The following is a 266,196-nucleotide window of genomic DNA, read 5'->3' as shown; positions in this document are numbered from 1 at the left end:
AACTTTGCGGAGGAGATCACATCACGGGTGAGCATTCGTGCAAGAGGAGATACCACGTTCCGTACATAGTGAGAAAACGCCGAAGGAACAGACGATCCAAATTGCTGGATGACCAAGGGGAGGCTGCTGGGATGGTCACGAAGCAAAGGACATCTGATGCTGCTGCATGGCAAAGCTCCCTGTCCAGGGTGAATTCTAGCTCTAGGGCGCGTTCCTGCTCTACGGAGGCTCCTCGCTCCCGAGAGCGAGAGCGCTCTCGAGGACGCTCGTGTCACCGACGCAGTCCCCGGGGATCTGCCCGTAGCTGATCCAGGAGCCGTTCTCGGTCCGAGGCCAAAGTGACCTGGGCTGACAAGGCGCGGAGTGGTAGCCGCAGCAGCGGCGACACCTTCAACGGAGCGAGACCTGAGCCCCTGCCCTCGACCCCGGTTAGAGGTAAGGCACAACCAGAGCCTAATGAATATGAGAAGCGCGTCCTTACCCTAGAGTGCGAAAACAGGGAATTAAAGCATAAACTAGAAGAATTTATGACACTAGTGACCAAGAGTTCGCGACCCTCAAGACAGCACTGCACAAACCCCACACCTTATAAGCAACCCCCCATTGTCGTAAGCACATAAAGAAGCACACACAAGCGCAGACCAGTGGCAACTACGTCGGACGAAGTATGTGTTTAGTGACTGCATGTGAGACATCAGCGAGGCCCCCTCCAACGTCTCAGCTGGTGAGGGTAACTCCATGAGTCGACGCCACAAGAGCCTTACCAACACGTTGAGCACCATCAGCATCGTGCTAAAACAGCCACGAGAGGTGATCGCACAGATCAACTCTAGACTGAATCGCTTAGAAAGACCAGTGGCACATCGAAAACCGCCAAACAAGCATCATCTTCTGCAGCAGCAGCACTTATGTCCTCTCTGAGACCAGTGGTACCGCCACATACACCCACTGAAGTGCACAAAGCTGATGCGGATTGTGCCAGTGGGGTCGTAACACTAGCACAACCACATCATAGATAGTTCACCGCAGCTTTTTAAAGTGTGGCAGTGGAACTGTAATTCATTTCCCAAGAGGAAAACAGTCTAGCACAACTCATTGGATTATGCAAAGAAAAGCTACTGGTTATTCCTCTGCAAGAAAGCGGAGTCACTGAATCACCACGAAACCTAACTATCCCGGGGTACAGGGTAACCACGCCGACCCTGTGCCCCGGCTTCAAACGTGTTAGGGGTATAGCTACCCTTGTTCATAAAGGCATCACCTTTATGGAGAAGACCACCCTCGCATACAAGCAAGGCCTGGAATCACAGCTGGTAGAAATCATCCCCGGTCGTGCTAGCGAAGCTAGCATTTTCATTTTAAATATCTACATTCTACCGAGTGAAACTTCGAAACTTCAACAGCCTCTTCCTGGGGGCTACAAAACAGGCAAAAAATGAGCCTCTCATGATCGCAGGAGACTTTAACGCACATAATAAATTATGGCGTTACACCAAAATTGATGCCAAAGCAACGAAACTCACTGCATGTGCGGATACGCTTGGTCTGAAACTCATCGCGGACCATCTATTTCCGACACGCAAGGGCGATTCTGTCCAACGTGATACCACTCCCGACTGTAGAAGGGTCGGGAGACAACCTACAGTGGGACCTGGGTAGCGACCACTTCATCACAAAAATAAACGTACACATTACTCAACCCCCGCTAAGAAAATACACGTACGTTGATTGGGATATGTTTCGCCAGATCAGAAACAATAAACCCAGGCATCGAAAAACATTCGACAGCCTCGTGAGTAATCTCAAAGAGGTAGCTAAAAAGGCAACCAGAGAAATCTTCGTGGAGTTGAGGTTCCTGCAGTCGACTCTAAGCTAGCACATCTCCTGGAGGCCAATAACACAATTCGTGACAGATGAAAGAAACAAAAGCTGCACCGGCGGCTCAGAGCCAAGATATCTCAACTCAACAAGGACATAGAACAGCATGCCAAGAAACTCGCTGCACAGCAATGAGATGAGGTCTGCAATGAAGTAGACGGCAAAATACACAAAGGAAGCAAACTGGTACTTTTCAAGAGTCGGTTTACCGACAGCACCAAATCATCCAAAAGCAGTGCCCGGTTAGAAATCGAGAGACTCGTCGACTTTAACACATCGGAAGGCTGCGATCTACAAACCTTTGCATACAAATTGGCGGACATATACATATACTTGCCACATGTACATATACATATACTTGCCACATGAAGAGAAATATATACCGTGGGACATCCCCACATCAGAATATCAGGAACCCCACAGACAGCCTTGGCTATATCTTTTGAAGTTGCGTTGGCTGTTCATGCCTTGTGGGACCTCAACGGACGGTCGGCGCCCGGCCCAGACGGAACCTCAAACAAGCTTCTTAGAAACCTTGACAACGCAGCGATAGAAGTCCTTACAGAACATATCGATCAAGTATGGTCTAATGGAAATGTACCAGAGCGATGGAGAACGGCTAAGGTCGTACTCATACCCAAACTAGGAAAGCCCCTGGGACCAGAAAACTTGCGCCCGACATCACTCTAATCATGCCTTGGGAAAGTGGCGGAACATGTCATTCATAATTGAATTAGCGGACACATTGAAGACGAAGGTCTCTTTCGCCACAATATGGTGGGCTTCTGCAAATGCCTTTCTACAGAAGACGCCATGCTTCTCATCAACAGGGCCATACTCGATAACACATCTTTAAACATCAAAAGGATATTGACGCTCAATCTGAGGAAGGCCTTTGGCACACTGAAGCATGAGCACATTCTTAATGAGGTTTCGAAATTGTGCCTCAATGTAAAATTTTACAACTTTGTCCAGTCTTTCTTGGCAGATCGGACAGCTACAATCAGCATGGGCCCAATAGAGAGCAAAGAGTGCACACTGGGTGACGTTAGTACACCGCAAGGATCAGTGTTGTCCCCGCTTTTATTCAACATTGCAATGCACAACCTGTCTCAGTGGCTCGCCGACGTTCCTGGCATTGGCCATGCAGTATACGTGAATGTAATCACCATATGGTCCGCGGAGGGCCCTCTTGAAAAGCTGCAGGGAAATCTACAACGAGCACTCGATGTCACGGAGGACTTCCTGATGAGCACGGAGATGGAGCTATCTCCTAATAAGTTGGAACTCCTCCTGCACAAGCGCTCTCTGAGGCGGGGGCCAGAAATTTATGGGCAGCCTATTGGTGTCCGATTGAGAAATGGAAAACCAATTCACATCTGTGAATCAGTTAGAGTTCTAGGCATGACGATTGTAAAGTACAGCAACAACAACAGCGAGGCACTCAGATGTCTCGAGAAGAGCGCTCACAGCTTCAGTAGGGTCATCTCTAGAGTTGCCAACAAGAGAGAGGGGCTGAAGGAGGATAGTCTCATGTAAACCTTCCATGCATTCCTCCACAGCCACATAACTTACGCCACGCCTTTCCTAAAACTGAAAAAGAAGGAAGTTAATAAGATTGACGCCCTTATTAGGACGACGCTAAAGCGGGTCTAAAATAAGCACAAACACAGAGCGGCTCTTACAACTCGGACTGCATAAATCTGCAACGGAGCTCTTTGAAGCTCAACGAATAGTGCAGCTGTGCCGATTGTCACTTACTGAAGCAGATACCGGGATCCTTTCGGAAGCCGGGCTACAACCCCTCTTTATGCCAGCATAAAAACAGCGTATATCTGCTGAGATATTAGGAGTCATATGTGTCGACCCGCTCACCAGGAACAACCATCCGGTGCACAACGATGAGCGCCGACGAGCAAGAGCAGAGTACATCATGAGGAAGATTGGGCGCTCAAGCCCAGCTGCCCTCTTTGTCGATGCATCCCAATACTGGAAGAAGGATGCGTATGTCGTCACTGTTGCTAAAGAGAAAGGATGCCTAGTAAATGCTGCCACGGTGATCACCAGATTTACTCACGAAGCCGAGGAACTTGCAATCGCAGTTGCTCTTCACGAACGAAGAAGGGATGTCACCATCTTTTTGGACTCAAGAATAGCCATCCAGTCATTCTCATCCGGCTTCGTCTCTACTACGGCGTTCACATCACCAATAAGGTACCTACTCAGGAAAATGAAGTGGAAGTTTCACTGACACTTATTGCATGGTTCCCGGCCAATATGAGTAATCTCTCGTCTTACCCGACCAGCAATCCCAACGAGAGGGCTCACCAGCTAGCGCGCAAAGTAGCTACCCGTGGCGATGAGTGGCTCTCTCACAGGGGTAGCGACCGGAGATGTATGAACTTCAAGGATCCATTGATTACATTTCACGAGAGCTTATAAACTAGGGCGCAGAGTTTTCCCTCTTCCACATCCTCAACTGAATAAAGGTCAAGCAGTTACACTTCGGCAACTACAGATGCAAACGTACATCACACCAACTATACTACACAGACTCGACCCAGATTTGTCACCTCACTGCCCGCACTGTCATCACGAGTACTGTAATTGCGAATACATGCTCGGGTTGTGCCCCTTTACTCGGTGTCACAACTACCAGACCAAACCTCCTGGGACTCTGCCACGCGCAGCACGCAACTCGACAACCGACTTCTGGCCGTTCAGAAGGCCCTCGACATCGCCGAGACTCCACCTCCCGGCACCAACCTGGGCGGAGCCACCTAGCTGAGCTAGAAGGGCCTCCGGTCCCGTCCATTCTCTGCCGCCTTTGGACCAAAATAAAGTTCTCACTCACTCGGATTGCTACATTACCAAACCCACTTCGTTTAAGCGGCGGCCTGAACAAAGCTCCAGGAATGTGTTCTAGAAGACGCTGGGGGTGCCCGAAAGCGCGAGAGCACGCAGGAACCGGGCAGCAGTATCCACCACTTGTAAGAAGGCGTCCAGTACCCTCAACACTCTTCGTTATTGCCTTGGGTGTGTGCCCCACAACCTCAACTGGAGTAGTGATGATGAGCATGTTCAGTTGAAAATACGGGACGCATCAGTATTACTCACAGTATATATATATATATATATATATATATATATATATATATTTATTTATATATATATATATGAGATCTAACAGACAGTAATGCCAAGGAATGTACAGGGAAAGTTATTAGAACCAATGAAATGTAAATAAGAAGAAATAAAAGTGGATGAAAAAATAACCAACCGTAGGCAGGAATCGAACCTACGACCTTCGAATAACGCGTTCGATGCTCTAACCACTGAGCTACCACAGCGGCCTTCACGCTGTCCACTCATAATAAGTTCACGTGCTACGTGACGCCTAACATACGCATAAGAGTGTTTTCACACTCGTTGTTTGGCTTATAGATGCCGTTGACTGTCACTCCTACTTATAAATTCACATATAAGCCCAAAAAAGTGTATGGAGGGAAGGCCGCTGTGGTAGCTCAGTGGTTAGAGCAACGAACGCGTTATTGGAAGGTCGTAGGTTCTTTTCCTGCCCACGGTTGGTTATTTTTTCATCCACTTTTCTTTCTTCCTATTTACATTCCATTGGTTCTAATAACTTCCCCTGTATATTACTTGGCATTATTGTCTGTTAGATCTCATTATTTTGTGTTAAAACACGGAAAAACGAGCCCTTATGTATACACATCTTTCCCATATATATATATATATATATATATATATATATATATATATATATATATATATATATATATATATATATATATATATATATATATATATATATATATATTTATATATATATATATATATATATTTATATATATATATATATATGACGCAGGAGGCGTGATGGCTGTACGATGAACCATTTATTTGTCTTCTTCTTCCTCCTTGTCTAGCATTCCACCACACCGTTCTCGTGTGGTTCGTCACACGCTTCCCCCCTCCCCCGAGAGAGACGTAGGTGCAGGGGCGGATGATATTGTTTAAGTCTCCCGACATGAACGATGTCAGTCTGGCGACCGAGTGGAGCCACGCTGCGGTCAATCTCGTAGTTAACTGCCAAAATCTTGCGTATGATCGTATAGGGTCCTTCTATGATTGCGCTGAGTTTGCCGTGGTTCGGGTGCCAGGGTGTTTCATATAGAACAAAGTCTCCCACTTGAAGCTCTAATGGAAGGAACTTCTTGTCATATATGATCTTGTTTTAGATGCGGAAGCATCTTATACTCGCGCCTTGTAGTGCGCCGTCCGCGCCGTCCGCACCGCTTCTCGAACATTCGACAGCTGGCGCGCGCGCCTGCGCCGTCGCGCCGTCGCCCACTCTTCCACCATCTGGGCATCCCTTCCTCCTCTACACACCGTGCGCGCTTCACTCCTCCACCATCTGTGCACCCTTCCTCCTCTACACACCGCGTTCGACATCTACAATTCTCCTGATTCTCCAGTGGACGGGCATGTGGCGTCGCGCTTCGAGAACATTCAACAGCTGACAGTGCATGCGCCGTCGTGCTGTATATATACTCAAGGTCGGCGCTCGCTCGCTCAGTTGCCGCTAGTCGGTTGGTTTGTACGGCGCGTCGACGTCCAAGGTCGCGGTGAAATGAATTCCAACGAATCACAAACACAATGATCGACGTCCCTTCGACCAGCGCCGCCCTTTCACATACGTGTGTACGTGTTCACTCATTTAACACCCCCTCCTACAACCACGTTAACCAATTTAGCCATCGACCCAAGTAAGTCGCAATTTAACACCCCATTTCACAACCACGTTAACCAATTTAGCCATCGACCCAAGTAAGTCGCACTTTAACACCCCGTTAACCAATTATATGGTCCGCATCCTCCTCAGTGTTCCCCCGAGGGAAGCTGCGGGCAATTTTTTTCTCGTGATATGCTACTGAATTGCGGACTGCGTTTGTACGAGCTTCCTGCAGATTTTCGGTAACTCCTGGAAGAAGATAGGGATACGATGGTGTGTCATACATAAGAAAGCAGGGTGGGTAGCCTGTGACTTCGTGAGGTGTTCTATTGTACTCGTCGACAACGTCCGAGAGGAGACGCGGCCACGGTTTTCGGGGTTCATCGTTGATGTTGCATCGGAGGCGAGTAACGATCGTCTGATTAGTGCGCTCGTTTAGGCCTTCACACTGCGGGCGTTGTGAGCTTGTTAATAGCTGATGAATATTGTTGTGCTTGAGGAACTGCTTAATTTTGCCGGCAGTGAATCCTGTGCCACGGTCGGAAAGGAACTTCCGCGGCTTTCCAGCAACGAAGATACTCTTCAGGCAAAAGATGCACACGTCGCAAGTCTCATTCTTGTGTGCGAAAGCCCAGACATAATGAGTGGCATGATCAACGGCTAAGTGAATGAATCTTTTGGATGAGCCGTAGTTGCCAAAACCTCCGATAGTGTCCATGGCCAGAAGATCAAACGGTTGTTCCGCTGGTGGCAAAGACCCCAAGGAACCAAATCGTTTGTTCTTCGGTTTCTTGCAGCGCTGGCAGGTATCGCAGTGGCGTATGTACTCGCTCACGTCGGTGATGCTGTCGAGCCAATAGTACTGTGGAGAAAGAAGCCGCAGCGTCTTCTTTACCCCGACATGACCGAAAGCGTCATGAGCTTTTTGGAGAAGAGAAGACCGGAGGGCAAAAGGCACATAGACTTTTCGTATTCCCCTGCGTGTCACTATACTCAGTCCGTTCTCAATGGTATGCTTTCCGGGTGGTTTGTCGTTGTCATGCTCTCGCAGTTGTCAGCAGATAGGAGTTGAACTGCCGGGCTTTGAGATATTGCATCAGCTTCAATGTTGTCAATGCCCTTTTGGTGTTTGATGTTCACGTCGTACATGGAGGGTTTCAGGGACCACCGGAAAAGTCGGCCTCGGGGATTCTTGATACTTTTAAGCCATTGCAACGCTGCGTGATCTGTGATCACAGTGAAAGGTTTCCCGTGTACATAGCAGTGCCATTTATCGATGGCATCAATAATTGCCAAACATTCGAGTTCTGTGATGGCGTAATTAATTTCGTGTTTTAGTAACTTCCGTGAATGGTATGCGATTGGGTGCTCTCTACCTTCATCATCAGCCTGCTTCAAGACGGCGCCGATACCTCTGTTGGATGCATCGCAGTATAGCACAAAAGGCTTAGTGGCATCGTAGATGTTAAGGATTGGCTCTTCTGTCACGTATTTCTTGAGCCGAGTGAAAGCCAGTTCACACTCCACATCCCAGTTCCAGGTGGCGTCTTTGCTGAGCAGGCGCGTCAGTGGGTGAGTGATTTGACTGAAGTGGTCGATGTATCGCCGGTAAACATTGACAGTGCCGAGAAAACGCTGCAACTTATTAGGGCGTGATGGTGTAGGAAACCGTAGGATTGCTTCCACGTTGCTTTGCTTTGGAGTGACGGTGCCATGTGAAACCTTGTGTCCCAGGTACTCAATGGAGGTTCGAGCGAATTGACATTTGTTTAATTTCAGCTTGACGCCTTCGCTATTGAAAGCTTTCAAAACACGCTCCAGATGCCTCAGATGGTCTGGAAACGTGTCAGAGTAGACAACAATGTCATCGAAGTAATTTGTGACGTTCTGCAAACGGTGTTTTGCCAATACGAATTCGACAGCCCGTTCGAAGGTGGCCGGAGCATTCCGAAGGCCAAAAGGCATGACGAGCCACTCGTAGTGACCGGTACGTGTGACAAACGCCGTTTTCGGAATGTCATCAGGGTGAATCTTCACGTGCCAGTAACCTGACGTTATGTCTAATGTCGAGAAGTACGTAGATTTCCCCAGAGAATCGAGAACGTCATCGATGCGAGGGATGGGCTGATAATCAGGCACCGTCAATTCGTTCAGCTTGCTGTAGTCGATGCAGAATCGCGTGCGTCCTTCCCCTTTTTTCTCTGCCAGAAGTGCTGGCGCAGCGTATGGGGAGGTAGAGAGTCGTATGACACCTTGCTTGAGAAGCTCATTGACCTGTCTGTCCATTTCAACACTGTCTGTTTCTGAGCATCGATAGGGAGCTCTATGAATGGAAACATTGTTGTTGAGATGAATGCGATGCATTTCGCCGTTGATGCACCCAATGTCTGTCTGTGACTTGGAAAAAATGTCATCGTAGTTGTGGATAAGCTGCTTCAATGCCAACTGTTGAGTTTTATTTAGATGTAGTACATCACAAACTTCAACACCTTGCAAAGACGCGCCCTTGTTAACCGTGGTTTGGTTCTGTGTACGAGAATGGAGGATGTCTTTCCCTAGGCGTAGAGTCATAGCGTCAAGGTCCAGCGACAAGTTAAAGAGGCAAGCACTATCCAAGCCAAGAAGTAAGTTGCTCTTCATGCCTTGTAGAACATGAGCCTGAATTTCTCTTGTCACTTTTCCTATCTATACCTTTAGATTAACGCGACCCAAAGTTTTGGTAGACGATGTGACTTGCTGAATTGAGATGCATGAATTCCTCATTATTTGCAGGTGAAGTGCCTTCAGCACTGCTTCGTTGATACAGGTAATCGTAGCTCCAGTATCAAGTGTAGCGCTGGCAGGGTACCCGTTAATGAGGGCATCAAACTGAATTACATGAACTCTGGGTCACCCTCCTCGTTTCCCTGGTTGGTGGAGAGGGCAGAAATGCTTGCACGTCGTGGGCATTCATTATGCCAGTGCATCTTTCGGGGTAAGCCATCCATCGCGCAGTGTTTGCACTCACACACGGGTGTGTTCGTACCGGGTAATTACGTGGACGCTGACTAGTTCTGTCACTTGTTACGTTAATCTGTGTATTCCGAGCAGGTGGAAAGCGATGCAACTTCATTCTCTGCATGGTTGACTCTACACGAAGTGCAGCTGTAAGCCATGCCTCTGGTGTAGACGAGGTAAGCCCAGCAAGCGCCATCTCCATATGCGCAGGAAGGCCGTCGATGAGCCCTGATATAAGGTGCGTGTCCTTTAGGTCAGCGAGGCGTCCGAGAGACATTTTTTCATTATAGTATTCCTTCAAGCTCTGGCCTATTTGCAACCGGCAATGAATGAATTGGCGAAAAGGATCCATGACGCCGCTCGTAAAGCGTCCCTTCGTGCGTTCACATAAGCTCTCCCAAGACGCGTCTGTGTCGAAAACCTCGGTGAGAAACCATCGGAAAGCCTCACCTTCAAGGTAATCGGAGAAGTAGCACAGCTTGTCTCGCTTCGTCCATGCTGCGGCCGCAGTCCTCACCTCAAAGAGTCGGAGCCACTTGTCAAAGGGGACGTCCGTAGATGCTCTCGAGTACTTCGGGATGTTGATGACTTTCTTGGATGTGGCCATGATGAAGGGCACGGTAGATCCTGTCGACTAGTGTGACGCAGGAGGCGTGATGGCTGTACGATGAACCATTTATTTGTCTTCGTCTTCTTCCTTGTCTACCATTCCACCACACCGTTCTCATGTGGTTCGTCACACACACGCACACACACACATATATATATATATATATATATATATTGTGAGTAATATTGAAAATCCTGGGTCGGTGGATGTTGGAATCGCTGGTGGATATGGTGGAAACTGTAGTGGGCATAATGGCTGATGGCGGCGGGAGTGGAAAAAATGGTGGCAGATGGTGGTAGTTGTGGTGAGCCAATGTTGTGACGGTGGAAAATGCCGGCTCATGGTGGCGAGGCAAAACGTGTTTGGTGGAAGGCTTGTTGAGCAAGGTGGATGACGGTGGCATGATGGAAGCTTTGTGGATGACGGTGGCATGATGAAGAGCACATGAAAGTATACTTGCGAAATCGCTAATTTGCAGTGTTTCTTTATTGAATGCGCAGAGATATATGTTTACAGTCAAAAGAAACCAACGCTGCTCATTATGCTTTCTAGTACGTTTTTTATTCCTGTGGTGTCAACAAAGCTTCAATTTTTGTGGAGCGTTGAATATACGGATGGGAATATGTGTACATTTCGCGCACGCACTTACATCAGTTTGACATCCGCGATGTGTTTTTTTGTTGTGATGTTTAGAAGACTACAGTTGACACTGCGAACATGACAATAAATGTTTCATATCGGCGAGTAGTTGTCGACAAAAATTTGTGCTCCAGTTTGCAATTGCGCCTTCATTGTTAAAGCAGAACAAAGAGGTCACTTTATCTCGCCACGCTAAAAACGCAACTCAGGTAATTCTTGTCTACTCTATTGTGGGAGCCGTGCCTTTAACTTAACGAAGTGCGTGCAAATATGCATAAGCTTCCACTTTCGACATGCTTCGATATGAGCCCCAGCAAATTTTACTTTCACCCTTCTGTTCGACAACCATGATTTCCACCAAAGGTTAGTCATACTGACCAAGCCCGCACAAGTGTTATCGGTGCTTCTGGGTTTCAGAATACACAATTTTGACAAATGAAAATGTCAATACAGCACAGCTGCGGCATCATTTACCCTAAATGAAGCCTTTTTTGATGTGTACGGTGTCCCCGCAAGAAGCGACAAACATCGATGCGACGCGCTTGCAGCACATCCACCATCCACCTCGCCTCACCGACAGCCACCGGCCGCACTCGCCAGCGCTTTTCTGGCTCTTATGCGAGAACATGGACACGTCAATTTGTATGCTTACTGAACCAATATAATAGCATAATGTTCCTGATGCACTGCATTCGTTTTGGACAAGCCGTTATGTAGCTGTTCCTAACGACAGAGCCACAGCAGTGCGCTGGCACGACTGCGGTGTGCGTTGCGCGAAAAACATCGAAATCAATTGTGTGGGCTTATCTATCGAATGAACATAGAAGCGCCATAAAGCCTGAACTGATATCGCCTTTTGGAAAGAGCGAGAAAATGATAATAATCTTGGCAGTGACCACCGATAAACTCGACCTGCTCCTCAGTCCACTGAGTTGTTTTTTTTTCCTTACGGCTGTAAATTGTAACAAAAACATAATGCTGTTGCCATTATTGCAGTAGCAATTGTTACAGGCAGCAGTTGTTCGTGTTTATCAAATGTGCAAATCTTAGTAGCAGGTGCATATCCCGTCCCACCCAAGTAAACGACAAACAGAACTGAAGTTAATCAGTGAGTTTGTGGGTCTACTACTTCATTTACACCCTTACCGCCATCTGTCGGCGTGGCGCAGTGGTTATTTTACCATGCTGGATATTTGGAGGCGCCAGGTTCGATTCCACGCTGGCGCGCAATAGTTTACAGGTCCTTGCTCCATTCTTTTTTCTACCATTATTTTTATTATTTCTTTAGCGGCAGCTCGTCGCGGTGGTATGAGGCTGCTTGACGCTCCACACTGCCGGCTGGAGCGCGCCATTCACCATCCGCTCCACCATAGCCATCATGCACCATGTGCCTAAAGTTCCACCGCCATAATCCACCCAAAATAGTGGATATCCACCATTTCTACGATGCAAGTTTTTCAATATGATATATATATATATATATATATATATATATATATATATATATACACTCAGCTCTTAGTATTCCTGGTAAAGTGGAATAATTCATCCCATCCAGACTGTGACCTCTATTTGTAGATCTTTCAACGGGTCGTTCGTATGTGTCCGGGCTAATCAGTTCATTTCCAATCGGAGAAATGCTAATTTCTCAACGCTTTAACACACCTCAGGTGGTGACGTGACCACAAGCGTCAGCGTCGCTGATAGAAATTATTCTTACCCCACTTACGCTTGCGCCGTGAATAACCGTCGCCAACCAAAGGGAAACACGACACGCATCGTGTTTTTCTGAAATCGGGCAGTGAAAAGGTTTAACGCTTAAAAAAACCGCTGAAGGGTGAAGTCTAGGAGGGCGCGGAGAAAGCCAAAAGTTAGGTCGAGAGTGGTAGTGCTACTCATGATATTGATTGCAAGCAAGAGATGATCGCGCTGGTAGGGATGTCGTTAACGATGAATATATGCACCTATGCAGTGTTAGGACGACTGCCTAGTGCTGAAGTAGTAGGAGCGCCATAGAAGCAGGTTGAAATACAGGTCAAATTGTAAACGGGTAATTTCTTTCGTAACGTGAGTGGTCCTCTCCTGCGTAAGCTGCGCCAACTGAGGCTGGTAGGACTTTATTATATACGTATTGCTTACAGACCACAAGAATCAGACTTTGTGCCAGTGTCTCAGGGAAACCATCTCAATTATCCGCTTTAACTCACTCCGACTATTTAATAAGTACCTGTTCTCAGTGACCCGCCAAAAGCTGTAAATAGATGTGTTGTGATACAATTCTACCTGCTCCATTGTTCAAGGGCATGTACAGTGAAATGTAAGGGCAGGATGTGCTAAAAATTGCTAAAAGAATACACGTGGCTCCTGCCACAAACAACTTCTTTTTGGGACTTCAGACTGGTACACCTCACGTCGAAGCGTTACTTGAACAAGGGGTAATTCTTCTCACCCAGGTGGTCGAAATGTTTCATTCCAATAGGCCGAGAATTACTTATGTAGTTCGGTTACACTGCTAAGGAGTGTTTTTGTGTATATTGCAGAGAAATGTCAAAAAGGAATTCCCGTTCATCTATACTGTATCACATTTCTCCCTGTAGAATACGAGGGTGGTTTGTCGTATGTCTTCCTAATAATAACATGCTTCCGCTGTTTATAGTTGGCCCATATGGTAGCATTTTACTGCTATTCAAATGCAAGACTCGTAAGAATGTACTTACGACAGGGCATATCAAAATCACTGACTTCCATTAAAAAGGCTCGACGACGCATCCCTGGTAACCATGCAGCCACTTGTCAAGCGACGAGATGGTCTCTTTGGTGTCCCAGATGCTGGCGTCTTCTAGGTGTTTTAGGCGTGCAATTGATAAATTATCTGGTGGTAGTTGTCCTCTGATCTACAACTAGTGAATGAACAAACCCTACGATTAGGCATCACTTGGAACGCCGACAAACGCTATACAATAATTATTTGACGCCATAGCGACGCCGTTCGAATATGACACAGTGCTGTTACGTGCATGCATTACAATTGCGCGTTAGTGAGATGACAGGAAAAAAAAGACACAGCATTTTTTTAGGGGCGAAGCTCCTTAGAGCTGCACCCGTTCATCCCTCGTAGTCGTAGTAGTAGTGTGTAACCAGTCTTACATTTTGACCTCCAAGTTGCTGCCGGTGGGAGATTACTTCTGTGCATTGACGAACAATAAAAAATTTGCAGCGGGCGCGTCAATAAAAGCCGAATTTTCCCGTCTCTCATTCCCCCTTAGCAGCCATTGGCATGTGCATTGAGCACTATCTAACAAGAAAGGGTTGCTTAGTTATACTCGCTGGGAGTAACCTCCTTAGCTTCAGAAAGGTGTCGCGAGCGTTGGGCCGCAGTGCCAAGAATACAGTGCACTAGTATATACTATGAACTCGAGGTAGTTAAAGGTGGGAAGTAGACACGAAGCGCAAGCCGTAAGAAAGTGTGTGCGTGCGCCTCTCGTTACGTCCTTGGAATGTCCGCTGGATGGCGGTGCTTCCATAGGAGGAATACATGATGAAAAGATGCGAGATGGTGGTACTTGGAGTGTTGAATAGATGTACGAACGGACACACAGACAGGCGCGTCCGCCATACAATCATGTCATACCATACTAGTTCTGAAACATGCCATGTGGATAAAACCACGCAAGAGCAGCAGGGTCATGAATGGTAAATCATTACATTTATGTCATACATGCCACCATTTTCATGTAATGACTAGTCAAATATGTTCTTGATACAGTCATGTTGTGCCATACCTTGATTAATACCAATACCATTAACGAAACCGCCAGGAGAGCTAAAAGTCGTAGGCGGCTAGATAGATAGATAGATAGATAGATAGATAGATAGATAGATAGATAGATAGATAGATAGATAGATAGATAGATAGATAGATAGATAGATAGATAGATAGATAGATAGATAGATACGGTCAAAATCGCCGAAGTTCGCTAACAAATGCTTCGCATTTAAAACAACGAAGGAGTGCACTGGATGACTGGAACGCAAATGTTTATCTTTTGTAATGAATCCGGGAAAGCAAACACCGTTGATATGACAATATTTTGAAGATGAGTTTTCGGAACTTAGGGGTCAAAACAAGACTGCAAATTGTTCCCACCATGTCTGCTTCTTGGAGCAGACTTTTCGTATAATTGACGTCTCGAGCGTGAGAAACTGCATATCGAAAATTTGCCGGATCCCACTTACAGTGGTAATCATTGATATGCAAAGCACGAATGAGAAATGTTGATATGTCACTTTAAAATCAGCACAACGTTACGAGGTGGAAGTAAATGATGTCGTACGTGACTTCCGTGTCATGATTATCATGTTTGGACGTTGCATTTACCTTCGTCGACTGCCCACGTCCTGTGATGTGAAACTTGGTATATGTGGAGCTATCAAAACAGCCGCAAGCGCATCATGAGCGTGGTATGTTGTCATCTTTTTGCTTTAAATTCGTGTCGAGATTATGATGTTTGCAGCAGTGATATACCTTCGCCATCAATTTAGGTCACGTAACACAAAATTTTGTATAAGTGGAGCTAGTAAAACGGGCCGAGCGCATCATGAAGGGCCCAATATGCTCCAATGTAGCGTTGACGCGCACGCACGCTGGGCACAGTGACGCTGCGTTAGGAAAACGCGAGCACTCTATAGTCTGACGCCAGGCGCCACCAGCGTCGGTTGGCGCGGCCCGACAGATACCGGCGCGAAATGTGCCATGCTGAATTTCGCGCCAATGCTTTACCAAGACATCACTGCGTCTCTCTCTTTTCGTGAAAGAGGGACGCCGGCAGCGCTGAAACGCTCAAGCGCCAAAGCAACGCAGCTCGGCGGCGCCTGGAAGTAAATGGCAGGACTGGCGCTTGGCATGGCAAGGCCGGACTGGCGCGACGTAATGAACGCCGGTGATTACGCGCACCGCGTCACGTCGAAATGTAATGGCGCCTTGACTATGGCATGTAGTCATGTTATCACTTGACACGCATCTCAGGACTATCATGTTTGCACCAGTCACAAGGCTTGATTATTCATTGACATCACGTAATACCAAATTTGGCATATGTGAAGCCAGCGAAACGTCCACGAGCGCATTTTTAATGTGGCATGTAGTGATGTTGATACATGATACGCATGTCATGATCTTCATGCTTGGATGTGTTATTTTTATGTCGTCCATTCGCGTCGCGTAATACCGAGTTTGGTACATGGGAAGCTAGCGAAACGATCGCAAGCGCATCATGAGCGTAGCATGTGGTCTTGTTACACGACATGCATCTGATGTTTATCATGTCTGCGCCCTCAACATTCCTTCGTTATCCATTCACGAACTGTATTATCAATTTTGGTATAAGTGAAGCTAGCGAAACAGCTTCCAGCGCATCATGAGCGTGGAATGTAGTCATGTTGTTACATTACACGTATCTTATGATTATCATGTACGCACCAGTCACATATCTTCGTCATCCATTCACGTGCTGTAATACCAAACTTGGAATATGTGACGCTAGCGAAATGGCCGCGACGACATCATGAACGTAGCAAGTAGTTTTGTTGTTACATGACACGCATGTCATGATTTTCATGTTAGAGTTCATCGCTTGTGTTCACCATGCAATCATGCTATACCATAGCAGCTTTGCAACATGTCATGTGAATGAAGCCACCGCAAGAGCTGCAGAACCATGGAATGTATATCGTGACATTCATGATAAACATGTCAAGATTTTCGTGTTATGACTCGAGAAGTATGTTCTTCATTTAGTCATGTTATGCCATACCAAGTTTGGTACCGATACCATTATCGGAACGGCCAGGAGAGCTAAAAGTCGTAGCCGGCTAGATAGATATATAGATAGATACGCTCAAAGTCACTGAAGTTTGCTTAGAAATGCTTTGCAATCAAAAATTGGCCCCGTATCTGCATGGTACACTGCAAATGTCGTCGAAAGACGATAGTCTTACGTGTGGAGAGAGTGAGCAAAACATTCACTTAATGTTCTGAGCAAGAAAATCGGTGAATGGTATTCCGAAGGCGCACGTTAGAGTGCCTCGAGCGTGCAGTGGAGACGAACGAGTGCATCAAGTCACGTCACACGTGAGACATGATCTCTATGTGGCATTTTTCTGGGAAATCGAAGCGTGCGACTCTAAGACGGGCGTGAGCCCATCACATAGGTGATAAGGTGCAGAACGCAAGGCGACGGGTAGGTGCCACCACTGTGTCGTCTTAGCAAAGCGTTGGAAACACTTATCTTTTCGTGGAAGTGTTGCATGGTCAGTGCAGCGTGATAAACGCTACGGTCCTTGGAATTACTCCTATGTGCCTTTTCTAGTAAAAAACGCACATATAGAATATATACGTGTTGTTAAGGTGTCTCAGATATGCGCAACTGTTGCTTTTTAAATGACAATCGCACAAGTATGAACGCTAAATCTTGAGCAACATTGGCGGGCGCTACGGAAGGGGTCGGCCATTTGGGGCATCGGCTGGTGCCGTTCTTAGTACCCGGCAACGTTAAAAGCGGACAGAGAGTTAAATGTACACACAGAAAGACCAAAACATTAGCGTCGAAGGTCCCCAAGAAAGACTATTGTCTTTAAAAAAGAAATACCTTTAACGCGCCTCGATAAGAAAAATAGGCGACCAAATGCCATAATTTTCTCACAGAGTGCGTAAAAGTAGGTATACGTTTGAGGTGCTTATGCAAAAAAATTTCTTCGCCACGACGTTTCCGGCTGATTTGTAAAGTTCGGAGCTCTCTACAGGCCAGCATTTTATTAAAAAAGAGAAAATCTCTCGCGCGTGCAGTAGACGACTGCTCATGGTGGTGGCCTCCTGGACACCAACGGCGTCTTCCGGTGGCTTCAACCGCACGCGCTCAATGCGCTATTCATCTAGTAGGAATCAGTGGTCGAAATACGTAGAGTTTCCGAAAGAAAGAAGCCTCTATCTGAGTTGTTCTCGAGGATTGAACAATTGAGAGCACTCTTAGAAGTTTTAAAATTGTGACTGTCCAGGAGGACTGACAATAATTGTGAATATGACCCCCATTTTATTGTGGTTGCACATATAGTATGGGAACAGACAATACAAAGAAAGACATTGAGGGAGGGGGCTCGGAGCACGGTCAACATGATCGAGCAGAGAGGAGGCCACTTGGCCCAGCGCTCACGTGTGACTGATATGCTTATATTGATATGTGTGGTGTAACGTCCCAAAACTAACATATGATTATGAGAGACGCCATAGTGGAGGGCTCCGGAAATTTCGACCACCTGGGGTTCTTTAACGTGCTTCCTCATCAGAGCACACAGGCCTACAACATTTCCGCCTCTACCGGAAATGCAGCTGCCGCAGCCAGAATTCGAGCCCACGACCGACGGGTCAGCAACCGAGTACCTTAGGCACTAGACCATCATGGCGGAGCGTGTTACTGATATGTTAGTAGGGATCAAAAGAAGAACACAAAAAAAAGAATGGAGCGCAAAAAAGGAAGTGCGGGGCACATAACAAAGCGCCCATCAGTGTGCCTTTCTCTTCCTCGTCTTTTTTAGAGGCGCTGTTTAGCCGCGCTGCAGTGGTTGCTGCACAAGCCTCAGAAGGAAAAGCATAAATGAAGCAGAAGTGGTGCTAAAGGCCAAAAAAGAACTGTAAGTACTGCAACAGGACCACCTCAGCTATTGAACCTAGTGATAATACAACAATTGTTATAAATAGGAGCACACACTCTGGACATTCTTCTGGACACAGATGCTTAGGCAGTAGGGCATGCCGCGTAGACAAAGAAATGACATTTATAAATTCGTGAAAGTAGCTACGAATACGTAAAGTTACAGGCATACACTCCTGACGTATTTGTCTTTAATGCCCTTAAGCATGTTCTGCAGTTTCGGCCACACCAACGCAGCGCACCCTTTTCCGCACCACCCTACGCTAGTCTTGCACAAAATTTTCACTGTCGATTCACTTTTGTGCTGTGATGAGGATTAGTCGCCACAGCAACCAAGACCACTCTTTCTGACGGCCGTTTCGCTGCCAGGAAAATACGACTTCACTCTGCAAGCGCCTGAAAACACCGGTAGGCCGGCCCACTTCCTTAGGCTCAAGGAATGTAGATTGGTTAAGCACGTAGCCAGCGGCTCACCCACAGGCACCTGACTATGACCCCGGTCCCGTCCTCGCAAAGCTGGTAATCATCCGAGATTATCGGCATTCCACTTAAGAACAGGGCCGTTGCCGTAACTATCTCGTAACCACCACAGTTGCTTGGCGCTCAGCTTCTTTACCTGTTTTCTTGGCCTTTTGTTTTTGCTGTCTAAAGTTTTTTTCTCACAATTGGACCACTCTCTCACCCTCTTCAAGAGCAGAGCTATTGCGCACCTTAAAGTTACAATGGTATTTTTGCTGGCTGTGGAGCGCGCCACTTAAATTTTCACTGAATGATGGCAAAGACCCTTCAAACCATCAGAGCACGGCGAACTAAGTGCCCGAAGCAAATGGTGAATTGAATCTGGTCATTTGTGTTCACCCCGCCACAGTGGTCTAGCGGCTAAGGTACTCGGCTGCTGACTCGCAGGTCGCAGGATCGGATTGCGGCTGGCGCGGCTGCATTTTTGATGAAAGATAAAATTCTGTAGGCCCGTGTGCTCAGATTTAGGTACACATATTAAAGAACACCAGGTGGTCGAAATTTCCGGAGCCCTCTACCACGGCGCCTTTCATAATTATTTGGTGGTTTTAGGACGTTCAGCCCCACATATAAATTTATTAATCAATCGTGCTCAAACTACAAATTCTTTTTGGATGAATAAGAACAGTTTTATGATGAAGACCACGACAATTATTAGTGATGACGGATTAAGTTCCAGGTAATCTTGACTTCATTGATACCAGCTGAAGGGGGAAGTTGGAGTGCTGCCGTGCCTCCGCTCGTTATAGTAGGTGAGCGAAACCACCGAGGTCTGCGCGGTACCAAAGAAAAATATGGCACCCTTAAAAACCACCTTAATAGAAGGAATACAAACTACAAATGACTTTCAGTATGAAATATCAACCGGGGATGGCCAGACGGCGGAACACCGCGGCTGGTCCTCACCGTCACCGGCGGCAATCGAGAGAGTCAGCCACCTAAATAAAATAGCACGTCGTCAAGTAGTTAAGGTTAGGGAGGGGGCTTTGGATGGTGGCGAGAAGACCGGTATGCAATCGGTCAGTGGCCCTGGAACTACCAGTCTTACGTCACGTTTCAAAGGCCAGCGCCCCAGCAGTAGAGTTCTGCCCGTCATATCGTCACGTCAGTGGTATATGCTCTGCCAGTGCGAAGGCTTGAGGGCAATGCCCTGTGCCTTTGAGAAGTGATTGTTTGCAAACAGCGCCAATATTGCATATCAAAGTCTTGGGCCGCGTACCCTAAGTTGCTACCGTCGCTCTGACCCATGCGACAAACGCATATTCTTGTCACTGAAGGAGGCGAGGATAGTGCTGGGAAGCTTGGTGGTTTCCAGCAAAATGAGAATTGCGTGAAGGTGAGCCTAAGGCACTGTTATTATATTGGTGACAAACATGCTTCCTGTGGGCGTTGGACGTTTTTGTTGAAGTTTCCCGCCAGTCACCAGCCGTCGGCCCTGAACGCACAGGCAACACCAATCTCAAGGGGCAAGAAGGTGTCGAAGGGCGAGGAAACGTGACGTCCGCAGATGCCTTGCATGGTCAGTCTTCACAAGAATACTTCTTTGTACTCATGTAAAGAAAAGTAGTTATATTTTTAGAGAATTGTTTAGCAACTCATTCATAATTTTTTCTTCTCTAATTGTTTTTAAAATTGCTGAAAATGCTTAAAGTGAAAGCTTTGTCAAAGAATCAATGTGCTTGTAAGAACTTTAGCTGCGTTCAACAAAATGAAAGACAAGGTATACTGAAATAAGATGGTTAAGACTCATAGAGAAATTGCATGGGTTCTTCATGCTTAAAACTCTCATATTCTCGAAACGTTCTACGAACACTTTAAGTGGAGCTTTTATAGGCTGCATACTGTGGCGGGGTCAAAAGTATAGTCTTCGACATACGCCGCCACAGCCAGCGTACCGACGTGTAGTTTTCGAAAGGTATCCTTCAAAAGTGCGCCGTTCACATGCATATTTCCGAGCTTCATGTTTGAAATGAATAATGCTGTCTCGAATGGAGGCTTGTCGAAGATCGCCTGCGTTGCCATGACAATCTGATATTCTTTAGCGGTTGATCGTAATTTCACGTTGGCCGATTTTAGTGCCACCTGGCTATGAACGTGTGACCACAGTTCGGACATGTAGAAACAAGAATCTTTCGTTGCTGAGCCTGCGCACTGTGTGCAAGGAAGAAGAAAAATGTAAGAACACCCATAACAAACGCTATAATAAAAAAATATATAATATAGTAGACCAGTTAATGAAGTAAAACGTCTCATTTGAGTCAATTTCCCCAACAAGGGAGAGGGTCGTAACGTTTTCTGGAAGTGCGCAGAGTTACCGCACAAGTTACTGTAGCAGGATAATAACGAATACTTCTTCATGACGTTTGTAAGTCATGCTCAATCCTTCCGTTTGATCGTTCGATGGCGACACTTTGCAAGTTTCGTGTCCTAGATAATTTGACACCGAAGGTAGCGAAGGCAAGGCCACATATTTTGTTGCCACAAATTTCATCTTTCTCTGATCTGGAAACTTCAGATCCTTCTTAGCAAGTACCCACCGTTCTGTCTGTTATCATCGAACAGATTTGTTTCCATGACCATGTGCACAATAATGCGTAATCACCAGAGTGTCTTGCAATGTAAGCATTAAAAAACTGAGTGAAAAAAAGATACAGAATAATGTAACCTACCCAAATATAAAGCGTCAATGTAACATAACATAACATAACTTTATTTTTCTTAAAGACCCCTTGGGGGTTATTACATAAGGGGTGGGTTAACATATATTTTTTATTGTCAGAAGGTTTTATCTCGACAAATGGACACATATTCGTTCAAAAAATGATGATGAGCATTCAGTTTTGACGATATCATGGGGAAGATCATTCCAGTGTTTTGCTGTTCTTACAAAGAAGGACATAAAAAAGATCGTCGTCTTAATCCGCAGCCGGGCAACTTGAAGCGAATGACACGTGCGGTGAGATATGCAGGCTGGTGGGGCAATGTGGCTGGTGTGAAGTGACTGTGAGAATATCAGCGACAGAGTCACTGAAGAAGCACATTTTGTGTTTTTAGGAATTTTGGCATTAATTCCGTTCACACCTGCTGAAGAAGATCTCTCAATTTTTCAATGACAGATATTACATCCTCTGGGATAAATGTTATACGAGACATAGAAAACGGTACACAATTTGGTAACACAGGGAACGGCATAGGGGTTTCGTGGGTAAACACAGATGAAAACGCAGTATTGAATAGCTCAGCGCTCTCTAAATCACCAATATCGTCGCCCACTTCACTTTTGAGTATAATGCTGCGCGTTTCCTTCGGATTAATTATTTTGGAAAATTTTCTGGGGTTATTTGTAAGTATCTTGGGCAGCGCTGTGTGCATAAACGAGTGCTTGGCGCCGCTCAAGGGGAGCAATTATGCTTTTTCAGCTCCATATTATTTTCCCAATTGTGAGCACTGTGTTTTAGCTTGGCAGCCCGAATTGAACGTTTTTTTATTGTTTTATAGTTTTTTCAAGGTTTTTGAGGGCCGTAGTTTTTGGGAAGACGTGCAAAATGTAGTTGTAGATATGAACTTTCTTGCTAACTCCCCAATTTTGTTTTTGAAAATGGTCCAGTTGTCTTCGACCGTTCTGCTCGAAAGATGGGTACGAGCTTCAAAGTCTGGTAAAAGCCTTAAAGTTTGTTGTTTATGGCCTCGCAGTTCCCTAGATTATACAGACTGATAGTCTTCAATTTAATCTAGCTGGGCAAGTGACTGAAATTGAAGACTGAGTGTACAACCTTGTGGTCGCTGATTTTGCGCAGGTATGTAAGCGAAGATAGTGTGTCAGGATGTGTTGTTAATATCAAGTCTAATGTGTTCGCTGAAGTATTTGTCACGCTGGTTGGCTCCCACACAAGCTGTGTGAGGTTGAAGTTTAGGCAGATATTGAAGAATTTTTCACGTTAAAGAACCCCAGGTGGTCGAAATTTCCGGAGCCCTCCACTACGGCGTCTCTCATATTCATATGGTGGTTTCGGGGTGTTAAACCCCACATATCAATCATAGCAATTAATTGACGAATTCTTTCGCTTCCACGCTTGTTCCTGACAAAGCTACCTGATCTTGTCAATCGATGTCGGGATAGTTAGAGTAGCCGAAAATTAGGACGCGCGCGTTGGGTTGTTTCAAAATAAGATGGTTCAATATATTGTTAACTTTCTGTGGAAAGTCTCGGCTGCTTTGCGGGGGCCGATAGCAAACTCTAAGTAGCAATATTAGTGGCGTAGAACGAATTAGAAGCCATAGGATTTCTAAGTCAGTCGTAATATCAACGACTGTGCACGAGAGTAGCTTACTAGTGGTGATTAGAACACTTCCCCACGGGCGCCCCTATGATCGTTACGAAAAACGTCCACGTTCGGGAGATCGGTCAGGATTTCGTCGTCTGTGACGTCACCAGAAAGCCACGTTTCGGTGAGCACGACTATATTGCTGCCAGATGACGAGACACGACTACATATTTCCTCGAGTTTTGAAAGGAAGCTGCGCACGTCAGTGTAGACCACGGAAGTAGTGATATTTGCTCGGGCGTCATTACGGGGGCGGTGTGGCCGTTGGCGATGCTGCCTGGATTGCTATAGGATTTTTTTCACTGTTTGCGATACTTCATCGAAGGCATATTTCTTTGAGGCAAGAAACAACGTTTTGTAAGGGCACGAAAAAGCGGTCGACTTGTTTCTAGACAAGCCTATTAGTGGTTTTCGCGCATTTTGAACCTAACATGAGAAGTCCTGCCTGATTGAGTAAGTTGTACCTTTAGGTTTTTTGCCGTTAGTAAGGATCGCTTATTTAAATTTAAAAGATGTAAATCTTTTTATGATAGGATGCTGCAGGCCAGCTTTGTAGTGGCTGAACCGATGCGCCCTTTCAATTACCTTCGGGTCAATATTTATGTCAAGTGCTCACTGCAGAGGTTCATAATTATTTCTTCCGATTCCGAGAAAGTTTCAGAGTGGTTAGTATCTGTAAGTACGTGGAACAGCAAGTTGTTTCGTCACGAGCGATTTTCAGCGTCCTCAAACCGGGCCTCTAACGTTTCAATGTGACGGCTGATGGCAGCCGTACTGGTCTCTAATGTCGCAAGTTCTGATTGCACAGTTGAAAGGGTTTTGTAGTGCTCCTCCATCTGGGCTATTCTATCACTTAGGCCACGAATAGTTTTTTCCGAAGTATGCAGTTGTACTTTAAAGTCTCGCACTTCGGAAAAGAGTGCCCACTGACCGATAGATATTTTTTTCTAGCTCAACCAGAATAACAGGGTCAGTAGACTCAGGATTGGTTTTTATGTCCCCTGACAGTAGAAGTAATAAACAGTGAATGACATCAATACATTCAAATCTACACGTCTCCATTTTTGGACATATATACTGAATATGTTTTGTCCACCGGTGCCCATTGTACGTGTAACGCTTTATATATTGTTCATTCTGTATCTCGAATGTATTATGTTTATTGTTTAAGAGTATTCACACATGTAATCTACACTTTTTGAGTTGCGCACTACAACTTATAAAAACGCCGTGGAGCTCAAGGAGTGCGAGCCCACTAAAAATGACGCGTTCCACTTGTTTGCTTAATAACGGTGCAGATTGATATACGTCCATCCACTCAGAGAAGGTGTCACGGGTCCTGTTAATTAGGAAGGCGATCGCCGGTGTAATTCCAAGGGCCGAAGTATGGGCCCCCCGAACCGCACCACGAAAGCGTGGACAATTTAGAAGTGGTCCTATTTGGCGCACCAGTGGACGCCGGCTGTGGCCCAAAGAACAAGTCAGAGCCGAGAGCTGATATACAAAACAAAATTATATTCGTAATTATGGCAGATCAAAACGATACACAAGTATGCACACTCGAAAATAGTTGAATACATTATGTCACCAATCAAACAACGTACTACGCAGTACAATCAGCCACACTCGAAACAACGGACAGAGTCAACAATACGCACTACAATGCAGTCGCATGCATCGAACAACCAAGACACCTAAAGACTAAAGAGTTAGAAAACTTATTCAGTCCAAAGTTCTTGGAACAAAAGTCTGAATGATACTCTTCCGAGAATCACTCACTCAAAGTCCAGCGTTGTTGTCGTTCCGCTGCCTCCGAAGTTTCTCTTCCAGGAAACCTCGCGTCTTCAATTGGCCGCTCTTCAAGCACCCAACTTGTTCGCCGGTAACACGTTGGCTTCCCACACGCAGCTGTTGCCACGCCTCTTCGCTCGCTAGCGGTAGACACACACTCTTGCCTGTAGCTTGAGTCTTCACCCCTAAGGTGGAAATCATCTTCTTGTCCTCCTCTGTCACGGAAGACAAAAGGCTTCGCCCACAAGACGGAACACCCTACGCGCTCTGGCGCATACTTTCTTCTCCTGCTTTGTCACTAAGGGCAAAACCTTTACCGACAGACGCGGCGCAATAACCCCCACGCACACTGGCGCTAACTTTCTTTTTCTCCTTATCTCCCTTCTCTGCTGCTCGATTAAATACCTTCCGCGCGAGATTCCAGAAAGTTCTCTTCATTTCGTCGGCGCGATACACAGCGAAGGCTGGGTAAAGCGCGAGGTGGTACGAGGGGCGTCTGCGACAGATGGCGCAACCCTGCACGACCACGCCCCTTTCCGTCGAGAACTTTCTAGGGCGTACTCGGCCGGCGATGTGAGGAGGTTCGTCGGCGAACCTACGCTTCCGATGGAAGAGGGACGCGCGCCCGGGGAGTCTTTGGATGCTTGTTTTCTTTTTTTATCGTTGACCTCGAGGCATCTCTTCGGCGCTTCATCGCGAGAATTGGCCAGCGCGCCCTTTTTGAGCACTCGTTTCGTGACAGAAGGTCTCCTGAAAGCTGTTGTCAAAAGTTGCTGCCGATGCGGTGCTGATGACACTGAAGCAAGTGCATTCCTAACGTTGTTAGTACAGCCCCTATCGCCATCAAGACAGCTTCCTTTATTTGTTTTATCGGCATCACACAGCACCAAAATCTGGAAAACTGTATATAAGTAAACAAACGCGTTTGTTGGACACACAACAATATTTCGCTTATATTATTTTTAATTTTCACATGTGTTGTGTTGTCGGAAAGAAACGTTAGAATAGCATTTGTGACACTGTACTGCTGCGTTCTTTTTTTTTGTCCACGTCACTATAGCTGAGGCGCAAGAACGAACATTGCAGCAAGTATACGATCTGCGTAGAAGGAGCCTGTTGTCAGGAATACGGCCGCACCCATAAACGATGTAAGCCACTAGGCCGTTGGGGTGACCGTTGTTCACCCAGGGCTCTAACCAATGTGTACACTGGTGCTTGCCCATGTGAGCCTAATCAAGATAAGATGAAATTTGTACTAGCGTTCATACAAACAACGATCTAGAATTTCTGTGAATAACTCGCTTCATAGAGTTTTATACCTGAAATAAGTGAACAGTATTTCACCTGAAGGTAGGTTGATCTGTGATGCAAGCACGTGTGAATAAAAAAACATACAAAATAATAGTTTGAGGCTTATTTCGATCAATTCGCAATATAAAAATACCGATATTCGAGACAACAGCGATTTCACCGGAATTTCGTAAGTCCTTAAAATCGATAATTACATGAATCGGCCGGAAGGTCATAATGGAGTGATTGACTTTTATCTTAATTAGTTTAAGGCAAATATTGCACGTGGCTAATTGTGGTGGATCAGTTTGCATGGCATACCAATTGAAGATAGTTGGCTGAACTAGAACCACAGTGAAATACGCATTCCAAATCTCTGGAAATAATTCAGGCGTCCTTTTTGGTGACCTTCGTACCATAATGAAGCAAGACGAAATTGTCGCGAAATGAAGCTTTGAAAGAAACAAAAAAAGAGCAAGAAGCAAAAGGAATCTTTCTTCAGGTTAGCAGAAGCCTGGTCATTGTTTATAATGAATTGAGTAAAAAGAGATGCAAGAAGTATTCCATCTCCTACCATGAGTGCCGTTTTTTATAGGATCCCAAAGTAAGAAAAAAATGTCTCTATAACTTCTTATACCACTTCGCCCCTTGCTGTTTGTACTGCCTCTGTTGCACTAAAACAAACTTGTTTGCACGATTGCTACTCACAATTTCGTAAAAGTTTAATAACGCTCTACACTCTGCTGAGACGATGAATACATCCCTATGTCTCAGCTGACAAATCGTGTAAAGACTATCTGGCATATTATTATTACAAGGATATGATAATAATTTAGTTTTGTACAGTATAATTCACAACACTTTAGCATTCGTACATGTCCGCTAACCAAGGGAGAGTTTTCTTGTAGTTTTTGAGCAGTAAGGGCGCACGTTTTTTTCCACTCGCGTATTTACGGCTTTGGCTTGCAGCCCTGTGCCTTTGCACGCGAAGCCCTTTTCAGGGTTACAAGATGTCAAAGACGCAGAAGCTCCTGAAGGAGTTCTATCAGGAAGACGAGCTTACAATTGCCTTGTACGTCACCCTCAGGGTGCGCCAGAGAGTAGAAAAGGAGGCGAGTAACGGGTCACCTCAAGACCAGCTTGAGCAAAAATTGACGGCAGATACACGAGGTGAATGATGACGAGATTTGGCGAAGCTCCTGGAAGTAATACCGTGAAAGTTTCTTCCATTCATTCGCCTGGCGATATGCGCGCTTCCTCGCTGCTTCCCATTTTCGAACGCTTTCAAGATCTGCTTCGCTACGTTGACGTGCTGTCTCGGCCTCTCCTTCCCGAACGGAAGGATCTTGCCGACGCTGACATGCCACTTCAGCTTTTATTTCACGTATGGCGGGATCTTGCCGACGCTGCCTCGTTGATGTGGCTTCTTCTTCCCTTACAGCAGGATCTTGCCGATGCTGACGTGCCGCTGCAGCTTCTTGTCCACGTACGGCAAGATCTTGCCGACGCTGACTTGCTTATGTTGCTTCTTGTTCCTGTACAGCAGGATCTTGGCGACGCTGCCTTGCTAATGTGGCCTCTCGTTCCAGTACGGAAGGATCTTGCTGACGCTGACGTGGCGCTGTAGCTTCTTGTTCACGTAAGGCGGGATCTTGCCGACGCTGCCTTGCTGATGTGGCTTCTTGTTCCCGTGGGAGCTAGCGTCTCTCGGAATGGTGTTCGGACGCACACCCATCGCGCTCCGCTGCGAATGCCAATTCTGACCAGTCAACGGCCTCAAATCTTCCAGAGCTGCACAAACCATCTTCCGCGAAGTTGACCTGAACATTTCGACACCTGGTTCACCAAGGTGGGCTCGTTTTTCATCATTTTAGAGGCCTTTTCACTGTACTGGCGAGCTAAGCCTAGGTGATCCTCCCCGCCTACGGCGCTCGCACGCCAGCTGCGAGATGCCGCAGCAGAATGCCATGGAGGGGACGACGTCATCTCTGAGGAATTACAAGGAAACGAATGGTTCTCCGTTCTAAAAAGACAGCAAGAATCGCACGCGAAGTCACACGCAGCCCGCCAGTCGGGAACGCAACGAGGCTCGACAGCAACGCCTAACGCTACTCTACGACGCGTCGCAGCTGCGAGCCGGCTGCCGGCGATGCCACGTAGTCACAATCGAGTCATCGTGCGACCGAAAAGCGGCCTCAACGTGCAAGCCTGCAGCCCGCACACGATTCTCGCCGCACTAACCATGGCAGCTCAGCTAGCGCTGTCGGTAACGGAGTAGGACATTATTTGTCCCAACTCGATGCAAAACAATTTTGTCGTCAGTAAGCCCAGCACTACTAATGCAGCAGCGTACAGTCGAGTAACAGAGATCATCCTCACCGACCAGAGACACCCGGTCACGGCCTACCTCTCTCCTGCCGGTATCACGAGCCGAGGCGTGATTTGCAGCGTCGACGCCGACTTCGACGACGCCACACTCAACCGCATGCTAATCCAACCGCGCAACTCAAGCCTAATGGGAGCGCGTCGCTGAAACACTGAAACTGTGATTCTGATCTTCAACGGGCTCAAAGTGCCCAACTACGTCTACTGCGACCAGGTCATCTACCACTGCACGTTGTACAAGCGCCAAATAGACACCTGCCGCACCTGTGGCCAAGTGGGCCATCGCCAAGAGGTGTGCCCCACTCCTTCAACCAAGGTCTGCGACCACTGCGGACATTTACCAACGGACAACCCACACGTGTGCAACCAACTAGTGGGTGCCTTATGCGGCGAACCACACCGCACGGGCGACCGCGTATGCCAACATCGCTACCAGCTGCCTTACCTGGTGCGCCGTCGTCGTCAGCGTCGTCGCCGACGAAAGCAAGCCCAGCAGCAAACACCCACTTCAGAACCCAGCCCGGTTCCTGCCAAGACCACCGAACCGCGAGGACCTCCTCTAGGCCCACGAAATCCTACTTCCACTGAGCAGCCTACCTGGGCCGACAAGGTGGCATGCAAAGGTGGGCCCGCACAGCGCAGCGTCAGGGACACTCGCCACAGCAATCTGACCCAGAACTATCACAGTTAAAACGCATGTATGCGGAGCAGGCTAAAGAAATCCAATCGCTTAAAGAAGAGCTAGCAAAACAAAAAGCCCCCGAATCGCGCGAGGGTAATACTATCAGCGGCCCTGTCTCGATACGCAGCGCTAAAAAACGGGTAGGCCCGACCCTCCAGGCCGAAGAGCAATCCGAATTTTACCGGTTTACAGCCAATATATACGCAATACTAGAGCAGTACCGCGCAGAGACCACGGCCGAGTATAGCGCTTTCAACGCTAAACTAGAGAGCATAGAGAAACAACTTATCGGGTTGGCTGCATGGCCAGCACAAATGGACGCGAGGACTAAGGTGTTGGATGAGGACTTGGCACGCAGTAACCGTGCTGGGCTAATACCTTGACCTTAAATTGGCGTCGTCACAAGCATTCACACTTTCGCAATGGAACGCAAGTACCCTCCGTACGCGGAGAGAAACGTTACAACAATACATTGGCTCTATGACCCAACGACCGGCCGTCATTCTCCTGCAGGAAACGCGTATTGACCGAATCGCTCTTCGCGGATACAGAGTCGAGGCCGTCTGTGGTAACAAAGCTCGAGGAATAGCCGCCTGTGTGGCTAAGCCTTATGCTTACACGACACATGCAGTACGCCCAGACCTCAAAATAGAGCTTCAGATAATAGAGCTCATACCCAACGCTCACATTAAGCAATCGGTATTGATCATTGACGTGTAAAGTTCACCTTCACACAGCACAGAAACATTCACCACACTACTAACTAAAGCGACGCAGATAGCAGGCAACCATCCCCTCATCATCGCGGGGGACTTCAGCGCCCCCCATGTAGAATGGGGTTACAATCGCGAACAACAGAAAGGACGCCACTTATAAACACACATCACTCAACACAATCTTATGTTACTTAACGACCTCTCTACCCCCACACACATAGGTAACTCAGTGTCACGGGGCTCATTCCTTGACCTGACCCTAGTACGCAGCGTATCGAATCCCACATGGATTATTCTGCAAGGTAACCTCGGTAGCGATCACTTTATCTGTAGCACAACAGTCAATATAGGCAGTCTCGTGCCCAGAGACTTCAAAGTAGTAGACTGGGACTTCTTTAGGCAAATACGCAAACAAGACACCAAACATTACTTTTCACTTTCTGAACTCTTTGCGAGACTACATCGAGACGTAAAACAAGCTGCCAAAAATATTTCTACAACACGCAACATAGACCACATGGACAGTCACCTCACACGTCTCCTGGAGGCTCACAAATGTCTTCAAGAAAGATGGAGAATGCATAAACTCAATCGCAGGCTACGAAAAAGTATTGCATTACTCAACCGACAAAATCCCGCCACAGTGGTCTAGTGGCTGAGGTACTCGGCTGCTGACCCGCAGGTCGCGGGTTCAAATCCCAGCTGCGACGGCTGCATTTCCGATGGAGGCGGAAATGTTGTAGGCCCGTGTGCTCAGATTTGGGTGCACGTTAAAGAACCCCAGGTGGCCGAAATTTCCGGAGCCCTCCACTACGGCGTCACTCATATTCATATGGTGGTTTCGGGACGTTAAGCCCCACAAATCAATCAATACTCAACCGACAAATCGAAGAGTACAGTCAGACTTTAGCACGCAATCAGTGGAACGAGGTGTGTAATTCGCTCGACGCACGCATGAGAAAGGGTCTAAAATGGGACCTTTTCAGGCATCTGCTCGGCGACAAGCCCACTAAGTCAGAGCAACGACTAACCCTAGATAGACTGTTACACAAAGCGCGAGGACAGCAACTTACCGACGCGCAGATTTTAGATGCTACAGCAGCCCGGTATCTATGCACAGAACCTACCTTACATGAAGACTATCCACGTTACGCGGGGGCCACAGACGACCCATTTGAGCTGGCTATCACTAGCGCTGAAGTACGCGCGGTAATGGTAGAGCTCAATACTAAGTCAGCCTCGGGTCCTGACGGAGTCAACAACAAGCTACTCAGCAACCTGGCTGACCATGACATTGAATCACAAGCCACCCACATGAATGAGGTTTGGGAGCATGGGAGCGTCCCGCCAGAATGGAGGGCCGCGACCGTCATACTTATTCCCAAGCCGAACAAACCCCTAGAACTCGACTCTCTACGACCCATCTCCCTCACATCCTGTGTGGGTAAGGTCATGAAGCACGTCATTTTCTGTCGAGTCACAGAATATTCAGAGCAAAAACACCTCTTCCCATTCAATCAAGTAGGGTTCAGGCCGGCTATGGCCACGCAGGACGTACTTCTCATGCTGCAGGAGACGTTCCTTGGAGTAAGGAGCAAAGACCTCAAAGCGATCCTAGCTCTTGACTTAGAAAAAGCTTTTGATACCATAAGCCACGCTCATATACTACACGAGATTCAGGAGGCAGGCTTAGGCCGCCGCTTCTACGAATACGTCCGCTCTTTCCTAAGAGCCAGAACGGCCACGCCTAAGGTTGGGGATCTCAAGTCACACACCTACAACCTAGGCCCGCGCGGCACCCCGCAATGGTCGGTGCTCTCACCGTTTCTTTTCAATTTAGCCCTCATACAACTTTCGCAAAAGCTGAAACACATCGAAGGCGTAGAACACGTGCTCTACGCCGACAATATTAATATTTGGTGCACTGGAGAGAGCGATGGACAAATCGAAGCGAGCCTTCAGGAAGCAGTCACTGCAGTACAAACATTTTTAAAGCCCACGGGCCTCAGACTATCGGTCTAAGTCCGAGTTGCTGCTTCTGCCACCACAGTACGGCTGCACCAAAGGCAATCCTACCATACACCTCTCCACAATGGATGGCTCGGTTATTCCGATAGTGTCGTCGGTTCGAATTATGGGCGTTATCCTGCAGGAGAATGGCAAAAATGACTTAACCATCACACATCTCACCACAAAAGCTGAGGCAGTCATTCACCTCGCCCGACGCGTCGCCAATAGACACGCAGGACTCACAGAAGAGAGCTTACTACGCATCTTTCATGTGTTCCTAATGTGCAACGTTCACTACGTTGCCTGCGCTCACCCGAGGAGGAAGGGCAATGAAACTGAAGTAGACAACCTCCTTCGAAAATGCATAAAACCAGTACTTGGTCTACCCATGTCCACAAGCACGCAGCGCCTGCTAGCCCTTGGGGCACATAACACGTTCCAAAAAATCACCGAAGCACAAAGAATGTCCCAACTCATACGCCTGTCTTCGACAGCTGCGGGTCAAGAACTCCTCTCACACATAGGTCTTCCTATCCCAACTCATGTCAGCGAACCAGAACCGTTCCCGCAACACCTTCACGATAAAATCACAGTGCTACCCTTCCCAGGAACATGCACCCGGTGCACAATCAGACTCGAAGAAGTGCACGAGCTCAAGCCTTACTAAAAGCGGCCAACCTACACGCGACAGACGTGGTTTTCGTAGACGCCGCTAAATACATGAACAAACCCTACTTTGCAGCTGCGGTGGTCACCCAAGACGGAACAGCTCTTAATGCTCTTACCTTAAAAACACAGAATGCCTGCGAGGCTGAACAAGTGGCCATTGCCCTTGCTCTAGCACTGCCTCAGCACGACACAATATTTACCGACTCTAAACCCGCTGCACTGGCATACCACCGCGGTACACTTTGCCAGGCGGCATTAAGAGTTAATAACTGTAGACAAGCACATCCACTGGTTCCCGAGTCATGAAGGGATCAACGTTCAACCAGGGCTCCCCAACGGTAATGAGCTGGCTCATAACCTCGTGCGTGATCTTACGTGCTGCGGGGGGTCGCGGTCCGGCTCACTGGCCGGGGACACAAACACGCACCGGGAGCCACTCCTATCATATCACGAAATCTGCTCGCTCTATAAGTTATTGAGAAAGCAACTTCCCTCACCTCACTCAGCACTAAATAAAGCACAACAATTAACGCTTCGACTGCTGCAAACGCACAGTTACCCCAGCCCCTATATCTGCAGCAAATACCTACCACATCTAAGGCCAGAATGCCCCAAATACCAAAATTCAAGGTGTGATTTAAGTCACATGCTATGGCAGTGTCCCGTGCTAAATGCTAGCTTCGGGTCCCCTGCCACCGAGGACGACTGCATCAACCACCTCAGCAGGATCTTGCACAGCAGGATCTTGGCGGCGACGTCGCGCAGCTTCCCGGCGCGCTTCGGCCTCGAGTGCTCTCACTTCAGGGTCCTGTCTGCAAGCAAGCGCCGCTGCTGCCCTGCGCGCCCGCCTTCGGCATTCTTGTCCATACGAGCACACACCAATGACAACGAGCATCGGCAACTACAAACCTGTATCGATATGGTTTTGATTATAAAACTATTGCTTTAGAAAACACCTGGTATCTTTCGTTGAGCAGCTGGCGTCTTCGTTTTGTTTTGCTATCGAAACATCTTGCGTCTTTTGTGTTGCTTTTAGAAAACAATTGACGTCTTTCGTTGGTTTATTTCATCAATCAACGGCGTTTTGAACAAAATTTTTTATTGTTTATTCACGCACAGGAGAAATCTCACCAGGAGGTACCTACCTTGGAGGTAAACAATGGCTGCTACTGGGAATGAGAGACAGTAGAATTCGGCTTTTAACACTTCTACTTCTACTGACGTTTCTTACTGAAACATGCCGATGGCTGCTAATGGGGAATGAGAGACGGAAGAATTCGGATTTTAGTTAACGCGCACGCTGCGATTTTTTTTAATTGTTCAACAACGCACAGGAGGAATCTCCCACAGGCACCACCTTGGAGGTCAAAGCGTAAGACTGGTTACACACTACGACTACGACTACGACTACGAGAGACGAACGGGTGACGCTATAAGGAGCTTCGCCCCTGAAAGAAGGCCAGAAGAGAGTCGGCTAAAAGCCTTTGAAATCACCACCCATGCATGCCGTACAAGTGGTTAAACTGGCAAAAGCTGAAACGGTGGCGTCCCGGCCTTTAGCAGTGGGTTCAGTCCGACGCTGCAAAGAAGCATTTCACCATTATTGGTTATATCGTCGTGCTTCATGCTCAGGTTAGACAGGCGTATGGCTTGGGTTTACCAGAGTGTTTATACCACGTGCCGCACGTTGCGCCTTGCATGATCCCGGTCGTGGAGAAACGCATTGAGTGGTTAAATGCGTCACGCAAGGCGGTAATTATCTGCATTCTTTAAGAACAACAAACAAACAAGACGTCGCCACTGAAGCCAATGAGCCGCTGAAGAAATTCCCGCCGAAAGCAGGCGTTCACTGCGAAGAACGCCCTCCCGAAATCACCACAATGGCATGGTCGTGTCCGCAAAGGCACTTGTTCGGTGTTGCGTTGTTGCAAGCATTTTTAACTCTAAATAACCTCGGCGGCATGGTTTGCAGAATCCGCCATCCCCCAGTGCTTGCGTTTCCTTTCACGATTTTGACCGGCTTTGAAGGCCTCCAACACCGGGCCTCCCGGGCTTGTTTTCTGCCCAGACTGCACCTTTGGCCTGATGAATGCGAGCTTTCTCATCTTACCACTGTCGGCATTCTTCTAGAGTTTCCCATATATTACCTGTGTGGAACGTTCCAGAAAAAATGATGCGTGCGGGCTCGGTGCGCTGGCTGGGACGGGATCGTCGACGTCACTAACAACGCAGTTAATGGCGTGAATGCTTGGGTACTACACTAGCAACGAGGTAACTGGTAGTACAGCTAATAGAGACGGCTCGTGACAGCATTGCCAAAGGGTTTTTCGTTCCCTTAGCCAATAGCAGCTTCTGCTGTAAAAAGAGGAAGCCCTCTTTCCACCAACTCAACCGGTAGCTACTTTCATGACATCCATGACTGGAAGCCACAGGTCAGAGCAAGCCATGGCTATGTGCTCGACCTAATCAGACTCCCAGCAACAGCTTCAGTTAGAGAAGTATGTAGTCTCTCAATGAGGTATCTGGCTGAAGTTGAAAGCCACGGAGGCCTTCCCGACTACCCGAATAATACCATGCCTGCAACAATAACCCGGCCGCCATCTTGCCAAGATAAAACTAGGCTCACAGGCTTCATGCCCTCTCCTCTCACTGCGTCCCCGGCTGCTGCACTTGCTCTGGAAGAAGCTGGAGCGGCCACTTCCCGTTTCTTCATATCTCCCTGCTCGACTCTTTTAGCACTGAGCTTTCTTCATTCTTCGACTCTTCTCGTAGAAAGGCGCCACGTGAGACAACATCGTTCAGAGAGGCCACGGTGCCTCCCTGCACCCCTCCTTTCCCACTCAAAGCAACGCGACCGCACCTGTCTCAGTCAATCAATAACTAAATGAAACAATCTTTATTGGCATGAGAAATATAGTATATTGAAAGAAAATTATGCAAGAGAAGGTCCCCAAGTAACGAAGCGCAGACAGAACCTTCAATGTTAATACAAATAAAAAACTGAAGTACAAACAGTAAAAGAGCGAGTAGGAAGGACATTTCGAAGTGTTTAGGTCAGGTATTTGAAAATTTTTTAACAAACAAACAAAGCAAGATTAAGGGAATTACCAAAATGCAGCAGTTATACATTCAATAGACATTACTCAAATTTCGGCTTAAAACATGTATGTACATTATATCTTTCTTATGATGTGATAAAGAGTTCTCTATAAAATTGAGTAAAAAATGCTCATAATTTCATGTTAGCACCAACATTAGGTAATAACAGGTGAATATAGTTTTATCGGGATTATTCAACAAGGCAGTAGGAAATACGTCGATGAGGGTGCGGTAGAAAACCTTGAAAAACAAAACACACACTATATAAACGTACATTTCTGAGACGGTTAATAAATCAAGCTGGCAAAAAACAGGATGTGATGGCGTCTGACATGAAGCGAAAGTTGTGAGTCACATTGCTCGTTTTTGCAATACCTTTAACGGCCAAATGTGCGTTGAATATGAATTATCTTATGATTTAATGCAATAACTGAGATTACTGCGTTTAAAATCATATTACAATGACTTCAGAAGGCGGATGTTGACTCGACATAGTGACTTCACCAATGCCGTAATACCGAGTGAAATGTTTTTACGAAGAGAATTTATATGTTGCTGAAATTTCATAAGTGTGTCTATTATAACTCCGAAAATCACGTGTAATCACTTAGATCTGCTGAATAGTAACTTCCGAATTCTCAAAAAGGTGAATTCGGTAGCCGACCGTGAGTGGGAAAGAACACACACTCAATGTTTGACCAGTTGAAAAAAAAATTTCCTGACCACGACATTGGAAGTGATTGTTGGATTTCTTGTGACATTTCCCACCGTCAGACATGTGCGCGTTCACGATGGGGGCGACTTCGTGGCTGTTGACACCCAACCATATTCAGGCCTTTTCTAACTACTTCATATGGACATGGTCGGTCAGACGAGGGTGAAGTGCAAACGCCTCAGTAGCAACACCCCTGTCAGCATGGTGTACGTCATTGACCCGCATTTGGATGGCTCTGTGACGCGCTGCCACCTGAAGGCCATCGCCGCAAACAACGCTTCAGCAGCTTCGTCGTGTCGTGTGCGTGCATAGACGGTAAGCCGCAGGCTGAGCTCCGAAGACTGTTCTTTCAAACGTTAGCCTCAGGAGGGCCATCGGAGGAACAGCCATCCCCTTAAAATTCTACTCATCAAGTGGCAACGCCGAGTGCGTTCACAGCTGTCGCAGTCCCTTCAAAGTGTTCGCTGAAGTCGTTTCGGCTACGCTGCTGCGGCCCACTTATGCGACAAGCGCTGCCTTCACTGAGATGGCAGCCACGCCACGGGATCGTGCACCATGAAACGCCCGCGCTGCCTGAACTGCAGCGGCAACGATGCAGAGAACGAACTGCGCAACCCGTTGGCAGGTCCATCGCAACGCAGCGGTCATACTCGCCTTTTTGAATAGCTCCGGGACACACCGCCAAGCGCCTGAAAATGCCAGCACTTCTGTCAACGACATTGAGAAGCAGGGCACTGCGGTAGTCGTCAAGTGCAGCCCGTTCCGTGATACTGTCACCTGTAGCCACCCAACGACCTTGATAAGCACTTCAAAAACTTCAATGAGTGTGCCCCAATTTTGCCATGGAGTTGGCGACAACCCAGTGTCCTTGTTAAATTACGATGGCGTCCACGTTCGATACAAAATATACAGTTCTTACTGAGCGGAAATCAGAAGGAGCTTTCAAAAGGAGAATGCGTGCACCGACAACAGGTGGCCATGTAGCAATCACAGATTCAGCTGAACAAGAGGTGTGGTGCTTCTACTGGCCAATATTTAGGGAAGGAAAATAATAAGATATCTTCATCTTTTTCAGGTACCCGCGAACATGGTATTTGCACGTAGTTGGTGCTAAAAAATAATAAAAATTGTCAAGGTATGCTGTGCGGAGAACTAAAGAAGTTTTGATGTTCGGCGAAATATGCAAGTCTTGTAGCTCATTCAGTGCCCTGCTTTAGTGGTCTAATAGATATTGCGCGAATTGGACTCATTGACGCCACAAATAAATAGTGTATCCACCCCACTTTTACAAAACGCCTGGAACTATCAGACTTGCTGTTATCATCATCGTTATCATCGTCATCATAATAAGCCTTAGTATGGTCATTGCAGTAGAAAGGCCCCTCCTATTTCTATCCTCTCCCAGTGCGTGACAATCAATGAAGTCCTGGGGTCTCTGTTGCCACTGATGTAGCTCTTGTTTATGAATTGCCTTTTAGCAAAAAAAAAACTGAAAAGCTTAATGCTGAAACAACTGAGATCTAGACGAACACGTCCCAAAGCGAATAATTTTATTCACCGCATTTTAAAAAATTGCGCAACTCTCCCCCCCCCTACCCTCACACTTTCCCGAATACTACCGTTTCTACAACAGTAACCAGAGCCAGCGCTTTTTGCCAGGATAAATCAGGTTGCATTGGCTCCATCCCCAAGCCTATCATGGTGTCCCCGGCAGCTTAACTTACGTGGTAGGAAACTGGAGTGGCCGCTTCCCGTTTCTCCATATCTCAACGCCCGAATCTACTCGCACTGAGCCTTTCACAAAGGCCCCACGTGAGGCAACACTATTGACGCAATTTTTTATTGTCGGCGACTCGAATGGTCTTGCTAGGGTTGTATTAGTCCCTTTATTACCCATACAAAATTATCACGCTAGAAGGCTTGCCACCACGGGCGAAATAAACGAAGAAATATTGCCAAACAAGTATGTTGTGGACATGCTGAAAGTTAGAAAAAATTAAATACTGAAAGTTGGAAAACTAAATATGCAGCAGTAACACAACCTGAAAACAAAAGGCAAGCGGTGTTGTTTTTTGCTTGCGGCTGACGCGGCACCAAAAGCGTTGCCATAGGATCAACAGCAGTTTTTATTGTATTTTTGTTTCCCGGCTTGGATTACGAAACATCAGAGGACAAAATGGAGCTAGTGAGCCAATCATTCCTTATCGGGAGGTGTACTAGCTGGCCTAGACATGACCGTGTTGTTCTCAACGTGTAGTTTTTGCACGGAGACGTGCATGAGAGGCCTTGCAGGGACGAAAACTTCCGAGATGCCCTCACCTCAGTTGGTGTGCTTCCTGACACCGTGGCGTTTGGAAAACTCTAAACTTACAATGTGTGGGCGGTGGCCTCAACCACTGGTGAAGCCGCCAAGAAACTGGCCATGGTCAAGTAACTTTAATTTAAAGGATGCCGGTGTACCATCTTCCACCTTAAGGACCAGCCAGTGAAGCTTCGCCTCCACTGGATGCTTCACGGTGTACAAGACGAAAATATTCAGGCAGCCTTTTCGGTCTTCGGAAACGTCACCAAGGTGCCTCGAGAGCATTGACGGGTTCTAGTTATGAAGAAGAAGGACTCAACCACAAGAATCATCCCGGCTGGCGTGGCTGCATTTTCGATGGAGGTGAAAATGCTGTAGGCCGTGTGCTCGGATTTGGGTTCACGGTAAAGGATCTCAGGTGGTTGAAATTCGTGGAGCCCTCCACTACGGCGTCTTTCATAATCACGTGGTTGTTTTGGAAGGTTAAACACCGCATATCAATCAATCACAAGGATCAGCCCCTCAAATTAAACTCAGATTTTAGGGAGACGACCTCCCAAAAAGTCCTCGTGGAGGTGCCGAGGCGTGCTATGCAGTGCCTTCGATATGATCGCCCGGGACCCGTCTGCCGGGACTGCAAGGTGTCCCGGTGCTCGAAGTGCCGGCGTTATAAGCATGTAGATGCGGACTGCGCCTGTACCTACACGTTGGCGACAGGGCAATAAAAGGCGGGCGACCGTGAGAAGTGATGGATGTCATCGAGCAAGAGGAGGCAGCGCGGGGCCTCCAGGAGGATAAAAAGCTGGCTGAACCACCATACTCGTTGACACCTTGTGGTGGTGATGGCCTAAAAGGGGGCGTCCCGGTGGACCAAGCAGCACAAGTGGACTTGGATTGGTCTGCCGAGAAGCCGGTGGCAAAGATTCCGCAAGCAGTTTTAGCAGGCAACGCCCGTAAAGGTGACACGTCAGCCTTTCGAAGAGGGGCGGGCGATTCAACTGTGTCGTCTGTGTCGACGGTAAAAGCTACAGAAATCTTATCAGCACCCAAGCTCCGCGAGCGCGAGGACTAGAACGAGCGACTGCCAGAAAAAAGTGGTGTTCTACGATCGACCAACGTCGCCGCAGCTCTCAAACGTCCCCACCCGCCGGCCACCTGGCATATTGCTGAAAAAACCGCAGCTGGCCTCGAGGAACCACCAGCAATGATTGCACATGGGCGGCGGCCGTCAATTCGACCAAGTGCTAACGTTGCCGACGACAAGCGGGGCTCCAAAGTCGAGCCTGTCGGGCAGTCTTCAATAGCTCCGACGAATGGCACCGGCGACGACGGTACTGATTAGCCATGGTCTAGGCGTGAAAATTGACCGCAATGCTGCTGGTCTCCTTTCCTTTCGCGAAAATTGCGACTGCCTTTCCGTTGAATGTCTCCATCCTTAATATTAGAAGCCTGTCAGGTGAAAGAAAACAGTCAACTTTACCGTCTCGTAATGGAGCGCGGCACTGACGTACTCATAGTAAAGAAATTGAAAGTCAACAGCGATGCAGGGACCAGCAGAATAAATAGCCCCACGTTTAACGTCAAGCGTGAATGTTAACGCGGTTTACAGTACGAACTTAGCCAAAGGAAACTATGATTATGTGATGTGTGCATGCCCGTGTCTTGCGCGTTGTTATGTTATCAAAAAAGTTTTATGCGGCGAAATGCACAATAAATTCTGTTTTCACCTATGGACTTACGTTTTCATTATAGAACTTCAAATTAGTAAGTCGCATTGCACCTCCTTGCATTTTCTTGCAACATTATCTGTGTTTTGCACACGAGGTCATCTGAACAATGAGTTCTTTACTACAAAATCTACTAAAACATGTCTGGAAGCTTACGCTACCTTTGCAAATTACTTACATTTATTGTGTGCAGAGTTGCAACACTCTTGAAAATTATATGTTTTATGATTTAAAAAATTTAACACTCTAGCAAATCAGATTGCTTGCAGAGACATGATAAAAATTCAAATTCCACATGAAAGGGTTGATTGATATGTGGGGTTTAACGTCACAAAACCACCATATCATTATGAGAGACGCCGTAGAGGAGGGCTCCGGAAATTTCGACTACCTGGGGTTCTTTAACGGGCACCCAAATCTGAGCCCACGGGCCTACAAAGTTTCTGCCTCCATCGGAAAAGCAGCCGCTAAGCCAGGATTCCAGCCCGCAACCTGAGGGTCAGCAGCAGAGAACCTTTGCCACTAGACCACCGCGGCGGGGCTCTCACATAAAAGGAGGTTCATTTTTGCTTTTAGAGCACCGTTCTGAGAAAGTAATGACGCGGAATGCGCTGTTGAAATCAAAACCGAAACGCTAGACGGTTATTGGAGGACTACTTGGAGCAGTAACGCATGTGCTTAAGCGCCGCCCACGTAGCTTTAGCCGTACTGCCAAAGAAAGTTGTCGCCAGATTTCGGGAGAGCCTAATTACACATTCATTTATTTATTTGTTTATTTGGTTATTTACACTCTGGCTCATATATCTCGATATTTATTCAGTGTGTTACAATATTTCTTAGAAGGGCCGATATGGTCGTCATAAGAGGGCCTACAAATGCAGGAAAATAGCAAGTAGCAGCATAACGGTCGTCCATCATTTGTTTACAAATTAGACGAAATTTACCAAGGCGTGCAACTCTCAATGGCAGAAATTAATATTTTTCAATTGCCTCTACAAGGCTAACGGATTAGAAATTGATTCAAAAAAGACAGATACTATAAGAAACAGCTCTTCCAAAGAAGTTTGAAGGGTTTTGCGCTTTCAGAATAAAACAGAATTCAAAAATTCTGAAGTATTCAGTCGCACGGTGCGTATGTCTTATTAGTTGGAAGGCCTTCAAAGAGCGAAAAATTGATAATTCCTCCCTGTTGACGAAAAAAAAGAAATGTGATCACGTTACAATGATTGCCGTGCGTGACTGTCTTCTGTTCGTGTGATAAACAAACCCGTTCACTTTCATATGAGCGATTCAAGCAGTTTATGAAAGAAGAAGCTCCAAGTCTCCCATATTTCAAGGCAAATCCAAGTTTATTAATTTTCTTCGCAGGACGTACTGCGGATATTTAATTGCCCCTAAAAGCAGGTACCGTCCTCGCACGTGCCTGAAAAAGTTCAAAGTGTTTGTTTTCTTTAGACATACAGAAATTGCACTGTAATCTTTCGAGGAGACTACTCTGAGAGGGCAAAAAAAGCAATTTAGAAAAAAAACTTCAGAGATCTGACTTTTTTGTTATAGATTGGTGTTAAAATTCTTCAGCTTACCTGCTATACCAAGTCGGAATGGTCAATCTGCTAGATGTAGTGCCTTATTATACTGTACCGACAGGAATTGTGGAAAATTAGCTATACTAAATAAGTACTATCGCCATGAAGTGACACCCATAATCTAAAACAGCCCAAATTTGAGCATAATTGATATCCCAAAATAGCGGAGGAAAAAAAAGTGTCGAAAGGCTGAATCACAACAGAGCGTGCAGGCACCTATCTGTACGGTATGCTTCAGCGCTAATGAGCACGTGCCGCTAGGTGATCATTGGAACCTTTAATTTACGACGCGCGGCAAACCTCGAGCATAATCACTTTCCTTAAAAATGCAGGGACTTGTTTCACACTCACTCGTCAAACAAGGGTCTGGTCACCCGTTTCCTTGAGATAATAATATATTCACGGAAGAATACGTTAGCGTATACCAGTGTGTGGTAGATACCGGTTTGTGGTTGACAGCATATCACGTGACAAAGACTGTACAAATAAACGACCCTTGCTGTACTTGACACATCGTGCAGTAATATGTATTTGAATTCTGTGTTAAGTGTGACGGATTTCTTTGCGTATCGCAGGCATTTTGAGCATCTATCTATCTATCTATCTATCTATCTATCTATCTATCTATCTATCTATCTATCTATCTATCTATCTATCGATCGATCGATCGATCCTCTGGAATTTGATTGCAAGGTAAACGAAAACTAGTATGAGGGGGTAAGACCATTTGAAGAATATCACTCGCTAGTCATGGCATGAGTAATGTCTTGACTAACGAGCAGCTACCGCGTATAAGCCACAGCTATCTGGTATGTGCCATAGGTTATTGACAGTTTATATCTACCCATGAGGGGCAAGGCAATACATTAGAATTATCACACGCAAGTGTAAATAAAAGCCGATATCGGCTATGTTGAACCAATGCAGGCGAAGACAAATATGAGAATCCCAGCAGCAATCAGACCCAAGCATTCTGCGTTGCAATCACGTATTCTACTGCAAAACTAGGAATTGTTTTGCAAATTCACCCGGATGTTCGTGAAACATCAATTGTGTTTGCAGTGCTGACTGTTAAATTTTATAAACAGTATATATCAACTCCCATGATACGTCTGAATGGGCACGTCGGTTTTGTCAAATGTAGTTGGATGCTACCGGTTGAAGTTGATATACATGTAGCAGTGTCTAGGGCTACCATCCAAATGAGCACCAGCACTTCATATCACCTTACTGGTTATGGTGTTCTAATATCAATGCTGTTGAGCGCATCGCTACGCAACTGTGAACAACTAGTTATATGCAACAGACGCGGCTGTTTATTGTATCTTTGTGCGTGGATTTTTTCTACATATCTTCAATAACACTTCGTAAGACTCCGGTCATTAAAACATTAAAACATAGTCAACTTCCATCGGCATGCTTCGCTTAAAGTTGATTCGCGGGGTCCGCGTGATCTGCCCCAATTTTTCGATGAAGAAAGGTGAAGGCGGATCTTCAAATACCACGTGTCCCACATAAATTGAGCCAAGAATTCGAAAATGAAAGACACTTCAGTGGCGAAATAAACCAATCGCGTACTATTCGCCTTAGCCTGTAGGTACTGAGGAAATTTCTTAAATTTTGCCCTATACAAATAAACATTATTTTTAATTATCTTCTTATTCATGGGCTGGAAACTCATACTATGAACACTGAGATGTAGAGAACTTTCAGAAACCACCGACAAAATTGTTTGTTGTACGATACGTCTAGCGCTGCTATTCTTTCGTGTTTACAAGAAAGCCTATAGCAGCACTATAGCAGTGCACTCACGGTCCGTCACAAGGCTGTTTTTCACGTTTCGTGGGCTTTCTTTAAAACGTGGAAAAAATAACGGCGTGAGACGTATCGTACAGGAAAAAACTTAGTCGGTTGTTTTTCAAAGTGTCATACATCTCAGTGATCATATTTTGGGATTTCAGCCCGTAATAAGAAATGAGGTAAATAAGAATAATTCATTATTTAGTATGGGGAGAAATAAAAATTTGCCTTAGTACCTACAGGCTAGCGTGAGTAGTATGTGTTTGGTTCTATTCGCCTCATAAGTTCTTTTCAGTTTTAACATCTTGGCGCAAGTTATGTGGGACACCCTGTATAGTGCTCTACAATATCTAATCCGTGGCCACAGTATTACTCACGGTAAAATAGTATCAGACTTTTGCCGCAAGGTTAACGTATTGATTGAGATAGCTACAAATTTCAATGTCATACAAAGGTAGATAAGAAGAGATGTTTTTTTTAATCGTTTTCGCGTAACTCTGCGTAATAGCAGTGCAAGAGAATGCGGTTCTGTCAGAGTGCGAAGTGGTTGCCGCCGTGTCGTGGGACGTGCCGAGAGTCGTTTCACTGATAGATACTTTACTAATATGCATTATGTATAATTGTTAGTACTCCCGTTACGCCAGATATCTCTGTAGGCGAATCTTAGAATGAGAGGTTTACAAGCACTGGTTATTTGAGATTGGTGTGCAATGGCGAAAAAATTCGCAAAAATACTTGCAGCAACAACCATTCACGCAAGTTTACATCAGAGCGAGCATGGAGCTTCATACGATATTACCTAGAGGGGTATCTGGAAGTAGTATCTATGCGGGCTGCATCAGCGGCACTACCCCTTTTTGGGATATATTGGAAGTACAGGCTTCGGATCCTCTTCGGATGTGTTACCTTATTGAGAATCTCTACGCTAGTCTAGAGAGTGTAAACCAATGTAAACCTATATTTATTTTAAACTATTTCATTCAATTTAAGCAAACTTTACTGCAAACAGTTTTCGTGGCAATTGGCAAAAGTAAAACCTCGGCCAATTTCACTATAGGAGTATGCATTGCTCTGTCATTCTGTTCCTTATTTGGCATTAAGATTTATTGTAATATCTTTGCAACACTTGAAAATAAACATGTTTGTTTTTCTCTCAAAAGTAGAGCATTATCTATGTATAGAAATAACAGGACAATAATATGTGTTGAACACATAACGTTTCGTCTCCTGCGACGCTAGGTGCGTCTGTCCAAGTGGTCTGCCCCCAACGCAACTCTAGATTTTGCTGTGAAGCCGAGTCAGCGGAGCGTGACAGTTCATCTACTTAGCTTTCTCATTGTTTTGCAGTCGATTTAAAACGAGCTTAGCTAAGACGCGCTCGTGAAAAGACATGGACACTCTTCAATGTACTCCACTGGAATGAGATGCTACACCTATGCGCGGGGGTAATTAGTGTACGGCGCTTCCTTTAAAACGTGAAATACAAGTCGTAAAACTCAAACGTCGCAGGAAATAAAAAGATCTAGAGGTCTTCCATCTCTTCGAACAAAGGCACTGTTTCAGCTGTTTTCACCACACCCCTCTACATGCGCTGCACTAAGAACAAAGCTGAAACTGTAGAAAAATGTGTGCAGACAGTTCGCTAGCTGAACTTATTCGTTCCAAAGCGTGTACTTCCTATAATTCCCATAGAGGCACACGATCGCAGCGCCAGGCTTCTCTTTAGGTATTGTTGAATCAAACTCTGTGAGTGCAAACAACTGCAGTATATATCAAGGAGCCAAGGTGCACAAAGAAGCACTGAAGAGAAGTTTGCCACATGAGGCCTTAATAAAGCATTTGTTGAAGTAGCGATCATTTTGTACGATCATTTTGTGGCGATCATTCTTCATTTCAGCAGTGCTGAAATTTGAGCCCATGAAAATCTTCAATTAGGACCCCTGCAGAAGCATGTTATTGACATACAACTAACTTCTGTAACTCCTTTGTTTTAAAATTACGCAGTTTTGAGAATCAATGCAGAAAAGTGACAAAGAATGGCCTTGGTTGTGTTAGTTTATAAAGTGAATAACTGATACACTGCTGTACTGTGAAAAACCACTTGAAGCACCTAATTTCTATTTGTTCAATAAAAAATTGTCAAAGTAGGTTATTGAACTGTGGCTTCGCGTTATGGAAAAAATGTGAAGACCTGTCCGATCACGCAGGTTCAAGTAAAAGGAAACATATTTTGGATTGATGGCAGTAATAAAATTTAACATAAACAGAACTTATTCTGCACATATTTTTTTCAAATTTAATGGTGTAGCGAATTAACTTAATGCAAAAGGTATTCGAAGCGTGGTTGTTATGATGTCATTACACAATGTTGCTCTTAGTGCAAAATTACAAGAAGTACGTGAAAGCGTGAGGCTAAGCATCGTGACTAATAATAATGCTTTTTCAAAACTCTTCTCACCTTGATTATAACCACAGTAGCAAAACTCGACATAAAGATTAGTGAGGGCCCTTGGTGAACAAGGATCACCGCGCTTGGCAGTTCGATGACACCTTCTATTTCTCCCAGATAATTGCAGACAGCATGAACCTTCTTCGCAGATTGTCCTTTCGTTGCAGAGCTCTCCCAGGCGTCGGAACTATAGTAAAATTGATAAAAAAATCAGTGGCACATTATTTTCATGGCGCATATGATCAGTGGAAGTGTGTGCTACCCAAATTGTACAATGAGCAATCAGATTCGTTCGTGTACACACAACAATTATTATATCCAACTCACGCATAAGTGGATGTATTTACAACGTTTGTTCTATAGATATACTATGACGACAATAAAATTAATTTGATAAAACCATCTTGCCGTCTACAGGCGCAAGATGGCTCTACGTCTTTCCAATCACGTAAAAAATTCATTGGCTCGACTACGTATTGATTGAGTTGCAGCACAGAAAAGCTATTACACGAAGATGTGTGCGTTGAGCGTTTTCGAATGGCCCAACTCAACTCAACATCAAGCGTCGTGAAAAATCTTTGATTGATTGATTGATTGATATGTGGGGTTTAACGTCCCGAAACCACTATATGATTATGAGAGACGCCATAGTGGAGGGCTTCGGAAATTTAGACCACCTGGGGTTCTTTGTGAAAAATCTTTAGCTGGCTCACATGTTTGGAATCACGGGATGATCTTTTTCTGAGGGTCTACAGTTCACGCCACTGAAACCACTATTGAAAAAAAATATGCAGGGGCATCACGTTATACGGCACTCTTACGACATCCTATAAAGCAGTACACAGGCCTTCTGTGACTGGTGGTAGAGTGCAACACTCCTATAGCACCGACGCATTCCGAGTGATGATCCTTAGATTGACTGTAGCTTGGCGAGTCCTGGCAGCAAGCTTCACCGCAGAAGAACTTGAGTCTGGCCCCGACGCGGTCATCTAGTGGCTACGGTACCCGGCTGACTGATGACCCGCAGGTTGAGGGATCGAATTCCGGCTTTGGCGGCTGCATTTCTGATAGAGGCGGAAATGCTGTAGGCCCACGAGCTCAGATTTGGGTGCACGTTAAAGAACCCCAGGGGTTCAAAATTTCCGGAGCCCTCCGCTATGGCGTCTCTCATAATCAGGCGGAGGTTTTGGGACGTTAAACTCCTCATATCATAACAGAACTTCAGTCCGAAGACAAATAATTAAACTGCATCAGTCGTTGCTGCAACTTAGCAGGCGCTGTAGTGTAGCTTGCGCCAAGCGTGTTATCTTCGTGGTGCCCGTGGTTGAAATAAGATGTGGCGGCAAAGATGAAGTTCTGTCGGTGCCAACAATTCCAGCCCCTCTCCTGCTACTGGAACTGCTGGTTAATTTGTGCTAAATGTTTCAAACAGGAGTGCTCAGTCTTCACACGCATCGTAGAAAAAAAATTGCCCACCGCTTCCCTCGGGGGAACACTGAGGAGGATGCGGAGCATATAATTGGTTAACGGGGTGTTAAAGTGCGACTTACTTGGGTCGATGGCTAAATTGGTTAACGTGGTTGTGAAATGGGGTGTTAAATTGCGACTTACTTGGGTTGATGGCTAAATTGGTTAACGTGGTTGTAGGAAGGGGTGTTAAATGAGTGAACACGTACACACGTATGCGAAAGGGCGGCGCTGGTCGAAGGGACGTCGATCATTGTGTTTGTGGATTCGTTGGAATTCATTTCACCGCGACCTTGGACGTCAACGCGCCGTACAAACCAACTGATGAGCGGCAACTGAGCGAGCGAGCGCCGACCTTGAGTATATATACAGCTCGACGGCGCATGCACTGTCAGCTGTTGAATGTTCTCGAAGCGCGACGCCACATGCGCGTCCACTGGAAAATCAGGAGAATTGTAGATGTCAAACGCGGTGTGTAGAGGAGGAAGGGTGCACAGATGGTGGAGAAGTGAAGCGCGCGCGGTGTGTAGAGGAGGAAGGGATGCACAGATGGTGGAAGAGTGGGCGACGGCGCGACGGCGCATGCGCGCGCGTCAGCTGTCGAATGTTCGAGAAGCGGTGCGGATGGCGCGGACGGCGCACTACAAGGCGCGAGTATAAGATGCTTCCGCATCTAAAAATGCTACTAATGCCGACGGAGAAGTAAAGGTGACATATGGCAACGCGCTGTGAGTTATCTCTGCCTCTCAGTTTGCAGCGTCAACTTTGTGTTTTTATAGTCTGGTTTACTTCAACAAAACTGAGGCTAAAATCAGAGCTGTGACGTACGCATCCCATTCAACTTTGTTCACATGGCTAACTATGTTAGCTACAAGAAATTTAATAAATTTCCCAGTATTTTTTGATGGGCGAGAATTATCTGTTCCCAGAACAGACATAGTTTGCCCTCTTCACCATCTAGAGGCTTATCTGAGATTTCATCCTCCACGTCCTAAGAGACATCGGAATCTGAGGCGTCTAAGCATTTTATTTTTTCGTCCCACCTAGTATCAACGTGCGCACCCGCAGTCTCGTCGCAAGAGTCGATTTTCCTAGCATTCTTCTGTGCTTCATCCAGTGGCTGCTCTTTGTGAGTTTTCAGCACCGCCTTCTAGACGATTTCTCCAGCGCCTTCCTAGCTTCATCCTTCGGCTGGTCGTTGCGAGCTTGTAGCACCCTCTTTGACTACCACGTTCGTTATGGTCACCGCTCGCTTTCTTTGCATCTTCGTAAATTGCCTCACCCCTCGTTTTCCTTTGGTGCCTCTCCGCCTAGAAATTTCTTTGAACTGATAGCCATAAACACTCTCATGGACACCTTACTGAGCCCCGTTCTCTGTCTCAACACGTACCGCGTTCTCCTGAGCAGCACTCTTGGGGTTTCAGTCATCGTTCTTTTGGTTATCACAATCTTACAGCGTCACTCCTTGCCTCGTTGGTCAGTAATACTTTCGTCCCGAGGTTACCTGCACCGTCTTCAACTCATGCGAAAAGTCGCAGGAGTTGCAGTGAGTTGAAAAGGCAGCTAAACATCGAATCAATCTTTATGAGAGGGGGGGTGCAGGGCAGCTCCCTTAATTGAAAACACTGTGGCTGCCAGAACATCAAATTTATTGCCCATGGTTGGGGGCACACTGCCCGCGGTACTTTGTAGCAGGAGCTTACACAAAGCTGCCCTTCCTACTCTCCGCTGTTTATGAGTAGTCACCAGGTTCCATAAAAAATACAAACAAGCCCAGGATACTCCGAGCATAATAACTGATGTCCCGAGCAATAAAGTTTTCGTAAAAACGTTATGAGGTTCAGTGATCCCTTCATTAAATTCAGAAAATATACAGTGAGTATGCAAAAGCTAGGAAGTCGGCCTCTTGACAAAGCGTGTGCAGTCACCGCATCTATGAGTAGGTAGGGTGCTGCGCGACGCAGAAGAAACAAAAGCTAAATAGTACGAGCTGATACAAAGTGTGTATTCCTCAAGTGAGTCTGCGCCATTCATTATCGTAAGAAGACAACCTAACGTCAATACAGTCTTGAGAGTCAATGTCAAAGCTTTGATACCACGTAAAAAGAAAACACTGAAGCAACAATGATATATGGCAGTAACAACAAGGAAAACGATTGGGTTTGCCCTTCATGAACAGTTATTTAATTTCGTAATATGAATTCTGGGGTTTTGCGTTTCAAAACCAATAAGTGATTATGAGAGATGCCGTTCAGGAGGGCCTTTATGACCATCTGGTCTTCTCTAGCGTGCGCTGACATAACACAGCACACGGGTCCCTGTCCTGTGTGTAACACAGCACCTCCCTGTCCATCCTCATTTATTCCTCCTCATCCTCCATCTAGCGGGGCGGAACCATTTCTGTTCCTCTACCTATACAGGAAAAGCATATACCCTGATATAGCTAATAAAACCATTTTGGCCATGTTACGCTGCTGACACAGACTGCATCAGCTTGGGTTATCAAAAATATTCTGATAAATTCATACTGCTATATATAGATAGTCATCAGCCTTGTTTGGTCGTGGTGACGAAAGAAAATGAGATTAAGTGCGGGCTTCCCAGCAGCCCTTTCAAGTGAAGAAAAGAAAAAAAAATATTTTCTCCTTCAGCTGCAATGCATTATTTTTTTCGCTGCATTATTATATTTCAAGCACTTCGATGTTGTTTTGTTTGCGTGTTCTAGGTGTACATACGTAGTTTGCGCTATACAATTAATCATACATTGATTATGTACCCAAGACATAAATCGATAAATTCGTACAATATTTTCCAATGGAAGGAATATTTTACATTGCGAAAAAATGAAACACTTGCCCTTTCTTTAGGAATAAAGCTCCGGTGGAATGCAGACGCCAACCAGTGCTGAAATGAGGATGAAATGGCAATGAAGAAATAGAAAGACAGTTCAGAAGCACATGCAACTTAACACTTGGCTGTAGAAAAAGGCATAATAAAGCAAGTCACACAAGTTTACGTTGGGTTACGTTGTGAATATTGGTTCTGAGCAATCGTTGATTCATCTACGATTACTTAGCTTAACTGTGTCAGCAAGCACTTGTTTGTCTCGACTCCAAAAAAAACCGTGGACATCTCGATTGCGTAAAACATTGTCGAAATCACCATCATGTTTCTGGTTCCTTTCTTCTTCAGCTTTTGTGTTCGATTACAATCAAGATAAGTTTATACTTAAATTAGGGCCATTCTTGGATGACGGTCTGGCCGTGCTCTCGCGACGAAAAATTCTAACAATTACGCATGTGTGTTTGTTAAGTCGAAAAATTATGAGATGGTATTATGGAGGGAAAAAACGGAAAAAAATTCAAAAAGCATTGCGGCCCGCCGGGAGCCTCGGCAAGCCAGCTGGTTTTGTTATGAGCAAAATCGGCTCCCAAGGTAACTTTTTGCCTCAAGATCTCGCGGACAATCACATTTGCAGTGACTTTGGGCAATAGCGCCACTATCTTTAATTGAAGCGTGCTTCTTCGGCCCAGGCTAGCTGGCTCAAGCAGCAGCTTAAAAAATGAATCACTACCGAGACTACTAAAACCTACAGCACACAGCGACGTTTTGATCACGTTTTGAACCGAGAGGTAGGGTTCCTCAAAAACTTGGAGCAACTCACCCAAGGGAATAGGCCCTGAATTGGACGGTGCCTTGTTTTTTAAACTAATTCACTTTTTGAAGGGAAAGGTTGAATTTGTTAAACTTTAAAGTAGTAAGATTTCAAAATAAAGAAAAACTATGAAAAAGCTGACATAATAAAAAAACACAAAAACGGAAAAAAGCATGTATGCATGAAACAACAGAATTTAGCTACGTTTAGCATTACATTCTTTTGGACTTTTGACAGAGATTTGTAACAGCGGTAAAAACGCTCCACTGGCTCAATTCAAACGCGATTGAGCCAAATGAGAGAATCACCGGAAGTGACAAGTTTAAGTCCAATTTTTGTTGGGTTCCTTTCAGTAGTCTTTCCGTTTGACTTTTGAATCTTCGACATGACAAAAAGAAGTGCTCCGAAAATTCGCTCCCATTATAGTGAAGCAATAAAGACGACTGTGCCAGACCCGACCTGTGAAGATAAAAGTTCATTGAAAGGACTCTACAATGCAGTCTTGTAACAAATATTTCCTCCTATCTCGATTAACACCACTTGTTCTTCCAAAGGAACTTTAACTGTGAATAGTCTGATTATTAGCCGTTGTACGTTTTTCAAAGTATGATGCTGTGACATATCAAGATGTAGGCAAGATAGGTAGAACAGGACCATCAAGGAAGGATACAGCTAGTGCAACTGCGTGCTCATTGGGAACTAAACCTGTATGACCTTGTTCCAAAACAAGTCGAACGAGTCGCACATGTCTAGGAATGAGCGAGTAGAATGTCTGTAAGCTACGCGAAAAGTTGGTGTGCTTAAGGCAGGGCGCCCAGATAGACACTCTGTTAGAACAACCACCGCTGATAGACCTTGGGACAATTTACGCAATGCTAGGACTATTACCAGTAGTTTAGCTTGGTAAAAAGGGGTAAAAAACAGGTAATCCTTTTGAGAAAGCCCAATCTAGAGAGGTTGATACGGTTCCTACGTAATCTTCTCTTCGTAAACGAAAGCGTGAACCAGTATCACATTGGATGTTTCTAGATTGGCCAAACGACCTTCCAAAATGCCATTTATTTAATGATATGGTAAATTTTTCGCATTCATATATATATATATATATGTAAATATATATATATATATATATATATATATATATATATATATATATATATATATATATATTGTTACGCATGCCTTGGAAGAAAACGAAGATGGGTGAACATGCTGGCTGCCCCAAGCTGGACGAAGAAAGAAGAGGACGAGACTGCGATCATCAACCTGTTGGCTGCTCCGGCGCTTCTCTTCGCGACCAAAATAAACGGCCCCCCTTTAACCGCATACGTCCTGGTCCTCCTTGTGCGTAACAGATTGGTGGAAGCGTGCTGGGTAAGACAAGCCCAACGACGTGAGCTTCACTACCTGGACTACGCCACAGCCGCCGCCTTGCCGGACTCCCGCCTGCGCCGATCGTAAAGGCCCAAGATCAGCCATCTAACGCTTCAATGCTAACTCCAATCGGTTCCGTGCCCTACCACCGAGTCCTGCCAACCTTTGGAGGAAAATCGGGAGAGGATGTCGACGCGTGGCTCGTCCAGTACAAGCGAGTCAGCAAGTCCAACGGCTGGGATGCCGCCGCTCAGCTCAGCAATGCGGTTTTTTGCCTTACGGATACTGCGCTCATGTGGTACGAAAACCACGAGGACACACTGACGACGTGGGACGTTTTTGTTGCAGAGCTGAAAGCGTGTTTCAGCGACTCGAGCGTCAAAAGGAAGCGGGCAGAGGAGACATTGTCTCAACGCGCGCAGCTTCCAGGTGAGACATGTACCACGTATATAGAGGATGTGCTGAAGCTCTGCAAGGTGGTCAATGATCACATGTCAGAAGACGACAAAGTAGGGCATTTGCTGAAAGGCATAGCCGAAGATGTATATAATTTTCTAATCGGAAAAGAGCACCTGAGCTCGGTGTCCAACGTGATTCGGCATTGCCGAACTTTCGAACAGCTGAAAATGCGCAGGATTGCTCCAAAGTTCGGCCGGCTCACAAATGTTACAACGGTTGCCAGCATCGACACGAGCACCTGCCCAGACATGTCCTCGACGATTCGAGAGATTGTTCGCGAAGAACTTTCTCGCTATAGAGAACAGACGCATTCAGCAGTTGATCACCAATCTGTAAACGACCAACATTCGGTACATGTGCCACGTGAGGCTGTGACTGCGCCGCCGCCTTCTACGACCCCTTGGAAATCGATGGTTAGTGCAGCAGCTGTTGAGTACAGCGCACCCCCACAGCCAAGGAGAGCACCACGGTTGCCAGCTCCTCGCCATGACCGACGCCCCCAGCGTCCGCCTTCTTCGCGACGCCCGGTCTATCACTATGATATACGGAACGAACCGACCCACTCCGCCAGAGAAGACGATGTTCGATTCATCAACGAACAAAGAGAGTTTCGACCTCTCACAGTTTGCTACTCCTGTGGTGTACCAGGACATATTTCGCGATTTTGCGACTGTTGACGTGTAGCCCCACGGTATGGCTATTCACCACACTTTGCACGGCCTTCCGTACGACTTCGCGATGACCCGCGAGCAACGTACTATGGCCCACCACAACACTTCATACGATCGTCTGATCGATCGTACGACGACACTAATGCAACACACCTGCTGCCTCGCGACGACTACTGGACACGCAGCTTCCGGAACCACTCCCCTACATCTGACAGGAGCTTGACGCCTCCACCGCTTCGTGTTCCCCGTTCTCCTTCACCACGGCGCCGCAACACGTCTCCTCTGCCACAGGAAAACTAGCAAGCGCAGCCGATGGAGGTGAGGTCGCCGGAGACGTGCTAATATCAGAAATACCTCCTGTGTTGATGCTCAAGAACAAAGTACATGTTTTTGTAGACGGTGTGCCTGTGATGGCTTTGGTGGATACGGGGGCAACCATTTTGGTCATGAGTGCGTGTTTTAAAGATACCTTGGGGCGGAAGGTATCATTTAGGTGGAATCAAGCTGCGAAGTTTTGCGGAGTGAGTGATGAGGCACTGCATCCTGTTGGTGTGTGTCAAGCTAACGTATTTCTCGGAGGCCGCGTTATCCCAACGGAGTTTGTGATTATTCCGCAGGTGACACGTGATGTTATTTTGGGTATGGACGTTTTGAGGGAGTGTGCTGCGACTGTCGACTGCCGCACAGGAACAATTGTCTTGACTGATCACGTTCCGCCAGCACTCTTGGAAAACCCTGTGGATGGTGAGACGGCATTGTGTGTCCGTGGCGACACTATCATACCACCGTTATCAACCGTTTGTGTACCTGTTGGTTGCAGCGACCACTATTCCGCCAACTTTGATGCCAACGTAGAACCAGTGTATACCAACTGCATGAAAAAGAATGTGTTGATCCCACATTGTGTGGTGTCGATCAGACGTGGACGCGCTGGTTTATGGACTGTCAATTGCTCTACAGAACCCGTGATATTACTAGATGGTCTAAAGTTAGCCGTCGTGAGTGGACAACACGAGGCCTTACTGGTGACCGAGCTTAGAGATGCGCCGGAAGAGCATCGTAGTCACAGTTTCGAAACGGCTCTTCTGTCAATGACGAATAAGTCGCTGAGCACAAGTGAACGCCGAACATTGGTCAATGTACTTTCGAAGCACGTCTCTGCATTCGACTTTGCGCAGAAAGACAAAGCGCCCCTAATCCCTGCTTCTCAGACATGTCACACTATCAACACGGGTTTGACCAATCCGATTAGACAAAAGCCATACCGTTTTTCGCCATAAGAGCGGCGGAGTATTAATGAGCAAGTGAACGAAATGATTGAAAACGGTATCATTCAAGAGTCGGTAAGTCCATGGGCAGCTCCAGTAATTCTCGTTAAAAAGAAAGACGGACCCTGGAGATTTTGCGTCGATTATCACCGATTGAATGCTGTAACAAAAAAAGACGTGTACCCACTTCCACGTTGTGATGATGCCATAGATTGTCTGCATTCGGCCTCTTACGCTTCCTCTGTAGACTTAAGATCGGGCTACTGGCAAATTCCCATGCATCCTGAAGATAAAGAAAAGACAGCCTTTGTAACACCTGACGGCCTTTTTGAATTCAACGTGATGCCATTTGGACTGTGCAACGCGCCGGCGACCTTCGAGCGATTTATGGACACTGTTATTAGTGGCTTGAAGTGGAGCATTTGCATGTGTTATCTCGTCGACGTCGTCATCTTTGGCCACACCTTCAGCGAACACAATTCACGTCTGGATACTGTACTGACTTGCATAAGAAACGCTGGCCTTGTTCTTAACTCAAAGAAATGCCACTTCGGAGACCGACAAACCCTTGTTTTTGGGCACCTAGTCGATCAGGAGGGCATTCGTCCACATCCCCAGAAGACAGCAGCCGTTGAAGCATTCAATGTGCCGCGCTCTGTGAAGGAGCTCCGCAGTTTTTTGGGGCTTTGCTCCTATTTTCGCCGCTTTATACCTAAATTTGCCGATGTCGCGTATCCGCTGACATGTTTGCTACGGAAGAATACTCCCTTCGAGTGGACACCGGAGTGCGACTCCTCTTTTCGTCAACTGAAGTTCCTCCTGACGTCGCGGCCTGTTCTTCAACACTTCAACCCATCAGCTCCAACCGAACTGCACACAGATGCCAGCGGCATAGGAATTGGTGCCGTCCTAGTTCAACGCTATGGTAACCTCGAGCACGTGATTGCATACGCAAGTCGCTTCTTGAGTAGGCCCGTACAGAATCACACTGTCACAGAACAAGAATGCCTCGTGGTAGTTTTGCGATTCAGCGGTTTCGGTCTTACTTATACGGACGCCCTTTTACAGTCGTCACCGACCACCACTCATTGTGTTGGCTCGTCAACCTTCGGGATCCTTGTGGCCGTCTAGCGCGCTGGGCACTTCGGCTCCAAGAGTATAACTTTATAGTCTCGTACAAAAGTGGTAGACGACACGCCGACGCAGATTGCCTTTCGCACATGCCACTGAGCACTATAGAGTGTGACGCCGATGATTTCGATCACCTCGTAGCTTCTGTGTCACCAAAGTTTCCCGACCTCAGTACTTTCAAAGATGAACAGCGAAAGGACACCAGGCTATCATCGCTTTGCACAGCTCCTACGACATGCCATTTCTGTGTACGCAACGGACTCCTATATAAGAAGAACTTTTCCAGCACTGGCGCACGTTTCCTCCTGGTAGTGCCAGAAACACTTCGGACAGCAATTTTAGGTGTGATGCACGACGATCCTACGTCCGGACATTTAGGTTCTGCGCGGACGCTTTACCGTGCTAAGGAACGTTTTTATTGGCCAGAAATGCGACAGTCAGTCGAGGCGTATGTGGCCAGCTGCACACAGTGTCAACGCCACAAACGCCCGTCTACTGCTCTGGCTTGTCTTCTACAGCCCCTGCCACCTCCAAGCGCACCTTTCCAACAGGTGGGCATTGACCTCATGGGCCCTTTTCCAAAGTCGGCTAAGGGCAATCGCTGGATAATTGTATGTGTTGATTACCTCACGCGCTACTGCGAGACGGCGGCCATACCAACCGCAACTGCCAGCGACGTCTCTGTGTTCCTGCTGCGGCACGTTATCCTCCGCCATGGTCCACCTCAGGTGATCATCAGTGATCGTGGGCGACAATTTACGGCAGACATAGTAGAAGAGCTGCTTCGATTGAGTGAGTCCCGCCTTCGTCACTCGTCGCCATACCATTCGCAAACAAATGGGCTCACGGAGCGCACCAACCGAACAATTGTAAACATGCTCTCTATGTATGTGGCATCCGACCACAAGAACTGGGATGACGTGCTAACATTTATAACGTACGCGTTCAACACCGCAAAGCACGAGACAACAGGCTATAGCCCCTTTTTCTTGATGTACGCACGACTGCCACGGCACACACTCGACACAGTTTTGCCATTCTCGGCGCACGAGAACCTCTCAGTCACCGCAATCCTCTGCCTTGCAGAAGAAGCGCGTCGTATTGCTCGTCTACGCACTTTGGCAGCACAGGAAAAATTGAAGGTACGCTATGACGTCCGCCACCGGCCTGTAACTTACCACCCAGGCGACTTAGTGTGGCTGTGGACTCCGGTACGAAGACGCGGGTTATGCCAAAAGTTCTTGGCCACATACGACGGACCGTTTGTCGTTCTCGACAAAATCACGGAAGTCACATACACAATAGCTCGCCTCACGAGAAGTGGTAGAAGAGCCGCTAAAACCCAAGCAGTCCATGTCGCTCGACTGAAGTTGTACACACCAAGGTGAATCGGTTACATCGCCCGGCGGGCTTCGTCTGCGAGGGGAGGAATGTTACGCATGCCTTGGAAGAAAACGAAGATGGGTGAACACGCTGGCTGCCTCAAGCTGGAGGATGAAAGAAGAGGACGAGACTGCGATCATCAACCTGTTGGCCGCTCCGGCGCTTCTCTTCGCGACCAAAATAAACGGCCCCCCTTCAGCCGTATACGTCCTGGTCCTCCAATATATATATATATATATATATATATATATATATCTATAAGGGAAAGAAGTTTATACCTAAGGGCTCGTTTTACCCTGTTTTGACACAATATTAATGAGATATAACAGACAATAATGCCAAAGATTGTATTTCTTGGCATTACATTTCTTAACATTACAGTCTGTTAGATTTACTATATATATATATATATATATATATATATATATATATATATATATATATATTCAATTCTGATTGCATCTACAGTGTGGAGGGGAGATGTGGGTCGAAAAATGCGAGTTTTTTTTAAATTACAGATTTTTATTTTCACCTGTTTTGATAAGATTAGTACCTCTACTGTTATGAAAAAAATAATACAGGCTGCGACTTAACCGGAAATGCTTTAAAACTGCCTCTAAAAAGCACAACGTGCCTGTTAAATGGTGCGAAGTGTGCAGTCTTCAAGCACCTTGTCACCAATAATGTGCCGCCGCTCGCCATTGTTGATCGCATGAGTAGAAGAGTCGAGCCTCACTCTTCAAATAACGGTATGTTTACCTTGCTAATGCAGCGCAAGAAATAATAAAAAGAAGCGCTCTTCTGCGCGTTTTTCGAGCGCCGCGACTGGCTTATCACATCGTACGAATCGGGGACCGCCATTGGCCGCTGAGCGTGTGCATGTGCTGTGAAACCTATTTGCGGGGTCCTAGTCTTGTCGAGCAGCGCAGCTGAAATATTCTTTTCTCGTGTAATTATCTCCGTTTTGAATGAAAAAAGTGAAAGCCATTGTGCGGCGCGCTCTGTAGGAATAGACTACGAGCAGCTGGTCCGATTTGCGGCAGTTGCTGGCTTGAAAAAGCCGCTGCACCAAAAGTCAATCACACCCGTCAGCCGGAAAGTTCTTGTTGCGGCAATGGATGACGCCCGCGCCAATCTTGAGAGGTCGAAAGTGCTCGCAGTGAGACAAGTTAGCAGGGACGAAATTGCTATTATGTACGACGGTATTTGGCACAAACATGGCTGCAAAATGGCATGACACTAGACTTAGTTTGGCTTTCGCAGTTCTGTCAAACTTCTTCCTAGCTTGCAGTTGGCACAAGGCTCTGCCAGATGGAGCGGAAGTTCAGCAAGCGTTTCATAGCTCTGTCTGTGTGCGAAATGTCTGTGAGGAGTCGGCTTGAAAAAGCCGAAGCGGACAAACTCATGATGCTGGCGTAGTTTAGTCGCAGTGGCCTTTATATGAAGTATTGTTCTTCTTGGTGTACAAATTTCATCTTATTTATTTATATCTTTCATAAATAAAAAATTATAACTTCGAAACTCGTTCTTCTCAAAACAGAACATTTGTCATTTTTTCTAATGTGCCCCTCCTCTTTTCGGGCACTTCTAGTGCTCGGATCTGCATAAAACTTTGCCTAAGTTTTTTTCCAAAATAATACAAATGCAATTACCTAGTTTAAATCTCAATATTTTATAGTATAATAAAAGAATCGTATGCATACCTTTACTAGGGTAGGTGAAATATGGACTTTTTAAATATAAAATTTTCACGCGTAATACATATTCTGTATGTGCTTCCTAATTAGTTATTTGAACTTTACCTTTTATTTGAAGCACTATGAACTATAAGTGGTAAAAAATTACAGAAGTTTAGGAATGAAAAGAGGGGGGGGGCAATAGGGTTGCAGAGCTAAAAGTGTGTAACTTGCAAGAAAACTAATTACGTATTTGAAATTAGCATAAAAAGTTCCATAAACAGGTCAAGTTTCTTTGCTCTAGGGTGAATATTAAAAAAAGTGTCTTCGAGTAGCATCTCCCATTGAGTACAAGTATATTCCGGAGGTTAACTCTTAAGGTGTCTTAAAGTTTCTGTGTAAAAATAACTTGAGGGTACCGTATATGAGACCGTTGGTGCTTGAAAATTGAGGCCTGCTGTTTGATGAAGACGTACTGGCACCTCCTCTAAGTTATTCATAGATCTTTAGGAATGTTCGTACTGGAAATATCAAACCTTTTGATAAGAGAAGGCATGCGGGATTCCTAATATAGGGTATAGTTTGCAATATAGTTAGGTGGCCCTAAAAATAATCGTATTGATTCGCGTTCTAACCGAATCAGTGATCAAACTTTATAAGTAGGAGCGCCAGAAAACAAAACGCAGCCGAATTGTCATATCGGTCGAATGTACATGCAGTATATCATGAGATTCATGAAGAGCACGTCTCTACGCAAACCGGCACGATAGTTACTGAGCCTGCGCAGCATACTTATGGCACGTGCTCCTTTAGCAGCCATGTTTTCTATGGAGGACTCCAGTTAAGTGTTACGGTGTAGGTTACCTTCAAGTACCTAACTGACTCGATTTGAGGTATGACATCTTGTCGGTACATTATTGAAATTTGCGCTGGAGCCACGAGAGGATACATTTTTTTTCTTCTTTCATCGTTGGTATACGCATCACTTGTTTTCGTTCTTTTCTTTTGTTCGTTCTCCTCACCTGTGATGTTTGCTCAAAATTGGTAGTGTGTTTTAAGCGCGAAAAATGAAATTTTAGTTTTGGTCACCCTCAAGAAATCTCGGCCGCGGTAGGTGTAGGGGAGCTCACTGCCAGTGGGTGCTTCCCAATTTCTGGTTTTAAAAACTCAGTGCTGAGAGCTTTGTGGGGCTCTCATTTTCATTTGTCCACGCAGACTGCATCTGTAGCATTAGTTTGTCAGGTTTCAGGAATTTGTGTGCCCTCTTGCCGCCTCTGGTTTATCAGCAGCACGAGCGGGAACGCAAACGTTGTCGCCCCCTTTCCTCAGCAATGCAGTCCTTTGAGCATGACGTGAAGAGCTTTTGCGTATGTGCTAGAAACGCCTGAGTGCTCCACAAAACTTCGTACCTCCCTTTTTCACATGGTGTCTTCGCTTTGATGCAGCACAATTTTAAGAAGAGGAATGGCGTCATATGACGCAGGCTTAGTGCGTATTTTTCTCAAGCTAGTGTAGCAACAGCTAATTATTTTTTCTGCATCAAGAAAAAAAAAGTTAATTATTCGTAAAGTTATTTGTAACTACAAAAATACTCATCAAACTATAAAAGGACAATCAGGCAAATGGAAGCATGCTAGAATGACATCTGTTTTTGCTACTTTCAACAACATACTAATTCATAGCTACTTTTTTCAGGTCATAACACAATCAAGACAAGTGTTTTTCGTCTAGGCACATCACGCTGCGTGAAGATCATATTCAACGGTGAAACCCTCCCGTCACACGTGAAGGTGGGACACTTTGGCACGCTGTTCGTCCCTTCGTACCGAGGCCACTTCAGTGCAGAAAATGTAAGAAATTGGGTCACGTGAGCAGTGTGTGCAAGCACACCACCGTTTGTGCTCGATGCACTGAACTTCACGCCACTAGGGCATGTTCATCCAATACTCGGAGATGTTCCAATTGCGACGGGCCTCATGATGCATCTTCGAAGGATTGTCTGATTATTCTAAGGGAAATGGCAGTGCTGAAGAAAATACTTCGGGATAACTCGTCTGACCGGGAGGCAGCCGTATGCATTAGACGACGACGATCGCGACATCGACGGCACTCCAAGACATCCAAGACACCGTTGTCTCCTGAACCTCGCTCAAAGTCGCCTCCACTTCTGTCTCCCAGAACAAGCCCAGTCCGGTCAAAGGGTTAAGAAGCCGCCACGAGTGACACAGCTGACACCTGTCCGGAACTCCCTCGACTACACTCCACTCGAGAGGGGCATCATACTTCAGCGGTGAAGCACTCTCGTCTGAATTCTTCAAACCAACAGAGGAAGATAAACAAATAGTCACCATGGTCAGCTACCTCGTGAGTACCATTCGTGTGTTCATGGAGAGGGTGCAAACACCAATAGCACGAAGCGCATTGCAGCTGCTGGATACTATCAGCCTGGTTATAGGAAGCCTTCGGAAGTCGATTGTTTAAGAAGAACGGAAACAGTCATCGTTTGCAGATGATAATCGGAACGCCTTCATATTTCAATGGAAGATGAGAGGCCTGACGCCACAGATATCGGAATTCGGGCAATTCATGTTTAAAAACCGCTTCCCGATAATGGTAATCTTTGAGTCGAACTCATCGACTTTAGAAATATCAGGATACGAGTCTTTCACCTCAACCCCGAATGGAAGTAGCATCGAGGTTATTGTTTACATTCACAAGGATTTTACTTATTTAGCCCATGCTATATACCACCTGATGACGACAACCAGTACGTGTGCATTACTCTGAAGAGGAAACGGTCGTCTTTTACACTTTTTGGTGTATATATATGCCCGACAAGTTCATTTATTTGTAAGAGACTAACAGACATTATGGCAGCTATTCCAGGTTTTTGCATTATAACAGGTTATTTCAAGGCACATCCTCCAATACGGGAGAGCTTGAGGACAAACTCGAAGGGGCGCTCCCTGATATTGTTTGTGTCAGACCACAACCTGCACCTTCTGAGTGATGGTAGCCCAACATACCTTCGAGGAACGACGTACGGCAACTTCCTCGACCTGACACTGGTGTCATGTTGTCTAAGCTCAAAAGTGCAGTAGTTTACAGATATCAAAACCCACGGTAGCGACCACATTCTGACTTATGTCAGCATCGATGACCAAGAGACTGTGTCCTCGTCGGTCAATCGGTATATAGACTGCACACTTTATTAAGATGAAGTGGAGGACACGTGCAGAATTGATTCCTTGTGTGGCTTAGAAGAAGTAATTGCAGATGCAATGAAAAATTGTACACATCGCTTCACACGCTCACAGAAGTGCACGGAGCTTGACATGAAATTAGAAAGGCTTCAGGCCTTACGTAAACGTGCTGAGAAAAGATACAGGCGTACCAAGTAAATTATTTATGTCAGAGTAGCACGGCGTATGCATAAAATATACAACACCGAATAGATTGACTGCAGGATCAAAGGCGGAAAAGCTTTTGTGAGTCATTAGACCCACGCAAGCTATTGTCTCATGTAAGGATCTTCATGTATGGGTCTACAAAGTCTTCGCTCAGGCGCCATGCAACGTCATCCCTTCAGGGCTCTCGCACTTCGTCTCAAACGCTGCGAAATTGACGTTGCAGAGGATTTTTGCGCGAACATCCCCGGCGGGAAATTCCTATTCCCGGATGATCTTTTATGCGATATCCCCGGTCCGCGAGGCATAAGTGTGCACGCTACATTTTCTATGGAAGAGCTAGAAGCTGCACTGACACTGTGTAGGCGTTCTTCTTCACCAGGGCCAGATGGGATAGCGTATACAGCTCTGCTTCACGTAGGCCAAGCAGCTGGACGACAAGTACTAAATTTATTCAATCGGTCATGAAAAGATGGCATCGTACCTCAAGAAGGGAAACGGAGCCGTCTTGTGCCACTTCTAAAAGCAGGAAAATCTCCTCTGGTGCTGACATCTTACCGGCCTGTAGCTCTCGCCAGCTGCGTTGGGAAACTCATGGAGTGCATGATTCTCACGCGCCTGGTATTGTACATTGAACGACACAGCATTTACCCCGACTCCAAGGCGGGATTTCGATGAAACCGTTCATCGATTGACAACGTCATGAATTTGGTGTCATCAGTAGAACAGCAGAAATTTAGGAAACGACTAGCACTTGCGCTCTTTCTTGATGTGAAAGGCGCATATCAGAACGTTTTCCCATCAAGCTATTCTTGACGCACTGCTGTTATTTGAACTGGGAGGGCAAATGTTGCGATGGGTTCAAAGCTACCTGACACGAAGATTTGTTTTTGTATATACTGAAGATGGCGCAACCTCAGACCACTACAAGTGCCGTGGCGTCCCGCAAGGTGGTGTTTCAAGCCCAGTTCTTTTCAATCTTGCCTTCCTTGACCTGGCAGAAGCTCTTCCTGAAACAGTCGGTGTTTCTGTATACGCTGATGACATCTGTGTTGGGCATATGCATTGACACGCCTACAAGTTAGAGCAAGGATACAGAGGGCAGCGTCGCAAGCACCTGACTATCTTCGCACGCAAGGCCTAAAAATCTCAACAGAAAAATGTGCACTGGTGGCCTTCACACGCAAGGCGATGACAAGTTGCCCGATAAGCGTTAATAGCCATACCATATTTTACTTAGCGCAGCCATCGTTTTCTAGATGTCATTGTTGACCGTGACCTCTCCTGGAGCCCTCATGTGAATAGCTTGAAAGCGAAACTGGTATATATTGCCCGCGTCCTGAAAGTCATCGCTGGAAAAAGATGACGTCTGTCAATGAGTTCCATGCTACAGCTTTACCAAGCACTTTTTATTAGTGTACTGCACTACAGTTCTCCTCTGCTTTCTAAAACTTGCTAGACAAACATGCAAGCCCTTTATAGCGTGCATGCATAGGAACTACAAGTTTGTCCCGGCCTACCACAAACTACCTCAACCGCTGGAACAGTTATATTGGCTCGGGATCATCTGGTTAGGACTTGCGTCACAACCGACGTGCTGAGAGAACATATTCGGCACATTTCACGGATGGTATCAAGCCACTTGACATTTATGCCAGAAAAAGAACTGCAGGCGTCGTTCTCTTAAGTCGTCAGCTCCTACCGCACTTTGCTACCATCCGGTTTTTTACCCTTGACGCGTATAAAGAATAAGAAATAGGAATGAGAAATAAAAAAATTCTTTCCACCTTGGCTTTGAAGCAAGCGACTCTGGGCTGTTTACACACTTTCTACGCTGCCAGAATCCACGTATACACGGATGGATATACTACTCAGACTAGCTTCACCAGCGCCACCGTCATTCCATCGCGACACATCAATATCACTTACAAACTTGGTCACGTGTGCACATCGACTGGTTCAGAAATTGTTGCCCTGCGAGGTTTCATTGATTATATCAAGCGACAACCGGCTAATCGATGGGCAGTATTCTGTGACTCAAAGGCGGCTCTACATTATCTTTCGTCGGCACTTCATCGTGGGTCGTACGAACAACTGGTATGGGAGATCAGAGAAATGCTGCACTATGCGACCGAACAAGGACACAACGTTGTGTTCCAATGGATACCAAGTCATTGTGGTATCTCCAGCATTGACATCACCAATGAAGCAGCCAGACATTCAATCGTACAAGCAAACCGTGTGTCAATAACTTTATCTAGTATTGACTCGACTAGATACCTAAGTAAGCTGGCGCAGGACATGACACTCCAGAAGTGGCAGTCATCACAGTTCACACATCATTGACTACATTCTCTCGATCCACCTCTACGACTGCGGCTACCTTCTGGTCTCTCTAGGGAGAAAGGTACAGTGTTGCGCCGTCTGCGTCTGGGCGTAGCCTTCAGCAATTCCTACTCATTTAATATAGGCATGACCGACCGCGTGGAGTGCAACGACTGTGCCGTCGATGAGACTATTGAACACGTTTTATGTTACTGCCCGGCATACACAAACGAGAGGCTTCACCTGCGCAGTGTATTAAGTCAACTGGACAGAAGTGATTTCACTGTCGAGAAAGTATTGCGACAATGGCACTGCTAATCTAATTTCCGAAAGACAACGAAAGCACTGTTTTATTTTCTCAAAGACACCGGCCTGTTTCATCCTTTGTGTTGGTGAAACTGTTACGCGTTGGGCAGTCAGTGACTTTTTATCTCCTCTTCTATAATTTTTCTTCCCTCTCTCCCCTTCCCCTGTGCAGGGTAACCTACCGGGGCTCAGCCCTGGTCAACCTACCTGCCTTTCTCCTTGTGTCCTCTCTCTCTCTCTCTCTCTCTTGACGCCTGTAGACACCTACACTAAAGCGCTTTCTCAAATGGTTTTCAGATGTGCGAGCTCTACTTGAAGCTACCACAGTCAAGAACCATTAGCAAATATATGGATAGAAGTACTGGCGGTGCCGTATAAGTTCCCACAGGGGCTTCACAGTTTAATCTAGACGCCGAACTAACATTTTTTTTTGGACATAAGCTCTTTTTGAGCGACTATACGCAACAGCGCTAGAAAGTCCAATTAAAAGACCTAAACACTGCTCTTTGTTTCGGTGACAAAAGATTTCGTGAAACCAAAGCTTTTGTTTTCTCTTGCAATGGTCAACCCTCTAATATTGTACGGAATAATATACTTGTGGGAGTGATATTAAGCTCAATAATACACTTAATACAGCAGCACACACTCTTCTTATTATCTGTGTCTCTATGAAAGCTAGAAAGAGAACAAATAGGTCTGCAGAAATTTCGACATCTTATCGGTGTGTAGTGTGTGTGCGCGCGTGTGCGCGCAAGTGTGTAAATCAAGAAATCATGCACAAGATTTACCTTAAATACTCCGTCACTTTGTAGGGCCACCAAATTTTTCTCTTACATATAGATCTCCAAACATTTTCAAGGGTAATGCATTACTTAGACAAAAACCTTCTTTGTCGCAAAAGGCAGAATGAAGGAGTTAGGCAAGCAAAACTTGCCACAAAAGCTTTATATTTCTACGGGAAACGGCGGTGGCAATGAATATAAAGCCTTCCGTACTCGCACTCATTCGGGCAAAACGAGTGACGTCATGGCGGCTGTGAGCAGACCTGAAGACATTTTTCTATGTCACACTGATTCGTCACTCGCTGTTGCACCATCTGCGCTATAGTTCTCGTTGCTCTTGCTGTATGCCTATGCGTGCTGTCCCTGCGTTGATTTCGATTTACATGTGGGCTTTAACGTCCCGAAACCGCCATATGATTATGAGAGACGCCGTAGTGAAAAGCTTCCGAAATTTAGACCACCTGTGGTTCTTTAACGAGCGCCCAAATCTGATCACACGGGCCTAGAAGATTTCCGCCTCCATCGTAAATTCAGCCGCCGAAGCCGGGATTTGATCCCGTGACCTGCGGGTCAGCAGTCGAGTACCTTAGCCACTAGACCCCCACGGTGGGGCCCGGCGTTGATTTCAAAAGGGCTCAAGGGCTCACGTGGACGGCGCCAATTAAACGGTGGTCCACTCTCAGTGCGTGTTTTATAAGTTAGACACATTTAGTTGGTCGTACAGAGAATCTGCGTACCCTGTGACAATTGCGTTGCGTACGTGGCAGGTGAAGCGTGTGACACCTTTAGTTTAACGTACCTTGAGGTGTTTCACTCAAACAGAAAGATGGTATGTAAGACACAAGGATTTGTAATGCTTGTCAGCGCTATCGACGTTAGAAATAAGCTTGGTTGCACTACCGACGTCCAAGTAATAACGTGGCCTCTGTAATCTGCACAAAACATGGTTGCCAGTGCAAGGGCTACCAGCGAACAAATCATGAGGTGGTGATCGCTGTGTAGATTCTTTTCATGGTGCCTGAATGCACCGAATGCGCACGTTCACCTTTGCTGTTTTGAACTTTGGTGCGCAATGAAGAAACGGAGTCTGATCGGCCATGGGCTCACTGGATCGACACCAGCATTGTATCCAGCGCTGCTTCGGATGAGGCTTAGCGTAACCCACCGCAACGTTTCGCGTTCGAGGTATTCAAGGCCTTACGATGTACTACTAGAACATTTAAAGAGTGAAATCTCGAAAAACCTCCAAGGTGTGTTATATTGCACCATAAATAAAAGTACCAATGTGCCATTTTATTTAGGGTTCAATCGCTGAGAGACCTGACCAAAAAAAAAAACGCGTTCCCCCACATCACCTATCGACGGCCATTCTTGAGGATTTTTATGAAACGCCAGGCGTTTTCTTCTGAATCATCAAGATGCCGGAAAGCGCCGCATGAATTTGCTTTGTCTGCCATAAAAACATCGCCTTTTATTGTGAAATACACATGCCTTACATCAGATCTACAGTGCTCTTTGTCATTAACGTCTATACAGACGTCCACCAATGCGCACAATTTACACTTTGTTGCCATACGCACCACACGTATCTGAGTGCACAACCGTGTCCGAAGCCACCCGTCATGCCAAAGAATGCCGCCAACTAGCGAAGCAGTTAACTACAGCTGACCAGCAATGCCAGAGAAAGGCCCGCGATGATGACCACCCTCCTGCCACAAAGTTCGCCCCTGGAACCCTTGTATGGCTGTATGTACCACCCTGTGCACCTGGTTTATCTACCAAGCTACTTTCAACTTACCATGGTTCATACCGCGTGGTAGAGCGCACATCGCCTTTCAATTACGCCATTGAACCGCTTACGCCGCTTGGTGACCAACGTCGGCATGGACACGATATTTTTCACGTGGACCGCTTGAAGCCGTACTTCGACCTCCTTCTTCACACCTGATAGATCGCTAGGATGGCTTCATCTTTCTCGACAGGGGCAATTATAATCAAGGAATGATGACAACAACAGGGAACAACAAGCATCATCGCAGAGAAAGCCACCGCGAGATCGGCATTCGAGCTCCTCCATCTTCCTCGTTCTGTCGCTGTCTCGAATCTTTCGCCTGCCAATTTGGTTTGTTCAATAAACCTCTTTACATACTGCTCATGCGCCGCTCTTCCCCCGGCAGTACTGTGAACGTGGGCTCGTTACGTACACCCAACTAAAAGTGTCTTTTTACAAGACATCACAAGAGGACCGCGCCTATGTATTGCGCTCATTGTCGCGCTTCTTCTCTTGTCGAAAATCCCTCCGGCCGCTTTGGAACACTGCTGTTTAGCTTCCACCATGAACACCTAAGAAGTGAAGGCTCGCCGTCGAAACCCTGTTGAGAGAACTCGCAAGAACGAAGTGAGACGCCAGAACCGGCACCGAAGTGACGACAGCGGCGAAGACTATCACAGTCAAACTAGCATGGCTCGTCAACAAGCGGACCCATAGATGAGGGCCGCAGGCTCAAAACTCGGTCAATATTCTGCCAGCAACAAGCCGGAGGACAACATGAGTTAACATAACTTGAATAATCATCGCGTTCTAGAATTTTCTACTACATCCAATAGTTCAAAATCCTGTGGCTTTGTTTTTTCTCGGACAAGGCCGTTATGCTTAAATCGAAACATTGGAAGCCTTGTGGACCGCAAGATCGGGTTTAAGTAGCTAAATCAACACGTATATCATGTAAGTCCTGCATCAGCATAGAAATAATAAAACATTGGGTATATAAAGTATACATACAAGCACACCACACTTGCGGCTGTCACGTCTTTGTAGGAAGATTGAGTGAATGTACGGAAGCTTTATAGTTTACGGGATTTATTTGTTTGGTCATTCGCTATCAAACACTTAATGGATATAAGGTAACGTTTTTCTATCAGCATTTTTTTTCATTCATACGGGCTATCTCTCAGTAAGCCAGTATGAGGATGCTGCTTCCTTGTGCACGCATCAATGTTGTCACGTATCACTTTTCATAATTTGTGGCTTTCTATATTAACCGGTAAATTAAGCTTGCAACCAGTACATCGCTGAAAGGACCACTGATATATGTCAATACACCAGGACCATATCTGCCTCATCAGCATTGAGTTACAGTACTCTTGGAGTTATTATTAAAATTGGGAGAAATTATTTCATATTAGCACATAACTTAGCAGTGGTTACTACAGTATACTGAGAATAATATACACTAGACTTGCTTTGCGTAATGCTTTTCCATTTTTCTTAAGCGGCACTGCGTGATGGCTGGCACACCCTGTGCATTGAAGAACAAAGTGATATCATGCGTTGACAGTACAACTTGACCTTGTATGCTTGTGTTTGGTTGTTTCATGCAAAGCAACTTTTAGCGCTACGTTTAGTTTAACATTGGTAGACCAACTAACCCGACTGAAGGTCTTTATTACAATAATTATGAAAGTACAGTGCTATTCTCTGTTTTCTTTGACCAGGGCAGACATTTCTTAATACTATAACTCTGCTAAACACCTACATCTCTTATAGCCTGAAACTCGAATAGCCCGTCCTTTTATGGCACTTTCGTCTCCATTCCATGGAAAGGAATTTTAAGCAACCATTCGTGACTTGAGCGGCCTCGCTTTCGGCATGGTCGTTATTGTCGTTACCGATAGAGCGAACGAGGAGAATAATGACCAATCGCAGGGTCCTTCCTCAGCCAAGTGCACCGGCCCTCCAGCAGAGTTCGTGCGTATGCAGAGCTGGCACCTGCAACGTGCTTGGCTTCCTTTGTCCTAATGGTGCTGTCGATGTTTCGCTTAATTCAGGGCTCCACGAATGCGCAAAATGCTGTGCGTCGCACTGCAGAGCTGATAGTTTCTGTGGCAATATGTCACGAATGTCATTTATTTATTTGCAAATTACTGCCAGCTTCAAAAAGTCTGTAAGCAGAAGTGGGATACAAGTATAGAGCCATACAGGGTAAGCAATAAAAAAATTTGCGAATAGCTAGAACTTGAAATCGTGTCGGTGTTACACCTACAAGAAGCTGCACTTAGATGAGACGTTACGCAGTATAGTAGCGGTCAACGAATTATTTCACAAACTTCTTTTTTTACGTGAAGAATTCGACATCTCAGTACATCTCTCTGCCGCACCCCGTTTCAAAGTTTCCCTCGCATTTTCTTTGTTTATATAGGAGGCGAGAGTAGGAATCACTGGACCGCTAATAAAACCAGCTGCCCTATAGAGGATAACAGCTCCACATGCCCTAACGGTAGTGCCCCGTGTAGACAATTTTTAATCCCTTAAAACTTCCTCTTTCTTCCGGACATGTGCCTTTCTTTGACCGTTTGTGAACCTTTCTCGTCTTTTGCTCTGCAGTCGGTTCTTGCAATGTATCGCACAGCCGCGATGGAGTACACACTTAGAACTTAGATAGATATGTAGCGTTTAACGTCCTAAAACATCACATGATTATCAGAAACGTCGTAGTGAAGGGTTTCGGAAGTTTCAATCACCTAGGGTTCTTTAACGTGCGCCGAAATGTGAGCAGATGGGCCTACTACATTTCTGCCTCCATCGGAAATGTAGCCGCCGCAGCCAGCATTTCATTCCGCGACCTGTGGGTTAGCAGACGAGTACCTTAGCCACTAGACCACCGCGGCGGGGCAAAATACTTCGAACTTAGAACATCAGTCATGTTTCATAGCAATAAAACACTTGCCTGTGATAAACCAGGTATGATAGTTCCGGGATTCTCAGGTGACCCAGGCTGAAACGAAGACAACACCAAAATCAGAAATCAACCCTGTGCAAGAAAGCGTACAATGAAATAGTGTCTCGACAACTGTTTTTCTCTTGAATCAATTGTAATTGTATGTTTGTCAGTGTTGGAATTAGGACAAATTCTTTGGATAGCTTGAATTTAGCTGTATATTAGAAGACCTAGAATAGTAATAATTGTTTTGTGTGATAACAGGTACTAATAAAGAGGGCCAAAAAATGTTGAATTATTGTCACCGCTAAACAAATAAATAATCAAGCAGAAAAGTTCAAAACATCGTTATGCAGACCGATACTAATTGTTTTCTAGCCCAGCGTTTCATGTTATGAAGTATTACACGCACTGCCTGAGGGGCATGGTAACTTATGTTTATTATTTTTGGGATATCGTATGTTCGTAGAAGCATGCCCCTTGGTTAAATTAGCAGAGGATGTGCCACTACAACTGAGTGAGTTTGTGGGATACCGATGGCAAGATGGGCACCCAGTGTCAGTTAGCCGTGTTGCTTTTTTTATGTTGTGGCACACACAGTATATGTATACCCTCAGGCCTAGTACTTGTGGCTTCTCTTCTCTGCTTTCCACCATCCATATTCTGAAGAAGTCACTCTGCTAGTGATTGTATGAGTGAGCAGGAGAACGCCGCTTAACGCAGTCTACACAAGTGGCGGAAAAAGCTTCCCTGTACTGTGTGGTGGCATGGCCTTATGAAACAGACTGTACGTAACTGTTTGACAACGTGCTGACCCATTTAAAAACAATTCCTTCTTTGGTTGTTGTTCGTCATTCCAAGAGGCTTGATCCGTCGATGAGCCGCTGCTGGCGTTTTAACTTTCACGTAGTTAGTGTATGCAGCTCATGCGTAAAGACTACTTTGTTTCCACTGTGGCGGAAGGCTCGGAGAAAGTCATCAATAATGAACTAAAACGCAACAATTGTTTTGTGCTTTAAGTAACTAAGAAGTCATCAACATACGTAAGCACTCCAAACGCCCTTCCCCGTTTAAGGGTTGAGACAGCCTACGGTCCATGAAAGATACATATTTATTTTTATTTATCTATTTCTTTCTTTATTTATGAAATACTGCAGGCACAAACAAGGGCCCAAGCAGGAAAGGCAAAAGGACACGAACAAAGCAAATAAAGGTAGAGAAATTACATACTCAGCAAAAAATAACACTGAAATGAGTACAAAAGAAACTGCAGCATAAAACAAGGCAGAAACTTCATAATTTCTTCAAAAGTGGTACGTCAAGGTGAAGCAACAAGAGTAGAAACATCAAACAAAAAGTTTTCACACACTGAAATAAGACCATGTGGTAAAAGCATGTCAGACATATATACACAAAGAGGCTTGAGATAAGGCAAGTGACATTGGCTTTTTAAACTAAGGATCAAGGAACAGAAGGATCACATATAATGAAGGTATAAAAATTGATACATCATAACCAGAAGTTCAAATAGTAGCATGTTTTAAGAAATTGTCGTTATGTAAGGTGGCAGATGGTAGGTTGTTCCAGTCGGTGATAGTTCATAAGAAGAAGGAATATTTGAAAAGATTAGTGCGTGTCCGATAGGTTGTTAGAGAAACAGCATGACTATGGCGTGTTGTTCGAGCAATGGGCGACTATAAATAAGGAATTGGGGTTACAGCAAAGACTTTAATTTTCTGTGCAAACAGGAATTTTAGTCTCTGTATTTTTCTGCACACGTGTATTGTATGAATAGTATTCTGCATCATTGAACTAGAGCGAGAGTCAGTATTACGGTATTTAGAATAAATTAACCTGACAGCTTTACGATCAATTATTTTCAGCCTATAGATATTATTTTTGTGTACAGATCCCATAAAATGCTGCCGTATTCACGTTTGGGCCGCATTAGTGATGTATAAGCCGTTAACCTTGTACTACAGGGTGCACCCTTTGGTTTATGTCTGAGAAAACGGAGTTTTCTGAACGAAGAGTTGCATGTGTTGGTAATATGCGTATTCTAATTAAGATTGTTAGTTATTGTGATTCCCAGGTACTTGTACTCCTTCATTCTGCAAGCATTTTAGAACCCAGCTTGTACCCAAAAGAAAGTTTTTTTAGCTTCTTTGTAGTTATTGACATATACACTGTTTTACTGACATTTAACAGCATGCTTGACCAATCACACCTGGAAAGAATAATTTTAAGATTATTGCTGAGCAATACTTGATATTCATGGCTTTTATTTTATTATAAAGTACACAGTCATCCGCAAATAACCTAATTGAAATAGGGGGAATGAATTTCGTTGGTTATGTCAATAATGAATATCAAAAACAATAAGGGGCCAAGGACACTGCCCTGAGGCACATCAGATGAGACTGGTAGCATCTCACATTAGTGGCCATTAATAGAAACAACCTGACTCAGGTTGGTCAAATAGGCAGCCACCTAATTAACTAAATAGGCAGGAAGAACAATCGATTGTAGTTTAGTAATAAGCTTGCTATGTAATACAAGGTTGAACGGTTTCTTCAAATCTAAAAATATTACATCAACCTGGGCTGACCCATCAAGAACACTAGCAAAATCAAGAACAACTGTTGTTAACTCTCATAGTAGAGAAGCCTTTGCGAAAGCCATGTTGACAGGACGACAATATGCTGTTATCCTCTAAAAACTCATTAATTTCCTTACCTATGATATGTTATGTTCAAGTAGTTTGCAACATGACGACGTTAGTGATATAAGGCGATAATGTTACCAGTGTGGGGTCCCTTTTTTTAGTACGGGTATAACACGTGCTGAAAGCCAATCATTAAGCAGTGTAGCTGAAGACAGGGACATTTCAAATATACGAGCTATGAAAGGTGCTAACGCTTCTGCATATCTTTTCAGAAAAACATTAGGTATATCATCTGTACCTTAGAAAGATTTAGTTTTAAGGTTAAGTAGCATAGAAACGACACCAGGCATTTATACAACATCGGGAGCAAGGAAGTATGGTCTACGGTTATGAAGTGTAGTAGCATCAAAACTAAAAAAAACACTGCGGCAGTATTCATTAAAATATTTCGCAATGTTGTGCCTTTCATTAACGGTGATTTCCTTGTGTACATTGTGGCAAATTTTCTGGTTCTTTTGTCTTAGAAAGCCCCAAAACATTTGTGGCGCGGAGCGAATAAACTCTGGTAGTGTATGCTAGAAGTACAAACGCTTAGTATGGCTCACTTGTAGATTTAATTACCTTGCATTTGTTGGAGAGCTTCACATGAAGCACGCCGCTGTCTCAAGCGCTTAACTCTTTTAAGTTGAAAGATATCTCTTCTCATTCAGGGAGTAGCTTTAGAGGTACGTTTTAGATTTGCTTGGGGGAAATTGTTGAGGCAATGATTGATAAATTCTCTAAAATGGTTCTAAAGTGCAGCAACATCATTGCCTTGGAAACTGTCAAGACATAATTCAAGATAATCTAAAACACTTTCATCATTGGTTCTACAATAATCTTTAATCAATATATTTGACCAAGGGTAGGGATGGCACGTAAGTCAAAACTAGTGCATTTTCTTCGTGTATGGCGTGTCAACAATTGTCTGAATTCCTCAAAGTAGTCTTTGACGTCTTTACATTTGTTTATATGCAGGCGCACACATCCTAAAATGGTGACATATATCGTCTGAAACAGCAGTTGGAAATGTAAGTGATATATTTTCATTTAGCGGACTTTGGCTGTTTTCTCAATAGCAGAATTGATGTTCCTTATCAAAAGAATCGATCGCAACTTCGAACAAAGAAGAAGTGGCCTGTAGTAATAGGTGTCGCGTGATTAAATTCAATCAAGTTCAATGGCGTAACTGGAGCCGATGAACCGATTAGTGCCACGAGCATACGATCACAACGACATGGCCAAACAAAAAATGATAAATGTTTCAGCGATCCGCATACTGCCGCACAAAGAACTCGGTGTATGGTTCACACAACGATGCTCCCTCTGTCTAGAAGTTTCGGATTAATGCAGCAGTTTACCTCTTTCTCATCTAGATTTCAGTTTCAGTGGTGAACTTAGGTAAATCTGACTGCTTTCTGAACTTTACTAGAAGCATTGTTTTCAACACCTCAAGCTGCAAAACGTGCTTCTCATCGAAGACTTAAATTCTCTCATTAAACAGCACTGCCAAAATCCATTGAATGGTAAATATTGCTTTCTTTATTAGGATTCCAAATTGTGTCTTTAGCTATTCTAAGATGCCTGCATCAACAGAAAAGGCGAGTCTGAAGGCACCAAACAACCATCTTATTTTCCTGATTTTCGGGAGGTATAAAAGACGTATATTACAGGCAGCTGGAAACCTCCTGTTGATATTGATAAAGCTGACTTTCAGGTAAAACTGAACTGATTGTAAAAAAAGTAAACTGAATAGTCACAGCTCTCGCAGTTCTATGACGCTATGCCACTGCTCATATGAATGATATTCCGTGCTTTCTCTCTCTCTCACTATATATATATATATATAAATATATATATATATATATATATATATATATATATATATATATATATTTATATATATCAAAGGACAGTATGAAGTAAGTGTTCTACATCATCATTTCGGGCCAGGTGCTCTTTCAATAATTTGGTCTCCTCGACTTGGGCTCAATATTTTTAAATCTTCCTTGCAATTGTGCGAACAACGCAAATGTAAGTAAGGGGCTTCACTAAAGAAAGGCTCAAACACCTTCAAGGCTCAGCGTTGACTAAATTTCGCCCTTAAGGAAATGTTTGGTTTGTGGGTCTTGCTTGTTAAAACAGCGACAGACCACACTTCTCTATATTAGCAACGCACCGCAGAAATATTGCCAACTTTATGTTTGTAAAAACCGCCAGCTTGCCCTCTCTGCCCCTCTTTGTTGACTTCTGTAATGAGACACTTTCGACACACAGCCTAAAAAAACTTCCTTTTCAATAAATCCGTCAGAATTCCGGATTGACGAAATCTTTAGGCCGGCTTCAACAAGGCACCAGATCCTGGGTTTGAATGAAGTCACACGCTCATCCTAGGGCCTTGACGGCTGTAGAAGGAGCCGCTATCAACTGTTTTATTGCCCATGTTTATCAAATGTCGTGGTCTCTGTTGTATTTTGCCGCTTCCGTCGAAGCTTGTCGTTTTATGAGTGGCAACTGATAAAGGTGTACACATTCATGGCGTCATAATTATCATGGTTATTTGCTGAAGTTTGCAGCCTTTTTTCAACACGTGCACTACGTTAAAAACATTCCCACATTCCTCGTGAGAACGATATTCTTTTCCGTGGTTCACACGTCATTATTGACGCAGAAACATTGCAAATATTCAAGACATTTTTGCGTTGCTAATGAGCAGCCTGCTGGCAATGTGAACCCGCCATGAAAAAGATTTGCCAACTTGGGGTGTTTTTTTTCATCTCCTTTCCATCTTCTTTTATTCCTTACTCTCCACCTTTTTTACCTACACCTTAACGCCTCTTCGCAGTACAATCCAACACATCGGTATATTATGCATTTTTCTGATTGATTGATTAAGTGATCATTGATTTGTTGGGTTTAACATTCCAAAACCACGATATGGTAATGAGAGACATCGTAATGAAGGGCTACGAAAATTTTGACACCTGCGAACATTTTGACATCCAATTTTGAGCCCACGGGCCGACACCATTTCCGCCCCCATCGGAAACGTAGCCGCCGCAGGCGGGATTCGAACCCACGACCTGCGGGTCAGCAGCCAAATACCTTACCACTAGACATTCGCGACGGGGCTACATTTCTTTCAGCCCCCCTGGTTTCTTTCTCAATCTCTCGTATCGTCAAACCACCACTTCGCTTTTCTACATCTTCGTTAAACTACATTATGAAAGAATGTTGAAAGATATACATTTAACCCCCTTCTGTTGTGCCCTCTTACTGCGGACGCTAAGGTCGCAGGATCTCAATGCGGCCGTGGTGACTACAGTTACGACCAATGAGAAAATCTCGAGGTCTATGTATCAGATGTAGCATCAAGTTAAAAAGCATGAGTGGTCAAAATTATGAGAGTCGTCCTGTGGGCTGTCTATCATCATCATATTAGGATTTCGAGAAAGAACTGAAGCGATAATTATTATCGTAATCACCCTGCACTCTTCTTCAACCTCCAAGTTCTTCTGACACTCCATATAAATTCACACCTCTTCTTCTACCAAGAGTTTTGACTTGTCCGGTCCCATCATGCTTCTGACAATGCTCTCCAAGGGCACTGCGCTGCACTTCCATCTTCCTGACGGCCACAAGAATGACTGGGATGGTGCTTTAGTCTTAGGAACGAAAAAGAATCTAGAGAGGAGGCTCTTGCTCAATTCGTGGTACATACAGCACACTGGTGAACGTGAACCGGTCTCTGAAAACAATAGCTTTGATCTACGTGCACGTCCTCTGAAACATGAATGAAAAAGAAAGACGGAGCCTACGAAAAGGCTCATCGACGCTTCCCAAAGCATTACATGTTGCCCTCAAGAAGGGACAAAGCTGGTCTTGTAACGTCGTGTTTTATTCGAGATTGTGCCTAGAGGTAATTGCACTTCCCTAATCTTCCAACCAGTCAGACAGACTTCTGTCAAAAAGTTCACAATATTGCTATGATGTGCATAACTGCGCAAGTTTTTACCTTCGGCATGTTTTGCCTCCGTGTCCCCACGAAAGGGTATGACGTTACAGCAGATGCAAGATGATTTGAGAGAACAGAAGAAATGGCAGGTCGGGCAGGTGCGTAAAATGTGACATACATGAACGCGACTGCATTAACCACGCACAGCATGGAGACTCAAGAAAGCCAGATAACTGTTATGTCGCGGACAATGCAACCCCTTCGTACTCCGAAGAAGTGCTAAGTTCGGAGAACTTCTGGGGCGGGGCCTGTCGTGCTTCTAACGTCTCATACAGCATGGTCACGCAGCAGATCACGTAATCTCAGTTATTACAAGCCTAAAAGGAATACCAACGCTCGGAATCCACGCACGATACGATGTACAGGATTCACATAATACAAAATACCGATATAAACAATATTTGTATGAGATAAGTCTCTTGAAAGTTTGAAAACGCTTCAGATTGATCAAGCTTATACTCGCGATGTGCCATTGGGAGAACCGGTGCCTCAAGAAGCTCAGGGTTCTCTAAGACAATGGTCGTAAACTTGCAGCCCACGGCCTGCATGCGCTCTGCAGCGTTCACATAACTTTTCATCCCCCATTTTTTTTTCATTGCTGAGTGTGTTTGTATGGTACTCAAGCACTGATAACATAAAGCATTATTTTACTGCTGTACTCAGTGTCATCACAATGTGATGAAACATCACACTGTGATGATAATCGTGAAACAAAAACTTAATTTTAGAGTCTGCCCATAGGGTTTTGGCTATTTTGGAGATCGGTCTTTACATGCTGTTGGAATCCTAGAAACAAATCTCCTTCGGAAATGATCCTTATATGAGTTTCGGAAAAGCCTTTCTTTCGAATGGCAACGTTTGTAAACAATTTGTGGAGACAAATAATCTCCCCTTTCCTATTTATTCTCTTGTGTACCGCCCTGAAACGACCCGTACGGAATTAAACGGCATGGCTGTGGCCCACTGTCAAAAGTGACCTTCAGATACTGGGTCTGCTACACACTTTTACATCAGTGCATCTGCGAAAATTACCGTATATATATAGAGGTATACCAATACGTACCGTGGAATGACATTAGCGCGGGATTTGAAACTACACTAGTGCCTGCACAAGAATGACAGTGCAGCTATTGACATGGGACGCAAACCCGCCGCAACAACCACCAACATCAATATTAGTGTGGTCGTAAACACTTTCTGCTTTTTTGCAGTGCATGTGCTCGAGTTATACTTCGTGCTTGTGTGTCTAGAATTTTTTTCTTTTTTGTTTCTCAATTTCGGCTCAAATACGCCTTTTTGTGTCAATAGAGCACACTTAGTTTGTATTATTATACCTGCTGCGCTCCCCATTCCCTCTGATAACATGCACTTTCTCGAACGTCAATTGCGAAGAATTTAGCATTCGCATAGAGCGCTTACCTCCCCTGGACCAGCTTTCAGCATCAGCAGGGTTGGATGAAGGAGCTGCGGAAAAAAATGGCAGCATGACAATTACCACAGAAGAATTCTTACATACACATGGTTTCCACAAATTGTTTTCGTATCGAGAGATATTTTTACAGAATCAGTCGTAATGTTGAAGTGATGGCTATTGTACAAAGTTCACATTGCATCGGTAGAGCTTAATGGCTTCACTGGATTCATCGGCCAATAAAACCAGTGGGGACAATAACTGGTATCTCTCCTTGTAACGTAGTAGCTGTGGGGAAAACTCGTATGAATATAAATGTTAGAAAAATATGGCACAGTTGCAATCAACCTATAGCTTTATTAAGTGCAAAGAAGTGATTCGCCTACTGGTCAGAGACGCGGGTGTTTGTGGGTGAACGTGCTCTGGAATTGGAGACTTTGCCTCCGGCGCGGTGCCCACGGCAGTGAAAGGAATGTTCATTTGTTATACAGTGGTGGCTTTGGCCCTGCTTCTCTCACTATTTCCTCCTCATTTATTCTTTATCTTTGCTTCTTTACTGTTCCTAAACTAACAAGGCTATGCATTATCACCCCCCTCTTCAGTTTCCTGGTCATCACCCTGACATCACTTCTTTACTTCCTCTTTGCATACCAGTTGCGGTCCTAGACTATGCAAGTTTATGCCTCATTTTCTTCTCCTAACATCTTTATCACCCACATTTTTCATTTCAAACTTATCACTGTGTTATCATGCGCATAGCTATGCTGTAGTATGCATATTTATGTACACTCTCTTCAGCTTCGTTTTCTTCTTCTTACTCAAAACTTCTTTTTCGCGGGACCTTGCTACTCTACAGTGTACATAAATTAGCAATGCATGGTTTTCTCTGCGCGACGCCAAGTCACTACACTAGATCACGACAGATGGCACCACAGAAACCTTTTAAGTGCTTACTGTTTCAAACCCATCCCCTTTTAGCGAAGGTGGTGAGTGGTAAACTCTTCTTTCACCAGAGTGAGTCACGTGAGTTGTTTTGTTGAAACAAGATTAAACTGTTGATTAAACCCTCGCATGCCAACGCTTAAAAATCTCGGATGGACAGAACTTCCTTAGTCTTCCGCTACCCCCTCCGACATAATCACATAGTGGTTTTCTGACTGTAGACACCAATAATTGTCATTCATATGTAAAAGCTATGAGCGCGATCAACAGATTGCGCTTCATATTGTGTGTCTCCTTATGCACAGGCAGTGATAACAGCGTGTGGCTGACAAGCAGATATTCTTCATAGGATCGACGCCTAGTGACAACATTGTGCACATGTTCTAAGAATTGAGTGGCGACAAGGTGATATCAGGCGCCGGAATCTCGGCACAATTTTGGCTTCAAAAAACATGCACGCTCGTTGCAGGTGCCGATCATGCTAACACGCGGTGGAATGAAGCGAAGCTGATGTAAATGTTTGCATTTATTGTCTTCCACAACTTTTAACAAATAAAAAAGCTCGCAATCTCTGTAAAGAATTTCTCTTTCGTTTATACAACTTCTTCTATTCCTTATTTTGTGAGTTTTAAATCAGGTGAAGAGCGAGAAGTGATGGACTTGCGTTCGCAGCACATGCATCCGCTCTTTCTCGCCTTTCGCTCAGCGATATTAGAAGTTGCATCCCGCTTGGTTATCTCTCTCAGTTGGCTTGGTTATCATGCGAAGTGGGAAAGGAGGGCTTCTGCGGCAGCCCTCCTCGTCTTGATTTTTAGTTCTTTCCATGTGCTTGGGGACCTCACTAGTGACCTTATAAAAGGAAAATTTTCCGTTCATGATTATTTCTAGTTGGATGTCCGGCTATCGCCAGTGGTAAAAGAGGTGCTGCCGCGGCCGAGAGCGTATACATGGGAGATATAGAGAGTTTCCGCCCCCTGGTGATATTGCCGGTGGAAGGGTATAAAAGAGCAGCAGAAAATTACTCCTTCAACTTTTAATGCGTTTTTAGGTGCGTTCCTAGGATTCTTTTATATTGTCCCTGCTTTCGTGGTGGGTTTGGAAAAGATGCCTCGCCCTTGCAGTCTAGTTCACCTCATATAACTTATCACATTTAGGACTACGTGAAAGTTATTAGAGTTTCTTTAATTACGCTAATACGGCAGCGTGCACCAGGCTCTTTATTTGTGTATGTGACTCTAAACAGGTCGATCGCACCTGTATCAGAATACATGCAATTTTTTTTTATCATCTTTGCTCGCCAGCTGCCTAAAGAAGACTCCTCTTCTTTGATGATGCTCGTCCGCCGTCATGGTGAGCACGAGGTCTCGCCGGGGCTTCCGAGTATTAAACCGCGGGGTCTAAGTTCGAAGAGCAGGGACGGTCGCTTTGAATGCAAGAGGTGCAACGTGAGGCACACTTCTCGTTTCGCATGACCATTCGACGAGAGGAGCATAATCAATTCACTATCAGTTTAACTACCGAAGTTATGATTACCGTCTAGTGGAATGTGAGAAAATGGCGCTGAGGTAAGTGATGTACCTCGGATGGGGTCAGTGACTATGAAGAGCGTCGCGCACAAGGACACGTGGCCCTACATTCAAATACAAAAGAGTACACGGCTGTACAGTCACCCACGTACTTCCAGGAGTCCAAAATGAGGCGGAGCAGAGGAACGGGAAGCTGGAAGTGAAGGATAAAAACGAAAGGTTGTCACCGAACCGGGTGATAACAATGGGCCTCCGAGTTTCGGACCGGTGTCATAAGAGTTCAACCAGCTGGGGCATCCTGCCATCGCGTTTCTGCTCGAGAGGACGGCAGCTTAGGATGATGGTGAGCTCCAGCTGAAGGCCCTTGGACTTCGGTGCCGACAGACAGCATAGCAGCAGTTAGGCTACGGGCCCGAGCTGCACGTTCAGCTGCCTCGCCAGGATGTTGCTCTTTTCCGGCCAGGACGTTCCTTGTTTCTCAGCACAACTCACAGCATCCACCAAAACCTAATCATCGCTGCCATCTCGCGTCCTCTTCACAAGTCCGAGCCTTAATGTTGTGATTTCGTAAGTGTCGCCGAGATCCCAAAGATACAGGATGAGACTCGACCATTCATGCCTGCACTTTGGCGCTCATCTGCGCAACAACTATTCTGAAGGCCTTGCGTATTTGAAGCGGGGTTTTTGTGTGTTTACGAGTGTTTTACCTTGTCACGCTAACCTTTTGTAGACTGTGTAACTCGATGCATAGGGTTTTGACTTTGAGTGTTTGTTGAATATATCGTGTGTGTTTTGTTGAAGCAACAATTTTTTTCCATCATAAAAATCTCAGTGGCTCATGAATACAGATTGCGCATAAAAAAGAAACAAGCTGCATCACATATTAGAGGCAAATCGGAACCCACCAATAAACGGCACATTTTGTTCGTGACACACACCGATAAACAATGCTTATAACTGTGCACCGTTTGCAATCTAGTTACATGCGTGAGTTGGCAATGACCCAAGAAGATTATGAAAAGACCTTATTATATATATATGTATATATATATATATTTATATATTTATATATATTAATATATATATATATTAATATATATATATATATATATATATATATATAAATATATATATATATATATATATATATATATATATATATATATATATATATATATATATATATATATGTGGGGTTTTAACGTCCCAAAACCACCATATGATTATGAGAGACGCCGTAGTGGAGGGCTCCGGAAATTTCAACCACCTGGTGTTCTTTAACGTGAAGACCATATAATCCGAATTCTTGGCCAAGTCAGCATCATTCAGTTTCTTGTGATGCAGTGATTTGCTTTTCATTATTCATTATATAGTCTGATGCGCATGCTGATTACATTTGACTATTATAAAATTTGTTACTACTGAACTTTGTTCATGTTTGCTTAATGCAGCGGGATCATGTTTGCTTAATGCAGCGCTTACGCTTTTGCATTTCTTGAGTATCACTTTTATCAGTGGTGTAGTTTTGTGTGGTTCACTTGTTTTTTACGGCCTATGCATGACTGGATAGATACAACAAACAATACTACGTTAACAGCAGTACCTCTGTATGTTTTCATGTGGTACATCTGGTATGCACTGATTACAAATTATTCGTCCGCAGTATGCTCTTTTATTATCTCCGACATGGTATATTGAATAGAAAGAAACACTTGCCCCAGTATACATCCGCTGATAGTAATGAGGGCGTCCTAGCTGAAAATAGATTGAACCACAATTAGGAATTGAAAGATGAGAAAATATCACGTTCTTCGCTTTAAATTCATTACATTTGTTTAATTAGGTACTAATAATGCGCACTTAAGACTAATATAAAAATGCGACATAACAGGCTCCACGATCAGTGTGCTTTTATGCCTACGTGTAAACTACGGGAAATGAAATTAACATCACTGCAAACATTTTATGCGCCTGGTTTGAGTAACACAGCATACCTTTACAGAAATTTTCATAAACACTCGGTTCATATCTTGAACCATTTCTTTTTCATGCTTCAAATAACTTCAGATGTTCATACGAATGTTAGGCTGAAGGCGTCAGAATTGAAACTGTTATGGTTGTTTCAAAGGCTCCCAATAAGCAATGTATCATAAGCATCCCTCTGTAATGAAATAATGAGTGGGTGATAGAAAACAACAATATTTTGGCAAAACAGACCTACAAATTTATTCACTGACACAACGATGTGGTATGCAAGGCTCCTGTTAATGGTGTCATCATGCATGTGAGGCAAACCGGCCACTACGTTATGATAGCGTATAAAGGTTACCCCCCCCCCCCCCAAAGTTTCTCACACCAATCCATCTTCTAAAATGTAGTTTAGAAATTTGAAGTTTTCAGCGAAAAAGCAACATCATTGTCGGCGACAGAAAAATTGAGGAAGTTGCACACGAAATACAAAATAAAATATTCTGTGCCCTAGGGACCATCTAAACCTGATCGTTTGCTTAGCAAGCAGGTGTCCCACAAGTCGGCCAGGCATCTGCTTGGAAATTCAGTGAAAAGAACTTCTTCTGTTTGGAAACTAACTAAACTAAGTTTAACGGTTTACATAGTGCAGCGATATTATCACAGTAATATTGTGTGGTACAACTGTATTTTGTTGTTGGGTGTCATATCGGGTCATTTTAACTACAACGTCCTAGTTAAAAGTTGGGCGCTCATAACAAAAGGCACAGACGTTACTCCACATATTTCCTCAAGCCCATGTAGTGGTTGCCTAAAACGTTTTAAAACATTTCGAAAACATGCTTCCTATTACGAAGATTGCCGCTGTAAGCAAAAGCTTTACCGAGGCAAGCCACTTACAAATTTATTGATTACATTGTAGTAATCCGCAATTCAGAATTCTTGAGTAAAATTATAATATAAATGTTTGCACTGAGTGTTTGAAGTAGGCACTATGAAGAAGATATTGCTATTGCCTTGCCCTCTTCTTTGACCAATCCGGCCACATACCCTTGAAAAAAAAAAAGCTGAGCAGCAGAGCATGTCGTTGCAAAATCGTTCGCAGTTTCGTCATCCAAATTGAGCATTTCATTACCTTGAAATACACAATAGTACAATTTCGTTCGAGTTATAAGAAGTGTCCAGGAGTGTGTAAACAGACCATTGTATTGGCAAGAATGCATGGCAGATTCTACCAAGGGGAACTACTGGATGCATACTGCTTGACGGCTGGACTAACAGCCAGTGGTTTTTAGGAGACTGTAGGATTTGACTTGTTGGTACAACATCATAAAGAGTGCTTAGCAGCGCATACGACAGGAGAATATAGAAGTGACGAGACATAGCGCTCAAATCAGCGCTCATCTCCTCTTTCTATCCCTTTATGTTGTATTTCTGCGAGGCACACTTGATCATGAGTGTTTTTTAGTTGACATAACTTGAGATGCTAGAAAAAAGTCACAGCTTTACCGCAAATGCGAAGCAAAGAATGCAATTCAAACAAGTGTGAAGGCCACGCGCGGAATGGAAAGCAGATCGAAATGACTCCCGCGTTAATCACGCACAAACTAGGCACAAAACCTACTCACAGGTACAGATGAACGTGAATAAGCATCTCAGTTGTTACTTCGTTATGCCTGAAAAGCGCGTCCTTGTCACAAACGGAGACTGTGCGACCATTGCAGTGACTTTTGTGTGGCCGTTAACTGTAACAGAATTGTTCCGGTGAAAGGCCAAAGAGCACCCAAACGTATGATTCTTCCCAGCGCGAAATATAGGCGTGTGTGTCAGCATCCACCTCCTTCTCTGCACGGGGTAAAGCAGGTGTGGGAGATGAGAGCGCGCGTCGCCACATCGTCACGACGTGGCGACGCACGCTCATTGAGTGATCTTGCTCCTAATGCTCAAAACACGATACTCCCCCCGAGATGCCCGTCATCAGCGGTAAGTGCTAAATATAAATAACTTGCCGTTTGATTGTTGAAAGAGGTGCTGCTTTGTAGCTAAGTGGGCACGCCTCGTATTTACACTTCAGAGGTCTGACGTTGAATTTCGCGCATCGAAGTATTTTTCGGGATTATTTTCCTTTTACTCTGTTTTCATTGAGATAGATACGTATACATATACGGTCACTGACGGCGACGCTGATGTCGACGACAACAGTAAAATCCAGCAGATTGTCCTTATAATTGCTATCGCAATAATATTGCTCCGATTACGGTAACCTCTAAAACATGCTGTCCAGATGAACCATCTTGTGGTTTATTGCAAACGATGCTCCAGTCAGAAATTATCTGCTTGTCTCGAAGATTATACTTTCGCGCTTCAATTGGCGTAACACACCTAGGTGTGTCACGCAAAGAATTACGTAGCCTTACAGTAGCATATTATTGGTAATCTTGTGTCATGTGCTTAAGCTTTCAAGCTGTGAACTATGCTTTGCATGCAATTTTTGCTGCAATGTCTTCCTTGATGGCAATTAGTGCAGTTCACTTCCTCTTGTGTGGTGGTAAACATACGTAACTGTCAACATGATCACATACCTTGTTCATGAGACTGTCCTCGTTTTTCCTTGTGCTGACAGTTTTGTTTTCATTTTGTACCTGGTAACATTGTTATCACGCGGCTGTCCCAGCGACGGACACGCATGTTAAGCTTGAAAAGACAAAGCTTCCTAATTTGGTATGTTTGTGCTCGCCAAAACTATAGAGGCGTTTTTTTTGAAAGAGCCTAATGAACTTCAAATGAAAGTGAGAAAGGCGATTTTTTTTTCTACTGGCAGAATCGTTCACCTGCTCAAACAAATTTTTGCCAGTATGTTTCCCTTCGTTAAATAGCCCAAACCTATGCTGTGGCTATAATTTATATAGCAAAGTACTGTTATTATTCTGAAGTGAAGTTTGTATTTGGCTGCTACAGATTGAAACATTTCATTTGAACATTAATTAGCTTGTAAATGGATTGTGAAGCGGGTTGAATGCAAAGTATAGCAATATTTTGCAATAGAATTGACATCATACATGTGCTTACATCTGAGCCGTGCTTTGACGCAGGGGTGTACTGGCGATTATTAGACTTCAGGACGAAGTGGGGCTTTTTGGCAAAATGCGCACCATTCTCGACTGTCATCAGTGTTTTATAGTTCCTGGCATCGATGGAAGGCATTCAAAAGTATTCCAGTTCTTTTTTTTTTCTTGCCATTTCTAATCCATTCTTCTTCTTTAGGAAATACATAGACGCCTAACAACTTCATTTTATGCCTATTTTACTTCAAGTGTACCGTGTTGGATAGAACGGAGGGCAGTATAGTGGTGCGCTAAAGTTGGCGAAAATCCCCAAGAAGCAAAATTATGCAGGTAAGTCAGCTTGTCACTTTTTACAATCGAACTTTGTCATTCAACGCCATGTCCTTCAGTAAGTGCACCTCAGCTTACAAAAACCTGATTGTGAAACGAAAACACAATAACGAAGTAACAAACATGCGTATGAAACATCTTGGGGGAGTTCATTTTAGTTCTTTTGATCACACTAGTTGGCGAAGTGCTGGGTCAATAAATGTGGCTCACTTTTCTTGAAACTGTTCGAGTACTTGGCACATTTTCGAATAGAAACTGCTGTATTGAGTTCCTGGTACAATGAGAAATTGCCACTTTTGGTTATAACTGTTCTAGAAACCTAAGATATTTAGATACATTTTACGTTCTAGTGAAACATACCCTAGTTTATTTTTCTGAATTTGGTTCTTCTAGAAAAAATGTTTCAAATAATCACAAGACTTGGGTCGTCTATAACCTACTCGAATGTGAAAGAGCTGAGTTTTCATGCGCTTTTTATCTACACCGTTTTTGTAACCGGTGCTACTTTTGGTAGCTTTTGAATAAACAGAAATTCTGGTCCTACCCGTAATGGTAATTTGTAGAGAGTCTTCGTTCGACTAAAACATTCAATTTTGAGATGTTGCTCTCACCATTCAAATCATGTCTTCTTCTCTCAGAAAATATATGCCACTTGGCCGATCAGGCTTTGAAAAATAATTACTAGTCCTTTTTCGAAACCTTGACCGGAAGTGCGAAAGTACCACAAGACACTTCTCCACTTTTCGCCAAGCTACAAATTGAACGTTTTTGGGCACTTGTGTAAACTAATTTACATTTACATAAGCCGAACTAGAATACGAGGCTGAAAAGCATCTGGCTTTTTTTAATATTATAAAGTTTATATAAAAAACAGTTTTGTATCATCAAGTATTGTAAATAAACATCACAATTGTAGTTTTCGTCGCATGCTGAATACTTTAGTCTCGCTTCAGTAGAACTGGATTAGCGACCATTTGGAAAGTCACGATGCTCAGTGGACAGCAGGTCTTAACGAACAAGTGCGTAAGTAGAAAAACAAATAAAATAGACGAAAGAAACACTAAACACAATTTGAAATGAAATTCGAGCTACAACGTAACCACTCCATACGTTGGTGATTTCATAGCCATAAAAGGTTTCGGCACTTCTTACGACCAGGTTTCACAACTCAATCTCAAAGTCTGACGACTCTTTAACAAAATAGAATCAAGCATCATGAAGCCCTCACACATTTTAGAAGTGTGACAGCTTGGGCTAGTTGGTATGACATGAGGATAGTTATAGCGCGAGAGCAGAACGTTGATTCAGAGACAAGAAGGACACGAGCGCTCGGGTCATTGGTTCCTTTTTTGTCTCTGTGTAGTCGTTCTGTTCTCGCAATATAGCTATCGGCTTTCACACAATGTGGCGTAGCCTGTGACAAGCGATGGCAACAGTATTTTATGGCTGAAGCCCGATCCCATTTGTTTAATACAGATTAGCAGTCGTGGTAATTACAATATCTGTCTATAACAGCAGTGATCACGTAGATTGTATTAGGTATAAGATACAAAACTTGCCCAGTACTGATCTTTATCCTTTGGACTTGGGGCGCGTTCAGGCTGAAACAATACAGAACAAAAGGTAAAAAAAGAGAGGCAAAAAAACAACCGTACTGGGTGTGTGTTTTTTTGCAATATTTTTGAAAATTAACCAAAATGTAAAAGTGTGCAAGCTGACGAAAGAGACTTAACGCGGCGCGGTGTTTCAACTGTTAGCTTCGTCCACAGTTTTTTTGTCAAAAACAGCATAATGTTTCAAGTAAGCAGTCAGCTGTCTTTAACATGAACATACGCTATGACGTTTGCCTTGTGTGCGTATCTTGTGAGCCTGATTGTTTAGTGCTCAGATATGTGCCGAGGGTACCGAGGCTCCCATGTTTAGTTGGTGTTTCCCACTCTCACTACTGATAACACAAAGGACACACAGCCAAAATAACAACTTAAAATCAAGACATCTTTCATTTTGTTGCTCTGCGCACGAGTTTCGGAAGTGCACAACAGGGCTTTTCGAAGAGCGCGTCACGTCACCATGGGTTACTGAAGCTAATCATATCATCTATTACACAGTACAAGAGCTTTCCTGGAAGCATCCTGACAGTACTCACTGGTGCAGCTACCATGGGAACGAGGGGGTGTAGTTAAGCCTGTCTCACCTGCCACACCTCATGCTCTCTGGACCGCCTAAAGTCCATGATCACACTCGGAGCACTTCTGCTTCTGATCTGTGATGACCTTGTACCTACATAATAAGGGGCGCAGCCAGAGTATGTGCTACAGTTTGCTCGTTCTCACATGGTGACGCTAAGAGCTCTCCATTTTTTTTGTCGCGGATACTATAACCCCACTAAGAGTTCTGTTCAAAAGCTTCCTTCTATTAGCTTCATCAAATAATTTATTTGGTTTCGATGAATAGCCTTCTCAAAAATCCTGCTTGGTGAATGCTAGAATCATTGGTAAATAAGGTTAACTCATAAATGAGCAAGGTGAAAAGAATTGTGGATGTGGTGGAAGCAGAAGTGGTCATCACGCCTGACAAAGGGCAGGAAAGAAAAATGATGACAGATGGTGGTTGGTGGTGGCAAGCATTGTTTGGTGGTTTTTAGTTGGCGGTGACGAGCCAAGGCAACAGTAGAAAAAGTCTGGCAAGTGAGAACATGTTTTAGTGGAGGGTGGGGTGATCCAATGAAGGAAGATAGTGGTGTGATATATGTGAGCGTGGCAGTGTGTAAAATCACTGTTATGTGTAAATTCCCCTCAAACGTTCAGAAAAAGTATTGCCACAGACATGTGACAAGCTTTTGCTATGCCACCGTGTTTATGTGCCATTTTGAAAACTAGAAATGACAAGAAAATTATGAAGATGATGTACATAGCCACAGAACGTATTTGAAGCATTATGTAGTTTTATTCAAGAATATAAATGCATTCTGATATAACATTTGCTTTATTATATGCTTGATAAATACTAGCGATGTAATTGGTAAGGTGAATAAATGTACGGCATAGTTTCCATATCGTTCGAGTGAGGCAATGTGAACTAGCTGCTCAACCTCTTAACTTCCGTTTTGGGATGTGATATTAGTTCTCACTTTCTTTGCTCAATTCATTATTATTATTATTATTATTATTATTATTGTTGTTTCCAAAAGGCTCTCTTTCATTTTCTTCGTTTTTCTCTGTACAATAAAGTATTAAACCATTGGACAGTGTTCACATACAGCCTACTACTTGTTTTCTTGGCCAATCCCCAAGATTCAGTATGTGCCGGTGTTTACAGGCAACAAACGAACAAACTCTTGAAATTAGTAGAGGTCGAAGGCCATTGTAGTATGCAGTTATATTAACTAGAGGATTAGTTATAGCCCAGGATTCACTTGATGGACGTATACTTTCAGTACTCCAAGAAATATAGTGCAGAGCAACATTAAGACATACAAAGTAAGCAATTCCTACAGATATGGAGGAAGATTGACTAAATGGACAGATTATCAGCACCTTAGGTTTCATTTGGAATCCTCAGTGGAGTCAATTTAGAAGGTTTCATGTTATATTGACCAAATCATGATAACGTATCTCACATTGAAACTCATATTTACACAAACCTGGTCTGGCAATATCTCCCCTGTGCAAATTCTTGCCAAAAAACAGACTGTTGAGTACTTTTCATCATGTCGAAAGTATTCATTAACTTTGAAAAGGCTTCAAGTTCTTCCATTTTTGACGGTAAATGTAAGTGTAACTGCGAAAGGTTCGCTAAGCTTCGGTGCCTCCGTTTTCGGATATTGCCACTGAAACGTATTTTATGCTATATTCCGGCAAAACTTTTGCTTTATTGTGCCATAACTGATAATGCGATGTAAATGGTGATGTGAATCAATGTATTCGATTTCGAAAAGAAAAGGGACTACTAAACTGTTTAGTCAGCCAAAATTTTCTGTTTGTAAAAATGGCAGCAGTCGTTTCTTAATATTGAGTTACTTTTATTTTGTTTATTCCTGAAGGATAGGCTGCAGTTTCGTTCTCTTTCTTTGCACTTTTAAGTAATTGAAGGACAAAAAATTTGACAGATCCCACATATCTGGGATTCAACTTAATGCGAAGCACGCGAAGGGCAGGTGGCCGTATGGCATTTTTTTATTGAGTGACACGTCATGAAATGACGCTAAATATACATACAAAGTTGCACGCAGAGACATATGTTTAAGAGTTGCAGATGTTTATATAACCAGTTTTCCACTGGTACAATAATGTCAGCTGGAAATGTGTTTTAACATTACCATAAGCTGACATGACGCGCAGATGCTCGCGAAGATGCTGGCCCTTGACAATGCTACATAAATCTATCTCAGCGCATGGCACCTCGCAACAATTGACGCTAACCCGACGTGACAGATGTATGGAAGGAGTACATAGTTAATGTTTATAAAATTGGGTAGGCAGCACTGCAATCACTCTTGACCTTTCACGTCGAATAGCCTCTATTTAAAACTATTTCCGAGACCTGGCGTGGCTCTGCGGTAGAATGCTTGATTGCCACGCAGAATTCTTGGGCTCGATTCCTGCTGGGACGACGAAATTTATTATTTGCATTCATAGAATGCCCAATGCTGCTTATGTCCAGTTTTTCTTAACGCTAACATTTATTCTAGGCTTTCCTTGGGTCGACGCTACCGAAGTCGGGTATTGCTTACCGCTCACGCGTTAAAATTGCCCATTTGTGTTCTCGTCGTTCCTGGGTAGGTGCAAAGTGTCAATCCCCTGTGGCACATACCCGCTAATCAGAGGCACATACCCGTGCGTGAATATGTGCCACTGTCTGGCGGAAAGTGTTTGACGACGTGCGCGACGAATGGTGACATCATTCATGTCTTAACCAGCGCGTCATATTTGTAAAATCGTATTACCCTCTCATGCTTATTTTGGCTCATGCCAAGTGAAGGGAGTGCCAACGAGAGCACCCAAACCTAAGCGGCTAGATAGATAGATAGATACGTTCAAAGTCTCTGAAGTTCACTAAGAGTTGCTTCGCATTTAAAAATTGAGTAGCCATCACAAATAGAGATCTACAAGGTGTTTTGGCCAACACCCTGAGTGGGCATGTGCCACAGTTGACAGGCAACAAACAAAAAACAAACAATGGATCATGCGCCCCATTTGGATCTTCATTTTCAAAGGGCGAGTCTGGCGATACTGCCACTTTGCCAATTCTATGGGTATATAGAAAACACTGAACGTTATTTTTCACATGTGGAAGATACTCACATATTAGCAGATCACTTGTTTCTCAGCTTTAAAATTGGGGCTAAATTGAACCACACAGCAAAAGTTATACCATATACAATGATTTCGTGCCTCAGTTTGGGGACATTGCCAAAAAGTTGTTTTTTATGCAATCAGCCGGCACATTTAGGCAATTTATTCTGCTTCATAATAATTTTGTATATATATATATATATATATATATATATATATATATATATATATATATATATATATATATATATATATATATATATATATATATATATGTATATATATATATATATATAGACCGGTCTTTGTCAGAGTTTGGCAATAAGGGATCAGTTGAAATTTCTTATTCACCAAGACACATTCACATACCCTGACGAAGACCGGTCCACCAGTCAAATTAGTTGTAAATGAAATCAAGAGAACGGAAATTCATTCCTCTTCCACACACACACACACGCTCATATATATATATATATATATATATATATATATATATATATATATATATATATATATATATATATATATATATACATATATGTATATATATATAGTCAAGTAGACCCTCCGTGAGCGGTCACAACGTGGTTTATTTCGACGTTTCGGCCTAGATTCTTGCCTTCTCCAGGATCCTGATTATATATATATATAAATATATATATATACAATAATATATATATATATATATATATATATATATATATTTATTGTGAGGAGGTTTATTAGCCGTTAAAGACAGCGACGAGACAGCGTCAAGAACCGTCCAGTGATCGGCACAGCAACGAACCGAAGCACGAGCCTAGAGAGCCAGGCGTTGGCGATGCTGCTCGCTGCAGGCACATCTTCTTCTTCACAATCGCCCCCGCTGAAAAAGGAGCCATCCTGGCGACTTAAGAAGTTTCAGGCAAAGGCTCATGGTACGGTTTCAGTCGGGAAACATGGACGATGTCACGTGCACGCCGGCGCATGTCGTCCGATCGGGAAACTGGTTCAATTAGGAAATTAAGCGGAGAGGGTTTCACCAAAACGGTGTAAGGCCCCTCGTACCGCGGGACAAGTTTAGAGGAGAGTCCCGGTGTTTGGTATGGGATGGCAAGCCACACAAGAGACCCTGGGGCATAGTTGGGATCCGGAAGAGAGGTGCTACAAGTTTCTTTCTGGCGTTGTTGTTCTTCCGAGGTGAACGCACGGGCGAGCTGGCGGCACTCTTCGGCCTGTCTAGCAGCATCGGAGATAGGTGGACACTCCGAAGCAGCAGGACGATAAGGAAGAAGGGTATCAATTGTATGAGAAGGCTCACGTCCGTAAAGAAGAAAGAAAGGTGAGAATCCCGTGGTGGATTGTATTGCGGTGTTATATGCGAACGTGACGTATGGGAGAACACGGTCCCAGTTGCTGTGATCAGATGCCACGTACATTGAGAGCATATCACCTAGCGTGCGGTTGAACCGTTCCGTTAGTCCGTTAGTCTGTGGGTGGTATGCTGTCGTTTTCCGATGAATGACGTGGCATTCCGAAAGCAGAGTTTTGACGACTTCGGAAAGAAAAGCGCGGCCTCTGTCACTAAGGAGCTCTTGAGGTGCACCATGTCGAAGGATAAAGCGTTGCAAAATGAAAGAGGCGACATCCTGAGCTGTAGCGCTCGGCAAAGCGGCTGTTTCGGCGTAGCGTGTCAGGTGGTCGACCGCCACTATAATCCACCGATTACCATCTGGTGTCAATGGAAGGGGACCGTAGAGGTCAACGCCGACGCGATTAAATGGCTTGGCAGGGCATGGAAGTGGCTGCAATGCGCCAGTCGCACGTGGCAGTATTGATTTACGTCGCTGGCAGTCAGGACAGCACTGCACAAATTTACGTACAAAATTGTACATGCCGCGCCAGTAATAGCGATGGCGAAGGCGTTCATATGTTTTGAACACTCCGGCGTGGCCACATTGCGGATCGTCGTGAAGGGAGGCGCATACTTGCGATCGTAAAGTGCGTGGAATGACCAGCAACCACCGGCGGCCATCGGGAGCGTAGTTGCGTCGATGAAGAAGTTGATCGCGGATGGCGAAATGGAGAGCTTGACGTCGGAGGGATCGAGATACTGGAAGGTTGGGCGTGCCAGATAAATATTCGATAAGATAGGCGATCCACGGGTCACGACGTTGTTCGGTGGCAATTGATTCAAGATTTAACGATGACTAGTACTGGAGGCACGTGTTTCCGCACGTTGGATCTGGTGGCAAAGGTGAGCGGGACAGGGCATCAGCGTCAGAGTGTTTGCGTCCGCAGCGGTATAAGACGCGAATGTCGTACTCCTGGATGCGGAGTGCCCATCGCGCAAGGCGGCGAGAAGGGTCTTTCAATGTGGAGAGCCAGCAAAGTGCGTGGTGATCAGTTACTAGATCGAACGGGCGGCCGTATAAGTACGGCCGGAAGTTTCCAAGCGCCCACACCAGAGCCAAACACTCTTTTTCTGTCACGCTGTGATTAGTTTCGGCTTTCGTCAGAGTGCGGCTAGCGTAGGCTACAACGTATTCTGAATAGCCGGGCTTTCGTTGAACGAGGACCGCGCCTAGCCCGACGCCGCTGGCGTCGGTGTGCACTTCGGTAGGAGCCGTCGGGTCGAAGTGGCGAAGAATAGGTGGGGAAGTAAGCAGACGGCGCAGAGTAGCGAAGGCAACGTCACATGCAGGGGACCAGGAGGTGAGGTTCACGTCACCGTGAAGAAGCTGGGTTAACGGTGACATGATAGATGCAAAATTGCGAACAAAGCGCCGGAAATAGGAGCATAGGCCTACAAAACTGCGAAGTTCTTTCGTGGTCGTCGGCTTGGGAAATTCTGCGACTGCTCGAAGTTTTGCTGGGTCTGGTAATACGCCGTGCTTGGACACGATGTGGCCTAGGATGACGAGCTCGCGTGCAGCGAAGCGGCATTTTTTTAGGTTAAGCTGCAGACCAGCGTTGGTCAGACAACTCAAAACGTGCTTGAGGCGAAGGAGGTGCGTAGGAAAGTCATGGGAGAAAACCACGACATCGTCGAGGTAACACAAGCACATATTCCATTTGAGGCCACGTAGCGTATTATCCATAAGACGTTCAAACGTGGCAGGCGCGTTACAAAGCCCAAAGGGCATGACGTTAAATTCATATAGTCCGTCTGGTGTAATAAATGCCGTTTTTTGTCGATCGGCTTCTGCCATTGGGACCTGCCAGTAGCCAGACCGCAAATCTAGCGACGAGAAAAATTCCGCTCCGTGAAGGATGTGACTGGCGTCATCAATGCGCGGCAAAGGATAGACGTCCTTGCAGGTTATCTTATTCAAACGACGATAGTCTACGCAAAATCGGATAGATCCGTCTTCCTTACGCACCAGGACGACGGGAGACGCCCAGGGACTGTGAGATGGTCGAATGACGTCCCTACGAAGCATATCTTTGACTTGATCGTTGATGACGCGGCGCTCTTCAGCGGAGACACGGTATGGTCTTTGACGCATTGGCTGGTGTAAGCCGGTGTCAACATGATGTTTGACTTCTGATGTGCGGCCCAGTTGAGGTTGCGACACATCGAACGAACTCCTGAACTCATGGAGAAGATCCAGCAGGTCGGCACGTTCGGTGGGAGTGAGAGTGTCGGCGATGGCGCTGGAAAACGTATCATTGGACGACTCCCCAAGTGCTGACAGTGCTTTTGGGTGGTCGCAGTAGTCGTCCGGGACATCAAACAAAAACAAAAGGTCGAGATCCTGCACGCGGCCGAGACATTTCCCCGCAAGCAATGTGACAGGTGTGGAAAGCGGATTGCTTACGAACATGTTGCTTCTTCCGGCGGCAAGGTCAATTGTTGCGAAAGGCAGCGGCAAAGCTCGACGAGATTTGAAGATATCGGAAAGCATAAAAAGAACTGTAGCGTCAGTGTAGGCGTTGCATGAAACGGGAACAAGGGCGAAATTTCCAGGCGGAATATGCGTATCTTCAAGAACGAGCAGCTTCGGCGGCTGATGAGGAGCGTCCAGTAGTGGGACATCACACAAGGGCGAAAACTCAACTTCGGCGCGTGCGCAGTCAATGACGGCATTATGGCTGGATAGGAAGTTCCACCCGAGGATGACGTCGTGCGAACAGACAGGAAGAACAATAAACTCCACGATGTGAAGAATGCTGGAGACTCTTGCAGTGCAGGCTGCGAAAGGCGTTACTTGCTGTGCGCTTGCGGTGTGAAGCGACAGTCCCGAAAGCGGCGTCGTTACTTCGCGTAATAAACGGCAGAGATTAGCGGCAATAACAGAAACAGCGGCGCCAGTGTCCACAATGGCGAAAGTACAATAACCTTCAACAGTTACTGCGACCACGTTAGCAGGAGAGGAGCGAGGGCTTAGACAGTTCGAAAACGGCGCAGTTCTTGCCTCTTGAACTGCGTTGCTTAGTTTTCCTGGTCGGAGGGTCCGGGCCGGCGACGCATGGGGGAGGGCGATCGCCGACGAGGAGAGGGTGCGCGTTGCGGCTGAAAGTCTAGGTGGTCAGCAGGCGCATAGCGAGGTGGCGAGACCGGCCCGTATTGGACGAAGGGTTGGCTGCCGGGATGCGACGACCGGGCATAGTTGCCGAACGTCTGAGGTCGACGGCGGCAGTAGCGAGCAACGTATCCGGGAGTGAAGCAAGCGTAGCAAATCGGTCGGTTATCGGGCGTCCTCCAGGGATTGGCGACTGGTGCTGCCGCCCAAGGTGCAGTATAAGCAGCCGGGTGTGCGGGCTGTGAGCGCGTGGTGTAGGGTGGTTGCGGGAGCCTACGTACAGCGTCTGCATATGTGAGCGGCGCGGCTACGGGCTGCATCTCTTGCGAAAAGGCGACAGGCGGAACCACAGGCTGCGTTGCATAGGTTAGGGGCGCGGCCACAGGCTGAACGGCTGGCGGATAGGCGACAGGAGCGCCTACCGGCTGTGCGACACCCGGGCAGTGACCACGGCTTTATAGAGGTGGCTCGTAGTGCGCACGAGGAACAGCTTGTGCAACCTCTTCAGATATAGCCGTGCGAAGCGGGGCAGGTAGACGGGTGGTGGTCTCGTGAGTAAAGGGCACTAGGGAAAGTTGGCGGGCGACTTCCTCACGGACGAAGACTCAGACTTGCTGAAGCAATGGTGAATTGTCTGGCATGGAGTCGAAGCTGGACAGCGACTCACCACCAGGCTGAGGCTGCCTAGTCAGAGTGCGTTGCTTTTTTCAACTCGTCGTAGCTCTGACACAAGCTGACGACTTCAGAAACTGTGCTTGGATTCCTTGCCAAAAGCATTTGAAATGCGCCGTCGTCGATGCCCTTCAGTGTGTTTTTGACCTTGTCAGATTCGGGCATGGTGTCATTCACACGTCGACAAAGGTCGACGACGTCCTCAATATAACTGGTAAAGGTCTCGCCAGTCTGCTGAGAGCAGACGCGCAAGCGCTGTTCTGCCCTCTGCTTGCGGACAGCCGGCCGACCGAACACTTCAGCACATGACGTCTTGAAGACGCTCTATGTGGGGATGTTGTGTTTGTGGTTATTAAACCACAATTCGGCGACGCCAGTGAGATAAAATATCACGTGGCCCAGCTTGTCGGCTTCATCCCACTTATTGTTGGCGCTCACCAGTTCATAGTGCTCGAGCCAGTCTTCGACGTCGGTCCCATCCGCACCGCTGAAGACCTTCGGCTCCCGTAGTTTAGGATGGCCAGGGCAGTTGAACTAAAGCGAAGGCGTCGATGTAGTGGCGTTGGCAGTCATGACAGGTGGTAGCGTGCGGCTTCGCAGCTCCAGGGTGTAGCAACGGGGATTAACAGCACCTTCCACCAAATGTGAGGAGGTTTATTAGCCGTTAAAGACAGCGACGAGACAGCGTCAAGAACCGTGCAGTGATCGGCACAGCAACGAACCGAAGCACGAGCCGAGAGAGCCAGGCGTAGGCGATGCTGCTCGCTGCAGGCACATCTTCTTATATATATATATATATATATATATATATATATATATATATATATATATATATATATATATATATATATATATATATATATATATATATATATATATCCTGCGTCAAGTATGTTTGAAGGCTAATATCAGGTAATTCAGCACTACAGCTTGCTAGCACAATTGTGGGGCGAAAATAGAATCGATTGACATCTTCCGCAGTATTCTCTAATTATGATTTGAATTCTTTATCATTCTGCACTATTCAAATTATCTACTTACTCTAAAATCACGAAATATTCGCCAATCCCCCAAAGTGATAATGTACCATGTTTCGTAAGGCGCAAACAAGCGAAACAGGATATTTCCAGGGACCTCTCAATTCTTAGCCTAGTACTCCTCCTACGGTGTGAGCCGCAGAAGTTGGTGAACGAGAAGAAGGATTGGTTCGTTTGTGATTCCAGTGTTGTTAGAGCATAGCATAAGTGTTATTTGTAATAACGTGAAAATATGTTTACGTGCCAAATAAGTCAATGCGGATCATTAGCCTTCCTAGACCCGCAGCCGCCCTTTCGTCCTGTCACCGTGCTAGAACGGTCATTTTTCATGCGCCACGAATAAGTGCCTCAATGCTTTACGGAGCACAGCAGCCGTTAATATTTACATATTGTAGGCTTACTTCTGTATTAAGGACTATTTACGAGGGCTACCTCTTTTCGTCCGCAGTCCTCACCCGGATAGCACTGACTACGTTAGCCGTTTCTATGGGTGCGTTTGCCACTAGTACCGGCATCTCATTGACTCTCGCTGTATTGGCCATGCTTATTAGCGACCGCTCTGGCATTGGCACTTCTGCTTCACGTGAAGATAAAAAAAAGTAGACATGATCTCGGTAAATAGAACCACAGTATTGCTGAAGAAAATGTGGGTCCCAGCTTCATAGCTTGTACACTCTTTAAAAAAAAGGGGTAGTTCTTACTAAGTTCGATTTACTAAGTACTTGTCACATATGTTACTAACCGGTTGTTAGGTGAAGTTAGTAACGGGGAGGTTAGTAACCGTTACTACCTTCACCGTTACTGACTAAGTTAGTAATGATTACTAACATAGGTAGTAACGGTTGCGAGGAAAAATTGTACTAGACACGATTATTTTGCCTCATGAATCACCCGATTTTAAACGGTCGTATTCGCGGGCATAAACATTTCGATATATTCTTGAGTAATTACGCAAAACTATGACATCCTTAACCCCTGTTTGTTCCCTAATCCACTCTGCCCCCTTCTTGTCATTACTCGCTGCATCGTCCTCAATTTAGGCTGAAGCCTCATTGTTAGTCGCCAGGTTTCTACTCTGTAGCTAAGTACCGGCAACATACAGCTGGTATATATCTTCTTCTTCAGGGATAGTGGCAATCGTTCTGTCATATTTTGAGAGTGCTTGCCGAGTGTGCTACATCATATTCTTACTCTTCTAGTAACTTGATTCTCGTAGTTCAGCTCCACGGTTATTACCAGCTTTAAGTAAACATAGCCTTTTACAACTTGAACAGCACTATTACCTATCTTGAAGAGCTGTTCCCTTCCGAGATTGTTCTACATCACTTTCGTTTTGTCCAGATTAATTTTAAGAGCCACCTTTCTGCTTTCTTTGTCTAACTCCGTAATCATGAATTGCAATTCATTCCCTGAGTAACTGAGCAATGCAATGTCATCGGCGAAGCGCAAGTTACTAAGGTACTCTTCATTAAATCTTACCCCCAACTGCTCTCATTCTAGGCCTCTGAAAACCTACTGTAAGCACACGGTAAATAGAATTGGGGAGATTGTATCGCCCTGCCTTATACCCTTCTTGATTGGCATTCTGTCAGTTTTTTCTGAAGCACTATGGTAGCCGTTGATCCCCTGTATATTCCTTCTAGGATAATTATAAATTCTTCATGAACGCCCTGATTCCGCAGTGTCTGCTTGATTGCTGATATTTCTGCTGAATCAAACGTCTTCTCGTAATCAATGAAGGCTATGTATAGTGGTTGGCTATATTCTGAGCATTTCTCTTTTAGCTAATTGATAGCATGAATGTGGTTAAGGGTTGAGTAGCCTGTTCGAAAATATGCTTTTTTTTGGTTTATTGAATTCCAATGTTTTAACTCTGTTAGCAACTACCTTTATAAATAGCTTGTATACTACGGAGAGCAAGCTGATCTGCCTGTAATTCTTCAACTCCATGTCATATTGTTTTTTATGTATTAAAATGATGTTAGCATTCTTCCAGGACTCTGGCACTCTTCCCACCAGGAAACACCTCGTAAACAGGATGCTAGTTTTTCTAACACAATTTGTCCTATATCTTTCAGCAGATCTGATGTTATCTGATCATCACCAGCAGCTTTGCCTCTTTGCGTGCTCTCCATCTCTTTTCTGACTTCTCTCATTACTGGTGGGTTGTCATGTGAGATACTGCTAGTTCTTATAGTAATAAGGTCGTGGTTGTCCCGGCGACTGTACAAATCTCTGTAAAACTCTTCCACTATTTGAACTAACCTATCTATGGGCCGGGCATGTAGCGCGTAGACAGTATAACCGCTCGTCATTAAAGGTAACTAACTGGGTTCTCAGAGAAGGCAAGCGGGTCAAGGGGAGACAGAAGGTTAGGTGGGCAGATGAGATTAAGTAGTTTGCGGGTATAAATTGACAGCAGCAAGCACATAACCGAGTTATCTGGCGGAAAATGGGAGAGGCCTTTGTCCTGCAGAGCATGTAGTCAGGCGGATGATGATGTTGATGATGAATTACGCACATAACCTCATAAAGTAGAATAGCACACATACACAAGTGCGCGCAAGAAGTACTGTTCCTTAGCGTTCCAGGAGTATTTATAGCCCAAACGTTGGGGAATGCAGCATTTGCTGGTGGGCCAATATGCTGTAGGATGTATATTTTTAGGTTAGATGCGATTATTTGCAAAACTTAGAGTTTCTTTAGGATGAGCGAAATGCGTAGTCTAGGACTTTTAATCAAGCAAAGTTTGAGAAACAAATAGTTATATATATTTTGCATAATACCACCTCAAGACGGCCTAACATACGAGACGTACGAAAGGAAGTAAGTTTACATTTATTGCCTCAATGAACTTGAATGCATTTGAATGCATTTACATTTATTGAATGCATTTACATTTATTGCCTCAATGAACTTGAATGCAATGAACTTGAATGCTATTAACTAAGTTGTTAGACGCTCTTAATAAAAACCTCTAAGGTTTCTTTAACAAGGTCATTCAATACGTGCATCAGAAAAAGTTATTAAAAGTGCGCTAAACGTAGTACTCATTGCAACCTTCAAGCGTTTGCTGACGTGGGTATTAAAATGGTCCTAAAAGGTTAGTGATAGCCCAAGAACTTTTGTAACAGCGGCTGCTACTAACATTTTGCTCATGGTTACAAGCTTTTTAAAAACTTTTTTAAGAGTGTAGCATCTGTCTGTATGACAAACGCACAAAAAAGTAAAGCAAGACGTTGACGCAAAGCTGCACGCTAGAACCAGCCAAACGATAACGTTTTGGCCATCTTTATCTGAGCAGAATAACGCTTAAGAACGTACACTAGCCCTCCTCCCTTCTCCCTCTCACAGGTAGACTTCCTTTCAAACAGAGCTCTTGAACACACAGAAAATTGGTCGCGTTGTGATAAAACACTTGCCTGACTTGGACCAGCAAGAGCCACTCGAGGAGTTGAGAGGGGCTGGGACTGTAAAGAAAATAACACGATGATCAAGCAAAACACGCAAAAGTAAACACTAACATTGTATATATTTCATTCTTATATTTATAGAACAGCTATAAACAATAATATGGATGATTATAAATTTATTATTTTCAAAATCTGCCAATCCAGAAGAAACAAGAATGAGAAATTAGAGTGATGGTCATTCTATTCCTTGCGCAATGGAATAGTCCGTCACTACATTAGGCACCTGGGCTTAAAATTCACTTTACATTAACCAGAATGTTACTATTACAATGAAGGAATGATGACAACACCAGAAAACAACAAGCATCATCGCAGAGTAAGGCACCACGAGATTGGCGCTCGTGCTACACCATCGCCCTAATCAAAATTCAATTATAATGGTTTTGTAGGAATGACGCAATGCTGAATGTATCCGGCAAATACACCTTATAATCGGCCAATCCACTCTTTTGGGTACGAGCCATTTGCACAGGAAATAACAACAACAAGAACAACAACAACAACAACAACAACAACAACCAACAACAACATCGTCCTTGCTGTCCTGGCGCCAACTCGAATCTTGTACTTGCCCGTTAGGTTCGCCCAATAACCTCTTTACTTTTGGAGGATCGTGCTGGGTAACCACATCACATACACCCTGGAACTCCGATCGTCACCCTGCCGTCGACCATGCAGGTTGACGCCGCCCAACAAACAGTACCTCGCACGGCCGCTACTTGCCCCGGCCTGGTTCACCAGCGAGACCCCTCGATTATAGTGGGCACCAAATAAAAGGATGTCGAGGACTGGCTGCCGTCATACGAAAAAGTCAGTCGACCGAACAGGGGGGATGACGCTGATAAGTTGGCACTGTCAATTTTTATCTCACCAATGTGGCCAAGCTGTGGTATACGAACCACGAAATCGGATTCGCGAACTGGTCCACCTTCAAGGAGGCGATATGGGCCGTTTTTTGTCGCCCTGCCTTACGGAAGCTACGCGCCGAACAAGGTCTGCGCACACAGACACAGGATTCACGTGAAACTTTCACCTCGTATATAGAAAATCTTATAGATCTGTGCCGGCGCGTCGATGCTTCCATCGGCGAGAGTGCAAAGACACAGCACATTATGAAGGGCGTCGACGATGACGTTTTCCAGGTGCTTCTCGTGAAATCTCTTAGCCCTGTGGCTGAAGTAGTGACTTTGTGTCAGAGCTATGTTGAATTGCAGAGGCACCGAGCTCAGACACGACGCTCATTCCAGACAATCCAACCAGTGACCAGACTAGACGTCATGACTGACCAGGCAACCTTCTCGCACAAATGAAAGACTTCATGCGAGAGGAAGTGGCTCGGTAGCTTTCTCTGCTGCCTTTTGCTCAACGCCAAGAGTTCCCACAGCAACAGCACAGCTACAACCAATACCATTGGCTCTCATGCTCCGACATGATGTCCAGGAGCAGACTTTCGAGGATATGCCGGTGCCCCTACAGCAGTCATCCGTCACAGCGCCTCTTACGTACGCTGAGGCACAAAAAACAGCAGCAGCTACATCAGGCCCCGCTGTTCCAGGGACTGCGCATACCTCAGCCCCGACTCAGCCGTCCGCCGCCTGGGTTCCTCCCATTGCTACCACAGCCTCAACTCACAAGTCCGCCTGGGTTGCTCCCCTCATTGCGAATACTTGGAGGACGCGTGATAACTGGCCCATCTGTTTTGCGTGCGGTGGTCCTGACCATATGGCCCGGTACTGCCGTCATCGCGTGCCGGGATACACAGACATCCAGACACACAACAGCTTCATGGACCTTCCTTCATCTCGTCTGAAAAATTCGGATCCTCAGTCAAGCTCGTCTTCACGAGCATGTCCACGTACTATGTCTGGTCGCTCAACTTCACCCCGTCGTAGCTGCCTGTCACCTATGTGTCATCAGCCAGTTCCTGAACACGAGGGAAACTGACCGCCGAAGTTCAGGAGGCAAAAATTGCGCTGCCGAAACGCTCAAGTCCTCGGACATTGCCGTCAAATATTTTCGAAGTTTTTGTAGAAGGTACTAGTGAATACCAGTACTGCCGTTTCCGTGATAGACGCTAAGGTATGCCTCAAGCTTCGAAAAGTGGCTACGCCCTTTGAAATGATTTCCTTGCAAACAGCGAATGGAGACCCGGTTCAGCCTTTAGCCGCCTGTATTGTTTGAATGATGATCGCGGATGACTGCTACACTGTTAAGTTTATTGTCTTTTCGTCATTCTCACACTACATCATACTTGAGTGGAATTGTTTGTCGTGAAATCAAGCCGTTATTGATTGTGCAACGTCGGAACTTCTGCTCTTCCCGTTTTACGCACAACCAACCAGCCGCATTCAGCCCACCATACACAAACTCGTCGTCAAAGAAGGCACTGAAATTTCCCGGATAGCAGCTGTGTTGCTCCCTGTGTTCTGTGACGGCATCAAGGAAGAACCTGCATTCTTTGAACCACCAAGCATCTTCTTTTGTCGAAGATCACTTCTTCTGCCGTATTCAACTCTCTTCATTTCTGAAGGAAACAGTGCTCTTTGCCTCATAAATCGCCTTCTGTATCCCGTCGAACTGTTTCAAGGTGAATCTTTTGGAGACGTTCAAGCTATTGATAAGGAACAAATTTTTACCATGCCGCCAGATTGTTCCGGTGACTACGATGCCATCAGTGCCTTCAGCCCTTTCAATGTACCACCTTCCAAGCTTTTCGATTTATCGATCTCTTATGGACTATCGCCATGTGAACGATCTGAACTTCTTCAGCTGCTCTACCAGTTCCGTGAATCTTTTGACGCTGCTCAACCTACCCTTGGCCAAACTCCCAGTTTTTTTTACTGCATCGACACAGGTTCCGACGTGCCAGTACAACAGCGACCATACCGTGTTTCCGCCGCATAAGATCCGGTTTTCACCAAAGAAGTTCACGATATGCTCAAGCGCGACGTTATCCGACCTTCCCAAAGTCCGTGGGCATCACCTGTCGTTCTTGTTACGAAGAAAGATCGTACAATTTGCTTCTGCGTTGATTACAGGTGCCTAAATAGAATAACTCGCAAAGACGTATACTCTTTGCCCAGGATTGATGACGCTCTTGATTGCTTACAAGGTACCGAGTTTTTTTCGTCGTTAGATTTGCGTTCGGGGTATTGGCAGGTGCTCTTAGCAGATGCCGATCGTGCAAAAACAGCCTTCGTGACACCGGACGAGCTATATGAGTTCAATATCATGCCCTTCGGTCTCTGCAATATGGCAGCCACATTCGAACGCATGATGGACTCGGTTCTGCGGGGTTTGATATGGAACATATGCCGCTGGTACCTCGACGATATCACCGTCTTTGCACCCCATTTCACAACGCATCTCATACGCCTGAAACAAGTCTTCACGTGTCGGAAGAATGCGCAGCTCCAACCGATTCTCCAGAAATGCTGCTTCGCTGCTCGGAAGCTCACTATTCTCGGTCACGTCGTATCAAAGGATGGCATTCGTCCCCACCCGCCTAAACTTCGCACTGTCGCTGAATTCCCCAAACCGACGACTGCAAAACAGTTACGCAGCTTCATAGAATTGTGCTCCTACTTTCATCGGTTTGTGGGCAACTTTGCCTCCATAATTGCCCCTTTGACCCAACCTTTAAGCAGTGCCAACAACATCTCGTCATGGTTTTCCGAATGTGAAAATGCACTTACTACACTTCGCGAACTCCTGACATCACCGCCTATATTGCGCCAATAGGATCCCACGGCTGCAACTGAGATTTATACAGACGCCAGCGATGTCGGTCTCGGTGCAGTTCTCACTAAACGCAAGCCTGAATCCCCTGAGTATGTCGTCGCCTACGCCAGCAGAACTCTCAACAAGGCTGGGGTAAACTACAGTGTTACCTAAAAAGAGCACTTAGCCATACTTTTGGCGATTGTCAAGTTTTGCCCATACTTATATGGCCGCACGTTGGCTGTAGTTACAGACCATCATGCCTTATGTTGGTTGTTGTCATTGTAGGATCCATCAGGTCACCTTGCTCGTTGGGTTCTGCGACTTCAAGAGTATGACATTTGCGTCGTGTACCGTTCTGGCCGCCAACATGCCGATGCTGATGTGTTCTCGCGATCCCTTTTGTCTACTGAGGCTGCCTCTATATCTTCTATGGAACACGTGCTGTCAGCTCTACATCGACATAATGTCCTCTGCACAGTGCGACGATCCATGGAGGACTTCGTTCAGGACGTTTTATTTGGGGTACCGACACATTCAACCAATCGAGCAATGCGACGATAGGCTTCGCACTTGAACATTCGAGGTGGCCTTTGTACCGACGCAATTACTTATCAGAAGGCAGGAAGTGGCTGCTCGTTATTCCCCGAAAGCTGCGCCCTACAATCTGTGCATCATTTCACTTCGACCCGCAATGCGCTCACGCGGGTGTCTTCAAGACGTACGAAGGTGTAAGGAAGCTGTAATACCGGCGTGGAATATTTACTTTTGTTCGACAGTTTATTCGCGGCTGCCACCAATGTCAGTGACAGAAACAGCCACCAAACCCAGGAGCAACTCCACTAAAGCCGCTTGAGTGCCCCGACCACCCATTCGATCGCGTCGCAGTTGACCTTTATGGACCACTGCTATTGACGACAGCAGGAAACCGGTGGGCTATCGTTGCTGTAGATCACCTGACACGCTACGCTGAAAACGCTGCGATTTCTACGGCGACCACTCAGGACGCCGCATCTTTCAGCCTCCACCGGTTTGTGTTGCGTCACGGTCCTCCTCGCAAGCTCCTCTTTGAGCGGGGCCATGTATTTCTATCGAACGTAATCGAAGCACTTCTCCCTCAGTGCCATATTGTACACCGGATGAGTAGTACGCACCACCCTCAGATGAATGGCCTGACTGAGCAGTTTGATCAGACCCTGGGTGACATGCTCGCGACGCATGTGGCATCTGACCAAACAAACTGGGATATGGTTCTGCCGTTTGCGACCTACGCGTACAACACCGCTACCCAAGTCACCACCGCCTTCTCCCTATTCTTCCATCTATACGGACGTCAACCATACCACACAATTGAAACTTTGCTGCCATACGCACCAGGTGCATCTGAGTGCACGGCCGTGTCTGAAACCGCCCTTCACGCCGAAGAATGCCGCCAATTAGCGAAGCAGCTTACTACGGCTTACCAGCAACGCCAGAAAACCACCCGCGATGACGACCACCCTCCTGCCGCATAGTTCGCCCCTGGAGCCCTTGTATATCTGTATGTACCACCATGTGCACCTGGTTTGTCTACCAAGCTACTTTCAAATTACCATGGTCCATATTACGTGGTAGATCGCACAACACGCGTCAATTACGTCATCGAACCACTTACGCCGCTCGGTGACCATCGTCGGCGTGGACACTATGTTGTTCACGGGGACCACTTCAAGCCGTACTTTGGACCACTTGTTCCCACCTGTTTCATCACCAGGGTGGCTTCATCTTTCTCGATGGGGGCAATTATAATTAAGGAATGATGAGAACAGCAGGAAACAACAAGCATCATCGCAGAGAAAGCCACCACGATATCGGCGCTCGAGCTCCACCATCATCCTCGTCCTCTCGCCAACTCGAATCTTGTACGTGCCCGTTAGGTTCGCCCAATAAACTTTTTTACACTACTGTTCGCCCTCTTTCCGCCCTGTGACGGACTACGTTGGCAGTTCTTTGGAGTGCATTTACCACTACCACCAGAAGCATCATTGACTGCAGTGGTAGTGAATGCACCAAATTCAAAAAAAAGATTTGCATAACAGATTCCACGCCCTTCAGATGCAACTCTAGGATAGAAAATGAATGGTTTGGGGTGTATACAGGCAGCTGTTAAATCTTGTGAGTCGTGTGTCCTGTCATTTCCATAGGGAATCTGGGGACGTGCTGAGAGCCTTCGTGTTTTTTTTAAGTCTATCTGTCTATCTATCTATCTATCTATCTATCTATCTATCTATCCGCTTACGTTTGGGCGCCCTCGGGATCACCCCCTTGACTTGACGTGAACCAAACTTAGCATGGGAGGGTAAGATGGCTTGACGAGTATGATGCCCTGGTCAAGACATAAATAAAACCACACTACCGTCGCGTACGTTGTCAAACACTTCTCGCCAGACAGCTGCGCATACCCATTGCCCGGTATGTGCCATTGGTATGCGAGTATGTTCTTCAGGTGAGTGACGGTATCTGCCCAGTAACGACGAGAACACGCATGGGCAATTTTAACGCGCGAGCGTTAAGAAATACCTAACATCGGTAGCGTCGACCCGACGAATGCAAAGAATAAATGCCAGGGTCCCGCCTTGAATTGAACGCAAGCATTCTGCCTGGCAATGAAGCATTTTACCAAAGAGCTACGACAGATCTCATAACTACTTTTCTAATAGACGCCAGTTTTCGTGAAACATCAATAGTGGTTGCAGTGCTGCCTACTCAATTTTATAAACATTACATATGTACTCCTTTGATAGATCCGTCACGTCGGGTTAACGTCAATTGTGGATAGCTGCCCTATGCGCTGTAGTTAATTTATGTGGCAGTGTTCAGGGCCACCATCTTCGCGAGCATCAGTGTTTATATCATCTTCTGGTGTTTCTAATACACATGTTCCAGATGAAATTGTTGATTTATATGTGGGGTTTAACGTCCCAAAACCACCATATGATTATGAGAGACGCCATAGTGGAGGGCTACGGAAATTTCGACCACCTGGGGTTCTCTAACGTGCACTCAAATATGAGCACATGGGCGCACAGCATTTCCGCCTCTATCGGAAATGCAGCCGCAGCAGCCGGGATGAGATTCCGCGACCTGTGGGTCACCAGCCGAACACCTTAGCCACTAGAACACCACGGCGGGGCGGTTGGCATCGTTGCGCAAGTGCAAACAACTGCTTATGTAACTCTCTGCAAGTCTTCAACCTATGTCTGTGCGTGCAACATTTGTAACTTTATTTAGCGTCATTTTAAGACGTGCCACTCAATAAAAAATTGCAATACGGTCACCTTCCCCCCACATGCTTCCCATAGCATTGATTCCTAGGTGCCTAAGATCTGCCATCGTTTTTGGCAATCTCGGTAATTTATTGCTCCAATGCACGCAACCACGTCTTCAACAAAAACTATGTCTTGTTTGCTCTACAGGGGTGTAACTGTCTGTGGAGACTCTAGCGCTGTTTTGTGAAGCCAAGGTGGAGATGCGGGGTTGGTCAACCTGGCAATAAGCTGAGAAGAATAGAAGCAACAGTCTATGTAGTCGGAGGTGCCCAGTTTGTATATTTGGGCTGCTGTCACAGACTCCACAGTCCTAGCCTTAACGAAGTCCTGGTAAATGGCACTGTAACTCTATCACTTAAAGAGGACAGAAAAGTAGAACTCCCACCTCTTGCTTTCAGAACTAGAAAAGTTAATCTTCGCAGTTATCGAGTGACACATATTCGTAAGAGTGTTTTCAATCAAGAAACTTCGCTATCTTTGCAAATGCGCGGCAGTATCGTCTCTATGCCCACGTTTGTTTCTTACTCACACCCACCTTCACAGTGCGCTTCTTCGAGTTGAGAGAATTCTTTCACCTTTTCTATTGTGCCACTTTATGGCAATGATTGTCCGAGACACGTACGGCGGAACCGCTTAATCTTATTGGTAAAGTAAGCTTGCGCGAACAAGGTAATGAGACAAGCCAATGTGCAATTAAGACTTCTAAACAAAAAAATATGCAACACGAGTAAAAATTTGTAGACAACAAACTTGAAGGCATCTCTAAATACACATCTTCAGTGAGGAAGTGTGAATGATGAAGCCAAGGAAGTTATTACAGGCGTTATTTGTACTGTTTTAAGTGTATCTGGTAATTGCGATACAGATTCGAAAAATGTATTCGACGAAAAATTTCGGCACATCCCACGCACTGGGAATCAACGATATCCAAAGCATGCGGAGAAAGGTGACCGTATTGCAATTTTTATTGTGTTACACGTCATAAAATGACGCTAAACATGGGTACAAATGTTTCACGCACAGACATAAATAGAAGGGTTGCAGATATATACATAACCAATTGTTTGCGCTTGCGCAACGATGCCAACTGGAACATGCATATCAGAAACACACGATGCTGATATAAAGCACTGATGCTCGCAAGGATGGTGGCCCTGAACACTGCTACATAAATCAACTACAGCGTATAGGACAACTAACCACAATTGACGTTAATCCGACGTGACGGCTACATGTAAAGTTGCTACATGTAGCGGCACTACAACGACTATTGACGTTTCACGAAGATGCGCGTCTATTAGAAAAGTAGTTCCGAGACCTGGCGTAGCTCTGAGGTAAAATGCATTATTCCACGCCGAATGCTTGTGTTAGATTCCAGCTAGCACCCCAAGATTTATTCATTCCATTCGTCGGGTCGATGTTACCAAATCGGGTATTTCTTGATGCTCGTGCAATAAAATTGCCAATGTGTTTTCTCGTCATTCCTGGGTAGATACTGAGTGTGAATCACCTGTAGAACATACTCGCATATCAGTGGCCCATACCCGGCCATGGGTATGTGTCACTGTCTGGCGGGAAGTGTTTGGCGATGTACGCGACGGGATCGTGATATTATTTATGTTTTGACAAGAGCATCATATTCGTCAACCCGTCTTACCTTCACATGTTAATTTTAGTTCACGTCACATCAATGTAGTGACGCCCAAACATAAGCGGCTAGATAGATAGATAGATAGATAGATAGATAGATAGATAGATAGATAGATAGATAGATAGATAGATAGATAGATAGATAGATAGATAGATAGATAAATAGATAGACGCTCAAAGACGCCGAACTTTGTTAAGAAATGCTTCGCAATTAAAATGTTAGTTCTTCAGTGTTCACGAGATAAAACGCCGGCCAAGCGTCCTGTTGGGACATCGCCAGTTGTGCGTGCAACGCTGATTACCAGCTCCTAACGTAGAGTGTCAGGAGCTGGTTTTGCAGAAACAAGATTGCCAACGTTGGCGTCCTTGGCTGCCAGAAAACAAAGTCCTAATTGTAGTTGGCTTGAGATTTCAAAAGTATGCTTCCTCATTTTTTCAATCATGAACCAGATGATTTTTCCTCACAGACAAGGGCGCTCAGTCAGATATTGAGATAGACGGCAGAATTTCTCTGAAAAGAGCCCTTTAACGCTGTCGCGGTAAATATCATAAGCATCATAATCAGCACCAACAGAACATCGTATGAAAGTAACATTTGGATTTGCTCATTTGCTCTTCCCTGTCTCACATCGTAGTTCCCTTCATTAGCCAGCATGAATCAAGCACTTACCCCACTCGGCCCGGTGACGGGACTAGCGGTGCCTACTGGTGGTGAAGACTGAAATAATTACAAAACTACACATTTAGTGAGATGTATATCTGCACACGTAATCACAAGAGTATGTTTTTTACAGTAATGTTGAAAAGTTCGGGGCACGAATTGCTTAGTTAGGGCTCATGATACGGCGGCAAGGTTTAACGTTACCGTCCCAATGTGGAAGCCGCCTGCGTTAATCTAAGGTTTGATCTCCAGATCCTGGATATTGTTTTTTATACCATACCAATACTGTAATAAAGATGTATTTCTCTGGCAGGTTTAAACCAGGCAAATCTTCATGTCTGATAGCTGTGCATCATTCACACATCTTATGTATAAATATATATGTTGCCGGTCAACTCTTAGTCGCAACCTAACGTACTGTTTCACTGCAAGTTGAATATTGTTGTTCAAATTGAATGGAGCCACGTAGTAAAACCTAGGTAGCAAGCCAGACTTCTAAATTTGTGTGCTGCCTTGCTTCGATTGACTTTACATTCTTACGCATCTGAAATATTGTGGCTGTCTTGCGTCAGTAGTGTTAACTTTATTTCCCGATTTTTATGCGTGCATTAGGGTATAAATAACAGTTTGTCCACTGAAATCACTACTAAATGATTTAGGCACGTATTATTTAGGAATTGGCAAATGATGGTGTTTTCGTTTAGAAAAAACAATGTTCTGTCAAGAATGTTTTGTAACGTTTGTAGTTACACACCTTTATTGGCACGGTAAGGATGTGAATTGCCAAAATGAGGTTTACACTTCTCTGGCAAAAGCACGTCCCAAATTCTCAATATTTGTAGAGTGGTCTTGCGAGCTAAAATCGAGCTATGCAAGCTATCAGTTAGAAGATAATATCAGGCGGATATTTTTATGTTCTCTGCAGCAAGCAACCTCCCTAATACCGGTTACGTTCACTGATATTCTCAAGGCAATCATACTTTCAAAGATCCAGTCTGTCGTTTGAAACTAACGTCAAACAATTCTTTCTATTTGCTACGCGAACGAGACGTTTTACAAGACATAAAATTCTTACTAGAACGATAACTTATTCTAGAACGGCACCTCTACAGAAATCTCACTCATTCAACGGGTCTGCAGTTAAGTCGCAGTCTTGGTTCGCGTGGTCTTTTGCGGCAGAACCCCATGTTGTGGCTGTAGATCCTGCTGCCTGAAGCTGTTTTGACGATGAATATTTTTATTTGTCACGTTGTCTTCTTTTTGGCTTGGGCTGGGTTCACGGTTTGACGGGGATGTTCGATACATGAACGAGAAGCACCTCCGCCATTTGTCACGTGAGGTTTGATGTTAACGAAGACAGCTGTCGGTACGTCCAACATGAAACTGTTTCTTTTGTAAAACTTGTGACCGTTTAATGGAAAGTTTGATTACAGCAATACACTATGGTGCTCATAGCAGCGATCAGAGCGTCGGCTGTTGATGAACTGACAAGCGGTGAAGCACGTGAGGGTATTTACACGTGTGGCATCGAATATTCCAGCGTTATCGCTAGCGGCCACGTGAGTTCTAGAACAATCTGTTATGTTCGCTTTCATGAGTAATCTTAACAAAATTATCTACTACAGTTCCTAAACTTGTCAGACAAGGCAGGTGTGGTTTGCGCTGAGAAATAGTTACAGTGTAACGGGGCAATAACAAAACTTGTGAAAGGAATGAGGCAATATGTTGTCATGGGCGTTGGTCGAGTTCCTTAGGTGTAAATTATGCGTCTTGTAGTATGCTAGACACTCGTCAATCTCCATGGGCTAATTGTTGTACGTGGTATTACCAGTTCGATAGCCGGTCGTTGCCTTGTGAGCACTTTATTTTTCACTTTGAGGCTCACACACACAAACACAAACACACACACGCACGCATACACGCAAGCACAGGTAGAAGAATTGTTGTAATTTGTTGTAGCGTGAATATGCCATGATTTGCCCCTGTATAAAAGATTGAAAGAACAGTAACTGTACAATGTTCAAAAATAGATACAACTGCGAGCACCAACAGAGCATGGTAAGAGCTCAGGTATGTACGACGTGCTTGTGTCTCCTTTAGCTGGCTGGCACCATGCTGCGATTCGTTCGCCATCATTAATAAAGCACTTACCCCACTTGCACCGCCAGGGAATGTTGCGTGGGTTAAGGGTGGTGGAAACTGAAAAAAAAAACACAGAATATCACGACAATCTTCACTCTGATGCACACATGCACATAATATATACTGCATGATGATTTGAGAAGCAGTACTTGCAGTTGTAGTAAACATTGTTTAGAATCAAACTTGAAAAACGATTCAAGCTTAAAGCACGTTATATCAAGCCCCGTACTGCGCGTTTTATAACGATATACATTTCAAGTATAAACCCTAGAAAATTCTTTATCGTACCTGGATTCTTATGGTATGTGGACGACAGTGCCTTGAACGTAGAGGGGTCCTGCGCCTAGAATGCAGTCGCTTGATGAGTGCCATACGAATTTGAAGTGAGCAGGGACAAGTCAGCCTACTGATCGGTATTCTCGGTGCACCAATATTAGAAACTGCTATAGCGTTTTATCGGGTTCAGGCTATTTTATTGCAAGCCCGGTAACTACTGCTTTTCATCAGCATATTGTCAGTTCATAAGATTTCTGGGGCTAAGTCAAAATCTTTATTTTTGGTGCGCGAGGATGCTAGGCAACCTTGGTAAAGCAATAAAGACCAACCAGCCAACTTTTGAGAGGCTTTTTATTTAGTTGTATGTTAAATAAGCCGAGGTAGTTAAGCCATTGCAGCCTCCAGCAGTTATGACTTTCTGTTCTGTAACGTGTTCTTGTACTTTCCTCAAGAAACAACTTCTGATGACGCTGCTCCTCGGCACAGTCCTTTTAGTCGAAACTCGCAATCCGCTCGTACGTTTGCGGCTAGGTTTTCTGGGACTTCGAGCGTCAATTTACAGAAAGCAGCCGGCTACACAAGCATCCGCATCACGACCGTATTAGGTGACACAGCTGCCGACATTGTGGCTGCTATTATATTGGGTACGGTTTATTAATCTGGTCGTAAAAATCTAGCTCGTATATAGTGCGTCTGACTCTTGGTAGCTTCGTGACATCGGCTAGGTTCAAAGCGTCAAAGCTGCGTCGGGCACGTAAAATGACCCGCGAGGCGCCTCGTGGCAGTGTCCGTGATGATGCAACGTATGGAACGTTAGGAATGAGTTTTTTTCTGACTGGTATTGCGCGTAACACACCAAAAATTTTGAATTCAGCCAAATAACGACCGCGGTACCATATTCGCCAGCACTTTTGTCAGTTACTATTTAACAGAACACACGTGATTTTTTGCGTATTGGTCGTTGAACACTCTAGCGTTATCTCTGGCACTAGCACGTGGTCTACAAACGTCTAGACTACTCGTGTTGCGCACCATATCGATACATTACTACAACGTCTTACAACGATTACGGTTCTAGCAGACATGCCCTGCGCTGAGTGTTCGTACACGTTCTACGATTAGATTGGAACAATATTACAACCACGCATGATAATATATGACACACAGACTGCCTTGTTACTGAGCGCGTCTGCCACCATTAACAGCCTATATAAGCACGTGCTCGTACTCAATTCGCACGAAGTTAAAGAATTTTTCGGGGGGCCCCGCAGTATTTTTCTACGTAGCCATGAAATGAATTCACTAAAGTGCTTATGGCCTCACCAATTCACCACCCGAAATATTTTCTGAATTCATTCAGAAAAAGCAGAGGTACAAAGATTTGTCACACGCTGCAATTTCCTTCTCTGTTCTCCCATCTCGACAAAAGAGCACTGGAAGCTAAAGAAGAAGGGCTGGTACGGGAGATCAAAATGCGACATGTGTGCTTCGTCGTCTTGAGCCCTTCTCTTATTTGCTAGTGCGCAATTTTTCATTGCGATCGAGCGCGCAAGGGTGGACAAGTTGGAGCTAACCGCGGTGGCTCCGGTAACGACTAAGTGCGCTTGCACAAATAAGCCAGGGGCTGATACAAGGCTTGTGATGTAGTGATTTTGAGCCCGTAGCGTCATTTAGAGACAGAAAACAAAATGATCTTTTTTAGGGCGAATCTTTTTAAGCCATAAGTTGTACCTCTCCTCTTTATGTAGTAGTAGTAATAGTAGTAGAAGGTATAACCATCTGTCGTTTAGTCCTTGGAATGTACTCGGCATGGAAGCACTTATATATGATGAATATAAGATGAAAAGATGTCAGGTGGCGATGCTTGGGGTATTCACTAGTATGGTCAGACGGGTGGACAGACTGGTGGACTGATGGACGCAGACAGGCAGATGAATGGATGGACGGACAGACAGATAAAAAGACCAACAGATGGATAGACAGGCGCACAGGCAGATGGACACACAGAGAGACAGGCAGACAGACGTACGGATGGACGGATGCACGTACTGGTGGACGCTTGGACAAAAACACGGATGGATGAACAGAGAATGCACGAAAGTACGGACAGAAGCACGGATGGACGAACACGTGGATGGACGCACACGCGGATGGTCGCACAGATTGGCGCATGAGCGAAAGCACGGACGGAGAGAAAGATGAACAGATGGACGACTGGACAGTCGTACGGACAGACGCACTCACAAACAGACAAAAGCAAAAACAGACCGACCCGGATGAACGGATGCGCGGACAAACTCCGCTGATACTCCACAATCACTCAATGGATATGGCATATTTTTTTGCTAATTTTGATAATTTATTTTACAAGTGATAACACGTGCTGTGCTCTAATATTTATTTGGCATGCATGTTGCTGGTAGCTTCGACTACCGATTAGCAGCGCTTTTGAATACGCTGCAAAAGCGTTGCATGGCACCTGTAAACGTCATTGTCTAATCAAACAGGCTGTTTCGCTGAAAAACAGAAACTGTGACAATACAACGCAAAAGCTATGTGCAGGCAAGCATTTTTACTCATGTACTTTAGTGACTGTGGCACGGTGTTCTTTTATTAACCTTTTTCAGACTGGTTCATCTCCGCATCTCCCATCTCTTATTTCTTCTCTCCTTTTTGAAGCCACAGTAATAGTTCTCAAGTTCAGTTCAATACATTTGTGCGTATAAATTAGCCCTGTGGCTTTTCATTTTTCAATTTTTCTGGTTGACTTTCATATACTTTGTTGGAGCGCAGCTCTAACGAAGTAGATTAACCGTTCTTTCATTCAGTGGCGTTGCTATTGCTATCACCGTTGGTAGCGTTAGTGATAGGCATAAGGGAGTAATTGATAGACATGAAATTTAAAGAAAGAAAAAATTATTTTCATGAATGAGTGCGAATAAAATTCAACCTCTGAGTTATGCTGGTTCTTCAACCTTGCTAGCAAGAAATCCTATATAGGCCTCATATCGGCAATTATTCGCAATAACTTATGTATGTAGCGTGGCAAAGTAGCCAATAAAGCACTGAAAAATAACAAACTCTCATTTCGCAATGTTAGGTGGTCAACGAGCGTGTCGGTAAATGTTTCTTATTCAATGAATGGGGCTCCCCCGTAATTCTTCATTGTCATCAAACACATTACGCATCTCCAGTTTTCTCATAATACTTTACAAATACGCACAGGGTGGCTTGCTTTTCGTAAAAAGAAGAATATTGGCGCAGTGGTTGCTGCCATATACTACAAACATTGCGAGTTATAACGTGTACAATACTTTGAAGACAGTCAAAACTTCAGACACAGTTTGCCTTGCCACAACACGAAGCTGCTATCGGAATTCGCATTCGGCCATAGCGTAGTCATCGGTGAAATTTCTGATTGGTGCAGCGCAAGCTCAGAACGATGACAAAAGGATGACGAAAGGACGAGCCCTCGTCCTTTCGTCATCGTTCTGACCTCGTCCTATAACACTCGTGCTGACCTGCCAACGAGCTCAAACCACCATGCAATTTCTGTTGCTATCAACGAAGAACGTTCTTATAGACACCAAGTCTTCATTATTTTACATCAATTTGTAATGCTATGTACAATAACATCTGTTTTAGTGATCTTTCAGGAATGAAGTAATGCGTTCCGGGTCAAACACAATATATTAGGTACCAATATTTGCAAAATGCTGTGATAAGATGTGAGTACGCATAACACACGTGGGAACCATTAGATGGGAGCATCAATGAGTTTATCTGAATCAAGATATAATACTCGCCCAAATTGAAATAGAACCCCCGCTTCCGGGCCTAAATGAGGACCCAGCCTGAATAAAGTATAGCGTCACAAATACATCAAACTCGAACAAAATAGGGCCCAACAGCCTAACTAGCGGAATAATGCTTTTGCAAACATTACGTAAATATAAGCAGGAGCATTTGTCCAGGCACCAAAATTTTGCAAGATATATTGCACAAAGTGTTTATTATTCGCTGGCTCCTATCTGACCGGGTATGGCTTGCTGTCTATTTGAAATGAACACATTTGTCTTGCAATCGATTTCGTTAGTAAGCGGTCATTTTCCATAAAGGTGACTTGCAGCCCTCCAACTTACTCCGCTGAATCTCACCCTCTGCGGTTCATGCGAGAAAGAACTGTGACTAGGCATACTTCCAGTAGGACTAGCCTTTTCATAGTATAAAATGTCAGCTTCAAAAGCCTAGCTTTCAAGCCACTACTACTACTTGACCACTTTGTCATTCACGGGTTGTGTAAGTGTGGTCACGGTGTATATCAAGATAACAAGAGCTATCTATGTAAGGTAAATGAAGTAAATTGCAAGATATGTTTAGTACGTGAAAACATAAAGATGTAAATTACTTGTGTAAGTTCGTGCATGAGCTTGATTTTGGAGCAGATATATTTGGTGCCTAAAAGCAGCTGCTTATCTACATTTTTTTCTTAATGACAAAAGATGTCTTCTTACCAGAGTGAAAATGAATAAAAATGTGCTTCCTTTTTAATGAAGGAATCGGTATAACACATAAAGATGTAATGCATCTTCACATAAACAATTTATTGTGAAGAGTACTTTGATATATAACGTTTAGACGCTAGAATATAGGAAAATTCCTGTTCTAATACATTTTGTTATACACTGCGAAAAATTGCGCGTATTTACGGACAGAAAAGCGGACATAGTGTCCAGGAAATAAACACACTCCACCCTCTGCCAACTTCAAGGATTAATAATCAAAGACTTCACCGCTTCGTTAATAATAGGAATTCAGCACACGTTTACCAATAATGTTTCACTGAATAGTGCAAAAAAAAACAACTGTCTCCTACGTCAACAAAAATTAGACGAAAGTAATCACTTGCAATACGGATGACTTCCAGCAATTTGTACTAATAGGGCCGTTGCATATCATCATTACATCCATCACCGCGACATGTTCTGCACCGCTTTTATTTTATGAAACTGTGTTTGTTCCCAAACGGCAGTTTAGGCGGAATCGCGAAAAGAGGAACCATTCGACCGTGGCGGGCATACCGCCATCGTCACTCATCCGTTGGCAGTCATTACCCTAGTCAAAAGCCCCACTACCTTCTTCAAAGGCCAGCACGCACACATGGAACGGGGCCCGGCTGGCGTTGCATTTTTATGCTGTCTGCATCTTGGAGGTGAGTGCCTAACTTCTCATTTACTCGCCGTTTTGATTACAGCTCGTGCCACTAATGATCTGAGTCATGTGGTACCTACACCATATCTCAGATTATGCCGCTTCGAGTAACGTCGAAGCTATGAGCGCAGTGCTCCTCTGTCGATGTCGTTTTCACGCGGCTCCTATCATACATGCTTTTTCTGAGACAGAGTGTGTACTGAGAGTAGAAAATACAGCATTTACGGAAATCGTGAATTCATTGTGTTGGTCGTCTTTACATTTTGAGCGTGACATTTTCATTTCACTCAGATTACTTGTCCACAGCAGTTGCATGACTCTATGCCGACAGTGTTCGGGCTTTTCAGCAGCGTAGTGCAGCCGTGGAATGTGTGCGCCTCCCTTTATGCTGGCGGCGTTAGGTTAGCCTCTGTTTACGGTGCGGGTACACCGCTACGTTGTAAGACGAGACGATATCTACCGTGAAATCTTAGCGCGCTGCAGACTATCGACATGTTCTACCTGTCGGACCGAAGTTCATCTCCTCCGGGATGTCTAATACAAGGTGGCTGAGGGCAGGAAGCACCAAGGTGCGAACAGCTAAAGAGAACTTTCAACTCAAGAAATCTAAAACAGCATGCGAATTATTCCCGAAAGCTTGAAACCACGACTCGTAAAACGAGTTCTAAAAATATTATAAAGAATTTGTGCTTATTCTGCCGCGGTGGTATAATGGTTACGGTGGTCGGTTGCTGACCCGAAGGCCATGTGCTCTATGCTTTCCGTGATAGCCGCGTGGTGATGAACGGGTAGTGGTAGAGGCCCATGTACTGTGCAATGTCAGGGCACTCTAAAGATGGCCACACGTTAAAAATTTCCGAGCCACGGTGTCCTTCAAAATGATATCGTGACTTTGGGACGTAAAACCCCAGGAATTGGGTTTAAAAATCTTTGAAACACTAATTTGGTTAGTACAAAATTTTCTGTGTAGAACAGTAGTAGAATTTTCAGTACATGAAAAATATGGTTCATATTGGGGATTTCCTTATGGAGAGATAAGATATAGTGAAATATGGTAGTTCATATTACCTGATTATCAGAGTTTTCTTTCTGTGGGCAAAGGGTAATTCGATATGTGTACAGCGCGAAATAATTTGTATAGCTGGTGAAAGGTTAGAAAGTTGTCGGTTTTTCTTCATGTTTGTTTGTAAATTTAGCATTGAGGCGATCCTAGTGTCACGTAATTTATTTAGGTACAGACCTACTGGAAGGCCGAGGAGCGCCAGAAGAGCGAGGAACGCCAACAGGCCAAAAATACAGAACAAACGCAAGCTCAGGTCGCGCGTGTGCACCAACGCTGTGGCTTGCCGTTTCTTGCTGCTTCGTCGTCGCTCGCATAGTTCCCTACATTGGCCCCCGGTGAATAGCGTAACCAACCTGGCGACTTAAGGCGTAGTCACTAGAGCGGGGTCGTAATACGGCTTCAGGCGACTCACATGCACAATTTCTCGGCCACGACGGCGTAAGTCGTGAGACTGTGTCAAAGGCTCAATCTCATAATTGACTAGTGACGTACGGGCGAGAATGCGGTAGGGCCCGTGGTATCGTGCCAGTGATTCCGACGAAAGGCCAGGAGTGCTCGGTGGAATCCAGAGCCAAACGAGAGCACCAGTCGTGAAAATAGAGAGATGTCGGTCGGTGTCATGCCGTAGCTTCTGGTGGCCTTGGTCCTCGGTTGTCAGTCAACGGGTTAATCGTCTGCAATCTTATGCGTACCTGGCAACATCAGAAACTGCAGTGTACTCAGAGGAGTCGGGCGTGTATGGGAGGATAGTGTCCAGCGTGCACGATGTTTCGCGTCTGTACAGCAGTAAAAAAAGGGCAGAACTCTGTTGTCGCGTGCGTAGCGGTGTTATATGCATACGTGACGAGTGGAAGGGCAGTGTCCCAAATGGTCTGGTCTGAAGCTGTGTACATCGTCAACATATCACTGAGATTGCGATTAAATCGTTCTGTGAGGCCATTCGTCGGCGGCTGATATGCTGCCGTCATGCGATTAACCATGTTGCACTGAGAAAGCAATGCTTGAATGGCGTCAGACAACAAAACACGCCCCCGGTCGCTCAAAAGTTCGCGGGGAGCACCATGGCGAAGAACAAAGTTGCGCAAGATAAAAAACGCAACTTCCCTCTCGGTTGCTGCGGGTAGTGCTGCCGTCACCGCGTAACGCGTGAGGTGGTCCACGCCGACAATTATCCACCTATTTCCAGAAGACGACGTGGGAAGTGGTCCGTATAAGTCGATACCGACGCGGTCAAACGGACGCGCTGGACAAAGCAGAGGCTGAAGTGTACCGGCAGGGCGTTGAGGTGGGACTTTACGTCGCTGGCATGCAGTACAAGCACGTACGTACTTGCGGACAAATGTGTACATGCCGCGCCAGTAGTACCGCTGACGTAAACGGTTGTACGTTTTGAGAGCGCCAGCGTGAGCGCTTTGCGGGTCGTTGTGGAAAGCAGTACAGATTTCCGAGCGCATGTGGTTGGGTATCACTAACAGCCACCTCCGACCTTCAGACGTGTAATTCCACCGATAGAGGAGGTCGTCTCAAATAGCGCAATGTGTGGCTTGACGGCGGATATTTCTTGAGACCAAATTAGCTAACGGATCAGTCAGAAAGGCGAGGAGTTGGGAAATCCACACATCTTTGCGTTGTTCCAATGTCATGTCTGTGAATTTTATTGTTGTTATGACAGCTGAAGAAGGTGACGAGGAGGTTGGGTCAGCCGGTAGCGGCGGGCGGGATAGCACATCAGTGTCGGAGTGCTTGAGGCCGGACCGGTATACGTCACGAATGTCGTATTTCTGTAGGCGAAGCACCCAACGACCAAGGCGCCCCGACGGGTCTTTGAGCGATGATAGCCAGCATAGAGCGTGGTGGTCCGTGACGACTTCAAAAGGGCGGCCATAAACGTATTGGCGGAACTTCGTCAAAGCCCAGACAATTCGAGGCACTCTTTTGCCGTGACGGAATAATTACACTCGGCTTTTTTGGGGGTTCGACTCGCGTAAGCTACCACGTATTCTTGGTATCCTGGTTTTCGTTGAGCCAATACAGCACCAAGACCGACTCCACTGGCGTCGGTGTGGACCTCCGTCAAAATGACGTAGTATTCGAGGTGATAATAATAACCGCCGAAACGCGGTGAAGTAGTCGTCGCACTCTTTTGACCAAGCAGAAATGCCTTTGGAAGTTTTCAACAGGTTGGTAAGAGGTGCGATTATGGAAGAGAAGTTGCGCACAAATCGACGAAAGTATGAGCACAGGCCGATGAACCTTCGAAGCGTCTTGATGGAATTAGGCTTCGGATAGTCGGTCACGGCTCGGAGTTTCGTCGGATCCGGGAGAACACCCTCTTTGCAGACGACGTGACCTAGTATAGTGAGCTGACGTGCGGCAAAATGGCACTTCTTGATGTTAAGTTGAAAGCCAGCAGAGTGAGACACGTGAGAATAGCACGAAGACGAGCAAGGTGAGTCGAAAAGTCCCGAGAAAAAACGACGATGTCGTCTAGGTGGAAGAGGTACGTGTTCCACTTGTAGCTGCGAAGGATGATGCCCATAATCCGTTCTAAGGTAGCTGGGGCATTGCAGAGTCGAAACGGAATGACGTTTAACTTATACAGCCCATCAGGTGTTACAAATGCAGTCTTCGATTGGTCAGGATTAGCCATTGGCACTTGCCAATATCCTGAGCGTAAATCTAAAGAGCAGAAATATTCTGCTCCTTGCAAGCAATCGAAAGCATCGTCGATGCGTGGCAACGGGTACACATCCTTCCGAGTTATTTTGTTGAGCAGGTGGTAGTCGACACAGAATTGGGTAGACCCATCTTTTTTGCACAGAAGTACAACAGAAGACGACCAAGGGATCTGCGATGGCTGGATGACAGCACGCTTGAGCATATTGTCGACTTGTTCGTTGATAATACGGCGCTCTTCCGCTGAAACTCGATATGGTCGTTGGCGTAAGGGAGCATGAGTACCGGTGTCAATGTGGTGCGTGATGTTAGCTGTGCGACCCAAAGATGGTTGAGCGCAATCGAAGGCAGAACGGAACTCTCGAAGAAGGGACAAGAGTTCCCTTCTTTGTGTCGGCGATAGCTCAGCGGCAACAGAGGGCTGAAATGAGTCTGGCGCGGGCAGTGTGGCCACAGGTGGCGTCATAGCGTTGAGCAGGAGGTGAGGTGGGTGTTCGGCGAACTCCAGAGGGCGCAAGAGGTCAACGTCTTGTATGTTACCCGAACATTCTCTGCGAAGTAAGGTAACTGGCGACGATAGTGAGTTCGCGACGACCATGGCGGTAGCAACGGATTCCACGGTGAGTACGGCAAAGGGCAAGTGTAGGCTACGGCGGCGGGTAAATACGTCAGACGAAGTGAACAAAACAGTTCCGGCCGGAGCGGCCGTACAGGTCAGGGCTACAAGGGTGGATGTTCTCGGTGTTATTTTCGTGTCTCCAACAACGTCAAGTTTGTAAGCTTCAGCAAGAGAATCCACCAAACAAGAGTTTGGCAGCGGTGTATGGGAAACTTCTGCACGTGAGCAATCTATGATGGCCCGATGACGCGAGAGAAAGTCCCATCCAAGAATGACTTCGTGGGAGCATGATGCCAGCACAAAAAATTCAATGGCATTAAGTTCACCTTGCATAATGACACGTTCAGTGCACACAGCTGTAGGTTCTATGCACTGCGAGTTGGCCGTGCGGGGCATCAGGCCCGAAAGAGGCGTCGTCACCTTTTTCAACTTGCGGCATAAGGTCTCACAGATTATGGAAACGGCGGCCCCTGTGTCGATAAGCGCTTGTGCGGCGATCCCCTCAACGTTGACGTCAATAACGTTTTGAGGCGAGAAAGATGGAGGCCTTAAGCAGTTCGAATTGTATGCAGCTGTTGCCTCCGGAGCTGCAGCGATCAGTTTTCCTCTTCCGTAGCAGGTCGGCGACGCATAGGTGACAGGAAGCGTCATCGGGGTGATGGTGACCGATGGTTTGCGTAGAGTCGACGACTGTTCGAAGACACTGCTAACTACTGTCTTCTATGAAAATTTCTGCAGATCATATGGCTAGTGTCCGTTCCAGTGAAAGACTGGTGGTCAAAGGTTGGAAAAGTGAAAAAAAACATATAAACCATGGTGTGGCACTTATCACGAAGGTAGTTCATTCTTTTAAGGTGAAGCTTCATTAAAAAGTTGGGTTTTTCTCTTCAGTTCTGTTTGAAGTTTGCACAGTGAAAGCTAGTTAATATCTTTGATGTCACTTCCACCTTAAAAGAAACAGAGTTGATACCCTAATGTTGTTAATGAAATAAAATCAATTCATTTTTTCTTTGTAAACAGAGTTGATACCCTAATATTGTGACTGAAATAGAATCAATTACTTTTTTTCATTGAGAAAAACTTTACAATTCATATCAACAGAAGCTTTTACTTTAAAAAAGGTATGCCTTTTTTGTACACTCTCAAGGTTATATGCTTTGGTCTAAACTAGCTTATAAATAGTAAAATGGTTAACATAATTGGTGGAAATATTGCTGACTTTCGTATACTAAATTGGAAAGCTCTTGTTCTTTTCAGAGAGACCTATGTATTACAGGACAAGTAATTGGCTCAGATGATTAGTGTCAAGATGTTTTTGAAGCCCATATACAATTACTTTTATGTTTTTTGGCATATATTTATTTTCCACACTCGTTATAAACATACTGTTCTTTTAGTTCTGTTAGTGTTATACCTGGGATATAATTATGATTAGCAGGGCAGCAGAGGGCAGAAAATAACTTTAAAAAGTGTCGTTTTAAACACTCTCATGAACTAAACTCAAATACAGTACGGTGAATCTCATGATTTGTGGAGATCAATTTCATGTGAAATATTCAATGGCAAGCTGTCTCAGCTGCATTTTTTACTCTTTCTGTCAATTGTTACTAAATTGATATATATTTTCGTATAAACTTACGAGCTGTCAGCATATAAAAGACTTACCAGATATTTCAATTGCACTGAAGCTTCAGGAGTAGCTGATGGTACAATGTTATGCCTGCACTCACATCTGTGCTTTGAAGAGCACAGACTTCGAGTTTATTAAAATCAGGTGCATGCCACGGTGCCATGAAGCACATATCATAAACTCTGCCAGGTGAAACAGCGCCTCATTGTAGCTTGTTGAGTCATATATGAGTACATATTTATTGTTTATTATATTGTTTTAAACAAGGATAACCAACGTTGCAAACAAACTCGATATTACTTCAATACGATATCTGATTAGTCTTTTCTGGGGCATTTAGAATCACTAGTGTGGCAATGCACACCACCAGGAATGACAAGGTTCAAATGCTGCCGCAACTGATATTTTATTTCAATCTTTTCACTTGTTGTTAACCTGCTATTATTGGCAGCAGATATACTGTTGTACTGTCTCCTTAATGCTTACTCAGAGATTTCCAAAGTGAATTCTTGCTATTCCTCGGTTGACATAGGCAGTGAATATCATGTGGGTCATACCCAGATCCCACAGACAGTCGTGTGTAGGCATTCACACACGTGACTGATGAGAAAGGTTCGACATTGTGTTAGACAAGCATGTCACATTATTCATGTAACGGGGTCATGACACAGCAGTTATGTCACACTCACTATTTATTCTCTTCAGGTGCTGCTTCTATTGTTATCAGGCCAGGTGTCGCCTCTCATGCAAGCAACACAATGACTGTTCATGCCACAAGCACCTTGGTGACCTGAAGTTGAAAGAATTTGTGTCACCGCGTCACCAGCAAATTATAAAGTGCAATCAGATTCGTTGAATCCTCCATTGCCAATTCTGGACGGTTCAGCATTCAGTCCAGCAAGATGGAACAGCGACAGGTGATGAAGCAGCTCATAAGCACACCCATAACTTCGTTGCATGAGGCTATAGCACTACAGTCAAGATTTCATACTCAATGTTATTGTTCTTCCACGTTAGTGAGTGTGAAACAAACCTGTACTATGTAGAGGATGTTTACTATGTCGTCATTATTCGGTTTGAAATGTGTTTTCGACATCGTACATTCAAAACATCACCTTCAAAAAGTGACCTTCAAGACGCACAGTTGTATTTCTGCGTTGAATTTTACACTGGCAACCTCTAGCCATAGTCAGTGCAAACATTTAGTGCTGGCCACCTTGCAAGAGTATTGTAAACCTCGCTGGAACCTTGTTACTGTGTTTTACAGCATACCAAATTAGTCAGCTACAGCAAAAAAAGTCAGAAGAGCACCCACTAGGGCACCTGAATTTTCGTTCGTAATTTTACAGTACTTCCGTGCGATGAGGGGCGGTACCATGAAGGAGTTTGTATGAAGAGTCAGCAACTAAATCTTGATTTAGAAAGCGCATGCTCAGGCCACTTGTACACTAATAAGATCAGATTCATCATTGCCAACTTCTATAACAATTAAGAAGTTTATTCCGTGATCAGTAGCAGCTTTCCTGTTGAAAAGCAAGGCCTACTGCTGGAAGTTCATAACTTCATTTTCAAATATGATTGTGGCTTTCGTAAGTCTTTTCATGTGAAACTAAACTTGTTGGACTTTTTGACTGTTTACATTTGTTTCTGGACATAGGCTCTCAGGTTGACGCATAGTTTTCATATTTTCTACACCTACTGATAGGGTTTCTCGCTACATATCTTACTAATACAGCAAAACATTCTTCTGAGTTTACTCACTTGGGTTAAAGACTTTCTTTTCAGCAGACCTCCATTTACACTTGGTAATAATAATAACTTTAGTTCACCTTATGTGACATCTGCTGTATTATAAAGCAGTGTGCTCTGTGGAGGCCTGTAGCGAAAGGGGTGCCACAGGAGTTTGTCTCGCCCTCCCCCCGATTCGCATGTTGCGGGTTGTCCTACTGAGCTTGAGTAATGAAGAAAGTAATTTTTCGTGGCCATCAACATGTGCTCCCCCTTTCCGAAAAATATTCGTGGCTATGGGGTTGTCTCTTTATGAGCTCGTTATTTCTTCTTACACGTTCTTAGTTGTTTGTTTTTATCTCGCATTGTCTGCATGTGTATGAAATACAGTGTTTCAAGAAATTTGTCCAATATTCTTTACATATTACGTGCTAGTTGAGGCATTGCCTTTCCTGTGGCAAAAAGAATCGTAAGATAGGCACACAAAATTGTTGGGGCAGTTATTATTGCAATTAAGAGAGTTACCTTTTTTACCAGTTGTAGCAGCTGGTCGAGTCAAATGGGCAAATTCAAGTCTTGTCTACAAATTTCTATAGCCACTCTAAAAATTTTGAAAAAGCAGCCATTGATAATCACCGTGGCGTGATTCAATCTGCCTAAGTTAGCTGTCGAAAAGAAAGCCGATGCACCTGACAGCACATCTACCATTCATTTCGACAACGTTCTGAATGACGACAGTGTTTCTCTAGCCATTATCAACCCTCAATTCAGACACTTTGTTTTGTGTCCGCTTCTTGACGTTCACTTATTCTTCTTCCCTAATGCATTAGGAACAGTGTCGCCATAGAGGGCATTGTCGAAGTGTATGGTAAATGCACTCTTTGGCGCGTTGGTTTCGGTTTCGCGAGCTGAATTGAGCGGAATGCATCGCTCTGTTGTGATTACCAGTTGCCGCATTTCCTAAATTTTAAACTGGCTATAGACTATTTGTGGATAGGTGTTCAATTCCCCCATTCGTCACGACTTTCTATTACCACTGGTTAAATAGATTATTGTGTTAAGTTCTATATTTACTAACATAATTATTCATTGTACCTAGCTGAAGGTGCCTTCTGCCGCAGGAAGGCAACGCCACATGTAGCCCGCAAATGCCTCTTTTCTCTAATTTTTAAATATATTGGACACATTTCTTTTTTGGTCTGTTGATGTTATCTCTACTAAGTCATTCCATGCCAAATCATCTAGCGTTTTTCGACCATCAAGAATATGGCTGATAAAACTTCCACATATTTCTCGAAGTGCGAAACTCATCCTCGTCATTTATTTTTGTTGCAAAAAATTTTCCTCCCTAGTTATGAAAGCTGATTTTTTCGCACCAAGTAAGCTAAAAGGTTTCAAGCAACAAGTTCTTGCGAAAGAAGTTTTTGGAATTCACTTAAAAAAGACATTTTTGGCAAGGTATCGAAGTTATCTAACTTTAAAATAATGACTTATATTTGTATTGATTCTTTGAGGGCTTTTCGTACGAGCAATATTGAATAAAGTTCCCACATTTGGGTTTTTTCGGGAACATGATTAGTTCCAAGGACAAATAAAATATGTGCATGTGGCCTGTCAACATGCTACAAATAAAAAATTATTATGCACTTATGTTATAGTATATACTATGAAAAAATTATGAGTGTCACTTTGTTTGGGAAAACCTCTGTTGCCTTGGTGGTCGGACTATGAATGTGCAGAAAATTTCATGTTAAAGTTGTATGGACAAGCTAAATATAGGTAGAATTACTGGAAAGTAATTATTAAAATTCAATAATTTTTTTGAAATGTTTATCGGCACCAGCTTTTCACCTACGTAACTCAACCGACATGACACACTCGCATGGGCAATCTTCAGCAGAATCCCGCTGACCGGGAATACAAAGAGCGGTCTTAGTGCTCTCTATGGTGTAATAGAAATGAGAATAGGGTTACGATCTGCATTCCATTGCCAATGGAGTGGTGCCACAAGGACCGGGTTTAGTGTGGTGACTATCAGGTGAGCCATGCAGCTTTGTAGATATAAAGTCAAACATTCTGCTTTCCTGGGAAGTTCTTCAAATGCAGTGGGTGGGTTTAATAAACATGATAAAAATATTTAGTCAAATTCAGTACATTTGTCTTATAGCATGCCAGTAGCATTGATACAGTACACTGATAAACGCTATTGTAAACAACCGTTTCTTATTAGGGGCGAAGCTCCAGTTTAGAAAAAGTTTATTCTTTCATGGGACGCAACAAACCTAAGAGACAAGCTCCTTATGGCGTGGCTTGTGCGTCCCTCGTAGAACGTAACCACCAGTGGCACATACCCAAAATAGCGGTCCTTACGATTTTGACCTCCAAGGGGGTTCCGGTGAGAGATTTCTTCCGAGCGTTGTTGAACAATAAAAGATAAAGCTCTATGCACATACTAATGGCTGCTAAGGGGGAATGAGAGACAGGAGCATTCAGCCTTTACGTAATGCGCACGCTGCGATCCCCAATAGCAGCTATTGGCATGTACATTGAGCACAATCTGACAAGAAAAGATTGCTACGTTATACTCGCTGGGTGTAACCTCCTTGGTTTTAGAAAGGTTTAGCGAGCGTAGGGCCGCATAGCCATGAATACAGTGAACTAGTATATACCATGAACTCGAGGTGGTTAAAGGTGGGAAGTAAACCCGAAGCGCAAGCCGTAAGAAAGTATGCATGTGCCACCTCCCGTTTAGTCCTTGAAAGGTCCGCTGGATGGCGGTGCTTCTATATGGAGAATATATGATGAAAAGATGCGAGATGGTGGTACTTGGAGTGTTGAATAGATGGACGAACGGACACACAGACAGATGCATGGATGGACGCATGAACGGACGCAGCCGCGGATGCATGAATGAACGCAGGGATGGACGCACGAACAGACGTATGCACGGACGGTTGGATGGACGCATGGACGGTTACACAGACGTACGCAGGAACGGACGACAGCAAGAACGAATGGACGGACGAATGCTTCGTCCCAATCCCCATCATTCACTCCGTGGATACGCTGCCATTTTTTTCTGGCTTTCACAAGAGCACCCTGCTCCCTGAGATCCAAAGCCTGTCACATGAATACCGAAGCGAAAAAAAACTTTAAATTAGGAACTGGTAGCCAAGGCGATAGTCTCGTTTATGTTGTGCGTAAGGGATAATTGTGTACTCTATACTTTTTAATGGCTTGATTGCTCATCTGGAAGTCTTTACCAGTGGCGTAGCCAGGAAGTCAAGAGGAGCTGCAACCCCCCCCCCCCTCGCAGCGCAGTCCAGGTATATTTATCCTAAAGCCGTGGATTGTCCTTTTACTGTGACTGGTTTGTGACCGCCTAGTTTTTCGATGACTCAGCAGAAGACGCAAGTGTGAGTGACAGACAGACAGACGGATTCTCGGTTACCCAATAAACCCTCTGAAGCTTCACCCAACACATCATCATTCATTCCATAGAAACGCTGTGATTTTCTTAGTTCTGCATGAGAATACCTGCATACACACAAACACACAAGAATGTACATAAAGTGTGAGCGAGGGCGCCTTACCTTTACACATCACCCTCACGCAAAAATGATTTTTTGCTACACTACGGGTCTGCACTCTCTAGTGACACTCATTGTTGCGTGCCTCTGTTGGCAATGAAATGCCAATAATAGCCCCATTCCTATTTCGATTGCTCCGCATCGAGCTTGCTGTGTGTACCTCAGGTGTGTGGAAGAATGTTAAAGATTGCCCTTGCGAGTGCTTCATACCGCTTGAGTTAAGTAGGGGTAAAGCTAGTGAAGATATATAATTTCAAAAAACTACTTCTCGAGTTCAAAAATATAATGTGCTCTAGTAACTTTACCTATATTGCGGTAGTACACGGAGCTTCAAAATGAAATGTCTTGCATATTTTTTGTCCGCCCACTAAGGCAAGCTTTCTAATGCTGAATGCTTTTCTCAAAAAATAAAATTCACAATTTTTAGACTATCTGCTAAACTTCAGTGCTTAACCTAGTTTTTACTTTGTAGCATGTCAAAAAGGTCAGCAGCACATATTTTATTTGTTTCCTTGGAATTTGCCATGTTACCAGTAAAACATTCAAACCTGCAACATTATTCAATATTGCTCGTCGGAAAAGCTCTCGAAGAATCGATATATATAAGTAAGTCATTATGTTATGTTAGGTCACTTTATTACCTTGCTGTAAATGCCATTTTTTGAAGGCATTCCAAAACAAATGTTGAAAGAAACTGCTGTTCGACGACTTTTAGTTCAGTCAGTGCCATACAACAGACTCTCACAACTAGGGAGCAAAACTTTCGGCAACGAAATTAAATGACTAGGACAAGTTTCAAACTTTCAGAAACGTGAAAGTTTTCCCTGCCATATTCGTGATGGTCAAAAAAAAGCTAGGTGATTTTGCACGGCATAACCCTAATCGTTGTACTCTCTAATGCATTGAATTACTTCTTTGCTCCTTTTGCCTCAACTAATATTGTTAGCGAATATTTTGGTGTGTTTATGAAGTTGTTTGTGCTTTCAGCCATTTAGTTCTGTTTGATATGTTTTGTTAGGTGTGATAATTTATTTTCGTGCTGCAAGCCAGTGCCTCTAACAAGGCCTATTAGGAGTCCTGAATTGAATTAATGGTGCTCGCACTGATTTTTTGCTCTGTACTCGCCTGGTGTGGTTGTGTTGACAAAATGCTTTTCCTCTTTTTTCAGAAAAGAAGTCTGCACAATACTATTACAACAGAAAAACAACACAGGTGCTTTGGGTATCTGAAAGTTATGAAATTTTTTCTTCCTATTTCAAATTACAAATACAAAGCGGCCAAAATAAAATAAACTTTCTGACAATTTCGGTTTACACAATTTGTAGCCTATCTGTGCTGTATTTTGTTTCAAGATCATGGGAAAATAAAACTCAATTTCAGTGAATAGGAAAATTGTCTTTGTTGGTTATTGAACATTTGAATTCACTTCGTAATTTTTTTTAGCATGGGCAGAAGCAGTCAAAAATTCCCAAATGATGCTGTCACAGGATTAGTTGGAATAGTGGCCTGGAAAATTTTCAATGACTTTGTACTTGCAGAAGAATGATCTGCTGATTACGTATGCCTCATGTTGAATCTAATCGAAACACGTTTGTTATTTACGGACATGTAGCATTAGTATTATGAATATTGTGCGAGCAATGGCCCTACGGAGCAGGTGATGTTCCGTAGCAGCCATCACTTCATTTCTTCATTGCTGAGATCTCCGTGAAAGTTTAACGGGCTGTCTGTCCCATGTGTTTTACGTGATCTCTTGTGTACATTTTTTTTACGGAAGTGGTTGGCAGCATTTTACCAACGCCTTTTTACGTAATGAAGAAGAATATTTTTTTTCAGTGTATGAGCAAGAAATAAAGCTGAATAAGGGCTTTTGTGGCATCTTTAAACTTATATAGGCCTATTTTGGGCTGCTGTGCTTGAATACCTATTTCTGCTAATAAATGTTTGTTGTTTAGGTCACTGTCAATATGAACACTATTCAGCTTTCAATTTTGTTTTTGAGCACAATTTAAGACCACGTGAAAAATGACCTTTCGGATCTCAATGAGATTAAACTTAGTCTTGTGGTTATGCGCCTTCTCGAAAACATTCGCTAGCAGTAGTCAAACGGGACGGGGAGGCGTCACTGACATGGCGACAGCGGTTAGACGTAAAGAGGGAAAAGCGGTTGAGAAAACATGAAAGACGCTGTTTTTGCAATCCTAAATAGAACTGTGTTACAGTTTCTGCAGTGAGATGGATAAAATAACGTTAATATAGAGAGAGGAGTGGAAAAGAGGAAGAGAGTAGCTCCAATGTCTGAAGACGCATGGGAGGCTTCTGCGAAAATGCTAATTAGAAGTGCATGACAATAAACTCACTTTAGTGTTGAAATATAGGCAACAAACTCCCCCTCACACGAATCAGGCATTTGAGTCTGTGAAAGTGATTCCCAATCTATATGACCCTGAGAACCTCCTGTAAGTACGTCGTGAATTGCAGCGGGGAAAGCGTGTCTCCCAGCTCTACACCGTTCTTAACTGGCCTTCTGTTGCTCTCCTCACAGATGACTAGGTGGTTATAAGTACCCAGTAGATTTGTTCTATTATGTTTCTGTATGCTTTTGAGCGCCCTGATTCTGTAATACCTGCATGATGGCTGATATCTCGACCAAATGAAATGTTTTAAAATTTTTAAAGCCCATATATAGGGTCTGAATTCATCCCGTGCGTTTTTCTATCACCTGATTGCCTGGGGATTGGAAATGAAAGTTTTAGTTGTAACCTTAGGTGACAAGAGAGCATAGTGAGTCAGATAACGATCTGGTGCTGAGGACATCATAGCTCTAAGAAAACAGAAATTGAGATGAGACAGAGAAACAAGGAGAAATACGGGGAATTAAGGCAGGGCTTAGCCTCAGTAGGCTACCCTGCACTGGGTAAGAGGAGAGGAGAAAAGCAAAATATTGAGGAGAAGAAAAAAGTCGCTGACTAGGCGAATACGCAACGGTTTCGCGCTTCACACGACAAACAATGAAACAGACCAATGTCCTTGAAGAAACTTAACATCGCTTTTGTTGTCTTTCAGAATTGCGCTGGGCAGCGCCATGGTCGCAATACCTTCTCTACAGTGGAATCACTTCAGTCCAGTCGATTTAGAACAGTGTGGAAGTGAAGCCTCTCTTTTGTGTATGCCGAGCTTTAACACAAAGGTGCTCGGTAGCTTTATCGACAGTGCAGTTGTTCCACTCAGCGCTGTCGTTCAACCCAAATTTAAGTGAGTGAGCATTGGTGAAGGCTACGTGGAAAAGTGATATGACGTGAAGGCCGTATAACCGGTTGCCATTAGGGTTAACTTTTTGCATTGCAAGAAGGTAGGAAGATGTGAGAGAGGGAGAGCAAAAAATAGGTAGGCAGATGATATCAAGAAGCTTAGGTGAGAACGTGGTGGTAGCGAATACCGAGAAGAGTTGGTTGGCACAGTAGGAAAGATGTCTTTGCACTGCTGCGGACATACTCAGGACGCTGACGGGTATGATAAAATAATATATTTTCTGTTTTTATGGGCAAAGCTTCTAAACCAATGGGTCTTTACATGTTTGTCGCTCTCGGTACGTGACTTCCTAGTTCTATGACTCACTGAGTGTGTGTGGACGGACGGATGAACAGATAGAAAAACAGACAGACAGACAGCTGGACGTACACACAGACGGATGAACGGACAGATGGGCACACAGACGTATAGATGAATGGACGGACGGGCTAACAGAAAACAGGCAAACAGGCAGAAATTCGAGCTCATGATGGACACAGACAGACAAAGCTACAGACAGGCAGACGAAGGGCCGATGCTGGACAGAGTATATCGATAACGGTTACGGGTTATTGATAAATCTCCCCGAAGCTTCGCACCACTCATCATCATACACTTCGTGTATATATGATGGTATTTATTCATTCTCCTACATTTATAGGTCAACGCTGGTGCAATTATCATATGCAATAGGCTATTTAGTGGATTTTTAGAGGCGAAGCTCCTAAAGCCATGGGTCTGTACAGGCGTGTCTCTTTTGGTACGTGACCTCCTAGTTCTATGACTCACCCAGCAGGTTCTGAAACACGGAAGGACGTACGGACAGACAACTAGACGTACATACGGACGGATGGACAGAGAGACAAACAGACAGACAGACAGACACGTCGGGGCAGTCACACAGATAGATTTGCCAGTTTCAGAAGTGAAGCTCATTAAGCCATGGGTCTGTAAATGCTTTTTTCTCTTGGTACGTCACCGCCTACTCCCATGACTCACTCAGCAGGTACGAACGGACCGACAATCAAATGGACGGACGGTCATACAGACAGACAAATGGACTGACGGACAGATAGACAGACCAACTGAGTGACATATGGTTGGACGGATGGACAGATGGACATACAGAGAGACGGAGGGACCAACAGATGGACAGACAGACAGACGGACAAAGTGACGAACGGATGAACGGGCAGACACACACACAAACACAAAGATGAAAAAAGAACATTTATTTATACATCCGGCGTGTAGGAAGTCCCCAGCCTCACAGGGCGCGGATGGTCCCCATTGTAAAATTACAGCTATAAGAGTCTGCTAATCTATGAGCCTAGACCTCGAGGATGTTGTGCTTCGACTAGGCGACAGTCACTCGGGTGCTTCCGCACCCGTTAGATGCATCGTCGGCTCCTTTTCTCCGTTGCTTCACCAAACAGGCAGCCAAACGAACGCTAAAGAAAGAAGCAGATAGACAGATTACGGATAGACAGATGGACGGACTGACAGATGGACTGACAGACACACAAGAGACACAGAGACAGATACAGAGGCACACAGACGAACAGAGTGACAGACAGACGAACGGACAGATGGATGAACGGATGAAAGGGCGAATATAGCCCAATTTACTTATAAAGCCCTCCAAAGCTTTGGCCCTCTCATCATGATTCACTGCATGAATATGCGATGATTTTTTATTCGTCTTGTAGGATTGCAAATACACGTAATTATCCAGAATTTTTTTACGTATACAGAATATGTGTGATTGTCGATCATTGCCTTGTGAGTATGTTTTTTTTATTTCGCATCAGGGGAACATTTTGTAAGTTCTTCTTCTTCAAAAGTAGGACAATTTTCCCTAGGATAAAATACTTAATAGGGTACTAAATTGGGCAAGTTGCAAAACACTAACCATCGCTAGCACAAAGAGAACATAGTGTTGTTAACTAAGGGATGCACGAAGTTTCTGTGTCGACCATTTCTCGTCGACATTGTGTTTTTATTCCCTCGCGATCAGAAATAAAATACTTACCCTAAAAGGACTAGTTGGCCGAGGTCCAGGAGTTAACGGTGGTGGAGACTGAAAAGAATATAATGCACCGATTTTGAGTCACCTAAACATCTGCGCATTTACTCTATTATATGCTTTTTAGCAGCAGTATTCACACAGTCAAAGTAAGTATTGTTTACACGCCATACTTCACAAAACACACATTAGTGCACCTGAAATTAGGTAAAAAGTTTGAGGGCTATTTTTTGCTAGACACAATATCATTTTAATACCTTACAGACAACACTGCAACGTTAAGAATAGGAAAGGTTATCGCCAGTATATTCAATATAAAGATCAAGACAGACAACTGCAAGTGGGAAAAGAGCTAAACCGAAACGACCAAATATATAAGGCCGTAATTGCGTGGAAACTTGACGTTGCATAACTGCGCATTATTCAAGAATTCATAATGCAGATATATCATCACTGAACAATTAGTTAGGATCGCTAGAACGGTATTAGTGAATTTATAGGTCGAAATTTCAAAAGTACGATGCGCCTTCTGAAGTAGAGCCCATTATATTTTAGCATTTTTACACATGCAGTGCGCAATTCGTTATATAGTGTACCGCAAACTCTAGCATGTCATTATAAGCAAGGGTTTTCACAAACTTGAATGGTGGTAAGTGGTGTTAACATCTATTCATTCGTAACTCTCGGTGGTGTCCTTCATGTCTTCAGGTTTTGCGGTGCCTTACAACAGAGAAGTGTTGTGTATTGACGACTTCAGCACAGTTAACACACAAGAACAAGTACTCGATATATTAACGTAGCTATACGGCTACGTCCACCTGCATCTGAGGTCAAGAATTTCTACTGGTGAACCAACAGGCTTGCATGAGCACCGCGAATCACGGATTTAGGGGGGGGGGGGGGTACACATTTCTGGTAAGTAGAAAAAACGTTTTGCTAATTCCAATAAAGTCTTAGAACGCAATTGGTATTTCGTTGTTTACCACGCCCATGTGACAAGGTTGTAATTCAGAAACATATGTTGCTTGCGTAAACTTTATTCGAGGTCTAAATTTTCATGTCAGTTATCAAATAGAAAGTAAGAAGAGAGAAGGCGGGCTCACATGGTGCCAGTGCCCTCATGAAACTCTTCTGCAGGACGCAATTTCTCAGCCCCTTGTCGAGAGCATTCTCGCACATATTCTTAAAAAAGTGAACGTACCACGTGTGCTTAAGAAGTTAATGCTTATGACCCTGCAAATAGTACCATGCGACTACGAAGCCCGCAAGACAGCTCGGCACTTTCAGTGCTGCTATTTCAGAAAGCGTCATTATGTTGCACCAACCTCAGAAGAGGTTATGGTGAACTAGAGATTAATTTAGTAAAGACGATAGTTTTTCTTGGGGACCTTCAACGCAATAATTTTGGTCTGTTGGTCAGTACATTTGTCGGTTTGTCTGCCTTTAACGGTACCCTAAATGGCACAAATGTGACCAAATGATACTCCAAATGACCCACCCTAATCGCAGCGCCTACCAATATTGCTCAAGATTCAAAAAGCAATTATTGCGCATATCTGAGGCATCATAACAACACGTCAATATACTGCATGTGTGTCTTTTTATTAGAAAAGGCATAGATAAGTAATTCTAAGGACCGTAGCGTTTATGACGCTGCGCTGATCATGCAACGCTTGCACAAAAAATGGAAGCATGTCCACGGAGTGAATGACGGATAGTGGGGCTAAGAATCCGTCCGTCCATTCATTCTTGCTTCCGTCCATCCTTGTGTGCGTCTATGTGGCCACCCGTGCGTCCATGCGCCTCTCCGTGCGTGCGTGTGTTCGTGCGTCCGCAGGTTCAACTGTGCGTCTGTCCCTGCTTTCGTCGATGCATCCGCTCCTGCGTCCGTCCACGCGTCCGTCTCTCCATGCAGCCATCCATGCGTCCGTCTATGCATCTGTCTGTGTGCCCATTCGTCTGCCTATTCTACACTCCAAGTATCACTATCTCGCATCTTTTCATCATATATTCCTGATATAGAAGCACCGCCATTCAGCGGACATTCCAAGAAATGAACAAGAGGAGGCACACGCACACTTTCTTACGGCTTGCGCTTCGTGTCTACTTCCCACCTTTAACCACCTCGAATTCGTGGTATATACTAGTTCACTGTATTCATGACACTGCGGCCCAACGCTCGCTAAACCTTTCTAAAACCTAGGAGGTCACGCCCAGCGAAAATAACGTAGCAACCCTTTCTTGTCTTCTGTGCGTTGTTGAACAGTAAAAAATTCGCAGCGTGCGCGTTAACTAAAAGCTGAATTCTCCTGTCCCTCATTCCTCCTTAGCAGCCATTGGCATGTACATTGAGCACTATCTTTTATTGCTCAACAGCGCACAGAAGAAATCTCTAACCGGAACCACCTTGGAGGTCAAAATGTTATACTTGTTACACACTACTGCAACGGCTAAGAGGGACTAACGGGTGCCGCTATAAGGAGCTTCGCCCCTAAGTGACAAGTGTTTCCAACGCTTTGCTAGGACGACACAGTGGTGGCCCCTACCTGTCGCCTTGCGTTCTACACCTTACGACCTCAGAAACAGGCGCGCACGCCATCCGCTTCGTTGTCCAGGATAACTGCCAGATAGCACTCATGTCTCACATGTGACGTGACCGGATGCGCTCTTTCACCTCTGCTCTAAGCTCGATGCACTCTAATGCAGCTGTTCCAGAATACCATTCACCAATTTTCTTGCACAGAGCATCAAATAAACGTTTTGTTCACTCTCTCAAGACGCGAACTATCGTTTTTTGACGATATTTTCCGTGCAACATGCAGATACGAGGCAATTTTTGTCTTCGGCTTCACTCTCGGAGACAAAACCAGGTCGGATAAATGACGAGCTTCCGCTGTTGATGAATGGAAGAGCTACACAACCATTTTACTGTGAGAAAGCCCAACAATGTAGCTTTGCCTGCAACACGCATGTTCATAAAACCGAAACACTGCATTGTTCGGTAGTGCAGACTCTCATTTCTATGACAAGGTCCCCACGAGTTTTTCAAAGGAAAAACGCAGAAGACGCTGTTACACGCGCAGTTTCCTCTTGTCTAAATTTTATACTTGGATGGGCATTGCATGCCAATTATTGTGCGACTTGACCCGTCAATCCATCAAAATTAGGTTACTTCGTCAGGACCACCGCAAGGGACACAAGTACCGTCATCGTGGTTGTTGTTCTATTGGGTATCCCCTGATCAACTTGAAAAATGTAGTCCATTGTATGCCACATGCGGCGGTGCCACGGATTTTTTTTCGTGTGGTGGGCTTGGTTCGCGGTGTCTCGCAGTTGTGTCACTAATGATTCGAAGAGCTGACCATGAATATTTACTTATTTTCATTGGTATAATGTTCGGCGAAATGAGGACTTCTGATAAAAGGAACTAGTTATCGTGGTACAATATTGCATGGAATGAACATCGTCGCCAGTCAACGGTGATTGGACACTGGTTATCTTTTGTATCAGCGTAATAGAGCATTCTAAGGGGTTTGCCGGGGCTTATGTGAGCTCTATAATTTTCCGAACTACAAGGGTCACGCGCCCTAATCTATTAAAGCGTTCTTAAAAAACGTGACTCTTGCAGGGTCATTTTTCTGCTGTTACACGCCCGACGGTCACATGGAATCATTAAAACGATGATTTTAAAAAGGCGCCGCAATATGTGACAGACAGATCACTAAATACTGAACGCTTTGAACTCTTTCACCAGGCTCTATCGCTAGGAACTTGAACTCATTCAAAACGCAGTATTACGAATAGCCGCCGTGCTCTATTTACACAAATCTTGCGCTTAAAAGGAGTAGTGACGATGGCGCTCGAGTTGTACACATATTGATTGATTTGGTTGAATGTCTGAGAGAGCCTGAGCATGCGCCCAATTACCTTGTTGAGCTTAGAATACTATTTTAAGAGACGGTTCATGATGAGGGTTGTTGATCTATGTCTCGTTGTTTTTTCGTTCATGCTTTCTGCAGCTGCGTAATCATAAGCATTTCTGCGTCAAATTCTATGTCTTGTCTCTCATGTGCGTTTTTCCCATTTTTGCTGAAGCTCCCGTGGTGTAAAAAGCTCTTTAGATCAAAAGTTTTCTCTCACAGTTATGATGGTTTCATTGGCTGATATTTTTATTTTTTTTGTGTTTTATGCTTGCAGGCATGCGTAAATGGCCAGATAAAACAGATAATGCATTCATTATGACTTTTTACTTTGATCTGGCATGAGTAGTCTTTTTTGCACTCCCAATCAATAACAGTTGTAGCGACATATACTCATTTTCTGGCTTGACTTACAACGCAGCGCATTGCATTAGGAAAGCAAGTGCCCTAAACACTGGGCTATGCGCACATGCTTCCCCACTTACGCTAAAATTTTCTCATAGATGGCTTTCATTCATTCGTTCATTCACTGTTTATTCAGACAAAAAAAAAGATTTCATAGTTTGAAGGAACCAAAGGCAGATTACCTGTGACTGACTAAAGTCCCTCCACCCATACTTCTGCTCGGAGATGGACTGGCACAAAAAGTTAGATATTTACTTTTTTTGAAGGAGGCAACACAAAAATCTAATTCAAAAGATGTAACACACGTCTAAACACACACTTTGAAATAACGCGTTAGAGTCAACACCAATTTCTACATAGCAAGATAAAAAATATTTAAAAAGCTGAAACCATGAGAAATTTTTAGAGGGAAGGACGAGTACTGTACAGAAATATACTTAAAAAAGGAAATATGTACTTTTACACAAATATACAAACCACTAAAGAACACTTACTATTATATTTATAGTATATAGTATAATTAGGGTATAGTATAAGAAAGTACATCTTAACTTCTTCCTCCTCGCTGTTTTCACCATTACATTGTTCTGAAAGTGCACGGACATGGCAATTGTGGAGTAGACGAGGTGTTTGATATGGTTTCCTTTCCTCAAGTTTTACTGAATAAAGATAGTCGAAAACAATGGAAGTGTAGGTCATTAGAAATATCACTTGTGTAGCAGCGCTGCCTATAACTGCCAATGGTGTTTCATATTTCTTTACTGACATATAGGCTAAGCTTATGATTGTATAATTGGTAAATAGTAAAGGGACGATTCAAGTAACCTTCATCGCTTCCTTGACAATCTCGAAGAAACGCTCGAGATTTTCTCAATTGAAAGAAGCATTTCACGTGAAGGGAGGTTTGTATATGCGAAAACGCCACTCGAGGAGCTTTTCGAGTGAAGGGTCGAGTCGAGGAGTGTTTGCGAATACGGGGGTAAGCATCTGAAGCTAGCTGCAAAATAGAGGAGTATCTTCCCTATGTTGCAGGCTTTATATGTAGCGTACAACCCTATTTTTAGATCGGTTTTTGAAAGTCCGAGTCAGCTTTCTTCTGCAGCATCACTTGTGTTTTTAGCCGTAATTCACTCTTCCTGTACTATAGTAAATTTTTTGGGACTGTTGAAATTCTCGGCCAATACTTCTTAGTTCGTTTCTGAATTTTTTTCAGGTGCGTGTATTGTGGCCGCATATTCGAACATCAGAAATTACGTGATTTAAGACAATATAAAGGAGCGAACAGGGTACTGAAATAGGCATGCCAGAAATCACTCATGAATGCGGGCAAAAATAGACACTGTTTGAGCAGAGGAATACAAGACGTGCTTGGTTCGCCCTTCCCTAACTCGCATTGTGTTCGGAATTGCTCGTCATCAGAAATAGGATGCCTACCCCAATTGTACCCGCAGTGACAGTTGCGTGGGTTAATGGTGGTGTGGACTGAGAAAAGTATAGAGCGTAAATGCTAACTGAGGCAAACACATTCATATTATCACAACTGTATACTTGTTTACTTTTTAACATAGTAAGTAATAATGTCTAGTGTCCACCGATATTTGACAAAATACAAATTTGTGATGACAGTCATATCGTTACGAAGAAGACAGACCTAGCAAGACGCCGAATTAAGGAATATATATATATATATATATATATATATATATATATATATATATATATATATATATATATATATATATATATATATATATATATATATATATATATTTATATATATATATATATATATATATACATATATATATATATATATATATATATATATATATAAAGTTTCAAATTTAGCAAAATTTTCACCATTTAATTTGAAACTATGGGTCGTCACAAATCAGTGATTGAAAAGTGTGTCCCATTGTTCTACGCGAGTATAAAGCCTCACAGCCCAGACACATGTTAAAGGAGTATTGACACGTTTTTGAGATACCCCACTAGGGAAATTTTTCGTTTGCATGGTGTGCACTATCAATGCTATCCACACACTGCAGTCAAACAAATTGTGTAAAATTTTTCACTTTGAGTTTAATCTTTTCTTCATGCATCTGCAAACCAGCTGCAATAGAAATTATCATGACTTGTCGACACAGTTCACTGGGTTTGTGAATACTGCTTCTTGCTTTCAGCAGGGGTGAGACAGCTGCATATATTGCGCATTTTCATACATTTCCGTTTCTTTGTGCCAAGCTGCTCATAAAACATAAAGATAGCGAAAATTGCGCCGAACTGCTTCAAGACAACCCCGAAAGCTAGAGTTCTGATTCCAACGTCAGCTTCAGTGGGGGAAAAAAGCTGAGTTGACTAATGAGACGCAATCAAGCGTGTTCTTGTTCCTTTCTTTTTTTCTTACTTTGCACATTTCTGGTGACAAACGTTCCCGTAGTGCACCATAACATCCTTCAAACTGTTGTAAATATGAAGTGCGGTGATGGCGTAGTGGTTAGAGCATCAGCCTCACATGCAAAAGGTCCGTGGTTAAAATCCCGGTGCCCCACAGTTCTCTACCGGATAAAAAATCTGCGTGGTGATGGAACTGCATTAAGAGGCCTGGGGTGCAGTCTCACCGGCAACCACCGCCAAGAACGCACTCCCTCACCAGAGAAGGATTGGCCACCCTGGTGCAGTATTTGGCCACTAGCTCCCATATGCAAACGTCAAATAACTCACCGCTCTCAGTCCCCAACAGCTGCGAAGCAACTGACAATTGCGGCGGTCAGATCTGCAACGCAGGAGAGGGCACTAAGAATCTCTGGATTTGGACGGGCCGCCATTGGAACCTGAACTTGGCAACGTTTGACGCTAGAACCTTATCTAGTGAGGGAAGTCTACCTGGACTATTTGAGGAGCTAGAGGCTGTTAAATGGGACACAATAGGGCTCAGTGAGGTTAGGACAGATGAGGCCAATACGGTAATACAGAATGGGGACGTCCTTTGCTATCGGAGCTTGGCTGACAGAAGAGAACTGGGAGTGGGGTTACTAATTCACAGAAACATAGCTGGCAGCATAGAGGAATACTATAGCATTAATGAAAGGGTGGTAGGTATCTTAATTAAACTGAATAAAAGATACAAGATGAAGGTGGTACACGCTTTCGCGCCTACATCCAGCCATGATGACCCTTCAGTTGAAAAGCTCCTATGAAGACGTGGAATCGGCAATGAGTAAAGTAAAAACACCGTATACTATACTGATGGGAGACTAATGCAAAGGTAGGGAAGAAGCAGGCTGGAGACCAGGCAGTAGTTGATTACGACATCGGTACTAGAAACGCCAGAGGAGAGCTACTAGTAGAATTCGAAGAACGCAATAGTTTACGGCTTTTGAATACCTTCTACTGAAAACGAGGAAACCGCAAGTGGACATGGAGAAGCCCTAATGGCAAAAATAATAACGAAGTAGACTTTATAATGAGTGCACATCCAGGCATCGTGCAAGATGTGGAAGTGGTTGGCAAGGTACGATGCAGTGACCATAGAGTGGTCACTGCATCGTACCTAGACTTGATTCGCCTAGACTTGAAGAAGAAACGACAGAAACTGATACGCAAGAAGCCAATCAATGAGCTAGCACTGAGAGGGAAAGTACAGGAATTCAGAGTCTCGCTTCAGAACAGGTACTCGGCTCTTAGTGAGGAAACGAACCTTAGCATAGATACAATGAATGATAATCTGACGAGTATCATTACGGAGTGTGCAGTGGAAGTTGGAGGCAGGGTAGTTAGACCGGAAACTGGCAAGCTTTCCCAGGAAACGAAGAATCTCATTAAGAAGCGCCAAATCATGAAAGTGTCAAGTACAACAGACAAAATAGAACTGGCAGAGCTTTCGAAGCTGAATAATAGACGTAAAGTATGCGATGAAAGAAGGTATAACATGGAGAGAATAGAACACTCTCTGAAAAACGGAGGAAGCGTCAAAGCAGTGAAGAGAGAACTTGGGATAGGCAAGAATTGGATGTATGCACTAAAGGACAAAGAAGGCAAAAAAAACTACCAATATTCATTGGATAGTTAAAATAGCGGAGGAGTTTTACAGAGTGTACAGTAGCCGGGACAACCACGACCCTAATACTATAGGAACTAGCAGTAACCCAGATGGCACCCCACCAGTAATGATAGAAGAAGTCATAAAAGCTTTGGAGAGCATGCAAAGAGGCAAAGCTGCTGGCGAGGATCAGGTAGCATCAGATCTGCTGAAAGATGGAGGACAGATAGTGTTAAAAAACTAGCCACCCTAATTACGAGGTGTCTCCTGATGGGAAGAGTACCAGAGTCTAGAAAAAACGCCAACATCATCTTAATACATAACAAAGGAGATGACAAGGACTTGAAAAAATATAGGCTGTTCAGCATGCTCTCCGTAGTATACAAGCTATTTACAAATATAATTGCTAGCAGAGTTAAGAAAATATTAGAATTCAATAAACCAAAGGAACAAGCAGGATTTCGAACAGGTTACTCTACAATTGACCCCATTTATACTATCAATCAGGTAATAGAGAAATGCTCAGAATATAGCCAACCACTATACATAACCTTCATAGATTACGAGAAGGCGTTTGATTCGATAGAAATATCAGCACTCATGCAGACAATGCGGAATCGGGCCGTCGATGAAATATATAAAAACATCATGGAAGAAATATACAGTGGATCAACTGCTACCATAGTGCTTCATAAAGAAAGGAACAGAATACCAATTTAGAAGAGTGTAAAGCAGCGGGACACATTATCTCCAATGCTATTTACCTTGTGCTTAGAAGGGTTTCCAGAAGCCTAGAATGGGAACAGTTAAGAATAATTGTTAATGGAGAGTACCTTAGTAACCTGCACTTCGCCGATAACACTGCATTGCTGAGTAACTCAGGGGATGAAATGCAACTCATGATTACGGAATTAGACAAGGAGAGCAGAAAGGTGGGTCTTGAAAAAATCTGCAGAAAACGGAAGTAATGTACCACATTCCCGGACAAGAGCAGCGCTTCGAGATAGGTAATAGTGCACTTCAAGTTGTAAAAGACTATGTCTACGTAGGGCAGGAAATAACCGCGGAGCAGAACCACGAGATTGAAGGAACTAGAAGACTAAGTATGGTATGGAGCACATTTGGCAAGCACTCTCAAGTTATTACAGGTCGATTGCCCCTATACCTCAAGAGAAAAGTATATTACAGCTGTATCTTGCCGGTACTTAGCTACGGAGCAGAAACCTGGAGACTTACAAAGAGGGTTCAGCTTAAATTGAGGACGACGCAGCGAGCAATGGAAAGAAAAACGGTAGGTGTAACCTTAAGAGACAACAAGAGAGCAGAGGGGAGTAGGGAACAAACGAGGGTTAAGGATATCATAGTTGAAATGAAGAAGAGTAAATGGTCAAGAGCCGGGCATGTTGCGCGTACACAGGATAACCGCTGGTCATTAAGGGTAACTAACTGGATTCCCAGAGAAGGCATATGGGTTAGGGGGAGGCAGAATGTTAGATGGGCAGATAAGATTAAGAAGTTTGCGGGTATAAATATGCAGGTGCAAGCACAGGACCGGTTTAACTGGCGGAACATTGGAGAGGCCTTTATATATATATATATATATATATATATATATATATATATATATATATATATATATATATATATATATATATATATATATATATATATATATATATATATATACATATATATATATATATATATATATATATATATATATATATATATATATATATAAGATAAACAAGTGTATACCTAAGGGCTCGTTTGTCTGTGGTTTGACACAATAATATTGTTCTCCGTGTTTTGACACAATATTAATTCCTGCTCACGGCTGGTTATTTTTTCACCCACTTTTCTTTTTTTCTTATTTACATTCCATTTGTTCTAATACCTTCCCCTATACTTTCCTTGGCAGTACTCTGTGTTAGATCTCACACACACACACACATATATATATATATAGAACATGGCACAACGGTAGCGTTGTCAACAAGGATAAATATATTTATTTCCCAACAGTTTTGGGAGGGGTCCTCCCTTCATCAGGGGATGAGTTATACTGAAATGAACTTCCAAACTTCGTTGCTGCCGCGTCCCTCTCGCCTTGAAAGATGTTTGCTACAGTGAGAGGGAACTAAAAAAAATAAAAACGAAAAAAGGGAAGAAGAAAAGACGAAAAAAAGGAAAGAAAAGAAAGAAAGGGAAAAAGAGGAAGAACCACTGTCAACACTGAGAATGAAACCAACTGTTCGTGTACGTCCACATAGGGTTCTTATCGCGTGCTGTTCAGTTCTCGACGTAGATCTTGAGCCGTGACACGTGAACAAACTCACTCGTATCAACTGATGACGACGAAGTGATGGGGCTTTCTCATTAGTAACAGGTGTTACCTGCCACACAATGCATGGTAAAGTCCCAAGTAACGACACAAAAGTTTTTCAGATAGGCCCACCAGACAATTAGGAAACCAGAGTAACACAAGTTTACCCGTCGCGAAATGCGCGTCGCGATGAGAAGCGTGGTAGCGACGTCGTTGCTTGCTCTGCAACGCTGTCGGACGAGCACAGGCGAGCTCACGGGCATGGTACACTCTTGCGAAGGCGTCACGAGCGTACGGGCTGCATTACAAGGTGATTAAAATGAATTAAGTGGTCTTCTGGCTAAGGTACTCGGCTACTGACCCGAAATTGGTGGGATAAAATTCCGGCTGTGGTGGCTACATGTGCGATGGAGGCGGAAAAGTTAAAGGCCCGTGCACTCAGATTTTGGTGCACGTTAAAGACCCCAGGCGGTCGAAATTTCCGGAGCCCTCCACTACAGCGTCTCTCATAATCAAATGGTGGTTTTGTAACGCTAAACACCACAAATCATCAATCATCAGGTAGTTGAAATGATGATGTTCAACGGTAAAGTCGAATCTCTGCCGTACTATAGGAAAAGCGGTGAAAAGCCAGGCAAGTATTGCCGGGACGAGTTGTATGCGAACGTCACCTAAGGTAGGGCAAGATCCCAGTCTCGATGGTTCTGTGATAGATACATTGCAAGCATATCTGTAAGAGTATGCTTAGAGTGCTCCATGAGACCGTTGGTTTGCGGGTGGTACACTGTGGTAACTTTGTGCTCCATAGAACAGAAATGCATGATGTTGGCAATTACTTGGGAAAGAAATCTGTGGCAATGGTCTTCAAGCAGCTGTTTCGTCGCATCGTGAATCGATATAACGTCACGTATCAGGAATTCATCAACGTCGGTCCCACATCTGGTCGGTGGAACTCGAGTAGTAGTGTACCATGTGGAGTAATCTCTAGGCATGGAAAGCTACTTGTTGCCTACTGTTGGTTAGAGTAAAAGACCGAGCAGGTGTAACCCAACGCAGTAAAATGTTTGGGTGAGTAAGAGAATCGGTTGGAAAGGGCTAGCTGGTAACAGGGATGGTGTTTGGCGACATTGAAATAACTCATATGCGACAACGTAACGGCGTACTAAGCGAGCAAGGCCTGGCTTGTAGAAATGGCGCCGAACGCACTCATGCGTGCGAGATACGCCAAGATGTCCTGCTGTGGGCGCATTGGGGTGTTCAGCGAAGACGCTGCGCCGTATGTGCTCAGGCACGACAACAAGAAGGTGAGGCCTATCATCTCGAAATTTGCAGCGGTATAGGATGCCCTCATGAAACACAAAGTGACGAATGAAGACGTCGCCTGGAGAACACTACGTGCGGCTGATGATGTCGAGCAGGATTGGATCTATTTTCTGTTCTTCCCCATTGTGAATTAAGTCAGACACTGAAGAGATGGAGTGCACCATGTTCGTGTCGGGGTCAGCAGGATCGTGGACGGGGTACCGGGAAAAGCAATCAGCATCCTGGTGCAGGCGGCCAGATTTTTACTCGACCGAGTTTTAAAATTCTTGCAGGTACAAAGCCGACCGACGAAGACGTCCTCAGGAATCTTTGAAAGAGTACAACCAGGAGATAGTGTGGTGGCCTGTAACTACCAAGAATGGGCATCCGTATTGGTATGGCCTGAACTTGGCGACTGCCCAGACAAGAACCAAACACTCGCACTCAGTGATAGAATGATTCCGTTCGGGCGCGGATAAGTGGCTGGCGTATGCGATAACGCAGTCATGGCCACGTTGTAGTTGTAATAGCACTGCGCCCATGTAATGGCTACTTGCGTCAGTACGAACCTCAGTAGAAGCAATCGGGTTAAAGTGGGCCAAAGTCGTAGAATTATTAAGGTGCGTGATTAGATTCGAGAACGCAGATGCCTCTTCGGAGCCCCATGAAAATGGGTCATCTTGCTTGAGGAGCTGAGTAAGAGGCCTCACTCCTTCTGCAAAGTTCATGATGAAGCGACGGAAGTAGGAGCACAGTCCGGGGTAGGTGCGTACATCCTTTAAGGTCGTGGTACAGAAAAATTTATGACTCGGCTGATTTTTACTGGGTCGGGTCATACGCCGTTAGCGGGCACTAAATGAGCAAAGTGTATTTTGTCGGCACCCAAAATGACACATGGGTAAGTTCTGCTGGAGGCCAGCAAGACGATATATATCTAAGATGGCGGATGAAATTTCTATATTTGTTTCAAATGTAGGTTAAAAATCAAGGCCATCGTCCAAATAGCACAAACACGTGCACCATTTAAAGCCTGTGAGCAGAGAGTCTATCATCCGTTCAATTGTGGCTAGAATATCAGACAGGCCAAAAGGCGTGACCTTGAAATAATATAAGCCATCGGCAGTAATAAATTTCATCTTTTTTTGATCCGTGGCATCCACCTCCATGGCATCCACCTCAATCCGACAGTACGCGGAACGTTGATCTATGAGAGAAAGTTAGCCGACACCACAAAAGCAATCAAAAGCACCGTTCGTGGAAATGGGTTCCCGTCTTCTTTGTAATTTGTAAATGTTATAATAGACAGAGAAACGCCATGTGCCGTCTTTCGTGAGGACTAGCACAACAGTGGATGCCCAAGGACTGCAGGATCCCGCAATGATGTGCCTGGCAAACGTTCTGTTCACCACAGTTTTGATAGTGTGACGCTCCATCAGTTCCACACAATACGGACGCCTATGAATTGGAGGCTCATTTTCAGTGCTCATGCGGTGGGTCACACCAGCAGTTCTTCCCAATGGACGGCCATAGAGGTCGAAAATGCCAATGTAAGACAGCAGCATGCAATAGAGCTATTTATTCTGCTGCCCTAGACTAAGACTGGAGTGGAGCTGGGCAGAGGGGTCGGAAGCAGTGGCCACAGTGAAAACATCCACTGCGTTGTCTTCTAAGGTGGAATGCAGTGCCAAATTGATGCCTCGCGGCGGTACCTGAGGCGTCAAACTGAAGCTGACAAGTGTAAGGCACCTAGAGTTCCCTGGGACAGACAGCATGGTATGTGGTAACGTAATAATGCGGCTGATGAGAACATCAGTGACGGGAGCCGCTAAATAGTCACCGTCGAGAACTGGCGGGCTGTTTACAACCCCGACGTAGGTCAGTGTTTGAGGCGGAAGACGAGCATATGCGGTAGTATAGAGCTGACTCAGTCGTTGTTCAGCTGGGTCTGTGACAGGCAATCAGAAATGGAGCGTACTAACCGAGCAGTCAATGAGGGCACAGTGCGCTGACATAATATTGAGGCCTATGACAAATTCGTTCAGACACTTTTCGAGGGCGGCTAACATGACTGTGTGGTGATCAGCGATGTACGAGCGGCGCACATTCCAATGACAGATGCATTTCCGCCGTAGGCTAAACGGTCGAACTTAGTCGTCACCGGCGTTTAGACTTTTGAACTTGTGGCGAAAATGGGTGATCATTACAGAAAGTTGAACCCCATATTTCACCACAGCGGTCACATGGTTACCATCAATTTGCTCCAAACGTCACAGTATATAATAGCCTACCCTTCAAGTATAAATATTACAACCGTTCATGTCATGACTTAACACAAAATTAGTGGCACTTTGGCCTGTGTAGGTGCACTGTAACTTAGTTTGTGAAATGCGATGACTTGCCTGGATTACGCCATGTTGACGTTTTTCTGTTATCACATCCGCCGAGTGTTAAATGCATAGTTCAATATATGTCCATAGTTTAACACGTGTGTTGTTCTATTCGTAATTTGTGATACTCTGGAAACACTGGTTCCAAATTTTAGGCTCTTTTTTAAGAAAAACATGTAAGGCTCATGTCCTAATATCAATATGTCATTCTTTGTTATTACAGACACCTCAGTGCAGGGCTCCAGAAACTTTGACCACATGAGGCTTTTTAACGTGTACTCAACTCGAAGTACGCTGGTGTGTAGCATTTCCGCCTCCAGAGAAAATGCGGCTGCCAACGCCCGTACTTGACCCTATGACATGTGGGTGAGCAATTGAGTACCTTAGCCCTTTCCTAACTTTGGGTAAATTAGTACATGTTTTAATGCTCAAAGGACGCTTTCGACAGCATGTTCTCGCGCCTGGGCAATTCTGAATACCCGCATGATCCCTTGAAATAAATTTCAGTTGTTAGCGCTTGTCTTCGTGAGCCGCTTCATCTGTGTTGCGGAATGCGCTGTGAGCTATTATGAGTACATGAACCAATTGACCACCATGGCAGATATCAACGTGTTTTCTCAACCAGTGAATGTGTAAGTGTCACAATCATCTGAACTGAATTATGCCTCTTGGTAAAGCCTTCCATTCAATGAGGTGTCATTGGGGTGACGGTAGCTACGACACAGGATTTATGTAGCATGGCGAGTTAAAATTCGAAAACGCTTACGGCTCGGTAATCGGTGTACTTATGTATGATTGTACCTATTACTTAGTAATGCAAGGTCGTTGTCGCACTGAATCTAAAGTTTTTCAGTGTACCTCATGAAAGAAGGAATACTGAGAAGAGCCCGTTCCTCCACGTTTTGTGAAGCTGGAAGTAGGAAAAAGTAGAGCACTTCTCCTTGCAAGGTTCGTCATGCATCGGTAGATTAAGCATGCGCAAATGGTGCTGGTGAGAGGCAGACGAACCAAGTGAGCCGATTTTGGACACTTTGAGCGGCACTAACGGCTGCAAGATTGAAACTGTTGTGCATTATAGGAGGAAACCTGCTGCACTACTCACTTTTAGAGTTCCTGTGGCAATTAGCGGCGTCACTACGGCTCATTATGCCTCTTAAATATATTGCACTTTCGCACTTCATGTTTATTCTACTGAGTGCAACAAACCAACGACTTCGTTCTCCGGTTAATTGCCATTGGGAGGTTGTTTTCTTCTGTATATACAGTATGCTCGGGGTGCGGGATACAAACTAGCAGTGAAAGTTAATTTTTGTTGCTATTTAGCCAGATTAAGTGCCCCAATAGACATTTGACCTTGTTTGAGAATAGGCGTGCGCAAGGGTTTCGTCCCAAGCAACGCGGGTCGGCTGACGGTTACCATGTCGAACAAAAATTGGCCAAAAAGAAGGTTGCTGAATGCAAAACGTAAACAGGATACGATAACTCGAACAATGAATCGCCTTATGTGCCAGGCATGTTTGTTTTCTTGACTGAAGAAGCTGCGATGAACACAGTCGGCAAACGCACTGCTTTCCAATGATTGGGATTGTCGTACGCTGAAACGACTCGTATTGAAATTCTAGCCTTCAATCGCTCAGGTACGCAGTAGTAGAGTGCCAATAAAAACATCGAAGTTTTGCCACCAACCATTTTCGGAGAAGTGGTTGCGAGCTTCGAAATTGATAGCTTTCAACCACAATTGATATGAACTCAACGCGCGATCCTGAAGATCAACCCTCTCTCTAGGCGTCGAACACATTACATCATCTTTGAAGTGCAACAATTGCATAAAAAATGCTCAGTTCGAATTCCAGCCGACTCGTGAAACCTAATCATATGGGCGGTGATTCAGACGACACGTGACGATGGCGCGGCCAGGGAATCCCACAACCCCTGTGCAAAAGGATGCGACTGCCCCCCCCCCCCACTTCTGACGCTGCTGCTTGCACAGAAAGGGCATCTTCTCAGCTTTCCTTCCTGGATAGTGTAGCTATAGGTTTAAAGAGTTGATGCTGAGGATAACACCTATGGAGCTGTTTCATACAATTACGAAAATCATCTGACAAGTTGGTACTCTTGGTGTGCTTAATTATAAAAACGTCATAATCTTTCACAGGTTTCGCAAGATTTTTAATTGAATTCAATTGAACTGAAAGTTTATTTGCCCCGAAAAAACTTACAGGAGCAGGAGCAGAGAATAAAAGTTATATAGCCTCACAAAGGGCCTCTTATTCTAAATACAGTTTGGCACGCAGGCCACAGAGCTTCTGCATACCTACGAAAGATTTTGACTATATTAATACAACCAAATACAACAAACAGAATAGTTTTACTATGCAGTGTGAAATAAACGCGAAAAAAATTAATCACAAAATAACATTTCAGTAGACCAGAAATACAACAGCACAACATAAAACAACAGCACATCATCAAAATACAAAATGAGGTCCTGTACCAAATTGCAAAATATTAGAAATCAAAGATATAGAAACACAAAATATTAGACAATATATTAGAAATCAAACTTGAGATAGTGTACTCACTATCAAGATGCATTATTATTGTATTTTAAAGATGTTAGAATCTGTGAAATTGTTATATAGACGACCTTGCAGACCGTTAAATCGGACAAGGTTAAATCAAATTTAACCTTGTCGGTGTTTGGTATTGAACGTATTGTTTGCCATAATTTGTTCAAATTGTTGGGGTTTTGGGGCGTTGCTGATGCAAGTGGTAATTAATACATTCTGGTGTGTTCTGAAGAGGTTGTGGCTTATTTTGTTTGGTTCATTCCAAAACTCTGAATACAGCTGTGTTACCTTTCAAAATTTCATGTTTTTGAAAGAGTGGTTCAGTTTTCAAGTCACTGATATTGTCTTGGTATTGCTCAAATGCTTCTAAGACTCTTTTCTGGAGGACTAGTAAATTTTTAAAGTTTGTGTAGTAGATCGCCATACTAATTAGAGTATGTCATTCTGGAATAGAAAAGTGCCTAATATAGGTAAACTTGTAATCATTTCGGCAAACGTGCGCTGAGCTTGTATTAGCATCCCACGGTTCTACTAAGTTTTATCGTTCATTTATCTACATGTGCATTCTATGTCAAGCCTCCGGTAAAGCATACACCTAGAGAATCTGGCTGGTGACATGCTCTATCTCCATGGTAGAGGCATTCCATGCCACTTCCTACGAAAACTCGGAATCACTCAGCACAATACAATGAATTTTTAACAGTCGTTTTTAATTACCTTAACTGCAGCTTTGAAAAGAAGCAGTAATGATGGCGCTCCAGAGTTAAACACGCATTTTGATTTGATTGAATACCTCAGATGGCCTCAGCGTTCCCTCAAATTCCTTGTAGAGCCCAGAATATTGTTTTTAGACATTGTTAAAGGATTGCGAGTGCTTGATCTATAGTGATTTTTTTTGCGCTTGAGCATTTCTATGAGAAGCTGTTTGGATGGTCTCTCAGCAGCGTTTTTCGCACCCTTTTTTAAGCTGAACTAAATAAAGAGCTGTTCAGATGAATATTTTATTTTGAGAGTATCGTGGTGTTCAATGGCTGATGTTGTATTCGTCTTTTATCGCTGTAGTAATGGGTAACTGCCCCGATACAATAAAATATACAATTTTAATTAAATTCTACCTTGCCCTATAGACAAATTTGCCACATGCTGCCGCACCAAAGATAAAATAATGAAATAAGGTAAGCCACAAAAAATTCGTGCACCAAAGAAGTTCTTATATTATTAATTTTCCCTTTCCTCAAAATGTATATTATATAGATGTCACTCACGTCCAAAGAGGAAACAATATATCAGTTTAATTGCAATTTTCCGCAAAAATATGCGCAACTATGAGCGGAAGCACACACTGACTTTTAAGGGTCACTACACTGAACTGAATACATATTTTCTACTGCTGCATAAATGATACCAGTTGATTACAGTAATGTATGTTTTATTTGAACATGCAGCCTCAGAGTCATAGACGTACACTATATTGTTGAACGTGAGGATGACTAAAAAACTACTTTTGCTGGATAATTACAAATAAGCAGGCGAAAAACTTGACACGTGGTAAACGGCTACTTCAAGTGACTAGGCAAAAAGTGAAGCCCAAATTCACTAATTTTTTGTGAAACTAGCAACTTCTCACATATTGAGCATGGTTTTCAAAGCATACGAGATAGACATAACACATCAAAAGCTCAACCTGACTTTGCCTGGATCAGCATAAAATACTTGCCCATGGTGGAATATCACCCAGACCTCCAGGACTTGCGGGTGACCCAGGCTAAAAGAAATAGCATGGCACCGACGTTAGAAGAGAAACAAAAAACCCTTAGCACAAACAAGGCACAAGCAAGCAAGAAAGTTTTTTTAGGTAGCAGTTATGATTCACCAATTATTAACCCTTCGCAAGACAGACATTTCAGGAGCATTAAACAGTTGTCTTGCCTAAGCGAGTGTAAAAATGATTTCTACTTCATATAGGTTCCAAATATACAATTACTTTACAATTCAAGGGTTGCTAAAGTTACTGATCTGGAAGGCTGGCCGACGATCTCCAAATTTATTCTGTTTAATGCCACCCTGTGCACATCACTTTATACCCAGCTCGTCATACGCAGCCATATCCAGTCTGATGTATGCGCATATTTTGATCCATGATCACAACGTGCATAGCCTGGTGGTTCAAGTGGATCCGCAAACGTTCCTACTGGCGGAGTACCTACACATTCGCGAAAAAATACATTCATGTTCATTTTGTCAACAATGAAAGCCATTTACTCGCTCAGCCGGTCAAATGAAGCCTTTACGATGTCCTGTACGCGTTTTACCGGTGTTGGCGCTAACCTATGCGGTCAACTACTATGTCCTATTGCTGGTAATTCATGGGTTATTGTCGCTGCCAACAATCTGAAGAGATACGCAAAAACGGCAGCGCAGCTTTGTAATGGTGCTCATGACTTTCCCATTTTCATCTTTCATCAATTTGTTACTCGGCATGGTGCATCACGTGAGCTGCTGGCTGGCAGAGTTTGTGTGCTTTTGTTCTCCAACAGCTTCTTCGTTGATGATGCCGTGTGGTACACTGCAAATCCACAGCCTACACTCCTCCAATGAGGGCCTAAGCAAACTATCTGATTGCTTGATTGATATGTGGGGTTTAACGTCCCCCCACCACCATATGATTATGAGAGACGCCGTTGCGGAGGGCTCCGAAAATTTCGACCAGTTGAGGTTCTTTACCGTGCGCCAAAATCTGAGCTCTCGGGCCTACAGCATTTCCACCTCCATCGGAAATGCAGCCGCCGCAGCCAGGATTCGATCCCATGACCTGCGGATCAGCAGCCAAGTACCTCAGCCACTAGATCACTGCGGTGGATAACATAACTATTTGTCCTAGGTAGACACGTTCCTTTACACCTTCCAGTAAAACAGTCTTAACAGCTCGCCGACTCGCCTAACTGTCAACTCTTTAGAACTTCGAATGTCTTGCCACCTATGCTAAAGCGCTGTTATCTGCCGAGACTGGTGCACATCACTTCCGGTTCATGCCTAATAATCTTCAGATGTACCCCTATGCTTTTAATGAACAGTTCTGTACTAATGAGTTTAAATGGTGCCCCGTATACTCAATAATGCAATGTCTTCCGTTAATCGTAAGTTACAAAGATGCTCTCTCTTGACTCTCACTCCTTACTCTTATCTAACTCTTCCCAAGGTCGGACACTAAAAACGTCGTGTGCACACGTTGTGAGTAGCAATGACCAGATTGTATCCCCTTGCCTAACGCCCTTATCTCGCGGAATTCATCACTTTCTCTGTGAAATACTATGGTAGTTGTGTATCCGCAGTATATTCCTTTCAGAATGTTAGTATGGGCTACGTCGATGTCTTAATTTTTCGGTGCGTGCATGATTGCTGATATCTCGATTGAACTAAATGTCTTCTCAGTTCTAGGAAAGCTATATATATATATATATATATATGATGGTCTCATGTTGCCTGCACCTTTATCTATTTTCTCACTGATAGTATGTATTGTAGGCATTCATTAAGCACATCTGCTTTCTTCACATTTTCATCATCATGAGTGGTCATCGTCTTCATCTGCTGTGGCAACTTGGCTTGCCTGGGTTCTGTGCCTTGGGTGGTCGCTTTATCATGTCTTCTGGGCCTAGTAAAGGTTGACTTGACCATTGCATCACAAGTTGTGGAGTGCTCTGCGATCTTCCGTCCTCTCCCAGCCCGCTCTACCTCCTGGAGCTCCGCTAAGGTCGTCGTCTGTGCCAGGTGTCCGGTAACATGTCTCAGAACGAGCCGACCAGCGTGTCTGCGTCTACCTCTACGGCGCCGGCTACCGCGGCCTATCCATCGTGTATTACTAACGCGCACCAGCGTGAGTCACCCACGTTTGCCGGACTTCGAGGTGAAGATTTGGAGGGTTCCTTGCACCAGTTCAATCGAGCGAGGTCCACTAAGAACTGAGATGATCCTATCAAGCTTCGCCATGTTTCTCTTTATCTGACAGGCGTAGCGAAAACATGGTTTTTAAATCATAAAACGGAAATCACGGACTGAACACATTGCAAGCAACAACTTCGCCAAATTTTCGGCACCCGGACGGTCCATTCAGCTCTCGCGAAGAAGACACTGGATGCTCGCTAGCAACAAGGCGGTGAGTCTTACACCTCGTACATAAAGGATGTGCTTGCTCTCCGTCACTGTTTCAGCACGTTCATGTCTGAATAAGAGAGAGTTCGTCATCTATTGAAAGGGTCGGCATGGTCGCGTTCAATGACTTGGTCATACAAAACCCGACCACAGTCGCTGAGGTTGTTGCCACGTGCTTGCAACGCCTAGAGCAACTTGAGTCCAAACAGTTACTGCTGGACAGTGCTGAAAATACCTCCACGACTGATGCCTTGTTGCGTGCTATAATTCGGGCGACTATACGAGAAGAGCCATGGTCTTTTGGCCTCTCAATGACACCGAGTCCACCTCCCCCCTCCACGAATGTTTTGCGCGACGTTATCAAGGAGGAGTTGGCGTCCATGGCCGGGCCAGCGTGGGTAGACTCTACGGTACCTCGACTCCAGCCGACGTACGCACAAGTCTTCGCTGGTTCAGGACCCGTCGTACAACCGATGCCCGCAATCTCGACGCCTGTCCCACTGGCTTCGATAACTCCGAGCGCGCCTAGCCAGTCCTTTCACCCACCATGGCGACCACTTCGTCCGATCTGTTATTACTGCGGCTGTCAGGGCCACATTGTATGCTTTTGTCAGAAGCGTCAGCAGGACGAGCGTCGTGGATTCGACCCTTATGGACGGAATGATGGGACAAGTGGGTCCGCTTCGCAACTTCGCCCTATGATCCGCCATTACGTCACTCACCATCTCCAACTGCGACATCTGAGCCAACCCCTTTTTACCGCTCTACTAGATGCCGCTCACAATCACCCCTCCGCCACTGCACGTCTCCAATGCAACCTGTCTCGAAAATAACCAACCACGTCCCGAAAACTAACCTCTGCAGGTTTTCGATGAAAAGCTGCATTGTACGAAAAGACGGAAATTCCTCCAGTGCGTCTATATATTACGATATCTGTTTTATGAGAAGGTGTTTACGTGGACGCTTGAATAGACACTGGTGCTTGTTTGCTGTGATTGATCGTTCCCTTTGCTCACGTTTGCAAAAAGTTACCACCCGTTATGAGAGACCTACACTGCTCGCTGCTCAAGGGAAAGCCATTAAACCTGCCGCTATGTGCCCCGCTCGTGTTTTCATAGCTGGCCTCCTCCATTTTGTGCAATTTTCCGTGCTGAGTTTGTGTGCCAACAGCTTATATTAGGCTGAGATTTTCTGTTAAGGCGAACGCTTCCCTCTGCTGTCGAGAAAGTGTTTTTGATATAATGGAAACCAGCTATGTCCTTTGCGCGGATGACGATCCCGTTCGCTTGCTCGCTGCTGAAGATACCGAGCTACCACCTGGTCATCAGCGAATAGTTACCATCGCTTCTAATGTGATCGACTCTGGCGGCGTGTTTGTGCAACCATCTGCACGCTGTCTCACAAAAGGTATAGCCCTTCCTTCAGGTTTAGCGCGGCTCCACAATAGCTCCGGACTTCTCTACGCTAGAAGTCAGACGTCTCAGAAAAATCTCAATCCCAAAGGCACCACAATGGCTTGCGTTACCAAATGCCAACCTGTATCTGTCATCCCGCTTATGCCAGCGTGTTCTGACCTTCCTTCTATTGGACGTTCATCATGCGTTTCTGTCCTTGCTGCGACTATTATTGCAGAGCTGACCACATCACGGAAAGATGAGTTGCTTGCCTTGCTACAAAAGCATAGGAGATAGTTTGATGCCCATTCCTCATCTCTGGGACAGACGTCCATTATCACGCATACTATCCAGACCGATGGCACTTCCATCATACGCCGATGACCATATCACAACTCTTCGTTCGAGAGTGAGGTCATTGAATAAAATGTAGCCAATATGTGCAACGGAACATCATATGTCCCTCCGATAGTCCTTGGTCATCCCTTGTTATTTTACTAAAGAAAAATGGTGGCTCCGTGCGATTGTTCGTGGATTACAGGGCAATTAAGATTACCCACAGGGATGTTTACCCCAAGACGCGCATAGACAATGCTTTGGATTCACTGCAGGGTGCCGAGTACTTCTCAATCCTAGACCTGTGTTCGCGTTACTGGCAAATACCCATGCACGAGGATGACAAAGAAAAGACAGCGTTTTCAACACCAGATGATCTGTACGAATTCAACTTCATGTCATTCGTCCTTTACAATGCTCCAGCAACATTTGAGCTGATGATCGACACAGTTTGACGAGGCTTGAATTGGAAGACTTGCTTGCGCTCTTTAGACGACGTCGTTATTTTCTCGTGAACCTTCCCTCAGCACTTGCAACGACTGCAAACGCAGGCCTTCAGCTGAACACCAAGAAGTGCCGTTTCGCGAGCAAGACAATGAAAGTGTTAGGCCACATCGTAAGCAAGGATGGTATTCGTCCCGATCCAGACAAGATTTCCGCTACCCAACACTTCCCGCGTCCCGAAGAAGCTAAACATTTGCGCAGTTTCTTCGGCTTCGCATCTTAATTTTGTTGATTCATTCGACACTTCGCCTCTATAGCTCCAAGATTGTGCAAGTTGCTCGAATAAGGCGTCGCCTTTGTGTGGTCCCCTGAATGGGAAGCGGCGTTCGCCCAACTGAAGTGTGCACTCACATCCAAATCAGACCTCTGTCATTTATATGAAACCAGGCCTACGCTCCTGCATACAGACGCTAGCGTTCAAAGCATTAGTGAAGTGATCCTACTGCGAGAGAAATCTTCACGTGACATGGTCGTCGCATACGCGAGCCGTGCACTGACCACTGTCGAAAAGAATTATACCATCACCGAACAGGAGTGCCTAGCAGTCATATGGTCAATACAAAAGTTTTGACCTTATCTCCCCTGCCGCCACTTTACTGTGGTTACGGGCCATCACGCCTTGTGCTGGCTTTCGACAATCAAGAACTTGTGCGGCCGCCTTGGTCGCTGAATTCTTCGCTTACAAGAATATGACTTCACTATTACATACAAGTCGGGAAACAAAGATCAAGACGCCGACGCCTTTTCACGTTGCCCGCTCTCTTCGGAGCCACTTAACAAACCCGCCACTGCCACACTCGAGAAGCTTTCGGCCGTCTCTTCCCTACCTGTTTCGTCCTTAGCTGCTGTGGACCCAACTTCCCCGAGCGAGTGTGGTTTGTTGGTATCCCACCAACGTGATGCACTTTACTGCCGCCGCATCATGGACCGTCTTGACAGGACTTTCCGGCCCCCTAACGCCCGTATTTGCCGACAGCTGACGCAATTCAAGATCGACGTCCTGTACCGTCATATCTGCTACCCTGATGGTCAACGCTAGGTGCCCGTTCTACCTCGCTCTCTCCGGGCTCAAGTCCTCAAGACATATCACGACGACATGTCTGGTGGACACATGGGCTTCCAGAAAACGTACGACCGCATAAGATTTCACTACTATTGGCCGGGCTTGTCCACCAGTGTCGCGAAGTACGTTGCCTCATGCGCCCTTTGTCAGCGTCGCAAGCTGCCTACATCAACTCGAAGGGGACAATTACAACCGCTCCCGTGTCCCCTGCAACCATTTGAGGTAGTTGGCGTTGCCATGCATGGTCCGCTTCCTATGACTGTCACAGGCAATCCATGGATAGTTACAGTTGTCGACCTCCTAATCCGCTACGCCAAAACAGCTCCCGTGCCTTCTGCATCCGCTTTGGAAGTAGCTGACTTCAGCCTTTGAGCAATAATTCTTCGTCATGGAGCTCCTCGTGGAATTCTGAGGCACCGTGGAAGAGCATTTCTTTCAGAACTCGACGAAGAGGTGCTAAAGGCATCCGGCACTAAACACAAAACAAGCTACAGTTCCCATCCTCAAACGAACGGGCTGGCTGAGCGCTTTCCTCGCACACTGCAAGATATGATAGCCATGTATATCGAATCGTACCACAGAAACTGGTGCCCCATTTTCCCATTTGTCACTTTTGCCTATAATACCTTTCTACAGCGCACAACCCGTTACTCGTCGTTCTACCTTGTCTACGGTCGCTTCCCCTCTTCTTTCCTTGATTGGTTGTTCTTGTCCGCACGTGTTAAATCATTTTTATTCTCAAGTGAAGAATACGTGTCTCGTCTACTTCATTACCACCAGCTGGCTCGCGTCAACATTGAAGCCAGGCAACAGGAAGCCAAGGAACAGGTGTCAAGCCCTGGAGACGAAGTCCTCCTTCTTTTACCTGTTCGCGTTCTTGGCCTGTGCGAGAAGTTTCAATTACGTTTCATTGGCCCCTACACTGTCGTGGAGCAAACGTTTCCTGTCAATTATCGCATGGCAACCATTCTTCTTCAAACGGACCGCCGCTGCCGGGCAGCAGAATTAGTCCACGTACCCGCATGAAGCCTTTCTCCCGGCGTTCCTCTTTGCTTTAAACTGCGGCCAAGAACTACGGTTAAGAGGACTGCTTTTACGTGGCGGGGGGGGGGGGAGCTGGTGTAGGCATTCATTAAGCACATCTACTTTCTTCACACATGTTCATCATCATGAGTGGTCGTCATCTTCTTCTGCTGTGGGAACTTGGCTTGCCTGGGTTTTGTGCCTTGGGTGTGGTCGTTTAATCGTGTCTTCTGGGCCTAGTAAAGGTTGCCTTCACCGTTGCATCACAGTGTAATTTTTATTGTTACGTAGCATTTACGGAATCTTGGTTGGTCTTTTGTTTCAATAAAGTATAATATCATTTTAATCTTACTCTTTAGGTTTTATAAATAACTTGTACAAAAAACGATATGCTGATTGGTATGTTTTTTTCAAGGCCTTGGCGTCCCGATTTTTATGGGTGAAGATCATGTTTGATTTGGTTTGAACTATCTGATTTTTCACAGTACAGTGTAACAGGAGGTGGAGGCAAAAACCGTAATGACGGCTTGAGGAATCAGTTTCCCCCTTTGTCAGTATTTCGCCAAGATTTTGGAACTTTGCCCTTCGATAGACCCTCCATACACAGGGTAATCAGTTTTTTTTTCAAAAGAACATATTCAACCTGTTTACAGAGGTCTGATATTGCCCTATTGTTACCAGTGTCTTTGCCTCTTTTTATTCCAATGATCAGTGGCTACTTGGTCATTAGGGATCAGTGGCAAGTACTCTACAGACATAGAAGCTTGCATATCCCATCAACAAGATCACACTCTGCCGATTCCTCTGTCATAGACAGACGCTGCAAGACAACTTCATCACCTGGCACGTCATCTGTGTCTGCTGGAGTAGAAAACACCAAGGATAAGACATACAAGATTTCTCCAATCAACCATTCATAAGAACTTGGACCTCCATCCGGGATTCGTCAACGTCAAACTTAGCTCATTTGTCGGCTTTATTTGCATGTTACCTTCAGAAAAGCCTATATGAACCTCGAGCGATCGACCTGCAGTCCAGAATGCGATTCCTGTGGCATCGAAGAAGACTTCGACCATCTGCTATGTCATTACCCTCAATTAGCCTCTGAGAGATACACTCTGTCAGGTATTGCGTATATTGAACGCTTCACCACTCTCTGTGCAGATGCTGCTGAAGCACCGTCCTGTCATTCTTCGGCTCAAAACCATTTCAAAGCAATCTTGCACGTTTTGAGGACTACGGGCCTATGTGAGCGCCTTTAACCTTTTTGTAGTGCCATCGCTGCAAACGTGTCATGCCTTGACTGGCAATTTTCCTGTCTCTTTCTCTTCTCATTGCTCTCTCTCATCTGTATAATCATCTTTCCCATTCCCTCAGCATAGGGTAGCAAACCAGCCATGGGCTTGGTACACCTGCTTGCCTTCTCTTTTGTTGTTCTTGCGCTTGCATTCTTTCTAGAGCTTTTTCTGTTCACCGGTCGGTACTGGTGAGTTGTCATATTCTTCTGGGCAATTACTGGTTTTCACAATATCATCCTGGTTGTCTCGAGCTGCTTTTGAGATCTCCAACTTTGTTCTGCAGGTTTTTTTTTGGTCTTTGGAACATCATCGTTTCTTCCTATGACGGCTACCATAAGCCGAACAGCAGGTGGTTGTACCAGCTACAGTTAGTGATTACCACACCACCATCAATCGCATGACAATTGTAGGTGTTCACAAACTTTGACTACTATTTCTCCCGTAAGCCCTTTTGCTATACCCTGACAAAGGCAATCCAGAATATGGATCGATTGAAAAAACAAGAAAATAATCAGTGCTTTTTGAGAGTAAAATGAACACCTGCCTACAAGGAACTTTACGGAGGCATTTACCTCCATCGCCATAGTAACATGCAGTCTTATCGTCGCTTCGGTTTTTATAGGTTAGCACTTGATGGAAAGCCTTCAGTGATTGGCCTTTGCTAATTATTCTAATTGATTGATAGATTTGTGAGGTTTAACGTCCCAAAACCACCATATGATTATGAGAGATGCCATAGTGGAGGCCTTCGGAAATTTCGACCACCTGGGGTTCTTTAACGTGCACCAAAATCTGAGTACACGGGCCTACAACATTTCCGCCTCCATCGGAAATGCTAATTATTCTAGGGTTTTAAAGAGTGTGCTCAAACAACGATGAAGAATTTCGCATTCCCTATGAACAAAAACATGACTTTACAAAAGTTATTCAAGTCGTTTTCTCTGATGACCTAGCTTCCCATCAGCATTTTTTGGGCAAAGATATCGGCTTTTCTGAGTCATCAGGGCGTTGTACGGCTCTAGACCTGCCCAATAATTTTTTATTTAACAGCTCGCATGCGCATCCCCACTTCTGGGTATCCATAGGTTGGCGTTGTGGTTGCTCATAACTTCCCGTGTCCGCCTCACAGCCACACTGCATTCTTTGTGGTGGAGCTGAAAAATAGGAGAGTGATCACCCAAGCCACGACCCACCTCTTTAGTTTCAGAACAGCTATGATTATTTTCGAAAAAGACAATCATTCTAAAAAAAATGAGAGAAATCATGTCCCACCAACTATGTTTCAGGAACTCATTGACCTCTGCCACATAAGTAACAAACCATTATGAAAGTGGGACTGGGCACGCTCAAGTGTAACATGTGAACTACGATAATACCGTAAGCAGTGTACGTTTATAGAATGGTAGAGACAGCCAGAACTTCAGTGCAGCATCCACAGAGGCAGAGCAAGCAAGTCGACCTGCTTCAATGATATATGACGGATCCTCCAAAGCGCATGACAATCAACGAAAATTTCAACGGAATCTTTACTAAGGTTCAATAAACGACGCCGTTAAAAAGAATCTAACGCGATAGCAGTAACGAGGTCACTTCGCAGACGTACCGGTGCCGGCGCGGGTGTGATTTTCAGTGTAGCGAGTTGCGAGTAAAACTATCTTATCTGAGACCGCAAAATCAACAAGATTGAAATAAAACAATTGGTGATAAACATCCGTTCCAGTGTGAGCTGAATCCAGGCCTCCTGTGATGCAAGCAGAAGTCCTCGAAGAGAGTCAAGCTGTCGCATGACTGTTAGAGCTTGAAGCCTGAGCGTGACAAGGGCCCCCAGTGAAGACTGTGGGTCACGTGGGCACAAGGTTTTGTGAAGGCCAGAGCCAGTGCAGAGCTGTGGCCTGGATAGGCGAGTGGGCAGTACGCTCTCATTCGGTTAAAAAGTACTCATGATCCAAGCGCACTTCTTCAAGAAATATTCAGTTTCTTGATATTGTTCTGTGTTTCCTGTGTATGTTTCTCTCCTTCCTGGTCTCTCATTATCTGTACTCGTCCTCTCAGCCATCAGGGTCATTGCAGGTCCTGCTGTAGCTGTGTGTAGTGGGACGTGTGCAAAATTTTCGGCATGTACCCGTTCATGGCGAGCATATAATAGTATCCCGGCCACGCATTTGACACCCAATGCCGATCAGCATCGCTTTTAGGACAACCAGTTCATGGTACGTGCACTTGCTGCCTTCTCCATGCACGGCGATTACCCGGCTACGATGAGAGACAAACTGAGTGAAGGAAAAGAAAAAACGAGCAAGGGCCTCGTTTATATCAGTGAACCCATGAAATACTCCTCTTACCACAGTGCTTGGCCAAACCCTGACGGCTGCCTATGCCTCGAAATTTCAGATTCTGGGCTGCTTACGGAACCTTAGACCTCTAAACAGCTTGATTTCAGGTACACATTGCCTGCTGTGTCACCTGAGTGCTTTCTTGAATACTGTGACGCTCTCGGCAAAAAACATTGGTCTTAAAGCAAAATATTACTTCAGGTGATTAAAAAATCGAAACTATGCGGAATATGCCTGAATTTGCTTTCTAAAACAATATAATTGGATTTTTCACGGTAGTCAGCTGCAAAAATTGACAATTCCGCAACAAAAGCTTTGGAGTTGTTTGTTAAGTTTGTTCGCTGTCGCATAGTGCTTAACACTAGCTTCATTTCCACATAGAACGAATCCTGTCTTTTTAAAGTACTCTCTCGGTGTCATTTCGGGTTGTGCTATCAGCCTAAATGTTATTTTATATGATCATGTTGTAGTAGTTTTAAACAGGACTCGTTAAATAATTGGAATTACAATAAAATACTTGCCCGTGCTCGACCGTGACGACGTCCTTCAGGCTGGAAATAATTCAGTACAACAATAAAAGCCGTGAATAAATGTACATCATTTGTTTGAACTAACTGTTTAAATAAATACTCTACGGGTGTTCCATGAAGTGTGTCTGAGATACTTATAAATCGGGGAAAAGTGATAGTTACTGGCTGCCTTCACGGTAGTTTTGCGGCTGCAGGGATAATTTTTAAGTACAATAACTGGGGCAGGAGTTAAGAAACTAACTGTCAGTTCAAGCGCACGAATAAACAGGAAGGAAGAAAATACAAGCGCTTTCTCGAAAAAAAACGATTTATTAGAAAGGGAAGAATATATAAACAGGCAATCAAAAAAACAACACATGCGTGTGCAGGCAAAAAGTACACTTGTGAGTTGACGGAAGCTTTTCACATAAGAAAAAAAAGGAGAACAATGCGTCAGCCAGCCTTGGGTTTCGCTCCACCATTAAGAATTTGCTTTTCTAGAATATGTTTCGAGATAATCTTTCTTTTTTTGTTCTGTGTTCTTGAGGTGCCACGGGTGTACTTTTTGCCTGCACACAATTGCGTTGTTTTTCGATCACCTAATTATATATTCTTCTCTTTCTAATAAATCGTTTAGTTGCGAGAAAGCGCAAGTCCTCTCTTCCTTTCTGTTTATTCGTGCGCTTGAACTGACAGTTATACCATGCATATCCAACTATCCCAACTTTTGATTCTGTTAAGAAACTTTGAAGGTCGGTATACATTGAAGGTCGGTATTGGTGTCAAAAGGGGAACTGAAGTTTTCACAAACGGAAGCCACTGAATCTTCGAAGGTGAAAAACGTGATCACCAGTAATAAATGCAAAGTAATAAAATTAAGCAAAATTCTGCAGTCAAAGCAAAATGTGGAAGACTTCAGCAGCTGTTTTATCTCCAGACGTCGTGAATGAGTGGGCATCCTTAGATTCACCATCAACGAACTTTGTCGTGTGGGTGTGCCGGCAGCGCCGGCCACTATAGCACGCATGGCGTGCATAGGTTAACAAACTCGGAAGCATTACACAGCCGCCATCGTTGTCCAGAAGAGGGAGAATCTCAACTGCTGATGGTTGCGCTCTTCGGTGATCAGGTTTGAATTTCACAGTGTAGATTCGTTGAAAATTCATTACCCCAATATACAACTGGAGGCCACTTTTTCTGATCTAAAAGCTTCGATGGCTCCTCTGCATAAAAAAAATATCGCTCTGCTGTTTGATATGTGCGAATAATTATAACGTTGTTGACTATGATGAGAAATATTGTTTTCAGTTGTATTTGAATGCATTATTCTCAAGAAATGGCACATTTGGGCAAAACAAGCAAATCTTACTTGTCTCAAGTTTGCTCTCCTTGTACGCACTTAACGACTCACTTTATACAACACTTTAGAAGTAAAAGCAATTGTGTCGAACGCAACAATTTGCAAAAGCAATGTTCTTGAAACGCGACGCTTAGCTTGCACTTTACGTTGTCGCCTACCCTATCACAAAAGACAATGTAAGCCATGTTATTTAATATTACTGGCAAGTCTTTCATGAGTCTGCTTTCGTAGTATGGTGCTACTCTGAAGTGATTTCTTTCATGGGACAATTAAAAGACAGGCATCACAAATAAGAAAAATACCAGAGGCGCGCTATCTTCTAAATTTATTGTCAAATGTCTCCGGCTCTTTTTCGAATTAATGCTAAAGCCTTTGGCGGCGAGTAAAGGTACTGAAAGAGAAAGTACCGCGTTCGTTTTCACATTAGTGTTGCGTTCACTAAGTAGTTTTTGCGACATAGAGAGTCAAACTCACTTGCTGCGCTGGTATCTCGGCGCACTTGCTGCCGTTTGTTTGAATGAGTACCTCCCACCAAGAGAACCATCGTTATAAAGAACATGAACGACACACGGTAACACAAAAATCACCACCGGTTGGCTAGCTTAATATCAAGCTCCAACTTATATTCCGTGTCGTGACGGTATGATTAACAGGAATGATAAGTTGTGACACGGAAATCATGGCAAAAATTTCATTCCTAGCATCATTTACATGCTCACTTGCTTGCGGCCGGTAACCAAGCTTGGTATCCAATAGAACTACTAATGCTACAGATACTCGCAGCCTATTTGCTATCATGATATCAACCTATATTAGCATAGCGTAACGCAACCCAAAGATGAACACAAACACGTTTAACAAAAAAAATTGTGACATGTCCCCTTGTTTTTCCACAGTGTGTTTCTACAGCGTGTTTTTCTATAGTGTGTCTCCTTGTTTTCTACAGAAAGTGTGACATAAAATTATGTCACCATCTGCCATTCATGTTTGTCATAAAGTCACCCCTCGTCTGACCATCTTGATATATAAAGGGATAGGCAAACGGTCGCGAGCATAGCATGAGCATCGCATGTAAGTCATGCCATTCTTGACCAGCACGTCACCATTTTCTGTTCACTATCTGCCCTTTCTGTTCGCCATACAGTATCGCCAAATGACACGGTATAATTTCGGTGTAGATCCAGATAGCGAACCAGCAATGAGAAGACCATGAGCGAAACTTTTAGGTGATGGTATAGATGACAAAATAATGAAAAAAACATGAAAATTATCACATTCAAGATATGTCATACCGCCTGTCATTCATAACGTTCACGCATATATCTCTTTAATTCAATATCGGTATAAATACATTTATTTCAATTGCCACGACAAACCAAAGACCATGTCATATAAATCAAGCAGTCACGACGTAGCTGTCACGAATCAAGCACGTTAACGCCAGTGTTCGTCATACACAAATTGCTAATTCTGCTATTTATTATATAACGAAGTGGCCGCAAGAGCAACAAAGCACTGAAGTTTAGGTCATGGAATTCGTCACATTAAATTTAAGATTTTGATGTTGTGGCCTGTTCTTTCTAAACGGCATACCGTCAACGTTATGTCATGCCATCTTTCGATGTGATCTCATGAACCTTCGGCCAGGAAAGCATGAACTCGTAGGCGGCTAGTTCTATCATAGTATCTATCTATCTATCTATCTATCTATCTATCTATCTATCTATCTATCTATCTATCTATCTATCTATCTATCTATCTTAGAAATACTTTGTGTGGCCTCAAGTGGAAAACGCTTCATGATAATGGTTACCTCATCAAGAAAACCCGATACATAAAGTAGGATCAGTTAAAAACCATGCATTCCGCTTCTTAACTTGAAAGGAAACCACTGCTTGAGCATCACTAAAATTCTGGCTGCTCTGTCACACTTCTGTGAATCTTCCATTGGTACCACTACAACTTGTGGACCTGTCGTCTTGATAGAAGTTCTTTAGCGTACATCACCTCGTCTTCACAATCGTCTCAATTTCAGACGCATATCCGCCCACACACATTCATTCAATAATTTTGCTTTGCCGCACGCCATTTCACATTAAAATAGTCTTTCTGGCGAAATTATTTTGCTAAGAGACCCTGAAATATTTTTTGAGGATTTGCGGGTTTGAGCTTTGAGAGTTTGTTCTCTCTATTTTTGTATTAAAATGTGTTTTTTCTTCATTTTGTGTTCTAATGTGTTGTTATTTAGGGTTTGTTTTTTTCTCTTATTTTACAAATTGATTTTCGTTTCGGCCTTGGTGTTACTTTTCAGGGTTTATTTATTGTACTTTTTCTGTCATCTCCCCGCCACTCAACAGTCTTCAGGGCCTGTCAGGTACGACGAATAAATAAATAATTAAATAAGTAAATAAATAAATGCGGACTGCCAAGCGCCTTCATATCGCAGACTTCGCTTTTCTTCTTTTTTGGAAAAGTGAAATTTGCGCTCTTTCTGATTCAGCTTAAGAACAGTCCGCTTCATTCGTGCTGCAAAAGCGGATGCATTGTCTGAAACATGCGCTACTCCGCAAAAAATCAATCATGCACAGCTGAAGCGTTTACCGCTCTGGGCTGCGTGAAATGGGGATGTGCCTTTGTGGTGGCGGTAATTTCACCGTTTCAGTGAGCTTCGCCTCGTTCACCACAGTACCCTAAGCGGACTCCTATTCAACTACAGCGAAAATCAGGGTGTAGTCATTGCGAAACCATTATAAGATTCGCTCCTAAGAGACCCTCGTTCTCAGTTCGTGAGGACCTTTGCTACTTTTGCCAGCCCTGCACTGCTTTACTACACGGTCCTCGCTCGTTACGACCTCAAAACATCAATAAAGCTCATTACTTCCTCTTTTCCAAGATGTGCCAGGGTATACGAAGCGTTCGTCGACTCCGGAAAAAATAGACTAATAAAATATCACAGCATATCCTTGGAGTGAATGATGATGAGTTGGGCAAAGATTCTGTTCGTTTCTCCTTGCGTTCATCTGTCCATCTGTCCGTGCTTCCATCAGTTCGCGCATCCTTGCATTCGTTCATGCATTCATCCTTTTTCCGTGCTTCCCTTCATCTGTTCGTTCTTGCTTCCGTCCGTTCTTGCTTCCGTTCATCTGTCTGTCTGTCTGTCTGTCTGTCTATCTGTCTGTCTGTCTGTCTAATTGTCTGTCTGTCTGTCTGTCTGTCTGTCTGTCTGTCTGCCTGTCTGTCCACCCGTACCCACCTGCTGAGTGAGTAATCAAACTAGGCGATCACGAATCACGATGAGCTAGGAGGAATGAACCCACGGCTTAACTAGCTTCTCCCCTTAAAATTAGGTACACGATTCACAGCAATGCACAGTAAAGTGCACTTCGTTTTATAAATACAAGGAAGTCCATGCTCTAACATAAGTTTTGCGCTAAGCCAGATCATGAATAAGCGTTTTAGGTAAGCCCCGGGTGCGCTCACAACTACTCAAGTTACAAACATAGACATGTTGGAGCAGCTCCTAACGCTTGGTGCAAAGCAAAAGTTTATGTAGCAGAGACAAATACTTGTCAAGCAATAGGCATGTAACTAATAACAGCTGGAAGTCTGGTCTTTTTTTTTTCAATATAGGCATGCTCGAGGTCTTTGAATTAGCCAGCAGTTTATTGTCTTTCTTAAGTAGAACTTCTGTCACAGGTCTCGTTATTTAGGGAGGCGATCACCGGGCTGATTCAAGGGCCGAAGTATTGGCCCGGCCCCCCAAACTGCACCACGAAAGTGTGGACAATTTAGAAGTTGTCCTATTAGGCGCGCCAGTGGACGTCGGCTGTGGCCCAAAGAACAAGTCAGAGCCGAGAGTTGAAAAAAAAAACAAACTTATATGCTCAATTATGGCAGGTCAAAACAATACAGAAATATGTACACTCGTCAAAAGTTGAGTACAATATGTTACCAATCAAACAACCTACTACACAGTACAATCAGCCACATACGAAACAACGGACACAAACAACAATACGCACTACAATGCAATCACATGCATCGAACAACCAAGAAACTTTAAGGCTAAAGAGTTGGAAAACTTATTCAGTCCAGAGCCCTTGGAACAAAATTATCAATGATACTCTTCTGAGAATCCCTCACTCAAAGTCCAGCAATGTTGTCGTTCCGCTGCCTCCGAAGTTTCTCTTCCAGGAAACCTCGCGTCTTCAATTGGCCGCTCTCCAAGCACCAAACTTTGACCAGTTTTGAAACAAGCACCAAACCTTGACCAGATGGAGGCCGGATAGGGCCTACTATATCAATAGCTACTCTTTTAAAAAGGATGTCTATGACAGGGGACTGGCCAAATGACACGTGTGACACCCTTCTTTTTGGCACACTTCACTGTGAGATATCGCAAGACGCCACGAACCGTTTCACATCGGTTGTGACCCCTGGCCAGAAAAGTTCTTCCTGAATTCTGTCCTTGGTTTTCTCGGCTCCCAGGTGACCAGCCATTATTCTATCGTGGGCTAGCTTCATAACAGCCTCTCGGTGGTTCTTCGGCACCAAGAGTTGTCGTATCCGTCGACCACTCCTCTTCGCATAGTACCTGTAGAGCAGTAAACCTTCCTTCATGAACATTATCCTGCATTTACTATTACGGCATTTGAGATCCTTGTCAATCTGTGCAAAGCAGGGTTTCAACGACTCGTCCTGAGTTTCTTCCTCGGCATAACAGAAGCCCGGGTCCTCCTCGAAATTGGGTGCAGGAAGGGGCTGGAATGGCTTCGACTGGGCTTTGGTCTGTGCTCGGGTCGCAACTGCGACGACGTCCTCGTTGGCCATGGCTGGTTGGTTGTGACGGTTTGCAATTGATGGTGGATCGATCTCCGGGTCCTTTTCCAACGGTTCGGGTTGGTCTGGCGAACGGGCGCCCTCGATGTTCCCCAGAATTACGCCATAAATTGAATCATGCAAGCAGAAAGCAGAAACAGTTCCACTGTAGAAGGGCGTCTCGATCTTGACCTTGGCTTCAGGCAGCCCCAGGACCGAACGGTCGACGGCGCAAATCAAGCTAGACTTGCCCGTGAGTTTGCTGTTGCGGACTAGGCCTCTTTGTACTATTACAGGGGAGCACCCAGTGTATCTTAAAACGTTAACATGCCTTCCTGTCACTTTTCCAGTCATCACAGGCATCCCCTTAACTAATGGGTTTGATTATGGAGCCACCACGGCATTGACCACCGGAAATTTCATCCCAATTTTTAACTGTACAAACCCGTTGCTGACGTCAGCATCATCGGCGTTTGGTGCAGCTTGCACACAGGCTACTTGGTGTGTTTTACTCGCTTCGTTACGACATGCATCTGCTTTGTGCCCAGTCTGACCAAACTTTAAACATTTTAGAATCGTAGGGCTCGTAAAGTTAGTTCGACAGCTGTTAGCGCGATGACCCACTAGGTTGCACAGAAAACATCGCGGAACGCTCTCCTGTGCCCACTTATTTTCTTCGGGAGCCGATGTCGTCGAATCTTCAGGACACTCCTTCTTGACCTTGGCCAAATTTGTGCCACCTTGCGCTTCCAAGAATAGATCAGCAAATTCAAGCATGTCTTCAAGTGACTTAGCTCTCCTTTCTTTCAAGTAAAGCGACAGGCTTGGGTGGCAACTGGTGAGAAATTGCTCCTATTAAGGAGCTCTCTATGCTCATCATACTCATGTGCTGTCCTGGAAGGTTAGATCCATCTGTCAATATAATGGCTAAGTCCGGCGGCGTAGTGCGTAGCCGTCTCACCATCAGCTGGTTTTCCTGTCCGAAATCTGTCCCGCAAACCTCCTACAATGAATCTAAATCGCTTCAGTAAAGCAGCTTTCATCTTTGTATAGTTGGCTGCATCGGTGGGAGTCAGCCTACTATACACACTGAGCGCTTCGCCTATCAAGCAGGTACTCAAAGCAGTTGACCATTGATGTTCCAGCTAATTCTGGCTCCTTGAAATTGTCTCAAATCTGTGAAGGTACGCGTCAAGGTCGTCTTTCCTTTCATCAAACGCTACGAGCAGCTTGGTTGGCTCCAAGCGAAAGCCATGATCTTCCCGTTGGCTGCATTTACCTCTAGCTTGGACGGGAGTTTCACTTCGCTGTTGCAAACGAAGCCCCTCGAGTTCCATCTCGTGCTGCCGCTGCTTTTCCCTTTCAGCCATCTCCACCTCTCTTTCTTCTTTCAGCTGCCGCTCCTTTGCCTCTTTTTATTCTCTCGCCCTTTCAGCTGCAGTTTTCTCTGTTGAGCTCCAACTTCAATTGCTGCTCTCCTTCTTCTTTGCCCTCTCAGCTGCCAACCTCTCTCTCTCCAACTCAGCTGCCTTTTCTTCCTTGGCTCTCTCACCTGCCAACCTCTCCTTCTCCAACTCAGCTGCTTTTTCCTCCTTGGCCCTCTCAGCTGCCAACCTCTCTCCACCGCCTCTTTCTCTTTCTGGCTCCCCTCCTTCTGTAGTTCGGCGCCAGAAAGACCCATCTTCTCCCCAAGAGCAACTAACTTCTCCAGATCCAAGGCCCCTCTCAAAGAAAATTCTAGCCACACGCACAATATATCTGCCAACTCAGTCTATCGAAACAATCTCTGCCCACTCGTTAACGGGAAGACTGAGCAACAGACAAAAATACTTCTGATAGGTTTATCCACAACTCAAGTCTCTTTCTCACTACTTTGGACACACTGTGCACCAAAAGATCCTTGTTGTGGACGCCAGATTGATTGTCACAGGTTCCGTTAATTAGCGAGGTGATCGCCGGGCTAATTCCAAGGGCCGAAGAATCGGCCCCCCGAACTGCACCACGAAAACGCCGAAAATTTAGAAGTGGTCCTATTTGGCACGCCAGCGGACGCCGGCTGTGGCCCTAACAACAAGTCAGAGCCGAGAGTTGAGAAACAAAACAAACGTATATTCTCAATTATGGCAGGTCAAAACGATACACAAATATGTACACTCGTCAATAGTTGAGAACGATATGTCACCAATCAAATAACGTACTTCACAGTACATTCAGCCTCACTCGAAACAACGGACGCAAACAACAATACGCACTACAATGCAATCGCATGTATCGAAGAACCCAGACACTTCAAAACTAAAGAATTCGAAAAATTATTCAGTACAAAGTCCTTGGAACAATAGTCTGAATGATACTCGTCCGAGAATCACTCACTCAAAGTCCAGCGCTGTTGTCGTTCCGCTGCCCTCGAAGTTTGTCTTGCAGGAAACCTCGCGTCTTCAATCGGCCGCTCTCCAAGCACCAAACTTCTTCGCCGTTAACACGTCGGCTTCCCATGCGCAGCTGTTGCAACACGGCTTCGCTCACTGGCGGTAGACACACTATTCTGCTTGTGGCACGAGTCTTCACCCCTCAGGTGGAAGTCATCTTCATTACCTGCTTTGTCACTGAGGACAGAACCTTCGCCGACGACACGGTAGACGGAAACATCTTACGCACTCTGGCGCATACTTTCTTCTTCTCCTGATCTCCCTTCTCCGCTGCTTGCTTAAATTCTTTTTGCGCTAGACTCTAGAAAATTCTCATTGTTTCGTCGCCGCGATGCAGAGCCAAGGTTGGAGAAAGCGCGAGACGTTTTGAGGGCCGTCTGTCCGCGACTCGTGACGCAACTTTGAATCACCACGCCCCTTTCCATCGAGAACGTTCAAGAGCTTGCTCGGCCAGCGATGTGAGGAGGCTGGTTGGCGAGACTACACTTCCGAGGGAGGGAGACCCAGCGCACCCGGGGAGTCTTTGGATGCTTCTTTTCTTCTTTATTGTTGACCTTGGGATGTCTCTCAGCGCTTGGTATCGTTACTGTCGCAAGAAGTCGGCAGTGCGCACTTTTTCGGAGCACTCGTTTGTGACAACTTCCTACGCATTTTTGAAATCAATGTTATGTGAAACATGCGGAAGGAAGGCGACTGTGCTGTATTTTATTGAGCGAAACGTTAAAACAATGCGGTAAATATGTCTACAAATGTCGTACCCACAGGCATATGTTGAAAAGTTATCCGTATTTTTGTGTCAGGATACCAACAACAACATAGATATTAGCGACATTTGAAGCGGTAAGCTAATAGTTATTTCTTCTGCCAACCATGATCACCGCTCTAGACACTGCTACATAAATAGGCTTCAATGGATGGCGCTTCGCTACAATATTCCTTCATCTTAAGTGACGGCTGAGTTGTAGATGTGCGTGTTCTCTTTATAGTATTGAATGGGCAGCATTGAAACTCCTAATTGACGTTTCAAGATCATTACGATATACTTGAAAAGCAGTTCTGAAACCTGGCGTGGTTCTGTGATAGAATACGTGATTGCCACGCAGAATGCAGAGGTTCTACTTCTGCGGAAATCATGATATTTGCTCTAGGCGTTGGTTTTGTCAACACTACCGATGCCGGCTTTTAGGGGCGAAGCTCCTTAGGACCAAAATTTGCGCGTTTATAGCCCCAGAGTATTGAAACCAAAACTGAACACTTTCACAAGAAAAAACATATGCAAACAACAAAATTTATCTGCAATAAAATTTCTGACAGCACAATACATTATCAGCCACAACGTCGGCCTGTCTGTTAATTCATTCATTCATCCTTCAATTTCCCCATTCATGCGTTCGTCCGTCCATTCGTCATCCGCTTGTCCTACCAACCACGCATCCGTACATACGTCTACCTATCCATCCGTCCATGCATTCACCTGTTCACTTAATACTAATCGGTGACTTCAGCGTAGACATTTCGGACTTTCGGACATATACCTTAGCCCACTAGTTCTCACTGACTTCGTGGAAATGCACTGATTTTTCTGAACTATAATGAATATAGAAATAACCGTTCCGGCTGTTTCTTCCTTCATATAAACTGTCAATCACTTTCAGTGCATTGCGCTCAACTACAGCAGATCTGAATCCGGCGTGACATCTGCATCGTAGGTGTAAATAGGCATTGTTTATAATTTGAGATAGCCATCATTGCACTCAAAATTATACCTTCAAAACATCACAGTTCAATTGCAAATAAGTCGTGAGGCCCGATGTGGCTCTGTGGCACAATACTTGATCACTAGGCGCAATGCTGGGGTTTGATTTCTGATGTGGCAATGATAATTTTTTTTATATTCGACGGGTCAACAAAGCCTGTGTCAGCTTTTTCTTACAATTCGCGAGTTAGAATTGCCCATGTGCGTTCTCACCATTCTTAGGGGGGGATACGAAGTGTCAGTCACATACCCCATACGAGTGGCACATACTCACCTGTGGTTATGTGCAAATGTCTGGCGGGAAGTGCTTGCAGACGTATGCGACCGGATTTTGACATCCTCCGTGTTATGAACAGTGTGTCGTATTCGTCGAGCCATTTTGCCCTTCTATACATTTTCTTTACGCTAAGTTGTGGGGGTGATGACGAGAGAACCCAGACGGAGGCGGATAGATAGATAAATAGATGAATAGATATTTAAAAAGAAAGATAGATTGATACATACATAGACAGATACAAAGAAAGATAGACAGATAGATAGATAGATAGATAGATAGAATAGATAGATAGATAGACAGATAAATAGATAGATAGATAGATAGATAGATAGATAGATAGATAGATAGATAGATAGATAGATAGATAGATTTTAAAAGTGACTCCGGCAGGCAAATAATTTGTTCGAATTAAAAATCTAAACCGTTTTTGTTGCTGTAAAACTCTGCATGAAGCCACTTTTTGAACGCTGCCAGGGGTGTTCTTCCCTTCTAATTTCCTATTGTTTGACTTTTTAATTATAACACTGGCCCCAGAACTTGGAATTTTTTCGGTTTTCTCTTATTTTATGTGTCCGTTCAGAACTTCATAAGAAGGACAATTGAAATATTGACTTGTTCGGTCATCTAGCATCACTGTTTTTATTGAAATAACATGACTTGCCTGAGCATATGGTTGAGAGGCAGGATGCGAACCCTAAAAAAGAGAATAGGATAGCCAATTAGACGACAAAATACATGCAGATGCCCTCAGCCAAATACATCAATAATAGAAAAAAGCAATTATCAAGATGCAGTAACAAACTAACCGTCTGCAACGTTCCACATTATCCATAATGTATGACAAATTATTTCACCTCTATTTTGATACTAGAACATTTAAGACCCGTAAAATCGCAATACCTATGGGCGCACATAAGTATGAACACAAAAATTTTCTGAACACATTCAGATTTCAATTAACACTAAAATGAAGAAATACTTGAAATACCAAGTTTATAGAGTTTTATTATTTTTAGTATCATCATTCTCTTGAATCAATGAAACAGCTACATACAAATAGTTGCAGAAGATGAAACACAAATCAGAGGAGGCAACGAAACCTTTGGAAAAAATGCACAAGCAAAGCATAACTTTATTAATAATATTGTTATATACATAAAGATTTGTAACGTTTTTTTTACAAAATATGCGGATAGATTTTCCCTAAGGAGTGTTTCTTCCGTAGGGAACTCTTTTTCATAGACGGCGCAAAAGAGTTTAATTCTGGAATGAATAGCACTGATGCCAAACTTTTAGAAAAGTTTGTTGGTGCTTATATAGTTTGATTTCATTAACGTGGTCTCGCCGCATTCATAGACTAGGAGCTGGGAAAAAACTAGCTAGAGAAAATGGAGGGTCACCATGTTGCCGTGATAATTAAAGATTGTGAAAAAAGACAATCAAAGAAATATTTTGGGTAAATCTACACACAAGGTTTATTGATTCCTCCAAGGCAGATGCGCTTTTGTAGCGTCAATGTAAAGCCAACATGAAAGGGGCTGATTCATTTTTGGCTGATTTGAGTACGTTAGACAAATGAGCAAGATGTGTGTACAAAATTCTAAAGGCATATTAAAAAGCCTGAGTAGCGATTTTAAGCTACAAGCTTTGTGACATTGCCTGCAAGATGTAAGTATCGTTTAAAGTAGGCTACATTTTTTTTTCACGCTTCAGAAGTGATGTTTTCAATGCGCACGTTCCGGCTTCAGTTTTATTGAAAAAAATTCACACAACTTCATTAGGTGTCGATGGCAATTGGGCGAAGCAGGGTCCGAAGGTCTATTTTGTCCCATTCAAGTTGCGACTTGTAAAAAACGTACAGATGGAGGTATCGAGGAGCACACTTGCGCATGCACTCATGGACGGACGGGGCACGTGATTATAAATTGCACTGTCGTATTGTTGCGATGTCGCAGTTGTTACAATATTGAAGTAAGGGACGAAGAGTAGGATGACTCTTTCTGGTGATGAACAGCCACCATTTTCGCCTGTTGTACTTTCCACAGTAAAAATCTCGGAAATACACTCGCAATAATATACTTGATTGATCTACAAATAAAGTTGCTTTTTACATTGATGCAGGTTTTGAATTTTGATTTTCATTTTGTGTAGCATGATGGACGCAGACAGCAAAGCTCGCAGTAATATGGACAGACGGGATAGTTAATTTTGCTCCATACTGGAGATGTAGCACACAGATTCGAGGACACAGACAAAAAAGGATACAAAAAACAGCGCCGACTAACAACTGATTTATTTATATATATAGTCTTTTCAGCACCTCATGATCACTGCATATGAGCAAAACAGCATGATTAATTCCTTGAAATAAGCCAATGAATCATTTAACAGATACAGTGTATTATCACAATTCATTTACCTACAAAAATTTTTCATTATTCGATATTGAACGATGACTAAGGCACACATCTTTAAGTTTAGGCGTGGCGTTTCTGGAGACCTAAAGACATCTGCGTTAGTCATATTTTGATATCCCTGAATAAAACAAAATTTTATATGTTGAACAACAAGTGATATTACACTCCACTCTGTCGGCGAAGACACCGGTCTCCTACAGGACCATGCAATTCAAGGCCTTGTGACCGCAATGGTACGTGCCAGAGCCATTGCGGTAGCTAACTGGTGGCAGGATACGCCTGTAATGTTCTAGGATCAGAAATAAACCTAAAGACAAGCGTTCCGCTGTTGAATGTGATAAAATGACTGCATATTGACGGAATGAATGATGATGAGTGGGGCGAAGCGTCCGTTCGTGCTTTCATCCGTCCTTCCTTCTTGCTTCCATGTCTCCATGCGTTCATCTGTACGTCTGTTCATGCTTTCTTCCAAGTGTCTGTTCAAGCGTCTGTTGGGGCATCCTTGCGTCCGTTCATCTGTCGTCAGTGTGTCTGTCTGTGCGTACGTCCGTCCGTATATCGAACACTTCAAATACCGCTTTCTCACTTCTTTTCATCACATATTTATCATATACATGTAGTGCCATTCAGCAGACATTTCAAGGACGAAACGAGAAATGGTTTAAGAGCGTCTAAGGACAGTTTGGTCACCGCTGCGACGGGATCGTTCTCGACAGCGAACGCGAATTTTACTTTTTGGTGAGAAAACAGTGCCTTTGGCCACCGGGCTCCTCGAGAAGCCAAGCGTACACAGTGACGTCATTCTAGGTATGCCACATCATTTTCAACAGCAGCACTGCTGAAGTGTGGCTTCTTCAATAATTTCCGGCTATGGAACGTCATGGGTTAGTCACGGAGGCCGCGGTTCAGGATAAGAAAAAACAATTGCACACGCAGCGCTCGGAACATGGTACGCATTTCTCGCTCTGCTTTCGAAGTCAATTTAGCAGAAGGTGAACGCGCATCTACTTGGTTGTTGCCATCGTTTTGCGGCTAAGCTGGCCGCGTCTCGTAAGAACGCGATCGCCAAGAATTCTACAACAATGCAGTTTCCCGCACTACCATAATGAAACGTGACTGAGTGTATTCTACGCTGAGCTAAACCAAAGAATAAATGCGCCTAGTAAGCGGCTGAACCTTACGTCGGAGTGAAGAACAACTGCAGGGCAGAGGAAACGAAGATGGCGTATGTTTCCACGCCCACATGTTCAGTGCGCTTAGGGGGCGGAGCCAGACAAGCTTTTATTTCACCTGTTCTAAAGCTCCTGCTGCTATAACTGCGAAAACAGTTATGACATCGTCCACATCAATGTCGGTTTTTCTAAACACGAAGTTTGATAGAATTCTAAAATCCTTTCAGTTTCCCTTTAACGAGCTTTGCTCTGAAAAAAATACAAAGAAACGATAAGTGCAACCACATGTCGATAAATTCCAGGCTTTTTTACGTGCTGTCCTTAAGGGGTGTCTGATTGGCAGATCATGCCTACCACAAGTAATATGAGTACTTGCTTCACACGGTGGCGTACTGAGAGAGAAAGAATCAAGTGCTGCGTTATCTTCACTTATCATTCAAAGCATAAAAACCCAGACGACCTCATGAATTTGTTGACAGACAACTATATTAACCCACAAAGAAATATGAACAGACATCGTCTAAGTTACGAGAATAAATACTGCATGTCAAACTAAACTGTTTGATTGATATGCGGAGGTTAACGTCACCAACCCACCATATGAATAAAAGAGACGCCATAGTGTAGAGCTCCGTAAATTTTAACCAACTGGAAGATTTTAGCGTGCGCCCAAATCTGAGCACACGGGCCTACAGCATTTTCGCCCCCATTGAAAATGCAGCCGCTGCAGCCGGGATTTGATCCCGCGACCTGCGGGTGAGCAGCCGAGTACCTTAGCCCCTAGACCACTGCGGAGGGGCAAAGCTAAAATATTTGACTCCCATATTGCAAAAAGATGTATTTTACACCCTTATATTTCTTTTCTGCAATACTGTTAGATATCTACTTACCTTTTTCTCCTTAGGGCATACTGAATCCCCCACCAAGATTGCCAGCAGTATTGCGATGAAATAAAACAAAAAGTAGCCAACTTTCGTGCTCATACTGTGAAGAAAACGTTCTTCTCAATGAAGCAAATTGAGAGATTCCTCAGGGCACATGCTATATATAATTTTCAAGCACTTCTAAGATAATATATTTAAACATCTGGAGAAGCTTTATACAGTATGCTGTTATGCCAGCTGATGACTTCACTTATGATGACAGATGTTTTCTCAGTCGTTGTATTTTTTGTTCTTCACACACAGTGTATAACTGGCTTAAAATAGTTGCGAATATTTGGAATTTTATGGATATCTTGAACATTTCTACATCCGTCGTTTTTTATAGACTTCATTTCCTTTGAAGTAGAGATGTGTAAGAGATAGCATTACTCATCATAAACACCGCCACAGAATTTTCGGTGCAAATACTTGAAATATTTTTCCAGGTGTTTTCTATACCCACTAATCTCCACGCACAAGTGCTTGCATTCTTTACATGCTATATTGTAGTAGGTGGCAACTATTTCGATCGAATGTAAAAGAGGATTTCGGCAGGTAGTTTTGTCACTTCATTTTGCTAAAAGTTTACCCTGAAAGCTGAACCTTGTAGGTTTAAAAAAGCATAAACTTTTCACCATAAGACAGCAATGTTGATAAAATGTTGGGTTTTGCGTTCCAAAACTTGGTATGATAACGAGGGACGTCGTAGTAGCGGTGTTTGTAAATTTTGATGATCCAGTTTTTTTTAACGTGCACTAAGCAGGCACAGAACTGAAGTTTCTAGCATTACGCCGCCTTCAAAATGCGATATCTGCGGCCATATTTGAATTCGCGACGTCGGGTCAACTTCCGAGCGCCATCTAGACTTTATCAATATACTGTCAAAATTTGTATCCAACTGGGATATCCACAGAAACAGAAAAAAAATTGGCCTATTTTGCGCACGCTTGAAATTTATGTTTTGCGATGCATGCGGGGTAAAAATGACTATTTTCAAATTTTTATTGAGCGACATGTTTTGAAATGACACAAAATACATGAACAACTACAACATGCACAGGCGTATGTTGAACAGCTGCATTTCCAGTTGCGCAATGGTGCCAACAAGAATATGATAAGAGCCCTGGACACTGCTACATAAATAAACTTCAGCGTATGGCACCTAACTACGATTAACGGTTGCTCGACGTGACGGCTGTATCATAGCAGTGCATATGTTCTGTATATAAAATTGGATACCCAGCACTGCAATCACAATCCAAGTTCCAAGAACTCAAACTCTATTTGAAAAGTAGTTCCGAACCCGTCGTGACTTTGTGGTAGAGTGCTTTATTGCCGCGCAGAATAGTTGCGTTCTACTCGTGCTGCAATCTTGACATTTGTTCTTTGCAATATTTCCGTTAACGGTGCCGATTTCAAATTTTTGTTACGCTCTGGTGTTACATTTGCCCATGTGTCTTCTCTTTGTTAATTAGTAGATACTTAACTCGCTCAAGAAAAGTCGGTCCTACGGCAACTTCATAGGATTGTTTGTGCGTCTGCATTCTCGTCAACGTTAATAACTGAGTTATACATGTACAAAATAACTGCAATACCTTTACAACAGCGCCACAAATGTGAAATTTTGAAATGACGACTGTTGTCGTAAATGTTCAATGTAACGACTCCGAATTTCTAATCACTGCAACGCAAGGGATCGAATATAGATATATCGGTGAGCGCGTAAAATATATACGCCTCGAAAGGCAATGTTGCATGGAGGAAGCAGGCACCTTAAGAAGAAGCAATAATGTTCAAAACGATAACTCAATGATGATGAATATTGATGGTGATGAAGAATATTTATGCGGCAGCCCCTTAGCCTTCAACTTATCACAAGAAAAAGAAAAAACTGGCCTAATATCTGCAAAGCACTTCGAAAGATGATAGTCAGAAAGCGCTGAATTAGAGCGGCTCGATGCGCAAGCGAAGTTGAACGAGTGCATAGAGGAACTCTACGGAAGTAACGTTGACGTGGCGTCATATCACAGGCGCAAGAAGAAACCGATGTATTTATTAAGTACGAATAGCTTCTTCCCAGGGTGGAGGATACCCAGAGCCCCCCAGGTTCTGGCTCTGATCTGATCTACGTTCTAATCATATAATCAAATGGCTCCAATCAACTGACGGTAGTGACACTTGTCAGAAAAACTGACAATGCCAAAGACAGATAAGACGGGTTGCAGACAGACAACAGAGACTCGGAGAAGGCGACCCCATAAGGCTTTTACGCGACTTTGTGGTCTTTTTTTTCTACGTGGCAGCCGTGCACAAATGGCAGAGGTGGGAGCGTGATCAGCTGTATACGTTAATCAAACGGCCGTCGAGAGAGCTCTTGGGCTCCCTATATACAAAAGCTTGGACAGAGGGATTCGTCTCTGCATGCGTAACACGCTGCAAGAGATTGCTGAGGCACAGGAGAGAGAGCGATTCACCAGGCTGTTTACCCCGCGTTCGCGTAGAAACATTCTGTGGGAGCTCGGAATCCCACTGATAGAAAGCAAGTCTCACTTCTGCAGCAATCTTCGTCAACAGCGACAACAAATAATTGCTGTCTTCATCAAGCAAGATATCCACCCAGAGCATAATGGGGGTAGAAGGCGGGACAGGGCAAATGCTCTACTACAAAGGAATCAGGGACACGCCGGGGACTGCTGCTTCGTCGATGCAGCCCGGTATCCCGAGGGGAAGGCGTATGTGGCAGTGACCATCAACCACAAGGGCCCTATCAACAACTCCACAACAATCCTGATTCCGAAGGCTGAAATAGAAGAGAAAGCGGCGGTCGCGTTGGCCTTCATAGAGCAGGAGGTCGAAAATTTACGACTCGAGATCGGAGGTCTCTATATTGAAGGTCACAAAGGGCGCAATATCGGGACCACTTTAGTGGATCCTTCGTGAGAAGGTGATCAAGCGACACAAACTCGTTTGCTTGTTTGCTTCACAGCTCACTATAATGCTTTGAGGGAGCCCCGCTTTATCTGAACGAGTGAGCCTAAATAGCTGCGTGAGGACTGGTAAACCGCGTAGCTATCGGCGGGCGTGATGCTGATGTTTTGGCAAACGGGGACCCTTCTATCTCGTATAAAAAACTGATAAAATATTTTCACCTGGCACGGAGACGACACCGACCACAACAGAGAAAACTATGCTTAACTCAAGCCTCGACACTCAGGCTTCTTCAAGTTGGGGTGTACCCTAGCCCCGTGCTATTGCACAATATTTATCCCGAAATACAGCCAACTAATGCAAGTTACTTCTGCGATGATAAAGCTAATTTGGAATGCATGCTTCAGCTGTGCTCTCCGTTACGCTGTGGTGAAGACGTCATGCCTTCTGAATGGAAGCGTGTTAATACCAGCTCTTAATTCGAACACTTATGGGCAGTCAAACGGGCCCGCGACGCAGCTGAGAGACTTGATCTTCTTTTTCCGATGTGGGAACGGCCCGCAGCGAGCTATAGCACATTCCGAAGAGTCCGTAAATTCATCTATTATTCTGTTCACTCATGTTTTCTTTACCAAGTTTTGCGAAAGGAAAAATTGCTGCTCCTCGGTGAGTGTGACAATGGCTGCACAGAGGAGCACTTCTAAAATATAGAATATTCACAACAACCACTTCTCCTCGTAATGTTTGAGAGCACCTTTTGGCGTTTGTACACCCCCACCGTTGCCTCTTGCGTTTGTTATCAAAGGCTCGCATTCGTACTCATAATTTTTTTTTTACTTCAAAGGACAGTTTGGGCAACGCAGGCTGGAACGATAAGTGTTGTTCCTATGGCTCTGTGGAATGAAGAAAATCTACGGCACATTTTCAAATAAATTAGGTACGTTCCTTGGTTTTTTGTATCAGGCTCAGTTGAATAATTATTCCAGTTGTTTCAAGGTAAGTTTGATCAGTTGAGCAAGGTAAAAATCACATTTATGCATCGATTTTGCCTAAAGTACTCCGGAGAAAAAAGTATAAGGCTTGTTAAAATTACAAATGGTCACTTTAAAGCGATAACATCCAAAAAATTCCAGTAGCTTATGCTTTGAAAGCATACCGTTAAGGGCAGACATTTGCGAACAGAGCTACTTTTTACTATATCACAAGGTTGGTGCAGGCCATGGTGTCAGCCGTGTTTCTATTTTCTCAGAAGTTTGGCCCATACTCGTACTGTTATCGGGCAGGCTACTGAGCTTGGCACAGCGCATGACCGCGTCCAGCTTCGGCTAAAGAAGGGCACATGATTTAATGGGCTTCACCTGTGTTACTTAAAATGGCATATCAAATCGCAAGGCATGACTGTGGTTGAATAATAATTTCATGACTGATTCAGCTGCGGACGTGCTCAGCTAAATATTAATTAGTTCATCCTACAGTGACGCATAAGCAGAAATATAGCGTGTTTCACTGAGATTGAGTGGGCCTGAATAAGTGTTTTTTTTTAACCTTGAGGCTGAGTTAGTTCGACTGACGACAAGCTCAGTGAGATCCAGCGCCAGTGTGCCCTGTTTGAAATTGAATCCATTGGACAATTCATTTCAGTATTTCAGCGAGTTGTCGAGAGCTTATGGGCTGAAAGATCTTTGAGGTTTTCCGCACCCGAAAAGAAACCACAATATTTCCCCAAACCCTAGGGCGGTTTACTATTGCCCAAACTTTTGCATTTTTCTTGTGTGTTTGGTGTTTCTTTTTTTTGCTATTTTTGTCTTTCGATCGCTGCCTTTCGTCACTGCTTCACCATTGTATACATTTGGGTAATGAACTTACTGTACCTATTTCCTGAAAGTAATCGCAAGCACAAAATATGGACGAGCATCGCATTCCCAGTGTTTTTTTTTTTTTGAAGTTTGTAAGGTCCAAGCGGGGCGCAATATTGGCGTGACGTCAATTACGTATTTTACATCGGATTGTTTCAGCAAGAATGGCAAGATTTTTTTTCTAAACAAGAATAGGTAATCTTGTCAAGACTTCGACCAGTCACTTGATGCTGTTCACGCTGCTTGTATAGAGTATTTGTATCTATTGGGCCGCTTTCTTGACTGCTTCCGGCTCTCAAGTCTGCTACTAAAGAAAGCAACTCCTCTATTTTTCTCACTGAAAACCAAACGCACCCGACACGACAATTCACCACTTTCTTCTTTAGCCATTGCATGCTCTTGCCCATCACATAGCTTTCACGCATGCTTTCGCTCATGGTGAAGAGAACCCTTTATGTGGTGCGTCATGACGGAAGTCGTAAGAAATGTATCTTTTTTAATTGTCGAGAGATAGACAGGTTGGCGTCTTGCATTCCTCGTATTCACATTTTTGGCGGTCATGCTGACACGGTGTCTTGACACAGCGAGCCGCCGTTCGTGGCACTATGCGGGGCAATCAATGAAAAAAGGTCACGGTCACGCTGCTGCATGCGTTGACTCTATGAACACTGCTAGGCAGTGGCATTGTTTCCAGTCGAAAAGAAGAAGCATGATGCGAGAAATCTGACATATGAAATATGAGAGCAACACGTGTATCGCATTTCCGTGAAAAAGTACACGTACGCAACGTTTGACGTAAGCGGCTCTACCATAACTAAGGTGCACTGACGACTCCCGTTGAGGAACACGCAATCGCATAGACAATGAAAAAATACAGTACGCATCGCTCTAGCAGGGATAGTTGGATAAATGCGGATCTTACTAAAAAGCAGAAACATTAGGTTTCCTGAGCCCATATTGCAAGCTTAGTTACTTCAAATAGCCTTCAAGTAGGTCTTGTTTTTGTTTTTTTACATTCTTATCGCGACCTAATCTTCAATAGCAGAGAACACAATTGAGCACTTGTGCATTGAAGTGCGTCTATAAAGAGAGCACCGGTAGAAACATTTCTCGTAAGTGATTAAAAAAATCACTTCGCTTGTTATGCTGAATAAAATTACCTCGAACGTAGTTTTGTTCACCCTTAAGTACGTGCATAAAACAGCTGATGAAGAGAAGTGCGTAAGAATAATAGTGACATCAATGCGACTATTTCAGCCACTTATATACTGAAAGTAATAGAAGAATAACATAACTACTCAGGTGAAATATATCAATCCAGTTGGAGTCATCAGCGACGTACCGTCAAATGATATTATCAAAGCTACTGCTGACGCGTCAATAAAAATCCTGCTAGTGCTTGCTAACAATACGCAGCAAGCATTGTAACAATATTTCTCATACGTCGCATTCAGCACAACCTTTCGAACTAGATATGAACACAAAGTTAGGCTGGTTTACAGTTCTCTTCACCGTAATATGGCTGACTACTTTTGTGGGAAAATCAACGTGCCCTAAGACAAATGTAAGTGTCCATCTCTGAATGTTGAAAATATCTAAAGAATGTTAATTTAACATGTATAGATTGCCTATTGTTTGGAATTTGTGCATCTGAGCGTCACGTACTAGAAATCACCAGAACTATCGCATTATGTAACATAGATTATCTCTGTACTTTTTTTTCTGCCGTTGACAGCACTTACCTTTTGACAAACCCGGCATAAGGCTGCCAGTGTGTTAGTTCTCAGAGGCTTAAGTCAGAAAAGGCAGTATTTATTTGTTTTTCATCTAATAATATTTCAAATTCGGAAGTACGTGCACACATCGCGTGATATCAGCCTAGTACTCTTATCGAGTACATCATAATAAAGAGCCAAGGAAAGCTTGCAATGTGTAGACATGTGTATGAATATTGTGTGTCATTGACTTTACATAAAATGTACAACGGAAGCCGTAATTTTTATGGAGCATCGAAACTATACCTCCTCCAGTTCCCTACAAAGATTGTTCTGACCCATCATGCACTAGCGTCTGTATCAGGCGCATGTGAATAACCTCGGTTTTCTTCCTCCTATTACTATCATTGTGATAGGGGCTCGGTTAGACAAGCTCTAAAAATATCGGAGATATCAGATTCTCAGCCGAAGGACGTTTATTTACCACACAAACAAGCAGATGTCACGAATGGACCGAAAAAAGGGGGCTACAAGCGTGACGGTGCCTTCCATAGAATCAGTGCCAAAATTCAGGACAACACAAGACGAAAAAAGCTATGAAGAAACTTCTATCGCGCGTCGCAAGCCTGAAGGAACTACGGAGAGGCCATGCATTTTACAGAAAGAGCAGTTATGATGTAACAACATAGCTCATGAGTGCCACAGTTGTCCGCCGCGGGTGTTCCTAAACACTATCGCTCCAAATAAATGAAAAAGAAAGACGTCAAGCCGGCACGGAACTGCATTTATTGGTATTAAGATTCAACATCAAACCATCCAACCAATGTTTGACTTCATTTAGGTATGGTTCTATGATATTGCCACAATAGTATCGTTCATCTTTCTTTGGAGAGGTGTGCTATCCACTACACATTTGCAAAGAGTTTTGTGTAAAATGTGCTAGCGCCACTGTTAATAGGTGAACAAGAACAAGCTTTTGTAGTTAGTTGGAGCATTGGACGACTCATTCATTACACAGTTGGCATTGTATGACACCTGGATGTTCCTTTGCTGCTATAAAACGGTTTATTAGTACAATGCACGTCGTTGGAGTGGCAAGGTTTCTGGCACAACTACAAAAAAATATGTCACGGTTTGAAAATACCGTCGTCCCAACGTGGTGTTCTAGTGTCTAAGGTACTCGGCTGCTGACCCGCAGGTCGCAGGATCAAATCGCAGCTTTGGCGGCTGCATTTTCGGTGGAGGCAGAATTGTTGTAGGCCCGTGTGCTCAGATTTGGGTGCACGTTGAAGAAGCCCAGGTGGTGGAAATTTCCGGAGCCCTCCAATACGGCGTCTCTTGTAATCATATGGTTTGGGACATTAAACCCCACATATCAATCAATCAATCAATCAATCAATCAATTAATCAATCACTCAAAATACCGTCATTGCACCACTCATGACGCGGAGGTTTTCATTAAGAGTATTTGCATCGCTTGCATAAAAACAGTAAGGCATCCTAAAAACTTTGTTTCATACAGCCTCATTAGGCTTACGAATTCATACGCCTTTTTCTGACTTTCAGAAAGTGAACAGGTGCAACTACTTTCAACGTATCAATTTTGAAAAAATATATATTCATTTTATTCGCCAGTGTGTATTCCGCACACAATGATTATGCTGCTAATCAGAGACAAACGGTATCGACACTCCGTGAATTTTTTTTTGCAGAAGCGTTCACCTGAGCACTCACCTCATTCTCGTGGCAGCAGTCCGGTAAGTATTCATAGCGTCTCAATGTCTTACCGTGCAAATATGTTAACTAAGTCATACTTTATATTGAAACTGCTGAAGGCTGGTCTTGGAAACCTTAAATTCGGCAATAAATCAAGCTAACACACGCAAACACACAATATATAAATATAAATATATATATATATATATATATATATATATATATATATATATATATATATATATATACATATATACATATATATATATATGTGTGTGTGTGTGTGTGTGTGTCAGTTTTTGGATGAAGTGATGTTATTTATTTTTACACTTACCTCCCCCCCCAAAGATTTAGGAAAATTTAATGATAGACTGACTGAATACTAAAACAAGTTAGGATTGCGAATGAAGGCGCTGTGGAATTACATTGGACAGCTAGTTTTGCCTTCCTAAAATTCAATTGTAAAGAATACACCAATTATCAGGCAACCAAACAATTCTACCATGAAGAGGGTATAGTGTTCTGAAACAAGATGCAATGTTGCAATCATTGTTGAATCATACGCTCTAATATGGGTAGCCAGAGAAAGAGCAAGATATATGTACACACTACAAGTGCTTTCTCACTGGTTGAAGAAAAAAGGGGTAGTATTGAGCTAGGACAGCTAACCGAATTTGTAAGAGTAAGAGAAACCCTACGCTGCATGTGTGGACAACAATAGAAATGGGGGAGTAATATTAGGAGTGAAAACAATGCGGATGTCATTATTGAGCACCAGAACACCTCGTTGCTCAGACAAAGCTGTCACACTTATAGAGCGTTCGCATCGCAACATAAAGAGTGCCTTTCGGAAGCCAGCTTATGAAACAATACTCATTGCTAAGTTTAGAAAAATTCAGTAGAAGAGAATCATCTAGAGAAGGGCTCTGCAGCTCCACCAAAGTGATACCTTTGGAAGTGTGAAGGATGCTGTGTTTCTAGAAAAAAATTTCTGATGAGTCAGTAGTGGTGCGAAGCCTCAACCTGATACGCAGAGAAGTTTTCGCTCTGTAAACTATATGGTGCGCTAATTATTGCGATTTTCATTTTTGTACACCACTGGCGAGTAGTTTTGGGGTCCATTCCGTTTTAGTGAGGGTACTTGACAATATGACACACAGTGACGAAGTTAGAGCCGTACAAGCTGAGCCCCTAAGTTATGCTTCGCACTTGAAAATGTCTGCATTCTTAGTCACTGGGCTGCTCGCTATTCAGCTTTCTACAGGGTGTAGATTTTCAAACGTACCCACCTGTAGTGGAGTTTCCGAAATAAGGGTGAATATAAAATACCACTCATTCTTGACTAAAAATTTCCTTACATTGAACTAATACTTCACCAGTCCTTCTTGGGGCATTTTGGACATTTTATTTTCACGTTCTACTCTTTTCAGCTTGGTCGTCATCCACCTCACACAAGACACCGTCGTGATCGAACTCCGGCAAGTGGCTTATATCAATGTAAACTTTGGAACTAGGAACTAATGATGACAAAAAAAATATTAACTCATGTCTAGGTGGTGGACAGCATAAATCAGATTTCGAGAAAGATGCGAAAAATTGTTTACTGAGAATGGTAATTTTTTGACTCTAGACTCAATAGCCAAGCATAATACTACACAGTAGGCAATAGAAACCAAGGTAGTGTAGAGCAATAATAAAGCAAACTTGATATTGAAGGCTTTGTTCTAGAATGGAAACAAATTTTTCTCTTTTTTACACAAGAAGCGCCAAACTATTCCACAATAAGAAGTTTAACCAGTTCGGGCAAAGTAACTTGGACGACGCAGAGAAAAAGTATGCAAGAAAAAACTATCAGTTTCGCCAATATGGTGAAGGAATGGATTTGATAGCAAGAAGTTGAAATTTCACAGGAAGAAAAAAATTTGTAAAATTGGGATTGATGCGTAAACGTAGTCTATACTGCTTCACAATAGCACACGTGAGTTGTTTGAGTTAGCTGTTGTTTGCTTCTCAAGGTTCTTATTTTGAATCATCAGTCCATAAAATAAAGTATAGTGTGGAGCTCAGGTATCCTCTAAGGATGAGTAGACAGTTACCACTGTTGCTGAATACGAAGGCATATAACAGCTCCATCTCACCGGTACTTATTTGGGGAATAGAAACCTGGAAGCTTAAAAGGTGTTTTAACCTAAATTTAGAAAGGTGAAGCAAAAAATGGAAGTGAAACGGACAGGTAAATTCTAAAAAGACAAAAAAGCAGTACGGGGCAAAGGTGAAACATGTTTACGAGCATTTTAAACACAAGCAAAACAAAAAATAATAGCATATCTATGGCGTGAAAGATGACAAAGCTCCAGAAGTTCTATTGGTACCGTTTAATCTTTCAAGAATTTTGCTTAGTCACTCATCATGCGAAGACGGCGAACACGCGCTGCAGCCTTTTTCCTAGACCTGCCCTCCACCACCATCTATTCGTCGCTCATGCTCTAAGCACACAGTTTACCAGCGAAAGCGGAACCACAGAAAAAGTGAACGCATTTTGCTTAGTCGATCATCATGGAAAGAAGGCGAGCGCGTGCTGCAGCCGTTTTCTTGAGCCCTCCGCTCCACCGCCTTGCCTTGTCTTCGTCGCTCATACTCGCAGCACACAGACTGCCGCCGAAAGAGGAAGCGTGCCGAAAGCGAACACATTTTAACGCAAGAGCGAACGTGGTCTTCTATCACACGAGAGCACTGAGCGAGCGTCACAGTGCCATGTCTTATTTAATTCTTCACCTATGCCACGTGAGCCCCATCTAGTGATCTCTGATAACACTATGCGCTCCGATGCATGGAGCCGCAGCGCTATCTAGCGAACACGCCGAGAACCAGAGGTGGCTGTGAGAACGCCGGGCATGCATGTGCCTTAAGCAGCTTCGCTCCTGAAAAAATTACTTGGGCACGACATGTAGCGAGTAGATGAGATAAATGCTGGCGATTGAGAGTCACTGACTGAATTTTCAGAGAAGGCGAATTCGTGTTCGGTGAGCGTGAGAGTTTTCTGTACATATAATATCGCTGAATGAAACTAGCAACCACGTTGAATGGCGGCAGATAGGAGAGGTGTTTGACTGGCATTAGGCATACGTTGGTTGATTACGATGATAATGACGATGATGCTTCTTTGGCCTGCAGCTTCTCTACTACTAGAGTGATAATTAACCATGTAGTTGGGAACATTTCCTCCGGTGTTCTCTTCATTCCTCTTTTTTTTATTTTCAGCCTAGGCCCCTCAGAGATTTTGGACGTGCATCTTCTGGTCTTGTTCGGGCAAGTATTAGGTTGTTACGAAGGTGGCGTTCTATGTGGCGTTCAAATATTTCACTTCGTTACTCTATACGTCGAACACCAGTTGTTCCAACTCATAGTGCAAAAACATTATGGGTCGAACACACAAGTCATATCATTAATGATTCATGACTGCATGAATGTGAAATCATTAATAATAAATTACAAATGATTTATCATTAGTTAGTAACATGAAGGTGAAAGTAGAGACTCGGGTTTATGAGAACAAAACTTTTTACTGCGAGATCTTGTGCGCTGGAATTCAAAAGTGAGAATACAAGCAACAGCACGTTTAAACATAGTTATGGCCGCGATCACAGAAGTCGGTAACCTAACGATCGGCATAGTGATGCGTCTTCCATACGTCGCTGGTCGAACCTTCTAGCGCCATCACTTATCAAGTGAGCTCCCAAATAAGGTCAGGTATTTTTCTCCTCTGCGTCATGTACAAAACACAGTTTGAAAACATTGTAGAGATTGAAAGCATTGTAGCATGACTGGCTGTTCCAGGTGACAAGCGTTTTGTGTCTGTGCGTGCTTGTGTGTGTATTCGCGTGCGTACTTGAACCCCATAACAATGAAATGAAAGATATAGGCGAATGTGGCGATGCCTTCTCTTTGTTACACGCCATATCCGAGGTGGAAACACAACGTGAATGTAATTATATATATACATCAAGGTAACGAAATACCAGAAATAATATTGAACATTTATAGCCCAATAAAAAGCAGTAAGACACGTTTCACAGCTGACTGCCGGTCTTCTGTAGCTCATCTGAGAGGTTATAATGCTATCGGGGACAACTCGTGATTTAGCAGGCAAGGACGTCGCAGTACTTTGTGTGACTCAAAGTAACGTAGAAGATGTTGCTCGCTGATGCCATGGCAACGCATCGTCGTTCGCACCTTAACACTAACGCCTGGTCGGCAGCCATCTGGAGCTGTGGAAAATTGTATTTTCGACTTGAGCTTCCCTGAATTCAGGAAATTTGTTTATAGAAGAATGGCACCCCAGTTCTTGTGTTCATTTCGACACACTCTACCTTCGTGTCGGGGTTTGTTTGAATCAAGCGTTACGCTGAGTGATACGTTGGCAGGTTTTCGCGATGATAAGCCTTATAATCTCGCATGATGGTTTGATCTCTATTGCCCCTCTCTCACTGCTGAACATTTGCAGGGCAGCGCGCACCAGCAAGATGTCCTTTACGAAGAACATCAGTACGTCACCCTTGCTTTGGGCAGAGGATTCTGTTTCTTTGTAGCATATGAGGTACTCTAAAAAAATAACAAACTAGTTGTTTCTGGATTTAACGCCGGAAATACTGATTACCTTAAATAGCCAGCAAGAGGTTCTTCAGGTATTCAGACCTTGGCTTAAGCCGCAGACCTTGTCGGTATTATCTTGCATTGCTGGAAATTTCAGCATTTTCTGGCATGAAGACGGACGTTGCTGTTAATACCTACGACGTCACGAATAATGCTTCTCCTATATCTTCGTGAGCATACGCGAGTATCCAATGCGACTAGCAGCAGCGTCGTCATTCAGGACCCCCAAATATCTCGTATCGAGACCACAACGAGACCGCAGGTAGCTCAGTGTGTTGAGAAGCTCTTTACGAATACGGCGTTTTGCAAGTAGGACAGATTTATTATATATTTTATAATGTCAAAGCGACATAATTCATGCCTTCTAGGTGATTCCTAAGGCTTCTTATTTGAGAAATATAGAGGTGTAATTAGGACACTTGTCTACGATTTTGTTAAAGACATCAGGAGCGAGCGAAGAAGGCAGTTGGCTCAGTGACGTGGACACACAATTATTCGAAAAGTTATCTAGCCTTCGACCCAAGCTAGTTGCGAAGGATATACCAAGCGCACTCAGTGAGGAGTTTCGCATAGCTTTGCCTAGATGGCAGCATTTACAACACTTTTTTGCCTACCCCCACAAAAAAAACATCTTGGTGTTCAGCCCTAACGCGCCCACGATACAAGAAGTGTCTGTCTAAATGTTTCTGTCCACACTTGGTCACAACAGTGACATGAAGTTCTCTGAGCCACCCCGCTGCGGTGGTCTAGTGGCTAAGGTACTCGGCTGCTGACCTGGAGGTCGCGAGTTCAAATCCCGGTTGCGGCGGCTGCATTTCCGATGGAGGCGGAAATGTTGTAGGCCCATGTGCTCAGATTTGGGTGCACGTTAAAGAACCCCAGGTACTCAAAAATTCTGGAGCCCTACACTACGGCGTCTCTCATAATCATATAGTGGTTTTGGGACGTTAAAACCCACATATCAATCAATCAAGTTCTCGGAGCCAGAGACACCCCCTTGTGAGGCGACAGGAAGGGTCTTTTTGTTTGTCGGAAGCACTGGTCCTGATGGTCACTAGCCACTCATAGAGGTGTGCGTAGAGCTGGGGTGAAACTATGGCGTGTGTATTGGGATCGCAAGACGTTTATTGCTCTTTTCTTTTTGTGCTTACTTGGCTTTGGTGTCTGAAAGAAGGTGGCTGACGTAGGTGACCACCTTTTCAATACCCCACTTTTATGTTCGAGCACCGGGTTGAGTACTGCACAGATTCCGTCGGTGTGAATTTGAATTTTAGTTTGTTCATCGCAATAACATTGTTTGTCGTATCGTGTGTTGTGCTAATCCTCCGCCTATTGAAAGCGTTATTGGCGCGAATGTGAGGCCTATGACAGCGTCATGCTTCATTAAGAAATCTATATTGAGATTCCTTTCTCGGAAGCATTCGTTCAAGATGATGAAGTCCACAGGATAAGCCTGGTCATGAACAAGTACAGTTTATTTATTTAACATAACTGTCTGAAGTATGGTGGTTAAGGGCACGTATTTACGAAGCATCATTACTACGTATGGGTACCACGAATTAATTCAGCGCACTACCTTCTTGTTGTCAGGGTGATGAACTTTCTCTGTGGCTACCCTCTCCTGTGGATATGGGTTATATACGGATTCCTTACTGACATGTAGCAGAAAGAACAGCTATTTGTCAACAGAACGGAATTTCGCTGGTTTTTGTTTATGCAACTATAAATTGATATCTTGCAAAATATACTGAAGACGCGTAATGCGCTTGTCAACGTTGGCTGAAAAGAATTGTGGTGTCATCCAGCTAGACAATACTACACCACTATCTTTGGTCCGCATCGCTCTCCTTTGCGCGTTGCAACGTACTAGGTCGAAAAGAAAGCCCGAACGGCGTAAACCTTGAACTCGAACAGACTGTTTGACTCGGTCAAAGCCGAGTTGAGAAATCTTTTGATCTCTCCAGTCGAAGTCAGCTTGAGACCTTCACGACTGATTTGTAGAGCTTAACGTCCTCAAACCACCCTATGATCATGAGAGACGCAATAGCGAAGCGCTCCGAAAATTTTGACCATCTGTGATTTATTAACGATTACTCAAATAAAGACACTTGGGCCTACAGAATTTTCGCCTTCATCGTAAAAACAGCTGCTGCAGCAGGTATATGGTCCCGCGGTCTGCGGGTCAGTAGCCCAGTACCTTTGCCACTGGACCACCGCAGCAGTGGAGCTTGAGATGTAAAACAATTCAGACTACGCAATGTCTTATATGATGCCATGGCTTGGTTTATTCTTGCCATAAATGGGCACCACATAAGCGATCTGAGGAGCCCAAAAAGGTTGTATTTGCACATTTAGCAACACCGAGCGTCCTCTTTATTGACCTTTCCGCTCTTGTTCTTCTGCTGTATCACCTGAAACAACAATGATGCAGCAGTGTTTTTCATGAGTATCTAGTATTAAGCACGCAAAATCCTCTCGAAAAACAGCAAAACACGATTTACTCTCTCCACTCAATATATCTAAAAGAATTTGGCAGCGGCCAAACCGGTGGTGGCGGCGGTGGCGGTGGTATGGAGCAGCGGCAGGCCCAATGTGCAGTTGTTTCTTGCACACAAGCACAAATTTGTGCACACCGAGATGTTTGTACTCGGTTTGCGCTTTTGAGCTATGAATTCAGCTTACCTATGCCACTCCGCGGAAACATCAGAAGAAAGCCCGAATCAAGCTTTGACCTTATCAAATGACCACGTAAGAACGCCACAAAGTGTGCGTGTGTGTGTGTGTGTGTGTGTGTGAGACACCAATCTGTCTGTTTTTGGAACAGTATAAAAATGATGAAAAGCTGCCCGAATCATCGGATAGTTTGGTTGTCTACACAACTTCTAAGCTACGTATACGTGGCTGTCACATGTGATTTGCTTATGTTTAACATTGTTATGCTGAATAAAATACCATGTAAACGATAAGCGGTATCTTGTCTCCACAGCAAATCATTGTAATGATAGGGTGGGTCTTTGAGTCAGCCAGTGGGCCTGGGTTGGGCTGTGGCTCATAAACAAGGCCCGTGCATAGCTCCAATAGCGTAGTATAAAGGTATATCAACGAGTGGTCGTGGAATAGTACAATTTGTGTAACTAGTGGGTCGTTTACCGCTTTCAATTTATTAGAAAAGGCCAAGCCATAATTACTTATTGTAAACCAGTGAATAAAAAAGTGCGCATGTTCTATTTTGTATATACGTTTCGGGCACCTTGCTTCTCGGCGAAATAACAAATAAAGAAATAGCTGGTGCTTCTCATCGTCGCAAACATTCTGATGATTTGTGGCGAAGTGGAAGTCATGCAAGCACACCTTTTAGAAAGTGCCCCAAGAGAGCATGCAGAAGGCTCTGGAATGACTGCTTTACGGCTTACAAAGTGAATGCGCTGTGTCTTCCACGTAGAAGTGTCTTTTCTGTTTATTACTGCATCTGACGTGAGAGGATAGGGGGTATTTTATGTTCTTGCCCTTATCACCAATTAGTGGAGAGTTTGTGCTCACGGTACTCCTCAATTGTGATTGTCGTTGTATTTGCGTTTCAGCCTGGCGGGCTCCCTGGACCTGATTTGGCCCTACTTGAACCGGTAAATGGTTTCTTTTCATGCCAGCTATGTGGCCATTATAATTCAAAGATCCTATCACAATGCATTCACTGTGAACGAGGCAAAAGCCAGTGCAAAAAAGACAACACAATTGACCATGTAGTATTCATTACTGACAAACAATTTATTGACAAAGCGTAGATCGTCGCCAGAGGATAGCAATGACCGGCGCAGCGTACGAGCATTGTCTTTACTCACTTTTCCCTAGAATTGAACTTACGTGCAATTAGAGTAAAGCAACAAAACCGAAGACTACGAAAGGAAGCATGCAGCGTAATTGTGAAAAAGCACCATACTTTATTACATGCTAACAGTTTTTTTTAGTCGTACAAGGTTCGAGAACCACCTCCGACTTACCCAAAACCGCATAACTGAATAGTGGTCTTTTCGGTTAGCTGCTCCAGTCCTCCAGGTAGGAGTAACCAGATGTCGAGTTAGCCCTATATCAGGGCGCAGGAGGCAGCGTAATAATTGAAAACATCGGCCATGTTACAGCAGAGCACCTGTCGCCACACCGTGAAGCCAGCATGAAATGTCACTGGGCAAAATTGTCGCACTTCAACAAAAATGGCACTGATCTGTTCACTTGCTACATCCGACATGTCGGCGTGCAACGACAGCCTTCTGAGCTCAGCACATAGATCTGGCCACCATTGATGGCTCTTAAGCAAAGTAAAAACCGCGCAAAAGACAAATACACTGACGAAATTACCACATAGAGTGCTGCCTGTGTCTTCTTCGTCATTATTTGCGGCTTAGTTACTGTATACGATTACCATTGTTCACACACCCAAAACTACGAAAATTGAGATAACGAACGAAGAAGAATTCAAACCGGTGCAGCGGTTACTTGGGGTAACCAAGAGCCTCGACGACACTTATATTTGCCACTAGTTACAAACATGTTTGTCATGCACGCGCGCTGTGGCAATCTGGTATATATTATCCTGCAGGAACATATGTTTTGGTGTGTACAAAACCTCCGAGTCATGTTTCCCACGCACTGATATAATCTCATCTCAAACAGTTTTGCTTAATTCCTACTGAACCAAAATGCGTGACAGCACACCGACATAGAATCATGTAGATAGAGCCGTACTTGACAGGAGTGCAAGCATTTGCATCTTGGGGTTAGCAATTTATTTTCCTCATTCTATACCTTCCCTCAATACCAATTTTCTCCAGTAAAACACATGGAGCGCGTCATAACTGTGCCTTGTAAATCATGCCGTAAATGACAAGATTTATACGTTCTATTCATCTACGATTTGGTGATGATTTGTAAGTCATGATATTTTACATGACCAACATATTCTGCTATTTATCATGATTTCGGTATCACGCTGTTACATGTGACATTGTCGTTCTGCCCTTTATGGTTTTCATAAACTCTCGTCAGGTGATGAAAATTTGTGTCTAGCAAGCTACCCAAGTAACTGCGAGTGCACCATGAGTACATAGCGTACAAACCATGCCGCACACAGCATGCATGCGATGATTTTTCTACGAAAAGACGCATGAGTTCGCTAAGAAATATTTGGCATATAAAATGTAGAACTAGCAGGAATGAGAAAAAATGATAAAAATCAAAAAGAACAAAGAAATAGAAAGAGCGAAGCAAAAAAATATTAAGGGGAAGGCCGCTAAGGTGGGCTTTTTTTAGGAGCTTGGCACCACCGCGCGAATGCACAAACTTCTTAATCCATATCAATATATCAATTGCAAGTGGACCTCGACGGGCTTTTGCCATTTTTGTCACCGTCATATTGCATATAAGTTGCCAATCGGTGATCCCCCTCCCGCGTCCCATATTCTACCCGCGGGCTAATGCGTGCGAGTGGGTGTGAAGAACACAACTGAATCACAGATCAAACGAGCCAACTCCTCTGTATTGCTAGAACCACGCACGCGATAATATATATTAACCGCTGCGATGGTAACCCCACCCGGTTGCCATCGCAGCGGTTATTCTATCATATCTGGCAGAACACTAATATTTAGCGGGGACAAATGTGTTAAGTGATTTGTGGAATATTTAGCAGAATTCAAATATAATTCGGTATATATGCGTCGTTCAGTGCATTTCTGCCTAATCTAGAGAAACTTTAGTTAGTTTATTAGAAGAGGTATGCTGCCAGCGGTAGCGCTGCTCTCTCATCAGAAAATTTTCTGATTTCTGCGCTGAACGCGTGAGCGGGTTATCCGAAATCATGCTGAATGCTTAGAAAGCGCACTACATTAAGCAATTCTCAAGCAATAAATGTAGATCGTGGTATTGTGCACATGACTTGTTTGCAAGAGGAAACAACGTGGAGTCAAGCTAGTAAACTAGCAGTATAAAAGGCGACATTCTCGCTAAAGCCCGAATTGGCACTGTGGAAGCAATAGGTATGCGTACCAATTGATATCATTAAAAGACAATGGACAAGGCTCACGACTGTAGCGTGAGCAGACACGTTTACGGCCCAAAAGTTCTGGCGTGCAGTGTATATTTATCGAGATAGATATGATGAAAACCCGGTATGGAAACCAACAGATTTCGCCATTTCTATGCTAGTATTAACTCTGTCAAATCCTGAAGTTGAACAATCCTTCAGCCAGATGAACTTGCTAAGGACAACACTCCGAAACAGGTGGTTTCCCAGCCCAGATAGCGTCATCATGGTCTAGAGAGCTGGCCTTAGGAAACACATATGGAGGCCCTTCAACGGCGAGCATAGAGAGAAAACTATCCATCTCTACGGCACTGGAGATGCATACAAAGTGAGTCTGAGTAAGTCTTCCCCGTCACCGGGGGCTACACTTTAGCCAGATGGCTTCCCGGCCATTTGGGAGACTCTAGCCCAGATTCTAATAATGATGATCTACTGCGAATTTCAGAATTATACGCTTTTGTGTCGTCGTCGAGTTATTGAGCTCTGTGGAGAGAGCATAATGTTCGTTGGATAAAATGGCAAATAAAGATAAATATTATATTCTCGCAAGTGTGTTAATAAAGTACGTTCGTTTTGGACAATTTTTGGTTTATTTTTATTTATGATTCTTTCAAGATACTAAAAAATACTCTTTCGCGCTCAATCGCAAAAAAGAACTGCAAAAAATGTGGCTTTGCAAAAAAAATTTCTATCCAATTTCGCTAACCACTTTGGTAGAATTCTTAGCATCTGAGCTGCCCCCATGTACCCATGTATAAGGCCTGCTGGTTATCGCTGCTCAAACCGAGACAAAACATCACTCTGTCTGGGACAAGCATGAAGGAATGCGGGAAATGTCACTTAAGCCATACCTGTGCACTCTGATTTTAAGGGCGTAGTAACAATACCTTGCGCAATTGTGATCTCGTTCTACATAAGCGGGCGATTGGTATACGCGGTACACTCTATCAAGCAAGGCTCTTTGGGAAAACTGAATCTCTTCCTCAAGCGGCCGAATCGTCTTACACTAGTGTTTCACAATCTTAAACTTTACTGAATTTATAGCTGCCAACTATAATTTGCATGATGTTACAATTTGCTGCTGCAGCTTTCATAATCTTTTTTCTAACAAAGAACTCTTGGGCAGTTCACAGAATGTGTATTCCTGTTTACATTGTCATAGTGATCTCCTTGCTAGAATTATAGACTTTTTTAATATACTAATGGCAGTCTTGTGAAATATGTCTTCTATCTACTAAGCATGTGGTGAGTGCCAGGGTAATTCGCGTAGACTGCTAGGGATACTTTAAATAGGTCCAATTTAGGCAATCGTGGAGATAAGTCCTCAAATCTTCATTCGTGGCACAATGTAGACTATATTTGTGATATTTAATTTCTAGAGGTACTAATCCTAATATTTGCTCCAACCATGAAGAGTAAAAATGGTAACTACAACAGTGCTCTATTGGGTGCTGATATACGCAACACTGAAGTGACGCAAGGGCTTGATACGCGTGTTGGGCACCTCAATGTATGCATATTGTTCTTGTGCCTCATCTGGAGTGTTATATCAACTTTCTCTTATTTTGGTATAATTTTTTAGCACTAGAGCAAACATGAGATGGACCTGATCTTAGGTTCCTCAGGTTTCAAACTATAGTTCAAGCTAATTGAGCATGGCGTATATCTTTGAGCTAAAACTTAAAATATTTATTTTGACCTCTGTGTGGGTCAAGGTAAACTTTGCATGAGCCACGTAGAGGTAAACTCTACGTAGCTCATGGTCAATATACATTATAAAGAAAACGAGAGCATTGCTTCATTAAAAATTTAGGAACCTCTCGCGTCTTCGGGTGCTTGCGCCCCCATTGTGGCTTTTTGAGAGAATTTGTTGGTGCAGAAGTGCTGCTGATATTTAGAAATATTTTTATTACCATAAATAACCTATGTTATGGGTACCTACGCACAAGTTTGATGTTCGCCATGCTATTCTCTTTTTAGCCTTCCAGTCCCCCACGTCTTGACACTGTGATCATAGGTGGAGTCCCGGTAAGTGATTTGTCGCAATAAAAATCTGTCTTCGACGTAAACAAAATGTATTACAAAATGTCAGCGAGTTATACAGTGAGAATTTTGCCCTGCAAAAGTGAAAACAAGAACTATACTATTACCGATGAATGTTTTATTGTACCGAGGCACTTACGTGTACATACCACTATCACACAGGCATACGAGGTGATTAAAAAACGCAACTGCACACAATAGATTAAAAATGTTACCTCAGTGGCATTTACGTCTTTTTAGCGCAAAACAAGAGCTTAAGAATTATCCTAAGCATACTCAAACATCTTGTATTCTTAAGCCTAACCCATATTTATTGGTAAAATGGTCCATGAGTGCTCGTAAATACTGGGAGCTTGAAAAAAGCAGAGAATTGCTAGAAATATTACAGCCTATAATTATTGTGAATGAAAACTATATGTCGGGCTATAGACTAATACAGAAGCAGGAATGAGGAATTGTGAACCGATCGGCTGTAGAATAAATCCTCGGAGGACCTTCGGGCAGAGCACGACACATCGTTTTGGTTGCAACCTTCTCTCTGAACAGATTATGACACTAGCGCCTTGACGAGTGATGTGGTAAATGAAAGTGAGGTCTACTAGGCTCAACCTCTTTGATGGCGGCCGGGTGGAGCTCATGTCTACAGCTAGAAAGCGATACACTTTGAGTGGCTACATGGCTTAGCGGTACGCCACTGCGGTGTCATTCTGCATGTTATGATATTTCTTGCTGAAATTGAAGATGACCATTTTCGCATACACCTCAGAGCACAGTAACGTGGGACTGATGTCGACAGACTACCACTTCGATGCTGGGACTGTCACGTAGGAAGTTACTAGGTGCGACAATCTCTTGTTTGTCGTACACGTTTACAAATCCAATCAATGCACAATGCTGGAGGAGACGCATTTGGTTGATGAATTTCCGGAGGAGTACTTTTGGTTGCAGACAGGAATCCCAAAATAAGAACACTTCGCGTTTGTTATATTACCCCTGTTTCCTACGACATCATAATCTTACGGCGTAGCCTAGTACACGCACACACAAAAAACAGGTTGCTGGAAGTAGGACAGGGATGACAACGTAGCTCGTCAAGCCTCTAGAGCTCGTTACTGATGACCTGTTAATCTGTATTTCCTCGTTCTCTGCTTTTGGCAACATGCGCAGTGAGCAACGTCGTCACTCGGTCTTGCCATATCTAATGAAACATCTGAATACTGGCTCAACAGATTTTTTGCTTTAAATATTCGTCGACATACACGTCCTCTTATACCACTGCAACATAAGGACCCTTTGAAACAGAAACTGGTAGTACCCATCATCTGCACTCGATCGTTAGATTGCCTGCTTTTCTCAATCGCCCGTATAGTTCGTCGATGATGAAGTTGGTGCTTTATTTTGGCGGAACACCAGAGATAATATCGTTTGTTTATAAGCCTGCCGCGATATTGCGACAACTATTGTTGCGAATGTATTTAGTAGTTTACAGCAGAAAAATAATTCAGCAGGGAAATGGGCAGCTGTTTTTAATTTGAACACCAACACGTCATCATCCTCTTCGCACACCATCGATTAGTGATAGCCGGAACCCCACAACATCAACCTCCAGCGGCAAAAGCACCGACACGGAGCTTTTAACCAGGTGTTAGATCAGTGATAGGACTTCAGACGAGTGACGTGGACAATATCTGAAGATGTGGAGGGAACCGGAAGGTTCAGCGGGGCTATAATATGAGTAACATTAGTTAAGTGCCGTGGCACTCTGTAGAGCCCGGAGTACTCGAGCAGAATTTTTTGGCCAGTCAACATGCCGTGCTGGAGTTCACAAAATAACGAGATCACCCGGATCAAAGCGCACTTTCCGGTGGTGACAGTCTTAACTATGTCTCTGACGAAGCTGCGAGTGCGAAAGACGTCGCAGGGCAACTCGACGGGCCTTTTCGGCTGTGCTGATAGCGCGGCGAGCATATGTTGGGAACAAGTGGGCAGAGTAGGGTACCAGCGTGTCGAACCACAGCGTTGGTTCTGTTCCATACAAAAGCTAAAAGACAAAATATGCAGGTGTGTTGTAGCATGAGCTATTGTAAGTGAAAATCACAAAGGGTAACACAATGTTCCAGCTGCGATGATGAGTCGAGGCGTGCATGACGCGCCTGTCAGTGATTGTACGACGCAAACGTTCTGTGTGGCCATTCGTTTGGGGATGATAAGCCATCGTAAGCTTGTGGTTGATTGCAGAAGAATGACGTGGGTCGTCGGTTACCTTGATAAAAATTATGGACCATTTCCCTGAAGGGAACCCTGATTAAATGCGAAGCAGCGGCGATGCGCACTGCTTGGACACGGTTGAAATGGGCGTCGACGCGGGCGCTGGAAGAGAGGTTTCAAGTGAAACTCGGTGTAGCATTCACTGGAGTGAACGTTTGTTTGAAACGCAAAGTCACGGGCGGCGGTCTGGGTTTCCTGTGAATTCTGTTGCAGAAAGATTGTTCGCTCGATGTGCGCTCGAAAGTTGCAAGCGGGGGAAGAAATGTATTGAGAGAGATGACATGTGGCGAGCAGTCACAGGCTAGAGAGTTACGTCAACGCGGGCGCACTGCGAGGGAAGGCACGACCTTCTTAGCATTGCCCCATAATCTGCGGCCAGGGGAGCGCAGTGCGGACGGAGGGACAGCGTTACACAGTCTAGTCAAAGTGACCCTTCACATCTAAAAAGTAGCGACACTGTCTGTGACAAGTTGACGAGGAGTGCCGTGATGTATATTGACCTCTTCAATAAAAAATTGCCCCGTATCTGCATGTTAATCGGCAAATGCCGTCGAAAGAGGCTAGTCTTGCGTGTGGAGTGAAAAAACATTTATTTGATGTTCTTCGCGAGAAAATCAGATAATGGTATCCTTGAGGCACTGCGATAGAGTGCCTAGAGCTTGCAGCAGAGAGGAACAAACGCGTCAGGTCACGTGACATGTGAGAAATAAGCGCCATCTAGTAGTTTCCTTCAATAACACAGTGCGTGGCTCTAAGACGAGTGTGCGCACTCGTCTCAGAGGTGATAAGCTGCAGAACGCAAGGAGACGGGTAGGTGCCACAACCGCCTCGCTTATGCAAAGCGCTGGAAACACTGTCCTTTTCGTGCAAGCGTTGCATGGTCAGCGTAGCGTGATAACCGCTACGGTCCTTAAAGCTTCTGATGTATGCATTCTCTAGTAGAAGACACACATGCAGACCATATAGGTGTTGTTATTGTGCCCCATACATGCGCAATATTTGTTTTTTATTGGACAATTGTACAAGTATGAACACTGAATCTTCAGCAACATTGGTGGGTGGTGTGAATGGGGTCAGTCATTTCAAGTAACCAATGCTTTTCAGAGTTGATAAACAGACTAATGTACATACTTGCAGGCACAAAGACAGATCAAAAATTTTGCGTCGAAGGTCCCATAGAAAGATTTCAAAACTTGGTGGCGTCTAAAGCGCAACTGCTCGGGAGAGGTTTCGTAGAGGCAAAGCGAGTGGAATAATCTGTAGCCATGGCGACCCAACTGTTACCATTCTTAGAAAGAGGGAAAGGGCCCAGCAAGTCGAAGCCAACACTAAAGAAATGCTTGACAGGCATGTCGATCGGTTGAAGGTGCCCAGCGACGTGTACGACTGGCCTTTTGGTTCGTTGGCATGGCTCGAAAAAAGCAGCATAACGTTGTATGGAGCGGTGGAGGCCGGGCCAGATAAGCGTTGGCAAACACGGACGTACTTCATTGCAACATCAAGGGGGCCAGCTGTTCATACATCTTGTAGTTGGTTAAGAACGGTCAAGCGCATATAATGGGTATTACGAGTTGCTGTTCCACGGGGTTCATGTAGCGGTGGTATAAGATGTCGTGTATGACGACGAACATTGAAAGCAAACCTTCCGTTGAGCCAGTATTCAGCCGGCTCATTACATCTCGTAGGGATGTGTCACGACGTAGCTCACTACCTATGTTGCCGAAAGCGGAGAGCGAAGAAACACAAATGGATGTGTCGTCCTTTACGAGATGTAGAGCGCTGACGAGGAACCCAGAGATGCAGTCAGCGCCTTTGTGTAAGCAGCCTGGCTTGCCAATAACTGTGTACTTGCATTCCTGTAAGTACATAGCCCAACGAGAAAGACGCCCTGATGGACCCTTGAGGGCTGAAACCTAGCATATAGCGTGATAGTCTGTGGTACCAGTTAGTAGCACAATCCGTTGTTCTCTCTGTGAACCGACCGGTGTCCTGCTACTTGCCACGCGGCACTCAACATCTCTCATACATTTCGAAATTTACAACAATATTTCGTCATTCAAATGCACCGCCAACATCGCTGCCGGTGTTCTGAGCCGCGTTGATGCCGTCACCACGCCAACTGCAGAGCCATCTATTATTGACGTCAGCCTACTCGCCACCCACCGTTGTGACGACAACGAGCAGCGAACCCTCCAAAATTCAATGACGTCCCTCCAACTGGAGGACGTCGTCTTGACTTCAGATGGTACTCAATCCTGTGTGATACCTAAACCAGCATACCTCGATCATTAGTTCCAGCTACGCTTCCTAGACGCCTGTTCGATTTTGTACACAGTAGGTCGCATCCTGGAATTTGCGTGACACAGAAACCTATTTTTAGTCGGTACGTTTGGCCTCAACTAGACGCGCAAGTAGAAAACTGGGTGCGCTGTTTGCCGTGTCAACGCGCGAAAATCCAGCGTCATCCTGTCCTTCCTTCTACCAGACGCGCGTTTTACACCGTACACTGAGACTTGGTCGGCCCTCTCCAACCTTCCCAGTGCTTCAGCTACACACTGACATACTTGACGAGGTGCCCCGCCGCAGTGGTCTAGTGGCTAAGGTACTCGGCTGCTGACCCGCAGGTCCCGGGTTCAAATCCCGGGTGCGGCGGCTGCATTTACGATGAAGGCGGAAATGTCGTAGGAACCTGTGCTCAGATTTGGGTGCACGGTAAAGAACCCCAGATGGTCAAAATTTTCGGAGCCCTCCACTACGGCGTCTCTCATAATCATATGGTGGTATTGGGACGTTAAACCCGACAAATAAATCAAGCATTGCTTGACGAGGTAGTTGGTACGAGTGTATCGTACCTTATTTTAAGGATGAAGCTCTTTATAGCGGCACCCATTCGACCCTCGTAGCCGTTGTAGTGTTCAACGAGTATAACAGTTTGACCTACAAACTGGTGCCTGTGAGAGATTTTTTCTGTGCGTTGTTGAACAATAAAAGATAGTGCTCAATGTACATGCCAATGACTGCTGAGGGGGAATAAGTGACAGGAGCATTCGGCTTTTAGTTCACACGCACGCGGCGTTCCCCATTAGCAGCCATTGGCATGTACATTGAGCACTATCTGACAAGAAAGGGTTGCTACGTTATACTCGCTGGGTGTAACCTCCTTAGTTTTAGAAAGGTTTAGGGAGCCTTGAGGCACAGTGCCATGAATACAATGAACTAGTATATACCATGAACTCCAGGAGGTTAAAGGTAGGAAGTAGATACGAAGCGCAAGCCGTAAGAAAGTAAAAGCCGAATTATCCTGTCTCTAATTTCCTATTAGCAGCCATTGGCATGTACATTGAGTACTATCTGACAGAAGAAGGTTGCTACGTAATACTCGCTGGGCGTAACCTCCTTGGTTTTAGAAAGGTTTAGCGAAAGTCGGGCCGCAGTGCCATGAATACATTGAACTAGTATATGCAATGATTTCGAGGTGGTTAAAGGTGGGAAGTATACCCGAAGCGCAAGTCGTAGGAAATTGTGTGTGTGCCACCTTTCGTTTAGTCCTTGAAATGCCCGCTGTATGATGGTGCTTCTATATGGGAAATATATGATGAAAAGATGCGAGATGCTGGTACTTCTAGTGTTGAATAGATGGAGGAATGGACACACAGACAGATGAGTGGAGGGACACATGAACGGACGCAGGGGCGGATGCATGGACGAACGCAGGGATGGGCGCACGGACAGACGCACGCACAGACGGGCGGTTGGACGCATGCACGGTCACACAGACGGAGGCATGAATTGACGGAATCAAAAACAAATGGATGGACGAATGCTTCGCCCCACTCTCCATCATTCAATTCGTGAATATGCCGCCATTTTTTAGCACACGCTGACGCACGGAGAACGAAAAAAAGATCCAGGCATCTGTCTGTGTGTCTGTTCGTCTATGTATTCAACACTCCAAGTACCAACATCTCGCATCTTTTCATCATACATTCCCCATATAGAAGCACCGCTATCCAGCTTACGTTCCGAGAATTAAGCGAGAGGTGGCACACACACCTTCTAACGGCTTGCGCTTCGGGTCTACTTCCCGCCTTTAACCACCTCGAGTTCATGGTATATACTAGTTCACTGTATCCATGGCACTGCGGCCCAATGCTCGCTAAACCTTTCTAAAACCAAGGAGGTTACGCCCAGCCAGTATAATGTATCAACCTTTTGCTGTCAGTTAGTGCTCAATGTACCACACGAGCACACACCAACGGCAACGAGAATCGGTAACTACAAACCTGTATCGATATGGTTTGGATTATAAACCCATTGCTTTAGAAAACATCTGGCGTATTTCGTTAGTTTATTTCATAAATCAAAGGCGTTCTGAACAAAAATTTTTTATTGTTTATACACACACAGAAGATACCTCACCAGGCACTACCTTGGAGGTAAACAATGGCTGATACTGGGAATAAGAGACAGCAGAAGTCGACGTTTAACGCTTCTACTAACATTTCCTACTGGAACATGTCAATGGCTGCTAATAGGGAATAAGAGACTGGAGCATTAGGCTTTTAGTTAACGTGCACGCCGTGAACTTTTCATTGTTCAGCAAAGCACAGGAGAAATCACCCAGCGACCTTACCTTGCAGGTCAAAATATAACACTTGTTACACACTACGACTACGACTACGAGGCATGAACGGGTGCCGTTTTAAGGAGCTTCGCTCCTGAAAAGACAAGAAGCGCTGGTGTTGTACCCTTCTTTTTACATGTGTCAGTGTGCGCGAAAATACGTTACTGACATGCATTGACCGCTACACACGGTGGTCATAAGCTACACCTTTCGCCGACATATCAACGACAACGGTTGCAGAGGCTTTCGTGTCGACATAGATTGAAAGGTTCGGCTGTCCATTTACTATATATAGTCACCGATCGCGGCCGCCAGTTTCTTTCGGTGCGTTTCAAAGAACTCCTCAAGCTACTCGGAACGACATGTCTGTGCACTACCGCTTTCCAGCCAAATACAAATGGGCTGGTCGAGCGTTTTCACAGGAATCTCAAGTACTCCCTAATGGAATAGGGATAACCGGAGAAGCGAGTCATCCAAATACCACTGGTCTTACTTGGCATTAGAGTCACCATCAAAAGTGCCCTGTGGTGCTCATGCGCCGAGTTGGCCTACGGGAGTTCGCTACGCCTGTCATGCGACTTTTTAGGGGCGAAGCTCCTTATAGCGGCACCCGTTCGTCCTTCATAGTCGTAGTCGTAGTGTATAACCAGTCTTACGCTTTGACCTCCAAGGTGGTGCCGGTGGGAGATTTCTGCTGTGCGTTGTTGAACAATAAAAAAACATTTGCAGCATGCGCGTTAACTACAAGCCGAATGCTTGTGTCTCTCAGTCCCCATTAGCAGCCATTGGCGTATTCCAGTAGAAAACGTTAGTACAAATGTTAAAAGCCGACTTCTGCTGTCTCTCATACCCAGTAGCAGCCATTGTTTACCTCCAAGGTAGTGCCTGGTGAGAGTTCTTCTGTGCATGAATAAACAATAAAAAACTGTTGTTTAAAATGCTGTTTACTGATGAAATAAACCAACGACAGACGCCAGATGTTTTCTAAAAGCAAAACAAAAAGACGCCAGATGTTTTTAAAGCAAAACAAAAAGAAGACGCCAGCTGCTTAACGAAAGACGCCAGGTGTTTTGTTTTAAAGCCATGGTTTTACAATCGAAACCATATCAATACAGGTTTGTAGTTGCCGATGATTGTTGCCGTCGGTGTGTACTCGTATGGATAAGGATGCCGAAAGGCGGGTGCGCAGAGCATCGGCGGCGCTCGCTTGCAGACAGGACCCTGAAGTGAGAGCACGCGAGGCAGAAGTGCGCCGGGAAGCTGCGCGACGTCGCCGTCAAGATCCTGCTGTACGGGAAGAAGAAGCCACATCAGCAAGGCAGCGTCGGCAAGATCCCGCCGTACGTGAACAAGAAGCTGCAGTGCCACGTCAGCGTCGGCAAAATCCTGCTGTACGAGAAAAAGAAGCCACATCAACAAGGCAGCGTCAGCAAGGTCTCACCGTACGTGAACAAGAAGGTGCAGCGGCATGTCAGCATCGGCAAGGTCCTTTCTTACGGGAACGAGAGGCCAATGCAGCACGTCAACGTTCGACAACGAAAAGCGGTGAGGAAGCGCGCATATCGCCTGGCGAGTTAACGAAAGAAAATTTCACGGTATTACTTCCAGGAGCTTTGCCCAGTCTCATCATCATTCACCTCGTAGATCTGCCGTCAATTTTTTCGATCCCCCATCCAAAGCACCTGCGCCACTACCCAGAGACTACTCTTGCGAACTGCAAAACATCTTTCAGCAGATACAGCCCGTGCCTACACGCCCGCACAAAGCGTGAGCTCCTTATGTGTCTTCGCAGCTCACCTCAGGTACACATGTTTTTGTGCGCAACTGTGCTGCGCGGAAACTTTTACAGTCACACTACACCAAGCCACATCGGGTTCTGGAACGTTGTCCGTGGACATTCGACCTCAACATGAACGGCCGATCTAACACGCTCGCTCTCGAAGATCTGAAGCCTGCCTACTTCGAAACAACGTTACACTCAGCCACACCATCATGCGACGCGACTGACGCTACGCTACCGCATTCCGGAACGCTGCCTCCTCACGCCACACCCAAAACATATTGTGTCTAACGGAGTTTCGATTGTTCGTCAGACTTTAACTCTTCTCTAGGGGAAGAGTCCTCTGTAGCGGCAGCTGCATCAACGTCGCAGAGAGAATAATAGAAAACGCTCGCTCTCGCAAGAGGCAGGAGACGCTGACAGGCCTTGGTGCACTGGCGTTCGGCAGTCCTAAAATACTTCTAATCACAGCGGTCGTGTCGGGCTCACTCTCTCTCCCGGACGACTGAAATATTACGAGTCTCCAAGGTCGCAAATTTGCCACAAGTTAAAGGCCGGCAATATAAATGAAGGAGGAATCCACTAACTGCCCATAAGGGCCAGGCACTCATGCTCAGTAATAGAGTACTCGCGTTCGGGAGGAGCAAGAAGCCGGCTGTTATACGCAAGAACTCGATCTAGACCGTATTGAAGTTGGGCTAATACCACGCCAATACCGTACCCACTAGCATAAGTGCAGACCCTGGTTGGAGCGGACGGGTGTGAAGTGGCCGAGTATCGGCAGGAGGAGGAGAACAAGAATAACAAGAGATAAGACAAGGAGGTTAACCAGGCACATGCCCGGTTTGCTATCCTACACTGTGGAAATAGAAAGGGGGCGTGAAGATGAGAGAGAGTGAGGAAAGAGAAAAGAAAGAGAAAAAAATGTCAGTCAATGGGTTACGCGTATGCAGCGGTGGCCCTACTTAAAAGTTACAGGTGTTCACATAGACCTGTAGTACTCAAAAAGCGCAAGATGGTTTTTACTGCTTTTTGAGCCGACGAAAGGCGAGAACAGTGCTCTAGTAGCATCTGCATAGAGAGTGGGCGATCGTCAAATTCTCGCATTGCGCCCGAAATTTTCTGTCTTTCAGAGGCAAATCGAGGGCAACGGCATATCAGAAGGTCGATGTCTTCTTCGGTGCAGCAGACGTCGCATTCCGCATTGTCGATCAATCCTATGAGGGTTGTATATGCTTTTGTGAAGGGAACCCCAACCAAAGGCGATGAAGAAGCGAAACTTCACGTCGACGAAGTATAGATGGAGGTCGAAGTTCCAGTCAAGGATTTATTTGGTAGAGTCTCGTATGTCTTATGCTTGTGGTGTTCCACTCCAGCAGACACAGATTACGTGCCAGTATCGGCAGCATGGTCAGAAAGGTTATGAGTCGAGAAAAAGCCGTAGCTTGCTGTGGGCCCCGCTCAAATGGCACATCATTCTTGAGATAATCGGTGAGATGTCTGGCGACTTCTGCGAAGTTCCTGAGGAATCGTCAGAAACTTGAGCATAGGCCCACAAAACTTCGAGAATCTTGGCACAAGTTGACACGGGAAACTTGAGGACCGCGTGAACTTTGTCGGGATGGTGGCGGATGCCAGATGGTTTAACAAGATGCCCTAGAATAGTAAATTGGCGATGCCGTAACTGGGACTTTGATGAATTAAGTTGGAGCCCAGCAGCAAGAAACGCTGTATGATTGCACAGTAATCACTCGAGATTAGATTGAAAGGTGGGAGCACACACAATCACGTCATCGAAATAGCATAGGCAGATAGACCAGAAAAGCTGCGCAAAAGCATGTCCAATATCCACTCAAACGCGGCCGGCCTATTGCAAAAGCAGAATGGTAATATCCTGAATTGGTAGAGGATGTCAGCCGTTATAAAGGCTTATCCTCGCGGTCCAGGTAGTCTGCGGCAATTTGTCACCAACCGGAGCGTAGGTCTGTTGAAGAAAAACAGGTTGCATCCTGAAGGCATTCTAGTGTATCATCGATAAGAGTAAGCGGGTGGACATTCATATTGGTGACCTTGTGTAAATGCTCTTATTCTACGCATAAACGTCAGTTATTTACGTTCTTTCTACCTAATACGATAAGGGACACCCGCGGGTTAGACGAATGCTCAACGGTGCCTGTTGTGAGCATCTTGTAAACTTCCTGTAGAATAACGTGGCGCTCCTATGATGACACTCGGTAAGACACCTGTGAATTGGAGCTGCATCACTGGTATCTAAGCGGTGTTTTACTGGCGAGGTTTCACTGAAGAGGCCACCGTCAAAGAGAAATATGACTGAGTACGTCGTAAGGAGATTACTGAGGCATTTTACTTGAGACGGCAGCAGGTCTGGAGCAATCATCGTGGTCATGCTGTTGTGCAATATGTGACTGCGTCGGTACTACGTGACTTCGGGGGAATGACTGCGGCCAGTTTATGAAGGTGGCACTGATGAAACCTGGCGCTCGTGTGATGGTGAGAGTGGTGAGAACAACAGGTAAGACTTAAGGGCTGAGTCCGAAGGCATGTCTTGTTTGCCTAGTTCTCTGCTGTGAAGCAGTAAAAATATCTCCAACAGTATGACTCAAAGTGAACGGTTTCTTGCGCTCTCTTAGACGCACGGGACAGTCGATGAATTCGATTAGAATGTTGAAGCATCATGCATTCTATTTGCGTATTGGTGTCAATTTGTTCCTAGCGCATCGTCGGTACCTATCTACATGACATATAAGCGTTTCAATTTTTTCCAGGGGGTGGTATGGGTAACTCTTTTTGATGCCTCGACATTGCCGGAACACCTGATATTACAAGGCGTTGTAGTTAGATGGTACAGTTTGGTAATTGAACAACACTCAGGAACATAGCCCACAACCGTTCTTTGCAGGAAGTATAAAACTGACCACTCCCCAGTCTAAGATAGAACGTTTACCTAGGCACTGGCCAGATGAACAGCGCACCGTTCCCCGCAGACACGTTGTCATTGCCATCAATTCTAATATCAAATCTCTGTGGATAATTTGTCGTACCCATACCTAACATTCGTACTTGCCGTCTGCTATAGGCCCCCACAAGCGGATCCAAACTTCCCACATCATCTGAACGATGCCGTTCAAACCTATCTTCCACATATCCAAATGCCCACATTCTTCTTTTTGGTGACTTCAACTACCCAGACATTGCCTGGCAAATCATAACTAATGCCACATTATCAAGTCATGCAGAGGCAAAAAACTTCCTCGATGCGTGCCTTAACTTTAACCTACCTCAAATCGTCTTCCAATCAGCAAGTGTTTCACGAGGATGGGCAAATGTTCTCAACCTGATATTAACCGCTAGCCTCGTAAACTTGTTATCTATTTACTACCTTCTGAAATAAGCGATCACAAAGTCATTCATGCTCTATTTTCATTTAACTAGACCGAAAAACAAATTACTTATAAAACAATTCTTCTTCATGATAAGGCTAACTATGGCGCAAGGTTTGATGATCTCAGCATTTTTTTCCATCAAAATTGAATTTCACACACTCTCCGCTCATGACAACTGGCTGATCTTGAAAAACAATCTATATTTCCTCTCTGATATGTTCTTCCCAAAGACCACCTTTTGCACTAACCTCAACCAACCATGGTTTCACAGCAGTTAAAAAAAACTTGAAAACAAAAAGAAGCAACTTGTTTATGGTGCTTAACACAGTGACAAGCCTGCTACATGTAAAAAATATATCGCCGGTAAAAAATCATATTTACTGTCTGTTCCTAAACCGAAGTATTCATTTTTTATATTTGCTTACCTAACCTGCTACTCAGGAACCCCAAGAAATTTTGGCAAGAAACAAAACCCACAAATACTTCTCATATCAGACCAGCAAGCGACTCGCACGATGCACTGACCGACGATTGTTGCACAGAAACGTTTAATAAAGCATTTTCATCTGTATTTACTACTGAACTCGGCACGCCCTCACAGTCACCATCCTTCAATTTAGAAACTTCATGCCAATGGTCACCTTCTTCGAAGAAAGCATTTCATCAATTATTAGCAAAATGTAGCTCTCTTCATCAGCGGGTATGGATTTCATCAACTCATAACTTCTCAAAAATGTGCAATCGACTTGTGCAGCATACTTACGTCTCATCTTTCCACAGTCGCTCACCTCAGGAATCATGCCCGCTGATCGAAAAACAGGCTAGATCATTCCAGTCTACAAATCAGGTAACAGAAACTCACCCTTGAAGTACCGCCACATTTAATTACCTAGCGTGCCTTGTAAAATTATGAAACACGTCATCTACTCACAAGTCGTCAACTTCTTAGACTCCAACGCAAGTTTCCAACCTTCACACCGTGGATTTCGCAAAGGCCTTTTCAGTGAAACCTAGTCAGCACAATTCGTTCAGGACATTCAGACTAGCCTCGATGGCAATATCCAATGTTTTGACAAAGTTCCTCACCAGCGTTTGTTACTAAAACTTTCCAAGCTATCTTACATGACCATCCTCAAGTGGCGTGAAGAGTTTTAACTAGGCGCTCTTAATCCGTCTGTGTTAACGGCCATCTGTCTAATCGCCTTCCAGTAGCCTCAGGAGTCCCACAAAAGTCTTTTCTTGGTCCTGTCTAATTCCAAATAAATATAAATGACCTACCATTGCATGTTTCCTGTAACATTGGTATGTTCGCTGACGACTTCATAATCTACCATGCCATTACTAACCTTCATGACCATTACATTTCTCAGAATGACCTTAATGATATACTAAATTGGTGTAAATTTTGACTAATGACTCTCCATCCTACTAAATATAAACTTGTCCTGCTCTTGTTGTCACAATCCCACTCACTTTCACTACTGCAATTCAAAATGACCCATTGAGTTAGTAAACACATACAAATATCTAGGAGTCACACTTTATTCCAATTTTTTCTTGCCACACTCATATTACTAACATAATTTCAGCATCAAGCTGAACGCTAAATTTTTTAAAACGCCCCCTCCAACTCGCCCCACCTCATGTTAAATAACTCGCGCAGAAATTACTAATAAAACGAAAACTAGAATATACAACTGCCGTGTAGAACCTGCCTCAAGCATATATAATCCCTGCATTAGAAGCCGTTTAACTTAGCGTCATTTCATTCATTCACTCTTTATTATCATATGACACCAGCATTTCGCCCTTGAAAGCTGCATCCGGTCTATCACCTCTTTCGTATCGTCGTCACATTGCCATTTTTAGCCTTTACCATGAGTTCTTTTATTCTTCTCTAAATCAAGAACCGTATATCACAGCCGCATCACGCATTCCTTATCGCACCAGTCATCCACTTCAAGTTGCCCGCCCGCTATCGCATATTACAACGTTTTCTGCTTCATTATTCCCAAAGCAGCGTCAGAGTGAATCGCCCTACCCTATGACATAGTCAACACTGCCTCATCATCTAATTGTCAAGAACGCATCACTGATCACCTGCAATGTTAATTGAACCATAACTATTATATTTTTTCGCTGTAATCCCACTCCTTATTTAACACTCCCTGAATGGGTGTCCTTAAAAAAATAAAACTGAACTGAAGCAGAGCTGAACTCAATCCTAGTCCTATTACCACAGGTCTTACAGATGCGCCCTCGTACAAATATTTTTTTCTAATAATGTGTCAAGTAGACAAAGTGATTGAGAGCTCATTTTTCATTGTTAGATACAACCCAATGAATATTTTAACATCACCTCATAAATGTAATGTCTCCCGACAATGACCGCGGCCCTGCAGTGATATGGCGCAGTTGCATCACTCACCAGGCGTGGTGCAGTAAGACGGCACTTCTCCTCATTCCTCCGGATGAATAGAGAATAATGTCACGGTTCACACTCAAAACCTATGTAGGTTAAATGGGTTGCCTTTTGTTGGAAGCATACATGATTTTACGATACGTTTGTTTGAAAGTCTGGACACTATAGCGTAGAAAGCGTAAGGGAAACGTTATATGAATTCTTTGATTGCGCTAAAAGGTGCATTATGCGACCATCAGAAGCGCCCATCTACAATATATTTTTTTTGTATTCAGCATTTTATTGCATCTACTAAATGTTGACTGCCGATTTCTTCAGGTTGAAAAATCAAAGCAGAAACACAGACATTGGAGCGCTTTGGTGCAAGTGTTTTCGTCTTTTGTGTCTTCTCGTTTCCACAGGGTATTCTTTAGTCCTGCTGTATATTTAGGTCATTGTCCCACGGGCTGAAAATTCTGTCAATTCTGTCTCTGAGCTTCAGGACGATAACGAAATGCTTACTAAAAGAGTGATGAAACAGCAACGTTTATGCATCAGTTCATTTATTCAGCAAAGCAGAAGAATTCTAACAAATTTCATAGCCATAAGAATATCACTAGTCATCCGGGCTTCAAAGGAAGCTACCGTATTATTTTGCTTTGTTTCATATAAAGAGAATAGAAGTTTGAGCTGGATCACAGGATTGTTTATTTTGATATGTGTGTACAGAAGCACGCACGAATCCAAGATAGGTGATACCAAGAGGACATTGACATCCTTAATTCAACTACACGTGCGTATGATAACAAGATTTCTTGAAACAAAGAACCGGTGACTGCAGCCCACAAAGCATTACAAACGCCATCGCATTTGTAAATCACCAAAATAAAATAAGCTGTACACAAAAAACGACACAAAGCTGACGCCATCAATCAGACGCTTAAGGGTCATTTCGATCAAACACTTTAAAAAATCAACTTACAGCGCAACTGTGCCAGTAAAGTACAATTGTGTATTTGCCATCTGACTGTGGCCACTTAGTGCGAAATAACTAACGAAAGGCCAGAAAAGGGTGATGAGAGCTTTAACTTTCGGCAGAATATTTGCAAAATACTACGTATACTATAGGCAACCTCTCTTTATAAAAGCGAATAACTAAGCATTAGGGGCAACACAAATGTTTCTAAATGTTGTACAAAAATACTATATTGTTGTAGTACATAAAGTTCCCAGCCAGATAAGCCTGCCTCGAAAATTTGACTTTGTCAACTGCTGTGACCTGAGCATTTTTCTCTTGTAACTTTGTGAGTAGCCTTGATAAAATAAGCATGCTGTAGAAATTATGTGTGTGTTTGTATAGATACCTCAGTCATAAATGGCACGCTAGATTGTTTTCAGTTTTCGCCGGCGTCAACTCCCGCCAGTGTGAGAGCAGGTTTAGGTACGATGAATCACTTATTCATTCTGGCTACCAAAGCAAGTTATTACTACTAAAGTAAGCTTGTAGTTTTATTTAGGTGTTTATGGGTAAATCTTAGTCAATGTTTCTGTGCTTTTCTTTTTTCAGCCTTTACCGCCAGTTGCTAATGCCGGCGCAAGTGCTGGTTCAAGTAGAGTAAGGCTTCTATTCAATATGACCAGCAAAGCAGGTCACTACTGCTAAAATAAGCATGGCGTGTTGATAGTGTGATATTTTGCACATCTTAGTTAAGGTTCGTGTGCTTTTTTTTTAATTTTCACCACCCTTAACCCAAACAAGTCCCGTCGCTGGTATAAGTGGGGTAACTCTTATTTATGATGGCCAGGCGAAACACCACAGTACTGCTAAAAGAGGCAGAGAGTAGGAATTCTGTGCATGTTCGCATATATCAGTCAATGTTACCATGCTTTGCTTTTTGCAGTATCTCCCACCATTAAGCCCCATAAGTCCCCTCACTGGTCCAAATGGGGTAAGTTCTTGTTCTCGATTTCCGATCACCTATGCCATTGCGCTAACATAAATACACTGTGGTCATGATTCGTACGTGGAGATATTTCCATCAATATGAACATGATATGCTTTTTTTCAGTCTCCACTGTTATTAAGCCCGATAAATTTTTCTCTAAGTTCACTCGGGGTAAGTATTCACTCTATAGAGATTATTTATTAAAACACTTTTGCTAAAATCAGCTCACAGTATTCAATACATCATTAGTACTTTATCTGAACTAAGATTGCCATGCTATGTGTTTTTTTAGTCTCCATGGACATCAAGCCTCAAAAGTGATATTGCTAGCTCAGGACAGGTGAGGCTTTTGAACATGGCGATCATCAGAACACACAATATGTTAAAATAAGGATACGTAAGTGACTATTTGCATGCTTGCATATCTAAGACAATGATGCCGTGCTTTACACTTTAAGTCTCCGTTGCATTAAGCTCCATAAGTCGCGTAGCTGGTACAAATGGGGTAAATCTTTACTATTGCTGGCCAGCAAAACAAAACGCTTGAACTATACTAGACACAATGGGAATTATGTGTTTGTTTGAGACCTTAGTCAAGATTGCCATGCTCTGTTCTTTTTTGCAGTCTCCGCACACATTAAGCCACACAAGCTCAATGGCTGGTTCAAGTGGCGTAAGTTAATCATGCTGGCTAGCCAAATGAACTCAGAGATAAAATAAGTATACATGAGTGAATGTGTGTATATGTGTATATCTGTACCAAGATTGCCTTGCTATGTCTATTTTCAGTCTCCACAAAATTTAAACACCGTAAGTCATTTTGCTGCTTCATGTGTGGTAAGTCTTTTGATCATGGTGACGAGTAAAACTAAATCCTGTACAATCTTTAGCTTGGAGAAGTGATTACGTGTATGAGTCTATACCCCACTGTGTGTTCCCATACTGTACTTTTTTTCAGTCACCGCTGCCATCAAGCCCCATTATTTCAGTTGATGGGTCAAGTGCGGTAAGTATTTATTAATGCTGGCCAGTGAGACAAAATACTGCTGACAAACAGGACATATGGCAATAATTACAAGGTACGCTGTATATCTTACTTAGTGAAGATTGTCATGCTCTGTTGTTTTCAGTCTCTGCTGGTATTAAGCCTAAGCCCAAAAAGTTCAATGTCTGGTTCAAGTGGGGTGAGTTTCTTTATCATAATGGCCAGCAGAACAAATCAATACTGTAAGGTAATCGCACAGTGCTGCAAAAATTGCGGCTTGTTGGATAATATGCACTCATCGAAACTTGAAGAGAGCCATTAAGCCTGAATCAAAAAACAAACATGTGAAAAAGAAGAAGAAGGTAACAAAGAGGCCACTAACAACTGCTGTTTATATTGAAACAATTGCTTCCTGCTAAGTCCGCCGGGCCTGCGCAAAGGCGCCTTACTATATCGCTGCGCCTACCTTACTTATGCAAATCACCTGTCTTCAAGAAAAACCACAGTCTTTCTTAGCCGAAGCACAAAGGCTGCAGTCACACATTTTTCGGAGCACAGAGAGAGAATTTATTGACAAAAACTGGAGAGGGCGGGCTAAGCTACAGTTTGCTCTTACCTGCTACTCTCCACTAGGGAAGACCAACCAGTGAACGAAACAGTGATGAATGACGATGATAAGGCAGGGAACTGAAAACATGGTCTTGTAGCGCTAGGGTATTTCTAAAGACGTGCATACAGACTAGTGGCTTCTAAGAAAGCTAAGGTTGTTCCTATCACCACATTTGTGCTTCTAGCGGTAAGTCAACAACGTAACACTCTCTTATCGATAAATTAGGATTAACATGTCATTCATTCTAAGAGATCAGTTGCTGGCGTTATCTTGCGTATGCTGAACAATTGCGAAAAATCTGTTCCGGCGTTTTTAGCAACTGACAGTCGCCACAACCTGCACCTATGTCATTACAGCTGATCAAGTGCGCGTAACGTCTTATGTAGGCCACAAAGAGATGAATGCGGTTTATAATGCATGAAATGTTTCGCTTGAGGTTGTGAGGGATACGGAGCTTCATTTTTTATATACACTTGGGCTGCTGCTTGTGCCAGTGTTCTGGTTTGCTTCAGTCCTCTTAAGATGAAGTTACACATTGCGCGTTGAAGTAAGATGTTGTATCTGCTCGATAAAGCATTGTTTAAAATTTTTTACTTTCAGCGTCAGCCTCTTCATTCCCCTTTACGTCGCAGTTAACAGTTTTTCACTGGAACGCTTCATGATGTTAATTTTTTGTAGCAATTCCATGAAGCATCGTAATTTAAGTCGATAAAGTATAATAACGACTGTCTCATGAAGCCATCAATGATTTGAAGTGCAGCTTTTGCGTGGCACAATGTCATCAATCTACAAGCGGGCACTGCAGACATAAAACGCACTGCCTCTTGAATGGGAACAAGTTCGAAAGCAGTAAATGTGGTTTTGTGGTCAATTTTTAAAGGTCGCGTGATCTTCATCTGCAGGATGCAAATGGCTGAGAAGAAAAGGCATGATGTGGTAAATCCATCAGCACGTACGCGTGCCACACCATTGTACAGAGAATAAATCTGCAGGAGTTAAATTTGCTTTAGACTGATAGTTGATACAAGGATGTCCTTTATGTTCCCTGGAATCTGAAGCCTAACAATTGGTCTAGGCAGGAGTCACGGGGGTGTCTCAGGAACATCAGGGGAAGGAGAAAATCTTGATGCTATTATGCTCTTGTTCCGTAACATAGGCTGCAGCCTGAGTGGCCCACAGGAAGCTCTGATAAGGGTTGCTGTCTTTGTCAACAAAAGATAGTGAACTTGAACATGCTCGCAGAGCACACATACTTCGACGGGTCAAGCCTGAGCTTCGGGGAGAGATTTATTGGTTGATGAGCATCGAGGTAAGCCCCGACTTGTATGCAAGCTTGATTGCTTTCTAGAGAGCTCACTGCTATGGGTTTCATGCATGAAAGCACAAGCATACTGCATCGCAGGTACCGTACGAGTAAACATTGATACACTTGCTGCAGAGCTACCTCTAAGGGCCCTATGTTTCTGTGGCCACGACCCGAAGAATGTGGACTAAACTCTTCAACTTTGATTTCTAGGCAGGAACGTGTCTTGACCATAATATCCAAATAGGGACCGCCTCAATTATCTCTCTTTTACGCTGCGTCTTAGTGCTACCTAAAATAGATACATTTTTAAACAGCGGTATACAACCACAACTAATTACAATGTAGCTGAAGGGTACCACCATTGCTAGAGGATAGAAGATTTGTGTGCTCCTGTAAACCAACGGTAATACATTGACAACGCTGTCTAATTTATACCTTATCACAGAAAAATGGAATGCTATACACCACATTTGTGTCACAATTGTGTCACATTTGTGTCACATGTTTGGGCGTCTCACACGTAAACACAGGAGGAATTGTGATGTTCAACCCTAAAAAGTCAAGTGTCCGCCCCGAGGGCGAAGCAATTATTGCGATAGCAACTTGGAATTTGATTCTAAGAACGGCTAGCAGATGGAAACTTGCAGCGGGCTGTTCAGGCACAAATTACGCAGAAAAACGATATACACAGAATGAGAGCGAAATAACAATGTTTACCGCTCGGCACTTGACTCACTATTTAAACAAAAACAATACACGAAGCGCAATCACAAGTTCAGATTAGTGCAAACTAACAAGTGTCACAATTGGTGTCACAACAAGTGTGACACTTGTTGTGACAAGTCTTGTGACAAGTGTGTCTTGTTCTGACAAGTGTGACTTGTTGTGACAAGTGTGACACTAACAAGTGTCACAACGGGGCCCAGCAACTAACACAATCGTTCCGGTGAAAGCCAACGGCACACGATTATCCCGCCCAAAAGATAAAGGCGCGGGCACAAGCATTCCTCCTTCCCCCCTTTCAAGGGGCAAAGTACGCATGAGAGTTAATCACGCGGGCGCATAGTGATAAGCCGGGCGCCGAGCGCGGGAGGCTTTTGTGAAGACTATAGTACTTCTTTGGGACCTTCGAAGCAAAAATTTTTGTCTGTTTCTACATTTGTCTGCTTTTCCGCCCTTAACGTTACCCTAACGGCACCAAACAATACTCTAAACGGCCGACCCTATCCGCAGCACCCACCAACATTGCTCAAGATTTAGCGTTCATACTTGTGGGATTGTCACTTAAAAAGGGAATATTGCGCATATCTCAGGCACCATAAAACATGTTCATATTCGATAAGCGTGTCTTTTTACTAAAAAAGGCATACATAGGTAATTGTAAGGATCGTAGCGCTTATCATCCTGTGCTGACGATGCAACACTTACACGAAAAGGCAAGTGTTTCCAACGCTCTGCTAAGACGACACGGTGGTGGCACCTACCCATCGCCTTGCGTTCTACACCTTATCGCCTCCGAGACGAGTGCGCACGCCGCGCGCTTTGTTTTTAAAGATAACTGCCAGATAGCGCTCATGTCTGATTATTTTCTTTGATGAATTGATATGTTGGGTTCAACGTCTCGAAACCACCATTTGATTATGAGGGATGCCGTAGTGAAGGGCTCTAGGAATTTCGATCGTCTGGGATTCTTTAACGTGCACAAAAATCTGAGAACATTCGCCTACAACAATTTCGCCTCCATCGGAAATGCAGCTGCTGCAGCCAGGATTCGATCCCGCGACCTGCTGGTACACAGCCGAGTACCTTAGCCACAAGACACCGCGGCCTGGCAAAAAGTGGTTGAAAAGTCAAGTTGCCGGTAGCAGGTACCAAACCTGCCACCTTTGAATAACGTGTTTGATGGTCTACCACTGGGCTACCACGGCGGCTAGCGCTCATGTATCACGTGTGACGTGACTTGATGCGCTCGTTCGCCTCTGCTGCATGCTCGAAGCGCGCTTATCACCTTCGGAAGCTCCGCGCATATATATGCATGTTGGTACAAGTGTACGAGGCGCATTATACCATCACGAAGGCTTGTCGCTGTTCGGGTTTCATTTGATGGCCATAGTACACATAGAATAATCTGGTCAGTGTAACGACGCTTGTTGGGGGAGCATGCAAATCTTCTACCCTTTAGCCATGGTGGTAACCTTGCGCTATATTGTAAGCGGTGTGCTTTTACTTCCCGGTTTGAATGTGTTGTCTATTTTAAGTAAGGCTAAGACGCAGCGTGAAAAAAACTAAGTTGAGATCTACCATATCTGGAAACTTGTTCCAGAAAACGTGTCAATAGAGCTGCTGTGTTTCTGACAAGAAATATTTGTAAATTGCTTCAACAGGAAATAGATAGCATGCTTTAATCGGCGCAGTGACATGCGCACCGAGTGCACGGCTCTATGAGGAGGCTCGTTTTTTTAAATATATGCCACTGGTCAGTACCCACCTCTCCGTACTCTGTTTTTGCTTCAACGTCATAGTTCTTAATTTTTTTTTTTACATTTTAGTGGCTTTATTCGAATTGAAAATACAGTAGTGAATATGTGTTTATGTGTCTGTTTTCGTTCATGTTACCATGCTCTTCTTTTTTTTTCAGTCTCCGCGAACATCAAGCTCGATAAGTTCCGTTTTAGGTTCTAACGAGGTAAGTCTTTATAAACGCTGTCCATCAAAAAATAACACTGCTGCTAAACCAGGCATTAGTTGTGATTATGTGTTCGTGTGTGTAACTCAGCCAACATCACAATGCTCTCTATTTTTCAGTCTCCGCGGAGATTAGGCGGCACAAGTCCCTTTGCTGGTTCAAGTAGGGTAAGGCTTCATGAATGCTGGCTAACTGAACGAAACAAAGCTGCTAAAGTAGGCATCAGTAGTGATTATGCATTTGTGCGTATTTAAAAGTCAAAACTGCCATGTTGTTTTTTTCAGTCACCGCCAGTGTTAAGCCCCTTAAGTTCATTTGCTGGTTCAAGTGCTGTAAGTATTGTGTTCATGATGGCAGCTAAACAAACCACTTCAATTGAATAAGAAAGCAATAATGATTATGTCATTTTGTGTACATCTCAGCCAATTTTGCCCTGCCCTGCGTTTTTTTTCCAGTCCCCAGCATCACAAAGCCCTGTACTTCTTTTTGTTGATACTGGTGAGGTAAGTTTTATTCAATATGACCAGTGAAACAAAACACAAGTGAGAAATTAATAAAAGGTTTAGTGATTATGTCTTTGTGTGTATATTTGAGTCAAGGTTGCCGTCTTATATCATTTTTTCAGTCTCCGCCAATATTAAGCCCTATAAGCCCTGTTGCTGGTCCTAGAAGGGTAAGTTTCTTGTTCATTTCTATGAGTGAATCAAAAAACGATACCAGTCAGGGAAGGTTGACAAAGGCGTGTCTTACCTTGCTTTGTTGGCACCGTGAACTGTTTGGGCTTGACAGTATAGGCAGTTTTCACGAATAATAATGCTTGTTTCATCGCGAGGCAGTACACGTTATTTTGGAGGTTCAAAGAACGTACAACATATTTCTGATATTAAGAGAAAAATGACTCAAACTAGCACATATGATCAACAGAGTTTAAAACATTTGGCAGATCCCACGTACAGTGGTAATCGATATTAAGCGAAGCACGAGTGAAGAAGGTCGATATGTTATTTTAACATAAACACAACGTTACGAGGTTATGAACTTAGCACGAGTAAACACAAGTATTTAGCCGATTATGTCGGGGTGATCTCGTGACCAAACCTGAAAATGGCGAAAAGGAAAATTAGTATGAGATGGTAAATAGGTTCGACGAATATAAAGCGCTGATCAAGACATCATTGAAGTCACAATCGCGTCACATACGTCGTCAAACACTTCCCGCCAAACAGTGGGAAATTCCCGTGGGCTGGTTTGTGCCAAAGGTATGCATGCATGCGGCAAAGGTTATTGACACATAGTATCTACTAAAGAACGACGAAAACACATATGGGCATTTTAGAGCGTAAGCGCTATGAAAACTTGACATCGGCAATGTTCACAGAACGAATGCAAAAAATAAATGTCAGAGTTACAGCAGAATTGAAACCCAAGCATTCTCCGTGGTGATCAATCATTCTGCCACAGAGCAACGCCAGGTCTCGGAACTAGTTTTCAAATAGGTCCTATCTTAATGAAACGTCGAATGTGGTTGCAGCACTGGCTATCTCATTTTAGAATCATTGCGTATGTATGCTGCTATGGTACAGCTGTCTCTTTGGGTCAATGTCAATTGAAGTTAGGCGCCATGCGCTGAAGCTGATTTATGTAGCCGTGTCCAGAGCTAATATTCTCGCAAACACTAGTGCTTCACGTCAGCTAATCGCTTATCGTGTTGGCGACACTCACGATCCTGTTGGCGTCGTTGATAGAGTGGATAACACTGGTATTGATATATTTGTGGGGTTTAACGTCCCAAAACCACCATATAATTATGAGAGGCGCCGTAGTTAAGGGCTCCGGAAATTTCGACAGCCTGAGGCTCTTTAACGGGCACCCAAATCAGAGTACATGGGCCTACAACATTTCCGCCTCCATCGGAAATGCAGCCATCACAGCCGGCATTCGATCGCGCAACCTGCGGGTCAGCAGCCGAGTACCTTAGCCACTAGACCGTAGTGGGGCTGCAAAACACTGGTAACGAAAACATCTCCAACTTTCTAACATACTTCTGTGTGTTCAACTTTTACATATATTGAGCGTACTTTTATGATGCGTCGCTGAATGAAACATTTGGACCGCGGTCTTCTCACCTCAAGGTGTTCGCATAACGTCGATTCCCAAAATACGTGGGAGCTCCCGACTTTTCTGTATAAAGCCTAGTTCCGGAAACTTGCAGACGCTTGAGTGTGACAATTAATTGGCTCAGTTGTCAATTGGTGGCATAAGTTATGTGTAGTCGTGATTGGGAAGGTTGCATTAAAAAATGAGAAAGGTATGTTTGCAATACTGGAGTTGCTAATGTACCATAGAAGGAGACACTGCTATCAATTTTGAAAAAGTAATAAGCATGGCACACCGTAATAAGAATGACACGAAAATAAAAAAAATTGCGAAAGAGCTTGCATGCAATAAACACACAATATTTAAAATTACAAGCAGCAGGGCACTGAGGCACTGGTGGTCCACATTTCAGAGATTTAGGCTCACAACAGAATAACGCAAGGAGACTAACATTCGAGAGCATTAAAACGACCATGTTATAATTGCTTGCAGTGAATGTAAGCATTGCTTACAAATTCAATTTGCAACCTGAAGGGGCATACCTATGGAATATGTCATTGTATGGTATTGTTCACTTCTCAATTACAACGTCTTTTTTAAAAATATTTTCGTTAAACTGAAGTGATATTTTTGATCAAACTTTTGTTTGCATTTTTAATTATTTTTTACCGCGGTATTTTTTTTTCAGCTTGAGTCACCCTCGAGCACCGAAACTGGCGTCTCCCGTAAAACACCAGCAAGTATTTTATTTAAAAATTTATTTATTTTCTTAAGGTCAACGACAGTACTATACAACGCCTGCATTGCTTATTTCGGAAACCGCTTGCGCAACGCATGATACATTAATAACATCCCCAGTTGCAGCGTGTTCTTATTTTATCTGACAACGTACGCCTATATACTACCACATAAAAGCTATAAAAACATTTATTGCACTAGAATTGTGATTCACACACCTGTCCTCAGAAAAGAGCAATAACGCTTGTTTTACCGAAGAATCAGATGAGTATCCCGCGCAAATGTTGTGTTGTGCAACTAGCGTGCCTTAATATTCTCCGTGGTGGTTTGTAGGCGTTTTACCACAAATCTCCTGCACCAATATAATTCGTATATGAATTGCATAGTTGAGCTAGGTAGCTAGTTGCTTTTTGGGTGTTTGCACAGCTTATCACATAACCAAGTGTCTTTTCTCATTTTTGTCTTCAAATTGGCGGAACAAGCTGCGCTTGTATTGGATGTATCAAATGCAAACGGTGCTTGCATTTGTGACACTTGTTGCAACAACTTTTCCATGTTTAATTGTTTGCTTTTGCACAGTGCAAAAAAGAGATTATAAAGATAATGATAAGGTGATTGATTTTTTGAAAATCTGCAAAAGAGATGAATCGAAGCGCCTAAATATTGCCTTGGTGCATGTATTTTCCTTGTGTGTCATCTAATTTTCACAATTTACTTCTTGGTCTTTATGCAACAAGTTATACCAATGTAGGAATGTGCCGAATGCTCCACACCAGCCGGCTATGCTCCGAATACCTTTGACAATTTTGTAAGCTTATTAATAGCGTCATGAGACAGCTGTACTACTGCTGCGCTCATTTGGTCAGCAGTATCGACAAAGGGGATTAGGTATTCTAGTGGAGCATTTACTCACTTTTGCCTGGCCAAACAAGAAAACACAGCTGACGCAGGTCTGGTGCCTTCTCTTCAAGACCTAATGTGGACCGCGACCAGCTATGCAGCGTTTAACGAGATATCACTAGTCCAGAGAATAATAAAGCACCGTTCGTCCACCAATTTTTCTCTAATTTCTTAAATGCCAGCGCTAAATGGAAACACAGTTGTAATTACTTGTGTATGTAAGAGGTAATTTTTCATGAACATTGTGCTGCACTCTTTTCAGTCTCCACCCGAGCTAAGCCCCGCCAATCGCAGTCCGTCAAGAAAAAAAGTGAGAATTTTATTTTCATAAAATCTGTGTTGACCTTACTGCCCAATCGTGCAACATAAGATCTGCCTGCTGTATAGTGTGAGGCAGGCTATCAACAGGAGGGAAGGCATAAACATCGGTGTAAAGAATCTGTGCCTCGTTGAACCTGGTCAGTAAGGTATCTCACCCAGCGCACACCACAGCTAACCATTCCAGAAAAGTTATAAATAAATCCCATGTATAAAAACTTTTACATCAAAGCTACCTTAGTCCACCTTGTACTCTGGTGGTCGTTGTAATAGTAGTACCAGTAGCAGTAGAAGGATAAGAATTTGTCAGTGAGGTCACCTGAGTAGAGGATGCCTTGATAATGCAGGAAATATAAGAAAACCATGAGAATGAAGAACTGAGTACGAAATATTCGGAAATTTGTTAGAACATCGAATAAATAAATAATTTACAGACACGTAATAAACTAGGGCAAGGAAAGCAAGGAAATGCAGAGATGTAGACACCAGGGAGCCCGAAGTGAGGTGGATAGGATGCAAGTCATGTGATGCCGAGAAATGAAAATGAATAGTGAAGATGGCAGTGAGTTTAACCAGGCAGTAGTCTACTTCTCAACCCTACATTTGTGTAAACGGAAAGGAAGCGAAAAACTGAAGAATACAGAGAGGAAAACCGAGGTAAGTGGAAAAAAAATAAAGAAGTGATCAGCAAGAGCGTTGTCACGTAAAAGGCGTTGGCTCGGTAATGTAGTCACAGGCGTCCACAAAGGCTAGTGCTTAGAAAGCATAAAAGTGCTTTTTGACTACGGTGATGGTTCTCAAGTAGCATGGGCATGATGAGCAGCCAATAATCGGACCACATCAGAAAACGTTCGTCTTTCAGAGGCAAGTAGAGGGCAGCAGCAGACAAGATTATCGTTGCATTCCTCCGTGCGGCTTACCTGACGTGCCACACTGTCTGTCACTCAAGTATTTGTGTTAATCATTTGCGCGGTTTCGTAAAAGCGACCTCCAACCAAAGACGACAATGACGCTAAGATTGCCACCTACAAAGTGAGGTTGGAGAATGAAGTACAAGCGTGAGGTTTCTGTGCTGGCATCTCTTTAGTCTTATAATTGGCGTATTCCACTTCACAAATTTGGACATTAGGTGACAGGTAGCGAAGCTGCTATGAAGCGGCTGTCATAAAAAGAAACATTTGAACTCTGGTCTTTTCTTAATGTAATGTTTGAGCCGTGTTGCTGGGGTAAACATTTTTATTGATCCCGCAACGACCAGATGGCCACCGAAGGTCAACCCCATGGCCCTGGTCTTAGACGCGGTGTTGAATATTTAGAACTTTGTTGGCAACTTGCTCGTAGAATCCGCGCCGAAGAGATAACTGGTTGGCAAGTAACGCAGTTTTCACACGGAGCAAACAGCCAATTTGCTCGGTCTCTAAGAATCGCTGCACTATAGGGCACATCGCACGGCAGTAAGTTCTGCCCACGTAGACATGACGTATTTTGAGTCAGAATGCCATTCTTCATGCTGGTATTACCAGCGCGCCATCACAACTGAACCGCTATAGGTTTCGTGCAAAAAAAAGTGGGCTGAATCGCTTGAGTAGAGAGGTAAGTTTCCTTAGCAGTAGTCAGGTAACTAGTTCACGTGAGGCGTTCAGAAAAACACCATTGACAGACCTGGTAGGTCATGTGACCTCGTCTTGCCCAATCATTTGTAAACAAACGTTTTACACAGTAGAGCACAATACTGAGACACAATCGTGGGTAAACAGAAATGGCTAGACTGTTTTATTGAGTTACAATCCTGGGTATATAAGCAAATACGGGTAGGCCACGTCTCTGGGGCAAAAAAATAACAATGTCAGCAAGGGCCATGAATCGGAAATCATTAAAGAAAGAAACAAAGCTCTCTATTGAGCAACAGAGAACTCTGCCGGCGTAAGTAAGGTGCCCACATGCTACTCTGTAGAAGAGAAGGGGGCTGAGGACAAAAAGGCCATAGAAGGAGAGGGGCAGGACAGAAATTTTTCAATTGTGTCTGTTACGCTCTCAACTAATATAGGTTATTAAGCGTGGAGCAGAACTTAACGTGCCCCTGCAATGCTGTCTTTTTTTGCAACAATGATAAGTAAACGATCAACACTGCTTCTTTAGAACACTTTTGCTCAAGAAATGTTTGCGTGTGCTTGCCGTAGTTATTTAATCCTGATTCGCCTACTACCCCCTTTTTAGCGTCGGTCCCCCTCATCTTTTCCTACTGTCGGCCGTAGTCCAAGCCAGGCAAGTGTATTTTTGTGCTCACTTGAAGCGTTTTTGAGTGTACACTTTTTACAGAATGAAAACAAAAAGCGCATTACATTTGAGAAGACAGAATTCAATCCGATAAAAAAAAATTCTTCATTATACGCGATGACTTACATATAATCCTTGCAGTTTTTGTAATAGTAGTGCTAGATTATTCAGGGTATGACATCTTGAACTTAATATCGGTGAGCAGTACATTCATCTTCACTATGCGAAAACGCACGACACAGAATTCAAGTTAGTGCGAACGCTGTTTACTTAATATGCATACAGTCGGCGCTGTCTTAGTGATCAAATGTTTTTAAGAGTGTTTATGTACAGCTCTTCTGCTAACTTCTCGCATAGTTGTTTTATACCGCATACATTATTATGGTAGAAAGTAATGTTGCGTTTTTGTGAGATTAAAAAATGTTTGCACTCCTTCTATATTAAACAAAATTTCGTGTGTGTCGTGCATTTTTCAGCTACATGTAAGCTGTTCGAGCAATGTATTCCAAGATAGAAGCTGTTTTAGGCGTTGGCAACTTGTGTTCCGTCATATGATACATGACTCCTAAGATGTGAATGTGCCACACGAACTGAGCAAACCCCGCTGCAAAGCACAACAGGTGCGAGCATTCTACCAAATCTACTTGAGGAATTGGAGCACGTTAGGCGTGTTAGAAACAGAGAAGGACAAATGAGATCGTGAAAATAGAAAGGAAAATAGGGAAAGAGAAAAAAAGCCATGAAAACAAATGGGGAGAGTAAAACTTGGTGAAATAAATAAAATAAAAGTATAAAATACGGAAAAACAGCGGAAGACTTTGAAAGACGCAAGAAAGAACAGAACTTCAAAGAAACGCCTAAAGAAGATATAGAAAGAAAGATAAAAAAGAAATTAGAAAGAATGAGTAAGAAACAAAATAACTTGTGAAAGACAAAATGCAAAAAATCTTTCGATATAAGAGTGAGCAGAAAAAAGAAAAGTATACTCAAATAAATCATATTTGAAACGATATCTCAAGAATCTCACGATTATAGAAAAATAGATGAAAGAAATACAAAAGTGAAAGAAAAGAAGGGTGCGAGGCTGCCATAATTTTTTTTTGTTTCAGCCGACGTTTCTTTCATTTTTTTTTTGAAATGGTTTATTAAGCGTTATTTAACGTGTTATAAGCGACAGAATTGTGTCAGTGAAGTCTTGGTGGACCCTGGTATAAAGTGCTTTCGTGTTTTGAAGATTATTTCTGTGCCTATGGTACGGAGGCGTCACAGATTATTTATCATTCATAAGTCTGTGGTAACAGGCTGTTGTATTTCAGTATTTCATTTTCATGAATAGAGATCGTGTGCATGACATTGTTTTGTTGATCATGCTGTCATATCGTCAACTACATAAGTATCCCAAATTGTGGGACAAAACATTAATGTGTGGTGTGCGTAGTTGACAAGTCGCAGTATAAAAACACTAAAATGAATGTATTGTACGCACCGAATCATAGGATATCTTGTTAGTGCCATCGCGACTGTTTCGCAAGCTTATTTCTTCCTAAAGTGGTCAGGCGCATCACCAATGTATCCGCTACAAAATGAACACGACAAAATGACAAAATTTGGAAATGCACTTTCAAACGCCAATTGTGCTGCAGGTACTTATTGCGTGCGTGACCTTGTTCACATCGAACATTAAAACTTTCATGGTCCAGGTGGAACGAAACAACTTACCTGAAGGAGATTAACACCCAAAACACGCCTGTGGGAGGAGCGATGTTCAGCTAGTAGTCAGCTTCGATCACATTTGCGCTGCTACGCTGTTGAAATGTCGAGTGAGTGGCGACGATGACGCGTTAGCATACGGTGCTCCCATGAGAACCCCCGCCAATGCCACACACACATTTACGAAGCTATCTGAGTTCCTGAAACCTTCTCTTCACCTTGCTTAGGCACGTGTCACATTGTGTTCCTGCGGCGATCATGGTAGCAGAAATTCGAAACAATCACTCGTTCCCGAAAAGCTTAGGCCATCGTTCTTTGCACCTGTCACTACGTTTTTTTTATTTTCAGATGAAACTGTTTACTACAGTAAAAAGGATACCGTGGAAGCATTTACAAGCGCAATCAGTTAATATACAGAGACACATTCAGCGCCGAACGATATATGTCAACTGTAAAACCAAAGGAAGTTAAGGTGAAAGCTTGTGGTGAGAAAAGTGTCTAAACAGGAAAGTTCGTTCGGCCCGACGTTTTGAATGAATGAAGTTGTCTTCTTTGAGGCTAGAACTAAAGCTTTGAAGTTCAAGCTTATAAGAAGTCCACTTGTCGAAACACCAGCTCGAGCAGACATGCACTCTAAGGATTTTTTCACATGCATGACCTACTCATTCTAGATCAGTGTTGTGTACTATTGCTGACTGCGGCTTCACACTTGTTCTAACGAGATAATTTTTATAGAAATGAATAACCAGTCAAGAATACCAGAAATATTGATGTCGTATTGTTGTGCAACCTATTTTATTCTAGGGCACCCGGTAACTTCTCGCCTGGACGCTGGTGCGAGTGTTTTATCTTGATTACGTGAGCTGGTTTCTTGCCTTCAAAGAGCGTACTGCAGGCTCACAACTTGTACACAGTACTAAACAGAAGCACACCAAAAGAAATCACAAACACTGCTGTTAATAAAGCATACCCTCTCATAATTTGTTCAGTTGTACCAATTGTGACGAAAAAAAAACAGAATAACACCTTCAGCGACTGTTGTAGAAAACATTCATTCAAGCTTTCCTGAAAACTCCTTTGAATGCAGAAAAGACTAATGAGAGGTGAGAAGACAAATAGACACGCCTGATTACCATATATTGTTGTGTCACACCTCTTTTTATAACAAATCAGACTACGTTAGGCGGGGGCCAGTGAACGCACAAGGCCACAATACAATTAATGAAACAAAAAAGGATACTCAGAGGAATAACATGCTCCTGAGCACCTTGTCTCAGTTAACTAGTGATGAACGCATGTAGAGTTTATGTTTTTTTTTGAAATCGCAAAAATAAATCTTGACCTCCAGTTCACAACACCAATCACATCCGTGTACCATTGACAGAATTCCAAGTGCAAATAATATTGAAATGTTGTTCGTCTTCATGCTTTATTTCAGAGTTCAATCAGCTTGCTTTATATCAGGCAGCAAGATAAAGCTTCTCATGGAGGCTGAAGGAGTTAGTTACGCACTTTTCCAATTAGTGTGTGATTTAAAAAAGTTGCTTGATAGTACCAGCAAATGAACGGTCTGCTTCAAATATCTACCTTTAATCAAATCATCACATCTATTAGTGGGCCACTCAAAACTGCAATAATATTTGATGCTAGAATTCAACTGTCCGCAACGTTAAAGCATTGTTATTTTGTTGTTGAGGGCGTGACCTGAAAATTGCAACACATCGCATTGTCGGAATTAACTCCACGGTATTTGAGAAGTTTTCACGATCTGTTCAGGAAACTCATTTTAAGTCTTCTTTTTTAGTACAAAACACCCTTAAAATGTAAAGCTATCCTATTGCATGAATGACTAGTTAACACAATGGCCGTTACCCCGTCTTTAAAAAGCTATGATTAACTGTGAGCCTCCTTGTTTTAGCTCTTTCCTCACGTATCGCGCAAAAAAGGCCAAACAAAAAGGGTGTCCTTTTGTACCACAACAATATTCATTATACGGCTTGCTTACACTCCTTGTTTTTGAAATTTAGCACTGGCGAATTTTTTATTAAGAAAGCTCTCTTAGGCTGGTAAGGCACATGTCGTTAGTCACCTGACTGTGCCGGGAGCAGTGATAGTTCTAGGAAAGATACGCAACATACATGACAATTGTAGTTGCGAGACTAAAGGAAGCCCTTTGTTCTCGACCTTATCTTTGAGCGATCGGTTCTCGCACAATACAACCCGAAAAACTTCCATGCCTAACGTACTTCGCAACAGCTTCGAGGATCGCAAGTGTTGCAAACATTGTTCACTTGAACTGATTTTGCACATTTTCTGAGATCAGCACATCTTTGACCGTGTAAATAGATATCATGCCTTAACGTGACGTATGTGTTTTTATACCAACGTAATAATGATGTTTCAATAATTACCTGATAAGGTCGTAATCTTTCATCACTTGTCTGTGATCGATGTCGGTATGTCTACTAGCCCACCCCTCGTTCAATGCACTAAAGTACATCAGGGTACACCGAATTCACATGGTTCGGAGCGCCAGCAGGCAGAGGAAGTATTGTTCCTCTTGCGCCTAATTGCTATTAGTGGTGCTGACCAACACTGCCAGGTTGAAATTCACATGGATACAACATGAATTGAACAGGAGGACAACTGCCACTGTAGCTCAGCTGGTGGAGCATCGAACGCGTTATTGGAAAATCCACTTCAGTTCGTAGAAAACACGACGCGTTATTGAAAGATCAGTCCGCATCATTTACATATACAATATATTTGCCAGAAACAGCAGCCCCGGTGCATTCTTTCCTTTCCTTTCCATTAGCTGGGAATTTTATTACCGGTTACAAAGAAAAAGAAGCCCATAATCATTGCACTATATTAGTCGTTCATAGCTGAGGTCTCGTTCTTGTGGACTAGATGTACTATTGTATTGTAATGAGATAGCGTAAATAGCAGGTCTTGTTTTTTGCATTCGGCACAATATTAATGAAGAATACCAGAAAGTCAAGCCAGGCGAGGTTTAGAAGATGATAATAGAAGTTTATATATATATATATATATATATATATATATATATATATATATATATATATATAAATGTTTACCTTCAAATGAGGCGTTCGGTGATATACCCCTGGGTTACAATGATGGTGATCCCCACCGTCCACCTTATGGGGTATCTGTATAATGCGAGGATTATTCATGCACTTCATCCACTCATCTGTATATACTCATCATCACCACTTAGGCCCGGGCTTCGGATGTCTGGCTCACCCAATACAGAAGAGTCTTGCGTTCTTAACGGCTCCAAAAACTAGGTTATTCTTAATAGGACAGTGAGTATTTTCCTGTTTTAAATTTCTCACTGTCTAGATATTTACGCTTTTCATGATGTCTTCCTTCTTGTACATCACTTTTCAACATCCCTTTTTCAGTAAGCAATAGTGCAGTTACCGTCCGCAGGATACTTTGTTTTCCTGGCAATTCTCTAGAGTGGTTATGTGCCATGGAATCCAGGCAAAAACAAACCAACCAACAACGTAGCTCTACAAATAGTTGTTAGAGCATCAGTCAGCTCCACCTGTTGCTACTACGGCGTGTGCAGAACACTTTTTTGTCTTTTTAGCGTCATGTATTATGTGACCTTGTTGCGAGATGGGAGCTGACGAGTTATCTCTAGCGTACCCCCTCATTCCGTCATATCTACTAGAACGAGACCCTCACTATAGACCATCGTAATTTGCCTGCCAGTACTTCGGCCACATACGACCAAAGTACTGGCGTAGAAAGTGGCTCCCCGCGAGCCAAACGACTTCACCTATTATTAGGGTGTCACAGCTTTGAGTGAGCACTGCGCTAACAATAGACAGAAAATTACTCAGTATTACCAGTGTTTCAGCGATTTTTGGCCATTGGCAAATTGTAATCATGTTGATCATTTATCAACTGGCCAGTAACTGCGATATACTTGATGACATTGCGTGTGGTGTTTCACATTTTCACTACTAAAAAAACGACTTATGATACCGCAGTTGCTGTTACGAAACACTGAAGCGACCATATTTTCAGGTGAAAATACAATAGGACCAATCTTCCCACTTATGTTAGGTGTATAAAAAAGAAACACCGCATTAAAAAAGCGTATTAGTGAACATAAGAAATTTTGGAAGTAGTTCAATGCAAAGCACATTAAGGCCTGTTGCGCCTCGCCTAATGCTCATTATTGCCAATTTTAAATATGTGGCCACCATGCAATCAAATTACGAAGCCGTAAAGAGCATGCAGAAGACGCATTAAGATGACCGTAGGCTAAAAATATAAAGGGCCAAAAACGCTCAACTAAAAAGCGAAAACGATGCAGTGCGCAACTTAGGAGTAAAAAAAGCTGTCCGGAGCTGCCTATTTACTTGGAAATGACATTTTTAGAGGGGCAGCTTTTCATAGAAGCCAATACTGCGTGGCGTTTTTGCGTTGGACGACGTCTACTGCCTGAGGAGCACCATCTCCAAGGTTGAAAATTTAAAGCATGAATTGTTAATTCATTCTTCGACACAGTATCCTTGGAGAGCTTGCTTTTAAGGTAGATAACGAAGACGTGGCAGAGCAGTGCGCGCGTTCAGAGTTAGACTGCTGGTCTAAGCCTCTGCGGTGGCCATTCATTCCAACAACTGAACAGTGCTGGTGTTTCGAGGTTGTTGCAAAAGACTTCGAATTAACAAAATGGGGCCAGTAAATCTTGTGCGAACAAGCGTATTCAACGAATACCACAAGGCTTCTCTGAAAAACGGGCCTTATTCTTGGCCCTTCAGTTAGCCATTTCCTTTAAAGAGGGCACCGAATAAGTTTAGTAAGTCGAGCCCCATCCCAAATGCGCTAAGTAATCGAAAGTTCCTTGAGCTGAATATGTTAGTCTCTTTCGCCGTGCTATAGAAGTAGCGTAGTGCTACTCTGCGCTTGCTTTGAGGCCACGGTATATACCGCGTGGTCACTGAGGAACACCCCTTATTAAGTATTCCGAACAAGTTCGCTCAGCAATACAATAAAATAGCGGCTGTTTCAGTATAATGCTCTGTGTATTGTATCAGACCCAAGAGCGCAAGCTACACCTATCTCGGTTAAACTACACACGCCTTTCTTTACAATATGCAAAATCCCCCTTTCCCTCGTTTTTTGGTACAAATTACGGACTACAAGAAGCACAGGCGTTCACTACTGTCGTAAGACTCGTGTAAGTTTTATTCAACATGGCCAGGCTGATACACGGAATTGAAGCCAAGCCTCCATACTGAAAATTTCCGTATGTGCAGCTCCGCACGTACGCCATTATTGGACTACGGAAAGACGTATGATACGGAAAGTTCCGCAGATAAGGAAAGCCCAGGATGCGGAAAGGTCCACACATAAGGAAAGCCGCATGATGCGGAAAGGTCCGAAGATAAGGAAAGCCACATGATGCGGAAAGCTCCGCAGATAAGGAAAGCTGTATTAATTATGCAGAAATACAATGACCGTCCGAATCTAGTGCAAAGCAAAATAATGTGTAAATTAAATAGACGTCCACATCTTGAGTACATGCAATACTGTGTACAAATCACAATATTTCTCAAAGATGCATGATGAAGGATTAAATCATCGGCATCTTTCCAATTGTCCTGATGCGGAAGCAAAATTTGGTTTTAAATAAACTACGTTACAAAGCTACTAAATTAACATGCTAGTGATCATAAATAGTGGTTACATTGCAACACATTATAGCAGTGTTCTATGCAAGACTTAAAAACTTATAAAGGTATTATTTGCAATAGAGAAGCATTATTATACACATCAGCCCTGCTACAATCAATATATTTTTTATTTTTCTGTATGCTCCAGCTGTGAATAGCGACATCGCAGTGTTGATGGTACGCAAATGAGGTGACTGCACCGTAATTTCACGAGCTTCACCTAAGCTACAGGATGATGGCACAAAACACAATGTAATAGCAATTTCGGAACAAAATTTTAAACATAAATAATAATCATAGCACTGTGAAAGTGTGGCGCTGTGTTTATCTAATGAACGCCTTGTGGAGATCGATGAAATGCTGCTTGAGGCTCCGGCACCACTGTAGATTTGGGAAGTCACAGCCATAGAACTTATGTGTCTTTCATAGGCACTTGAAAATGTAAATAATTGGCACAAATAATGTCACACACACAAGTTAGCACCTTAGTTCACATGCACAAGAAATATAACACACAGAATGAAACTGAAAATGTAAGACAGACAATCCTTCATGTTATGCATATGTGAATAATCGAAGAAAGAAATGTATAAATTAGTTCTGCCACACGAAAGAAAACAGCAAGCTTATCACAGTGAAAATAACTAGGTTGTTGCACCGATTTTCAATGGTAGAGATAATCTATTGATATGTCCATATAAAATTATGATTTAAATGCTTTCTGCACAGTAAAACTTTAGGAACTGCCAGTGAAAGCTCTCAATGTACATTTAGTTGTGTGTACATGTACATTTGCTGCCTTTAAACTATACAGTTTGTGCACAAAATTGGCATCTTGAACAATCTTGAGACGTAAAACTATGCAACTTATGAAGGTTAAAATCACCACGAAAGCAAGCAGGATCAGGCAGGTGCCGTTAAAAATCTGCGCAAGCCAGACTACTATAACCGAACTGCACAGAAATAGGGGAGCAAGAGTAATGAAAATTCGGCTGCTGACCCGCAGGTCACGGTATGAAACCCCGGCTGCAGCTGCTGCATTTCCGATGGAGACGGAATGCTGTAGACACGGGTGCTCAGATTTGGGTGCACGTTAAGTAACCCCAAGTTGTCAAAATTTCCAGAGCCCTTCTCTACGGGGTCTCTCATAATCATAAAGTGGTTTTGAGACGTTGAACCCCACATATCACCCAACCCCACATCAATCAAGAATAACAGAAATAAACTGCCAGCAGAAAAGTTGGGTGCATGTATTATCTGTAAGTGCTTACACCTTACTACATGGAGCATGCTCATTCCATTTAAAATGCCGATATTGAAAATAACTGGTCTATTAGGAATGTAAAAGGTGAGGTAGAACTGAACGACTCTATAAAAGGTGACTCTATTATGACATCACGTTTTCTTATAACAAAATTGACTAAGACTCTGAAATATCATTATGCAAGAAAAAATCTTTAAAAGAACAATCAAGTTTGAAGTCATAATTTTTAATATGGCTACTATGACTATAACCAAAAAATCTAGCTCAACAAGGCGACTGTTAGTTTTTAAGGCCTATGTTCACTAGATAATGAACTATATCACAAAAGCACAGCATTCAGGCAAAGCACCCCACAAAAAAAAGAAAGCAGTCCTTTTTGTTATTACCTACAATGCCTTTAAAATGGTATTTTTACCTCTACTTTCCGCTTTTTATCTAAGTAACTGGTGTGAAACAAGTTAGCTGAAAATGCACTGTGCCTCCAAAACCTGTTGGTTGAATCTGAATTTTTAAAAAATGGTGAAGCTTGCACTAAATGAGGCTCCACAAGCCTTGGAACAGCGAGACTGCATGACTCCTAGGACTACTTTGGTTACTTTGGACTACTTTGGTTCTGTTTTGTTTCTGGGCCGAAGCATAAATACAAGGGCTCAATTGAATTGCTGCTAACAAAAATGCTTTCGAAATTGCCCGAGCGTCAAAGGATGCTCAGACGTTTGTTGTTTTCCCACTGGGCCATTCTACACCAAACACCCATACCATACTGCCTGGCGACCATCACAGATATATAGTTTAAAAAATGGTGGTAATTTACTCTTTTGAAAACAGTTATTTGCTGCAATATTTTGAAGAGAAGAAAGTAGTGGTCACGTGGGTACCTTCAGAGTTTCGCAGAATGTCATGGGGGTGTTGTTTGTGAGAAAAATTTTAAAGTACCGCTTTTTCTTGCCACATCAAATTTGATCTACATATTAAATAAAGGTGCTTCTTTAAAGTATTTGAAGCCGAGTAACTAATGTGCAATTTTTGCGCTACATAGGCTTTGAAGAACTCAGCCAAACTGTTTATCGTTTGCATTTTTTCTATGGCAATACTGCACTTTGTATGAATATTTGAGCTATAAATACTCACTTCAAAGAAGGTATATTTCAGAAAAATAAATAATGTTAGGTCCAGATTACAAATATCACTATATAATCGTTTTTTCCAAATTGAGATGCAATTTTCACTAAGTGCCAATTGAAAACTACTTTTATGTGTAAGTTAAAAGCAAATAAACAGTTCTTGTTATGTGGCAAGTGTTATCAATACAATTTTTGTTTCAATGAAGAAAATGATTTTTCAAGTCTCTTATTGAGAGCCATGGGGAACTTTGGACCGGCAGCTGTCATATATCAAATGAGAAAACAGCCATCATTAGGAAACTTTAGAAATTATTTTCTTCTTTTAAAACAAAAAGTGTATTCACATAACTTGCCATATCAAGAGAACTGCTTTGTTGCTTCTGATGTGGCAAAAAACAATTGCACTAATGTTACTGAGCTTTATGCACTACACACAATCACCTTTACTTATTATCTAGCCCAAATTTAGTGTAGAAGAAACAGTATTTTTGAAATACTTTTTTTCAAAACAACACCCAAACAACATACTGGGAAGTCTAGAAGGCACTAAGGTGGCCTAATATTTTGTTCTCTGTGATATATTTTAGCCTCTTGCTGTTTTCAATAGAGTAAACGAGCACAATAATTTTTTAAACACATTTAGATTGGTTGGCAAAATGGCTGAGATGTTCGATGTGGAATTGCCTCACTGCCAGTATTTATTCTTCAAAAGCTCAAGCTATCACCTCTCTGTTACTGCCTTACATACAACGCCTGCATAGGAAAAAAAAGAAAGGCAGGTCTGACAAAGTTCACAAGGCAAGATATTTTCATGTTGGATAAATTCATTACCATAAACAGCAGCAAATAACATTCATTTTGAGTAGTCCAAGACACAAGCTCTATACCAGTATACTAAGAGCGAAGTGCGAAGTTTTCATTTGATCATGTGTGGTGATAGAGAGAAAGCACTTATTACAAGACTGATCAGCCTGTAATTGATCTGAATGAAGTACAATGCACTGTTCAATCCAACACCACATAGGCATGTTTGCTATAGCAAAGCCATGTGTCATTGATTCATGCACTAGATGGGACAATGCAAATGTAAAAAAAGTGAAAAAAAGAAAAGAAGGAAAAAAAAGAAGAAAAGGGGGATGCAAAGTAGGAGCAGTAGAGCACACTACTTTTACTTTGCATCCCCCTTTTTTTCTTCTTTTCTGTTTTTTTCTTTTACCTTTCTCTTGCTTGCCTTACTCCCAACCTCCGACAGGAAAACACTTTGTATCATCGCAATATAACTTGAAAGGAAGTGAGGGCTGCACTCTTCTGCATTATAGGTTTTTTTTTTCAGACAAACATTTCCAACAGGCACACACACCTACACCAAAAGACGATGTCATTACTAACCCCATTTAAACTAACACGCCAAGGATGTCAAGGTGATTTTTAAAAAAAGGTCCTCCTATCGCAACATCGCCCAGCCTGTCTGAGGCACTTCCACTGTTCACCCTGATTACCCCACTAGATGCTTCCATCTGTCGACTCGCATCTTCATTTTGGATAACACTAGGACGAGCTTACATTGATGAATACGCACGAAAGTTTAGTGATGTATCATGAATCAGATTAGGCAACTGTGTTAAGAAAATTGTTGATAAGTTGCTTGCAGGCTTTTTATACTACAATGCGGTGCTTGAAGTACCCTGAAACTGCGTAACATCTTCTATGCAAATGAATAAGATTGACAACGTAATGCACAACATGCTTAAGATTATTGCGAGAAACATGATAACGACAAAATGACTAGCCACCCAATTTTTTGCTGTACATGGTTAAAATGTTCATGTTCACCCAAACGAGTTGCTTATGATTACAAGCCGAAAAATCTACAAGTGAGGTCTTGGGGCTCTCTGTAAGTAGACGTGTAGCATTTTTTCTGTGGAGGGCTTTACGCCCATAAGTGAGGAACAAAACTCCTGTACAATGTAGAATGTTGGCATCTATCAGTTATAGAAAAAACTAATGCAGCTAATCTTCCCTGACACATCTGTACATTTACAGAGGTGACGAAGCTTCTGTCATTTGTGGCTGTAACAACAACAGGACCAGTGCGAAAATTGGCACTGCTTGGCTAGACAAATGTCCAAACATGCCTGCCTCACTCCCTCTAGCCATCCCGACTGAATCTGACATGATTTCTTGACTGCTGGCTGGACAAAACCAAAACCACTGAAGCACTCACAATACACATCGTGATGTTCCTCTTGAGTGGTCAACTTCGTCTTCCGCGATGAAAGAGCAGCACAGTGTACTGATAAGGCACTCCTTGCAATGGTTTTTAATGCCACACCGTGACTTTGGTGTTCCTGTCGAAGAGAGCTTGGGGAGCTTAAAGGGTGTTTGCTCTTTTCTGGGGGCTGCGGCCACTCCTCGTTTTCTGCTCTAGGTCAACCTGCACTAAGTTGTAGACGAGGCTCAAGGAGTTGTATACAATAATACACAAATTTTTGCAGAACACACATTTTCACGTGGCATACTGAGGAATTTCTTATAAAACTTAAGGCCTCGCATATGCAAACATTTACAATCGATTCGAAGATGCACTTGACTGTAAAGGAGCAAGTTTATTATGTAGTGTATATAAAGAAAGGTCATTCAGCACAACCACAACTACAGTTGCACACGGAAACAACATTAGCTGGACGCTGTGGGCCGCTTTTATGGCATAGCTTAAGCTGACACTGATCGTGCAACGATAAGAAAACTATGCAAAGATAGCCTGATCGATATCAGGCAGTACTGACTGGTAGGGCACAAATCTATCGTTCTACTCATGAGCAATGCACAAAATTCAACATCAGTACCAACCCATTTAGCTAAAATTTTTGATTAGGATTTCTTCATTAAAGAGACAGACAAGGCACCAGAATGTGTGATTGGAGGTGGAAATCAAAATTCGTGAATTGGACTGCATTTTTTTGCAACTTGAGTGGCATTTCCTTTTATAATTGCACTTAAAAAGCCTAAATATCAGTATGTCATGCAGCCTGTATGTTTACTGCAAATAGGTTGATGTTTTAACGTGCAAAAAGATTAGTGGTCAAAGTTACAGCATATATCCATATTACCTGTGCCAACATTATTCTGGGCTGCCTACGCAGAGGAGTCAACCCTCAAAAAGCAGCACTGGCATCGTGGAAATCAGTGAGAAATGTGTGCATTTCACACGCATTTAAAATGCATGCTTTAGCTGCAAACTGCAATGCACAAACATATAAAGCTGTTATGCTGACCTCCCACTGTTTGCAGCCTGTGTTGTGTGACACTTCATAGCAGTCAGAGACCCGGAAACTCTTAAAATGTTTTCAGCACTTTCTGTGTTACCATTAAATGTACTCATGAAAGCCATGTCAAACGAAAAGAAAGAAGCCCGGAAAATTCTCTTATTTCACTGCATGATAATACGCTCAGACCAGTAAGCTTTCTATTGCAGAAAAAAACAGCTACTATAAAAATTGATATTCGGTCTAATTAACTGCTTTATGTTTTAAGCCATGTTATTATGTTAAATGGGTGTCCTGTTTTACACGATCTGGTCTGCATGAACTCTTGAACGGGGCACCATATAGGTTGAAAGACAGACACAGAGTTTGAGACAAACCTAGTTTCCCGTGGAGCATTTTTATGCACTTTAACAACACATCTCAATCTAGTTAGTTGATCAAAACGAGGTGAAAACAGCTCGCACTTGAAAAGGACGGGCAGAAAGAATGACACCAGCACCCTGTGCTCCCTGTACATTCTCGTTGAGGGTACAGTTTTTACCTTATCCTTATTCAATATCGCATTTATAACATTGCTCGCTGCATATTCTTTGTGGCATTAAAGTGTGATATGCCGTTGTGTGTAGCCTATGTAATTTATAAAAATAGAATTGAAGATAGCTCGATTCAAAAATAACAAAGTGCATCTAGCACCATGTCCTGTACGCAATCTTTAGGCAAGTGGCAGAATGATTTATTCTTCAAAACATATCTTACTCGTAATCCCTACAAGAGCTAACTCGTACACTGGCACATTCTGTTTGCCTCTTGAGATTGTAAGGTACCTTTTTTAGCAAACACCAGAAAATCTGCATGAAGAATAGAAGTGTTGTAATTGTGAAGAAAGAAAAGTGGAAGAAAAAAAGATAACGTGCCCTGGACAGGGACCGAGCCTGCGACCTTCGAATAACGTGTCCGATGCTCTATCAACTGAGCTACTACCATGGCGGCTATTCCCCTTCCACTTTGTACGGTAAATATATATGCATTTAATCATGGAAGAGTCAGTCAGCGCTGCCTGTTAACGTTATGGCGAGTGTGGGACACCTTTTTTTGCCTACTGGCGGCACGCACCACGCGCTATTATTACATGAGCTAACAGCAGACCAATTATCCCTCATATACAACCTCATGGCACCAAGCCTGCCATAACAAGTTCCTCACTATGAATGAAGGAAAAAACGGCTCATTTTTCTTTGTTAGAAACAATATTATTGAGAACTGACAATGCTGCCAGAAAAAGTAATAGGAATAATAATGGAAGTATTTGTAATGTAATTGACAAGAAAGTAACGTGGAAGAAAAGGTAACTAGTCATGCGGAATAACCGAATCTGGAAACTTTTGAATAATGCATCTGATGCCCTACTACTAACTATGACAGTTATCTACCCGTCCACTTATGGGGTGCATATGTGCATTAAGCACAGGGGCGATAGCCAGGCTGCCAGCTTGTAATAACATCACATGCTACGTGATGCGAATAGAAAGTAAAAAGTGTCCCAAACTAGCCATGATGGCAACAAGTGGGGCTGACTGTCTCTCCGACGATTAGGTACACATATATACCTTGCCAAGCGGAAGGGGCAATAGCTGCTGTGGTACGCAACACAGTTGGTAGAGGACCGCACGCTTTATTCGTAGGTGGCAGGTTCTGTCCCTCACCCTGGCAAGTTATCTTTTCTTCTACTTTTCTATCTTGACAATTACATTACGATTACCTCCAATATCCCTATAGATCTTTGGCAGCATTATGCATCTGTTAGTTCTCAGAAAATCTGCTAGTCATAGGAGGTGGCAATGGTTCGCCCTCCCACCTATATGCACTTACGCGAACACATGCACAACTGATCAAAAAAAACTAGTCACACACCGCTAAGATTACTGAGATTCACTGTTTCAGATTGATGAGTAAACAAAAGAACTTCAAATTTAAAGGTTCGTTGTCTTTGCTGAACACATTATAATGAGAACTAACAAACAATGATGCCAAACAAACTATAGGGGATGTTATCAAAAATAACTTAACAAAATTGTGAAAACAAAAGTGAACGAAAACGTAACTTGGCGACAAGTTACTAATGGGTTCACGTTTTTTGACAATTGAATTCATATTACTTTTTATAACATCCTCATATATATTCCTGGGTAATGTTGTTGGTAATTCTCATTATTAGAGTGGTGAGTAGGCCAACAAAGGAAGGATATGGCATTGATACTTCTTTTGAACACCAAATAGTTTGAGGACCTTAAAAGAGCGGAAGCTGCTTTGAGTAGAAAAGAATATTTATATGGAGCAAAAAAAGTACACACATTTTTACCAGGCTTTCTAACACAATTTGAGACATAAAAGTGTATGCTGCCAGTAATGTTAAGTACCATTATTTTTGTCACAGTATGCACTGTAGCCGGTGTAGTTAGAGTGGTGATAGTGAAGGATCAATCAAGCACGCCACCAACTGCGTTCACATCTATGGACGCGTATTTTAAAAATGAACCTGCTGTATAGTAAAAACAAATTAAGAGCATTTATGATTTTATCCAAACTAAGTTATACCGACTGGGTAAACAAACCATTTGCATAAAATCAAAAGGCATAAAGTGATTCATGTATTATAACTATGTGAACAATTTCAGCAACACAGGGCAAAGGACAACAGTTCTATTAAAAATCTCTCTCATTAAAACATGCATGAAAAGCACCACACCAGAATATCGTATAGTGCATTTAATATTGAGACCACTAGACTGTCTATTGACCTTTTAGAAAAAGGATATTTTCTTCGCGTTCAAGGTGAAACGACTTAGCCTTTTCCTGAGCTTTTCTGTGAATACTTCCTGAATTTCAGATATCATTAGGATTGAAGTATGGTGAACAGATTTCGCTTACGCATTGAAACGTAGTTCTGTATGTAACTGCAATAAAGGGTGCCAAACCAACTCCAATTATTTTTTAACAGTTCAAGCAAATGTGTGCAAAGACTTCAGAATAGTGTCCTGATCAACAATGATAACTGCAGCAGCACAACTAGCTATGGGTGCCCAAAAAGTAGCTAGAAACAACACCTTTTCCTCTTTGAGCCTTTTGAAAGTCTTCAGCCCCTCAGTGCTCACCTTACAACAACATTTTTTAGATACGTGTTTGTGTGCCCACTGCACTTGCTCCTTGCAAGAGTGAGGAGGAGCACAGGGCAAAAAGAGACAAGAAAGAAGCATAGCGAAATGAGCGAGGACCCCTTTTGTATCATCCAATGTGTGTAAAATTACTGTTGCGACAACCTATAGAAAAAATATCACGGCTATGCATCCATTGTAGAGGCATACAAAGCTGCAACACCACGACTAAATTTCAACCTTGTGTTGGTTTAGGATCCCTTTATAGTTGCAAGCTAAAGATATCTACATTTGTTCGACACATAATAAGATGCAGTGAAATGTGATATGGTAATATCATTTAGAATGCATGTCATATGGCTTGATTGTATATGTGGCCACAAGTAACTCTGGTTGCAAAGCAATATGGCACAGCCTAAACAGACGTCACCGACCACTCCAATCTAAACTTGCCTTTGCTACTTTCCCATCACCATCACAGCAAAAAATGAACAATTGAATCTGCTATAGGTATGTGCAAGCTTATGCTAAGGACCAAGTATGAAGGGTGTTTTGTTGTTATTGAGATCAGTTATTTGTTGAAAAACCCTTGCTGTCAAACACAAATACATTACTGTCGAAGCATCAATACTCAAATACAAAGCAAAAAGAAGTGTCTCTTTAAAAATTACAGGCCACAAGGTGCAAGATAAATATTTGACATACTTGGGATGTAAGGCATGCACAAGAGGTGCTGCCATATTATATTTTTCCCTGTGTTGAAACCTGCTTGCTTTACTCACCCAACACATCTGTAAAGATGCCGTGAAAACACCAACCAGCTGATGCAGCATTGTTAACCACATGTCCAGAGATTCCACCATTCATGATGGCTAAGGAGCCCTAGAGCCTGCACAGTCCTGCAATCATTTGTAAGACAAATATAGTTCTACCCAAAGTTCTTGGTTTACAGACACACATGGAAGACGCATAATCACTCTATAGGAAGTTTGCATGATAATGTGCTGGGTAACAAAACGAATGCCAATATCAAGTAAGTATCCCGGCCTGCCGCTACTTTGTTTCCGTTCTTAAAAATTAATCAATCCATGGTTAATAAATGTTTCCCCAATGTGAAGTGGTACTGGCAGTTTGGTGAAGAATTGCAGTGTATTTCAAACACAATCAAATTCGTGGCAAGTAAGCATGCAATAGCGTTTTGTCAGCTCTTCAAGAAAACAGCATGAAGTTTAGCTAATCCCATGTTTTGTATAAACACTGTTCAATTTGATATTTAAAGTTGTGAGAATTGTGTGAAAGAACACGGATTCATGTTTAATCAATTATAACTTATAATGCACTGATATGAATGCAACTAACTGAATAATAAACGATAATTTTTGCTTGATCAGTTAGAGTTATGAACACTATCTCACTTGCCAGCTGCATCACGTCCGAAACAGCGGCAAGCTAGGTTAGTTTCTGTAGGTGAGCAGTAATGAACAGTGCAAAGTAACAACGAGAAACACCAGTAACAACAGTATGGGGCAAGCACAGACTGCCAACTGTATAATTTATTGCACAAAAATCCGCCTGAATTTCAGTCAAACAACTCGTGTATATGAAGGTCCAGTTGGAAATGAACAAGTTACGAAATCAACAATGCCTGCTTTCTCGTACAAGACCCTCATTCACATAAAGTATGCAGCGATAGGTCCCTACCGAGGTACGTCACAGCATGATGTCACTGGCACACGTAAAAGATGTGGCTGGAAAAACACTCCCGCTAGTGGCTCAGCCCGGTACAGTCGTGCGGTGTTTGGGGCAAGTTTTATTTTTCAAAGCTTACACTTCACGTTACAATGTCGATATTAGCTGTAGTACGTGTGAGCAAACATTTAGCGGTGCGTAAACTGTGTAGTGAACTATTTGCCACGCTGTCTGTTTATCTTGAAGAAGTGAACACACGTGGTCGCCTGTGCGAGGAACAGCGACATAGTCTTCAAAAATGTGCGCTGTAATTACGGCATGTAGTGTGCATTGAAAGGTATTGAGAATATCGGTTCAAGTGAGAATATTGTGTGTGGTGTGTGCAGTGTGAATAACAATGTGTCTTGTTTGCGATGACGTTAGCACTCGTGGCAGCGACCGGTTGTTGAAAAAACTTGATTGGTCATTTTAGTCAAGGCAAATATGCACTTGACGTGATTATCTGCGAGTGGGTACATCTCGCTGTTTTCGCAGTGTGCAGAAAAAAATTGCATGGTCACCGGGCTGGAAGATACCAATTACTGACTGCATGTATGCATCGCCAAGACGAGTACGCACGCCCAATAAAGGTATAACTCGTTTTATCGAAGGCCTCGTATATCTTCATGTAATAAGCAGAGATTCTTGTTTCACATATACTCAGTACCTTTACCGCTCGATATTCATGAAGTGACAATGCACACAAATTTGTGTGTTAGGTCCTAAGGGAGCAATGTAAATATGCAAATAAGTTGTAGGTGTCAGATGCAGCGATGTAACTGCACAAAAGATTACGTATATATTAGGCTACAGGTTGGGAATCGCATACATATCAGCGGGCTATCAGGAACGCCACCAACAACTTCCTTTCTAACCAGTCCTTGCACCGAGGAAGGGAATGGCTGGCACAGTGCTCGAAGTGACGTCACACGGTTTGCAAACATAGAAAGGTTTTTACTTAGGCACTGTTTTGCATAATACATTTTTTAGATGACAGACTGTACTCGTCCCACATTGATCATACTGATGTCTTTTGTTCTTACTTTGTGCTGTGAATTACTAGGCATTTAGTCATCATGATCTTTAAAAGCTAATTTCAGTGTTCTCTCTAATAATGCTGACAACTGTGTCGTTGCAGAAATTGGACAAAAAAGCAACACAGAAAGGCTGTCACAATAAATAGACCAACATGGGTATTCTCCTGCAAACAAAAGTCGGCACTGGTCCTGTCATTAACCGTCTTCCTTCTCTATTTGCCTCAGTTTGTGATGAAACAGCCAAACACCTGATGAGTTGAATGAGAAACATTAACGCATCAAACTATAAGTGCTTGCATCAGCAACTACACAACAGCGTGATAACCGCACCCCTGCCACACAGCAGCGAAACATATTTTGAACATGCTGGCAATGTATTATATTATAAAAAGCAACTCTGGCAGATTACAAAATCTCACATTGTGCATGCAAGTTTTCTTCAAAGTCAGGCGTACAATGTAGATGCTGGCTGGTACATTATTGGTTACAAGCAAAGGCGTCTTGCAGGTACCCATACAGATTGCACGAACACCTCTCTCTTTCTACACTAGGCACAAAAATTATATCTTTTAACAAGCATACGCCACTGTTTAGGGGCATAATGACACTCTACTGTGAACGTATGCTTATCAACCCACTTAGGCGGTTGGCTAGCTGAATTGAGCCAAGTTACAACTTGTATCACCCGCGAACGTGAAGAAAATGCTGCTTTGCATGAAATGGCACCGCTGGCTACGTTTAATCAACAACGTAGCAAGCGCCGTGTGCGTCCTCCTTACTACATTGCACTTATGAAAAAATTGATCACCATACACATGTTGTCGCAGTTGTCGTGAATTAGCTCCAGTAAGGCCGCGCCGATGCGCCATGGCTCTGCTGGCGTTAGCGTTGTCAAAGCGAATCGGCAACCGCACTCGCAAAGGCGCGTAAGGCTGCCGTTTCACGACGCCTCGTTCGAGTGCGGCAACACACATTTGCACTGAGTGGCATACTTAGTCTACATAAAAAAGTGTCCCCCTTACCTTTAGTTTCTTTCACACTGTCCTGAGGGAAGCGACCACAGGCGTCATCCGTCACCTCGGAGTCCTTCGAGCGCCCGCACAACCCGCCGATTCCTTGGACGACTCGCACTTGATCCGCACTCGAACAACCGCGGCAATAGGGCGCAATCTTTGCACATCACACGAACGAGGAATGGCGCTTCCTTGCGTAAATTTAACATTTCGTGCTCTCGTGTGTAGCAGCGCGAACACATGAGAGATGCACCGAAACGGCATGCCCACGGAAACAAAGAAGACAAACAACATGTGGCTTTAGCTGTGAATGGATTTGACATGGATATCTGTGTGGGGAAAATAAAAAAAAACATCTGTCGCTGATATGAACTGAAAAAAATGTATGTTATCTGGCGAAATAACTTTAAAAGTGATAAACGGTTACTCAAAAAACAAGTTACATATTATGAATATTTTCGCAGGTCTTTGTTTTGTTTTTGTTCTAGCAGACAACAGCCTCCTACTCCTTCTACGACAGACGTAGTGCGGTTTTACGTTCGGTGCGTGTCACCGACGCAAAGCTCTATAGAAGTCATATTAGAGTTATCAATTCTCAATGAATCATAAAATGACTACAAAGCATTAAAGTTTTGACATAGTGCAGTACGCAATCTTTCAAGGCATGACATTTCTTTGCTCTGAAGCAAATCGAAGCAAGCCGGCCGGCGCAATCAGCTCATGTCGCCGCTACGTGAGGCATGGTCATGCGCAATAGCGTTGCGCAACACGCTCGATTTGTCATCAAGCGATAGAGCTACTAAGTGGAATACAGCTAGATGCAGGAACTAATGGCTTATCAATCTAATTTCCTGTGGTGGCCAACTCAATCGCAAGAGAGCCCCGGGAAACAACCTTCAACTGCTCAAGCTTGTGTGTGGGTGTAAAAGTACTTGTTTTCATCCGCGACGAGGCGGCAATCTATAGTTGAAATACATGCGAAAAGCATGTGACGTATATACAATCATAAAACATATGCACACAACAATAGATACGATCGCATATCGTGCATAAAATATGCCAACACATAGCGTGTAAACAGCAAATTTATATATATAACTTAAACGCGTGAGCACTGTCAAGCGCGAATAGCTCGCGCCATGTACAATGCACATAGGTAATCTGTGCATTGTACATGGCGTGGGCTATTCGCGCTTGACAGTGCTCGCGCGTCTGTGTCATTTGAGTTACATGTAAGATTACCAGAACCAGGCAATAAAAAAAAAAAGCCTGACTTCTGATGAAGTATGTTCCGTGTACTTTACTGGTGATAATGTCAATCATAAAACAAAAAAAGCGCGAATAGCTTAGCAAGCTAACGCATTCAGTTCACGTACGCGAGCACAGCTGAGTGGCGCAGGTTCAAATCCCGCGAAATCTCAATTTTTTTTCAATGTTCTTTATGTACTGCTATCTTTTCTAAAACAAAATAAAAGCAATATTACGTTCAAGTACATATGTGGGACTGTGTTTTTTGCGCAACAGTTAATCGTAATTTCATTTTCTATATTACATTTTTATTTATTTCATAATATAACAAAATTAAGGACTAAGGGGAACATTGGGTCTGCTTGATTGTGAATGGCCTCGAGAAGTGAGAAAACTCGAACCAAAAAATTTATTTGAGAAAAAACTGAGCATTTCACAGCCGGACCAGCTTCCTCTTTAAGTGTAGGCTCTAGGTATGCGCGAGACTTGCTATGACTCATCTCAAGCAGTGGCAGTTAAGGGAAGGCAATATGACCGAGAAGCAGTTCCAAAATATATCTTGGTTGATGTTTTTTGATTCCTCGGTATTAAGGGCTGCACAATTTTGATCGAGCCAAACCAAGAATGGCGGGCGCGAAGTCATGAGACAGAAAATGAATAATGTTGATTGTTTGAAAAATTCCCCTTAATAAAAGGAAGAGTTATGGTGTGCTACGTAGCTTAACTCGCAGTAGGAATTTTAGATATACATATAGATAGTTTAAAATGGACAATGTTGCACACACAGACGTTGGTTAAATTTCTTTGCAGCACAGTTGAAGCATCCATGTAGAACTGAAGCGTCAAGAACAGCTCATGCGTCCTCACTTTATTGCGCTTTACATTGCTTGTATGCGTCCAGGCAGCCATGATATATTTTAAAGCATTTGTTTCACCTATAATCTTCTTATTCATTAAAGCTGGCCCATAAGTTGCGTCTCATGTAGCACTACAACTGAAGCGTATTCTGCATGGTGGTCTGAAACAATGCTTTTGAAAATCTCAAAACGACCCAGCTGTATACACGACCATCCGAGCATCAATGATAAGCACCATATGTGTCCGTACATATCAGTTGTGCTCTCATACCTAATTAATTTTCTGACCACTCACTCTACCCCTACCTACGCTGTAGGGCAGCAAATCACCAACCTGGTTGAGCTACCTGCCTTTTTTCTGTCTTCTTCCTCTCTTTTTTTTCTGTTCTACTTCATTTTCCTGTGTACTTCACAGAGGCATTATTCATGTGCATGAAGGTTCACTGCCTATTGTAAAGTAAAGAAGAGAGGCAATTTCGCTTCATTCATCTGTATTTTAAATTTGCTCTCTGGATAACTTGCATGAAAGCTAATAACCAAGTAGCTCGACATGTGTGCGGTCGCACCACAAGATACCAGGTGTTCATCTGTTACTTCGCGTTCTGGAAAACCTGAATAGACCCAAGACGTTCATTTTGCCGTTTAGTTTTTTTTGTGACGCCGCGCACGCCGTGTTGCTTGTGGTTATTTTATCGGCTGTGTGTATACTGGTTCTGCGGGTCGTCTCGGCTCACGGTCACCATTTATTCTGCGATATAAAATTTCTATGCGTATTTATTTAGAGAATTAGCATGTTTTTAAGAGGAATAAGTTAAGGAATAAACTTTGCATGCAAGCGCTCGTCCTGTATACGTTTTTTTTTGTTTATGTGCTCGACATTTTGGCACGTGACTAATTATTTCCGTATATATTAACTTTTTATCACTCTACATTTTCCTTCTTCAATTTTTGCGGCCATTTATTTTTGAATTGTCGACATTGACATCACGTACAATCACAATGACATTACTTTTTCTGGGCGTGGTGTAACACCACCACGGATCGAATGGTATTCGTATCTCAGACTGCCATTTGAATCTAGTGACATGAACATCTCTGGTCTTATTAATCTGCTCGCACTCCTTATTTTTTCATGCTTCCGTAAGAAAATTTCCGTATGCTCCATAGAACTTCCTTAAGCAAGTTTTCGTATACTCCATAAAGCTTTCCATATTGCCACATTTTTCCATATCTTCCGTAAGTAATTTTCCGTATATACCACATGACTTCTGTATCTTTCCATATCTTCCATGAGAACTTTTTCATATTTTCCATATAATTTCCGTATCCTTCCATATTTTCCTTAAAAAGTTTTCCGTGTACGCCATACAACTTCCGTATGTTTCCATAAAAATGCGTATCTTTTCCGTATAGCTCATAAGAAAATCATACGGAGTCCATATGTTTTCCGTAAGATTTCATACGGAGTTTTTCAGTAGGGCTGCTCTAGAATGAAGGAAGCACCGTAACAAGTGCCTACCCCACAGACTTCAAAACACTACAAGCATGAACTACACCAAACTACAGGATCCTCTCGGCCCGTTGACCAAGAATGGAAAAACATGGAAAGTCTTCAGGCTGAAATATGATTTCTTTTTGGCAGACACTGGGGGCGCCGAAAAACCATGGTCAGAGGCAGCGAAAACGGTCATTTTCTTTATTTTTTATTTTTATTATTTATCATATACTGCGAACCATTTAAGGTCCAAGCAGGAAAGGTACAGCAAATTCAAAGGTAAAATAAAAGTACAACAAAGTTACAACAAAATTGATACTGGTATACACGAAATGTAAGAAAAACATAGCAATCACTATCAAATTATACTCGTTTCCAGAGAGCTGTGTATACCCACTGCAACACAATCCATAAGCAAAGCACCACACTTGTAGGCACACAACAAATAGTTAAATCAAACAAGTATTGTGAAAGCCAGGCAACACAAGACGCATTTCATGGTGAAAAGGAAAGAAGAGTAGAGTTTCGGGGCAACAAATTCCACTCAGAGATTGATTTCGGGAAAAAAGAGTGTTTGTATAAATTAGTTCTTGCGAAAATTGGCTTGATGCTACAGCTGTGTTTGTGACGGGAAGGCCTGGAAGAATCCTTTACCATGTAGTTTTCTGGCTTTATTTCGAGTTTAGAAAAATATATTAGACGGAGTAAGTTAAGTCGAGCAGCTCGTCGTCTGTCCTCAAGAGGTTCAAGATTTGCCAACTGCAACATCGCAGAGGGAGAATCGCGGCGTCTATACCTACTGTATGTAAAACGGGCTGCCAGGCGCTGAATTTTTTCTATCTTTTGTATATTGTTTTTCGTGTGAGGGTCCCATACTACGGAGGCGTACTCCAAGGAAGGCCTTACCATTGTTTTGTAAGCTTTAAGCTTTAAGGAACTGGGGGCATCAGCTAATCGGTGCTTTAGAAACCCTAGTTTTTTACTTGCGGAAGAGCATGTATTTACTATAAGGGTTGTCCAGTTGAGGCTTGAGGTAATTGTAACACCCAAATATTTATATTCTTCGACTTGTGTAATCTGTGACCCTTTTATATCATATTTAAAGTGAGACTTGTTGATTTTGTTGGTGATACACAAGTGAGCAGTTTTTTCAAGATTAATTACCATATTCCACTCGGAACACCAAGTTTCGAAGTTACCGATGTTTCTGTTTAAAACTTGTTGATCTGCCGTTGAGTTTATGACTTTGAAAAGAATGCAGTCGTCTGCGAACAGTTTAACTGATACGCTGGTATCTATTGCTTGAGCCAAATCAATAATATAAATGTTAAATAAAACAGGACCGAGTACGGACCCCGGCGGTACTCCGGAAAAAACGTCTAAGAAACGCGAGCGCGAACCCTCAATCTCTACGTATTGTTTACGGTTTAGTAGGTAAGATGTGACCCAACTTGTTATATCTGAAGGAACGCCAATTGACTTCAGTTTAATTATTAATTTTTTATGGGGAACTTTGTCGAACGCCTTCGAGAGGTCAAAAAAGATCACGTCAACCTGGCTACCAGCATCTAGAGCCTTCGCAAATTCATTAATTGTAGTTAATAACTGCATAGTAGTAGAAAGACCTCGTCGGAAACCGTGTTGGTGCTCAGTGAGAATATTTTGGGATTGAAGAAAGTTATTGAGTTATTTTGCGATAATATGTTTCAGCAGTTTACAACAATGACAGGTGAGAGAGATGGGCCGATAGTTACAAAAATTGAGATGGTTACCCTTTTTATACACAGGAGTCACACGTGCAATACGCCAATCATCAGGTATCGCACCAGACGAAACGGATTTCTGCAAAATGACTACAATGAACCTGGCAAACAGTGTAGCATAGCGTCTGAGAAATGCGGAAGGGATATCATCAGGGCCTGCCGATTTTTTCGGATCCAATCGCAAAAGCAATTCTGTGACACCTTCCAAAGAAATCTGAATGACACCACAATCACCATTTTCACAAACAGCCCCGTTTAAAGGATCTGACGTTGAAAACACACTTTGGAAATACTCGTTAAACACCTCCGCCACTTCTCTTGGATCAGTAAGTACCCGATCACCCTTGGCGATTTGATCAAGCCTCGTGCCACTCTTATTCGATAAAAATTGCCAAAATTTAGAGGGACTTTCGGATACAAAACGATTGAGTGTCACATTAAAGTAGTGATCCCTAGAAGCAGCTAATTTTGACTTAAATGTAGCCTGTAAATCAGAAATGTCTGCTTGAGCAGCATTAAAACGTTTCCGCAATCGTTTTAATTTGCGCTTCACATGAATTATTTCTCTATTTATCCACGGATTCGTCCTGCCAACTTATTTCACTTTATCTGGAATAAAATGCTGGATACAGAAATGACAGTGCGCTTTGAACTTTGTCCATAATGTATTGATGTCATCACTATCATCAAACAAAACAATGGCTTCCTCGAGATAATTAGTTATATTTACATCATCTGCAGATGTGTGCTGCTTTATAGTAATAGGTTTGTATTGGGGTGGGTTGGATTGACGTGGGAGCAATGACGTAAAGTATACCAATTTATGAGCTGAAATTCCCTCACAAATATCGGTGGTAATGTCAGTTATAGTTGAGGAGCACAAGACGAGATCTAGAATCGAAGACGTACAGCTTGTCACCCGAGTGGGAAGTAAAACGGTTTGGGTCAGATTAAATGCCAAGAGCATGTGCAGAAAAATTTCAGAATTCGGTATGCCTGTTGGGCTGCACTTTAGCGTTTCCCAATTAATACAAGGCAGATTGAAATCCCCAACAACTAAAAGAATTTGGTTGCGATACTGATTTAGCTTGTCGTAAAGTTTTAACAAGAAATCTGGCTCAGCATTGGGCGGTCTGTACAGACCTATGACGATGATTTGGTTTCTAAAAATTCACATCTGCAAAGCACACTTTCGTGGTCGACATCAATCTCGAGCAATTGATATGACGGCACACCACTTTTGACAAGAACTGCAGTGCCACCGCCCCTTGTGTTGCGATCCTTACGATAGCACGTATATGAAGGCGGAAACACGCAACTATCTCGATCGTCAGGGTGCAACCAGGTTTCTGAAATTACGGCTATGTGAGGATCATAGGATAGCAGAACATGTTCAAACTGTTCTTATTTATTCCACAGGCTCTGTGCATTGAGGTTTATCAAACGAAGCCGCTTGTGCGCTAAGGTTTGCTCGTCATTGTGATGTCAATCTTCTGAGCGCGCAGCGCTGCGCAACAGTTTCCTACGGTTTTGATGCTCGTCCCATACGTAGACGTCATCATTGATGTAAAGCTTATCATAAACTAAGTACGCCTTATCGCCCTGACTTCTGTTGTCCTTTACTGTTTTCCAGAGCTTTTTTCGTAGCTGAAGTGTTGCTTGCGAGTAGTCGTGAGATACTGATACACCCGAATGTTTTAGTATGCTACACTTCTTGAAAAGCACAAGTTTTTCGTTGTAATTGTACAACCGCACAATGACCGGCCTTGGGCGTTGTTCATTCACCCGTCCAATTCTAAGAATGCGCTCCACGGAAGTAACTGTGACCTTTAAGGTGTCTTGGAAAACTTTAGAAACAACTTTGTCTTCCAAAATTTCTCTGTTTTCGTCTGGTCCTTCCGATATGCCGAATACGACCAAATTATTCCTTCTTGAACGATCTTCGTAATCGACAAGCTTTTTGTCTTGTCCTGTCAGAGCCTTTTCCACGCGCTCTATTCTTCCCTCCAGTTTCTTTATTTTTTCTTCGTTCGCCTTTGATACCTTTAATACTTCGTCTAGTTTGGAAAGTTTTTTGTTAAAGTCTGAATGTATGGTGTCACGTTTCTTTTGTTCCTCTTTAGATTGTTTTATTTCAGCTAGTATACTATTTATAAGTTCCTCAAGATCTGGACCAAGGTTGCTCTCCACATCACCACAGAGCGAAATCGTTAAGACAGACCAGCAATCGTCAACAATTTGGGCACATTGCCGAGGGCACGGCAGAATCAAAAGCGCGTAGCAACTAGTACGGACAGATGAATTAGGGGTGTGAATTAGGGGTAACTTCAGCGTGGCTGGTGACAAGGTGCTTGAAGTACACAGCAACTTTACGTTCGATGAAGGCGAATACATGCTGGACTATGACACGGTGGTTTCCAAGCCCAAGAAATCCTACGTCAAGCAAGATAACACAATTTGCAAGTGCTACATTTTCTGGTATCGACTACAGAGCACAGCTGAACCATTCGAACAGTTCCTCCGGGCGCAGAAGCAGCAGGAGCACATTTTCAAGAAAGGAACGATATATTAGGTACAAGATCATCTCCTAAATCATGAGGCAGTACACTGAAGCTTCCAAGTGACTCATGGTTTTCAAAGTGGCCCTAACATTAGAAGACAGGTGGGAGGGGTGCGGTACAAGGTATATTATTAGTAATAGTTTGCTTATTACGGCTATCAATTGCACCAAAAAGTACGGTATTCTCACGAGAACTTAGAAGTGCTGAGGTCATCTAATTAACTATGGTGTAGCCAGCTCTCGAAAAGCGCGTCCTTCGCGGGAGGCTCTCGAGCGGAAAAGCGCGTGATCTTCATCGCTGTCAGTGCGAGGGCCACTTTTGCCCTTGGTCCATTGCAGGCATGTGACACTAAGCCATTCTTCCGAAAAAGGCAAAAAATAAAGGAAAAGGCAAGAGAAAAAGTAAAAGACTCTTTTGAAGACAACCTGACGCTTAACGAGCACTGCATCAAGACTGATGTTACTGCCGTCAGTATGCACATCATCATAATACTCTAAATGAGCTAGAATGAATGCATATTACATGCGCTACCGCAGTTCAGTAAAATCTGCTTGATGCTCGTTTTGCCAGACAAATGTGTCGTCCCTTGTTAAGTGAGTCAGGGGTGGCACTATCTGTAAAAAGCCGCGATTGAACCTAATAAACTTTAGGCACACAAACCAAGGAAGTGCCGGCTGGTGTTTTTATTGAAAAGAAATCGCCATTTTACAACAGTGGCAACCTTTTCTGTATCGGACCTGACGCCTTCAGTCCTACCTAGATGTACAAGAAAGTTGAGTTATTCGTTACTGAAGTGACACTTGTGTGGTTTAAGTGAGAGATCTACCGATCGAATAGCCTCCAGCACACTGCGAAAGTGGTGAAAATGCTGCTGAAAAGTGCAAAAAATATCGTCACATCATCATAATAAACAAGAAAAGTCTGCCACTTCAGCCGTGTGAGGACATCATCAACATCATCATGATCCCGACTACGCCCACTGCAGAGCAAAGGCCTCAACCACGATCCGCAACTCAACTCAGTCATGTGCTGCCGCCGTGATAGCTCAGTGGTTAGAACATCGAACGCGTTAATCGGTCTTGTGCTTTCAGTTACCACGTTTTACCCGCAAACGTTTTAGTCTCATTGGCCCACCTAAGTTTCTGTCTCCCCTTCGTGCGTTTGCCTTTATCATGGAATTTAGTCAGTTACCCTCAATGACCACTGGTTATCCTGCATACGTTCTACGTGTCCTAGCCATGTCCATTTCTTTTTCTTGATTTCAACTATCATATCCTTGACCCCGGTTTGTTCCCTGACCCACTCTTCTCTCTCCTTGTCTCTTAAGGTTACACCTAACATGCTCTTTTCAATCGCTCGCTGCGTCCTCCTCTATTTAGGCTGAACCCTTTTTGTAATTGAGTGAGCAAACTTTATTTTACTGAGAAAACTTTATTGCCCCTCTTTGTAAGCCTCTTATAGTTTCAGCTCCATAGCTAAGTAGTGGCAAGGTGCAGCTCTTAGATGAAACTAGGTTAGTGGCAGATTACCATTCATTATTCGAGAATGCTTGCCGATGGTGATCCACCCCATTTTTATTCTCCTAGTTATTTCACTCTCATGATTCGGCTCGATGGTTACTACCTGTCCTAAGTAGACATATTCTTTTACAACTTCCAGCATCTCTCCACTTACCACAAAGAGCTGTTTTCTGTCGAGATGGTTGTACATTACTTTAGTTTTGTGCACAATAATTTTCAGACCTATATTTCTGCTTTCCGTGTCAAGTTCAGTAACCATGAATTGGAATTCGTCCCCGAGTTACTCATGAAGGCAATAGAATCAGTGAATCCCAGGTAATTAAAGTAATTTCCATTACCTCTCATCTCTAACTCGTCCCAGTCTAGAGTCCTGAATACCTCCTGTAAACACGCGGTGAATAGCAATGCAGAGATCGTGTCTCCCTCTTTTACACCCTTCTGTATTAGAATTCTCTCGCTTTTTCTATGAAAAACTATGGTGGCTGTGGATCCTCTGTAGATTTCTTCCAGTATGTTTATGTAGGGTTGTTCGATCCCCTAATTCCGTAGTGCCTGCATTACTGCTGATGTCTCGACTGAGTCAAATGCCTTCCCGTAGTCTCTAAAAGCTATGTAGCGGAGTTGGTTATATACAGCTCATTTGTTTATTACCTGATTATAGTGTCAATATGATTTATAGAGGAATAGCTGGTACGAAATCCTGCTAGGTGCTTTGGCTGATGAAACTTTAACATTGTCCTAATTTATTAGATATTATTTTTGTAAATAGGTAGTAGAAAACGGAGAGCAAGCTGATCAGCCTATAGCTTTTCAAGCCCTTGACGTCTCCTTCCTTATGGAGTAAAATGATATTGGCGTTCTTCTTAGATTTTGGAACCCTTCCCATCAAGCGACACTTTGTGTATAAGGTGGCTAATTTTTCTAACAAAATTTCTTCGCCATGTTTCAGAAGGTCCGTAGTTACTTTATCCTCATCAGCAGCTTTACCTCTTTGCATTCCTTCTAGGGCTTTCCTTACTTTTACTGTCGTTACTAGTAGGATATCGAATTCTCCTGGAGATTCTCACAAAATCATCCTGGTTCTTTTGACTTCTGTACAGCTCTGTGTAAAACTTCTCCGCCATCTCGACTATCCTATCTCTATTGGTTATGGCATTATCTTCTTGTTTCTCAATGAACACATTCAAGTTTTGCCTACGCACAAGTCTGCCTTCGCAACGTTTAGGCTTCTGCCACTTTTAAAGCCTGCTCAATTATTTCAATTTTATACCCCCTCATGTCGCATACTTTGCGCCTATTGGTTAACTTCGAAAGCTCCACCAGCTCCATTTTGTCGGTTGCATTTCAGGTTTTTATCGGTTGTCGTCTGTTGATAAGATTTTTGTCTCCTGAGATAGTTTGCCAGTTCTCGTCTAGTGAGGGAACCTCCAACTTCGATCGCGCACTTTTTCATGATACTAGTAAGATTTTCATTCATCGAGCCGGCGCTAACGTCGGTTATTTCATTTAGTGGCTCAAATTATTTCTGATGCAAAACACTAAATTCCAGTATTTTTGATCTCACCCCCAGTTCATTATTGTCTTCTTGCGCACGAGTTTTTGTCTTTGCTTTAATAATTGCAGGTGAATACGAGCTCTTACCATTCGATGGTCCCTGCATTTAATATTCCCAACTACTTCTACATCATATACAATGTCTGAGTGTGCACACAAAATGAAGTCAATTTCATTTTTAGTTTTGTCATTAGGACTTCACCACGTCCATTTATGGTTAGCCCGTTTTATGAAGAAGGTATTCATAATCAGTAAATTGTTACGTTCTGTGAACTCTACTAATAACTCCCCTCTGGAATTTGCAGAGCCGAAGCCATATTACCCCAATGCATGGTCTCTGGCCTGTTTCTTGTCTACTTTGGCATTAAAGTCGCCTATAGGATACTACACTGTGCCTTTACTTTATTAATGGTTGACTTTACGTCTTTACAAAAGCGTTCAACCAAATGATCATCATGGCTTGATGTAGGCGCGTAGGCCTGTACCACCTTCATCTTGTACCTGTTGTTTAACTTAATTACGATACTTGCAACCTTCTCAATGATGCTAGTGTATTACTCTATGTTGCCAGCGATATCCTTGTCTATGAGAAAACCCACTACTAGTTCTTTTCTGTCACCTCATCCACAATAGCGTACAACGGGTCCATTCTTCAGCATTGTATAAGCCTTACGTGTCCTTCTAACTTCTCTGAGACCTATAACATTCCATCTAAGACCATCTAATTCCTCCGATAGCAAAGCTAGACTAGCTGCATTAAATAACGTTCTAGAATTCAAGGTAGCCAATTTCCGATTGAAATGGGAGCCTTTCCGTCCCCAGGGATTTTTAGCACCCTCCGCTGCGTCACAGGTCTGACAGCCGCCTTAGACAGTTGCTTCGCATCTGCTGGGGACTGAGGGCCAAGGTCAATTGCTATTTTCATCGAGCTTTGTTGCCATGTACTGCCCCAGGGTGGCCAGTCCTGCATTGGGGAGAGAGTGCACTACCCGCGGACGGTCTCCAGTGAGGCCGCACCCATGACCTCAGTTTTTTTTTCGTTTTAACGATTCTTTCCTCAAGCGTTTTAAGTAGACATAAGTTACTAAATAACACTAGAATAAATATCACTGTGCAGCAGGGATGTCCGGCTATGAAGACGCACAGCCCTGTTGAACACTGTCCTCTGAGCACAGTGTCCATCAATTGGTTTAAAGTCACCGGCACTGAACACAAGCCAAAAGGAAGTCCTCGAAATTGTTAGAGACCGTCTGGAGTCAAAAATGCTGTTTTTTTTATCGCTTTGCTCACATACCTTGATTGCCAATATCCACTTCTCAAGTAAAGAGAAGAAATTAGTGGGGATAGCGAATTCATTCGAGGGAGTCTTCAATACGCAGCAGCAGGTGCACTTCTTTTTTCGTAATGTTGCTACGTGTCTGGTAGTCGAAGGATATGTGTAACGCACAAGAACGACTGGAGCCTACCAGGTATTGTCGAATGGTTCAATGACACAATCATGTAGCATCTCTCGGACTTGCGCACGTTTCGCTTCGCGTTCTTTGGCCAACATGAGATAAAAGTGTTGATTGATCGGGCATGTGTTGTTTTACGAGATTATTCTTTGCCGAGTGATTGATATCTGGCACACATTTGATGATTTTGCGAAGGAGGACCTAAATTTTATTGAAAGAGAGCATGCGCAGTGCAGCATAGCTATCGGGAGAAAGCGCAAGATGAGAGCCCTTATGATCAAGTGGAGTGTCTCCGGTGTTCGTTACTGCTGACGTGAAACAGTAGCTAACGTTTTCTACTTCGTGGCCAAAAGCACTCGAAGCGTCGAGAAAGAGCTGTCGATGCTCGTCGCTACGGTTGGTAACAAGCAATTGCGATCGGCCACCCCGAAGCTGCATGACATTTCTGGCTGCACAAGTGCCTCGTTTCAGAACATGCTCTAAGTTCATTTCCGCCAACTCTTCGCTTTCGCCAGAACTACAGCATGTGATATCTACGAAAACGCTTGCTATAGGAGGAAGCGTGATGCTGTTTGCAGAAACACGAAGTACGTACATCGATTGCTCAATCGGCTGAAACAGTGCCACGACGCTCTGTAATGCCAATGACAGCAACTACAAGAATAACTTCACGGGAGAACTCGCGTAGGACAAAGCAACTTGTGACAAAAGTATATTCTTGGATGTGAACACTCGTTCCACAGGCGCCTGGTCCTGTAAAGACGCGGCCACCAGTCCGAACGTGTGAACGTCCGGACTGGTGGCCGAATGAGTGAGTTGTGCCATGGCGTGAGTACCATTTTTAGCTGCGAGACAAGCTTCCCGCTTGATATAGAATATTCTGCGCCACTGTACGCTGAAACCTGAAAACCGGTAGTGTTGGGAAACAGCACGTGATGTCGGATCAGTATCATTGAGTCTCTACGTTGTTTGGAGGCCGCTCCAGTTAATGTTACCAGCCTGGACTCGGAGACCGTGTGGTGGAATACAACTGGGGTGGTGACGGAAACTACCTCAGTAACAGCGAGAGGGACTGGTGCCCAAGAGACTGAAGTAGGCTGCTGAAATAGGTGATTTTCGGTATCCCAGAATCGCTGCCATACTGCAGGGGGGGGGGGGAATGCTGGGTACGCACAGAAGCCGCGAAGCCCAAAGCGTTGGTGTGGGCACTAGTGGTACAAGATATCGGCTTCACCACAGTGAAAATGCAGATGCCGGCGGTCATGTCTACGCCAAATAACTGACTTTGGAAGCAGCGTGAGCATATCGTCGATGTAACGGACTGGCTGCTCCCAGTGATGAGTGGGTGGAGCAGCTCGAACAAACAGTGGCGGCGTATGCCCGTAATCGTAGTGCGGTGCTGGCTGCACCGACTGGGCGACATGGTATGAGGAGCACGAAAGAACAGTAGTGGAAAGGCAACAGGCCGCTTTAAGACTTCAGCGTAGGTCGCCTTACGGTGGTATTCAGTGGAGGTTTGTGCAGCACTGTCAAAAGGCAAGGTGTCCTGCAGTGCCTCGGTGAGCTCTCTTCTAATAACCGCTGCAATTGAGCCAGAGGTAGGATGAGGTATCACGCCGGCGTTTTGCAAATGCTGGCGCACGACAGAATGAATAATTTCTTGGAGGCAGTCATTGCTTACAAAGGTGGCAAAAATGTCCACAGCAGACATGCCATTGACTTGTATTTCATGAAGTTTTGAACGTAATTGCAGCATCTTTTTTTGTGGTTCGAGCCTCGGTTAACAACTCGTAGACGAAAAATGGTCGCGGAGCTATTGACTGAAGCTGTGAAGCTGCAACAAACAGACTAAGAAGCATCGGACACCGAACGCCCCACCGCGGTGGTGTAGTGGCTAAGGTACTCAGCTGCGACCCGCAGTTCACGGGATCGAATCCAAGCTGCAGCGGCTGTATTTCCGATGGAGGCAGAAATGCTGTGAGCCCGTGTGGCCAGATTTAGGTGCACGTTAAAGAACCCCGGGTGGTCGGAATTTCCGGAGCCCTCCACTACGACATCTCTCGTAATCCTATAATAGTTTTGGGACGTGAAACCCCGCATATAAATCAATCAATCGGACACGGAAATCAACATTCTTGGCTAAAACAAAGCGTCATATGCCAGAAATTGCATAGAGAGAGCAGATCACTTATTTTAGACTGTGGCCCTTGAATTTAATAGAAATATAGATAGATACACGTTTCATATCAAGTTGGCTTTTAGACAGCGTCAGTCCAGTCTGAACACAAAACTCGCAAAATAGCAGTGTCACAATGCATAGTGAGAGCAAATCTTTTATTTTCGACAAACGCCCGTCAATTGAATAGAAATATAGATACATGTTTTATATCAAGTTGGTTTGTAGACAGCGTCAGTCAAGTCTGAACACAAAACTCGCAAAATAAAGTTGTTTCTCTGTGTCTCTCACAAAATAGCAGTCTCTTTGTCGCTGCAGATGACCACAAGTTTGTGTTAGGGTAATTAAATGACATCTTCATATCCGGACAGCCCTGTTGCGCAGTGATATTTTTTCTACTGTTATCTAATAACCTATTGGCTTCCCACAGAAACAAAATCGGGTGTGGCAGTACCCGGCCTGAGAGATGGCTACTTTCGCTGGCTGAGCCTGCGACGGCACTGCTTTTAGCACATCGGTTAATCTGTGCTTCTGAGAAAATTATCGACGCCCTTCTTATGTCGCTAACCGACGGCGTATCTTCGCTTGTCCTGGCACGAAAAATTCGGCAAATCTGACCTACCAAGGATTCGATGTTATGGGAAGCATGTGGAGGGATATTGACCATGTTGCGATTTCCGTATTGAGCGACGCCACATGAACTGACGCTTAATATATGTACAAATGTCGCGCACAAAGACATATATTAAAGAGTTGCAGATGTCTAAACAATCAGTTGTTTGCGCTTGCACAGTGATGCAAACTAGAGCATGCGTGCAAGCAACACCCAGAAGCTCATGTGAAGCGCTGATGTTCGCGATGATGCTGGCCTTGGACATTTCTACATGAATCCTCTTCAGCGCTAGGCGACTAACCACAATTGAAAATAACCCGACATGACGGCTGTGTCGACCGAGCTCATAAGTAGTGTGTATACCAATGGGGGGAGGGGGCAATACTGCCACCACAAATGGCGTTTCACGAAGGTTAGCGTCTATTTGAAATGTAGTTTTGAGACCTGGCGTAGATCTGTGATAAAATGCTTCATTGCCACGCAGAATGCTTGGGTTGCATTCCAGCTGGGACCCTGATATTTCTTATTTGCTTTTGTCGGGTTGACACTATTAATGCGGAGTATTTGTTAACGTTTGTATGTCAAAATTGCTGATATTTCTTATTTGCTTTTGTCGGGTTGACACTACTAATGCGGAGTATTTGTTAACGTTTGTATGTCAAAATTGCTCATGTGTGTTCCCGCCGTTCCTGGGCAGAAACCAAGTGTCTATCTTCTGTGACACATACCCGCATAGCAGCGGCACATACCCGCCTATGTATATCTGCAACTGTGTAACGAGAAGTGGGATAATCAGGGTTAACAGTGGAAGTGCCTCGGACAGGCAGGCCGACGTTTCGTTAGGAGGACTTATCTTTTTTAAAGGATATCGAAACGTTGGCCAGCCATTCGGAACCACTACCACCGTTAACTCTTATTATCCTACCACGTTCTTTCCATCTGTCGGCTCCCATCTTGATGTTGTCTAACAGCAGGTGTTTGACGAAGTATTCGATGGTATTGTGACATTATTCATGTCATCACCACTGCATCATATTTGTGAGACCACCTTTCCCTCGCAAGCTAATTTTGGTTCACGCCAAGTTAAAGGGGTGACCA

At 43.8% G+C, this 266,196-nt stretch overlaps 3 protein-coding genes across 3 annotated transcripts; 1 reads left to right on the top strand and 2 right to left on the bottom strand.

Annotated features, from left to right (window-relative positions):
• Nucleotides 1–42,157: 42,157 nt before the first annotated feature.
• On the bottom strand, nucleotides 42,158–83,618 carry LOC142764859 (uncharacterized). Its single transcript, XM_075865388.1, has 6 exons — nucleotides 83,585–83,618; nucleotides 79,409–79,453; nucleotides 71,280–71,327; nucleotides 50,972–51,019; nucleotides 46,658–46,835; nucleotides 42,158–42,236 (listed from the first exon to the last, which is right to left on the bottom strand). Exons 1-6 carry the CDS (start codon nucleotides 83,594–83,596, stop codon nucleotides 42,208–42,210), a joined length of 360 nt encoding a protein of 119 aa, XP_075721503.1. The 5' UTR covers nucleotides 83,597–83,618; the 3' UTR covers nucleotides 42,158–42,207.
• A 5,148-nt stretch (nucleotides 83,619–88,766) lies between these two features.
• On the bottom strand, nucleotides 88,767–180,653 carry LOC142765977 (uncharacterized). Its single transcript, XM_075867785.1, has 9 exons — nucleotides 180,487–180,653; nucleotides 176,669–176,701; nucleotides 165,380–165,409; nucleotides 154,473–154,520; nucleotides 135,810–135,857; nucleotides 113,703–113,750; nucleotides 111,561–111,608; nucleotides 102,162–102,209; nucleotides 88,767–88,832 (listed from the first exon to the last, which is right to left on the bottom strand). Exons 1-9 carry the CDS (start codon nucleotides 180,577–180,579, stop codon nucleotides 88,767–88,769), a joined length of 462 nt encoding a protein of 153 aa, XP_075723900.1. The 5' UTR covers nucleotides 180,580–180,653.
• A 16,322-nt stretch (nucleotides 180,654–196,975) lies between these two features.
• Nucleotides 196,976–261,002, top strand: LOC142765976 (uncharacterized). The gene is made up of 19 exons (XM_075867784.1): nucleotides 196,976–197,010; nucleotides 201,444–201,491; nucleotides 217,885–217,932; nucleotides 218,053–218,100; nucleotides 218,222–218,269; nucleotides 218,555–218,602; nucleotides 218,719–218,739; nucleotides 218,888–218,935; nucleotides 219,060–219,113; nucleotides 223,469–223,516; nucleotides 223,636–223,683; nucleotides 223,801–223,848; nucleotides 223,972–224,019; nucleotides 224,142–224,189; nucleotides 226,302–226,349; nucleotides 227,514–227,561; nucleotides 229,787–229,834; nucleotides 258,120–258,248; nucleotides 260,925–261,002. Exons 6-19 carry the CDS (start codon nucleotides 218,585–218,587, stop codon nucleotides 261,000–261,002), a joined length of 732 nt encoding a protein of 243 aa, XP_075723899.1. The 5' UTR covers nucleotides 196,976–197,010; nucleotides 201,444–201,491; nucleotides 217,885–217,932; nucleotides 218,053–218,100; nucleotides 218,222–218,269; nucleotides 218,555–218,584.
• Nucleotides 261,003–266,196: the final 5,194 nt, after the last annotated feature.

This window comes from Rhipicephalus microplus, chromosome 6 (genome assembly GCF_043290135.1).
Source record: "Rhipicephalus microplus isolate Deutch F79 chromosome 6, USDA_Rmic, whole genome shotgun sequence".
Lineage (NCBI taxonomy): Eukaryota > Metazoa > Arthropoda > Arachnida > Ixodida > Ixodidae > Rhipicephalus > Rhipicephalus microplus.
This window is presented reverse-complemented; position numbering and strand designations above follow the sequence as displayed.

Bases quoted from the DNA above. Each gene is read 5' to 3' on its own strand.
- LOC142765976 (XM_075867784.1), top strand. The intron at 223,517-223,635 runs GTAAGTCTTTAT...TCTATTTTTCAG, and splicing joins CCGTTTTAGGTTCTAACGAG to TCTCCGCGGAGATTAGGCGG. The intron at 226,350-227,513 runs GCAAGTATTTTA...CACTCTTTTCAG, and splicing joins GCGTCTCCCGTAAAACACCA to TCTCCACCCGAGCTAAGCCC.
- LOC142764859 (XM_075865388.1), bottom strand. The intron at 51,020-71,279 runs GCAAGTGTTTTA...TCCTCATTTCAG, and splicing joins TCATACCTGGTTTATCACAG to CACTGGTTGGCGTCTGCATT. The intron at 42,237-46,657 runs GTGAGAAGAGTT...GAACTTTTTCAG, and splicing joins CTACTGTGGTTATAATCAAG to GCACGTGCGAGGACGGTACC.
- LOC142765977 (XM_075867785.1), bottom strand. From the start codon at position 180,579: ATGAGCACGAAAGTTGGCTACTTTTTGTTTTATTTCATCGCAATACTG. The intron at 111,609-113,702 runs GTAAGTGCTTTA...TAATTATTTCAG, and splicing joins TCCCTGGCGGTGCAAGTGGG to TCTTCACCACCAGTAGGCAC. The intron at 102,210-111,560 runs GTAAGTGCTTGA...TTTTCTTTACAG, and splicing joins CCGTCACCGGGCCGAGTGGG to TCCCAGCCCCTCTCAACTCC.